We start from the raw sequence: 282,446 nt of genomic DNA, 5'->3' as shown, positions 1-282,446 counted from the left end.
CGCGATGTCGATCTGTCGTGCTCTCTCCTGCTGCATCAAGCCCAACCTGTGTATCAAGCCCCCCAGGACTGCACGTGGCACCATACGCCCTGTGGCAACAGCTGCCAGAAGTAAAGAGCCAAAACCTGCTGCACACACTTACAGCCAGAGACATTCGCCATCAGGAGGTAGTGTTTTTTTTTTTAATTATTATTCCAGTCATCTATCTGCAGTTCTCACCAAATGTATAAAAGGTGCTTCTTTCTTGCATAGGCCATGTTTGAACTGATTGTATCTGAGGCTTCATATCAGAAGAGTTTGCGTGTGGCAGTTGGACTCTTTCAGTCCTCTGCTCAGCTGAAGCAAACTTTAACTCCTGTGCAGAACCATGTTTTATTTTCCAACTTGAAGGAAGTCTGCAAGGCTAGTGAGGGGTAAGCTCCAAGCGTACATTAAACGATTTACCATAGCTGTGTTTTTCATAATGTCAGGTGTGCCTCACGCTAATGTGTATCTCTATTGTACCGTTAGATTTCTTCAGGATCTGGAGACTCGACTGGAGGAGAATGTGGTGATGTCTAAGGTTGGAGACGTCGTACTGAATCACAAATCAACATTTCGCCGAGTCTACGTGCCCTACGTCACCAACATGATGTATCAGGAGACCCTTATTGCGAAACTTTTGTTAGTCCTACTCTTTCTGTATTCACCGAATCCCTTTTCATATAAACCATTGTCAGTACCTGCACTACTACGTGTTTGATGATTGCTGTCTGTTTTCAGACAAGAAAACAGGAAATTTGTGCTGGCCTTGAAGAAGCTTGAGAAGGACCCACTTTGCCAGAGACAGACACTCAAGTCCTTCCTGATCCTTCCTTTCCAAAGGATAACAAGATTAAGGCTTATTTTAGAGGTGGGCTTTTCCTAACACAGGAACGTAAGGAAGTTTAACACCTTTTTGAAAATCTCATAAACCCTTGTGTGCTATATCAGCTTGTTAGAAGAGCATGGTTTTGTTTTTGTTGATGTACCCATCAACACAACTTGCTAGAAGTAATGTTCTTTGTCACTGGTTCAGAATATTCTTAAAAGGACAGACGAACACTCCACTGATGTTCCCAACTTAAAGGATGCAATTGAAGCAGTGCGCGAGGTATGCTTTCAATTTTCTATTAATGTCATTTATTATATGTTTACATCTATAATACCAAAAGCACAATACTTGATCAGAATTTGAGTCTGAATAATTCAATTCCTGGACCAATCATTTAATTCAGTAACTGTTCTCATGGTGAGAGTTGCAGTGGTCCCAGAGCCTATCCTGGGATCACTGAGTGTAAGGCAGGAACACACCCAGTCCATCACAGCTAATGAATTATATTCTGTGTCCTGTAGATAGTAGTGGCGTGTGACGACAATGTCCAGCAAATGAAACGCACAGAGGAACTGGTTAGCTTGGAAAAGCTTGTGGATTTTGCCAATGTCAAGGTCTGAATCTTGATTCAATGCATTTTTTTCCCTCCCAGAATATTTGTTCCACTTGTTTATATTTTTCTGTATACCATCAGTCAGTACCGTTAATCGTAAGTGGACGTTATCTGATTCGAGCGGGACCCTTGAAAAAGTTGACGGTCAAGAGTAATCAGACCTGCGGCTCCCTGGTCTCACGCACAGACATCTACCTGCATCTCTTCAATGACCTCTTGCTCCTCTCAGTCAAGAAGTACGACCTCTTTGTATTCTGCCCTAAGTATGGAATGAAACACAAGACGTGGTTATTAGAAAATAATCTATGTGGGGTGGTGTGATGCTGAAGGCTATCTCCACCCTGAAGTTGATTTGTTTTCCTATGACGGCATGTGTTGTGGTGTTATACAATATAAAATACACACACACTTGTCGAGCACTTTATTAGGAACACTGTACAATTCTTCGTGAAATGGCCTCCACAAGATGTTGGAAACATTCCTTTGAGATTCTGGTTCATGTTGACATGATTGCATCACACAATTCATGCTGTGAATCTCCCGTTCTACGACATCCCAGAGCGGTTCTACTGGATTCAGATCCAGTGAATTGGAAGGCCACAGAGGAATATTGAATTTCGTCTTGTTCATGAAACCAGTTTGAGACGACTTTTACTTTGACACGGTGCATGATCATCCTGGAAGTAGCCATTAGGAGATGAGTAATTTGTGGCCATGAAGTGATGCACATGGTCATCAACAATACTCAAATAGATTGTGGCATTCAAGCAATGATTGATTGATCGATTGATGTTACCTGGCCCAAAGTGTGCCAAGAAAACCTTCCCCACAACACCTCCACCAGCCTGGACTGCTAACACAAGGCAGGTTGGGTCCATGGATTCATGCTGTTGGTGCCAAATTCTGACCTTACCTTCTGTGTACCTCAGCAGACCAGGCTACATTTTTCAAGTCTTCAGCTGTGCAGTTTTGGTGAGCCTGTGCCCACTGCAGCCTCACCTTTCCGTTCTTAGCTGACAGGAGTGGAACCTGACATGGTCTTTTGCTGTTGTATCTCATCCACCTCAAGTTTCAGTATGTTGTGCATTCTGAGATGCTTTTTTGCTCACCACAATTCTGGCACCAATAGTCATACCATGGTCAAAATCATCGAGATTGCATTTTTCCCCCCAATCTGATGGTTGATGTGAAAATTACCCGAAGCTGCTGGCCCGTATCTGCATGAATTTATGCACTGCTGCCACACAATTGACTGCATTGAATGACTAGGTGTACAGGTGTTCCTAATAACGTGCTAGTGAGTATGGTGTGTGTATATAGAATAACATTACAATGAGTCGATTACTATAAACCTGTGATTTGAATTGTAGCTGGGCACAAATGTCAGTGCTACTTTTTTCTTTTTTTTCTTTTTAAGAATAGCATCAACACCTTTCAACTAGATTTGAGAATGAAACAGCACTGCAGTATAAAGTATTTAAATGCATGTTGGTGGGATGTTTATTACACTTTGTTTCTTGTTTTCCATTTTAAAACGACCTATTCTCAGCTGAAATGTTGCTCTGTCTTGACTGTTTGATATGGATGCCATACCATCACATCAGTGGAAACCGATTCAGTGTGCAAGATCATGCAGTGTTTCCTGCCCATGTTCGTGTAGAGGAATTAAAGACCAAGATGCTGGGTCTTCCACCTGATGCCTTTCTGCTCCGTCTCACCCAAAACCACTTACGAACTGCTACTGCTGTTATACTCACTGCACAGACACGGTAAATAATTTCTAGTACTGATCTCAGCTTAAACCATATGATCCAATAGCTTAGCCACGCTGTTGGTTGCTTGACCATGATAGTACGTTACAGATGAAATTTGATTAAACTCAAGCTCAGTATTTGTCTGCAGGATGGAAAAAGAGACCTGGCTCCAACTTTTATCTTCAGAGAATGGCACCATGGGTAATATAGAGATCAAGAATGTTTAAACATTTTTATTAAGTATTATGTAACTTTTTTTTTTTTTTCTCACCACTTGTACGATTAAACCTGCTGGAATGGCAGATCATATCGCTTGTGAACTTTTAACTTAAACAAGAAACATTATTTTTTATACGAAATAAAGTTTGGCATTTGTGATAGTCATCTGTTCACTGTTTTTCTTTCTTTTCTTTTTTTTTTCAAATCTGTGTGTACTGGAGCTTTAACAATGCTTCATTGACTGTTTTCTTTTCACTGTCCAGTGGTCTTGTCCCATCATTTGGGTCTGATAGAAAGCTCCATTCTTGTTCAGAAGAAATTGGTCCTCTCCTCCTGGGAACAGAAATAAACCGTGATCAGTTGTAGCCTTTTGAGCCATAATCTGGTGCAACAAAACTGTGCTCTCAGAGCAAGAACACTTTCTAGTGCACTGTCTCGTGTATTTATATAGTGTTTTGAAACATCATGTTAATGGTAGTGTTCAACATGGTTCAGGCTATGACTGCATGCACACTTATCAACAAATAGCTATATATATTTAAAGATTTTGGAATTTCACCAGGGTAGGAAAAAAAACTCTTGCCAGCTACACGCAAAAGAATTTTGTAATGTGGGTGGTGCATGGATTAATCCAACAGCTGCGAGTGCACACCTTTCGAAGAGACCCAAATTGCACAGTGCACACCAACACCAAGTAGACTGGCAGTACCCCATTAGTGTCGTCAATATTTAGGCACACTTTTTTTATAGTAGTAGAAGTTTTGGGACATGGCCCAAATGTTCACAACCCTGACAGTATAATTAAATGCTGTTTTACTACAGAAGCATTATGTACAGGTGTGTCTCAAAAAATTTGAATAGTGTGGAAAAGTTAACTTTTTTCCCCATAATTTAATTAAAAAAGTGGAACTTTCATATTTTAGATTCATTTTTTAATCTTGATGATTACGACTCACAGCTCATGGAAATCAAAAATCCAGCATCTCAAAATATTAGAATAAAGAATTTATAATACAGAAATGTCGACCTGAGGAGAGATCTAATCAGATAATTAACTCAAAACAGCTGCAAGTTTTCCTGAACTTTTAATCTCTCAGTCTGGTTCAGTACATACAACCACAATCATGGGGAAGATGAAAGTAAATTTTGCATTTCATTTGGAAATCAAGGTCCCAGAGTCTGGAGGAAGAGTGAATAGGCACAGAATCCAAGTTGCTTGAAGTCCAGTGTGAAGTTTCCACAGTCAGTGATGATTTGGGTTGCCATGTCATCTGCTGGTGTTGGTCCACTGTGTTTTCTCAAGTCGAGAGTCGATGCAGCGTCTACCAGGAGATTTTAGAGCACTTCATGCTTCCATCTGCTGACGAGCTTTATGGAGATGCTGATTTCCTTTTCCAGCAGGACTTGACACCTGCCCACAGTGCCACAACTACTAGTAACTGGTTTGCTGATCATGGTATTACTGTGCTTGATTGGCCAGCCAGCTCACCTGACCTGAACCCCATAGAGAATCTGAGAGACACCAGACCCAACAATACAGACTGAAGGCCGCTATTAAAGCAACCTGGGCTTCCAAACACCTCAGCAGGGTCACAGGCTGATTGCATCCATGCCACGCTGCACTAATGTAGTAATTCGTGCAAAAGGAGCTCTGACCAAGTACTGAGTGCATAAATTAACATACTTTTCAGAAGGTCGACATTTCTGTATTATAAATTCTTTATTGTAATATTTTGAGATACTGGATTTTTGATTTCCATGAGCTGTAAGCCATAATCAAGATTAAAACAAAAAAAAGCTTGAAATATTTAACTTTGTGTGTAATGAATCTAGAATACATGACAGTTCCACTTTTTGAAATAAATTACAGATTTTTTTTTTACTTTTCCACGATATTCAATTTTTTTTTTTAGATGTACCTGAACACATCTTATTGTGCACATAAACATGGTCATAGTAAGTGAGCATCAGGTGAAAAAGCAATATCTCTCGGTTCACCGTAATGTCACAGCACATTAGTGTGTAATTTCACGCATAGCCGAGGGGTATTATCTGGTTGTTTCCTACGTGTGTATTTTATCTAATCTGTTGTATTTTGTTCTCCCACCCAACATAACAAAAGGCTGAAAGTTATTGTGAGTTCTCTAACTGAACAACTTCACAACTGGGTAATGATACAAATTCCACAAGGATAAACTGTCCATTGTTCACTAGCTTCCAACATCAGACAACAAATAAACCTGTTTAGCAAGAAAAAGCAAAAAAAAAAAAAAACAACAAAAAAACCCTTTCCTGAATTCTTTTTCGCTACCAGTGCTTGTATATTATGACTTCTTTTATGTCTGAACATGGGGAGGGATAATAGGTGATGTATCTAAGTTAGTAATATTTCCTGAGCTGTGACATCTCTGGCACAACGCTGACTGGGAATTACTCTCACAGGATCATCAGATTATAGGATATTCTTTATTCTCTGAATCAGTACTATTGTTTCTCTGTTTGGGGAAAAAATCAAACCTACCTGCTCTAGATTTAAACTATGTACACCTTTAAATCTTTCACCAGACGGTGAAAGCTATTAGGGATGCACCGAAATGAAAATTCTTGGCCGAAGCCGAATATAATGAAAAACTTGGCCGAAGGCCGGAACCGAACACGTTTTTTTTGTTCGCGTTTTTTCCATTTATTTTGCCATTTTTTCACCATTGCATAAATTAAATAGTCAAAATGTGCTTTTTTTTTTTACTATTTTGTCTATTACTATTTACTATTTTATTTTACTATTAAGAGCATGCCCTCGCTGAGCACACATGCATGCGCGCGCCCGCTCATCTCTCCGAGCACGCTGCCGGAAGTGGAGGTCGTGACATTCGCGCGTCGCACTCTGGTTGCTAGGCTATTTGGTCACGTCACCAAACACGTCATTGTTCGGTCAAATTTATTCGACATTTTCACTTATTTCGGTTGCCGAACATTCGGTGCATCCCTAAAAGCTATTCCTAAACCTGCTTGTACGATAGTACAGTCTCTTGAGAAGGCTCTAAGTGGTGAAAACTGCTCAACGTATCAATGGTGTCCAGCTCCCAACAATTACAGAAATCTACAATAAACGCTGCCTGCAGAGGGTGAGAGGAATCATCAAGGACCCTTGTCATCGCGATTATGGACTGTTTACCCTCTTCCCATCAGGGAGGCACTACAACAGCCTGTACTGTTGCACCAGCAGGCTTAGGAACAGCCTCCATACTTCAGAGTTACACTACTGGAACCCCAAAAACCTTGCAGTATTTGCATGAGGATTATTTATTTCTATTCCACCTTCTGCATGACTGTTATAGTTTGCAACTGCTACTGCTGTCCATAATCTTACTTCTACTGTAAATACTTTATTTATATGGTCATTTATTGCTATTTGCATTTCTGGTCAGAGGTTAACTGCATTTCATTGTCTCTGTACTGCACACTGACTACATTTACATGGACAGCAGTAATCTGATTATTGACCTTATTGTGAGTAAGACAATATTGTGATTAAGGTGTCTACATGAGTCGCTTTTAGAATACTCCTTTCATGTTCCCGTTTTACATGTTATGGAACATAGATCGATTAACGGCACACGTCATTACGTCCCCGCGCCATGCCGTACGACGTTCCCTCCAGAATTTCACGTATCAACATACAATTCATCTTCGTTATGGTTCTGTATACAGTGTCATTTTTAATTTTACAAAAGCTTCAAGTGCAGTTAATTATTTGTCATGCTATACGTGCAAATAGACGACTGCTTGAAGCGACGGACTGCATCTGAAACCGCGTACTTACAGACTATATAGTATATAGAAACACATGTATTTCTCCTACTACATAGTAGGTAAGTACGCAGTTTCGGACGCAGCCGTGCTCTCCTGCTTGCCGTCAAACGGTTGAGCACTGCCGTGTGTGTACGTGTCTTGTCGCCAAATGCGGTGAAAACTCCCACACAACGTTAATAGCGCGATTAAGATGTGTACATGTCTGCGATGCACTTCCATAATGCGTCTAAAATAAGAATACTCCACATGTCTTAATTCCATTTGTGTTTACTTCGAGTATGACTTTAATCGGATTAAGATAATCAATAATTGCTGTTTACATGGTAGTTTCTTATTCAGTATCGTCTTAATCGGGTTAATATCGGACTATTGTCCACGTAAATGTACTGCGTGACAAAGTTTCATCTCACTGTGCCATTTTATAAGCAGAATACGTTTGACTCAAACTTACCTGCAAAACCACATGATTTGATTGGGACTATGTGACTGGTTGAGGCGACATCAGGTCAAAGTCTGACAAATTCCTCGCTACCCAAACCCCTGCTGCAAACAAACCTAGATTCACAAGAAGATTCCTAAAGAAAAAGGAAAGGGGTATGGTGTTTATTATTATTATTATTATTATTATTATTATTATTACTACTACTACTACAACACTTTCACTCTCACTTGGTTTGGGTTGTTTTGACAATTGTAATACTGTAACTAATATAGACTTCACTTAGGTTTACTAACCTTTTCACATCTGTTTCTCAGATAGTGTTATGGTTGTTATGGCTTAGTGTTATGTGTTATGGCTTTGATATGATGAACCTCTGCTGTCAGGTAATACATATTTCCATGTATTATACAGTGGACAATAAAACATGGGCTTATAATCGGCGTCGTGGGGTCATCGGCCATTCTCATTTGGCTCCCAGTTAATGAATGATGTAATCAATCAATGATTTAATTAATTAATTTTAAAAAAATGTTAATAAGCAAGCTATATGACATTTGACCAGACTGAATGGTTTTTGGTAACATGCAGGATATACACAGCTAGCAACGAGCACTTCACCACTGAACACTCAACTAACACTGACAAGGTCATTCTCATACAGTGATCCAAACTGCTAGCTAGATCACTAAATGAACGAGGGGACGATGGTGGAATATCTCATACCTGCACACAAGGCCACAGATTTGTAATTAGGCCAGTTAGGTAGATAATTAACGTTAACCTGGAGTTACCTTCTGAAATCATTTCTGTCGGTCGCAAATCGATATGCGGAGCTAATCCATCCCGCAACCCCAGGAGATCCTGCTTCGCTTTTCCTTCCAGCACCCGCCATTTTCCCTGAGGATTTCTTTTAAAATAAGACAGAAATGAAGTCAAGCAATTTCAAAAAGGAAAGCATTCAGAAACATTACATCCAGACTAAACCTGTGATAATTTCTACACACCATGAGGCGAGCTGAGAGCTGACGGAAACACGTCTGGGACAAAAACGTGCACCCGCTTCAGCGTTTCTGATAAACGCAAAAACGCGATTTGGTTTGTCCCAGCGCGGCACCCTGACTTTAAATATGGGTCCTCCTGTTCCCCTAGTCTGAAAATGGCCGCCACCAGGTACCGTCGCTTTCTCAAGTTATGTGAGGAATGGCCGAGAGACGAATCGAAAAAAGGTCGAGATTTGGGGACGTTTTTACGGCAGAAAGTGGCTAGTGCGTTCAGAGAGGGCGAGAACACTCAGGTAATGTAATGTAAACGGATAGCTAGCATTTCTAAACTAAAGGGAATTAACTGTTATTAATGTTGTATTCAAATCTGTCGATATCTGTTTGGTGCAGGGAAAACTCAATTGTTAATAAAAACGCACCTCTAAAATCAAGCTCTTTTTTCCCCATCTCCAACTAAAGCGGAATGTGTTATGAGTTTACTTTTGTTGTGAATTTAGCGCTAATGACGCTGTTATGCAACACCGTGGCTGACACCCGAGTGGTTGCAGTCCTTGTCCTTGAGTGTTTATGAGGAGTAATAAGTTTCACTTATTGACATTTTTGTGCAGTTGTGGATGCTACCTGGAGTGTTTGACCAAGAAGTTGGGTGGTATTGGATGGAAGATTATTTTCAGATGTTTAATCTGATTCAGCCTCTGGATGTGCCACTTAAGTCAGTACTGTATTGTCTTGGTGGTGAACCTTCACCTTGATCTAAGGTCCTTAAGCTGGTTTTCCTCAAGAATGTCCTTTCAGTTGATTCTGACAGACCTCCCATGCCATGCTGCTTCAGGCATTATACTTTACTGTAATGATTAAATTGGCCAGGTTATGAGAAGTGCCTGGTTTCCTTCTGATGCGATGCTTGGCATTCAAGTGAAAGAGTTAAATCTTGGCTTCATCAGACGATGGAATATAGTTTCTCATGGGCTGAGAGTCCTTTAGGTGCGTTTGGGCAAACTCCAAGTGAGCTGTCATGTACCTTTTTACTCTGGGAACTCTACCCTAAAAGTCTGATTGGTGGAGTGCTGCAGAGATGGTTGTTTCTCTGCAGGTTCTCCCATCTTGATGATCTTGTTTTGCTTTTATGACCAGAACTAGAAAGAGTCGTGGTGGGTCTGAGCTTCATGACAGTGTCTCAGTGCACAAAGTGAGGTCCATGAAGACATAGTTTGCCAAGTTTGGAGTAACTCAAGTGACCTGAGCACTGACCTGAACCCCACTGAACACCTTTAGGATGGACTGGAACACTGAGTGAACCCCAGGCCTTTTCACTTGACATCAGTGCCTGACATCACAAGTGCTCTTGTGGTTGAATGAGCACAAATCCCCACAGCCACACTCCAAAATCCAGTGGAACACCTTCCCAGAGGAGTGGAGGTTATTATAAAAGCAAAGAGGGCAACAGCCCATGTTAATGCCCATGGTTTTGGAAAGGGCATTTATGGGTGTGATGGTTAAGTGTCCACATATTTTTGACCATATAGTGTACGTCTGTTTAATCTTTTTGGAGACCTCAGTACTTATTAGTACCTTTCCCCAAATCAGAACCTCAATACAGTCCTCCTTCAGCAGTGTTTTCTCTTTTGACTCGTAACTTGTTTGTTATATAAACAGATGCATACCTTTCCAAATCATGTCCCGTCAGCTAAATTTGTACTACAGATTAACCTTCATTTAAGTTGTAAAATAATTTAAAGGATGGTGAGTGGAAGTGGGATACACCTGAGCTCAACTTTGTCATAGCAGAATGTACTTGTGAATACGTTTGTGAATGTAATATTTTAGCTTTTTTTTATTTTTCATTACAAAGCTTAGTGAAAACTATGTTAATGGTTATTATCATCATTGTAGCAACATAAAATGAACAGGGCTGAATACTCTGTATATTAATATACACTGTATATTAAATATGCTGTGTAAACAATACGATTTACACAACCAAGTGATGTGTTAATAAATTTATGCAGCCATTCAGGAAAAAGTCATCAAACCACAGTTAACACACAAAGACGAACCAGCATGCCTATGGCAAGAAAGCTTCTAAACTGAAGTGATCTGAAACATTTTTGATGGAGGATGTACTGTAATGTACTGTATATTCTTCTTCTAGATCTCTGATCCAGAAAAATGTGATAAAATGTATGAAAGTCTGGTGCACATCAACAGTAACGTTTCCAAAGAAAAGGTGAGTCTGCAGTAGGAAAATGCAGCATTCAGTGAACTTTTTTAAAAGCAGTGGCTTGCTTAATCAAGAGAGTCCAGAAGAACCTGCTGTGAAATCTGATTACACTGTTTAAGAGTTTGGCTGTTCTTTTTCCGAATGCTAACTTATCATGAATTATTCTGTATGCTTCAGCAACTGGAATATTACTGTAGTTCTCCAAAAGACACATCATCTCCCCTGTTAAACAACAGGGATATGAAGTTTTACTGTTTTAAGCGCTGACCCAGTAAAAGAGCATTGACCGTGTATCTTCCTGAGAGATTTTTATTTGACCTTTTAACCCATTGTTTATTATTGATTATAGTTAACTATACAGACTGTATGATAACATATATTTTCATTGCTGAATTTCAGTAATCATTTGATTTAAATGTGTGTCGATGAATGAATAATTTTTCTTTTCAGTTTCCACGAGCAAAAGACACAAGTTTCACTGGCGTGACCGTGGAAGAGTGTCGGATGTTATTAGAAACGGGTGAGATTTGTAAGAAATGACTAACGAGAGAAAATTTGAATGTTATTTTAACGTTACAGTTAATGTTTGAAGTGAAATCAATAGGGGGGGGATAATGAGTTCTTTTACAATGCCATTGTAATGAAACATTCGACCGTGTAAATAATGGGGTGGTGCTTCAATGGGAAAAGCTTGTTAAGTTTCAAGGAAAATGTTAAGACTGTAATATTGATATGACTCGTATCTGGATACTTATATTACTGAGTAAAATAAAGGATTTGAGTATCATCGTTCTGCTTCTGATGAATATCAGTCTAATAGTTCACCTTGTTTTTTGTGCTACATTTTTACCAACTGAATGGCTAAAGTCACTAATCTTCACCATGGAGCTTAGGTATTGATTTTGAAATTGACATATGATCAATCACAAACAATTCAGTGCTTAGTTCTATCTCACTGTTTTCTTCTTTTCTGACTTCCTGACATTACTGTTTTTCTTGTATTGATTATTATATTCCCCTAATATTAAACGATACAAATTTCACTATATCTAATATATATATATATATATTTTAAATGCAGTGTTTAAAGTGGCCCTAAAATAGCATTTAAAACGGCACTTGTGCAGCATAAATATGAGTGCTTAATGTAAATTTAATGATTTATTTACTGTGCACTTTAATAGGAACACCTGCTTGTTCATACAATTATCAACCTATCATGCGGCAGCAGTACAATGCATAAAATCATGCAGGTACAGGTAAAGAGCTTCAGTTATGTTCACATCAAACTTCAAAATGACTCTGATCATGGCATGGTGGTTGGTGCCAGACAACTGGTTTGAAATGGTTAAAAACATCCTGAGAGCAGCAGTTCTGCAGTTATAAACACCTTGTCGATGAGTGTGGTTAGAGGAGAAAGACCAAGCTGGCAGGAAGGTTATGGTAACTCAAATAACCACTCTTTACAACCGTGGTAAGCAGAAAGCATGATTTTTGTGTTTTGCACTTTTCGGTGTAAACAGACTGTTGTGCAGCAGATTCTGAAATACTTAAACCAGCCCATCTGGCATCAGTGCCAGGCTCTTGTTTTCTCTAGCTGAAAACTAATTAGTTGTTTCAAAGTTGTTGTTTTTTTTTTTTTTAAACGTGGCAGTTTTTATGAATCGGTTGCATATGGGTCTAAAAAAACAAAAACAAAACCTGACGAACAGCGAACAACACATTTTGAAAACCTGTTGTAATGGAGCATTTAATATAACTGACTCTTATTATTTGATTTTATTATTAATCGCTTTTAGGGAATATGCAGCAGATGGATGAGGAAAAGAAGGGATTGTGGAAAACTCTAATGCAGAGATTCTCCTCTAAGCCAGAAGATGCATCTGTGGAAAAGCCGGAAAAGTAGACATTTTGCAAGCCGAGCTGCACCCTAACACACTTTCAGTTATGAAACTTATTACTGTCATTGTATTAATATATTTGTATTTTACATTTTCATTCTTATCTGCTGTATGTGCATATGAATAACAATTCATTCATATTATTTAACAACTTATGTCCATAACTTGTAAACAATTAAAGATGCATTGTATTCAATAATGTTTGTGCCAGAATAACCTCCTGTAGCTACACTCAATATGCATAGTACAAAAATAAATTAGGAACATATGTAAGATTATTCTTAAACTGAGGCTAAATTGTTCTAAATTTGAAGAATTGCTTTCAGGCTTGAATTTAATGCAGCACAAGCAAACCCACTGACAGTTTGGCACATACCAGAAAACACAGTATGTTAATATGAGATAGCGGTCATTTCACCCTGTTTTGACACACACCCTTTCATAATGTGATATGACTCTAGTAAAGCTTAAGCGTTTGGTGGGTGGAAAGAGACAGACTCTATCAGCCAACATTATTTTATTTTTTGGAACAAATACAAACAAAAGCTGATTCAGCGATACAAAATCACTCATGTATACATAATTGTAGTGGAAATTTAGTCATTTTTACAGACAAGAAATCAAATGTTATTAAAAGACAAGTGATATTGATAAGATCATAATCGTAATTGAAATATTTTATTTTACAAAGCCAGCAGAGATGTATGCTAAATGTTAGTATATATTAATCCTCATACTTGAGAAATTCATTAGTCAAGCAACTGCCATGACTTAATTCATATAGTCACTTGAATATGGTTACAGGCATATTTGTGGTAGTGGCCATGAAGAGTCATAATGTGCCTACTAGTGCATGTTAATTACATATATGTCCACTCTAGTCTTTTTTGGTCTCAGGGTTGTCCCTCCAGATGCAGTAATTGAGGGAGGTAGCCAAGCAGAGCCAGGCCAGGTATGGAGTCAGGAGGAGCGTGGCAGTGCGGTTCACCGGGTACCAGGACACCATGGTGGCGGCCACTGTGCCTGTCAGCAAGACAAGCTCAATGAATGCCTGCAGGGGCGAGAGTTTAGGAACATCAAACAGTTACAGAGGGCATGTTTTACAATGTGCAATTAATATCAGACAATTTCACTTCTTAAGAATCATGGTGTAGTTTTTGCAAATGGTTTCTGTTACAAGTTCCTAAATCACAAGGTACAGTAAAATGTGCATTGAATAGTATTGTGATATTGTAATGAAATAGCGGTTATATGAAAGCTTGTCTCGAGCTAAGAAAAGCAATGATCTCTTACCAGTTTGATCTTGTGTGCTCCAAAAAAGATAGGGGTCCAGGCCCAGTTCAGTGCCAGCTGCAGACCATAGAGTCCCAGTGGGACCACAGCATCTTCTGTGAAGCCTCCGAGCTCTTTATATACCAGGTATGAACCATACCTGAACCAGTATTAATATAGGCATTAGTTAACAAGTAGATAAAAAAAAAACACAAAGTACAATTTCTCCACTGAGACAACCATTACCTGAACCAGTACTGGTCCAATAAACAGCATTCTACAGAACCTACTACATTATTATATATTAAAAGCCATATTTACAAATTTTAAAGGTAAGTTAACAGAATTGACTCAGGTGTACTAACCCCATGCCGGTGTATAAAGCGGTCCATACCACTCCAAAAGCCGAATTGGGTGGCCTCCATGATGGTTTGTTAAGTGAGGCGTACCACGTCTTCACCTCTTTTCTTGTGATTAAGCCTCCATAGATCCCACCAACATGTGGTAAGGCAGTCAGACCCAGCATGGCTGTCCACATGGCTCCAACAAACACATACAGAAAATTTTTATGACTTTGTTTTAAAGAAGCAAGAATAAAGTGCAAAGTTCTGTCAAAGACACCTGTTCCTGCTTCAGGAGATGTACCACCCCTTAAAACACTTCTCTAATTAAACACAAGACAAAGCCGGGTTTTACAGGATACGCAGTGTGGCAGTATGTACACCAGTGACATCAGGTGACCAAGGTTAAAATGTAACTACAGTTTAATAAGACAGCCACATAATTTCAGTTTCCACTTGTCCCTGTGGATTCCAGCCATAGGACTGCACATTTTGTTCACATTTTTGTGTTTTCTTGCAAACGACTCGACTCTTTGAACCGGTTCTTTTAGGTGAATCGTTGGGAGTCGACTAGCATTTATATGAAGAGCTGTTGAAAAAACAGTGCAACCATGAATGAAAAGCATCTAATGAATCAACATCTGAGCTGTTTGAAACAGCATAGCGACATAGAGCCAGTTCTAAAGAGAAGAGGCAGTGAGTCGGTTCTAGTTTGTGAGCTGAGCCGAGTGCTCACTAAAAAGCACCACCGGAATAAAGTTGGTTTGACGTTGGACGTCCGATATTCGCGGAAGGGACCGTCTCTAAAGTTACATACGACATTGTTTCTACACTTCATACACATACGCGTTTCTAACTTCAATAGCATTTGAAGGGAATGACCATCTAGGTGTCAGGTATGAGAAACACCTTTTAGATTTTTTGATATTTATTAAAATAAGCTATTAAATCATATATATAAATATTGTCTTGTATTGTATTACTGCATGGGTCCATACACAAAATATACAATTTTTTAAGAGACGGTCCCTTCATTTCCGCGAATATCGAACGTCCAACGTCAAACCAACTTTATTCCAGTAGAAGCACCACTACCAAATCTTACTCATCTTAAAAAGGGGAGGTAATTCTCTGACGCATCGATGAGCAAGAAAAGAAGTATCTCAGTGATCTCAGCACTGAAATCAACGACCCTTGGTTTTTCAAACTGAATCGTTTCAGCTGAATCAACTGAATCGTTGAATATTCATCATGGGTTCAGGTATGATTTGCTTTAGTACAGTTTGACTTGCAACCATTTATTTTAGACTGTAATGCCATAATACAGCAGAACTTCTGACTTCATGTCTTTGCAACACATCCTGGAAAATAACAGATGTGTTGCAAAGACATGAAGTCAGAAGTTCTGCTGTATTATGGCATTACAGTCTAAAATAAATGGTTGCAAGTCAAACTGTACTAAAGCAAATCATACCTGAAACCATGACAAATATTCAAAGTCCTAATATGCTCGATCTGTTTGTGCTGGATATGACTTATGTGCAGAGTCTAACGTTATAAACCCTCATCGAGCCACATTTGTCTAAGTTACACAATGTTTACATGCACACTACAGCATGGGCTTGGTTACGAAGCAAGCACGCTGTCCGAAGAAAGAAACTGCACTTACATATCAGTTTAAACACGACTCTTACAATATTATTACTCGTCTTACCTTCGAATAGCAGAAGTGACTTTGTTCAACGCGCGGTGAGAGGTTTGCGTAAGGTTAAATAAAAATGCAGTGGGCGTGTTCACTTATGAAACGTGTAGCCACGCCCCTTCGGTTTCATAACCATGTTACTGAAAGCGGAAGTTTCAAATGTAGCGTTGTGTAAGTAAGGGATGTAACACAATGTTATAGGACAATAATCCACCGTCAAGCTTAGAGAGTAATATTTAATATCACTGACTCTTTTGACACAAATTCGTCCTCTTTTTATTTAGCGGTCGAGTTTATGTTAATGTTTTACTCACCCCCCCCCCCCCCCCCCCAGTTTAATAAGCCTATAACAATGGTAATATCAAAACAATAATAATAAAAAAATCTTTCTCCAATAACATGTTTAAATACTGTAGTGTGTTAGTTTAATTTGGTTTTCTTTATCATTTTGGTGACGGTGTAAGACTTGATCATTTTTAGCCACATTTCACTGGAAGAGGATGTTAAATCACTGGGCTCAGTTGAGTAAGTCCTGTGACTTTTACAACAGTTACACACATTTATTTATTTATTTATTTATTTTAACTCTAGAGATTATATCTGTAGATCAGACTGAAATACACACCTTGCAGTAATGTTGACTTTTGAGATAAGTTGGTCTGTACAAAGTTCACATTACTTAAAAGATTAATCACTGAGGAATCCAAGTGTCAAGAAAAGAGAAGAGTTGTGGCACTACTGTATTTGTGTGAGAGCTGATGTTTTTTCTTTGGGTTAAGTAAAACAGATTCACAGCCAGAGGACTATAGGCCTACTCTTTGGTGCTTGAAGGATAGTGTTTCCTAATAAACACTTAAGGCCCACATTTTTTGTCTTTCAGCCCCTAGCACACCTGAATCTGCTGTATCGTGTTTGTAATTGCTTGGTGTGTGGGGAGCTACAAAAAGACAAAAAGAACTGGGCCGGATGGCACCTTTACCTTTTTTGGCACATCACTTGGGTTGGAGGTGCTGGGCGTCGTCTGTTTCAGCAGGTCTGGTGCTCAGCTGCTACAGTTTGTATGAATACATAACCATAGATACATACATAGTATGTCACTGCCTTGGGCATTTAAGTAACAATTTATGTAGCACTATCCAGGATCTACCTCTAACACACGTTAAAGCCATTAATGCATCTGTCTTTATTTGCTTAAATTTGGAAATATTGCTCAAACTACATCAGGGTTACTTGCATATTGCTAAAGGGCAACATTTTTGGATCTATGATTTATGGTGGTAGTTCCATATACTGTATTTGTCTTTAAAATGGGTTGCATTGAATTGATTTCCTATAAGTAAATCTTTTTTCAACATACAGTGAGTGATTTATTGAGGCAATCAATAAAAATTCATGAAATCAGATTAATGAAAGTCTAATAAATCATCCAGATTACATCAGGTAATGTAATATTAAGTAACGATTACAGAAAAATAACACTTTTAAATACCAGTTAAATAAATAACAGTAGAAAAATATCAGGCAAAGGTACTGTGACATTGTAATTCATTAAGTATTTGTTGCCGTTCTTTAATATTTTCACTTAAAATTGCTTATTTGTTTGTTTTAATGTGCATGTTGAAACTATTCTCCTTTTTTTTTTTTTTTTTTTTTTGCTATTTCACCATCATATTGTTCAGCATAATGTTCCACCCAAAAAGAAAGAAAAATGGCCACCTGGATGTTCCCAAGCATTGTGATTGTTATAATGTTATAATTGTACGCAGTCAAGACACTGTTCAAAGGCCTAACAATTATAGTCACTTAAACTGTAATAGTGAAATAAGTTATCATACATATTTTCAAATGTATTCCACTCTGATTACAAGCACTTGGTTTTTGTGATCAAATTGCATAATCCAGATATCATATAGAGCATAACAATAGACTCTGTCACAAAGCAGGTTTACAGAATTTCAGATTTGGATCCCTAATGAGCAAACCAGAGATGAGTGTAGTAAGGAAAAACCCCCTGAGATGACACAATGAAAAAACCTTGAAAGAAACCAGACCCATTACTAATTACACACTGTATTGCATACATGTGCACACCCTTTTATAATTGGAAATGGGGCAGTGTTCAGAAACAACCAATCACGTTCAAAGTCATGTCAATACTAATTAGTATACACCTGACATCAATTAAAGTGACGGATTAACCCCAAATAAAGTACATCTTCAAGGTAACATCCAACTGTAAAAGCCATGAGCTACAAAGAGCTTACATATCAGGTACTGGCTCTCATTGGTGAAAAATATCAATCAGGGGAGGTTTACTAAAACTTCCAAGGCATCGGATATACCATTTTTTAACAAGGGCATGTAGACTTTTCTTATCCACTGTACATTATTGTGGCACTAATTTAAAAAAGGCTAGATTATGCCATGTATTTTGGAAATGCCCTTCTATAAATACATTCTGGAAGGGTATCTTAGAAACTTTTGGCCAGTGGGCAGAGTGTGACATTCCGCCATCACTTAGTCTGCCAGGTGACAGAACTAAGCTACCATAGGTCTCATATAATGCATTTTCTCTTATTATGGTAGGCATTACTACAGCTGTTAGAGTACCTTTCTCCTACTGGAAGAGTTCATATGCTCCATAACCAAAGGACTCGATGACATTAATGACTGAAACAGCAGCAAATGAATGTATGTTAGAAAGATACATTGGTAGTAGGGAGACAATGTCTACTGCAACCCCTGGCGAAAAATTATGGAATCACCACACTTAGAGGATGCTCACCTGGCTTTTTATTTATTTATTTATTTTTTAAAATTACCTTTTTTTTTTTCTTTTTTTTTACTTTTGTAGCAAATAAACAAATCACAGATATAATACACAAAAAAATTTTTGTTTAATAGCTGAACATTCGGGCTTCGTGAAACATGCCTCAAACAAATTAAATTAAATTGTTTTAATTAATGACATTTTTTTTCCAGATCAAATGGAGGACAAAAATTATGGAATCACTCAATGTTAAGGAAAAAAAAATAGAATAATCAACATTATAAAAATCACAATTAGTACTTTGTTGGTCCTCCTCGGGCTTTTATGACAGTCTAAATTCTCTGAGGCCTGGACTTTAATAAAAAAACAATGTTCTCCATCAAGCTGGTTCCAACTTTCTCGAATAGCGGTTGACATCAGTTGTGCAGGATGGAGCCTTGTCATGGACCAATTTTTTAAAATTTCCACCATAAGTTTTCAATGGGATTGAGATCCGGACTGTTTGCTGGCCATGTCATTGAGCGGATCTGCCTTTCCTGAAGAAAAGCTTTAACACTCTTTGCTCTGTGGCAAGATGCATTATCATCCTGAAAAACGACTTCATTACCATCAAACCTATTTTCTATCGATGGAATGAGAAAAGTGTCCCAAATTTCAGTGTACACCTGTGCATTGACTGTTGAGGTTTCCCCTGGTCCTTTACCTGACATGCAACCCCATATCATTAAGAGTGGGGAAATTTGATTGTTTTCTTCTGGCAGTCATCTTTATATATTTCATTAGAATGGCACCAGACAAAAGTTCCAGCATCATCTCCTTGGCCAGTGCAGATTCGTGAGTCATCACTGAATATCACTTTCATCCAATCATCCACACTCCATGATTGCTTCTCTTTAGCCCACTGTAACCTTGTTTTCTTCTGTTTAGGTGTTAGTGCTGGTTTTCGTTTGGCTTTGAAATTCCTATTTCTTTCAGCCGATTTCTTACAGGCATACTGCTTTGAGTTTTCTATCCTAATGTTTGCCATTTTCCTTATTCTACCCGTATGTTTCCATTAATAACCTACCTATTTTGTTTATACTTGCACCAAATTTTAGGCGCAGCTGACTTGGAACAACCAACATCTTTTGTAACACTCCATGTTGGATTTCCTTCTTGAAGGAGTTGTATAATCCTTTCCATTGTTTCAATTGACAATTCTCGTGTTGGGACCATGTTTCCTTTCAAAAAGTGCAAGGTTAAATTCTGTAAGCATTCTCTTTTAACTGCAGACTAATTTGCATTTTTAGACTTGTGCTGGTATTTGTTTTAGAAATTTGTTTTACAAATTACAAGGTGATTCCATAATTTTTTCCTCAACATTGAGTGATTCCATAATTTTTTCCTCTACTTGATCTGGGACAAATTCCATTAATTAAAACAATTTAATTGAACTTGTTTGAGGTATATTTCATGAATGTTCAGCTATTTGAAAAATTGTTTTGAGTCATAGCTGTAATTTATTTATTTGCTATAAGTAGAAAAGTCAGGTGAGCATCCTCCAAGTGTGGTGATTCCATAATTGTTGCCAGGGGTTGTAGCAGAAATCGCTTCATTAACCCTTGTGTTCTGCCCAACCAAGTCAATATTACCTATTTAAATTTAAAGGAGAAAAATACTTTTTTTTTTTTTTAAATCATGAAACTTGAAAAACTTGACAAACTTACTATTTGGGGCGTCTGCTATATCCCTCTCCATATTGAACCTATATTGCACATGTTCAGATCATTTTGACTGGAGAATATAATTTACTGCAAAAAGTGGTGAAATATCAATTGATATTTTTCAGAAAAACACAACCAAATAGGTGAACTCACATGACCACCATGTCTTACTTATACTCATACCTGACTCATAACTCATACATCTGCTGGAAGAGTATCTATGTATGAGTAGTGGTTTCATGTATTTTTACTGATCCCCAAAAGCATAGATCTATTTAAGATTGGCGGTGAAGTTGAAAGTTTGCTTATAGTTTATTCTCTCTCTTATTATATTTGATTTCAGTCTGTTACTTGAATTGCCCTTGTGTCAGATTCTTTGGGAACATAGGCCTATTTGTCATTGTTTCTTAGGCATACTAAGCACCTTTTTGGATTAAGCTTCTAGACTCAGTCTGATTCTCTCTGCTCTTCTTCAGGGGAGTTTTATCCCACCAGTTTATGGAATCAATTGCCGTTGGACATCCGCCTTGCACGTTCAATTCCCAATTTTAAAAAGAGGCTGAAAACATATCTCTTCTCCAGGCGTTTTAATCTCATTTTTAAAAATATGGTCTATTGTCTGTCTTTATTTGGTTTTATTCTGTGTTCTATTTTACTTTTCTTTACTCTGTTCAGCACTTTGGCCAGCTTCTCTGTGTTAAATGTGCTTAATAAATAAAAATTTACTTACTTACTTACTTAGTTATTTCAAATAATCTAGTCAGTTTGAGCAGTGAGCATTGATATGCGAAACAATGGGAATACGGTGTGTATAGGCCACAGTAACTGATAAAACAATGATGTACACTTAATAAGAGATGTTTCATTCTCATTAGTAACTGTCTGCGAAATAGCTAAATGGCACTAATTGTATGCTCTGTATTCTAGCCAGCTTGATATGTGCGTAAACTACTGGTGGGCAATGGCACCCTTTTTGCCCCTTTACACCTATGTGAAATTGAAAAAGAAATCAAACACTTGATTAATATGAACATAATAAAAAATCTAGATGTTTGCGAGCCTGCGGCGTGAGGGAGAAGTGGGATGTTTTGTGTTCAGAGTGTAGTTAGTGGAGAAGTAGGCTATAGGTGGCGGCGCGGATGGTGAGCGGTTGGCAGCGCGTCATCATGTGCCGGTGAGCGCGCGCTCCGCCTCAGCTGGTCCTCCAGCGTCTCTACCTTCTTGCCGCTCCATCAGCCCTCGTTGGCTGGCTGAACTCTCACCCCGGCGCTCGGCAAATGTCAAAGAGAGGCCCGTGCCGCAGCAAGGGGGCGTTGAAGGGGGGGAAACAACTGGCTTTCTAATCTTTTATATCAACCCAGGGTTTTTTTCTTCTTCAATAAAACCTCCCTGAAAGCATTACTGTAAGTGACGGAAGCGAAGGACAGCCAGCAGCCCGCCTCCTGTGTGCAGCACCGCGGACTCCGCACCGCAGCTCCATCGCTCAGGTTCCGCGCTCCAACATGTGAGTAGCGCCTGAGCGCAGTTCCACCGTTTCTACAGCAGCAGCGTCCAGCTTCACCGCGGACTGGTGCTGATGCTGATGCTGACGCTCGCGGGACTCTGTTTATCATAGCTTGTGTGTGTGTGTGTGTGTGTGTGTGTGTGTAGCCCGCAGTATTTCCGCCGCGGCTGTCACTAGCATCCAGCTGTAGTAGGCTTACGGTAGGACTGTGTTACTATACAGCGTTTTCCAGCGATCCAGGTCTCTCTATCTCTGGACGACTCGAGTTCATACATGGCTGCTGCCTGAATCGCGTTTCTGTATTTATCTCCTATATTATTGACGCAGGTTTTTTAAACAATAGAATGCCATTTTGAAGACGGATTTCTTCTGCATCCTAATCCCCCCCTAATCCCCCCCCCCCTTATCCCTCCCCCCCCCCTTAACCCCCCTCCCCGAACACCTACTGATGGTGCATGTTTGGCTTTTCTCATTTAGCCTTTCTCTGGCCACGGCACCAGCACCACGGCGCTGATTATTAATCGCTCGTTCAGCGCGTAACCTTGAGCTGTGATTTTTCCTTCGTTTGCTCTTCTTCCAGCGCGGGATGAACCCGCTGCAGGTGTCAGTCAGAGACTCCACATCTACAGGAGCAGGAGCAGCATGCATGTCGCATGCATAACATTTTAGCTGTTCAAAGATGTGAATATCTCAGCCCGTGGTTTGTGCAGTCTGATGTTAATATTGACAAATGTAGGCTGTGCATGCATTGCCACGAGATCATCGGGACTGGACTATTTAACTGAGGATGCAGTAGGATGCAGTTTCATCCCAAACAACTGTGCACTGTGACTCAGTGCCACATGAATGAAACTGGAAGGCGTGATTGCAGTCGCAGATTTGGCGCACATGTAAAGAAACGGCCACCTGCTACTACAGTACGAACCGTATTGTTTGCATGATCAGGCACAGGGACTGTGTCAGTCTGTAGTTAGTAGTAGGCCTGCTTTGTGATTGTACTTCCTGACTGGGGCCATGTTTATTGGTTTAGAGTAGTAGGGTAGAGGCTGCTGGGATCAGGAAGTAGATAAGTTAGACCAAACTGGGCTCAGCTTGTTCGCTTATAGTTGTATATTATAATAACAGGGATATTGTGAAAGAGGTGGCTTTTTATTCATGCGGTGTCTCGTGATTGGTCTAATCTGCTCCTTGATTCCGTGTTAACATCCAGTCCTACTCCTGACACTTAGGTTAGAAGGTTCAAAGAAAGTTACACTGCTATACTAGAACTTTTTTTTTACTCCTCTCATGTTATACCTTGGGCGTACAGTGGCTTAGTTGTTAGCACGTACGCCTCACACCTCCAGGGTTGGGGATTTGATTCCCGCCGCTGCCCTGTGTGTGCGGAGTTTGCATGTTCTCCCCGTGCTGCAGTGGTTTCCTCCGGGTGCTCCGGTTTCCTCCCCCAGTCCAAAGACACGCATGGTAGGCTGATTGGCGTGTCCAAAGTGTCCGTAGCGTAAGAATGTGTGTGTGAATGTGTATGTGATTGCACCCTGCGATGGACTGGCACCCTGTCCAGCGTGTACCCTGCCTCGTGCCCGATGCTCCCTGGGATAGGCTCCAAGATCCCCGTGACCCTGTATGATAAGCGGTATAGAAAATGGATGGATGGATGGATGGATGGATGGATGGATATTATACCATCATTTGGTAACTATAGGCCTACACTCTCAGAAAAAGGGTACTAGACTGCACCTTTCCTCGTCAGTTGGGAAGTACCATCAAGGGTACACACTTTGAACCTGTAGTATGTATCTTTTACCCTAGAAAGCTGTATCTGTAAATCTTAACGCTATAAAAAACTAATTACAGTCCATGTGTGTACCTTAAATCATTTTAAAGGTGCTCTTTATCCACGTTTCCAACATATTAAAGTTACAAAAGATGTACCCTTGAGGATCCCCACCCCAGCAACGAGGAAAGGAAAGGTTCCTGTCATCTCCATATCAAATCCTACTCTTGCTTTAAAAAAAAAAAAAAAAAGCTGGAGATATTAAAGCTTCATTCTCCATATGTTCATTTTCTTATTATACCAATTTTAACACCTTTCAGACTCATTTGTCAGAATGATTTCCATTACTCGTTTTTTTTTAGTATGATTCCAGATTGTGGCATTAGAACTTGTCAGTATGTTTGTCATTTTTGTTCTTGTAAAGTAAGCCGAAGGTGCTGTTTTTCTCTGTTTTGAATATCATTCAATGACATATTAAATGTGTTTTTTTCCCCCACCAAACCAAAACTTTTTGTATGTAAAAGGCTACAACTATACCAAAACCTTGGTATTATAAGTTGGGTTTTTTTTTTTTTTTTAAAGTTAGTTAATTAGTTAATTTTGGTAACATATAACTTTCATAAATGTAAGGAGTTTTGCACTAAAAGTATAAAAGTATTCGATTTACAGTCCTGATTAGTCCTTATGAGGTGTCAGAAGTTTATGGCTCAATATCTTTAAATCACAGAATTGTCAGAAGAAACCATATCGTTTTTGGCCCTCAAACTTATTTAATTATCTATCTATCTATCTATCTATCTATCTATATTTCTCTGTCTGTCTGTCTGTCTGTCTTTCTTTCTTTCTTTCTTTGCATTGTTATACTTAGTGTTTGAAACCCTTGACCTAAATTGTTCAAGTAACCTTAGCTTGCAGCTAGACGTCAGTACCCAGTTTCATTCAGACATTCTTGTAACTGGAAATAGAACCCAGAAATCTATGAATGGATCTTAAATGTGTGTGTCTGTGTGTGTGTGTGTGTGTGTGTGTGTGTGTGTGGACAATAGAGACTTGTTTTGATGTCCTTTTCTATTTATGCTGCATTAGAAATGGTGCCTGTTGTGCTGTTTAAAGCACCACATTTTTATATATAAAAAGATTTTGCCACTATTTTGAGATCCAGACATCTTGATACAGAACTAACCAACCATGTGTTAGAATGTGTGTATATGTTCAGTATATGTATACGTATAGTATATATGCAGTTCTAAGTGCAACTCCCCGTATAAAGGCCTCTAATTTACAATTAGTGCAACATTTGATAAATGATTATGCATTAAGTGTCTTTACTGTAACGTGTTAATTCAGTTTTTAGTGAAATAAGGAAAAAAAGAAAGTTTTTGAACATGTTTTACATTTGTAAAACAAAATGAGTATAATAGCGTCAGGTACAGAAACCTTTGAGGAACTAGCAGTCTTCCGTAGATGGTGGCCTAGAGGTCCTGACAGGTGATATTTGAACTGTTAGAGTTAAGCAATAGAATATATTTATTCTCCACTATCAAGAGGCAGAGCCTGTGCACATTTGTGAGACAGAAATGTCATGTAAAGTAATTATACCTCACATCCTGTGGGAGCCTGGAAATGCAGCGCAGATTGACTTCCATTTTTGTATCTTAATCACAGCACACTTTCTGGAAAAAAAAAAAAGGACAAAATTCTCAGCAGAATCTCTTTTCTTGGTTTGTCAGGAGATATGAAAACTTTGCGCGCTGGGACCTGCTGCTCGTACCAGCACACCCCTGTTCCACCATGACCCCCAGCAGAGAATTCTGGGATTGACGTTAGCATCACTCCCACTGATGGCCTGCACCAGGTACAGTTTCTTTTTCGCTATACACTTTGGTAAGCTGTTCTAACTGAAGTGCAAAAAAAAAGTATTGGTTTTATGCTTGTACTGAAAACTGATGAGTATTTAACTCTAACCTCACCACGTAAAAGGTTTCAGCTAACCTGCTGAAGCTATGGGGAGCTGTTGGAGCTGTCTATACAGAGACGCCATTCAAGACAACCACCCCACCAAATTCAAGGTACATACAGTACTTACTAGCACACGATGTTTCATTGCACGTCCAAATAAAAAGATTAGTGTCAAAAGGCCCTGGAGAAATCTTTCAGCGTGGAGTCCTGGGCTTTTACTGGCAAGAGCAGACAATTCTCAGGTGTTCCCTTTCGTCGACTTTCAGTTTCCCACACTTTTGGGGGACGCGTTGGCTCAGTGGTGAAGAACACCGATCAGAATGTCGTGGGGTAAAATAACAGCACCTCCAAGCTCTTAACCCAGCTGTTCAACTTTATCCGGTCTCAGTTGTAAGTTGTTTTGGATAAATGTGTCAAATGAGCCAAGAATATAAAAATGTCAGATTTAGCACTTTTCTAACATTGCCATTAACTGCCAAATGCCAGTAATCAAAAAGAGTTAGGACTGGACTATAACACGGGTGTCAGAACTGTCCATGCCCACAGGCCCACACATACTACTGCATTTCCTGTAGCCCACCCATAATACTCTCCTTGTCAGTATTTTCTTAGCAGTATTTGTGTAATATATCGATTGACTCTGAATCCTGAAATGCAGCACCAGCTCTGTAGTCAGCACTACGACTTCTACAAAAATGTTCGAAAGGAGGACAGTTGATGGACACCGAGGGCAGGTTCAAGAGAGCTGAGTGAGAGCGTACACGGGCTTTGTTTGTTTTTTTACTGGCGGGGATAAGCGGCTGTGATTTCTACTCTGCTATGGTAAAGAAACTGTAAAAAGCTATGGTAGGTAGAATAAAATTTCTACATCACCAGAAATCACCAATATCACATAAAAATAAGTATGTTACCCACACTAACAACCAGAAACAGCTGAAAGTTAAAGAATTGAATGATGGCCTTCACACAGTAGGATGTTTGCAGCAGCACAGAAAGATGCAAGTTTTATTTTTTCCAGAGGTGGGTAGTAAAGCGCTAGATTTACTTCGTTACCTTTACTTTTTGCAAAAAAATGCGCTTTTCAGAGTAGGATTAATTGGCCATGCTTATACGCTTACTCGGGTTCATTTTTAATCACAGAAATGTACTTTTACTTCGCTACATTTGGTGGCATTTCTCTGTTACTGTTAAATGTTAATGAATAAATGGAGTTTTAATAACTGGTTTATATAACGTATAATGAGGTCTCAAGTCTTGTGATACGCTGCAGTGGTCTGAATGCGGACGCAACATCCGCTCACTTTTTTAGCCGCTCAGTCCTGGAGAGGGGGAAGAAGCGAGCATGTCGAGGGAGGCAGGACACACACGCACACACACACACACACACAATCACACTCACACTCACACTCACTCTCTCTCTGTCTACACACTTTCTGTTCCATAGTCTGTTCCTTTGTTCTCTGTTGTCGTGTTTAAATGCAGATGCTGACAAGTTTGTGTTGTTAACATGTTAAGACAGTCAACCATTTGGGAAACTGATTTTGTGTTGAAAATGACAGGTTGTGTGTTATTGTACCCATCACAGGACTGGAATATACTGCTTCTTCTCGAACCCAGCTTTTATTTAATAGAAACAGAACAGACAGACTTTCAAGGAGATATGTGACTTACAGTTCACCATGTAGTCTGAGATTCAGGATTTTCCCTTCATTTTAATCACATCCGAAGTGACTAGTAACTTGCTAATCGTGTAGTCTTCTCATTGGATACTTTATCGCTCTTACTCAGGTAATTAGGATTCCTCCGTCAGGAGGGAACCTATTGTTATTGTTAGTTTCTTCTTCTTATTATTCTCCTTATCTCCCTAAAGTGCCCAATAACTCAAGATCGGAATGGTAAAAAGTTGTGAAATTTGGCACCTTAATACTACAGGCCACAAGTAACTCCCACACCACAAATGGCCCACATGAGCTAATAGGTGGCACTACAGGGCATGTCCAAATTCTACGTGATTTTCCCTCCACCCCATAAGTCCAAAATATCCGGACTTGGTAGACATGCCTTATTTCTCCTGGGGAACAAAAAACCATCGGGACCCGTAAAGTCTATGATAGATTTTCCAGTACATTGAAAATTTGTCCAAAACTACAAAAAATCTTCTCTTCATGAACCGTAGGTCCGATTGACTTGAACTGTGGTAGATATGTGTGGGATACATGTCTTTCTAAAGGGTGATAATCAATAAGGAATCAAATAAAAATTGGCCGAACTATTTACATATTGGTGAATTGATAGCTGTTGCACGCATTTCTTAGGTTCGTAAATCAATAGAATCTGAACCTATGGACTTATTTGTGCCACACACAAAGAGGACACTACAGTATGTTACTATGTGCCATGGCAACCTCATATCTCCAACAACAATGACATTAATAGGAATAATACTATCTTTTATATTATGTTTAACAATATCTTTATCGTCCACTAGATGGAGCTGTTCGTCTTCGAGGCAAAGTACACTTTAGTGCATATAGTTTAAAAGATAGCCTTGTGAACTGAATTGCATTCACTAACTAATGTATGTTAAATAAGTCAATTAAATTAATTATTTAAATAAATGTTCCTATATCTCTTTTCAGTTTCGTAGAGTGGTCTTTCAAGCCTCTCTACACGCTGAAATGTGCTTAGTTCTGTGTATATGCTCACTCAGAAACACGTGAGCAGAGGACAGAAAACTACAAAAATGAACTTCAAATCTGCCAGATGCGTTGAAATGTTGCATCTGTGGGATACATTTCTCTCCCATGTCAATTTTGAAATGGTCCGCAATCTCGAGGAGGAATCCGCCATTGCTGCTCCGAGAATCTCAGATTATTCATGTTAACATTCAGCCCATATTATTCCATAGAACAGACGCACTGACCATACAAAAGACAACAGGTAGCCTTAGTTTATTGTCTGCTGAAGGCAACATCGAGCTCTACACTGCTGGACAGTTTAGTGATTGTGTTTTTGATCTGTGCATAACCCGCAGGTGACAAATGTGGATGATGAAGGGAACGAGCTGGGATCGGGGACTATGGAGCTCACCCAAACCGAGCTCATTCTGCACACCCGAAAGCGTGACGCCATCCGGTGGCCGTACCTCTGCCTGCGCCGTTACGGATACGATTCCAACTTGTTCTCCTTCGAGAGCGGGAGACGCTGTCAGACAGGACAGGGTGAGTTCGCTGATCCACAGAGGACTGAGCGCTTGCTTTCTCTCATTTACAGTCGAATAGATATTGAGCTGATGGATAAGTAACTTGAGTAACACATAAAAATCAGAACAGCAGCCAGAGAATCAGCTTTGTGTATGACTGTTCATTGTGTAGGACTGATCCATTTCATATTCTCAGGTGTAGACTACTTCTAACGCTTCTTATATTAACATGATATCACGTTAATTCTCTTGTAGATGTTTGTTTAAAATACATAGACCTGCATTTACTTATACATCTCAGCATTCCCTACTCATCCTCTGTGAGATTGTGAGTGTGCAATGAAAGATGAACGTGCCTTCCTCCGTTATCCTGCAGGGATCTTTGCATTTAAGTGCTCTAGGGCAGAAGAGATCTTTAACCTGCTGCAGGAGCTGATGCAGTGCAACAGTATTAACGTGGTGGAGGAGCCCATGATCATGACCCGGCCTGGCCACACGCCTGAGATGGAGATGCCCCGAACCCCTCAAACACCCAACAGTGAGACACACAGCCATACAAACACACACAAACAGCAATCAGCATTAGAGTTTCTTATTTAAATAAGATCATGAAATATTTAGGATTATGCAAGACAGATGTAGTTTTATCACGAACATATTAAGGCATGTGAAACATCAAACGCATCTAATGTGAATATTTGTGGATCTGTTCAACTTCATTTTGGTCGCTACTGTTCACACATTCTGTTGACATTTACTCCAAATCTATAGCTAATGTTTAGGCATTCCATGGCAATACCACCGTGCACTGTTTATTATAACCTCACTGAACATCTGTGTGTAGCTCCCGGGTTCCCAGTGCAGACGTTTCCTAACGGATACCCTGGATACCCTATAAGTGCAGAATCGTCACAGCCCTCCCTTACCGATGACCACAGACACAGCCTCATGGGGATGGATGACCAGGTGAGGCCAACACACACTCTACACAGAACGGACACACGTACACACACACAGCCTCAACGCCGTATGGGGAATGAATACCGCATCACTTATATTAAAGTAAGCTCATAATCAGTCCGTACAGGATTTTGCTGAGCTGTTTTGTGATTTTTGTGGCCAAAAATGCTTGATTTTGCAGTGGATTTTTGCTAAATTTATCATGCGATTTGCGGAGTTTTTTGTGTTGTTTTTTTTTTGCGGAAAAAAACTTGAATATGCGGAATCGCAATTGCAAAAGATTGCGTTGCACGGTCTTTTGTAGTGATGTTTGTTGGTAAATGAGACCTTTTAGCTGTACTCATGTTCAATGCATGAGAATCAAACAGGGATTTGGCTGAATGCACGTTGTGGTGACGTCACATGACGTGTCTTGGCCCAAATCTGCGGAAAATCTGTCGTAATTTTGAGAAATTGCAAGCTCCTCTGAATAATGCGAAGTTTACTGGATTTTGCGTTCATTTCTGCAATCTGAAATCATGAAATCCTGGCGGGACTGACTAATATATAATCACATTTTAGAATTTTCTGTTTTCCCCTAGCTTCATTTGAACAAAGCAGTAGGGTGCCTCTGTCCTCTGTGATAAATGAGGCAAATGTACCTCATTATAACACAGAATATTCAGATTTGATGCTGAAAATGATTTGCGAATGACGAAGGAGACAGGTTTAGTGAAGTAGGAGCAGGAGCCCATTGGCCACAGGATGGCAAGAGGAGGAGCTAGTAGAAGCAGGATGAGTTGCTCACTCAGTAAACTGTATCTTGCGCAGCCTAAGACTGAATGGGAAATGTTTTATTGTAGCGTCAAGACTGTATTTTAAAGACAATTACGTCAAATGATATTTTGCAGCAGTGCAAGTAACAATCTGTGGCATCGTGCACCTAACAAATTGTGATGTCATCAATTGCAGAACATGGTAAACGCTCATACTGTTAATAAACATGCCTGGACGTGCTTGTTCTAAGCTCCTTTTTCTCCACAGACACACACGTATGTGAATACGGTTAGTATGGAGAGTGAGCTTTCGAGCCGCCACTGTGTCCGATCCCTTCCCGAGGTTCGGCCCCCCGCCTTCACCGAGGCGTCCACTAAACCTGGCCAACCCGGCATGCACTGCTGTGGCATGGACGACTCTCACAAGGACCCTCAGCTCTTCCTCCAGCCAGGGACTCAGGAGGTGAAGTTCATGCTGGGGCCAACGCCTGCACAGCGACACCTGATGGAGCGAGAGCGGGAGCGAGAGCGAGACCGAGACCGGCACTCCTCTCACCCTCTCCGAGCGCCTGACGGCAGCTCCGAAACCGAGGGAGAAGAGGCTCCTCCCCTTCACATGTGCAACACACATGCCTACCACCATTACCACCATCATCTGCACCGGCACTCCAGCATGGAGCCTTGTCCGGGAAGCCAGCTAACATATGAGAACATTAACGGTCTTAGAGGGCCACGCAGGCAGAGGCTAAGCCCCAGCAGTGCCTCCCAGTCGCAGTCTGTGGGCTCAAGCAGCAGCAGCAGCACAGCTGGAGAAACACACCCACATACACACCCACACTCCCTGGCACTCTCGCACACACATGCGTCCCCATTGCCTCCGCAGGGCTACAGCGGGGGTCATCGCCGCTCTGCGCTGCTCAACTACGAGAACCTTCCGTCACTGCCACCGGTGTGGGAGTACCGTGCTCTTCAGCATGATGAAGAAGAGGAGCAGGATGAAGATGAGGAAGATGATGAGTACGAGGAGGAAGAAGAGGAGGACTTTGATGAGTATGAATATTCAGAGGGGCCAGGAACACCGAATGGATATCATCAGGAAAGTGGTGGCAGCGGTGGGATTCATCGCGATGCTCTGCAGAACTACGTCAACACAGAACAGGTACGGGAACGCTTACAAAGGACCTGCAACATCTAGTGATAAATTTACTACTACTGTGTTACTTTGCTGTAAAGATCAGAAACATGGAATATAGGGTTTATTTGTAATACTACACCAGTTGATGGAGTGAGAGAAATCATAGACAGCCTCACCATCTCTGCTGACTGATCCAACGGCAAGGGGTTATACTGGGTACAGTACAAAACATTTTGGTGAGAAGCAGACACGGCTGTGAGATTCACTGTTAGACACTGATTTGTCTCAGACAGTGGGGAAATGCCGTCACTAATAGCTATGAACAGCTGTGAGGTTACACTAGTCAGACAATATCCTGGCTATTAATCATCCTGCTTCAGAACAACTGTAGGATAATATAATAACATAATCTAACAGCCATCATTCAGCTGTTCTGTTCAGTACTTAGCAATGGAAGTCCTTTTGATCCAGCTAATCTCTATTGAATATAGCAATACAACTGTAGTATTTATTGTAAAATAGCCAAAACGTACCGCCTCCATTGCAGTTATAGCAATATAACCAACATGCATCAAAGACAGGAAGTGTATTTTGTTATACAAAGGGATGTTTATTTTAAAGGATGTGATTAATATGCCGAAATATCATTATAATATTGTACTATAATAACATTATTATAAAAACAGCATCCCACATTTAAATTTAAACACCAAATGTTCCAAAGCATTTTTAAAAAAATCGTAGTAAAATAAAAAATCGATCTCAGTGACACGGTATAAGTCTATTACATTTTTAATTTCTTCCGAGGTTTTGAAACCCCTTTTTGTGTTTGGCCCCTTGTGGAAATAGACACACAAAATTTCTCAGCGTGTTGTTAAAAGATGTGTTTCTTATTGCCTGTAGCAATTGAGGCACAGGTAAATTTTGTGTTTTATTCCACCTTGTATGTATGGATAACACACACACACACACACACACACACACACACACACACAAAGTCCTGAAGTCCATAACCATGTCTTGTTTTCCCCAACAGATTCCGCCTCCCACCCATCTGCATCATGCGTGCCCTCCTCATCCTCAGCCCTCCGAGAGGGGTGGCCGAGTTTTCAGTTTTGATTTCCGCCGGCATCGGGCGGGGCGCGGCACGGTTGGCAGTGCAGCCTGCGAGCAGCATGGCCGCCACCTGCCCCCTCCGCCCTCTCGCCAGCTCAACTACATCCAGGTGGACTTGGAGGCTGGAGCCTCGAGTTGCCCAGGACACGGCGGGGGTGGAGCTCAAGTGCCACAGAGACCGCCTCCAATGAAGCGCGGCATGGCTGCTGCCCCGGTAATGCCTCCCTCCCGCCGTGGTGAGTGTTATGCTGTGATCGACCTGCAGAAAACCGCAGCCATGTCCAATCTGCAGAAAGCCCTGCCTCGTGATGATGGCACGTCCCGAAAGACCCGCCACAACAGCACCGACCTGCCTCTGTGAGACAAAATGAGCGATAAAGAGTGAGGGAAAAAAAAAGAATGTTATGGGTAAGAGTAGAAAACAAAGGAGCTCTGTGGAGTTACTGTCCTCTCACCGTTTGGTTGGAGTTTTCATCCTCACACTCATATTTTCAACACATTTGCACTTATGCCAGCTACATCTTGTGGATACAATAAGGTGAAACTGAATATACCAGCTATATGTTATATAAATCCATGCAGTTTTTAAAGGCGGTACATAACTGATTTTGGTGCCCATTGACCCTCAAATTGTAATCAAGCCCCTTCTTCTAAACTGAGCCACAGAGTTGTACCTTTATAGAAAAGGTGTTAAAAATAATCTACAAGGAAATATCGCATTCCAGATCATATCTGAAGCTGCTTTATAAACAGCTGTCTTTTCAGCTTACGTAAAACAAAGTACTACATGTTTAAAAGCATGTTTATTCACAGCAGTTCTTACTCCTCCATCTGGTCTGCCATTAACTTTTAACAACTTTTCAACAATACGTTACATCCTAAAGCATCATATTTTTTTTCAATTTAAAAAAAACAACAACATTTAATTGAACACAAAAATACAGTTGAGAAAGTTCGTTGTGTGTGAAAGTACCGATTAGGAAAGAGTAAAAGACATTACAGTCTAAGAGATTACAGTCTGACTGCTGTTCCCACATCCCCAACATAATCACTTAATCTGTGATTCACATTCAAGTGTTAATGAAGTGCAAATCCAAGAGTATGTATTTATGTAAATCTATGTTTTGGAAAAACTGTGCAAAGCATCATAGCCATGCATATGCAGAAGGAAGGACTTTCATTATTTTTTTATTAAAAAAAAAAAAAAGTCATTCCATGAGCCTTGATTAGGCAAACCTTATTTATATTAATTTATTTAATTTTATTATGCATATTTATGCATTTATGGATTTGTTTAATTTTGTTATTTGACTCTTATAAATAAGAGTAGATAACATATACGTCAAGGAGATGAATTGTCTTCTGAAGATAGCATAGGCGATGAGGAAGACGATAGAATCCAGCTTTGTTACGTGTCATGTCATTGTTACGTTGTTTTGATACCTGCAGTTTCATGTGGAATATTTCTATTTTAGTGACATATCGTGCCAAACACAGGAATATAATACTGAATCATGTGCCAATGGTGTATATGGAGTTTGAGGGCTAACTATCAGCAACAGCTGAAAATAAACTACAGCTGTACTCACTACACAAAGATTATAAGCTATCCAGGGCTAAAATGTTGACGATTTAGACATTGCCTCCCATTTATACATGCCAGTTTTTACTGCATATGAAGTTATTGAATCTGGATGTTTTGTTGTTAGTGGCAGAATTCCAGTCAGGGTTCATGTTTGTCTGTTCCACCTATAGTAACAGGTAGCCTACTGTACACGTTGCCTTGCAGTTACACTATACTGTGAAAAAGACTAATATGAATGAAGGCTCAAATTCTGCGATTACCAGATGTTCATATATATGAGGATTACAGCGCCAAGAATTTTGTTAGGAAGGTTTTCTGCACAAAGAATAAGACTAATCCAAAAGTAAAAAGGCTTTTTAATTGAGATTCTGACTTTAGTATAAGATTTAATATAAGATCTGTGTTGGGAGGGGGGGGGGGGGATAGAGGGCCATGAAATATTTGCTTTGGTCTTTACTTCCTGATAAAGTTTTTCCACCAATTTTTCAGAATTTCATTTTGTTACAATAATTTTGTATAACTGTAGTATATTTACACATTTCATAAATGTGCAAATGTACCACAGTTATACATAATTATCACTACTTTAAAAAAAAAAACAACAACAACAACAAAAAAAAACAACTAACCAGTGAGTAAGTGTTCTTTCATATAACTGAACCATAACCTTTATTTATCCCATTTAAATGTTATGATTACAGACATAGCCCAAAAATACACTTACCACTCAGCTATGAAAGTGCTATGTATGTATATATGAAACTTTGTAAAATGGGTGGAAACTGTAATATAGTTTCTTCTTGTTTAGCTGGGTGGGGATGTAGACTCAGCGCTTCAAACTGGAATTGGCAGCCATGCCGAACTGAAAGCAAAGCCACATGGAGCTTCATTACCAAATTCTTCACAACTTTAATCTACTTATTAGCCTCTTTTGTTATAAGCTTGTCCTAAAATAAATTTAAAACAAAGTATTCTGATTTCTAATTCAGAATTCTTTTTTTTGGATCAACATTCCCACAACTCAGTTATTCGAGCTAAAAGCGATTGTTCTTCATAGAGCCTTGCATTTCACTCCAGTATGGCTGTTAGTGGGGTCAAGCCAAACTAAATCAACATGTAATATACACTCACACAGGTACATTGCGGTGGTTGTGATGTACTCTAAGAATGCGATGATAAACTATTTGGACACTTTTGAACACTTTTAAGAGAGTCAATCTAGTTTTAACATCTATATTTTTGGTATTGTGTGGAAAAAAAAAAAAAACATTTTGCAATAACAGCTATTGGGGTCATATCAGTGTTTGTCCAAGTTGTGAAAAATGATGATCTGTGTGTATGTGTGTGTGTGGTACGAAGGTGGTATTTCATCACCTTTCAAAGAGGTCTTAATCAGGACTGGCTTTGCTGTCTTTCTCAGGCCTTGATGCACATGTGCTTTTTGGCCTAATCTTGGCATTGTGAGGAAGGGGGGATTGGATTTGTATTAAATATGACACATGTGGGATAATAGATAACGTAATTGTGCTATAAAAAAAAATATGAATAGTTATTAAATTGTGGGGACAATTAAGGTACACTAGGAAACCTTAGAATCTTATGTTTACGTTGGTTGCGTGAGACCTCTTTGGATTGTGAATGTTTTAATTTTCAGGATTTTCCATTTTTAACATAATTTTTTTATTCCATCAGGGTCAATGAAGTAGCTCTTCGCTGTGAATTTCATATATCATGGGTTACACTTTAGACCCAGGCTAGTTGCACTGAAAATAGAAATAGGACAACAATAATCCTGAATTATTGAATATTGAATCCCACTGTAAAAAAAAAAAAAAAAAAAAAAAAAAAAAAAAAAAAAAATTAAAAAGATATGTTTTGAAATTTTACAAAGAAAGGTTGAACGGTCATTTAGCATTTACAGGTGTCTTAATTGCAATCTTTGTTTAGACTTTCCTTGTTGACTTGTTTTCGTCAAAACAACTATGTACCTCTCCGTTAATGCAATGTCATGAATGGGATTCGTATATATTTCTATTTTCATCCAAGCCTGAGATAAATTTTCAGCTGAAGGTCATTTTGAAGGAAACCTAACTGAAATCTGAATGACTTACTGGCAGTCTGGCTTCATATTTTGTCTTAATAAGGCTTAGGCAGAGCTCACTGACTGTGATGTCCTGCACATTAATGTGAATGAGTGCCAATTGTGTCTGAGTAAGAGCGATTGAGAGCGGCTCATGCATGGACTCTTTAGTGGAGCTTGCTGGGCTCAAAGCTCTGTGAACAGTCTTACTCTCTGTATGAATGTAATACACAGAGACGGACTCGTAAAACGCCCAGATCAGGCGATTTACACTTGATGTTTCTATCCTCACTGATTTAAAAAACAAAAACAAAAAAAGTGTTACTGTTTTGTCTTGAAGATTCAATTTTTTCCAGTTGGTTTCTTTGTATACAGTATTTACATTTTCTTGTAAGTATGTATTTCTGTGTGCGTACATAACATATATATGGGTATGCCGTGGCAGTCAGCTTCTCCTGTGTTTGTTTACACAACACACTACTTTTTTGCCACAGCTGTTGAACTGTAGGAAGAACCGTCCGTGCACCGGAATTCATTCCGTTAGATGGACAATGCGTCTCGTCTCTGTCCACAGAGACGAGATCTTCAGTAGTCTGACGTAGTCGCAGTCCTAACCCTTCCCTCCTCCTTACGATGCAGAGCAGGCATGCCCCATATTGAATGTTATTTTCAGTCGTATAAACCTTTTGAAGAGAAAGGCTTGTACAATAAAATGAATGTGATTCAATGTAATGTCAATATTAAAACTGGAACTGTAATGAAATGCTTGTGCTGATGAGTCATTTTAAGAGTCCTATCAGGAAACAGTGTAGTGAACGAGATCTCGTGTCCTGTTTAATTCAAACAAGCGTATTCGGTCGTTATCGTCAAACGCTGTCGTGTGTCATTAATAGAACAGCCATAACCGTTTGAAACTTAACTCTTGTTAACTATAATTGTGCAGAAAACTTGACAGAAAGATTAGAAGGTCCATTTATTGGGTTTATTTATTTAATGTTCAACATTTTTAGCTCTCACTTCCTCAGCCTGTGCTGTTGTCCGAGTCGATGCCTTTCTACACTTTTCCACCGCATGAGAGCCACTTGATTTTTAGCACTGAAATGCATCACACCTTTGAAGTTTTCAGAGAGTTGTTGTTATTAAGATGTCACTACAGGATTAGTATCAGGTATCAGACGATGCTCTGATTGGAGGTATCATACCAGTATCAGTATCATACCAAAAACCAGTGCAATGCCTGAAAAAATAAGGCATCTTCAGGCAGATCAATTTACAGTCATAAGTTATTACTTTGTTGTAAAAAAAAAAATTAAAAAAATTAAAACACACACAATTTGATAGAATTATAAATTGCTCCATGGCAAGGTTGCAGTGCAACATCATATACAATTTTCATAGAGTTAATAATTGCCTATATTGTTGCTTTAAGGTCCACCTTTTCATAATACGTAGCATTCTCGTGAGAAATAAGCACAGTGTGATATCTGTCCTCTTTAATAATAATTATCTGCCGAGCCTCCGCGGGCTCCAACCTTGAGATCTACCTTCCTGCAGGTTTCATCGCTAACCAAATTCTAACACACCTGTTTTATTTGATCAGGAACTTCTTAAGGACATGATTAGATGGTCAGGTTGGCATGATTATGGTTAGTCCTAAAATAGATCTCCAAGAATAGGCCTGGTGACCACTGCTGTATGTAAACTGAGGCACTGATCTGAAGTGAGTATCTCACGGAGTTGTCGGATCACTGCTGGAAGTGCGGTGTTAATTTAATGCAGAACTGTTATGTTCCATTGAGATAATCTAACCAGACGGCACAGTAAGTCATAGCATACATATGCAACCGTGCTTTAATTCTTCTAGCCTTTTTTTGAAATGTTTTTAAACTCGGCTAGAGAAGACTTGAATTTAGCATTTAATTCTCCGAAAGAGTCGTCGAAAATTGTGATCTTAACAATTCAACACACGTATATGTTACACTTGAAAGTTTATACATTTAAAGTTCTGGCTCCTGACACTAAGAGAGATTAAAAACCACCTCATGAATATATGGAATTTACTGCAATTTTTTAAAAACACTGTTTCAAGTTCAATCCTGTGCTTGGGTTACATTTCACATGTTCTACCTGTGTCTGAATGAGTTTCTCCAGATTCCTCTCACTCCCTGAAAACATGCCAGCAGGTAAATTGGAAAGGGGTTTGGCAAATTGCTCCTAGGTATGAGTGAGTGTGTGAATTTGTGGACTGGTGTCTCATTCAGGGTGTAATCCCGCCTCACGCCCAGTGTTCCTGGGATAGCTCCGTATACACCACAATTCACCATGACCCTGACATGACCCAGGATAAAGAGGCTTGAAAAGATTCATGAATGATCATTATTTTACTATTCACAGTGCCTAGTTATCACTAGTCAGCACATGATTATGTGTTTTTTTTTTTTTTAAATAAGTGATCTACACACTAATGATTAATATATGTAGAGTTTGTATTTTTAGAGAAATATCCAGATGTAGCCATAAAGAAAGAACTGCTTTTCCACTTACAGGTGTTAGACTGGTAAATGCAATATTAGTTCATCCAGTGTCTGTTTGTTATTTAAGCTTTGTACACAACCGTTTAATAGTAAAAGCATCCCTCGGTCTGTGGATCTATATACAACACACACACACAAAAAAAGAGACACTGCATAATTTCACTTATGTACAAGGATTAGTCTTGCTCGTAATGAATAAAACATACATAGAAGAGCGTACATAAGAATTTTACCCCCAAAAAACCGAATGCAAATCACACATTGCAAACGTTATAAAATATTTTTTTATTGTTAAAAAAAAAAAACACAATACTGTACAAAATTATGTGTGAACTTCGACACGTGTCAGTTAGGTAGAGTCACCCGGAGTATTTTGATCTCCTCCACAGGACGATCTTGACTGTTAGTCTCCACCATGCCGATTCGATTAAGAACGCTGATGCCTTGGCAAACTCTCCCAAATATACTGTGCTTGCCATCAAGCCACTGTGTGGGGGCCAGAGTCAAAAAGAACTGACTCCCGTTTGTGTCTGGGCCTGCGTTAGCCATAGCAAGGATTCCAGCACCTATAAGAAAATAAAAAATAAAACAAATACACACCACAAATATCAGACAGTGATCAATACTGCAGTCAAGTCAGTAGGACATGGAACGGGATTCATACGAGTGAGACTGTAACTAAAACTACACATACTAATTCCTTCTGAAGTGCTATATGCAAAAAGAATTTCGTTTCTACTGTAACATGCATTCTTAGACCATGTCTTCTAATATGACAAATACTTTTAGCATAAGTGAGTTTCCTAAGCTATGGTTTTACCCACCTGTGAATTTCAGCTCTGGGTGAAGTTCATCCTCAAACTGTTTGCCATATATACATGCACCACCACGGCCTGAGAGGACAATAAAAGATTTTTTCAATCTAATTTACCGTCCAGTATTATCCGCTACAGTCTTAAACTCGGAATTTTAAGTTACACTGACAGCACAGAAACAAGCATGACTGTCAGAGCTGTAATGCAATGTGTTGAGCTATGGATGTCGTGCTTGTTAGCTCACAGTGTAGTGCTCACTTGAAGAATTCAGATCTGTAGGAAGATTATGTTTGTATACACAGTGTAATTGGTGCTTGTAGGAATTTCCTAAATTCAAATTGTAGCAAGATAATAGCTGAATTAATAAAAATTACCTCATTCAAAAGTTTACCAACCCTTGATTCTTAATACTGTGTGTTGTTACCTGGATAATCCATGACTGTTTTGTGATAGTTGTTCATGAGTCCCTTGTTTGTCCTGAGCAGTTAAACTGCCCACTGTTCTTCAGAAAACATCTCAATCTCTCATATTCTCTCTCTCTCTTTTTCATGCAATGACGACAACAACAGATGTTTGTACACTTAGTCAGGACTCACCAGTTCCTGTCGGGTCGCCTCCTTGCACCATGAAGTCTTTAATGATGCGATGAAACTTGGTGTTGTTGTAATATCCTCGTCTGCCCAGCTCGGCGAAGTTCTTGCAGGTTTTAGGTGCGTGTTTCCAGTACAACTCCAACACGATGGTTCCCATACTGAAGACCACAGCAGCACAATGACGTTTCAGATGAGTTTCTAGCTTTTCCCCCTTTTACATCGTACACAATGTCATCCTTTAACGCCATGGAAACCTTCACCATCTCTCTCCCAGCCCATAACCAGCTAACACACGTACAGTAAGCAGGACATTAGCGCTACAGAGACTGAAACAGGACCAATATATAGGAGAAAAAGGGTATCCTGTATGCAGGCTAGCGTGAAGTTAATATGGTGGCCATTATCTCATTCATTCGGAAATATAAACTGCTTCTACTTACGAGGTCTCGAGTGACACCGTAGCGGGCTGCCATGAGTCTGGTGGGATTCCTGACATTTCCTGGTGTTAACAGTTGAATATACGACAACGCGTTCTGAAAAATACACCGAATTAACCGCTAAATAATGCAACAAAACGTGCTACGGAAGTGATTTGGAGTACCGCTTTTTCTTTGCATATAAAGTTATGAAGAGAAGACTAATGTCTGTGTGCTGCCATCTAGTGGACCGGAAGAGAGACTGAAAGAACCACGCCCACGGCGGAAGTTAGCCTGAGGCAAAACGAGAAACAAACAGAATGCTTTATCATGGGGGAAAAAATACCCAGGCATATTATTACACTCATCAGGGGTGGGGTTTTTTAAGGCAGTAAAAACACAATAACAATATCACCAAGTTCGGAGAACAGAGGGAAAGAAAAAATAAATAAAAAGTATTTAAAATATATAAAGTCATTCTATTAGTTCACAGCAAAAGTTCGTATTGCATTTAAGTTTTTCTGATTGTGCAATGGACTCCAAACTTTTAAGCTCACATTTGAAGACAAAAAAGAAAGGTTTGCAGTCGAATATGGTACTTTGCTAATAAAAATATAATATTTATAAAGAAAAAGGTACCATTTCTTCTTTCATATTCCAGAAAACCATCCATCCATTTTCTATGCCACTTATCCTACAGGGTCACAGGGAACCTGGAGCCTATCCCAGGGAGCATCGGGCACAAGGCGGGGTACACGCTGAACGGGGTGCCAATCCATTGCAGGGCACAATCACATACACATTCACACACCCATTCATACACTACGGACACTTTAGACATGCCAATCAGCCTACCATGCGTGTCTTTGGTCTGGGGGAGGAAACCAGAGTACCCAGAGGAAACACCCGCAGCACAGGGAGAACATGCAAACTCCACACAGACAGGGCTGCGGCAGGAATCGAGCCCTCAATCCTGGAGGTGTGAGCCGTACACGCTAACCACTAAGATACCATGCGCCCAACTATTCCAGAAAACCAAAATTTCAATTTCCAAAAGTAAAACAAAATTGGGGTTCACGTAACACTGATTGAATTCAAGAATGTCAGACCAGAATTTAACAGTGTGGGTACAGCACCAAAGTCTTTTAAGAATACAATTATCAGGGTAAAATCTATGAGTTAACTTAAATGTTACTTCTTTCACTTTATTACTTTATTAGGAATTTTGTGCGGTACAGACCATACCTTCTTCCAAGGAATATCGTCTACAATTCCTTTACTTACTCACACAAGGAATGGAGACAAGTTCTACCTGAAACAAAACTGATTTTCTTGTTATTTTTGTATATAAAAGAAAGATGCTCTTGACCTATAAATGATCCACAGATGTTAACAAACGGAAAAGAAAGAGTCACAGGGCAAAACCCATTGAAAAGCATAAATCACTGTGGTACTGCATCAACCACAAGGGGAAACTCTTTTGGAGTAACAGGAATTCCATGTTTTAATTTAAAAAAAAATCTGAATTGTTACAAATTGATTAATTTTGATTAAAAAGTTGCGCTACAAAACGAATACAATTTCTAGACCAACTGTCAAAGAAAAGAGATGGCCCTGTATGTGTGGAGTTTGCATGTTCTCCCCGTGCTGTGGGGGTTTCCTCCGGGTACTCCGGTTTCCTCCCCCCTTTGGACGTGCATCGTAGGCTGATTGGCATGTCCAAAGTGTCCGTAGTGTATGAATGGGTGTGTGAATGTGTATGTGATTGTGCCCTGTGATTGATTGGCACCCTGTCCAAGGTGTACCCCGCCTTGTGCCTGATGCTCCCTGGGATAGGCTCCAGGGTGACCCTGAAAAGGATAAAGTGGAAGACATACATATAACATTTGATCAATTACTTTACAAATGTCAAGTGCTAGAAAATGGAGAGTTTTTGTCAGTTTACTTAGTGATAGCTAGAGTAGTTAGCTACAGTGTGTTTGCATAAGACATACATTTTAGCTTTATCATTAAGTAATCCTTTCTTTAAGGGAGAAATTAAAGAATGTGTAGGTTTGTAAAAATGTCCACAAAAAACATATAATCTTCAATCATCTAAATTGAAATTAAATCATCTCAAACTGAGGGCCACAATAAAAGGTTGTATCTCTAGCCTACTTTGTAGAATGTAATTTTGTTAATGTATTAAATCTGCCTTTCATTCATTCATTCATGCACACTGTGGACAGTGTAAAGTGCACTTTCTCTACTTTTAAATAAGTTTATAGCAGTATTGGCTTTAGATCACTTCATATACAGACCCAGTACTTGGTTCAATCTATAACACTGACCATACAAATTGTTGAAAAGGTAGTCATCAACATTAAAGTTACCACTAGTGCTAGCCATTTCAGTCCAAAATGCTGCATGAATGTTTGAAGTTCACCATAGTAGAACAGTAACAATAGCCAGTCATTCCAGAAACTGCTGTAAAAGTGTGGTCAAAGTAGCTTTACACAGCAGCCCTCTACGTAGAAGATTGAGGACCAGATCGGATTTATTCAATTCAATTTTATTTGTATAGCGCTTTTAACAACGGTCATTGTCTCAATTTATGACTTCCCCATAATCATTGGAGCAGCAGATTTCACTATTAGCCAGTGAAACTCATTTTTGTGCTAGGCAGTGTATTATAATAACTACACGAATTAGTTGGTTTAAGTTTTACTGTGTTATATTTAGCAATAAACTAGTTTATTTTACATCTTGTTGCCATTAATCACACTGGACTCACTAATGGGTTAGATTGTTCCACTTACTTGGGTTACTAGTGAACTAAAAGGAGCCAAATTCATATGGTGTGGCTGAAAAGGGAGGGAAGGTGACTTACTGAGTTTTGCATTTTCTGTGAAAATGCAAAAACAACTTGTCTACTATGCAACTGCAACTGAATTGTCAAACACAAATTGACCCAGAATGATCGCTGAATGGATATTAGACCCCTGCATATGGCCATGTTGATTTATCTAAAGGTTTATTTGAGGTTGTACTTTTCCATCAGCCATAACAACAACAAAACTAACGGGTAACGGCTATAGCATGTTTTCCTGCCAAGCAGGAACAGAATATGCTGATAGACACAGTATGACAGCCAAGTGACGGTTTCTCTTATAAACCAGTCTTACTTTGTCATGGGAAAAATGACCTTGTTTTGGGACCTCGGAAGATTTGCTTAATCAGGGAATGGCTTTATTAGGGTCTTTTCATTGGTAAGACTAAGTAGACATCTACTTGCTCTGCATTTGCAGTTTAGACTTATTTACTTGGTAGATGCTTTAATCCAAATTTACAACTAGGACACCATTTAGCATAGAGCTGAGCATTCAAGGGTTAATGGTCCTACTGAATGAAGGGAATGACAGCTCAATGCCACTTAATTCCTTAATTTTTCAGCTTAATTTTTATACCACCCTTTGATCAATGGTCCATTAAGCTCTCTGGCGGCAGTGCTGGGATGTGAACTGTGATTTCTCTATTACACTATTTAGAAACGATACATACAGGGCAGGTAATAGAAAATGAAACGGCACACACATTTATTCCATTTAAATGAAATAACATTTATTGCATATACTAACGACACAGGATTTGCATGAATTCAAATCATTTGTTAATGACACTAAACATAAAAATATCAGATCAGCAGATGAACGGGAGCTATAATGTTAACAGGCATATATAAAAAGGTTTCCTGTACTGACTGAGAAGGAAGGTTATGATGATCAACTTCCTTGTGATTGGCAGCATTACCAGGCAGTATTAGAGATAGTACAAGCGTCTAAACATGCCTGGTAAGACGCAAATCAGAGGATTTTATAGAGGCACACAGGAGGAGTGAAGATCCAGGAGAAGAATCAGGTTTTGTGGTGAAACTGCGCAGGGAGACAGAGACAGAATTAGATGTGGCAGATAAAGCATATAAAGGCAGCATTATTACAATGAGGGATAGAAAAGATTCATGGGAGCTTTATAAACATGAATAGAACAGTAGAAGTGCTGCTGCTGGTGGGGGGTTGGGATAAAGTAACGAAAGGTTCGGTTACAGTACACTTTAAGAGCAGGCCCTTGGCAAACATTACCTTGAACATGACATGGTTGTTAAATGCTTTTATGTGGCACCTGTCCGTTGTAAATTTGAATTGCATGTGCAGAATTATTTAGACCTACTGTTTTCCCTGTTTGAGAGTGTGCAGTGGGAAAGAACATATGTTGTGAATGCCTTACATGTACACTACTTAATTAAACCTAACTAAACGTGTTATCAGATAATGCAGAAGTTAATGCTGAGCATATATAACACTGTGCTATAAACTGGGTTATACATCTTTTCAGTGACAGTAATAACTTCCTTTTCCTTTATGACAGAGAATAAAAAAAGGAACCCTTTTTCTCACACACATCTCATGTGTCACCAACATAATAAGCCATAGAGGTGGGGTTTAAAGAACCAATCACAGGTTGACAGAGCACACTAGTAGGTGTGTGTTTGGGGTGGGGGTCCTTCCAACTGAACCTCTGAAACAATCATTCAATATATCAGTGCAACAGGGCTGAAAAACTAGTGGTGAATTTTAAAATCTCATCACAATAGTCGGATGAAAGTAAAATGAAAACACCCAGTCTCATCTTTAACGGGACATTTTTATTTTCTAATATTCATACGGTCAAGGAATTTGCTTTATATTTGGCTATTTTAGGAGGTGTTGTGTATATATTGTGCAACAGTGACTCAACTCATTAACTGCCTTTTGCAAAAATGATATATTTATAACTGATTACATATGGCACATATTGCTTTTAGCTGCTGAGTCAGTTTTCAGTCACAGAATGTCTATCCTGAAATGTTTATATAATAAATGATAAAATTCTTCACAATGGATGATACTCATGTTTCTTGCTCTCAGTGTGCATCATTACCAGACAGTGTTAGAACACCAATGATTAGCCCAGCACTCTCAGGTAAGATGTGCCCTAAGAGCAGAGTTAAAATAATAATAATAATAATAATAATAATAATAATAATAATAATAATAATAATAGACATCATCTTACCATGGGTATATAACATCACGCATTTCCATAGAGTTTTTCGAGTAGAGGGCCATCTGCATCATTACCAGGCAGTATTAGAGAATTCTATGACATCCAAAACTGCCTCGTAAGATGGAGATGACCATCCTTGTTATCATCTTGCTGTTCTCTGATAAATCACTGGGCTTAGGGAGTGTATAAAAATTGCCAATCCTAAATCCATCACTATGCACATAGAATGTGTAAATAAAAGGAGTATCCCACGGTCACTATAATCAATATACCACAGTGCAATGCATTTATGTGCTTGTCAAATATCCATCCAGGCTCGGATTGCTCACTCATTTTTATTTCAAATTGCTCAATATTTTTATCATAATATATGATAAAATATTTTATACAGTTTCTGTTTTCAGTTTAATTTTGAAGCTGTTGAAAATCAGTGATTAAGGCAAAAATGCTTTACCATTACCAAAAAAAAAAAACCCAAACAAACAAAAAATTAAAATCATAAACTTCCACTTAAATTTCAGATTTCTAGTTTTGCATTTTTCATCCTTTCCTGCCTGTAGTATTAATGACTTCCCATTATTTGCACTTGTGTAAAATACCATGTAGTGGTGTTTATAAGATCACGCCAGCTCATTTCCCAAAGTTACCCCTGACTAATTAACGCTCTGAAGTATCCCAAAGGTATTGTCACCTCAGACTAATCACCAGGGAGAGTCTAAGCTCGGGAGAGCCTCGCTGGTTGCACCTTCATCAAAACAAACCCGTGTCTGTGGCATGCAACACAGCGTTTACAGCAGGCCACTGAAGTGGCAATGGAGGTGCTTAGTCATGCTTATTAAAATGGCACCTTGGTCATCTGCACCCGAGACTGCACCTGATTGACTTCTCATCTGAATGACACATGAAACCAAACTTAACCTGCACCAAACACAGTTAAACTAAGAAATACTAATCCAAATGAAAGACTACATATTTGGCATGCATTCATTTGAATTGTATGCACATATACACACACATATATATATATAAAAATTTAAGAATATACATCATGAATCTCTCTAATTTTGTGTCTCGTTTACTTAAAAGTGCTTACTATATGACAGTCATTTACTGAGTGACTTAACTAATTCTAATACTAAAACATGACAGAATAAGCAAGCGTTTGTAATGCTTTTTAAAGAGCGAAGACACCAAAATACATCAGGACATTAGGGACACGGTATGTCCAGAACAAAAAAGTAATATAAACTGAACACACTACCACATGTTTTAGAGCTGTTTTAGAGCTTTGTATGTCTATCCTAATAAAATGTACAGGCATTATAACATTACATTATGATATACATGCCACCTATTTCCCGTTTAGTATCTAAACAAATAAGTTCTCATGATCTTTGTTTGTTTTGAACTGACCCAACAGGTTTGTCAGGTCACGGGGGTTATAGTTAAACTGTTAAGCATCTATATTTCTGTCTACTTTGCATCTATTAAGCGAGATCATTTATTTTCTAAATACATTTTTAAACAATAGTAGAAATGAATTGTATGTAAGTTACCACTTTGATTCTTGAGGTGGTCAGTCAAGATGCCGCCGTGAACAAGAAATGCCATTGTGTCGCCTTGCTGTGCCCATTTAACCAAAGGAGTTTACTTCCTGCTCTTTCTATTTGCCGAAGGGCCAACTGCTCGTTCCATGTTAACTGAAAGTTCACCAGCCTGTTTGAGGAGAGCTGCTGGTGCAACAAATCAGCAGAACAATAGAAGTGGAATCTCAAGCACTACAAGAAACACTATCTCCTTAAACTCCTGAAGCGAAGAAACTGCGTCTACAAAAAGATCTGGGTCTTCAGGTACACCTTGGAGCCCTGCCCAGGTGTCGTTTTCAGACTCTGGCCAATGGCTAAGCTCCATGCATACACAGGTGTGTTTTGTGCCCTGTGATTCGTCAGGTTACCAGAGAAGTCCACTGGGGTGGATGAGGTAAGCTTTAAGAAACCACACCCCTTAATCACTCTCTCAAGCTCAAGCAACAACATATCCGAATGCAAAAGTCTGGGATTTGACTTCCAAATCCTGTGTATGTGCTCTTTAAATGCTCTGGACGAAGTGCATTTGAATAAAAAAAAAAAAACAAAAAAAAATCAACTTCCAACAGACTGTAGAAATGTAAACGACTGCAATGAAAGAACAATAAAAGAAAAGACATGAATGCTAAACCCCAGCTCATAAAATTGTGACTTTGTCTTTGTTCCCAGTTTATTATGCAACATAATGAATTTATTCTAAAGAAGAATATCTCCCTTGTTTTAAAATAGCTGCAGTATGTTTGACCTGAATTGCATTTGACCTGAAATGCATTTTATTTTACAGTGAAGTTCAGATTTAAGCCCATAATATAAAAATACATGGTCAACCCCCACCCTCCCAAAAATATTTATGAATATATTGCTTGAAATCTAATGGAGTGAAGCACAGTATGCAGACATTTGCTGTGATTGTTCATGCATTTAGATATATTTTGTATTTAGTGAAGTTATGAATTTAGATACTACATTTCTAGGTTTCTTTTATTATAGGACATGTGTTAGTACATTCATGAGGCTTGAGGCAACGTTATATTATGTCTGTCAGAATTCACTAAGCCCATATCATTTCTGTCGATCTATTCACACAACCAAGTAAGTTGCTTTGCAGAAATGAACAATTGTTCCATTTGTATGTTGAAGTGAGATGTATTTTCCAGAATCATATGTTTTGTTAACTGGATGGACAATCTGAGTTTCCACTAGTAGGGACTTTACCTAGAGACACACTTCAGGTCTGTAACTCAGGAGACAGCTCACTGCCTCTCCTTTTTCCTCTAATGAGCTCCCAGATGTCAGTTTCAGTGGCAGGAGGGAGGTGGAACACTGGGATCAGCTGGCTATCGAAAGTGGCCTCCTGAGGGCTCATGCAAAGGAGGAACAACAAAACAAGCTCCAGCACCATTTAATCCACACGCGCGCACACACATACACTGAGTGTGTGTGTGTGTGTGTGTGTGTGTGAGTGAGAGAGAGAGAGAGAGAGGGAGAGAGAATAAATTTATGGGGAGACTTGACCTGGGGGATTCTTGATCTAAGAGAGTTGTCCGGATTCTCTTTCTCACAAACACACCACTGTCCCTCAGTTTGTTTCATCATTTTCTCCTCTGGGTAGCCATATGGAAAAATGTGTGGTGTGATCTGTGATGAAAAATAAACACATCCAGCTATCAGGGAAAAAGAAATGTTTGCTGACCCTGGATACTGTAACATTTACTAAGTGACAAATCAGTATCTTATTGTTTTTACTACTTTTATACTTTTCTATGTGACGGAGAGAGAATCCCCTCCCCACCCCCCCTCATTTCTAACCTCTTTTGTGGTTAAATAACAGTAAAAGAAACTGTTTGTCTTTAAACAAAGCAACCCCTATCCTTTTATTCACTTGGCCTTACATGCCCTTGGCATGTTTTTCCAATTCAGACAGGGCTTCGTGATCTCGTGTCTCTCCGTTTGTCTATCTAGGTAATTAGTTATGCCAGTAAGGCATCATAATAATCAGTGACATAATCAGTGAACACTGATGACAAACACTACATTATATAGCAGCTGCTAGTGATATGTAGTTTCTCATGATACGTTTGTGTTTGATGTGCACTCACAATGAAAACACGAGTCAGTGTTTAACTGCAGTGATATTACTAGGGTGATATTGTGATAATTCCACTGCACACACTGAATCCAGCAGATCTGTCCACTGAACTCGTATTTTGATGTAGTGGGGCATGTTGTGTTAAATTCTACTCAGCTAACATTCACCCCTGTGTGTGTGTGTGTGTGTGTGTGTGTGTGTGTGTGTGTGTGTGAAGAAACCAAGAAGTAATTGCAGAGTACTTCAGTAATAATTGTAGATTTCCAGAGAAACAGAATGTTTCATTCATCAACTGTGCCAGAAAAGCACTTCTAAGGCTGTAGGAGGTGAAACCTCCTCTTTGATATCTATTACTATTATTTTTTTTAATGTAATAGATGTTGCCAAAACACAACACTCATTCCACTGGTTTCCAAATTTCTGAGAGTGTAGATGAGTTCTTCTGTGTGTCCACCCACTCAACGTTTTGTCCACTCCCCACCAAACACACACATTCAAAGTCAGCTAGAGGTCAGACACCATAGTTCTTCTCTTGCGAGCAGTACAAGATTGTCCCACAATCAACTCCCTGACCACATCACTACATTTACACATTCTCAACCAATGTTTAGGCTTTCAGAAATATGGAAAAACTACTGGAAGACAGGTAACTCCAAGCATGTTATCAGGATAGCTGCTTCAGAGAGTGAAGCCAATAATATAGATGGTAAAACATCCTTGGGCTAAGGGGTGTGTGTGCACTGCCCACTTCATCAAACACACACCTACATTGTTAGTTTACCGTGCAGGTGTACAATTAGAGACCAGACTTTTTGTCCCCTTCATTAGTGACATAGTTTTTGACCACAGAAAACTATTGAACCCAATTACTTTTGAGGTGTTTCTCAATAATGCTACTAGGCCTAATACACTCATACCAGCACCATACCCACTATCATGTCTGTGTTACTGATGGGTGAGACTGGAACATGGGAACATGGGAATAGCTGAGGGGTGTCCAGAAGTTTCCTGTCGCACCCTACCATGAAGAATGGCCACCCCTCTGGCCACCCCAGTAAGATATTATTATCCATCCCTTTTCTTTACCGCTTATCCTACACAGGGTCGCAGAGAACCTGGAGCCTATACCAGGGAACTCAGGGCACTAGGTGGGGGACACCCTGGATGGGGTGCCAACCCATCGCAGGGCACAATCGCACACACACCCATTCACACACTATAGACAATTAGAAAATGCTAATCAGCCTTCAATGCATGTCTTTGGATTGGGGAGGAAACTGGAGTACGCGGAGGAAGCACGGGGAGCCCCCGAAGAACGGGGAGAACATGCAAACTCTACGCATGCAGGCCAGAGGTGGGATTCAAACCCCCAACCCTGAAGTTGTGAGGCAAACATGCTAACCACTAAGCCACCATGCCCCCCAGAATATTATTATTATTATTATTATCATCATCATCATCATCATCATCATCAGCAGCAGCAGCAGCAGCAGCAGCAGCAGCAGCAGCAGCAGCAGCATCATTATTATTATTATTAGTCAGTGCGGTAAACAATGTCACATGAAGCAAAACTGTGTGACTTGGTAAATTTTGCTGTGATAAGCTAGTTCAAATAATAACAGAATGCCCACTACAACATCTCTGGGAAATTTGAAAACCATTTAGCCAGTATCTGACTAACTAGCTAACACAGACATGAACTATTCTTTGGCCTCGCTAACCAGAACAAACAAACAAACAGGTGAGAAAACACTGGTCAAACTATTTTATATTAATGATATAAATTTTGTGGAGGCCTAGGATTGTATTTCTTTATATCCTTATTAGTATACATCATAAACGTGCATCATAAGATTTTGATATTATTTTGTAACTTGCTAGACGACAAACAAATATTGCTTAGGTGTGTGCTATGCAGATCTGACTCAGACTGAACACAGATAGGAGTAGCCACATTGGCATTTTTTATTGGATAAATATTTTGTCCCCCACCAGCTTGTGACCCCAGTAAAGTCATCTGGTCTACCCTGGCCAACCAAATGTAAAAGGTGTGGCAATGCTCCTGGACTACAATATTCCACCACTCAAAATATCTGCTCAGTCAGTGGTTGTACTAAATGTTTGTCTCTTTCCACTAATGCACAGGTTCCCAACCCTGGTCATCGAGTACCCCCTGTCCTGCAGGTTGTAGTTCTTTCCTGTGCTCTATCACACCCACTTCGATTCAGGAGGAGCTGTTGATTAGCTGGGAACAGGAAAAACAATAAAATATACAGGGCAGGGGGTTCTCCAGGAGCAGGGTTGGGAAGCAGATGGGCTACGGTATTTTTGTACTTAAAAAGTGCAGGTATGGTAGGTGTAAGCGAAAAAAGTGGTCACTGCGTGCTGATACATATATACACTGCTCTCACTGTACACTGAAGACACACCAGAAGAGCAGTGAATTTAATCAGAAGACGGCGACGTGCTCTGTGTCTATACTGTATATTGTAATGTCGAAGACACTAGACGAATCCCTCAACCCTTATTGTCCTCCACGCGTATTTCGGTAAAATCCCACCTCCTGCACGAGGATTGGCTAATTCTTTTATACACTCATCTCGCTGATTGGACATTTTCAGTGTGACTGCGCGTAAATATCAACTAGTAGCCAATCCTGTGCGGAGGGATAACGCGTGACGGTGGTAATAAGGCACTCAGGCTCATTCAGCCAGATAACTCCTTGTCTTTCAGCTCTTCTTCACTGCGTGTCTATCCTCAAGGTAAACAGCATTTTATGAAGCATTTCATTGTTTTTCTCCACAATAAAGTGCATATTCAGCTGCGTCCGTTATCCTTGTTAAAATTCAATGTGGTAGTGTTTTCTCTAAACGGTAGCTGTGAGTCAGAGAGTTAATTGGATGTCAAATGATGTTTTTTTTTTAACGTGGTGATGTTAGTAATGTTATAATGATTAGCAGCACGTAAGGTCGGCGTTGTGGCTCAGTGTGACACAGCAGATCATGGAGTCTGAAACAGACTGCACTGACGGTTTTTTTTTTGTTTGTTTGTTTTAAATCGTTCTTTTGGTCGTTTATATCACACAGTACCTAGCAGAGAAAGAGTTGCTTTAGTGGTTGATGAGCAAGGCATGTTTTGGACGATTAAAGTGGAGTACTCATCAGCAGGACAGAAATGATGCGCAGAAATTCCGGCTCTTTTCAGTGATTCGGATCATTTGGCTCAGCTCACCAACCGACTCCGAACCGACTCTTCCAGCTCATTGCCATTTTCTTTCTTAATCTGACTAGTGGTTGCTCTTCCTTGCCTTATTATAGCTGAAATTGTTTGAATGAAATGAAATATGCTCTCTATTTGACTTAACAGTTCTTTGCATTGTATTTATTTTAAAATATATAACTTAAATTTTTTTTTATCATTGTTTAACTAGCAAAACGCTACAAATGTGCTTTGACAAATACAGTGAACATCCCTGCATGGTGACTGTGCCTGCTGTGTCTTTCTTTAAGAAGATTTATTTCCATTTATCCTGCTAATGGATCCTGATACACTTGACTACATCTTCAGCAAGCTGCAGCGCAGCAGATCCTCACTGTTCTGCTGCGTCATGCACACAGACTTAAACAGATGCTGACATGAGGATTCAGTGGCTGTATTTTTATTAAATTACTGCAAGACTAATGACTCGTATATGTGAGTCAGTGCTCCACGTTCACCTAAAATAGCTGACTTGTTCGCCATGTCATTGCTAAATCTAATTAGGGCCCTTAATCCTGTGCCTTGGATTCAGTGAGGAAAATGTTAGCTCCATGTTTGAAATCAGTCACTGGTTAAAACATTTGCAAGTTCATCCACATTTAGTTTTAAAGTTGTATATTTAAAATTAATTTGTCATCGATTAAAATGGTAATACTTGTTTTCAATATTGGTATCACCAAAGTTATGTTTTCAGTGTTTTGTTATTTGATGCCAAGACAGAAACGATGTTCGAAATCACTTCGATTCTCTTCTGATACGTGAAAAATAAACCCAACTGGAAACGAAATCCATTTTGCTTTATTGATAAGAAACTGCTGTGAATGAAGGAAACCATTGTCTGTTTTATTTAAAAGGAACTGTATTACATTGTCACTTTTATTACTAACACTGGTATGTGTGTTTACATTTCCATCCATTATAGTACAATAAACTATAGGTTATGTAGTGTTTAATATAAACCAGTGGTGGGGGATCACTGCTCTTGCCCAGTTTAACCCCTGTGTATGTGTTGCGTTTGAGGAGATAATCTAGCTAAGCTAAAATCCTGCTAAAGCGATGAGTCTTATAAAGCACACGCACAAGTTCTGCACATTGTTACCTTCTACTTTAATGAAGTGGTTGTTCTCACAAACATTACACATGTTCAAGCTTTAAGTCATTTGTATTTTCACTTGGCTAACACTTTACATATACTTTATGAACACTGTATATAAACCATTTAAGAAATGTTAGTGTGTATAAATTTCCTTTTTACTATCTTGTTGCTCTTCAGCAACATGTCCATCGTGAAGATTCATGCTCGGGAGATTTTTGATTCCAGAGGGAACCCGACTGTAGAAGTGGACCTTTACACAGACAAAGGCGAGTCTTTGTTATTCTCAAGAGAGTATGACAGTTCATAGCTAAGATGAACTTTGTTCACAGATTTGTATTAATGTTCTCAAGCAAACCTCAGATAGTTTCAGGTTTCTGAATACAGGAATATATTGTTTGATTATCTTTTATTCATATTGTTGTCTCTTAGCTCATATTGATACCTTTCATTGACTTTTGATTATCTCTGCAGGTCTGTTTCGAGCTGCTGTTCCTAGTGGAGCGTCCACTGGCATCTATGAAGCGCTGGAGTTAAGGGACAATGATAAATCATGCTATATGGGGAAAGGTGTGTGTGTGTGTGTGTGTGTGTGTGTGTGTGTGTGTGTGTGTGTGTGTGAGCACAGACATGTTAATTAATAAATAAGATTCTTTACTAAATTGTGGTATAATGGGGCCACATCTCCTATATTTCCATAAAATAAAAGCTGAAATCTATCAGCATTCTCCACTGAAGCTGTATATTAGCCTCTACAGTAGGTGATTTCCTCTAGGTATTTAGCATCTAAAGAAGCTAGGGAAAAAGTTAATTGATTAGCAAGATTAAATTGTATTGTATAGGATTTCACCTCTAATAAAAAGTCTCATATGTCAAGTTACTAAAGAAGGCTATTATTTATTTATTTATTTATTTATTTATTTATTTATTTATAAATCTGTGTTCTCAAAGTATATATAAAAAATAATATATATATATATATATATATATATATATATTTTTTCCCCCAGAAGTCATATTTTTAAAAAGGGTGATGCAGTGTGTAGCATTGTTGCCTCATTGCTCTCAGGTCCTCGGTTTGATCTCGAGTTTGTCATTGATCCTATTGAGACTATATGGTTTTCCTTACATCTCTCAAAACGTGGTGTGAATGTGCGTGTAAATGTGTGTTTGCATGTTACCCAGTGATGGACTGGTGTCCCATCATGGACGAATTCCCATCGCTCACCCAGTGTTCCTGGTCTAGACACAACAGTTACTGAAGATGAATGCATGAATTAATATTTCTGAAAAATATCATTTACACCCTTATAAATCACAAGTGTGCAACTTTGTGTACATAGAACATCTACATGTGGAGTACATTTCTGCTGTTTTTGTTCTGTTCCCTTATGCAGCCTTTATATCTAATAAATTGTAAATGAGGGCCCATTAGTAGTACTTATTTGGTATTATCAGGTAACTTTTATTTATTTTTTATTTTATTTTTTTTTTTAATAAGAGTTGATTGGATGATGAATGATCTGATAATAGCATGCTGAATTAAAAACAACGGGGCTGATCAATTTGAGTTTATGTTCAGAAAACTGAACAGAATTCCTGCTTGCTGAGCAGTCCTTGGTTAAGCATGATCATTCATGTGTGAATTTGAATGACTTTAATGATACTGGTATTTGGCTGAAATTTTTACTTGCATCACCAGGAATAGCTGGAATGAAGGTGACTGGAATGGGGCTATTTGAGAATTTGATCACTGCTTTGTGTTCACTAATTGAGCCCAATGCATGCAAGATCAATGGGTTTGTACTGGAATGTGTATTTATTGGGCTATCTTGTTTAATGCTGCTTTTAATGTACTGCAGGTGTCTCAAAGGCTGTTCAGCATGTCAATCAAATAATTGCACCTGCACTGATCGAACAGGTTTGAAGCATTTTCAAATAGTTTTACCAAATGAAATCGAAAACTTTTCATTATTGCGCATAAAATGAACTGGGTTTAATTTTCTAGGGAATCTCTGTAGTTGAGCAAGAGAAGCTTGACCGGTTCATGCTGGAGTTGGATGGCACTGATAACAAATGTAAGTTGTTATAATAATACACCCACTGTTCACTCATTTATGGGATGGAATTTTTTATTTTTTTTTTTCCATACTTGGCTTATTTGCATGAACAACACTTTAAGAACGTAGGGGGAAAAGAGGAATTGCAATCGCATTGATCTTGCGGAACGGATGAGTTCTACAAAAATTTGTTTGGACACTGAAATGAACCGTTTTTTTTTTTTTTTTGGATGAGCTACTATTCATTTATTTAAAATAATTCATTTATCTAATAATTTGTGTGTCCTATCCATTCACGTTTTAGCTCAGTTTGGTGCTAATGCCATCCTGGGTGTATCCCTGGCTGTGTGCAAGGCAGGAGCTGGAGAGAAAGGTGTCCCTTTGTATCAACATATTGCTGATCTTGCAGGCAACCCAGAGGTCATCCTGCCAGTGCCGGTGAGTAGCAGAGAAAGTAAAATTGAACAGAAACTACAGTGAATTAAAGGAATACTTCAGCCTTTTTTTTGAGGAGGGTGGTGACAGTGAGTACTGACAAATTTCACTGTGTTTCTTTGCATGAATAAAGCATACAAATAACCAATAAAACATGCTTATAATGGAAGTATAAGGGCGGTTGATTAAAATAAGCAATTATATAATATTAACTTAAAACTACAAAAATGTAAATTTTAGTCACTTGTGCTTTCTGGTATCCATGCACAATCAAGCAGGAGCTGAAATCCTTCCATACTTGCATTGATACAGATTACACCTGGAACACCTAACCAGAAATTCTTCTAGTAGTAGTCCCATGTCCAAGATTTATAGCTTAATTTGCAAATACTTTTGACTGAAGAATTTACAGTATGTGCAGCTTAGTGGTGCAGTAGGTAATATGATTCCACAGATCCAGGGTCCTCAGTTTCTCATGTTGCCCTAGTGGCCATGTGGGATTTCTCCAGGTTCACCAGTTTCCTCCCATCTCCCAAAAACATTCCGGTAGCTAGGTTGGCTATGCAAATTTTCCCCTTGGTGTGTTTCTTCCTCATGCCCAGTGCTGCTAGGATAGTTCCCAGATCCACTGCAACCTTGACCAGTAACCGTAAAGTGGTTACTGACGATGGATGGGTGATCAAATAATAAATTCTTCATTTAAAGTGTCTGTGTTTTTTGCATTTATTAACTTTCCAAACAAATATCCTTAAACATCCATTATAAAAGTATATTTAGGGTGTTTTCCCACCTAGTACGTTTGAGCCCTCCAAATGCTCTCGGAGCGGTTCAGCCTGTATATGTGAACAAACAAATTGATCTCAGACCCCCTCTAAAAGGACCCAAAAGCGAACCGTACTCGGACCACCTGCGGAGGTCCATTTGTGGCTCGATTTCTTCATGATATGTGAAGGCAATGAGGTCCTGGTTCACTTTGCCTTTTGTTTCGACAAGTGTACCTGGAGGCTTGCCGTACCTGCAGCCATGTTCAGTCACTGCTGAAAACAACACAACTTTTCACCATGTCAGGTTGTGGGGTTATGTGTGCCTCAGGAGGAGAGCTGTGCATTTCTTGAAATTTGGTAAGAGGATTGCGTTAAATGGCAACCATCATCAACACAAAAGAGCATAAGTGTTTCTTTTGTTTTCTTAAAAAATTAAGGAAAGAGGCTATAACAGAACAGCACTACAATGCCAGGTAATAAAAAAAACAAACAAACAAAAAAACAAGTCGGAAGTCCATAAGCACCTGTGACAAAATGCGTCGAAGTGGTGAGTCCACTGAAATTAAGGATCCCTGTCCCTTCTGTGATGACTTGGATGAAATTTTCTGTGCAAGCTGGGGTCTGAATTCTTATGAAATTGTGTTTTGTGGACAAGAACGGGTCTGAGATCACTTCGTTGCCGAAGAGGACCACTATATTGTGAACGCCAAAAGAACTGTGGTCACTTCCGGCTGGTTCCCTTTCTGATTCACTTTAAGTGAACTGGGTTTGGTTCTTTTAAAATAAATGTGAAAACACCCTTAGATTAAACAGATTTAATATAAAATATATCTAATTTTTTTTTTTTTTTCCCCTCAGTACAGAGAAATGTCTCGATTCTTGTCCACTCTGTTACTTATTTCCTTATAAAGTTGCAAATTTGATGTTAGTTGATTTGGTGAGCACTATTGAATGCAGACATTTGAGAAACATTTACATGTATTGCCTGTTTTTGTTCAAGGCTTTTAACGTGATAAATGGTGGCTCCCATGCGGGCAATAAGCTGGCAATGCAGGAGTTCATGATCCTGCCAGTGGGAGCAAATAGCTTTAAGGAGGCCATGCGCATCGGGGCTGAGGTCTACCACAACCTGAAAAACGTCATTAAGGAGAAGTATGGCAAGGATGCCACCAATGTAGGCGATGAGGGTGGATTTGCTCCAAATATCCTGGAGAATAAGGAAGGTAGTAAAGTGATGAAGTAGTTGTAGTCACCCTGTGAATGATGTACATATAAAGCTGCTGAATGTTAACTGTACTATTTGTGTCTGCCAAAGCTCTGGAGCTGCTAAAGCTTGCTATCAGCAAAGCAGGTTACTCGGATGAAGTTGTTATTGGCATGGATGTGGCAGCATCAGAATTTTACCGGGATGGAAAATATGATCTGGATTTCAAGTCACCTGATGACCCCAGTCGTTATATTACCTCTGATGAACTTGCTGAACTGTACAAGAGCTTTGTGCAGGATTACCCTGGTACCACCTGTTTTTAGTCTGTAGAACTCTGAGCCCTGATTTGTTCTGATTTGCTCGTTAAAATATAAGCGTTACATTTTATTCATTTCACGTTAACTATATGACAACAATGTAGTAATGTTAGTGTTTTTACCCTTTGCTCACTAGTTCAGTTATTTCTAATTTTTTGTCCCTTTATTGAAGTGGTGTCCATCGAGGACCCATTTGACCAGGACGACTGGCAGGCCTGGGCCAGCTTTACAGGCACTACAGACATTCAGGTAGTTGGGGACGACCTGACCGTGACTAACCCCAAACGCATTTCCAAAGCAGTGGAGGAGAAGGCCTGCAACTGTCTGCTTCTCAAAGTGAACCAGATTGGCTCTGTAACAGAGTCCCTGCAGGCGTGAGTTCACAACTCACTCGTTGCATTCATTGGGTTGCAAGAAAATGGCACTGGCATCCTACTTTTTTCTGTATAGGTTACAAAAGACACGTTGATTCTTTTTACATAGTATACTGTGACTCATGACCATTAAAATAAGCATGCATATGGAGACTGTGAGAAGAAGCTGGAAGTGGTAGATGTTAAAAATGATAAATCTTGCAATGCTGTACAGGTGAACATTTCTGTGATCCAACTATCCTGTTAGTATTAAAATGGCCATGGAATACCAATAATTAGTTTTGCATTTTTGAAAGTTGTGATTTACTTAAATTACTATTATTTATCTGTAATCAGTTGATTTTAAATCATTATATAGATTAGGCATGTGCAATTATGAGTGACTGAGTCATTTTGCTGACCCTTTGACCTATTGTTTCTTTGCAGATGTAAGATGGCTCAGTCCAATGGCTGGGGTGTGATGGTGAGCCACCGCTCAGGAGAGACTGAGGACACTTTCATCGCTGACCTGGTGGTTGGCCTGTGCACTGGACAGGTACATAGTGTTTTAACCTTTTATTTAGGTGCAATTAGAGAGGAAATGTGGGTGCAACAGCCATTTTACAAGATTTGTGTGGGATTTACGAAGACCACTCAAACTACTGACTTGGTGATAAAACTGCAGCTGTTTGTATGTTGTTCAACTTTCTGCACTTCTTTTAGATATGTTCTTCAGTTGATTTAAAAGCGGTGTATAATTTACCGTATTTATATTCTCTGTTTATAGATCAAAACAGGAGCACCCTGTCGTTCTGAACGCCTGGCCAAATACAACCAGATCCTCAGGTGTCTGTCTTTGTCATATTACTACAGTTACCTGCACAAAGTCCTGCTTGTTATCATGACAGAAACGGCTGTCTGTAGCATAGTCATTTGAATATAAAATAAAGCCCCCGGAGTGAAGACTTTTCTTCTTTCTATGAGCACCATTAAAATATTCAGTTGTTTGCATTTGCAAATCCAAAGCGACTGACAGTTGGGATGGGATACAACTGAGCAGTTGAAGGTTAACAGTTTTGCTCATGGTCCCAACAGTGCTGTTTTGAACTCTCAATAATCCAATCGGTAGCCCAAAGCCTTAACTGCTCAGCTACCACTTCCCCAGTATGTCAGTTGTTGTTGTCTGATACTGTAGTCAGCTGTCCATTTTGTAATTGTTTCATTTTTTTTCTCTCCACAGAATTGAAGAGGAACTGGGTGATAAGGCTCATTTTGCAGGGAGGAAGTTCAGGAACCCACTGAACTGAGCCAGAACTACTGATTACATCAGAAAATCTAGAAATATAGAAATCTAGAAAATTAAAGTGTATCTATAGAAATCTGTACTGTATCACTGGCAAGGGTGGATATATGAAGTATTTCAGAATGGATAAACAAATCTACAGTATTTGTTTGTTGGTAAAATACTAATGCTGTGAAATTAATTACTAACTTACCAAGAATTGTATTCATAAAGAGCCAATTATGTCTGTGGTTTTAGAGCATCTTGTGGTTCCAGCAGATTAAAAATAAACATGACCTCAAAAACCTTTTTTTTCCCCAACGTGATTTTTTTTATTAAGTAAAATTAATTTATTACAAATTATTCATAGTGCATTCATTTATTCTTTTATAATGACGAGGAATTCCTGTCACCGAATCATCCTTTTCACATGTCCTTGCAATCTTAAGATGTAAGATAAGACAGACTTTTATTAATCGTGCATGGGGGGTAATAAAAGTAGGGCAGAAGCAGGAGAGACAAGATTAGTAGGGCAGAAAAAGGAAATCTAACCATGACAGTATAAATTTGCATCTACTCGAGTGTGTTAATACCGTGTGTTGTAGCCTACATAATTTCTATGTATTTCTACACAGTGATGATCTTATTAGATCCCAACATGCAGATGTAAACTTTTAAATGGTCTTGTGAGTGAGTAGGAATTAAGTGGAAGATTTAGTGAGCGAAAATCTGTGGAACAGATGTAAAGATGGAGTAAATGATTACACCCATTACATAATGGGAGTTACACGGGTGTGAATCTGATCCTTTAGGGGAGGGAGAAGAAGAAGAAGAAGTGGAACTGAGCAGACATCCATTTTGAAGTGTTGATTGAAGTGATTTAGTGTTAGCGATACATCTAGTTATTAATTTCACCGCGCGGATTGAGTGATTCGACGCTTTCGTTTCGGTTTCCATTTTACCCCTCCGTCAGCAGCAGCAGCAGCAGTAGTAGTAGTAGTAGTATGGGATTGTGTGCGGTATTGGGGTTCGGTTTGTGGCTGCTGTCTCGGCGGACACGGAGCTGATTGCATTAGAGACGGCACATGCTCAGTTAGCGCTGCTGAGCGGCAGCTCGGTAGGCTGGCGCGTGAACGCTGAGGTCATCGCCTGAGCTCGGGGAGAAAATCCTCAACGTAGCCTCCATTTTGAGGAGCGAGTATGAAATAGGCGCATAGCATAGTTTTGGGCCGCCGCAGAACGAAAACAAACTGTAAACACAACAGAAAGAGCTTCCGCCATGGACGACCTGTTCAGTCCGCGAAGGTTTGTAGGCTTTCTCTGGTTTACAGACGCCTCTTTTTCCATTTCTGCTCGTGTTTGTCACGATGCCGCTAGTTACTTTTGCATTCTGCTGCAAATATAGATGGTTGTGAACTTGACAGCTTGCCTCGCTCGGCTACACACAGACGCTAAGGGAAGGCCGTCTAACACTCTGGCACAAGGAAAAGCACAACGAGATGCAAACCAGCCACCGGTTATGGTTGTATCATGTTTATGATCAGAGTTATGGTGAATATTGCGGTTATAAGTTAAGTTTCATTCGCCTAATTAGTAGTCAAATTATTCTCGGCGGTGGCGGGGGGGGGGGAAAGGGGGGAGGGCATGTATTAGCTGTTTTGGTGCCGTTAGTAAAAACAGATCAAATTAGCACAACATATTCGTGCTTTAATTGTAAATACTGTGCTTTCTGTACCACTATTAACCCGTTTTGTGAAATTAGTGATTTGCAGAGACGATACGTGTTTTAAGCCCCTGTTTATATAACCTTTGGAGGGAACGACGCCGCCGGACACTGATTGGCTGCGACAGATTAATGGGCGGGACTTGGACTGAGCGTCCAGACTGCTGATAGGCGAATGACTCGCTGTGATTAACACTGAACACGAGCTGATTTAAAGGGTGGAAACGCTGAGGAGGCGCCTGTCATGGCGCACCTCGAACTTTTACAGTGTCTTGTGTGTGTGTGCGTGTGTGCGTGTCTGTCTGTCTGTCTGTGTGTCTGTAAAATAACTTACTATAGATCACGCCGAGTATGATTTAAAAAGGGAGAAAGAGAAAAGAAACAGTTGTTGCATTTTGCAGGTTTAGCAGATATTACATCCTGGAGTACAGTGTGTGTGTGTATATATATATATATATATATATATATACACACACACAGCTGACAGGGCTGCCAATAACCTATGTACAATAATTACTGTAAAAACATACTGTAAACATGCTTTACAGTAAAGAACTTATCTTACATAGTATAAAATAATATAAACAAGTACATTTGCTCATAAGTTTGATGCATTAAAAAACAAAACAAAACACCAACTTACAGTTGAGACCAGGGGTGGCACCACTACTCCAATAGTGGTGGGGCAAAGTTTTTGTCTGAGAGAAGAGGTACATCTGTCATTTGTCAATAAAAACGTATAGACTAACTGTGTATTTTGCTCTTGGCGCTATATGGAGCCAGGGTCTGATTATAATACAATAACAGCGCACAACACACCTCTTAATGAACCTCAGAGTAGTTTCTTTCAACCTCACGTGCTTCATTTTGCATTTTACTCCATACGCAGTAAGTAACAGTAAAAACATGGTTCATAAAGTTAGATAGCACTAATTCTAAAAGATGCTTTAAAACTTGAAGACATGTTCACGTTCCATTATAGGCGGTTTGTTACTGTAGTCTGTTTCGCTAAACATTTTTACTTACTTTATTTGAACAATGGCATTGAGGAATGTACATATAATCGATATGTGCATATTTGTCACTGAAAATATTGAAACATTAGCGATACTGATTCAATACACGATTATTAAGCGCCAGTGAGCACCAAAGCACGGTTAACCCTTTATCGCCCATAGGTGATTTCCTTTAAGAGGAATGTCCCCCCCAGCTGAACTTTTTTGGTTGGTTTTTCAACCGAGTCAGGCCTGTCTGTTATTGTCCGAAGTGCTGTGTCACTGCTCCGTTATTTTGAAAAGTGCCAGGTTTAAACAACGCCAGCTCACCCCTGTTGCTCAGGCGGCCCTGAATGAGGCAGGATACAGCTGAACTGAAAGTTAAGGGTTTTGCACAAGGATACAACCAGGGCACTTTGGTGGTGCTGGGATTTGAACACACAACCTTCTGATTTGTAACACAAAGCCTTAACCACTGAGCCACCACACGTAGCTTGATTAGCTTGCATTGATTGAGAGTAAGTTAATTCAGTGTGGAAGTGGTTGAAACAATGTAAGCTAGTTGAGCTAGTTGTGATGGCTCAGTGAGAAAGGCTTTGATTTAATGATGAGAAGGTCCAGGTTCAAATCCCAGCACCACCAAATTGCCATGGTTGGGTCCTTGAGCAGGATCCTTAAGCTTCTGTTCAGTTGTATCTTGCCTACATATCTATTTTACAGACTTTAAATGACTGATTTTCCAGCGTCAACCCTCACACCTAAATATCTCGTGTTTTTAAATCTTTTATTATAATTTACAATTCAGGTGATTTTTAAAAATTGTGTGTATGTGTTTTTTTTTCTGTTTGTTTTTATATGCAGGAGTTTTTCAAATGTTCATGTTACAATATCAGTGTCATTTGCATTGCTTTAAAATGGGATTATTGGGATTAGATGGCATTTGGAATAACAGGATTTTTGCATTTTAGGCAGCTGAACAGCACGCAAGGGGAGATTAGAGTGGGTCCAAGTCATCAGGTGTGTAGAAAGGCTTATTATTCCACCCAGAATATCTTATTGGATTAGTGATTAAAATTCATGAAGACTAATTATTGGTCCCTAATCATTTTAACTGTGCATTGTTCTTAATTAATATCATACACACATACTTTTGTATCTGTAATATTCGTATTTCTTATGTGTTTGTATGAGTACATAAATGTGGATGTGCTTGCTTGCACGTGTGTAGGCCAAACTCCCTGAGCTGCAGCCGCTTCCTACGCCTAGCATAGACTCAGTGACAGAGAAAGAGGAGCTAGTCTGGACACCAGGGGTCAACGACTGTGACCTTCTCATGTACTTGCGTGCTGCCAGGTGAGTGGGCGCTAGCTCCATGCTATACCTACTTAATTAAATCCAAATGACTATAGGTGTGAGTGTTGTTGAATTGTGGCCTTCGTTTTTGTAATGTATATGTCTTATCCCTGGGCATTTTGTTTATTTATAATCAGGAGCATGGCAGCGTTTGCCGGGATGTGCGATGGGGGGTCAACAGAGGATGGCTGTCTTGCAGCCTCCCGCGATGATACCACGTTGAATGCATTAAACACGGTCAGTTGATTGATTTTTTTTCTCCTTTTTTTTACTTTTGCAAATATACTGTGTGTTACTCTTCATGTAGTTTAAAGTAGTTATTATGTTATAATCTGAGCGCACATGTTTTCCAGTTCTGATAGGAGAATCACCACTACTATACTGAGAACTGACAGTTGGATTTTAGTTTTCACTTATTATTTAATACAAAACCTGAAATGCATGTTTGATTTATATTGTTATACTATGTATATGTGTTCTACCGTTGAAACAGAATCCAGCCCATTTCAGTTTTAAATGTCCACTGAAATGCAGCTGGTTAATTTTTTAAGTAATACTGTACTGCACACCAAGGAAATAGATCACATGAGCAATACTGAAATGTCAGAGACTTTCTCCTGGTGAAGTATAATATGTTCAGCCCCACTGCCAAAAAACATACATCTCTATTAGAATTCAGGTGTATTAAAGCTTTGTTGGCTGTCAGTATGTCTTTTCATGCCATTAGAGAAGAGGTTGGGTACCTTTTCAGCTGGCAGAGCCATAAAAGCTAAAAAAAAAAAAAAAGTTACGATTTTTTCTTTAAAGATCCAGAAAAAAAGTGAAATTTTTAAAAATGTTTTTTATATATGTCTTCTTGTTACTATAGTTACTATCTTTACTATTATTGCATAATTATAAAAAAGTGGAAATGTAATAAAGGCCATGTCACGTTTTGCTTGTTCTTGACCTAACAGCCTGCACTTCACCTAATACGCCTGTAGGTGGCACTTGGACGTCATTTAATTTAACCAATTATGATAGTTTCATCAAATGGTAAATCAGTACAAGATGCAGTACGTAATTAAGAATAAACCGAGCACTACTTGCCATTAATGTGACTTCCAAATATGCAAATCCGTCTGTCTGTTCGGACTGGAAAGAACGATACTCGTCTTCTTTTTTTCTTTTAGCCATTTCACCCTTGTTAAAAAAATTAAAACAGACCGTTTTCAACTGATTTATGAATTAGAGCGGGAAAGTAATGCTCTGCTTCACATTGTCCAGTGAAATTTGAGCTTGTTGTGCCACATGTTGGTGTATACATGACAAACAGGCATCGATTATGAATTATGTAATATTTAAAAATATGTAGCATTTTAATTGAATTGACAGACTAGCTTTCGTCATTCCTATTTTTGTTCCTGTCGTTGAGCCATAGACAATCACTGAAAGAGCCATAGGTTCCCAACCCCTGTATTAGAGCATCGATTTTAATTAACCCTTCAAACTCCATCTGTAGACACAGACGCACATTACTTACTCTCATAACTGCATACTTTTGGCATTTAATTTTATTGTAGTTACTGAATAATATGCTTAAATTAGTAATAAGTTTGGAGTATAAGCATGTAGTATATAATGTAAACATTTAGTTTATGAAATAAGAAGTTAGTTATGTTATTATACAGAACTGTTAACCTTTTACTGGCTTAGCCTGTATACCCTATTTAGCTCACCTATAACTGATATTATTATAGGCTGATGTATTATACTACATTACATTACATTGGAGTTTAAACAATCGAGTACAAATTATGTTTATGCAGTGGATACAACGATACAAAATTTTATCAACATTTCCAAGTCTTTTTCTGTTTGGGAATGAATGGTTGTATAAAAAGGTTGTTTGTCTTCTTCACCTCCTTCAGCTCCATGAAAGCCAGTATGATGCAGCCAAAGCTCTTCAGTGCCTGGTGAAGAAACCTGTCCCTAAACTCATAGAGAAATGCTGGTCAGAGGATGAAGTGGTGAGAAATGATGATTTAACAGTATGATTCTTCCTGTTTGTTCATAATACTCTAGAGGAAACGCATATATTTTAAAGAACGGGATATTTCAGATGCATATTGTCATTTTGAAGTGGCATTGAAGCTAATATGAAGTGATTTACACAAGAATACATTTTTATAGTATGGTAGAATCAGGGGCGTTGTTAGGGCTAATCATTCAGAGCTAGAGCCTATATGTGTGTGTGTGTGTGTGTGTGTGTGTGTGTGTGTAAATGTATGTATGTATGTACAGTGTCCTCCACTAATATAATGTCGTCATGATGTTATTCTTACATAAAATATCTAAAAAAAAATATTTGTATGATTTGATTTTTTTGTTGTTGTTTGTTTTGTTGAGAGGAGTTCCTAGCTTCAAATTATTAAAAAAGAGAACGGAATAGTAGATTTATACCACACACCTGTTAATAGTTTCCTTCTACTCTGTTATTAATTACAGAAGAGATTCATCAAAGGTCTCAGGCAGTACGGCAAAAATTTCTTCCGGATCCGCAAAGAGCTGCTCCCCAGTAAGAAAACGGTAGGAAGAATTCTGCTGTGTACCTTTTACCAAGTAAACCATGAATGGCTAAAGTTCCTTTTAAAATATCCAACGCACTTTTGCCTTCAGGGTGAGTTAATTACCTTCTACTACTACTGGAAGAAAACTCCTGAAGCTGTGGGGTCACGACCACAGCGTCAGCACCGCAGGCAGCCTGCATCTCGCAAGGTCAAAACTCGAAACACCGTAGCAAACGCCAACACCAACTCCCGCACCTCATCTAGTGAGTTCGGCACTACACATAAGTGGCATTTTGGTGTGTAATGTCTGGTGAGTACTGTAAGTGTAAGCTTAGTTAATGCCTGCCGTCTTTCTTATACACTCTGCAGTGGAGCTGAGTTCAGCCAGTGAGGATGATATAGACAGTGAGGACAGTGAGCAGGGGGAAAAAGGACAAGTTTGCAGCCACTGTCTAACCACCAGTAAGTACATCACATCTATCAGCACTACAGCTGGTGCTGGATTCTCCTATACTCCTGTGTAGTCTCCACATGTTACGTTCTTATTCTTAGTTTTGGAAGGTATTGGTGTCTGTAATGGCATGTTCATTCTTCACCAGAAGAGTGGAGCTATTTTTCTTTTTGTTAAAGCTGCAGTACTGAACTTTTGCTTCTCTATCGCCATCTCTGTTTGGAATATAAAATTGCAAGTTGCTTTTTTAAAAAAAAGATTATTTATTTATTTATTTATTTATTTATTAAACAACATGGGTTGTGCCTCAGCACTGCTCCTCTGTACGGATGAATCTGATGGTTTGAGGTATACATATGGATTATATATTAGCTTCAATACTTGACAACGGAGGTGGCGACGGATACGGTTTTCTTGAAGCAGAGGTGAGTTGCTCTCTCTCATAGCTAGCAGAAAACAAGTGCAATTTGAAAAGCTGACCATAGCAAAACAAACAAAAAAACAACAACACAGGAAACCCGATACCTCGCTGAAACAAGAGAACAAGTGTGCTAATTTTAGCTAGCTAAAATGACTAAACCACTTATTGAACCACTGAAAAGTTTTACCCATTCAGCAGAAAAGAAGTCATCTCTGCGTCAGTCTTTAATCCCTTCAGATCTCTGAGTCGTCATCACCTTTCAAAAGCTATGCCGATATTTATTCTCGATTTTAGCACGGGCTCTGTCGCTTTCCCTTTTTAACTGGAGGCTCTACGCAGTTTGAGGTTTCTTGGTTTTTGACAACAGCTGATTCCCCAGATGTAAACAATGATTGCGTTCAGAACTATCCAGATTAAAGCAGCCATCTAGATCACAAGTTTCAGTTCTAAGCAACTGTTGTAAGAACAGGCTACAAACACTCCACCATCCTCAGCACCCACACATATGATATAGGAGCCAGCTCTTCTTCTTTCTGTTTACGGATATGATGTAAGCATGCAAAGACGAATGACGTCAAGCTTACCGTTGTGAATCGGAGTAAGGTAACGAGACAGTTTTGAACACTGATTTTTGATGTACTTGCTCAATAATTGATTTTTGTTCATTTTTAACCCCAAAAAAGTTTGATACCGCAGCTTTAAACAAATACATAGATAGGTTAAAACCGTGATGCTAGGATTTTTGTTGTAAATTTTTTTCTCTGTCCGCTAGAATTAACAGTTAGCATCTCTGCTTTGTATACTGTATACCAGCAAATTTAGCACCTGTTAATTTCAGCATGTATTGTCACTTTATGTTCATTCCTACCTACATAAATATGATTCTGTTCACATATAAAATAGTTCTTTGCCACATAAAAGGAAAAAACATCCTGGTACACATTGATGGTTACATCTGTCACTCAACTCAATTGCATCACAGTTTTCATGACTGCTCCAAATAGTATATTGTACTACAAAGTTAAAGGTCACCCTTACAAATAAAAGCCAATAAAATGGTTCTAGACAGAAACGTTACACACCGGGGCTTTAGCTACTTCTACTGCCTGAATACTTCTTAAAAAGACAGCAAGCAAATGAAAGTCTAGGTTTTATGGGCTTGACAAGTATTTGTTCTTTATGTATCTTTAAACATTTGTTTTGATAACAATTTTTGAATAAATATGACACATAATTTATGAGCATTCATCACACTGTGTTTATGTACTTTTGGGAGAGTTTTGTGCTTATTGTGCGTAATAACACTATTCCCAGGCTCTAAAGACTGGCATCATGGAGGTCGTGACAATGTCCTGTTATGCACGACTTGCCATGCCCACTTTAGCAAACATAGACGGCTGCCACCTGTGCCCAAGCCAGCCGATCCACCCTACCTGTTCAAACCTGTACGAGACGAAGATGAAGGGCTTGGTGCACGTCAGGGAATGAAGACACGGCGCAGCAGAGCATCAGTAAGCTCAACAATGGTCTTCAGTTCAAGTTTAACACCAAATACTATCCATAAATTAACATTAAGTTAATATGGTTTGGTGTCTTCTTTTATGTCTGAGTTCTAAAATTAAAAGTAGTTAAAATAAAGCCTACTATAGCAGGTTTAAATAATTACACCTTCCACCTTTTAGATGTCTTCCCTGAGAAGTGGGCGGAACCGGCTGACAGGAAGCCCTGACACAAGTCTGTCTCCTTTCAATGACGAAGTCCGAGCTAGCGGCCACACCTCCAGAACTGGCTCCTCTGCTATGGCAACAAGGGCATCCAGTGCTGATGCGAAAGCTATGGCTGGGAAGGCTGGGAAGGTAGTAATGTTTATTTTCATGTTCTAGGCCACTAGTAATTTACATGCATGTGAATATTCGGTTTTGATTTTTTTAATGATCCAAGAATTGGTCTGCAGGCAAGTAACCTTTTCATTTTTTTAACGGATTTCAGAAGATAAAAGTGGAAGCATCCTTAGTAAAAGGAATTAAGAGACAGAGAGACACCACTGCACCAGATACAGATGAACCAGAAAGAAAAACCATGAAAAGGCCAAAGAATCAAGTAAGATGGCATTGGGTGTCACTGTGTGAAAAATAAGTACACCTAAATACAATTAGTACACCTGACGTACAAAATGGACATTTTGTAGTAATTTTCACAATTTAAATTAATTACATGTAATTAATTTAAATTACTTAAAATAAGTAATAATAATAAAAACAGATCAGTCACATGGAAAAATTAAGTACATCCCTACATTTATCATGCCTTCAAATCCATAAATTTAGAGTCAGGTGTTCAATATTGGGTGCCAGTGATTAGAACCTGCTTAGGGAGTGCAGGTGGAGTCTGTTTTATTTATACCCCTCTCATATCTAGTGTCTGGTGTTCCCTTTGCTGTTGAGGTGTGTGGTGTCATCATGCCAAGATCTAAAGAGTTATGTAAGGCCTTCAGAAAAAAGGTTGTGGATGCCTATAAGTCTGGCAAGGGATTTAAAACGATCTCCAAATCATTTGAAATACATCATTACACTGTAAAGAAAATCATCTACAAATGGCGCAGAATTCAAAAGACTGCCAGTTTGTCACACCGTCCCAGCAAATTAAGCCCAAGATGCAAAAAGAGGTCTGATGCAAAAATAAGTCTCCAGGAACCCCAGAATTCCATCACAGGATCTGCTAGTAAGTCTTGCAGCTGTTGGGGTCAAAGTGCATGCTTCTACAATCAGAAAGAGATTGCCAGGAAAAAGCCTTTGCAAGACTACAGTTTGCCAATGAGCATATAGATAAAGACCAGGCCTGCATTTTCTCTGGACAGGATAATCAAAGATGGAGTTGTTTGGCCACAGTAACAGCAAACATGTTTGCTGCAGACCAAAGACAGCTCTTCAGGAGAAGCACCTCATACCATCTGTGAGGCATGGTGGTGGAAATGTTATGGCTTGGGGTTGCTTCGCTGCCTCAGGGACTTGCATTGCATTCATTGATTCATCTATGAGAGTCATCATATCAAAGAGTGTTTGAAGATAATGTGAGGCCATCTGTCCAAAAGTTCAAGTTGAACCGAAAGTTGACCTTTCAACAGGATAATGATATTAAGCCCACTAGCAAATCTACCAAGGAATGACTCAGAAAGAAGAAATGAAGGGTTATGGAATGGCCTAGTCAAAGCCCGGATTTGAATCGCATTGAAATGATGTGGGGGGGGATGTGAAACAGGCAGTACATGCAACAAAAACCTCAAACATCTTGCAGTTGAAAGAATATTGCATGGAAGAGTGGTCAAAAATTCCAGCAAGCCCGGTGGACAATTATGCAAAACACCTACAAGAAGGAGGCAATAATAGCTTCTGAGGCCAAGGGTGTACTTACTTTTTCCACAGAACAATGTCATATCTATTGATATTTCTATTGTATAAATGATCAAAAAGCTCATTTTCCTTGTGTATTTGTTCAAGTATATCAACGTTATTAATAGGCACTGTTTCAAAGATGATCAAATATTTGCTTGCCCAAATATGTAAAAAGAAAAAAAAAGCCAGCAATTTCCATGGGGTGTACTTATTTTTTCACATGACTGTATATATATTGTGGACAGCTTTAGTCCTGATGCTCTGGCTTATATTTTTCTGAATAATGCTCCATATTAAAATTTCATAGCTAAATCATTTGGATGGTCTGTCTTATTTACTCAGGAGGTTCCAGACTCCCAGTCAGAAGGAGAGGGTGAAGGTGAAAGCTCAGACAGCCGCAGTGCTAATGAGGACGGCAGCAGTGATGCTAAAGATATAGACCAGGACAACCGCAGTTCCTCCCCAAGCCTCGCCAGCCCCTTGCCAGCCAATGAGAGTGATTTAGACTCACCTGTCCCTCCACCTCAACCTCCTGCTGGACCACAGAGCCAATCACAGCAACCTGTTACCACTATAGCAGCTGCTACTCCGGCTCCCTCTCAGACTCCACCTGCTCTGCCACCTCAGCCCTTACAATCAAGCGTATCTTCACCTGGAGTTTCTACCATCACTACCACCGGCAGCACCACCACCACTTCACGGGTCGTTGTCCCTGTGGATGTTCCCAAGGATGATCCATCTGTCATCGCTCATAGGAGGAGTCAAAGGTGTTCGGAGGCTCCTCCCACATCCCAGCCTCCCACTGGGCTCACTTCTTTCCAGGGACCAGGTCCAGGGCAGGGCCAGTCTTTCCCTCCGTCTGCCCCTCATTATCACCACCATCACAGTCAGGTTCAGAATCATCCATCCAGTGCCCATCATCCTCATGGATTTGGTCCTAAGCACCTTCAACTTCAGCGGGATAGCCTCCATTCTCCTATGCCACCGACATCTGCATCTCAAATCAAGCCCCCACCAACTACCCCTATCCCCTCATCTCACAAGCCAATTCCTCCAATTTCTGCTCCTCCACCATTCCTGCAGATCCACCCCAATCTGCCTCCACCTCCAGCATTAAAGCCTCTGGCCTCTTTACCTGCTCAGCATCCTCCCTGCTCTCAACCTCCTCCCTTGCACATTATGCCCCAGCCTCATCCTCATCCTCAGCCTCAACTGCCTGTGTTGACTCAGTCCCAGGGCCATCAAAGCAAAAGTCTTATTACCAGCCTCCCTCCAACCCCAGCCTCACCCTGTCCTCACCCTTTGCTCTCTCAGAACCGTCCTATGCCTGAATCCACTGCTCCATTCACTCTATCCTCATCTTCTGCTGCAGTCCCGGGCCCACAGCCATCCACTTCCTCTGGACCAAGTGTGCCTGCTGGGCCAGCGCTTGTGACCATCAAACAAGAGCCTGTAGATGAAGACGAGAACTGTGAAAGCCCGCCTCCTCCACATAGGACTCCCTCACCTGAACCCACTGTGGTTAACATCCCCAGCCATGCAAGCCAGTCTGCCAGGTATTATTCTAATTAGTGGTGTCTCGTTATATATAACCTTGATGATGTTTCGCTGCTTGCCGAAGGTTGTCGGAATTGATAAAACCCTTTGGGTGAGTTCTGAAGACTTAAGCAGCAACAATAATTAGTAATATTATGTGTTTGAGTGACTTGAATAGTGATGATTGGAGCCATTTGTGAATTCTTTAAAGTGACTATGAATTTTTTTTATAGAGATTTTAAATGGACAAATCGATGTTTTATATTATTAACAGGTTCATCAAACGTCTGAACAGAGGCTACAATTCCTGTGCTCGCACAGACTTCTACTTTACCCCTCTTGCAAACTCTAAACTAGCCAAGAAAAGGGAGGAAGCTGCTGAAAGACTCAGAAGAGAGGCAGAGCAGAGCGCTCGTCAGAGTAGAGAAAGAGAGAGGGAGCGTGAGAGGGAGAGAGAAAGGGAGCGGGAGAGAGAAAGAGATTCAGACAAAGCTTCTGTAAGTGCTTGTGATTATTTTATTACCTTAGTGTATCCATATTTTCCAGTTTTTTTTAAATAGGCTACTCTGAAATCTATTTTCTCCTTTTAAACCGCAGCGAGCCTCCAGCTCTTCCCATGAAGGGCGCATGGGGGATTTGCCATTGGCTGGACCCATGCCACCAGGACGCCCATCATTTGAGGCCCCAGCCGCTGCAGCAGTGGCCGCCGTCCCTCCGTACCTCGGGCCTGATACACCTGCTCTGCGTACACTCAGCGAGTATGCACGGCCTCATGTCCTGTCGCCTGGCACCCATCGTGGTGGCCACGCCTTCTTCACACCCTTGGGGCCTGCTGACCACTTGCTGGCCTATCACATGCAGGGCCTATACGCAGCTGATCCCGCACTACGGGAGCTGCGAGAGCGTGAAATCCGTGAGAGAATGAAACCGGGCTTTGAGGTGAAAGCACCTGAGCTGGAGACACCTCTGCATCCATCTCACAATCCCATGGATCATTTGGGCCGCCATGGAGCTCTGGCTCTACCACACCCATTTGGGCCATACCACCCAGCCATGGAGCGCAACATGGTGCGGCCTGAGTTAACGTATGCTGAACGACTGACTGCAGAGCGACTCCATGCTGAGAGGATGGCAGCATCTGCTGTAGACCCAGTGACCAGACTTCAGATGCTCAATGTAACACCACATCACCACCAGCATTCACACATCCACTCCCACCTCCATCTGCACCAGCAGGACCCACTCAACCAGGGTGAGAATCTTGGCTCTGATTAGAGTGCCGCATTATAATGACAAACCTCTGACATTATGTTGAATAATCATAAACCTCTGATGTTGAATAGACATTAGGTGGGGGTATATCTTTACAGGAGCCTCTGCTGGTGAATTACAGTAGCCTTTCCTTTCCTAGTAGCTGACACACCCACACTGTAATATTGCGAACCAATTCAAACAAATGAAAATCATTTTAGAAATATATAAGTTCAATAGCAAAATCTCTGACTCAGATGCCAATGATCTCGTCCTTTCGCAGGTTCTGGGCCCCACCCACTGGTGGAGCCGTTGGGAGGAGGTCCCCCTCTGGCCCGGTTCCCCTACCCGCCAGGTGCACTTCCCAACCCATTGCTCAGTGAGTTGCCACACGAACACGACATGCTGCGGCACCCTCTCTTTGGTGAGTGTCCTGGATTACAGAATATCGCAGTATCATCTCTATAATATGGAATATCACATTGCTTGTATGACTTATTATTTTGTTTCTATTTTTATCTATCTATATTTTAGGAGCAGCATTCCCAAGAGAATTACCAGGACCACTGGGTCCCATGTCAGCTGCACATCAGCTGCAGGCCATGCAGGCTCAGTCAGCAGAGTTACAGAGACTGGCACTGGAGCAGCAGTGGCTACATGGGCACGCACACCTGCACGGTGCTCCTCACCCTAGCCAAGAAGACTACTACAGGTGAGCGAGGACTTTAGGTTGGCATTTAAACATGTAAGCTTTATGTGGTTGCCGGCAAAAGAAGCACTTTTTCAGCTGAAAAAGTTGAATTATTTTAAAGGTGATGATTTACATTTACATGTACGGCATTTGGCAGACATCCTTATCCAGAGCGACTTACATTTATCTCATTTATACATCTGAGCAGTTGAGGGTTAAGGGCCTTGCCCAACAGTGTCAGCTCGGTAGTATTCATAACCTTCCGATCAGTAGCCCAGCGTCTTAACCACTGAGCTATCGCTGCACATGTGATGATAATTAGTTTAGTTCAGCGCTGGTTAGTGCAGACATATGCAAACAGCAGGTTCATCCTGTCATGTATATAGTTTTATAGTAACCACCAGACGCTGCTCGTCTGTTTTAGTTAATGTACTTCTGGAAAGGTTTACATGCACACTTTCTTATTCATATTGATAGAACAGCAAGAAAATACTTTCTACTTTCCTGTATGTGAACTTTTTTTTTAAATTAAAACAGATGAACTGCAACTATAAAGTAAACATTAGGGCTTTTCACACATAAAGTAGTTAACCCTGGGTCATTCTAACCCACGGGTAAACAGAATCCTGGGTTAACTTGTTTCACGTTTCACACTGCTCATACTTTACCAGGGGTTAACAGTTAATCCTGGGTATTCATAATCTGACGTTTCACACTGTACATTCCTAAACCCTGGGTTAACGTTCTTATTTGCATATTTGCTGTGTCAACAACCATGATTGGATAAATGACTGTGGCGGCGGGGCTTGGTCGATCATCAGCTGTGGACGGAGAGGAGGCAGGTAGAACCGGCAGCAGGTAACGCGTGATGATTCTAAACTAGCCCGAGATTACTTATGTACCGTGTGTGTGCGTGTGTGTATATTAAAAATATTCTAAAGGCGAAATTAAAAAATGGTCCCCTTTCGAGTTGTCATGGCTGCGTCACTTTTCCTCATTTCCCTCCAAAGCAAAAAGGGAATTGTTACAATGACTTTTCTAACCATAACTGTAAAAATAAAACTGTCTCCTCTACGTGTAAATTGACACGTTTTCCATCACCATTTGACATTATTATTATTTTCCCCCTCAAACGCTACAGCTACTGTTTACACAACACGCAGGGTTTCTGTGACTGTATGAAGCACGTGATATGAGGAATACGCTGTTAAATTTCTGATTGGGTGTCTGTTGCTAAGCTTCTAGCTCCTGCGTTCTAACATCGCATCGTTTCACACTGTACACGTTTGGCACCACAATGTGGGATTAACACCACAAAAGCGGTACTAACCCTGCTCCAGAGCAGGGTTTCATAACCCGGGTAAAAAGCGGTGCTAACCACGCTTCTAAATTACAAGTGTGAAACGTTCCTCTACCCGGGGTTAAAAGCGGGGTTTAGAACGACGTTAATCCGGGGTTAAGCGCAGTGTGAAAAGCCCTATTATTACTCTTTGGGGTAACTTGCAGATGTCATGGATGTCACTCCCAAATGCAGTTTGCTCTTCAATACGTCTTATCGTTTGATTTCCTCATTTCCTCATTTGATCATTTGCCTTCACTCTTTATGTTCTAAATGATTTATTATTATTATTATTATTTGTAGAATTATTTATAGGTTATAATGCATGAAAGAGAGCACGAGAAAACCTTCCAACACACAACCATTATAAAAATCGTGTAACTGGAGCCTCTGAGTGTAGCGGACTGAAAAGTTAGCTGAATAAAATGTCAGCGCATTTCCTTGTTTGGAATGAAATACGACAGGGCATACTGTTATAGGAAAACGATGAACACCAAGGTGGTGTAATGCAGCCCAAAGCGAAGCGATGTTACTGTATCCGCACCGGAGCTCATGACACGTTTTACTTTTTAATTCATTTATAGCTTGTTTAAAGTTGGGAGCCGTCCATGAAACAATTTAGATCCAATTTGTAACGTACATCATAACAGTTAATCAGTAATTTCCTTACCAGCCTCTCTTTTTTTTTTTTTCTCTTGAAGTTAATAAGACAAAAAAACAGCTTGTCATGTTACCAAGAAAAAGCAAAGCACAAAGCCCTCTGCCTTCAAAACTTTTCTGTGTCAAACTTCAAGTTACAGCTTTATCTGACTGTTACAAAGACCTGACACTGGTGACTCCCCATCCAAAAATGATAAATAAATGTCCCCTCAAAGAAAATCTCACCATACGTACAATTACACACGTTTCAATCCATTTACATGGATTCTCCGCCATACAAGTCTCATAAACCTGTGATATGCCAGAACTACAGTCAGCGTTGGTGTTTTAGAAAATCAATACCTTCTGACCAATCAAATTTGAGAATTTAAGTTGTATAATTTCATATTCAGTTCTAAGCAAGTAAAACAAATACAAATATCCCCTTTTTATTTTTATTTTTTATTTTTTAAAAATGTTTTGCATATTGGTTGCATTCGTTTAGTTATATTCCACTGCGTATTTTAACACTACAGGACAAAAATATGGAAACAATTAGTGATTTAAAAAAAAAAAATAAAAATTTTCTTACATTTTTTAAAAAAGAAAAATGTGCTCTTATCTGCTCAACAGCCGTCTGAAGAAAGAGGGAGACAAGCAGCCTTGAAATGGTTGCCATACACTGTGGACTATGGGGTGATTTCTGTATTCAGGGTGGTAGCTGTTCTTCTCTGCAGGAACCCTGTACAGAATCAGTTTACTTTCTTTCAGCACTTATGACTCTGCCCTACTTTGTGGTATTGTATGAAAGAACTTTTTTTTCTTTTTCTTTTCCTCCAAGCACATTCAACTTGTTTTTGTTGCATGACTATTACTTATCAGTTTTTACTGTTAAAAATGAAATCTATTGTAATATTGTTGCTGTGCTAAAGCACTAGATGTATTTAGTATTTGCAAGGTGCTGTCCAGTATCGCGAATATCCACAATACAGCTTAAAGTTGAAACTTTATTGAAACCTACTCTATAATACTGTACATATTATATGTATCAAATAATATATTACATGTGTAAATGAGTGTTTTAATGTTAGATTTGGACTCAAAAAGACGATTGAACCTGTGTGCAGTAAGTGCATGCTTTAAATACTGTATCATAGCTTTTCTTTAACCTCCTCTTTTTAAGGTATATCTTAGAGGGAATACTCTTATCAGTATATAACAGTAGAGAGAGAATAGTTTTTGGACTGTTTATTGCAATACATATGAAACTGTATTAATAACAAATAAGTAATTAATTGACACCATGTCATATATCTCTGGATAAAGTATTATGTCTGAGTAACAATATAAAGCTAGCTGTGACCACTAGTGGAGTGTCATTATTTGTGCTCAAATGGACATCAGTTAGAACTATTAACCACATTACTCGAAATTACTACTGATGTCAAAATGTTTTCTTTACACCACAGCCAAAAAGACAGTATTTTCTACAATAAACCAGTAAATACTGAAAGTATCCTTTTATGAAGTGTGTATTGAATGTATGAATGGTTCGATTCAAAATATAACCTTGTGTGATAGTACACAATCTTACATGTACACTCCCCTTTTAAAGAAAAGAAAAAAAAATCCACCCTGAACAACTTGCATATTAATATTAGAATTAAAATTAGTATATTAATCTGTATCATTCATATCTTCTGTGGCATCCAAGATTTATTTTCTAACAAAATTCTTTTAAGCTAAACAAATTTCACTATTTTAGTTTAAACATTTCATCTACATGTCCGTCTATGTTCACTTCGGTGAACATTACTCCTACATTACTCACAACGCAGTTTGACTACCTGCTGATAGTGCGCCTCACTTCACCTATTATCTAAAGAGAGCGATGCGGCAGCACTTTAGTCCTACAGTCTGTCCAGCTTTCTCACCTCCTCATCTGTACACTCTGCTCAAACAGGACAGGTTTCAAAGCTTCTGCTATCGGTTTAATACTGCTGTCAACACCATTGTGTTGGATTTCTCATTAATATGACGGTGAAAGTCACTGCTGAGTGAAAATAAGTTTTTTTTTTTAGATTTTGTTTGAGATTGTTGATCATTTTTCTCCTATTAAGCACCATTATAACAGCGTCATCAATGTCCCCCTGCCGTCAGAGCGCAGAGAACTAATGGGAATAACAATACAAAAATACATCACCAACCAACAAATTAGCACCATAATCATTAAGCACATCACAAATATTTGAATATAAACATATTTGTGTTTCAAGGTGGAGTTTTCCTTTAACATTCAGTAACAAATTGTTCCTGGTGATTAAAAAGACAAATTTACTCTTCTTTTGCATGATTTTGCACTACTAATGCTGTATCCAGTTGAATATAATGTAATTGGGCTACATTGGTGTTGAAACTTGTGGTTTCAGCATCAAATGTTATTTTAAAAGTTCATAATTTACAAGACAGAAATTTGTCAGAATAATTAAAAAAAAAAAATGCCTGAAATAATTCTGACAGAGAATTGTTTATTAAAAAAAAAAAAAAAAAATCACCACCCAGTTACTCCCCATGACTGCAACAATAGTCACCATCTTTTAGAAATTCAAAAATAAAAACTCAGATGTGCAGTCTCTCTAAAAGTTGGAAATATATGTGGAGAAAAGCACTAGGAGAAGGACATTTTCAAATGTATCCTGGCCAAGCAGGAAGAACAGAAGATCAACTGACAGGAAAACTATTTCAGCCTGCAATAATAAAAAGTCTTTGATTCTTTGATTATATAGTCTGGACTTTTTACTATTGCAGGGGAAATTCAATTCAATTCAACAAAAATCTGTTAATCACAAGTATATACCCAGTGTACTTATGCTCAGCATACTGTATATTGAAAATATTTCTGACATAAACTTGCTAGTGCTCTTCTGGTCCACATCAATCTAATATCTCTCTGAATAAATGATACTTTAACAATATGGTGAATGTTAGAAAACAATGGATTTGCTCTATCTTCTTTGCTATCATTTTAAAAATGGCAAACTTCTGATAAACTAAAGTACAATATATGACATGCAACCCAATGGCTGACATATGCAGTGTGTATTTTATATTGTACTTGGTATAAATTTGTGCAAAATGAACCCTTTGTTGTTGTTTTTTTTACTGGTCCCTTCTGAGAACTTTTTGGAAAAGACATCATGGATCATCCCAGATCTGTCCTCTTCTATATTTCCGCAAGTACTGGATGGCCGAGACTGCACTTACATTTGCCAGGAGAGCTGGAAATTGAGAAGGAAGTGATAATAACAGAAAAAGGTTTTAAACATATTATAATGCACTGAAATACCTTCTTGTATTGATGTATTAACATACGGTATCAGTATTGTCATATAGTATTGTTTATGATGTTTTAACACACCTGTTTTCCACATGTCTGTAGACTGTGAATTAGAGGATTTCAATACCCAGGAAGCAAACGCAATACAAACCAGGCACATGTCTGCCTGCTTTATAGAAAAGAGAACGTCTTCTGAAAGACAATTATTAGAATATTATATTTAACACGAGTTGCATGAATTCATTCTGTACTATTTGTCTGTCTTTCATTTCGTCTCCCTTTTCTTAGTTAATTATTTGAGACAGAGCACAGGCCTTCGGTTGCTACGCTCTGTTGGACTAGCTTCCTACGGCTTTTCCTTTTACATCCCTTATTTGGCCAGACTTTACTCTTAGCATTACATGGCTGTGATTTAATGTTACAAACTACCATTTGTTCTCTCTTTTATAGACTTTCTGAACTCTCCATAACCTTCAAACTGTTTCTCCTTCTGAGCTGCCAACATGCCTGGTATCCTGAATACACGGGAAAGATGTGATTAGTTCTCCAATGGCTTAACGTGATTTATCCTCACTGCAAGCTTTCATTATGCTCTTTGAAATATTTTATTTCCGAGGCATTATGTTGCTGATCAGTGAAACTGACTTCATTACTGTTTGCACCGATATTTGTGGTCATGGCCTGAGGCATGTAACCTTCTCATAATAATAATAAATGCCTTAAAATATATATCTCGATGTCGGAAAATCCTAAACAGAATTTTAGATGTGAAAACTGCAAATAGATGACGGTTTATTTGTTACTTACTTGAAATAAGTACAGCATGCTTCTGTGGCTCTGCCAGTTGTAGGAGGGATTTGTTCTCCACTTGCATGGGTGGTGCTATTTGTTGGGCTCTTGAGACATATGATGTTGCCTTTTTTGCTTCTTTTGGGAAAATCCAAGAGCTGACTTTGTGGTGCCAGGTGCTCCCCTTTCCTGTAAATCTGATTCTTCTCAGAGAGAAAAGACTACTCCAGTTTCCTCTTTGGCTCATGGAAAAGCACAGGTTTGGCATTCCCGGGGGACTAGTAGACATTTCCGGTTGGCTGTCGAAGCAAGTCGTGTCCCTTATTGGCATATTATCTTCTTCAAAATCTGGGTCAAATTCGAGGTCCTCCACCACAGGGAACACCAGATCTCTCACCACTGAGCGTGAGACAGAGAAGATGGGAACAGTCTTATCTTGGGTTGAAGGAAAGAGAAAATTCCCAACCTCAAAGTTTGAGAAAAAATCATCATACATCTCACCTACAGACAAGTTCTCTGCGAATGGAAATGAGACAGCAGTGCTGCTGAGTCTGTCCGAGGAACCAGCTCCATTAATGTCCTTAGTCGAAATCTCTGAACAACTTAAAATGGATTGATTATCTGCTGTATTGTCAAATGATAAAACAGGTGTTTTCCTGATGACTTCCATTTTAAAAGGATTCCCATTACTGTCCTGAGTAGATGTAAAAAATAAGCTCTGTACCTCTATAGCTGAATACAAATAATGTGGGATTCCATCCTGATGACTTTTTTTTAGAATGTCTAGAGATTCACTCGCATTATTTGGATCAAATTCATGGCCTGGCATGTATGTAGACTTAACTTTTTTAGTCTGTTCTTTGACATGTTGAGGCTCAGGACTAGGACTTCTGTTAAGTATTTGTAGAAACTCCTCATCAAAATCAGAGAGATTAGAGAGTTCACAACTTGAACGGTCTGGTTTAGATTCATCTACATGCGTGAAATAGTCAGAGTCTGCCGAGTCATCCATCAAGCTACTTTCTTGCACGCTATCCTGTTTAGAAGTCAGCAGACCTTTCTCTTCAAGATGGACATCGCTGTCCTCAGTAATTACACTTCCGCTCATAGGAGACCTGTTATGAGCTGATCTAAGATGTAAAATGTCATTTATTGTCAACTTCTCCACTTCATCCCAAAAAGATGAAAGTGCATATATTGGGCAATTTGGATCTACAGCTGCTTCAAGACTTTCCTTCTGTGATTCCTTCCGATTCTGTGCCTCCTGCGAGGGCAGTTTCAATTCTTCCTGCATTTCTGTTGGATACTCTTGCTCTTGTATCTTTTCTAAAGGAGTAGTTGTTGAACACACCTCCAGAATTAATGTAGAACCATTGTCTCGAGTATCTTCAGGATCTTTATGGCTTAAATTGTTGGTCATTGGGTGATCTGGAGTGGTGACTTGTGTGTTACTTTTGGGTTTGTTGGCTATGCTTTGTTCGTTTACTAGAGATTCACTTTGTAATCGTGTACTATCTGTGAGAATTAATGGGGAAGGAGAATTCAGGGAAGCAATGGGGTTGTTTTCTAAGGTTTCTGTAGGAACATCTGAATTGTCTTTGCATTTAAAATTAAACGCACAAATTATGTTTTCCTCTTCCGCAATAAATGATGATGCTTCTGAAGTGCAGTTAATTTGTGGAATAGAGGATTTTTCAAATGCTTCCTTTTCAGGTTCTTTCATGGGAGATGAAACTACTTCTTGATTATTGCATGAGCCTAAAAAAACCTCTTCACTAAAATGACTAGGACATGGATTAAAGTAAATACTTTCCGAATATGTCTGGAGAGGTTGCATGAATTCATTCTGTAATATTTGTTCATCTTTCATTGCTTCTCCTTCGTCATCTTTCTTATTATTTGAGATGGAGCACTGTTTTTCTGTTACTATGCTCTCTTGGAGTAGCTTTCTAGAAGTTTTTTTTTTGCTTGCTTTTTTTTGGCCAGACTTTACTCTTAGCATTCCCGGACTGTCATTTACTGTGACAAACCAACGTTCTTTCTCTTTTTTTGGAGTTGTTAAACTTTCCGAAACCTTCAGAGTTGTTTCTCCTGAGCTGCCGACATGCTCGGCATCCTGAATACATGGGAAGGATGTGATTGGCTCTCCAATTGCTTGACATGACTTATCCTGACTGCGCCTTTCATTATGCTTTCTGAAATCTTTTATATATGAGGCAGTATGTCGCGGATGGGTGAAAATGCCGTCGTTAACACCTACACTGCTATCTGTGGTCAAGCATGCACATGCGGTTGAAACATCATTCAGATTGACCTCTGCGGTTTGCTCAGCAGATCTCTCTTTGTCCGTCTCATAACTTAAGAATCTAGGTTCGTCTGAGGGGTTTTCAGCTTTACAGTCATCATCTTCACTCTGGGTCAATGCTGTAGCATCAGGCTCCTTATTTGGTTTGTCAGGCTTGATCTGGAGATCGAAAACAGGCTCTTGAGTGGAATTTTTCTCATCATCTGTGTCACTGAAGCCTGAATCATCCAGGCTTGCAAGCCGTGCCTGTTGAATAGAGCATTCCTCACTCTCTTCATAAAAACTCTCCCAGTCTCGCTCTGCTATTACAACACTGTGCTCTAAGTCATCCATGACAAGGGAGTTTACACAGCATGATTCAGCATCTGCAAACAGGGTAATGTATATTTTTTTTCAGTTTCTAGTAAGCGTATGAATTATCAGTGAAATGCAGTCCAAAGTATTCATTGTACAACGAACAGTAAAATTTAGTCAAAAGGTTAGTTTTTTTATATCGTATACGTTCTGTAAACACAATATCAAATCTGTCCTAAAACCACCTGATGGAATTGTTTTAAAATGGATATTTTTAAAGGGCAGTTTGAGTTTTTATGTTTAGTAAAATATAATACACATTTGTCTACTATTTGACAGCTACGCAGAAATGGAGATGGAGCCCTGATCAAAATCTAGTATTTCAGATTTACAACAGTGATACAGTGAGTGTTTCTTTCGTATCTGGAACCGAGTCTCCTGGGACTGTAAGGTGACTCGAGAGCAAGCTGCATTCATGGAAAATGTCCCAACAGCTTGGCAGATGTTCAGCATGGTTCAGCAGCTATCAGGCGAGAAAAACAAGCCTGACCAAAGGCAAACCAGTAACAAATCCTCATATTACATTTTTGGTAAAGGCATATAAGATAATTGGGATTTTTTTTTTTTATGTTTCTCTTGCTGTACCAGTGAAAGTCCTTTTTTTTTTTTAAGCAAGCATCATGCTTCTGATGTAGGAGCAAGTGAAAGCAGTCGCTATTCAAATTGAGTAGATGTTTAAAGCAAAACATTCATCCCTAGGTTTCTGAGTTCAGAGAGAATAGTTGAGAAATTAATTCTGATGGTATGAAGATTCTCAAGAAAAGGGTAGTTTTTGTTGCCTTTTATTGCTTCAGTGTACATCAGATTGGAGCTCTTGCATGCGATATAATGTAATAAAAAAACTACTGTGGTTATACATGTGTAACAATGGGTGACATTGTATTTTTAGTTCCTGTAAAATGAGTGCATTTTTTTTTTTTCCTCTAAAAAGTTTCTTTTTTATGCGTGTAGTACAGTATGCTCGAGTAACAACATACAGTATGTTCAAACCATTTAACCACATACTGTAAATGGGTGCAGTGTTTACATTGTGAATCAGTGCAACCTTAACACAGCTGCCTTCAGCAGGCTTTTTGGTCTGTGTGAAACATTCAGTTATGCTGATAACAATGCTTTCATCTTTCTCAACCTGGGCGTAGATGCGTATGAGTTCACACTTAATTAAATGTTAGTTATCCCCTTTGATTTGCGTCATTTGATATGGCTCTTTGTCAGTAAAATGCATTAGTTCCTAATAAATCCGATGTCTGTCAGCTCTCTGTACAGACGTGAAAAAATAAGTACACCCCATGAAAAGTGTTGGCTTTTTTTGACATTTGGACACGCAGACATTTGACTGGCGTGTACTTATTTCATTCACATGGCTATGTATTTTAATATGTATTTTAAGTTAAGCTTTTTATGCACTTACAATGCTAATACAGCAAGATCACACTGCACGGGTCAAGTCAGCCACAAGCACTTAAAACCACTAAAATAAAAATCACCTAATCGTCAAAAGAAAATAAAATGTATACAGTACTCGGCTATCTTTTTCTTTAGTGACATTATGGTTGTTGAGCATTATGTTTGTTTGGATTGTTTGCCTTACCTTTAGGTGTAAGTAATATTTCCCAAATACTTGAACATTGCCCAAGGTTGGCATGGCGCTGTCAACGGCGTTCGCACTGCCCTTGTATAATGGAACACGGGGCCTCTGTCTCGCTCTGTTATAAATAGAGCCGTGTCTCTGGTCACATGAAGGTTTGCATGTGTGCTGCCATATCCAGTGTTACGCTATGAACGCTTGAATAGTGCTTGTCAGGAAAAACAAAATTGATCCTTTATTGATCTATTATTATTAAACAGAATGGCTCAGTCATTGAGTTCCTACCGTCCACCAATATTTAATGGGGGAACTTGTATTTCTAAACATTTGTTTCATTTATTCTTTAGTAGCCTTTCACTTCAGTGCAGTTACAACTAGATACTTAGTGATTTGAACTAAACTGTACAACTGATATAAAGGGAGACATTTCTCTGAGCCTGATGCAAATGCATTTTTATGCATTTTTATCTCCAAATCCAAATTACCCTACATCAACTAACATAAAAAGAGGAGGAGAGTGTAAGTGTCATGACTTTCACAGGAACTGTATTTTTATGGTTTTATTTCCTTGGTGATACAAGTCCAAATAAAACGGAATTGTTATTGAGGTCAATAATAAAAAGTTATGAGAGTAATGTTATTATAAATAGCAAGGTATTTCTGTGTAGCATAGGGCCTCTACGACACAGTCAGCAGTTTAGTACATACATAACACAACCTGGAGCATTTCCATTTCTACACACTGACCATTCAGAAATATTTTTAAAGCAGTGACATGACCTGATAGATAATACTACCTAACGTATCATTTTGTAAGTATGTAATTGGGCAGGTACTGTTTGTTTATATAGTTTCTTTTAGAAAATGGGAAAAAAAACATGGATTGAAGGAGGAGCACATTGGAGGCAAAATATTGTGATTTAATAAAATAGCATGACTTATCAGTCATGTACCCTTGGGTTTGCTTACAGTAGTGTTTGTTCTTGAATCTGGAACATACTTCTTAGTAACATATCATTCAAACCTACGGCTTGAGTCATGACTCAACTTGGCTCCGTCATCATTCGAGACACAAGGAAGACACAAAAATCAAGACTCTTTTTTTTTTTTTTTGTATTGGCACCAAGGTGATGAAATAAATTTCACTGACTAAAAGCATTAAACTGCAACTTGAACAATAAAATGATTACTATGAAGTAAACTAAACGACTAACTGTAAAAATACTAGATCCTATACTATACACTCTACTTTCTCATTTACATGGTCTTAGATTAATATTCTTACACAGGGTGCTATTTGTGCTAGTGTGAGGGAGTTTTCCACGGAGACTACACAACACTGCTGTAAGTCATTCTGGATAAATGCTGTAATTATAAATATTAATGTAGAGTGTATAATACAGACGTTCTTAGGATTGCTCTGATCAATTCAAAATAGTGAATATATCCTGTCCTTATGTACACCTGTCCATGGGGGTAGCTATTTAATTAATTTTTTTTTTTTTATTAAAAATGTTTTTTATTCATAGTTCAAATACAGTGAAATGGAAAGTGCATACAACCTGTGGTACAGTCCCAAGCAGAATAACATTTTCTGTATATTTACTGTATAATACATAGAGCAACTCTTGCTGTACCTGTATTATTATTTTCCATATTTGTTCAAAATCTGAATTATAATATTGATTTCCATCAGCAAAGTTAGCAACTTCAAATGACTGAGGTTTTGTCATAACAGTTAGTTACACCAGACAATCCAATTTAAGGTTTCAACCAAAGCATCCCTCATCTGTCGATAATAGTTTGTTAGATTTTTGGGCCAGTTGATTTTAGCAGCAATATTAATCTTCTATTTTTTTCAGACTGCTATGAAAAATATAGATGAATCTCCCAAAAATTTCAGCTTAAGCTGTATGGCAGAGTACACAATGTCCAGGATGTAGCAATCCATTATTGGGGAATTGCAATCTTTACATGTCTATGGCACAGTCTTTGAGTTTGCATTTAAATCCAAAACTCAACCTCGCTGCAGGTTCACCAGAAGAATTAAATCCTGGAAATATTCATCAATTTTTGCTGGTTGAAGCTGTAGGGAAGATAGTCACATGCTCATTCTGCCTCTCAAAGCAGCCTGCTGTCGAACCCCGGCTGAAGATGCACTGGATGGGCCAGATGACTATGATGAGCAGTATGGCCAACACCAGTAGGAAGATCAGTAGTCGCTGCCACCTTCTGAACAGACCTGTGCACCTCCCCAGTATGCTCCTATTAGTCTCTGTTTCCTCCTGTCTGTTCTCGTTCTGTTGCTTGCTACCCCCAATGTCGATGCAAACATCACTGGGTGTCTGTGGATTTGTGTAGCAGAGCCTCTTTCCATCTAGCCATACATGTTCCTCCTGCTGCTGGTGGATGGGTAGTTGCCCCAGAACCTCCAGGCTGGTAGCCAGAGCTGGTGGACCATTTTCAGGCACAGAAGTTGGTTGTCTGCAAAGGGGGCAGGTAATCTGGGTGCCTTTCTGTTCTGGTAAAACAGCGACAAAGCGAGACAGGCACTCCAAACAGAACGTGTGATTGCACAGCAGAACTTTAGGTGTCTTAAAGGTGTTATCATATGCGGTGAAGCAAATGGAACATTCTGGAGCTGTATCCCAGACTTGGTCCGCATCTTTAGGGAGAGCTGTCTCTGGTGTGTCTGATGTTGCATCGGACGTTGTTGTTGGTAATACTTCAGGTTCCTGCATCTTGTTGTCTTCTATACAAATAGGCATGGAACCTAAAATTGATCAGTGAATTGATCAGTTGTTTCAGTGTAACATAAATGCATTTTCCCCTCATATATTAAATGACATTGGACTCATTTGAACACTACCTATTTATTTAGCACTCAAGTCAGTAGAATAAAGTTCTCAGATTAATGATCGTTTTTTTTTCTCTCTTTTACCTTTTCTTTACTTTCCTTATGATATTAAGCAAGCATAACTGCGAGTTCATACAATCACAGCGATATAGGTGAAAATGTCATTTACCGACCAAATGTATATTATATTTACCTTAAATTTACATATAATCCTACTTGTGTGATTAATTGTTGAATCACTTTGTTTAGAAAATCGAGTCGTAAAATAGATTAGTTACAGAATGTAGTTACATGTAGAACAAACCTTATTTTAAAGTTGATATTTTGTTAACATTTTTATTTTATAACAAATGTCATAGAAGATGAGTCCCATATTGGTAAAGGTCTCGATGCTAAAAGGAACATTTTGTTAAACAGCTGTTCTTTGTTCTGTTCTCTCAGGAAATAGAATATTTGCTGGCAGGTATAAAACAAAGTACATGATAGCTTTAAAATAAATAAATAAATAAATAAATAAATTCCAAAAATCTAACTAGTTCTTGCTGCATTGCTGGCCAACAACACCATTTACAATATGATTATTTTGTGTTATATATTATCAAAACATCATTCAACCATTATTGATATTTAATTTATTTAAATGTAATTACATTCAACTAGTTTTTGCAGAACATTGTATCATTAGAGCATACTACATTATTATTTAGTGCATACTGTCAGAACATGATCTTACCATTAGAGATTAGAAAACGCTGCGTAAGTCCCTTGGAACAAATTCCGTGGAATTGTTTTGTTTCGAAATTTGCCAAACAGGTCTGTCTCACTGCATAAGATCATCTAACAAGCTTGCTCCTTCTGTCCACTATTTTGTTCCTACACTTTATCTACTGTGTGCGTATGTGATATGAACAGGACTGTGACGCTATAATTGTGACGCCTCTCCACTAAGAAACTTTGCCTTACCTGTCTCGTTACCTTCCTATGATTCAGTAACCTCAATCCTATTGCAGACTTGAGAACAAACATGTTTGAAGCAAGAAAGAAGGAAGGACTTTCAGGAACTGATAAGGCAGACAATACAAACAGCGGGGCGTTCACACACACACACACACACACACACACACACTGGTACTAATATACTGCACAATAAGGGTGACAAAGCACTTCTGTATCATTTTTTTTATGACTAAGCTGAATTAAATGACATTCCCTCAGGTAATATTTTCCAACCTATTAGATTGTACCATTTTAAGATTATAATTAAGAATATCACTGTCGAATTACTTCAGATTCTCCTCTTATTGGATATCGCTGACTATTAGGGGATACAGTTTGTTGGAATTTCATGCTGTTCAGTGTATTTTGATACACAAAGTCTAAAAATTGTGTGACAAATATTGGTTGCATATCACAGCCCACTGGTAAATGATTATTCTGTTTACAGTGATAGCATTCTACTTAATTTCCCACTAGACTACAGTACTGATAACTCACCACAATAAAATCTATCAGTTGAGGAAATGAGGGCATTATTCAAACCCTATCCAGGCATTTACAAGAATAAAAACACCCTTTCCCTGAATCATCTTTCCCAAGATACTATACATCAAGTATCTGGAAATAATAAATGGTGTTGTAATGGCTTGAGACCAGATAAAAGACAAAATAAGCACTTATTTTGAAGACATACATTCTTACGCACTTTATCAGGAATGCCTTTACACATGCATATTCATGAAATCAGCCAATCATGTGGCAGCAGCACAATGCATAAAATCATACAGATACAGGTCAAGAGCTTCAGTTAATATCCACATCAACATCAGAGCAGGGAAAAATGTGATCTCAGTGACTGTAGCATGGGTGTTGGTGCCAGATGGGCTGGTTTGACTATTTCAGAAACTGCTCCTGGGAAAACAACAGTTTGTGATGAGAGCATTCAGAGGAGGATGGCCAGACTGTTTTGAGCTGTTTTATAACCGTGGTCAACAGAAAGGCATCTCAGGACACAAAACCTTGAAGTGGATGGGCTACAACAGCAGAAGACTACATCAGGTTCCACTCCGGTCAGCCAAGAACAGGAATCTACAGTAGGTCTAGGCACAGACTTGGTGAAACTGGACAGTTGAAAATTGGAAAAACATCGTCATTTTCCAATTTTCAACTGCATTACACTACTGCCAAATGATTGGCTGATTGGATAATTGCTTGAATGTTCAGGTGTACAGGTGGTCCTAACAAAGTGGTCGTTGAGATATATATTACATACAATCCTAGCAAGATTATATTTTTCCCCATATGCTTAATGTAGTCTTTTTGTTTTTTTCTGAAAGCCTTATAGATCTCTTTAGATCTTGGCATGATGACACACCACATCTCAAAACCAAAGGAAACACCAGATACTAGGTATGAGAGGGGTATAAATAAAGACAGGTTCCACTTGCACTCCCTAAGCAGGTTCTAATCACTGGCACCCAATCTTGAACATCTGATTGTAATTGTATGGATTTCAAATTGTGATAAATGTAGGGGTATACTTACCTTTTCAATGTGACTAATCTGTTTTTTTTTTATTACTTTAAATTTTGGAAATTACTTCAAAATGTCAAATGTATGTGTCATTTGATAGAGTGTATTAGCTTTATTAATACCCACCGTTTCAAAGATGATCAAATGTTTGCTGGTCCAACAATTTCCGTGGGGTGTACTTATTTTTTCACACAACTGTATATGTGGGCATAGGAATATCTGACTTTTAAAAATATTTCTATCAATGATATTATACTTACTAATTAATACAAAGTAAACCTTTTAGTCTCAATAGTCAGGACTATGCATTTTATTATTTAAAACGTTTATGAACACATGGCATATGTTAATTAATTTAAATTGTGTTATTTGACATGTTTTATACCACAGTTCTGTTGAATTATCAATTCAATTCAATCTGATTGGCCAGAAAGTGTTCATTTTCTACAACAGCAGAGCTCTGACAGTAGTGCCGGCTGCAATGTTTATCTCACTGTGCTGGTTCCAATACATAACCGTTTCTATAGTAACGGCTAATTCTCAAAACTCACATGGTAGACACTCCCCATAATCTAAGCATGACAATAAAAACAATAATAAATGTGTCATCATTTATGTGGCCAAGCCTCTTGTGAGGATGCGTTTATTAAATATTTATTGAAAGGACTCTCGGGTGTCTCGTGCTTTGCAACCGACAGCAGCCTTTCCGGTTTCTCTGTAACATAAGCAGTGGGGTGTTTTTTAGGCTGGTGAGGGGACGACGGTTTATACAGTAGCTGCTATGATGTAATTCATAACAGGCACTAAACTTGTCTCAGACATTCCACAACATTAAATGCAAGTAAAAACACATGAAGTGTGACATGTTCTTTAATTAATTCAAATAAAACCTGTTGGAAATTGCTGTGGTATGAGAGGAATAAGCCACTTCTGCTCATGCTGTTATAGGAACCCATGTATTTATTAAGAAGATGCTCTATGTTTGCCATTCTGCCATGATATGAGAGGTTTATTCAGGTTTGGAACTACTCCACAAAATTCTCTTATTTTACATACAACATAGCTGTTTGGTCTATTCAGTTTAGTCTGCATCTCATGGCAGAAAACAAAAAGCACTGATTAAAAGCTTTATTTCTGGACACGCTGACTTTATGGTGCATTTTACGGAAGTGTTTTTGTTTTGAGCTGAATATGAGATCAAAGTTCACCAAACGGCTTTCCCGCTCGGTCTTAAAATCCAGATATTCCTGTAATACATAAATGAAAAGTGTATAAAAACACATCCTTGACCAGAGACAGAACTGTCTTTGAATTCCCTGATTTGGAGTTTACATTAGTGAACATTAAAAATAGTGTTCAAAAAGTCCTTTAAAATGTCTGTCCTAAAACATTTTCCAGCTTATATTCATGAGGGGAATTCAAATGGCAGCACTTTTCCTCTGTAACCTCATGAAGTAAATTCAGCGTAAGACAAGACTGAAGTAACTGAGGAAATATTTTCGATTTTAACATTTCTCTCAGTACCATGTTTTAATGTTTACCATTCTATGCTAAACATCTGAAACAACAACGTTAGCTAGATAAATAATGCATAAATAATAGCCTAGATCAAACCTTTAATTCAATACTAACTGGCAACATATTTCTAATAAATAGTTTGTTCCTGAACAACTCTTTTTTTTTTTCCCCCTAACCCACTTTTATTCCACACAAAATCCATTTTTCATTCCTCAAACTTTCTTGGAGGAGGAAATGAATAGGAATCCAATGCGCAGCACCAGAATAGCACAGCAGGTCATCACGATGTGCTAGACAACAGTGACTTAATGACGTTAGGCACTGAATCTGTAACCTGTTGATTAAACAAAATAAATGAAGGTCTTATTTCTTTAAACATTACTTAACATTTATTACAAGTAGAGCACCAACATATAAAGAATACAGCATCATAGATCTATACACCTCCAATACATAAACAACCTGTATATGGTTTCCAGTCGCTGCACAACAGCTAATAAAACAGTATTAGAAACTTTAAGGTTCTTTACAATCAGCTACTATGCTTCCCACAAAATTTCATTCAGTTTTGCTACTATTCAACCAGCAAACTGAGAACTCAATCATTCCAATGACTACAGAAGGTTAGGTAGTAGACATCAAAACCGACTGCTATCAAATCGTAAAGAAAACCACAACTAGAAGATATAAAACTTAAATTAGAAAAAGGGATAAAAGCAAATACAGACAAGACTGCTTGGATGCTGTGATCTACTGTATAAATATTCATAATACTACCAATAGATATCTCCAAAATTCAACAGTTCACATTTTAAGGCCTTACCCATGACAACACAGTGTATACTGCCTCTTTTTGGCACTTCATTGGTACAATCAATAAACAGCACCACAAACATTCAAAATCTTTCACTGTGTTTCTGTGGCAAATTAACATGACGAATACAAGCATTAGTGATTCGCTATTCTTTTTTTGATCCAACAGAGAAGGTAAATGTTCTTTTATATAATAGTGCAATGAAAATTTGTTTTGTTTTTTGACCCTAAGCTCGTTATTTGGCTAAAATCTAGTGCTTTAACAGAGGGGATCATAAGTAAACTATGAGTGCCCTTATGTTATTAGTTGGTGCTTTAAAGAACCCCAAAACAGCCCATGGCAATTATATGGAAAGGTGTGCATACAATCCTTCATACAAGGGTATAAAATTTACACAATTTGGCAAGTTTTCTGAATACTTTAGGCATCATCCTCAGGCTGACATTGAACTGCAAAACTTAAGCCCCTAAATGACTCAACTTATTTTTTCCCCCCCAACAATACATCTAATCTGTTTATTCTAAAAGAAGGTGGTCAAACACTCTAAAAAAGATGATGGCTGCTATTTGGCCCAGAAATAGGGAAAACAGCTAATGTGCAAATATTATGTCTTTTTAAGGAACTCTTTCAGACTCAAGGCCAAAAGGTATGACACATACATACTGATAATAAATATTTAACTTACAAATTTTAAGAAAATAACTAGAAGTAGGATCTTAAAAATAAAATATTCTCCACAATGCATTCTAGTCTTTTAAGAAAAGAAATAGGAATTGGAAGGGAAAAAAGTGTTTTTCTGTGCAAACAAGGAAACATGAGAATCTGTGTACAAAGAGGCTACATAAAAAAGACCACTTTAGCCCACTAAAGTTTAAAAAAAAAAGAAAAAAAAAAGGAGAATAGATGACGTAAACATTACTACTCATAAATGGTGTTGCCTCTTCCTCTCTGTAGCTTATCTCTACTGGATGGTTACATTATACACCTTTGTTATGTGTCCCACTGGCATGGTGGCACTGCTGCCAACTGCTGCGGCTGATGAAGGCCGTTCTCTCCTGACGTATCTCGGTTTGCGCACTGCAAATTTCAACAAATTAACAAAATAACTCTTTCCATCCACCCAATTCAAAACACTTCTTGCCTATTGACATTTATTTTCAAGTGACAACTAGGGCCGAGAATTACCATACAACATCCTAGTTTTCATCATTTTCTGGTATTAAAAACTCTTGTCTCCTAACTGACATAGGCTCATTTTCTCTCACTGAATAGCAGCTAAACGGCTACTTTTACGGCCAAAAATCACACTCAAGCATTGTCAGAGGCATAACTACAGGACAGGCAAAGCAGGCGATTGTTGGGGCCCTGAGTTTTGAGAGGGGCCTCCGAAAGCCTTCATGAACTCAATGAACACGTATAATCTCAAAACTAAGAAAATGAAAATAATTACATTCTAAAATGCTTTTCTTTGTGGATTTCTAATGCTCTATAAAGGAAGCTGGGTAACATAATGGCAATAAATGGGAATAAAATTCTTGAAGATCCTTTGCATTTTACTGCCTGGGGCCCCCACCGTCCCTAGAACTGCATCTGAGCACGGTGGTTTTATTCTGACATTAGTTAGCTAGCCGTGTTTACACAATTAATCTTTGCCAGTTGATTGCTGATATTCTTACAAATATCATGCATTTGATGCTTTTCAAAAATGCACATTCATGCAAATCTAATCTGGCTTCGTATACATGTATAATCATTAAAACAAACAAACAAAAAATCCTGTCTTTAGATAAATAGAATTTGAGAGTTTATTTCACCATGCAGACATTGACTACGTTTACATGGACAGCAGTAATCTAATTATTGACCTTAATCTGAGTAAGACAACAATGTGATTAAGGTGTTTACATGAGTCGCTTTTAGAATACTCCTCATGTACCCGTTTTACATTTTATCGAACACAGTTCGATTAACAGCACACGTCATTACGTCACCGTGCCCTGACGTCCCTCCAGAATTTCACGTATCAACATACAGTTGGTCTTCGTTATGGTACCGTATACAGTTTTGGGTGTTTTTATAAAAAAATTTTTTACGAACGTTTCAAGTGCGGTTAATTATTTGTCATGCTATACGTGCAAATAGACAACTGCTTGAAGCCATGGAATGCGTCCCAAACCGCGTACTTGCCGTCTATATAGTAGCCAAGATACATGTATTTCTCCTACTACAGTCCTATAGTAGGCAAGTATGCGGTTTGGGATGCAGCCGTGCTCTCTTTTTTGCCGTAAAACGGTTGAGCACTGCCGTGTGTGATCGTGTCCTGTCGCAACATGCGGTGAAAACTCTCACACGACATAAATAGTGTGATTAAGGTGTTTACATGTCTGTTATACACGTCGATAATGCGACTAAAATAAGAATACTAAACATGTTCGAATTCGATTTGTGTTTACTACGAGTATGACCTTTATCGGATTACGGTAATTAAAAATAGCTGTTTACATGGTAGTTTCATCAGAGTATTGTCTTAATCGGGTTAATAGTGGATTATTGTTGTCCATGTAATCGCAAAAGGGGGCTTTTACAGTTTGTTGGAATATATATATTTTTTTTATTGAAACAAGAAAAGACTATACATGTTATCTAAAAAAAAAAAATTACCCCAATTTTTCCCTACTATAAACAAGTTCAACACTTGTCAAAGTTTTGAAGAATCAATGTAGTATTTTCAGATGTAGCTCATCCAGAAACTGTCGTTTTTTCGATTGTGAATAATATGGCAGTACGCAAAGCTCTGTCCAGTTATGCCTTTTTTGGGAACCATTTTCAATGCAAAATTTCGAGCAAGAATAAACACAATATTTACCCATATTGTGTCTGACATACCAGAAACTCAATATTAGCTTCTTGTTTATAGAACTGTTGTATAAAATCTGTTGTATTAAAATATCACACTCACAGTCATGCTGTTGTACTGAATATCGGCACAGCTGTAATTACCTGCAGCAAATCAGAGCCGTGCTGATATTCAGTACAACAGCACTTGCTCATGTGATATTAATTAAGCTATATAGTCTAAGAGATGTTATTGGTCCTATTCTCTTAAATTTTTTAACACTGTCATTTCTACCTGTAGTGTCTTGTCTTAAGATTGCTTCTAGCTTTCAGTAATATATATCTCATTTGTCAACATGGTTAAAATGTGTGTGATATCATCCTTACTAGTCTAAGAAAGTAACAATACAGTATTATTTCCTATTTCCTTATTAGGTCACACATTCTTACTGGTACACAGTCACAGCCCTTATGATAACACAACACTTAGATTTCACAATCAAAAGATAATAAGAAATGAGATATTTACTCACCTGAGGATGACACAGCAGGCATCATTACAGCCTGTTTTTTTTTTTTTTAAAAAAAAGACATTAATATATAACCATTTTTATATAAACTGAAGAATTAAATCATAGCATGCTCAAAAAGTGAGCTCCAAGTGATTTATTTAAGATTAAGAAAAGCTCACCGTTTCAGTTGGTTGAAATATGAAAGCTAGTGGAGAGTAAAAACATACTTTAAATCATCTTAGACCAAACATTAACCAAAAGGTTTAAGGCTTAATAAATAATGTCCAGACAACAAATCAAGATTTACAATCAGTGTCTATTTCTGTCTTATTATATACCAGCCTCTGGTGTTTGTCTAATCCTATCACTTGGCTTTATTTGTATTTCATTACCTTTGCGTCTGTAGAAGACACCGGGGAGATGGTTAGAACGTTTGAGGTAGAAGAACGAGGCGACAGAGAGAATGAGGAAGAGACTGATCAGCAAAGTGCCCAAAAGGACAGAGGCTGCTACACCCGGACCACCTGTCAATACAAAGAAAACAAGTAAAAGTACTTTGTGTACAGCATTGATAAAAGTTGTATTTCTGAATGATTCAACAATATCGGACAAAATAACATACTCCAGTATTATGGCCAGAGTGCCAACAACCCAATTTATTAGAATTGTGTGTAAAATGATATCAGAGGCATCACATCCACATCTGCTCTTCCCATCCAGAGAAACAATCCACAAAGCTACAGAATCTGGGTTGTTGGAGAGTCGTAATTGATCTAACAGCTAAAATGCTTTTGAAAGCTCCAGGTCAAGCAAACCGTAGAGAATATGATTAACTGACCAGATGGTCTCAAAATATTGCTATATACACAAGCCTTTATTTTTTATTTATTTATATATTTTTTTTATACTTGCATGAAATAAATAGTATGCTATTTTTGCCAAAACTTACTAAAAGTGTAAATGCTGTGAGCTTACCTATCTTGACTATTGTGGATATTGAGGTGCGGTCGACAGCTAGCATAAAGTAAAAAGGGAGACAGAAAAAAATTAATAAAAACCTAATAGAGAAAAAAAACCCTAAACAACAATAATTATAAATAAATAAATAAATAAATAAATAAAAATAACCACCCAACAGGTGGTCATACTATGCTTTGCAAAACAACAAAGCCTATGACAGTACTCTCTCTAGATTTATCTATATCCATCCAGCTTATATTATCTTGTTTTTTACATATACTCACACACACACACACACACACATACAGTATCTCACAAAAGTGAGTACACAGCTCACATTTTTGTAAATATTTGATTATATCTTTTCATGTGACAACACTGAAGAAATGACACTTTGCTACAATGTAAAGTAGTGAGTGTACAGCTTGTATAACAGTGTAGATTTGCTGTCCCCTCAAAATAACTCAACACACAGCCATTAATGTCTAAACCGCTGGCAACAAATGTGAGTACACCCCTAAGTGAAAATGTCCAAATTGGGCCCAAAGTGTCAATATTTTGTGTGGCCACCATTATTTTCCAGCACTACCTTAACCCTCTTGGGCATGGAGTTCACCAGAGCTTCACAGGTTGCCACTGGAGTCCTCTTCCACTCCTCCATGACGATATCACAGAGCTGGTGGATGTTAGAGACCTTGTGCTCCTCCAGCTTCCGTTTGAGGATGCCCTACAGATGCTCAATAGGGTTTAGGTCTGGAGACATGCTTGGTCAGTCCATCACCTTCACCCTCAGCTTCTTTAGCAAGACAGTGGTCGTCTTAGAGGTGTGTTTTGGGTCGTTATCATGCTGGAATACTGCCCTGCGGCCCAGTCTCCGAAGGGAGGGGATCATGCTCTGCTTCAGTACGTCACAGTACATGTTGGCATTCATGGTTCCCTCAATGAACTGTAGCTCCCCAGTGCCGGCAGCACTCATGCAGCCCCAGACCATGACACTCCCACCACCATGCTTGACTGTAGGCAAGACACACTTGTCTTTGTACTCCTCACCTGGTTTCCACCACACACGCTTGACACCATCTGAACCAAATAAGTTTATCTTGGTCTCATCAGACCACAGGACATGGTTCCAGTAATCCATGTGCTTAGTCTGCTTGTCTTCAGCAAACTGTTTGCGGGCTTTCTTGTGCATCATCTTTAGAAGAGGCTTCCTTCTGGGACGACAGCCGTGCAGACCAATTTGATGCAGTGTGTGGCGTATGGTCTGAGCACTGACAGGCTGACCCCCCACCCCTTCAACCTCTGCAGCAATGCTGGCAGCACTCATACGTCTATTTCCCAAAGACAACCTCTGGATATGACGCTGAGCACGTGCACTCAGCTTCTTTGGTCGACCATGGCGAGGGCTGTTCTGAGTGGAACCTGTCCTGTTAAACCGCTGTATGGTCTTGGCCACCGTGCTGCAGCTCAGTGTCAGGGTCTTGGCAATCTTCTTATAGCCTAGGCCATCTTTACGTAGAGCAACAATTCTTCTTTTCAGATCCTCAGAGAGTTCTTTGCCATGAGGTGCCATGTTGACCTTCCACTGACCAGTATGACGGAGTGTGAGAGTGATGACACCAAATTTAACACACCTGAGACCTTGTAACACTAACAAGTCACATGACACCGGGGAGGGAAAATGGCTAATTGGGACCAATTTGGACATTTTCACTTAGGGGTGTACTCACTTTTGTTGCCAGCGGTTTAGACATTAATGGCTGTGTGTTGAGTTATTTTGAGGGGACAGCAAATTTACACTGTTACACAAGCTGTACACTCACTACTTTACATTGTAGCAAAGTGTCATTTCTTCAGTGTTGTCACATGAAAAGATATAATCAAATATTTACAAAAATGTGAGGGGTGTACTCACTTTTGTGAGATACTGTATATACACACACATACATACATACATACATACATACATACATACATATATATATATATATATATATATATATATATATATATATATACACACACATATACACATACACACACACACACACACATACATACACACTATTCTCAGGTACAGTGCAAACTGCATAAAGTATACTTAAGTATAATAAGAAATGAATAAATATAATTATTGAAAAAAAAAAAACTATATATCACCTTCATCTCACCCAACACTTACTGGTGTTGCACAGTGTCAAGTTCTCCAGATCTGAAGTTAAAGAGTCACACTGCACACACTGAACAGTGCTGTTCTCCAGAACGTGGAGACACCCTAGTGGACAACAAACGTCATCATTAGATGACCTGAATGACCTGTACATTCATATACATCAAACTTAAAAGTTATAATCATCAAATATCAAACACCAGAGAGGTGATCCATGAGCTAGTGAAAGAAAAAAAATTAATACGTAAAAATCTAAGGTATACGTAAAAATCAAATGAAGAATGAAAAGTTTACATTTAAAGCACATATAGTACATGAAATATTACAGTACTGTGGAATTCTCAATTCTGATTGCTCAGAAGTCTTATACAACACTGGCTTGGACAGTAGTGCCAGCCACAAGACAAATCACAGGTTTGTATCAATGCGCTCATTCTAACATGTGGTTTCAGGAACACTTCCACAGCAACTTGTATCTCAGATATGCCACATAAATAGATTAAAAATGGTTTGTAATCGTCGATATGGTGACGTGAGGAGACGTTTCTTTAACCATTTTTGGAAGGAGTCTCCAGTGTCAGAGCTTTGTAACAGTCAGAGATAAAGCTTTAACATTAAGATTTCTGACATGGGAAAGCTTTCAGTACTGAAAGTGGTTTCTCAGTAACGAATCAACAAATGTGTTTTTGCATCATTAATTTAAAGAGAGAGAGAGAGAGAGAGAGAGGCGCTAGTGAAGGAATTACTGTTTAAAGATGTTATAATAAAAGTAATAACACGAACTAAGTATTACAGGAAAACAAACAACAGGATCTTTTGATCTGGCCTGACACATTATGTTTCGTTCCATACTTAAATCCTTGTGTGCAAGTGTGTTTTAATGAAGAGGCATTTAATCCTAAGTGCTATTTTAAATACAGTGCACTTCTCAAATTTCAGCACTGAACACCTCTATATCCCTCCTTAACGGCATTCACACCGTGTGCGTCTATTGTAAACAAAACGCATTCTGAATGTGAATCCCAACTGAACGTGTGTAAAAAAAGGCAGATAAACGAGTACCACAATGTGTGCTGTTTATGCAGGTTTCATTCATTTTCTGTGTTCTTTTACAGCAATCATCTAGGTTTCCTAGTAAAGCCTAGAACAAACACAAACACAAACACACACACACACACACAATTTAATATGTTAAATCACTTGCCATATTATTTAGTGATAGGTCATACACCTTTAATATTTAACTCAATACAAAGATGTATTTGAAAACTTTGACTCTTAATTGTAAAACCAGTATTGGGGGATAATGTACTGAATAAATGTACTTTCGCATGTGCTAAAAGGAAAAACAAAAAACAAAACAAGACACATACCTGGATTCGTGGAATTTCTAACGCAAAAAGTGCAACCCAGATGATGTAGCAGACTCTAATCATTATGAAACTAGTCCTGTGGGTTAGATTAATATTGGTTCGAATCAGTGCTGATTTAAGATCATATGTACAGTATATCGCTCCCCATGACGTCTAGTACATTAGATGAGCTTTAAGTCCAATGAACAAGTCACATTCAGCATCACACCTGTCTGAATGATTAACATGATGAATTACGCTTATTTCCACAGTAAATCCTTTCACCCACTAAACCACCAAGACATACATAGTGAAGGATAACTTTAGCATTTAGCTAGTACATACTCTACCATCTCATATCAGTATGGCTAGGTGGCTAATATTACTTTGCCGAGTGTTTTGAATCTCGAAGACCGTATAATTTCCTGTCAAAAAATACATAAAACAGAGACAGACATTTATCATTTTATAACAGTGGATAAAAACAAACCTGAACTTACCTACTCAAGCATCACAGCTTGTACAACGCGTTTCTACACCAGCGCACTTCCTGTTTATCAGGTCATTTGCCAAAATAAAAGTTGATTGTTATCTACGTGTAGAGTACTTCAGTTTTTTGTTGTTGTTGTTGTTGTTTGGTTATATTTCGTTTTATATATGAATAGCTATAGTAGAACATCAAACATGACAAATATCAGAAATGTGCACTGCAGTTCCAATCATAAAACACATCTTAAAGCAAGTCATTTGCTCTTATTTAAGGCGATTCAACACCTAAAAGAGCTTGATAATGATCCTAGCTGATGAATGAACTCATGTCAATGCATACAGGTGAGGAGATGATGGATGTGACTTGTTGGTGTGATTTGTTGAAGTTTCTCACGCATTATAAATCGTGATTTAAGACACAATCTTAAATAAGAACCGATCCAGACCCACAGGACTAGTTTGATACTGGACATATTTGAAATGATTATTGCATTTTTTCATTTATAGTTATATATTAACGTTGTGGAACGTCAATGAAAAGTTAGTTCCTGTTATCATTTTATGATTTACAGCAGCTATAAACTCACTTTACTTCACTTTCTCTTGAAGATAAGCCTTGTGTGTCCTTATGGACATTTTTCTTTTTGTTGTTGTTGTAGAAAATCATTTTGTCTGTGTTAATGCAAACAGCATAAATTTCGCAAAAGGTGTGTATTTTTATTGGAATTTTACTATTTCACCCTCATTTGCTTTTATCTGGGCCGGATTATCCGGTGGACATTATGGGCATGGGCCCGTGTGCACTTGGGGTCCAAGCGAGGGTAAGAAAATATTTTTTTTCCTTTCCTTTTTTTGGAGGACAGTGTCTGGTTTGGCCACACAAGATTACAAAAAGACACTCTCCAATTCACATCAAAGCCTGAGTTGACAGAGTATGTTGATAACCAGCGTCATTGTACCAATATAGCCTGATGGGATTGGTTTGGTTTTGTCAACTCGAAACTAATCCCGTAACCTTGAGTTTCTTCAACTAGCTTCATGATACAGGCTCCTTTTACGGTATTTACATAACTGTGTATGTGTGTGTGTGTGTGTTATCCGTAATCCAATCCACAACAGGCGGCTCTGGATGCAGGTTTTAATTCTAGCTGAGCAGGAGCTGCACCTGAATCCACCTGTGTAATCAACTGTTCTTTGGATCTTGAACCTTTACTGGTGGAAACAAATGCTGTATTTTTTTTTCATACCAAAAATATTTGCTTGATATTAAAGAGGTTGATTTATTGGAGTTATAAGTAATAAACTTTGTATTTTTACCAACACAAATTGATTCTAATGAGGAAGATGTCATTTTTTTAACCAAGCAAACAGTAGGTTATTACGGAGCCCCCCTAGTGTCAGGTAAGAAAAAAAATACAGCCATGTGTAATCCATACCCTCAGTTTTGCAAACCGTACCCTCAGTTTTGTAATCCGTACCCTCAGTTTTGCAATCCGTACCCTCAGTTTTGTATTTTTAGTTTTGTATTTGAATCAGTGCTTGCTTTCCATCAGGTTTGATTCTGAAGAGAATGTTTAAAAAAAACCCTAACCTTGTTTCAACACTGAAATCAGATGTGGTTGAAACATAATGCTTGATCAATATTTGATTAATGCTTTTAACCAGCTAATGAGAGCCTGCTTTACTGTGAGTTACTCAGACCTATAGGAGCACAAATAAATATTTTGTTATCTTTGTCTTTGTTTCACTGTTTCTTAAAAAAAAAAAAAAAAATTGTGGATGTTTTGAGAATATTACAAAAAGCTACGTATAAACCTATAGATCCTGTCTTGTCTTTTGCCCCAGCAGTGGTGTAATATTGAGCTTTCAAAATTGTTTGTTTTAAATACCTGCCAAATGGTTTCATTTATTTGATGTTTTAAAAAACATATACAGTACCAGTAATATTTCTAAAGATTTAGAAATTTACATTACATTCTGTTCAGAATTGAGTTATGTGCTTAATACAGACATTTATATTGTGCATATATTGACTTTAGACATAACTACAGACTTAAGGTCTATTAAGACTGTTACAGTTTGGTCTGTTTGGATGTAAGTACATTATTCTTGTGTGATATTGACTTAAGAAAGGAGCAGTATTAAGTCAAGTGCAGCTAATAGTTTGATTTAACCACAAAGCTGTATGTCTCTGTAATTTAATGCTGTAAATACACTAGGAAAAAAACTAGGAAATGCAATTCAAGGCCAATATTAAATACATAAATTATGAGATTTTTTTTTGTCCGCTATGGTGCCTTTGTGTTCTGGAGACTATTATTAATGAATAGTATTTAAATGTTTTCCCCCCTCCATCCTCCACCAGCAAAGACATCATTTTAATCTGAGACATTGCTTATGTAGAGAGTTTTTATGGATAAAATGACGAACAACAGTTACCTTAAGTAAGCAGTAGCACACATGAGTGCTTAGTCAGCTTATCATTTAAATTGCTCCCATATTTTCTTTATAGGAGAACATATTGAAGTAACAAAAACATTGGCATTGTTTTATTACTTTGACATCTCAAAATAGTGAATTTAAAATGTGATTTAAAAAACGGCTATATCCCACATACACATTAAAATTTCATGACCTTCATTAAGCATAAAAAAAAACCAACACCACACAAAATAAAAGGATGTGCTGGATCGAGTGCTATTTTATTTGCTTGTGTGACCTCAGAGGTGTGAGCTACAAGCAAATAATTTGCATAATGTGAATGTTGCAACCAGAAATTCATTATTATAACTTCAATTTTACACCTACACCCTATACAGCGTTTACTGTAAACAAAACTACTTGGTGATTCTGTTCAAAGTGAACAATGCTACCACGCACAGAGTTACAAAAAGAGCATTTATCCCTATAAACCCATTTTGTTTTCTTTATATTTTGATAGGAGAATTTCTTCACGTGGAAAATTATAGGGGCGCACGCAGGGTAGCACGTTCGCCTCACACCTCCAGGGTCCGGGGATCGAGTCCCGCCGTGGCCCTGTGTGTGCGGAGTTTGCATGTTCTCCCCGTGCTGCGGGGGTTTCCTCCGGGTACTCCGGTTTCCTCCCCCAGTCCAAAGACACGCATGGTAGGCTGATTGGCGTGTCTAAAGTGTCCGTAGTGTATGATTGGGTGTGTGAATGTGTATGTGATTGTGCCCTGCGATGGACTTGCACCCTGTCCAGGGTGTACCCTGCCTTGGGTTTTAATGATATGGCTGATCAGTGTATGTATTTATATTTATTTAAATAGATTTTTATAACAGGCACAATGCAGAGTTTAATGTTACATTAAATGTTATAATTAATGAAAAATACAATTAATGCAATCTAATAAAATCAAAATGTTGGTTTTGTATCAGTTTAAATCACAGGCTTGGCTTTAATTCTTTAAACCACGTTGACACTTCAGTTTTAAAAAGTGATGGTATCCATAAGCAGTGCCTTGCTTTCAATAACGTCCTTCAGCCATTTTTCTCGGAATCTGGTTTTTCCTGGAGTATGCACCGTCTCGCTGGATTCTACCTGAAACCTGACTCGCACAGGCATCGTGCTTGGTTTGGTAGAGGAGGTGCTGCAGGTGAAGTAGACCGACGCTGTGCTGTGAGGTACAGGGCGGCGGCGGCTCGGCATGCTCCACAGCGCCCTGTAGTGGAACTGTTTCTCAAACTCCAGTTCATTCTCCTGCAGGAACTGGACGCTGAACAACCACCTCGGCTCCACCTCCCAGGTGCACATATACTCCTCGATTTGGGTTTTTCCTACACTGATTGTAAAGTCTTTGCAAGCGACCCAGTCGATGTTCCTGATCTTGAAATCCAGCTGTTTGTTGTCCGGTATTGGCGAGCGAGTCAGCGTGCACTGAGCGCCGTCTAACACACTCTTAACGAGCTCAGAGGCTCTGAGATCCAGCAGATCATCTCCTGGTTTAGTATCCATTGAGTTATGTCATTAATTTGAAAGGATCCTCAATTATACTTTAAATGTCCTTAGAGAAAAATCAGCATGCGGTCTATGGGCGTCGCTAGGCATTAATAACATCCGGGACCGCTCTCGGCATAAACAGACATTGCCATGGCAACGCCCAACAAGTACTTGAATATATTGTTGTTTTTTCCCCCCTTTACATATAACTGCACATTCATACAGTTATCTAATGTAACTGCACATTCATAAGTAATCTATTGTAATCTAATACAATTATCTTAATCCAATCATGTAGCAGCAGCAAAATGCATTTTATATATCATTTATATATACTTAGCGAAAAAAGAAAGGTCCCTTGTTCAGGAGACTGTATTTTAAAGATAATTCTGTAAAATCCAGATAAGCTTTACAGATCTTTATTGAAAAGGGTTTAAAGAACGTTTTCCATGCTGGTTCAATGAACCATAAACAATTATTGCACATGCACCTGTGGAGCAGTCCTTAAGATCCAAACAGTTTACAGGTGATAGGTAAGTAAGATCACAGTTACAATAACTTAGGACACTAAAGAGACCTTTCTACTGACTGTGAAAAACACCAGAAGAAAGATGCCTAAGGTTCCTGTTTACCTGCGTGAACATGCCATAGGCCTGCTGCAATGAGGCATGAGGACTGCAGATGTGACCAGAGCAATAAACTGCAATGTCTGTAATGTAAGACGCCTAAGTCTACAGGGAGACAGGAAGGACAGCTGATCGTCCTTGCAGTGGAAAATTACATGTAACCGTGTGTCCCCCCCAGACGTGATCAAGAACTTGCAAATGCCTTGGTGGAAGAGTGGAGTAACATCTCACGGCAAGGACTGACAAATCTGGTGCAGTCCATGAGGATGAGATGCTCTGTAGTACTTAAAGCAGCTGGTGGCCAGCAGATACTGACTGTTACTTTTAATATTGACCCCCTCCTTTGTTCAGGGACTCATTATTCCATTTATGTTCGTCAAATGTCTGTGAAACTTGTTCAGTTTATGTCTCAGATGTTGAATGTTTTTATGTTAATACAAATATTTACACATGTTAAGAAATTTGCTGAAAAAAAAAGCAACTGCATGTGAGAGGACGTTTCTTATTCGATGCATTTTATATATATAGTTACTATACTAAATTAGTGGATTATCACACAGCATCAAAACAGTGTAAAACTTTTTACTTCAAATGCATTTCACTTGGTAAATACACTCACTTTATTGTCCACTTTATTAGGAACACCTGTACACCTGCCAATAATGTGGCTGCAGTGCAGTGCACTAAATCATGCTGCAGATGCGGGCCAGCAGCTCCGGGTAATGTCCAACCATCAGAATGGAGGGGGAAAAAAATGTGATTTCAGTGATTTTGATTTTGGCAAGATTGTTATTGCCAGATGGGCTGGTGGGAGTATTTCTATAGCTGCTGATTTCCTGGGATTTTCACGCAGAACAGTTTCTAGAGTTTACTCAGAATGGTGCAATAAAGAAAAAGCATCCAGTGAGCCGCAGTTCTGCATACAGAAACACTCTGTTGATGGGAGAGGTCAATAGAGAATGGCCAGACTGGGTCAAGCTGACAGAAAGGCTACAGTCACTCAGATAACAACTCTAAAGTTGGGGTGAATAGAAAAGCTCACCAAAACTGCACAGCTGAAGATTAGAAAAATGTAGCCTGGTTTGATGAATCCCGATTTCTGCTGAGGTACACAGAGGGTAAGGTCAGAATTTGGTACCAACAGCATGAATCCATGGACCCAACCTGCCTTGTGTTAGCAGACCAGGCTGGTGTAGGTGGTGTAATGGTGGCTCCTTATGGCTACTTCCAGCATGATAATGCTCCGTGTCACAAAGTAAAAGTCGTCTCAAACTGGTTTCATGAACATGACAAAGAGTTCAGTGTTCTTCAGTGGCTTTCCTAATCACCGGATCAGAATCCAGTAGAACCACTTTGGGATGTGGTAGAATGGGAGATTCACAGTATGAATTGTGTGATGCAATCATGTCAACACAAACCAGAATCTCAAAGGAATGTTTCCAACATCTTGGGGAAGCCATTTCACGAAGAACTGAGGCTGTTTTGTGGGAAAAGGGAGGCCCTACCCAGTACTAGCACAGGGTTCCTAATAAAGTGCTCGGTGGTTGTAAGCTGTATGTACATAAACTGTCTCACTCACTTTGTGAATTATTAAATATACAGTGTTTTAAATGTTGCATTTGAGGTATGGAAAGAGCAAAGTCAGGATGCACAGTGTTACATGGACCAAACATTCTCAGCATGCTGTGACCTTTAATCAGCTGGATTGAGTCGCGCGCGCACGTAGCGCTGATTTGAAGCTACTTCAGGCGTCGCAGACTTTCAATAAGCTGCTGTCATTAAACAGCGGTTATTTTAAACATACCTTGAGTGAGTTTTTCAGAACAGTCTAATGGTATTGTGGGGCAAAAATACCGAATTAGCAAGCATGGGCGGACTAAACAGCAAACTAACTAGGTTATATAAACGAGACAAATAGCGAGAAAACCGAACTGTAGCTAACGCTAGACTGCTAATACTAGTATCGCATTGCTAGCTAACTAGTTTAGCCGACTTATAACGAGAATTATCGCATAGCTATTCATTCGATATTTTCTTTGTAGTAATTGTACAGCAACACGGAAGCATGAAGCCGAACATTTGGAATGTAAAGGATATTTTGAACGTCCCAATGAACTCTGTGTAAGTCTGAGTTTTACAGATTGTGTATTTATGGGTAGTAACGCAGACTATTAATCAGGGGTCTTATTTCATAGGGGTGCAAGACCAGGTAAGGGAGGTGCCACCAGTGACTACTCGAGTCTGCCTGACTCTCAGTTTCTGTTTGGATCTCAAACCTGGCCTGAAAATTCTCAAAGCTTTTCCCAGGAGATAAGTGGACAGTCCAGAGGCTCTCATCAGGCCTCACAGGAGGTACAATTAAATATCTATGATCTCTTTCTCTGTAGAAGTTACTTGAAAGCAGGTGCGCTTGGTGTTTTCATTATGCACCAATTATAACTGCATGGGATGTACTATGAAGTCTTCTCTTCATGTGGTGCAAACATTCTGCTCATCTTTTCATAAAGTGAATCAATTTATTTGTTAATCTATTTCCCTTTATGTGTAATAAATCTAGAATATTTGAAAGTTCCACTTTTTGAATTAAATTACGGGGAAAAAATGAACTTTTTCCTCGATATTCAAATTTTTTGAGATGCACCTGTACACTATGCACTCATACACTATGTAGTTGTGCACTATGTACTCAACCATGTAGTATATGAATTCTATAAGTGTGACAGAGGGCTCGGTCACGAGCACTGCATTTACACACACACATATCCACTCCATTACAGCACCTAGTATTCCCATTCAGTCTCCCAACAAAGTACTAACCAGGCCCAACTTTGCTTTGCTTCCGGCCATACCACTCTAACACTCTAAAGCAAAGCTGGGCCTGGTTAGTACTTGGTTGGGAGACGGAATGGGAATACTAGGTGCTGTAATGGAGTGGATGTGTGTGCGTGTTATGTATGCAACTGGTGTGTTAACCTGCCCTAGTGTGCACCCAAGGGTAGGGAAAACTGGAAAACGGGTGGATAGTGGATTATGCGTGTAAATGTAGTGCTGCCGCAATCGTGACGGAGCCCTCTGTCACATTAAGGTTATTTTTTCATTCAACATTGGAGTCTGATAGTCCCTCCCCCTCTGCTACGTAATTTAAAGCTGCGACAGTTGATTGCATGAAGTGTCCAACGTCCCACACTTTGTTTTTTCGGTTTATTAAGTGCATCATCCGGGTATTTAAAGTGTACTTTTTCTATTTGCGATTTTCAGTGTGAACACAATACTCACACTATACTAAAAAATGGCATAGAATAGTGCATAAGTACATGAATTGGGATGCACCTTGGGTGATTAGAAAAAAACAACTGTCCACTTTGGGTGAGCCTATGCCAAAGACAGCCTCAGATTCCTGTTCTTGGCTGACAGGAGTGGACTGGTCTTCTGCTGTTATAGCCCATCCATTTCAAGGTTCGATGTTTTGTGAATGCCGAGATGCATTTTGTGCTTGTAAAGAATGATTATTTGTGTTACCGTTTCATTCCTGGCAACTCGAACCGATCTGGCCGTTTTCCCGGGACCTCTCTTACCAACAAGGCGTTTCCACCCACAGAACTACCACTCACTCCATGTTTTTTGTTTTCCACATCATTCTGTGTAAACTCTAGAGACTGTTGCGTGTGAAATTCAGGAGATCAGCAGTTTCTGAACTACTCAAACCAGCCCTTCTGGTAACAACATCCATGCCACGATCAAAGTCATATCGATCACGCTTTTTTTTCTTCATTCTGATGTTTGTGAAGCTCTTGACCTGTATCTGCATGATTTTTTGCATTGTGCTGCTGCCACATTATTGGCTGATTTAGATAACTGCATTGAGGTACAGGAGTTCCTAATAAAATGGACAGTGAGTGTACACTTGCACTTGGTCAAGTTATGATAAGGCATATCTTTCAGATTATAAATTCTTTCAGATTCTAACTTTATCACTTTGTCTATGCAGTTTGCTTTTTGTAGTTTTTTTTTTTTTTCCTGCAAAAAATTAAATTTGTGGATAAAAGTGAAAGCCACATTAGCAAAAAGCTACAATGTAAATCTAAAACCTTTTGAAGAACTGTTCAAATTAAAAATCTGCGCAGTGTTTTGAGTTTATGTTACCTCATTTTTGACAGATATATGAAACGAAGGTGTCAACCAACTATCACTCCAAGCCTGTACTGTTTTGTGATAGCAAAGTAACCAACATTTCGGGTGGTAGAGCCATGGGTATTTTAGAGAGATTTGAAGAGGAGAAGAGAAAAGCTAAAGAGATGTAAGTACACCTATTCATATCTGTTCCTTATGCTCCTTGAAAAAAAATAAAAATAAAAAATAAATAAATAAATTTGGTATGTCTAAGGACGCAGGTGATTTGTTGTGAAAACATAGTGTGAAAATGTCACATGGTATAAAAGATTTAAAATGTCTTTCACTTTTAAGTCTGTAGTTTTTGTAATGTAAACATTTAAAGCATGTGCTGTAAATTATGCTGATTTATACAGTGAAATTCTCGTTGGAGTCCGGCAGTTGCATGAAAGCCTGGAAAATGTAAGTGATAAAGGCAGAATTACAGCCTATGTAGGTCTTTAATTTGGATTATATTAGTTTATGTATAGTTTTATTTATCTATGTATGTCTGTTTCAGATCAAAAAGACTTTTCTGAACTGTATTGATGGAAGTTGTCACATAACCAGAGCAGCAGTGGCTGAAGGAATGGATCATTTCAGAAAAACAAGTAAATATTATTGTCAATTAATATTTCCTGTGTTTTGTATGTCTCTATCTTAATACCGTGGATTACAGTTTACTCTTTTGCTAATGCAACACATTGAGACCTTGGAAGTCTTTTGTCCAGCAGAGGGCAAAAATGTAGAAAATCACTGAACAGTTTTTATTATTGTTTGTTTTCGAGTTGTCCATCCATTCATGATCCTTGTTAGCGTGATATCTCAGGAATGAGCAGTTGAAAGTTTGTAGATTTTATATGGAATTATCATTGAAACCTGCAGATGTGTTGAATAGATTTTTCAATAGATCCAAACAGTGTCAAGGTCACAGCAAGGTGAAATGTCTGAAATAGTTTTTCTTCAATAGCTTCCTTCCCTGTTTGTCATACAGAATTACTTACACCTTCATGTTGAGGAAGTCGATGCCCATTTTCTGGCTAAATAAGAAGAACTAGGTGGAGGCATCCCCATCAATGCCATTTTTGTCACGTTCTAATTTTATTTATTTATTTGTTTGTTTGTTTATTTATTTTAATTGTTCCTTCTTCATGTTCAGTGTTTTTTTGTGTGTTTTTTTTTTTTTCCTGTCAATATCATTTGCATTACAGTTCAGGATCATTTTGCCACCATAAAGGAAAACATAGCAAGTCAGACTGAACTGCTGATGAGCCAAACGCGTAAAGAGATGGACAATGAGACTAAGGTAAACAAAATCTGAAACGGAAGCTAAGTTATACTTATGATTTATTTAGAATGATAATTAAAGGATCCTGTGTTTCTTACATTTAAAGGGCTCATTCCAGTCAAATATGTTTTGCTCTGCAAAAAAAAAAAAATGAAATTCCTGCTATTCTCCAGTGCTAGTTTTGCCATTATTGTAGAACTACTGAACCAGGCAGCTTCTTCAAAGAGCTCAGCACTTTCATCAGCAAGTGTTACTCCATCCATTTTAGTTGAATTGTAAACAATCTTCGGTGACGGCACAACTAGCTTTACTTGAGATCACTTAGTAAGCACTGTTTCCAGTAGTTGGCATTTGTGTATATATATATATATATATATATATATATATATATATATATATATATATATATATATATATATATATATATATATATAAAAGTTGTTCAAAGTCCTTAGCTGTTCAAGTGATATACAGTTATTTATTATTGCTAATTCGCTGCAGTTGATCTTAAAGATCAGAAAGGATTTGGGATTAAGGCTTGGTCTTATATTAAAGGCAATTTCTACTGTGTTTTTAAAATGTTAAAAGAATCGTTTTATCTATGACATAAAAGCAAACCACAAAGCATTAGATTGCTTGCCAGTATGTTGATTTGTCTTTTATTACAAATAATAATTTTTGCAAAATTCATTGCCACAAATGTGTACCTCTACATCAAACCTAAATTTAAACAAGTAAGGAATGCATGTTGTTATAAAAAAAAAAAAAAAAAAAAAAAAATTCCTTGCAGGGTGTGCGGCACAAAGTGGAGGGATTTTACCACCGGAAGGGAATTATTTTCTTCTTATTAAGTGTTTTATTCTTGTTATACCCACAATTGCAGTTTTTAACTTGTTAAGGAATTAATGATTTGTATATGTTTATGGTTGCATTTAATGTTGTACAATGTCCCCAAGACAAGTTAATCCCTGTTATCATTTATATTACAACAGCTGGAAACAGTTGTGCCTTCACCACCCTCTCTGTTTTCTCTCTATTGAAATTTAATAAGACAAAAAAGTTTCCTGGAATCCAGAAAGCGCAAAGGCTTCTGTCCTGAAGATAGAAGACTTAATGACCGCAAAGTGCTTACATCCAAGCCTCCCTCCATAAATGTGAAATAAACTTCACCCTAACAACAATTAGGCCTTTTTATTTGTTAAATAACACTGATTTTTTCCCCTCAATTATTATAAGATTTGTAGTGCATCTGCCCTACAAGTCCTTGTGAATGAGCTGTTAAAATAGTATAACATCACACATTTGAATGAGTGCATTAATATATATGTGTGTGTGTGTGTGTGTGTGTTATAGAAAATTAACACTTTCAGAATTCAACAGCACAGTGGTATAAATGGAATATAAAGCACACATGAATTACCAATCAGACTAGTTTGTTTTTATATCAGTATAGTTTGACTGAGGCTTGTTTATTTTCTCATGGCCCAGACATCATTAGCTCTGAAAGACTTGAGCTCACTTGTGCTCAGCCTCCAGCGGGACTTGGAATTACTGAAAGTGGAACAAAGCAAGGCGCAGCGTCTGCTTGGAGAGATTTTGTCTCTGTTTGGCACAATAACGACTGCTCGCTCCACTGGAGCTCATCACGGCGCTGTCCGAATGATTGACAACACTGTTCAGACATCACCTGGTTTGGTAGCGCAGTTCTGTGTTGTTTCAGAAGAAAAGAGTTATTATGAAGGTCTGAAGCTGTGCACTGAAGCATTTAATTACTCAGAGGGAAGAGTAGACCAGAGTATTTGTCCTGTTAAAAAAACATCTCCAGAGAAACCTAACAGAGGAGCATCTTTCCGGGCCATAGGCACTCGGCATTTTGAGAAGCAACGGCACATAGGAACGGAGAGGACTGACCCTAATGGCTGGCAAAAGTCTTACCATCTGCACTCAGTTACAACCAATTCTCCAAGCCCAGTGGCTTCCAGCACTGTCACTGCTCTTGTACAGGATCCTAAGAAGAATTACATGGTTGGAAGCCCTGTACATGTAGAACCAGTAAAGTCTTTGAACGATACGAATAAGAGCAAATCAGCAACCTGGATTGAGGTGCCCAGAGAGAAAAAAGTGCCTAAGCGAGCACAGAGATATCAGACCTTCAAGAAAAAGAAGAGAGCTTTGATTCTGCCACAGAGACGCCCTAATCAAGGGATGGCTTTGAATAATACGTTTGAGGATAGTCCACATGATGAAGACCAAGAAAACAGGGGGTCTCAGTCAGCGGTCAGTGCCTATCAGAAAACCAGCAAAGCTGTTTCAGGGAACCGTTTACCACTACAGCAGCAAAGCACAACTGGACTGATGAATATGAGTGAATGTGGACAGCACCTGAATCCTTGGTCCTGGTCCCAGAGCAGCAACAGTTCGCAGGTGACTGTGGAATACCAGCGAGCTGAATGGGAGACAGTGAAGCCTGAGCAAAAAGCCAATACTATACAGAGACCGAGAGTTACTTGGCAGCTCTTTGACTTCATCAGTGACTCTGATTAATTTGATGCGAGTTACACGAGAGATCGTTTTAAGACACAAAGCAAATTTTTTTTGGACTAGGACTTGGATCAGAATGTTTTTGTTGTTTCTCTGTAAAACACTGGCAAAGTTTGAGTTCTTTGTAGTTCTCCAGTGCATTTCTTCTGCTTCCCATGCACACGCAGGCATGTTTACTGTTGCCTTACATAACAGCAAAAATGATTTCTTACTAATTAGAACTTATTTCCTACATGATTTTCGAAATATTTTGGTTTCTGACCTTTTTTGTTTTGTATTGCTATGGATGTACAAACATGGCTACAGTAATATTTAGACAACTAAGTCACAGTGTCGGATGTGCAACAGAACATACGGTGCATAAAATATTGTTACAAAGAAAGCATCTCTGTAATACAGCTGAAGAATTAATTCATAGCGCATGCTTATATTTAATGCAAGTGAAGAAATCATTAATAGAGCATGTGAATATTTCAAAAGTACACCTTAGTGTTCGCTTCTTCAAACAGGAGTAAATGTTGAGCTTCTCTGTAATCTGTTACATTCACATGTCATAAGAGTTGTATACCTAAAAAAAAAAAAAAAATCTCTGAACGATTATTATTTTTTGAAAGTGCAGTTCAAAATAGACCATCAGTCTACAATCAGTCTACGAAGAATAAATCAACATGTATATTGTATCAACATATTTCACATGTTCAGTTCAGCCTTAAGTGAATAAAACACAACGTCCTTGTACAGCTGTGGAGATCTCAATTTTGTGAAATGCTTATATGTGCAAATTGTCAAATTTTGTGATTGCGTTTGCTTTTGTCATACATGGATAGTTTGTGTTATTCATCCACCAAGTCAGCTGGAGGGGGTATGAGTCTTCGCGGGTTAAGGTTCGCCACCAGACACACGTCATAACTGTCGTGCATCACAGCCTGTTTAACCACCACAGTCCACACATTCTCCCATGGATCCAACTGCAGGATATCCTTGGTGATGATGTCATGGCGGTCTAAGAAGAATTTTATCATTATAGTTGTGTGTGTGTGTGTGTGTGTGTGTGTGTATGTGTGTGTATATATATATATATATATATGTGTGTGTGTATATAAATATATATATAAATAAAAATGATTACAGTGATTTTTAAAAATATATCTAAGTTAAATTGTTGTTGCGTGTTGTTTATAGGGACATAAAATGAGAGGTTACAGCTAGATGAATGTTGCGTGGTGTGGTATATCTACCTGCTCCTTTATAGTATCCACAAGCGTATAGTTTTCCATCCACCACCCCAGCATTTGGTGCATTGCTTCGCAGTGACAAAAGTGGCCAGGGTAAGGGAGGACCATCCCTCCAGAAATCGCCATCAGGGTTGTAGATTTCTACTGCATCAAGACAGCGGCGTGACTGTCCACGATCTACACCCTCACATCCAATACCACCTGCAGGGCAGATGCAGAACTTGACATAGGAACAGAAATTTGAGATATGTTTAATTTAGTGTGTAAGATGTAATATGGCATACTTTCAGTTTAACTTGACCCTTTCTCTTACTAAAATTGTGTTAATCCTACAAGAACCAAGGAGTAAACAAATTAACTGCAAAACAAGTATTATGTAAAAGGTGGATATTTTTCCATCACAAACAATATTGACACCGCTTATAAATTGAATTCTAAAAATGCAATATTTATCATTGGCATTTGCTGGCACTTAGCATAACAAACATAGCAAGACAACAGCCCAAACAATATTAAGTTACTGCACTGTTGTGCTGTGCTTTTAAACCATTCCTAATTACTTCGGGCGGGGAAGTGTGTTTTTTTTTTTTTTCCCCACATATGTGGTATTTATTTTCAAATAAGTGGCATTTGAATTGAATATGTTGCTTTTATGTTTGTTGCCAAGTTTTACACTGGCTTCCCAGTAGATTGCTAAAAATAAATGCACTTAATATTCAAAGGCTTTTTGCTTCTCACCTATAACATAAATCTCCCCATTGAGGGCCACTGCACTGCAGCGATATTTGGAATATTTCATAGGACAGAGCTCATTCCACTTGTTGTTCTCTGGGTCATACACAAGCAGGCGGTTACTCATACGGTCAGGCTCCTCATCCGCATGATATGTCTGTCGTTCACAAGACGAGTCACAACAGGTGCAGTTAAACAAAGCAAGAAAAAGAGAGAGACAGAAACTGAGTAGGGTTACAAGCAAATACAATTACTGTTCTCGCTCAGTGTAATTTGATGTCATGTTGAGGTTATACAATCCTAGTTGTGCTCCTAGAAAAGCCAAGCAATGCACATTTTAGTGCTGCCTTTACTCTAACATTCACTTATTAATGGCTAATACAAGGACTCTTCAGGACCAGCTATACAATGCCAGATTGGAAACCTTAAAACAATGGGAATTACTCTAACCTGTGGTGTCCTTCCTCCAAGCACATAAAGGCAGTTTTTCATCCGGACAACACTGTGATGCGCCAAGGGCATTGGTAAAGGGGCGGCACTGCGCCAAGGGCCGCCCTGTAAAGACCAGCGTGCAACACTGTTGGTGATGAGGTACTGATTCTTCAGCATCATCTGACCCCCTATTAGGTACAGGTTATCACCCAGGGAACTCAGGGCATATGAGTCACGGTATTCTGCTGAGCTCAGGTGCTTCCAGCTACCCTGAGCTTCCTCATTATATCTAAAAAAAAAAAGAATAAATACAAAAATTAAAGTTAAATGGAAAATATTTAAGTACAATTAAACAATTATTTCTGCAATATACTCTCAAAAGACGTGTAATGATATGGAGATTGAGATAATATAATGCTATATATTTTTTTTTTACTGATTTAAAAAAAAAAGATTTTATTTTGCCTTTGGCTGCGTAAAAGTCATTTTTAATACTCTGTCCCACCAGATTAATCCCCTAAATACTTTGTAAATAATTGAAAAATGAGCAGTTACAACAGGAGAAATGAATTGTGCAACGCAGAGCCTAATTCAGATATGGTCAGATCATCCTTAATAGGCTTTGCTAGTAGTAGGCCAGTTACTCAATTATTACTATGTTCCAATGAACTATCCATACCTACACTTTACGATTATACTAATTTTGGACCTGTTTACCTAATATTTGCTGTACAATGTTAGTTTAAACAAAGATCGAGGTAGATTACTAAAGATGCAGTTTTGTTTCGGGAAAAAAAAAAAACCCAGACATTTTGTTTCACATACACTCCCTGACCACTTTATTAGTAACAACTGTACCTCTGTTCGTTCATGCAATTATCCATTCATGTGGCAGCAGCACACTGCATAAAGTCACACAGATATAGGTCAAGAGCTTCAGTTAATGTTCACATCAAAACATCAGGACATAACAGGCTACGTTTTCCCAATCTACAGCTGTCCACTTCCAGTGAGCCTGTTCTTGGCTGACCGGAGTGGAACCTGATTTGGTCTTCTGTTGTTGTAGGTCATATACCTCAATTTTTGGCATGCTGTACATTCTGAGATGCTCTTCTTTTCACCACGGTTGTAAAGAGTTACCGTAGCCTTCCTGACAGCTCAAATTAGTCTAGCCATTCTTGTCTGACCTCTCTCTTTAACAAAGCATTTTTGCCCACAGGACTACTGCTGATTGGACTTTTTTTTTAAACTCTAGAGACTGTTGTGTGTGGAAATCCCAGGAGATTAGCAATTTCTGAAATACTGAAACCACCCCAACTTGACCTGCATCTGTATGAATTTATTCATGGAACTGCTCACACATGATTGGCTGATTGGATAATTGCATGAATAAGCAGAGGTACCAGTGTTCCTAATAAAGTGGACGTGTGGAGTGTGTATGGACGTTAAATTATTGTAGCACTTGAGCCTTACTTGAAAATCTCCACATTCTTCTCCTTTTGTCTTGCCAACCTTCGTGGCCCTAACTCTCCAGCAACAACAATGTCATTGCGTTCCGTGACAACCCCAGCGCATACATATCCAAGGGCATCACCGTATCGAGGGGAAGTGATGAAAAATGTGCGCCCAGTTGTGGGAGCGTAACAGAAGCTGCGGTCTGAATAGCTTCCATAGCGTGAGCGTATTCCTCCGTTATCATTGCCAATGCATAGCAGTAGATCGGTCGTTTCCATGCCATAACGTAGCTTCAGCCGTCGGGCTGGAGCCTCTGGATGCAGACCTGCCGCTTCAATTGCATCCTCCATCATCTGTAGACATTCTGCATCAGCCAGCAGTGCTGTGTTGCGGCGCAGTGTCTCCTTCAGGTAGCTGACACTCACCAGTGGAAGGCGTACCTTCTGTAAGAGTTCTGGCAGCTGACTGGCACGATTTCCCTCCCCCAGACTCACTCCAACTGAGCAATGTTTCACCCATCGCAGCACTACGTCAAGAATGGTTTCCTCTCGGGTGACATTAAGGTCATCTGAAGCTAGCAACGCCCCAAGTTGATAGGCTTCCAGCTCCAGCACCTCCTCGCTCATACACACCTCTGTGAAGTGCTGCCGGAGGTAACGCTGAGCCTGGTCTACTAATTCTTCAGCTCCCAAATCGCGTGCATAGTAATAGATCCCCAGGCAGTTGGAGGCGTCCATGTTGTCCGTCATATAGATTTGGCAGCGCTTAAAGACATCATCCATCTGCAAGAGGAATGCGGCGACTGAGATACCCTGTACGTTGTCAGGGGAAAGTGGAAGCTTGGAGCTGTACATGTATTCCAGTAAGAGGGCTAAGCTTTGAGCTGGCATGTCTCTCAGTACCACCTGGCGGTTTACACTCTCACGCAGGCCACAGGTAAACATGACCCGGAAATATGGGCTGAACGCAGCAAGAACTGACCGGTGACATGGGAAGCTGAGGCCTTCCGCAATAAGTACCACATCTGTTAACTGCTCCGCTTCACGCATGTGATTCAGCTGTTCCAACAGCATCAGACCATGCTTAGCTCTCAGGTCCATTCTGCTTCTTGATGAGGATTTGTTTTTCTTCTTTAAAAAAAAAAAAATGTTTCACCTTAATCAAGGGTTTCCTTTAAGCTACAGACAGTCTGGAAGCCATCTTTTAAAAAAGGCAGGGACAGGTTATCTGGCAAAGTACAGAGCAAGACACAAGCTCAGCTGGTGCAGTTATTTGAGAGGGCACATCTGTGACAGTCTATTAGTGCATGTTGTTTAAATGTCAAAGCACAGAGACTGAACTATTCACAACACGTTTCTAACTTCTTTTCATGCATGATCATGTGCTGTATTTTTAATGCACATTAAAAAAAAAAGATATCTAATTATAAGTAAAACCCTGTCAAATACCACCAATGTTTAGTCAATACGTAACAAGCCTTCCGGTTAAATACAGATCACCTTCACTGCAGTTTCAAGTTCAGTATTACTACGAGGTGAGAGAAATATTAATTAAACCGATAAGATTAGGACATGCACTGATGAGTCGTACCAGAGATCTTGCTTGCAGTGTTCTTTGCCTTCAACAGGCAAGTCGTCCATTACATACACTTCATACACACACAGACACTGTGTCTGTGATAGTGCAAGGAGAAGGAGGGAGAGTGAGAGAAATCTGTTTACTGAACCCTCTGTGCCCCATGCTAAGCAACATGGCTAATAATAGACCATGGTGTTTCAAATAACCAATGGGGGGGAATCAGAAGAAACAAGATATTTTCTGAGGAAAAATGGATGAAAGCTGCAGTCTGTTCAGGAAGCTTTGTGTTAATATTTAGTGAAAAGTTAAACAAAAGGACAGTGTTTCTGTTCTTGTTGTTTTTCCTCACGTCTCAATGTGTGGAATGGCCCTTCAGGCTGCTGGGTATGTGGGGATTAGATTTCACCCCATCATGCTGTTAAAGTGATGTCAGGCCCTGCACTTGTGCATTCAGTTCTTAAAGGAGCATCTCATGCGAAATCAGTAGTTGGTTCACTAACTGTGAAACGAATTGGAAATATGACCTAAGGGCTTTGGAATATGGATGTAAATAGGGGTGTCTCCCTTAAATAAAGGATAAAGAGAAAGACAAGCTAATACACGCATACTCTACATGGCCAGTATGTGGACACCCGACCATCACACCCATATGTGCCCATTCCAAAACCATTGGCATTACCACAGATTTAGTCCTCCCTTTAACGCTATAACAGCCTCTGTTCTTCTGGGAAGGCTTTCCACTATATTTTGGAATGTGACTTTGGGAATTTGTGCTCATTGAGCCAGAAGAGCCTTAGCAAGGACAGGTGCTGATCTCAAGGAGGAGACCTGGTGCGCAGTCAGCAATCCAGTTCATCCCAAAGGTGTTCAGTGGGATTAATGTCAGGGCTCTGTCAGGCCACTTGACTGCTTCCATACCAACCTTGGCAAAACAATTCTTTATGGGCTTCGTTTTGGACCTAGTTTCTTAAAAGGGGTATTGTCATGATGAAATATGGGCTGCTTTAGTTCCACTGAATGGAAATAATGCGACAGCATACAATGACATTCTAGACAATTGTGTGCTTCAAACTTTGGGGCAACAGTTTTGGGAAAGCCCATATATGGGTGTGATGGTCAGGTGTCCACTTACTGTCGGATATATAGTGCATCATGACCACTCATTTAGTTGTGTTGTGTCATTGTCAAATCAAGATTTAGGCTTTAATATTTTACAGCTCCATCTCCTCACATGTTCACTAAGGGTTTACATTTATTTATTGTCCAGCTGAAAAAATGACTATATATATTATGGACTTAGTGGAATGTGCAGTACAGCATAATAATAGCTATAGTAAGTGATAAAGTTGTCATTTCAGTTATATTGTATTTCCAGTAGTGTATTAAGCATAAATTACTAAATCCTTATAATGTTCTATGCATAAACAGGTGAATAATAAGTGAAACACAGGTTTGCAGTTCATGGTCCTTTTTGCTATAGAGGCTAATCTTTAAACAGTGATAGAAATATTAACCCTAGTAAGGGTTTGATTCCCGCCGCTGCCCTGTCTGTGCGGAGTTTGCATGTTCTCCCCGTGCTGCGGGGGTTTCCTCCGGGTACTCCGGTTTCCTCTCCCAGTCCAAAGACATGCATGGTAGGCTGATTGGCATGTCCAAAAAAGTGTCCATAGTGTGTGAATGTGTATGGGATTGTGCCCTGCGATGGATTAGCACCGTGTCCGGGGTGTACCCCGCCTTGTGTGCCATGCGTCCTGGGATTTGCTCCAGGTTCCTTGTGACCTTGCAAGGATAAGCGGAACAGAAAATGGATGAATGGATGGATGGATTAACCCTAGCTTTCATTTTACAAGTGCAAAAACCTGGCACTGAAACAGACTGTCCTTATTATTCAATTCACAAGAGTTTTAATCTTTAAAATCTTTTGCTAAAGTGATCTGAACTTGATCTGAAGTTGATCTGAAGAGCACATGGTAGAATTTGAAGGTAGTTTTGTTGAGCGTGGTAATATTAATAATGTAGCAGTTTTGTATCAAGTATCCCATTATTATAACTGGGCAGGTGCTTAAAAGGTATAAGAAGAATGCATTTCAAGCTTCATTTTGTTTTAGAGTGAAATTGCTGCAGTGAACACTTGGATCCTATTGTGCTGATTGTGTGTTGTAGAAAATGATGAATCAAAGACTGATTGCTAAATGTCTCTTCCTGTTTCCAGTGATGAGATTATTAATTCATTCATGTCTTACCCAACATCCGGGTGGGATCCGTCACTAGAGCAGAAAATATTCACTAGAGCACACCAGTGGAAACTTGAGAAAAAGCTGAATCAGCATAAGCACAGGATTAACAATATAGTGTGATTTTATTTATTTATTTATTTATTTTTTTAAATACAACATTATTTTATATCCACACTTGTGGAGTTTTGAATCATGGACTCATACATACAATCTCATTTTGTGTATTAATTGTTATTTATAGTTTATAAATGAGTATTTTAGATTTCTCCTTAAGTAATCATTAACAAAAAAGACAGCCCTTTTTACTACGTCTTCCTCATCCTATTTAAGTGTCTGTGAGTGTAAATCGCAAACTAGAAACCCTAGGAATCAAAAGGGCGAAGTCAAAGTATAGGGTAAAGTAGAATTTTTAAGTTCGATCTGAACTAGGTTTGTGCTGTAAGTATGGTCAGTGGGAAGAATAGCTCAGGGTACTGTGTGGAGAGGGAGATTCTGGATGAAGAGAGGCTGGAGGAGATGGCTAGGAGACTGGACCCCTCACACACCCACATTCCTTTCTCTCATCGCCTGAAAAACTCACTCAGGTGAGACACTTAAATAAAAGAAACAAATTTTTTTTGTGTGTGTGAATAGTGGTGGTATTCTTTATTCCTATGAGTTCCTATTAAAGTGAAGATTATTTCTTTCTTGTCTTTTTTTCCCTAATCCTCTTCCCTCTTTATTCCTCTCACAGGTGTTCTATCCCCAGACTGAAGCGTAGAGTGGCAGGCTGTTTACCCGTGCTTTACTGGTTACCGCGTTATTCCATCTGGGACTATGGCATGCCAGACCTCATCTCTGGCATCAGTGTGGGCATCATGCACTTGCCACAAGGTGAGAGCTTCTGTAGCTTAAGATTATTCCCTCTCAATTAATTAGTATCTTTGTGCAGAATAGGAGAAAGGTCAAACTGTTAAGAACAATAAACCCTTCGGTAGAGTCTGATATAATAACTGTTTTTATTTTATGAATGAGGAAAAACTAATACAGTTTTGTTAAGTAATTCTCAAATGTTCTGCTACTATTTACTAATATATTTTTGAAAGCTTTATAATTTACAGAAAATATTTATATATCACATCACATAACACATTGGGCCATGCTAATAATCAGTAGGAGATGTCAGCCATTAAAAGAGATAAAATCAACATTTTAGGAGCATGTCTGTTACCGTTTGAATTTTATCCATAGCATTACACCTATTTTAAATATGTGGCACACACGCATGAGAATTTTACATAAAGGATAACATTTCTCCTATGCAGTTTTCTGAACCAGAAAGGTTCTGCAGTTCTGACAAGTTCTGGAGTTTTGCTTTGTGCTGGCACGTCTAAATTGCGCTGTTACCGGTGTTTCGATACAACATTTGAGACAACAAAACTTTATTTATAAAAATAAATAAATAAATAAATAAAAACTAAGAGGGATACTGTGTGTGTGTGTGTGTGTGTGTGTGTGTGTGTTTTGTAGGAATGGCCTACGCATTGCTGGCGTCACTGCCACCCGTGTTTGGACTGTACAGCTCTTTTTATCCTGCACTCGTTTATTTCTTCTTTGGGTCCTCCAGACACATTTCTATAGGTGAGGGGTGTGTTCATACATTATTACCATGACAATTATTTTGTTTAACTAAATCCATTTTTGCTACATTTGCCATAAATATAAAAACAATTTACAATGATAAAGTGGAAATATTTTACATTTATTCACTTAGCAGACGCTTTTATCCAAAGCGATTAACAAATGAGAAAAGTACAAGCACATTATTTAACACACTACTGAAATATTTAACACACTACTGAAAAAATAAAAAGCATTAAAATGGCATTATGGGTAAAATATTTGTTGGCTACCACACTATGGGCTTTAAATTCTCTAAATGGCTGTTCGTCATGCATTGTCTAACAAAACGTCCCTCTGTATGTGTGTGTTTGCAGGCACGTTTACGATTCTCAGTGTCATGGTGGGCAGTGTTACGGAGCGATTGGCCCCTGATGCCAATTTTCTCATCCTCAATGGCACTAATGTGACGGAGGAGGTGAACGTCACTGCTAGAGATCTTTATAGAGTACAAGTTGCTGCAGCCACTACGCTATTAGGAGGACTAATTCAGGTTCGCACACATTTATGACAATGGAGATGTGATATGTGCAAACATGCATATTCACTCTCATCATGTGATGCTGAATTGTTTCTGAATTGCAATGGAAATACATTTTCTTAATCTTTCAGGTGATTCTGGGTTTGGCGCAGTTTGGGTTTGTGGGTACGTATCTCTCGGAGCCATTAGTGAGAGCGTACACCACAGCGGCTGCCGCTCACGCAGTAGTGGCTCAGTTGAAGTACATATTGGGAGTGTCTCCAACACGATTCAGTGGGCCGTTCTCACTGGTGTATGTAAGTACTTTTGTCCCCTTTGTGGCCATGTACAACAAACCTCATCCCTTTTTTTTTTTGAGAATCCACCAGACCCTGTGTTCTGTGTGTATGCAGACACTAGTAGACGTGTGTGTGCAGCTGCCCAATACTCATCTGCCCACTCTGCTGGTCAGCGTTGTGTCCATCATAGTCCTCTTCATTGCCAAGGAGCTGAACAATAGATACCGAGAGAAACTGCCAGTGCCAATACCAGTGGAACTCATTATTGTATGCTTCTTCTTTTTCATTTGACATTTTCTCATTCTTAAAGCATTATTTATCATATCCATTGTCTTTCATGGTTATTAACTGGATGGTCAGCATTTTTGTCTCTTTTGTTAACATATTTGTATTGGGTCTGTTTTTCAAGACTCACTTAGAGACAATTAATTGTGATTTTGTGTGTGTGTGTGTGTGTGTGTGTGTGTGTGTACAATAGATTGTTGCAGGTACACTGACATCATTCCACACTCATCTAAATGAGACATATGAAATTTCAGTAGTTGGAGATATCCCAAGTGGGTGAGTTATTATTTATTATTATTAGACTAATATCGTACATAAATACAGACAATTCTATTAAGCACATTTAAGTTTGCTAATAATTTCTTGGATGATTCAGGCTTCAGCCTCCCACGATGCCAAACCCCAGTATCTTTTCTGAAGTGATAGTGGATGCCATTGCCCTGGCTATTGTGGGATATGCCATTTCCATCTCTTTAGGCAAAACGTTTGCTCTTAAGCATGGCTACAAAGTGTGCAGCAATCAGGTGAGATGGCAAGCCATCACTGCAGATGGGAATTTTAATCAGACATATGCGTAATCACATAGTAACCATTTTTCTGTGTTTTTAATTTTTTTTTTTTTTAATAGGAGTTGGTGGCTTTAGGTCTCAGTAATACAGTTGGAGGTTTTTTCCAGTGTTTCTCTGTCTGTGCTTCTATGTCTCGGAGTCTAATACAGGAGACCACTGGTGGCAGAACACAGGCAAGACACACACACACACTTGGCACAGTGTTACATATACCTATCTTCTATGTACAAACTTATAACCATTGTGTTCTGTTGCACTGCTGTAGATGGCAGGTGTAGCTGCAGCTGTGATAGTGCTGGTGACAACGTTGAAGTTAGGAACTCTGTTTCAGCAGTTGCCCAAGGTACATCCCTCACAAGTCTGTGGCCCAGAATACACATCTGTCTGTTTATATATATATATATAATTTGTATATATATATATATATGTGTGTGTGTGTGTGTGTGTGCATCCATACAGGCAGTGCTGGCTGCCATTGTGTTTGTGAATCTGAAAGGCATGTTCCAGCAGTATGCCGACATTGTGACACTGTGGCAGAGAAGTAAGATTGATCTGGTAGGACGCCATAATAAACCTCCAACATTGTTACACATTCCATTAGTACAGTGTTTAAGCATGTTTTTATATCTGAATGATTAATGATCCACTCTTATCCAGTATCTGTGATGATGGAAGCATTATTTATTGTAATCAAAAATGTTTTTCATGCTGCATTATTTAAATGTATTATTTACAATTATTTGTTGTACTGTATATAGTTGGTGTGGTTGGTGACATGGGTGTCCACTGTTCTCTTTAATATGGATATGGGTTTGGCAGCCTCTATTGGTTTTGCCCTGCTTACTGTTATCTTCAGAACACAAAGGTGAGACATTTTCCTACTCTGCACCCAGACAATGTTTTGTCTTTCTGGTTTAAATAGTCTTAAATGAGTGCTTCCTTGATCTCACAGGCCCCGGTACTCTGTTTTGGGCCACCTTCCTGGTACTGAGCTTTATTTGGACATGGAGACACACCAAAAGGTGAGGCACATGGACATTATGCATGTTCACATTACCTTGTTAAACCCCGATTTCTGGATATGATGTTTGAATCTTGAATGAATGGCAGTTATAAACTCCTGAGTAGTGTGTATTTATTAGTGTACCATATATACTTAATGGGTATTTTTATGTATTGGGATTCAGTGCTTTGGTAAACTGCAAAGACGAACTGATCAAACTGACTCTCAAGCCTTCTTGATTTAACCCCATCAGATCCATTGAGGGGAAAAAATATTTTTTCCCCTCAGTAAATCGAGATAATTTTAAAAACCTGTATTTTATGTTTACTTACTTTCTTAGTATTCTATTACATTTTATTTGAAGATCTGAAATATTTATGCAAAAATATAAGAAATCATGAAGGATGCAAATACTTTTTCTTTTTTTAAAGGCAAATTATGTTTTACTATTATAATAACAAACATATGGATAAATTTGTGTGTGTGAAAGGTAAGGGAGGTACCAGGCATCACCATATTCCGCTCTTCAGCCACCATATACTTTGCTAATGCTGAACTCTATCTGGAAGCCCTCAAACAAAAGGTGCACATTTGTTTTTGTTTTTTTCTCATCCAGTTCTCTCAACGTACCTCTTACACACATTGTTTTCCATCTTTATGCTTTACCTTATCTGGCATGTTTTTCTCTCTTGTTTTTGTGGCTGATGACTGTGATTACAGAGTGGCTTGGACATTACTAAGATGATCACGTATAAGCGCAGACAGGAGGAGAAGCAGAGACGAAGAGAGAGGAGGGCAGAAAGAAGGGCAAAGAGAGCAGCCAAAAGACAGGTAGAGCAACATATCAAATCTTCTGATAAAGACCACGAAGCGTTAGTTAGTCTTTCTATCTCAAATGTATGATCCCATACTTCCAAGATTTAATTACTTAAAAATAAAATTCTGCACGTTTATGGTTCAAGTATGCACTTCACTCACACTTTATTTATGTATCAGGTCTGACTATTATTAAAACAATTTTTGAAATAATCCTGACTGTTTGCAACCAAACTATTGCCTTTCGTTATTTCACTTGTTGTACTATATTAACATTACTGATCCGAATATTAATTAGTTACTTAATGAGTATTTTTTCTTTGCACTGCTGTTCTCACTCACTGTTTAAAAATTTTTTTATTACTTTTTTTCTTTTTCTTTTTAGAAACAAGTTCTCAGAGCAGCCTCTCAGCGTGCCAAAGGGTGCGTCTTCTCGATTGAAGAAGAGGCAGGACATTATAAAGAAATATGTGGCGATATACCAGAAGAGGAGTGGAGGGACCGAGAAAATGGCACAGTGTTTGTCATGCCTGAGACCCCACATAACAGTTGGGTGTACCTGAAGGGTACTGATCCTGACACCACCACGCTAGGGTCCATGTCAGATCTGCAGGATGGGGACATCACAACACTGGAGTCCAGCAGTGAGGACACACTCAGCAGGGATCTGGAAAGAGTTTCCCTAGGCTCACTGGGAAAATGGACCTGGGATATCCATTCCATCATCCTAGACCTTTCACCAGCCAACTTCATTGACACTGTGGCCATCAAGACTCTGAGAAACGTAAGTGTCAAGAACAGTGTTAGGAATTGTGATCTTCGGGTTAAAATTTTTAAGAAAAGAGAAAGCAAAAGTACACAAAAAGAAGGTGCGCTCGCCCCGCCACACATTTCCCGCACCAAGCGCTTGGGAGAGTTGCCAAATGACACACACAGACCCACACAATTCAAATGGCAAGATCTGGCTTTATTTAAAGGAAAACAGAGTATATATATCGTGCTTGGCACACAACAGAGACGATGGGTTAACTATTGATTGGCTTGGTGGAAGGGCATATTTGCATAAAACAGGAAGCATATCAGTGTAAGAGAGGAACAACTCCATATATGGTATTCAGGAAGTCATAGGAATGCAAGCAAATGTTATTTGGGATGGTATGTACATGTGTGCAAATGGTATTCGGGGAGACAAAGGAATGCGCGCAAATGGTGAGAGGTTTTATCAGTCTGTACCTGGTTGAAACTGGTTTTGTGCAGTGGTGGAACAGTCAACAAAGGAACAAAGAGGAAAAAGTGTTCACAGTAAGCTTATCAAACTGTCTGAATGATACTCTTTATACAAATATTTAGTATTAAAAATGACAGCAATACAGAACATTTTGTCCTCTGTTGATAACAGATATTCCATGACTTTGGAGAAATTGATGTCTATATCTGCATTGCAGGCTGTCAAGGTAAGCACGACCAAATCTGAATATAAATATATTCAAACAATGATCCAAGATTTCAACCACCAAGAATTTCTGGTCAAGAATCTCCAAAAGTAACATCCTTTGTTTTTTTTTTGGCCAAAACATAATTTTTTTTTAGCCTAGTGGTATGATTGACTACCTGACATGTCATTCCAGACAATATGCAGACCACATATAATTGTTTTTATGTTCATTAATGTATGCTCGTTTTTGTGGAGTAATGTCTTATTGAAAAGACAGAGGTTTCGATATTAAAGTTTTTTTAAATTACTGTACCTTGTCATTTCTCAATAAAGCATTAACTAATTAATATTGCTTTTCAATTTACAAAAGCATCAAAATCTGAACAAGTATTATTGTTCAGCTGAACAAGCCACAGTACAAAGAGCTAACTACTTTTTTTTTTTTTTTTTTTTGTAATCCAGCACTTGATTTTTAGTCCAGAGAGTCTTAAAATTTGGTTTTAGTTTTGGCCACAGATTTTCATTTCGGTGTATCAATAATATATTTTTAATCTAATATCCTCAGTCTAATTTCCTGTTTGACTGCTTTATAAAACTGCACACTGACACTTTCATATCCACTGTAGTGTATTTGTTGATTGTGTGACTCTAGTTCTAGTGGTGGAGCAGCTGGAGCAAGGTGGCTTTTTTAGTGACATTTCCAAAGAGCATCTCTTTACTACAGTGCATGATGCAGTACTGTACTGCCTCAAGCACCATAGTGCAGCAACTCTGCCGAGCTACGAAACACCAGTGGTGAGCTTTCCATGCATACACACACGTATTTACAGAGCGAGACCTAGACCGACCGAGACAGACAGGGAGAGAGACAGAAACCGAGACAGACAGGGAGAGAGACAGAGAGGGAGAGAGACAGGGAGAGAGACAGGGAGAGAGACAGACAGGGAGAGAGACAGACAGGGAGAGAGACAGAAACCGAGACAGACAGGGAGAGAGACAGAAACCGAGACAGACAGGGAGAGAGACAGAGAGGGAGAGAGACAGAGAGGGAGAGAGACAGGGAGAGAGACAGACAGGGAGAGAGACAGACAGGGAGAGAGACAGAAACCGAGACAGACAGGGAGAGAGACAGAAACCGAGACAGACAGGGAGAGAGACAGAGAGGGAGAGAGACAGGGAGAGAGACAGGGAGAGAGACAGGGAGAGAGACAGACAGGGAGAGAGACAGAGACCGAGACAGACAGGGAGAGAGACAGAAACCGAGACAGACAGGGAGAGAGACAGAAACCGAGACAGACAGGGAGAGAGACAGAGAGGGAGAGAGACAGGGAGAGAGACAGGGAGAGAGACAGACAGGGAGAGAGACAGAGACCGAGACAGACAGGGAGAGAGACAGAGACCAAGACAGACCGAGAGAGACCGAGACTGATCGAGAGAGACAGAGACCGAGACAGACGGAGAGAGAGAGACCGACATAGAAAGTGATAGCACTGCATTACTGAATAATGCCCTAGCGTTCAATGAAGAGATTATGTACAGGATCAAAATTATATACCAAATGCTTTGAGTGTCCTGTAGTGCTTTTTAAAGGTTGTGTAGATATTGTATTAAAGTTAGTACAACACTAAAGAAGGGTTACAGTAGAGATTCCTAACTTGTTTATTGAAGACCCAAAGCCATTCCTAATTCAGTGGTTATTTCTGTTCCTAACACCTGAGGCATGTAAAGGCTTGTGTGCACGAATAAAGGGAATAGCATGTTACACACCCGTGTTTAACTACAGTATCATAGTGTAAAGGTGAGATGGCAGACTATAGATCTCTTTGAACATTCACATTGAGAAATCAGGATTGTATTTTTTTTTTTCAATAAATATTTTATTCCATAATTCATGTACGTATCCTGTGGCTGTATCGTGTAACAAAACAACAATCTGAAACAAAGCAAAATCCAGATTTATAGTTCAGAATCAAGAAGTCACAGTTTTGCTATGACCCTGATGGTCTTCAGACCCAATCTGAGGAAGGCAATAAATGAAACGGAAATGCAAACTTTTGAACAAATAGCATTTGTTTTATTTGCCTACTGTTAATAATGTAGCAGACTATTTGACATTGTTGCTTTTACATTTATTTATATTATTCTTTTATAAACTTTTGCACTTGACTTTCTATGTGCAAATACACTGTAAATAACACAATTTATAATCAAATGCAACTCTAATGCATAATTCAAATATGTCATTACAGTGTATGAGCAACACCAGACTCTGAGACGTTAACTACAGTGAAGTACATCTGCAGCAGTCTGTTTCTCTCGCTCTCTCTCTCTCACACACACACACACACACACACACACACACACACAATGATGTGGTGCTACCACTGTGAACTGTATAAATGTGAGTTTCTCTGCCTAGTATAAAATGACATACTTCCTTTAGTGAAGTACAGACACCATAAACAGGGCCGGTCCCTGTGTTTTGAGAATGATACATTCTGTTTATTATGAATTATCTGTTCATAGGAAATTTTATGGCATGTTCGTCAAAATAATGCATAATATTGACTTAAATTATTAAAAAAGGCACATACATTTGTTTTTAAAATCTGTACTTAACTTTATTATTTTAAAAATGAACATTTAATATCTTTAAAGAAAATGACAGACTGCTAACATTTTTGTGACTTCTGAAAACATTGCAACAATGTTACAGTTACAATAAATAGCATCATAAATGAATAAAGCTGGTCTTCTTATGGATGCAGGTGAAATAAAATAGAATATTGATTAAATAAATAGTAAGAAATAATCACAACCCCTGTACAGAGTATGAGTTTGTTCAATCATCAGTTTAGACATGCTTTGATGGAACAGATGTAAGAGACAGATCATGTCAGTTGAGATGTGGTGTTTCTGGTAACAAGTTTAAACTGATTGATTGACTCATGAGCACAACATAAAACTATAGCCAACTGAGGCTATTGACATCTGGTTTCTCCATAAATGTAATAGCATATATTTACTGAATCTCTTTTATTCAATGAAAACTCAAGTGAACATTCTTTCACACTCCTTAGGAGGTATTGTAGTGCATAAATATGTAAACAAAGATTATAAAATATGGCTGCATTCCCATAAATAAATAAATAAATAAGTCAAATCAATAAATAATGTTGCCTTCAGTGTTCTACAGCAATGGTTCTCAAGGTTTTTGTAGCCAGCGATCCATATGCTCACTAAATTTCACGGAAATGCACCCAGTTGATTTGTGTTGTGTTGAAGGAGAGGACGGATGGATTGACATTAAATCTAATCCCCACCAGTGGGGGAAGTGAAGCTGACCAAAAATCAACATTGATTCATTGTTTGTCTTTTCAACACTGAAAAGCAACGAATTATCAACATTGCTTCAATCTAATTTAGCACTGAATACTTACCCTCAACCAAAATGATGATTCTGATGGAAGTTCAACATCGAATCAGTGTCACCTTGCTATCAGGGAAGATTGACTCAGGATGTGAAATCAACATCATGCAAGTACATTATTAGTTATGTACTAATATAGCACTTAAGGACTTGTGTGTCTCTAGATGTATGCATACAAGATGTGTGTGTGGTTGTGAGTGTGTACATGTTCTGTATTTGCCGTGTGCTGCTATAAGTTAGATTTGTTTGGAAATCATTTATGTAAGGGTACTACACTAGAACTATATTTGTTTGGTTCAGCTTTGTGGACCTTTTCCGTGCAGAAAGGGGAACTGATGGCAGGCTGTGCATTTCATACAGGCTATTGCCTGTAAGAAATGATCAAAAGATTGTAAAACCTGCCTAGGGTTAAAATTTCTTAGTAAATATAAGAAAAATAACACAAAGTAACTTGGAAAATCAGCTATAAAAATATGCTGTTCTGATTAGTGAAGTATAGTGTAGGAGCGGCTCGTGACCATAGACTTTGGTGGGGAAGGACGACGTTAATAATAACACGGCCTCAAACAATTTTTAGGTAGAAAGGCTATGAGTAACCCCATAATAGGCAGTTGAGAGCTGACAAAACTGATGCCACCTCATTGCCTCATTTGTAAACAAACAAACAAAAAAAAGTTTGTAAGTAGCTTGTCGACCTTTCAGATGCCCAAGTTTCTCGATCACAGCTTTATTGAGACCAGACATTGTAATTTTAAAACAATTGGTGCAATTATGATGGCTTCTGGTTGCAGATAATTGCAATCCAAAGACACATTCACAACCTAGCTAGTTATAATAGTTAGCTAGATAAAAGTGTAGACTAAACTTGCTAATCATGTCCTTTCTAATCAGGGAAAGGACTGAAAACCATGGATAAAAAAGATGGCTGTGTTCATTGTGATGACTTGTGTTCAAATGGATTTTTTTTTAAAAAAGAAAATCAACTGTGTTTGAAGTGTGGTTCCCATAGCCACTGTCACAGTGTGTGAAATGAACACAGAAGATGTAACACTGTCCCGTCTGCTGCCCCTCCCCCATGTATAAACAAAACATTTATAGAACAAGCAGGTGGAAGAGTAATTCCTGCCCCAATGAGCCTATTTTAGCGCTTCTTTTAGTTCCCAACTTTGAGCATTCCATGCAATAATAACTCCACCAAGCTAAATGAGGAACTGCGCATGCTGCCCCACGATTGTGCAACATTTAGGAAGGTGAACAAATCAACGGAACGTAGACGTACAGTCCCCTCTGAAAGTATTATAATGGCAAGGCCATACACTAAAGACATTTGGGTTTGAGATCAAAAGAAGAATGAGACAATAGATCAGAATTTCTGCTTTCATTTTCTGATATTTACATCTAGATGTGTTTAGCAACTTAGAACATGGCACCTTTGATGGTAGACCACGGAATTTTTTAGGTGAGCAAAAGAAACAGATTAATTAAAGTTAAATTAAAGTAATTAAAGTAAATAATATTTCATATTTGGTTGCATATCCCTTGCTTGCAATAACTGCATCAAGCCAGCGGTCCACTCGCCACAAAACTGTTGCATTCTTCTTATGTGTTGCTTTGTAGAGGCCTGTACTGCAGCCTCTTGCAGCTATTTGTTTTGGGGGGTTTCTCCCTTCAGTCTCCTCTTCAGGAGGTGAGATGCATGCTCGTCTGGGTTAAGGTCTGGTGATCGACTTGGCCAGTCTAAAACCTTCCAGTTTTTCCCCGATGAAGTCCTTTGTTGTGTTCGCAGTGCTTTTTGGGTCGTTGTCTTGCAGCAGGAAGTTACCGAAGTTATTGGATGCATTTCTCCATAAACTGTCAAATTCTGAATTCATTCTGCTACTGAGTTGCATCATCAATAAAAATTAGTGAACCTGTTCCAGAACCAGCCATGCATGCCCAAGCCATGACACTCCCTCCACTGTGCATAACCGATGAGCTTGTATGTTTTGGATTATGAGCAGATCTTTTCTTCTCCACACTTTGGCCTTTCCATCACTTTGGTAGAGGTTAATCTTGGTTCCAGAACTTTTCTGGCTCTGTATTTCTTCGTGAATTCCAATCTGGCTTTCTGATCCTTACTACTCATGAGTGGTTTGCATCTTGTTGTATGGCCTCTATATTTCTGCACTTTGACTCTTCCTCAAATAGTGGATTGTGATACATTCACCCCTACCCTTTGGAGGTTGTTGTTGATGTCACAGTCTGTTGTTTTTGGGTTTTTCTTCACAGGGCTCACAATGTTTGTCATTAACTGCTGCTGTTTTCCTTGGCCGACCTTTTCGATATCTGGTTATTAGTACACCGGTGGTTTCTGTCTTTTTCAGGACATTCCAAAGTGTTGTACTGGCTATGCCCAATGCTTGTGCAATGGGTCTGATCGATTTCCCCTCTTTTCTCAGCTTTAAAATAGCTTGCTTTTCTCTCATATACAGCTCTTTGGTCTTCATGTTGGTTTATCCTTTTTTAACAACAAAAATGCAGTCTTAAGAGGAGAAACCCCAGGGCTCAAACCAAGAATATACATTCAGAGTTTAAACAATCAATCTAACAGGACACACCTGGGCAATAAGAAACACCCGTCAGTCACATGTTCCAGTATTTTTGATCACTTGAAAAATGGATGGGTTCAAACAAAAGGTACCATGTTCTAAACTGTAACACGTCTAGATAAATATCAGAAAATAAACGCTGAAATTCTCATATTCATCTTTTGATCTCAAACCCAAATGTCTCCAATGTATAGCAAAAAAAATAATAAAAATGACTGGCCTTGCTGTTCGAATACAGAGGGTATCTATCAAACAGCTACATTTAAAAAATTTTTTTTTTAAATATCGTCGGTCACACATTAGTATTTCAACTGAATTTAAAATGTATGGCATCGTGCATCAGGACTATGAAGTTTGTTGAACGGTTTATATATATGGTTGGGCTCTGTCCCACCTGCCGCTATGGACGAGCCGCCACTGGTTTAGTGAATGCTGGTGATTACTTGTTCTGAAGAAATTAATTTCAGAACAAACAAATAGTAGTTGACAGCCTGTTATTTTCCAGCATATAAAGCTCAGCTCGGCTCATATGATTCATTTGTACTACTACTTCGATGCAGCACAGAGCTATACAGGTAATTTAGCTTTAAACAATGAAGCTCAAATGTCTAATAGGTGAAGTTATGCTACAGATCAGTTCAGTGTTTATAGTGTGTCTGAATGTATTTTTGTCAGCAAGTGTATTTCTATGTACATATAAGCATTAGGGGTGTAACAATACACAAAATTCAAATTCAATATAATACATTTTCAATACAGCAATAATAAGCATTGTCTGTATATGTATCTTAGGTTTCCATTTTCCGTTGACTAAAATGTGATATTATAAAAGTACAATAATGCAACTTAATAGTGACAGTTACTGTGTGACCATTCGGAATCTTAGCAGCATATAATAACAAAACAAAAGCTGTGCATTAGGATGTAATGTATCGTTAACATATCGTTACACCCCTAATAAGCATGCATGTACCTGTATGCCTGCATGAATATGCACAGTGTATGTCTATACAGGTTTGTGCATCTACATCAAGATGGGGATTATGAAAAAAATAAAAAGCAATATAGATTTTGGCAGTGTAATGATTAGGTGAAATTGGGGGGAAAAATAAATTAGGTGAACACTGACACAGGAATTGAAAAAGAAAAATGTGTCAGGTAAAAAAAATGTCAGAAGTGAACCAGTTTTAGTTCATTTCTATGACCAGACAGTAAGCCCTGTCTCTCTATTTTCAGTGGTCGCTGTGCCCAACCCATCTCTCTAGTCTCTCTCTCTCTCTGTGCTCATACAAAGCAGCTGCAATGAAATCACCAATAACAATTTTAGAAGTGTTCATAAATAAATATTGGTAAAATACCACATGGTACGCTGTACCACATGTGCAAGTATTAAAGTTGTATCCCTGTGTCCCAATAAGCCTTTCTAATGTATAGATGTTTGTTCGTCCATACATATAATTGTTTGTGTATCTGCATGTGCATGTTCCAGCACAGTGTTTGTGTGCTTGTGCATGCCTTGGTGTGTGCGTGCTACGCATGTTCACGTATATGTGTTTGCAGATCTTCTTGTGTCTACAGTATGTTTGTGGACTTACAAATGCATGTGTACTGCAAGTCTTGTGAAATGCATGCATGTAGTTACAGGTCCTGGTGTGTGTCTGTGTGATGCAGCTGCTCCTGAGATTCCGGCTGCTGCGACATGAGCTGCTCGTACTGGGATTGCCGTTGGTAGTCTGGGTCAACATTGATCCAGTTGTTGGCGATCCATTTTACCCCTCGAGTGACAACACAGCCCCCATGTAGTGCGTACTCATCCTGTTCACCCACCCAGCCTAAAGGGGGTGACACAGCATAGCGTTATACTTTCCTGGTGCAAATCCTCAGTACAGAGGCTAGTGGGGAACATACTATACATACTAATTAATTAGGACATATTTCAGAACAATATATAGATCAACTACAAATGTTTTATGTACCAGTATAAGACATAGCTCTTATGATACTGATATGACAACAAAATCCTGTGTCGTGTTAAAAAGAAAATGGAATGCACTCAATGAAACAAACGGATTAGGAAACATTGATATTATAAGGAAAAGAAAAAATGATGATCTTACTCTGCTAACCAGGGTGTTTAAAAGAATTTTAAATTAACGGGCATTGCTTGATGAGAATTTGGGACGTGACTAAAGATCATTAGTAAGTCACATGACCACAAATGCGTGGAGGCTTTACTGTGCTATGAACTCACTAACTTGCCTAAAACCCCTGGAAGTCTATATTTTATTACTCTGTTTTTTAAATTTGGCCTATACTTTGATTCCTTTTGGTTTCTGCTGGAGATGAGAAAACAATGAGCGCTTCCTGCAATGACATGTCAATTCGGATTGGAAATATACACAGTATATGACCTGGGGTTATTTCTACTGGTCATTTAAATATGGTGTATTCGTTCCAGACTCATGCACTCACAGTCTATTAACAATTACTGACAGGATGGATGTGGACGGGAGTAAATTATAATAATTACAATACCCCACATTACCCTTCCATATAAAACTAGTCCAATCCGAACAGGGCTTTAGGCAGACATCGTTATACTAGTGTGTAATGCAGCAGACTACAAACAGTACAAAAACGCCATTCTTCTTCCTTACCATTTCCATCAGACAGATAGTTGTACCAAAACACTGCTTTGCCCATTGTGGGCTTCACTCTCAAGTTCCCTTTATCACAGTGCTTTCTCGTGTCCAACAAATCAACGTCGTCTTGTATAAGAGACTGAAAAACACAAACATACAGTTACTGCTTAAACTTCAGATAAGTGCACTTTTCCAACATTCAACATACAGTGCATCCGGAAAGTATTCACAGCGCTTCACATTTTCCACATTTTGTTATGTTATGCCTTATTCCAAAATGGATTAAATTCATTATTTTCCTCAAAATTCTACAAACAATACCCCATAATGACAACATGAAAGAAGTTTGTTTGAAATCTTTGCAAATTTGCACCAATTACAGCCTCAAGTCTTTTTGAGTATGATGCTACAAGCTTGGCACACCTATTTTTGGGCAGTTTCTCCCATTCTTCTTTGCAGGACCTCTCAAGCTCCATCAGGTTGGATGGGGAGCGTCGGTGCACAGCCATTTTCAGATCTCTCCAGAGATGTTCAATCGGGTTCAAGTCTGGGCTCTGGCTGGGCCACTCAAGGACATTCACAGAGTTGTCCTGTAGCCACTCCTTTGTTATCTTGGCTGTGTGCTTAGGGTCGTTGTCCTGTTGGAAGATGAACCTTCTCCCCAGTCTGAGGTCCAGAGCGCTCTGGAGCAGGTTTTCATCAAGGAGGTCTCTGTACATTGCTGCATTCATCTTTCCCTCGATCCTGACTAGTCTCCCAGTTCCTGCCGCTGAAAAACATCCCCACAGCATGATGCTGCCTCCACCATGCTTCACTGTAGGGATGGTATTGGCCAGGTGATGACTGGTGCCTGGTTTCCTTCAGACATGACGCTTGCCATTCAGGCAAAAGAGTTCAATCTTTGTCTTGGTCTTGGTCTGAGAGTCCTTCAGGTGCCTTTTGGCATACTCCAGGTGGGCTGTCATGTGCCATTCACTGAGGAGTGGCTTCCGTCTGGCCACTCTACCATACAGGCCTGATTGGTGGAGTGCAGCAGAGATGGTTGTTCTTCTGGAAGGTTCTCCTCTGTCCACAGAGACACGCTGGAGCTCTGTCAGAGTGACCATCGGGTTTTTGGTCACCTCCCCGACTAAGGCCCTTCTCTCCCGGTCGCTCAGTTTGGCCGGGTGGCCAGCTCTAGGAAGAGTCCTGGTGGTTCCAAACTTCTTCCATTTACGGATGATGGAGGCCACTGTGCTCATTGGGACCTTCAATGCTGCAGAAATGTTTCTGTACCCTTCCCCAGATCTGTGCCTCGATACAATCCTGTCTCGGAAGTCTCCAGACAATTCCTTGGACTTCTTTGCTTGGTTTGTTCTCTGACATGCATTGTTAACTGTGGGACCTTATATAGAAAGGTGTGTGCCTTTCCAAATCATGTCCAATCAATTGAATTTACCACAGGTGGACTCCAATCAAGTTGTAGAAACATCTCAAGGATGATCAGTGGAAACAGGATGCACCTGAGTTCAATTTTGAGTGTCATGGCAAAGGCTGTGAATACTTATGTACGTGAGCTTTTTTTGTTTTTTTATTTTTAATAAATTTGCAAAGATTTCAAACAAACTTCTTTCATGTTGTCATTATGGGGTATTGTTTGTAGAATTTTGAGGAAAATAATGAATTTAAACCATTTTGGAATAAGGCTGTAACATAACAAAATATGAGAAAAGTGAAGCGCTGTGAATACTTTCCGGATGCACTGTATACTCAAAAATTTTAATCAGTAAGACCTACCACTTCATCATAGGTTCTGTTGTCTGCTACAGGAAAGGTGGTTTCCCCGCCTTCCTCTACTGTGTTCAGGTAAAACAATACAGTAATATACCTGAAAATATAAAACATATAAAGCTCTATCTTCACAAAGCATAGGTGTACACACACACACACACACACACACACACAGATATATCACATTATAAGGTCAATATATGGTACGTACATACACTCACCGTCCACTATAATAGGAACCTGCTCATTTATGCAGTGGCAGGTTGCCAGTGCTGGGATTTGAACTCATGACCTTCCGAGTCCAATGTCTTAACCGCTGAATTACCACTGCATGGTTGTTGGTGCCAGAAGGGCTGGGTCAGTATTTCAGAAACTGCTGATCTCCTGGGAATTTCACACACACAACAGTCTCTAGAGTTTACAGGGAATGGTGCGAAAAACAAAAAACACTGAGTGACCAACAGTTCTGTGGGTGGAAAAGCCTTGTTGATAAGAGAGGTTAGAGGAAATTTGACCAGGTTGGTTGGCCAAATTGGTTTGAGCTGCCAGGAAGGATATAGTATGTCATATAATCACTCTTTACAACTGCGGTGAGCAGAAAAGCATCTCAGCATGCACAAAACATCGAATCTTGAAGTGGATGGCCTACAACAGCAGAAGAAAACATTTGGTTCCAATCCTGTCAGCCAAGAACAGTAATCTAAGGCTGTTCACCCAAACTGGAGAGATGAAGATTAGGAGGGAAAAAAAAAAAAATTACCTGGTCTTTTTCCAATCTTCAACTGTCAAGTTTGGGTGAGTCTATGCCCATGATAGCCTCAGATTCTTGTTTTCTGCTCACCATGGTTGCAAAGAGTGCTTATTTAAGTTACTATAGACTTCCTGTCAGCTCAGACTAGTCTGCCAATTCTTCTCTGAGCTCTCATTAACAAGGTGTTTCAGCCTGCAGACCCTCCACACACAGAATGTTTTTCGAACCATTCTGTGTAAACTCTAGACACTGTTGTGTGTGAAAACCCCAGGAGATCTGCAGTTTCTGAACTACTCAAACAAGCCCATCAACAGCCATGCCGCGGTTAAGTCACAGAGATCACACTTTTCCCCTATTCTGATGTAAACCTTAACTGAAGCTCATGACCTGTATCTGCATGATTTTACGCATCATGCTGCTGCCCCATGATTGGCTGATTGAATAACTGCAAAAATGAGCAGGTGTTCCTGTCCAAGTTGATGGTGAGTGTATATACTTCATGTATTATAGTGGGTAACATGAGACGTTGCATTTATTTTGTCTCATTAATTTAGAGAGAGAGAAAACAAAGACTGTAGCTGTTGAATTAATAAATAATTGTTATTGGAAAATAACCAACGATAGGGTAAAGTAAAGTGGTTCAACACAAAGCATTGTTCATTCTTTTTCTAAAATGTTCATTATTTTCTTATAACAGCACCTCCTCTTGTGTTTTATTCCTTACAGATTTATTTTACATAAGCATAGTATGTGAAAGACCTCATATTTCATATTTACTACATAGTCAGTAAATCAGCATATGTACTCGTTTTAACACAGAAACTGCAAATTTCATTGGCTCACCTGCAGGAAGTCTGGAATGGTGAGGAGGAGTTGACAGCGAGGTGTGTGTGTGTGCAGGTTGTCTCAGGGTAAACTGGCCCGCTGTCATGATGAGCATGGTAATGACCACCTTGCTCATAACGCACCACCTGAAGAGGTTCACTCAACTCCACCAATGCAGATGGAAGCCTTGTTAAACGCGTGACCCTGAATAAACAAATAAAACGGGCATTATCTTAAAGGAAAGGAGAGAGTTGGTAAAAGATTACACAAACTCGTGGATGGATACCTATTGCGGAGATCTCTGAGGACCTGGTGTGCTCCCTGACCCTGGTAGAGCCACGTGTGTCTGCTGTTCCTCACTAACTGGTTCCTGTTCACCCCCCGCTGGTGTAGGAAGCGCTGGAATGCGTCACTGCTCAGCTGCCCAAACTCCTCTACACTCAAGAGGCCTGAACACACACAAAACATAGCACAGTCTTCTTTAACCCACTCTTCCAGACAAACAATAAACTACTCACTTTATTTTTCTTGTAAAATCGCTACAGTACTAAAAATGACTTTTCTAACATGACACTTTAGTTCTCAGTTGATCTTTTTCTATGCCCTGTCCACTTACATTACAATATGCATGTGAAGGTTACATCACAATCTATTGGTAGTGTAAACAAAAATATGAGTAGCCTCATCAAGTATTAATAAAAGAGCTGCAGTGCAACATTGCTCTTACACTGTGTGGCAGGTAAACACATGACTGTATGTACTTAGTTCTTTTTCAATATTTCTATTATTAGTTGGCTAATGGTGAATACAGTTATCATTCTAAAACTTCACATTTACTGCTAATTTCATTGTTTGTAGCAACACATGGTTCTGTATATTGTGTTAGCAATAACAAAGAAAGACACTGTTAGCCCAATTTCCTAGGTAATGAGTAAAACTTCAGTAGCCCCCACCCGAAACTTCTATAATATCAGCAATTCGATTACAAGTTCTCTTCCATAGTCCTGGTGAGGTTTTTCAAAGACTCACTGTTTAAGCGGTTATGACACATGTTGTGTTATGGATACATATTTCATAACACAATCCCAATGGCTATATAAAAGGTTTTCTCTGTGTCATATTTAGTCGAGTGTAAGGTTATACTACAAGTATCCTTGGTCTTTACCGTTACCATCCTGGTCCACCTTGAGGCCAGCGTAAATCTCTCTGAGGTTCTCAGGAGTCAGCCAGATACCATCTCTCACTCTGGAATGTGTTAAAATCTGCAACAAGGACATTATGCAGATAGCATTTCTTTTCAGAGATAAACATTGCATCTGTTATGTCTATTGTATCAGAAACAAGTACAAACTGATATACACTCGTAGACACTCACTCACACAGAAACACGCACACACCTCATGTGGCTGCAGCTGGCCGTCCTGATTGAGATCAAGCAAATGGAAGATCTCTTCAGCACTGAGGTTGAGCTGCTGGCTGAGCTCTTCCTGTCCCTCAGGCACCATGACTTGACTTTCCACCAGGCCCTTCAGCTGAGCCAGACGCATCACTACTGCGCACTCTCTCTCAGAGAGGAAACCAGGAATTTCTGCACACACACACACACACACACACACACACACAAACACACATACAACATCATCATAACATTCGTATCACGCGCAAGATCGTGTTAACCAGATAGCTGGAACACCAGAACTCAACCACAAACAGGGACAAATAATTACCAAAGAGAAGAGGCTTCAGACTGAGGGTCTTCATCTCATGCACTTTTCCTGGCACCAGAGACACTTTTTGCACATGACCGACCTGAAAAAGGACAACTGCTTCATGAGTGATGTTTAGAAGTACTCTAATGAATTTTTATTGTCAACCTGTACAGGCCTACAGTATACGTTCACAAATAGTGTGCTATAAATGAAAATACAAGATCACACAGCACTGTTACAGGACTATATAACATGTAAAGAGTGTGGAAAAAATGTAAGTGAAAAACAGTACGGAAATTTTTCATCTAGCAAATTGCAGTAAATAACAGATAAATAGTATAATAATGCTGCTAGAGAAAAGAAATATTTATTCACTTCAATATTGGAACTGCACTTCACATCAAACATTTTCCCATTAGTATCTAAAGATTTCAATCATGCATGGATTCAGTATATACACCAATCAGCCATAACATTAAAACCACTTATTATGGACAGGTGAATTGAATAACGTTGATTATCTCGTTACAATGGCACCTGTCAAGGGGTAAGATATATTAGGCAGCAAGTGGTCAGTCAGTTCTTAAAGTTGATGTGTTTGAAGCAGGAAAAATGGGCAAGTGTAAAGATCTGAGTGACTTTGACAAAGGCGAAATTGTGATGGCTAGATGACCGGGTCAGAGCATCTCCAAAACTGCAGGTCTTGTTGGGTGTTCCCGGTATGCAGTGGTTAGTACCTACCAAAAGTGGTGTAACAGGGTGACAGGGTCATGGGCTCCCAAAGCTAATGTGCATGGGGAGTGAAGGCAGCAGCCGTAGCAGTAACACAGTAGCACTACTGTAACACAAATTGCTGAAAAAGTTCATCACAGCTTGCTGCATATGGGGCTGTGTAGCTACAGACCGGTCAGAGTACCCATGCTGACCCCCTGTCCACCACCAAAAGCGCCTACAATGGGCAAGTGAGCATCAGAACTAGACCATGGAGCAATGGAAGAAGGTGGCCTGGTCTGATGAATCATGTTTTCTTTTACATCATGTGGATGGCCGGGTGTGTGTGTGTGTGTGTGTGTGTGTGTGTGTGTCGCTTACGTGGGGAAGAGATGGCACCAGGTACACTATGGGAAGAAGACAAGCTGGCTGAGGCAATGCTCTGATGCTCTGGGCAATGTTCTGCTGGGAAACTTTGGGTCCTGGCATTCATGTGGATGTTACTTTGACACGTATCACCGACCTAAACATTATTACAGACCAAGTACACCCCTTCATGGCAACAATGTTCCTTAATGACAGTGGTCTAGTTCAGCGGGATAACGTGTCCTGCTACACTGCAAAAAATGTTCAGGAACGGTTTGAGGAACATGACAAAGAGTTCAAGGTGTTGACTCGGCCTCCAAATTCCTCCGATCTCAATCCGATCGAGCATCTGTGGGATGTACCTGCCAATTCTGTCTGAATACACATCATTACTGCATTATTATCCATGCAGGATCATTTCTTATGTTGAACAGGTAGGCTATACTGAGTCAGAAACCACCAGATTCATGTAGTGTACAGGTTCCCAGCTCTGGTCCTGAAGTAGAAGTACCACCTGTCCTGCACATTTGAACATTTTCCCTGCTCTAACACACCCAACTTAAGAAGGGCTGGTATTTTTCTGATTAGTTCAATAAGGCGTGTTAAGGCATGAAAATAGAATACATCGATAAAGTGTAATCAATATGTATAACCAACATTTAGAATTATTACTTAGAAGCATAATCTAATAAACCGATATTAGTTAACAAGCATGATCTGTATGTATAATCAATATTTAGAAGCATAGTCTAAAACCATACAACACTTTTTGATCGAGTTATATTCTAAGTATGTATTGAGTTAGATGAATTCTGTGTCTTAATGCACATTAATCGTTTTTCTGTATCAGCCTGCACCTTTCTGCACAGCGATAAATTGGCATTAGACATGCGCTGAAGCTGCTTTTAAGTAAACAACCTTGAGGCCTGATACCAATTAACGAGTTAGGATAGGGCCTCAGGAAGGGAGGCAGAGAGAAACAGACAGAAGCTCAGTGAGACATAAGAAGGGAGTTTTGGTTAGAGAAAAGCAAAAAACAAAAACAAAACAAGGACTCTGTCTGAGTGAAACCTTTAAAAAAAAAAAAAGAAAAAGAAAAGAAACCTTGTCCTCATAAAACCTTTTTAAGAACAACAACAAACTGCGCATTCTCCACGAATCTAAAATATCATACAGACATGAATAATTAATTGTGGCGAAGGAGGCTGGTTTGTTTTTAATGAGAAAAGGTAAAAACCCTGTCTAAGATGAGCTCCCAGTCTCAGAAAAGTATAAAAGCCCATGTATTTTTGCATGAAGTGAGACTTTCTACAGACTGTCTCACTTTACTGTTTCAATAAAGTGTGCTTTCTTTCTGGCATCTACAAACCCTCTGTCTCTGAAGTTTTTTTTGACTTCAGCTGGAAGGATTTTTTCCACTACACCTCCAGGATCAGTTTTGTATAGGAGGGCATCTGCACACGTGAATCCTATTTGAAGCCATCAATCACAAATCACATCACAGTGTTGATATCACCCCACACACACAATACAGTAAGTAGCATTAGAATTATTTAGTTTTTATCAGAATTATCAGAAACCAGTGTGAACCTGCTGATATTCCCCAGCATGGACTGCATGCAGTATTATTAGTGTTGAGAGATGAATTAAAGCAGATCCTGACCCGTATCCCCTCGATGCGCGGGAGGTGAGTGTGAACTTCCGGCTGCTCTGCCGCTTCAGGAGCGCTGCTCCGGCTGCTCAGCTCTCTGCTGGAGGAGACGCCCGCTTCAGAGCCGGTGTTGTAATGCACGTACAGTAACAGTGCAATGACGTTAAGGATGTAGACGTGGAAGAAAACCATGACCACTACAAAGTATGATCGTGAACACACGTTGTTCTTCTGCACCGGGAAGCGCTCTCGGTGTGACAGCGGCGGAGGAATCGATGACCGCGCGGTGCCGTCCTCCTCTACATGTCCCTCAGCGCCCGTCATTCTGCCTGATTACCCCGGACGTGTTCGGTTAAAACTCCGTAAACCGGACTCTCAAAAGAGCAGGTTGTGTTTTGTGGGACGCTGCAGTGACAGCCAAATGTTATATTTCACGCATGAAAACATCACATACGTCACGGTCAACGTAGCCGTCTAACTAACCTTCTAACTAACTAACTAACTAACTAACCAGCTAGTCAGTGACATGTAAACATACAGAGGTGATACATGCTCAAGCAGCTAATCTCTGACTAGCCACCCGGCTAACCCGAGCTGAAAGCTTACTCAGTACCAGCGTCAGTGTTTATCATCGCGGCGTCGTTATAGTAACATCGGCACTGCGCAGCTCCGTGTAATGGTATTTCTATCTAACAGACCGCCCGCCATGAGGGTATTACTGAAGTTAGTCCTTTAACACCTTCCATTGTGTAATTTAGGACATCTGTTTACACGTTTCGCTCCTCTTACTGCCTCGTAACGACCTTTACAGCTGACCCCGGCGCAGACGAGCCCTGTCTGAAGATGAGCCGCCATTGCTCTGGGTTCTGACAGCTGCCGCATCGCGACTGCGCACAGAAAAGGGGAAATGGCGACGCCTGCTGGTGGCGATACACAACTCCAACCGACTGTAAACAATATTTAATCACAAATGCCAGTTGTTAAAGGAGTATCTCAAAGGTTTCTGTCTACTATTCGACGTGTGACATTACTTTGAACATTAATTTTAACACGTTTGCCTGTGCTGAAAAAAACAACAACAGAGAAGACTTGATATAAAACACGTCTATAATAGAATGGTAAATGGTCTGCACTTACATAGCGCTTTTTTAACCCTTAGCAGTTCTACAAAGCGCTTTACACTGGTTCTCATTCACACATACACGCACACACACACGCACTTACAGTCACACAGTGGTAGCAGAAGTGCCATGCAAGGCACTAGCTTTCCATTGGGAGAAACTTAGGGTTCAATGTCTTGCCCAAGGACACTTTGGCATGTGGAGTCATGTGGGCCTACAACCCTACGATTAGTGGACAACCCGCTCTACCACCTGAGCCACAGCCGCCCACAAAAAAAGCCTTAAGCCCAATTGTTGGGGTAGTTTCCATCCATCAATCCATTTTCTGTACCGCTTATCCTACACAGGGTAGGGATGACAGGGATCTCGGGGCTTGAGGTAGAGGACACCCTGGATGGGGTGCCACCCATCGCAGAGCACAATCGCACACATTTTCACACTATGGACAATTTGGAAATCAGCCTACAACGCATATCTTTGGACTAGGGGAGGAAACCGGAGTACGTCAAGCATGTTTGCATGGTGAGAACATGCAAACTCCACACACACAGGGTGGAGGTGGGATTCAAACATGTTGGGGTGGTTTGTATTTGGGATTTAGCTTTTGAGGTTAAGTGTGAGAAGAGGGAATCTACCTAGCCTTGTCAGTAACATTAGTGCCACACTAACTAGTTTTCAGTGGTTACCAGCTTTGTGGTTGTAGGATGTGACTATGTAAAGGCATGATCAGAGGTTCAAAATGTTATTAGTTTAAAAAAAAAAAAAAATAGTTTCCCCTAGGTCTTAAAAAACTTTAAATTATTATTTACTTAAATAATTATTCAAAAGGATTTAAATAATTAAAGACGTTTGTCATATATTCATGTCATGGCTAGATTTTATGTGTTTTATAAGGATGTGGAAAAGAAGATTAGACCAGATTAGACAAAAAAGAGAAAAGATTCAGAACAGTTACAAAATGGATGAATAATATTGTCTTATTATGGGTGAATTTAATCAGGCAGTTAATGGAAACCTATGATGTCTTGTTCAATCAACGCTCATAAGTATTGGTCCCACCTTCACACTACAACAAAATCACACAACAGTGAATGAATTCCTAGTTTTGAATTTGTCGTCTAGGCCGATTAGTGAGCCTGTGTTAAGAACATAGATGGACTCTTGATATAGTTATTAAGGATCTAAATATTTGACTTTGTGTAAGCCAGTGGCACTGAAGCATTAACCATGTTTCTAGCAAGATACAAATGGACAAAACAAACAGAGACAGCAGATCATAAGGCATAATTTTTTATTGGTGTAGGGCTATTCTACTTAATAATTCTAATAAGAATTTTGAGGGTAGCTCATATTATGAGTTCTAGCTCCTCTATCATGTTCATTCTTCAGCTTCTTTACCCTGAAAAACAAACAAACACAAATCATTTATTTATTTATTTATTTATGTATTCATTCATTCATTCATTCATTCATTCAAGCACAAAAAGTACTTACCTTTCCTAATTCACGGCTCTTGACTCGGAGTTTGTTGACCTGCGACTCAGCAATGTCAGCTCTCTCCTGAGCCTCCTCCAGTTCATGCTGCACCTTCCTAAATCTGGACAGGTGAGTGTTGGCCTGCTCCTCCTGTAAACAGATTTAGTGGTTTTATTCATTCTTAGCTGCAGACTGATTTGCTTTGAATAAATCCGAATAAAAGCGAATTACTTTCATATTTCTGCATAGTGGTTCCATTTTTGTCATATGCTGAAAGTATGTTGTGAATCATAAACCTGGCATTCACATATAGAGTCGAATTTTCACTTACAAATAAATATAAAATATATTACAACATAATATATCTTGCAACTCAACCATTCCCTGAACTGGTCCTATCCCCCTGCTTGGGCGGGTGCAATTGAAATCGGATTAAACTGCCATATGTGGATAGTCTAAATATTACTCACAGATTCCTCAGACTGTCTCTTGTAGGACTTCACTTTCAGCTGCAGTTTGTCCACCAGATCCTGCAGTCTGGTCACGTTCTTCTTATCCTCCTCAGTCTGTGGGGAACAATTAAATATTTGAAGTAAATATCTGGGTTGAACGGGTTATTTTCTGACCAAATAAGAAAAAAATATTGGACAACAGATTCTCAAGAATGTGAGAAATGAGAAGTTTTATTGTTCTGTTTCAAGATGACACCAGCATGCAACCAGCCAACCGTGCTGGAAATAAAACCACACTTTCTAATGGGAACTGGCTTAATGGTTTCCATTAACCATTAAAATGAATAAACAATGACAGGGAAATTGTTAACGAACCCATCGCATCAATTCCAGGTAGGAATGTATTTTTTTTCAGCAGGGAATATCACATTAAGTGTAATTCTCTCTTCATGAGAGTTGCTGCTTCAAAATGATTAGGTGGAAAACCAGCAAAAAGTTTTTTCTTAATAATTTGTAGTTGTAAAGTTTGTGGTAAGAACAAAGGGTACAGACTGACATAGTACCTGGTAAGTAAGTTCTTTCACTCTCCTCTCATATTTGCGAACACCTTTAATAGCCTCAGCTGCACGCCTCTGCTCAGCTTCAACTTCATTTTCCAGCTCACGGACCTGAAGAATATCCAACATTTTAAATGAAAATAAAACTTGATTCAGAAATCAATTTAGACATGGGTAATACCTATTTACTATTACTATTACTATTTGTCTTTTAAAAAATGAACCCAACCTTATCAAAATGTCTTTTAGACAATGAAAATATATATTCTGTCTAGTGTGACCACTAGAGATTGAACGGTGGTGTGAACTGAATTTTTCAATGTGTGCATGTGCAGAACAACAATGCGTTATTATACATACTCTAGCCTCCAGTTTCTGGAGTTGTTTCTTGCCACCCTTCATGGCCAGACTCTCAGCCTCATCCAGGCGGTGCTGCAGATCCTTTACTGTGGTCTCCAGGTTCTTCTTCATCCTCTCCAGGTGAGCACTGGTGTCCTGCTCCTTCTTCAGCTCCTCTGCCATCATGGCAGCCTGCAATTCATTTTTTTTTTTCAAATTAGATGGTCAACCTTTAAATGCAAGCAACCTATGACTTTTTTGTTTCGACTTCCATCTCTGTGACAAAAATGAACAAAAATGTACGAATAACAATGTGTAAATATTCATTAACAGTATTCTGTAATGTGTAGCTCAACAACTATAAACCATCTTCTGTTATTTGTAAGTAAGAAGTAAAAAAAAAAAAAAAGACATTTACTTTATTTTATTATTTTATTATTGTTAATATGAAGTTTTGATAAGTTAGATATACAGTAAATGCTGCTGTGAATAGTGCTAGTGACTACCATAGAGTTATGAATGTACAGGCATGCATTAACTGTATATGTACAACCATGCTGGTAAAGAGCGTCAGTGTATTGTTTGCTGAAATATTACAAGTGGAATCCATTTCACTGCAAAGTGCACAATTTCTCTCACATCAGTGATAGCTTTCTTGGCCTTTTCCTCAGCATTGCGTGCTTCCTGAAGAGTGTCTTCCATTTCACCCTGAATCTGTACAAGATCAGCCTCCAGCTTCTTTTTGGTGTTGATAAGACTGGTATTCTAAACAGACAGAAATTTTTAGGTTAAATTAAGGTTTAAATAAAAGAACAAATTATTAGGGTTTAATGCACTACGGGACCTCAAAATTTACAACGAATAATTTTTCTTACCTGAGAATGAAGCAGAGTCACACGCTCACTGGCATCCACCAGCTCCTGTTCAGCCACTTTGCGGCTTCTGTCGGTTTGCTCCAGGGCAACTCTAAGCTCCTCGATCTCTGCCAGCATCAGACTGTTTCTGCGCTCCACTATGGCCACCTGCTCCTTCATGTCTTCTTGTACTCGAATAGCCTCATCAAGATGCAGCTGAGCATCCTGGAAAAAAACAACAGTGAATTAGTTTTCATTTTTAAGTTTTTTTTTTCTTTACATTTAGACTGCTTTAAGGTTTAGTATTTCAGTTTGTAAACCAACCTTAAGTTGGCCTTGGACATTCCTGAGCTGTTTCTGGGCTTCAGAAGCCTGGCGATTGGCATGACTCAGCTGGATCTCCATCTCGTTGAGATCACCCTCCATCTTCTTCTTGACTCTGAGAGCATCGTTTCTGCTTCGGATTTCAGCATCCAGCGTGCTCTGCATGGATTCAATCACCCTCTGGCTGTTTCGCTTGATCTGCTCAATCTCCTCATCTTTCTCAGCCAACCTCCGGTCAATCTCACTCTTCACTTGGGTGAGTTCAAGCTGGATACGAATGATCTTGGATTCCTCATGCTCTAGTGTGGCCTGAAACATTGAGTGAAAAGAATTTGAAGAATTGTATTCACAAAATAAATATTGCATTATATTTATTATTACATGGTAATATTATTACCATAATATGCCAATAATATACCATGGTATGGTATATTATTCAAGTCTTCTAGACTTGAAGCTTGTTTATATGTAACAAACCTCAGCTTCCTCAAGAGCTGTCTGTACTTCTGATTTCTCACACTCCAATGTCTTCTTTCCCTTTTCCAGCTCATGAATAGTTTTTCCAGTCTCTCCGAGTTGCTCAGTTAAATCTGAGATCTCCTCTGTACAGACAGGAATACACACGATCTAACATTCTGAAAAACAGTCTTCAGCAGGACACCAGCTTACATGTCATGGCATTATACAGGGAGGTATGCATGAAGACTTACGCTGAAGGTTTTTGTTCTCCCGCTTCAGAGTCTCCAGGTGGTCTAGTGCTTCTTCATAGGAGTTCTTCATCTTGAAAAGCTCTGTGCTAAGAGAGCGAGCCTCTTTCTGTGCTCCCTCCAACTCTGCTTGGCTTTCTTCAAATTTCTGTTTCCATTCAGCCAAGATCTTCAAATAAAAAATAAGAAAAATCAACAGTTATATTTCAGCATTTGTGTTAATTGTGGTGGTATTTTAACTTTAAACAAATACAAGCTTGCTAATTAGATATGCTATGTACTCGCTACATACATTAGTTCCATTTTAGATTCAACAGTGTTTTAAGCGTATTGATTAATTGAGAAAGTGGAATATTGGCTGCAATATAGGTACAATATTACCTTGTCGAAGTTTCTTTGCTTCTTGTCTAGATTGGCAGCGAGTGCATTAGCTCTCTCTACATCAATCATGAGGTCCTCTACTTCATTATGTAATCTCTGCTTTGTCTTTTCCAGTGATGCACACTTGGCGTTCACAGCTTCAATGGATTCTTCAGCATCCTGCAAGCGCTGGGCAAGCTTTTTCCTTACAAAGGTAATGGAGTGTCACTATACTATTACATAATTTTCTGTTATTTAAAAAAAAATATGATAAGAAACATATTTACTTTGCCTCCTCAAGTTCCTCAGTACGCTGGATGGCATCAGTCTCATATTTGGTTCTCCACTGAGCTACCTCACTGTTGGCCTTAGACATTGCACGTTGCAACTCAGATTTGGCTTCCTGCTCTTCTTCAAACTGCTCTCTGAGAAGGTCACAGTCATGGCGAGCTGACTGCAAACCATGGGCCAGGGCATTCTTTGCCTTGAAGTTCACAAAAAAATGCAAAATTAATGCTTTGATAAACATTTAAATAGATTCTTTTCTAAAAGTTATTTAAAATATATAACAACTAACCTTGACTTCTTCTTCAATATGCCTTTTCAGCTCTTCAATCTGCTGAGTATAAGCTTGTTTGGTGCGAGTCAGCTGAGATACAAGTGCTTCTTTCTCTTCCAGATTACGCCCAATTTCACCTATTTCAGAAATAACAACATAATTTAGGATGCCAATCTTATAGATATGCTTTATACTTTAATAAAGTGCACTGCTGTCCCGATTTACTCAGATTATTTACCATTTTCTGTCTGAAGACGTGCTTTTTGGGTTCCCAGGTCATTCAGCTGACGAAGTTGCTCCTCATTCTTGCTCTTGAACTCACTCACTTGATCTTCCAGTGTACGGCACATCTTTTCAAGGTTAGCCTGTCAATAGCCACAAGTGCCATGTTTTAAAGTTTTCTTACTCATGCAGCATGTTGCTTTGGCTTGATAATCATGCAGCACACTGCATTGGATTGATAATTTGCTTACCTTTGCTTTGGCAACAGCCTCCATATTGCTAGACAGATCATCAACCTCCATTTTGAATTCACTCTTCTCTTTTTCCAGCTTCTGCTTGACCCTCTGCAGGTTGTCAATCTGCTCCCCAAGCTCTGCCACGCTGTCAGCCTGCTTCTTACGAAGAGCTGCAGCAGTGGCTTCATGCTGCAGGGTGGATTCTTCAAGATCACGGCGTAACTTTTGGAACTCAGCCTCACGTTTCTTGTTCATCTCAATCTGGGCAGAAGTGGCACCTCCAGCTTCCTCAAGTCTCTCACTGATCTCTTCCAGATCTCTGGAGACATCAGCTCTCTGCTTTTCAACCTTAGCACGGGCAGTCCGCTCTGCTTCAATCTCCTCTTCAAGCTCCTCAATACGTGCCTATGATGAATATATTCTGATGAATATATATGATGACTACAAACCATATTAAAAAGCATGAAATAATAATGGTAAGTGACAAAGTAGTTTATAATGACCTGAAGTTCTTTAATCTTTTTCTGAAGCTGTGCTCCAAGAGTCTGCTCGTCCTCAATCCTGCTAAGAAGTTGGCTTGTCTCAAAGTCCTTCCTGTTGGTCGTAATAATAAAGAACTCAGAGATGTCAATTTTGAATAAGAGCCGCACTTATTATTTTTAGTGAACAATGGCATGGTCTTTGAGCTCTTACTTTTTAAGCCTTTCATCTGACTGTTGCTTGTCATTTTCCAGATCCATTATGGTTTCCTGGGCCAATTTGAGGTCTCCCTCGAGCTTTCTCTTAGCTCGTTCAAGATCCATACGCAGCTTCTTCTCTTGTTCAAGAGAGCCTTCAAGCTATTGTAGACAGAATAACAAATTGGGATATAGATCAGGCACTTAGACAATAATATATGATTGTAAATATAAAATAGAACTTTTTTTTCTGAAAAACTTACATCATCTACTTGTTGTTCCAGCTTAACCTTGGCTTTAGTCAGAGTATTGACTTTGTCTTCCTCTGCTTGGAGATCATCAAGAGTTTGCTGGTGTGCCTCTTGAAGAGCCTTCTTTTCCTTTGTCAACTTCACAATGGTCTCATCTAAAGATGCCATTTCTTCAGTAAGGTTTTTGACCTGAAAATACACTTACATAAGCATTGGTGGCAGTCATGTTATCTAATGATAAATGCCTTATCCATAAAATAGAGACCTTGTTCTCAGTAGCATGCTTCTCCTTCTCCACTTTAGCTAGGGTTAGCTCCAAATCATCAATGTCTTTCTTCAGCTCAGAACACTCATCCTCCAGTTTTCTTTTCTTGCCAGTCAGTTCAGCATTGACTTCCTCCTCGTCCTCCAGTCTCTCAGTTACCTCTTTGAGTTTGGCTTCGAGCTGGATCTTGCTTTTGATGAGACCCTCACATCTCTCCTCAGCATCTGAGAGATTTTCAACTTCCTAGAATTGGAAATGATGAAATGCTCTTCATAAATCCTGCTTTTCAGGAAAAATTCATTCTAATCTGAAAAATTTAAGGAACTTGGTTTAAAGGTGTGATCAAAACTTACTGCAGCTACTTGTAACTGCAGGTCATTTTTCTCCTGCAGTAGTGTAACCATTTTTTGCTCTAACTCTTTCTTCTTTGCGAGAGCCTTTGCCAGATCCTCTTTCATTTTCTCAAAATTCTCCTTCATGGCAGCCATTTCCTTCTCAGTCTCGGCACTCTTCAGAAGTGGCTTGATCTTGAAATACAGCTTCATCCATGGCCAGTGTTTCACATTCATGAATGAGCGGATGTTGTATTGGATGGTGAAGATAGATTCTCTGTTACAAAGTTAGAGTCCTTTTGTCAGTATTTCGGGGTAATAACAATACATTTATCCTGAAACAAACATACATTTAAAAACTCTAACAGACAATACCTTCTCTCCATCATCTTGACAAACTCTCTCCTCATAAGGAAACCTCGGCACAGTGCCTGAGTCATGGTTACGAGAATAACAAGCTTTTCGTCTCGCATCTCCTCAAGAAGACCCAACAGTCCAGCTTTGAAGAACACCTGTAAATAAGTTTTTTTAATTATTAAGACACAATTCTCTAGTGAATGCTAGCGAAAGTTACCTTTGCTACCATTTCTTACTTTGGTATGTCCGAACTTGTACTGGGTATGATCCACATCAATGGAACTGAGAAGCTTTTCAGAAGCTTTCTTGTTGTCAATGAACTGACCCTCTGGGATGACACTGGCATTCAATACTTTGTATCTAAAAGACAGAAAATCTCCTTAACTTCGACACTAGGTTAATGTACACCTGCGGGCATAAATATATATATATATATATATAGTATGTGTGATTATAATTTTCTGTGATATACTTGATCAGATATAGAAATTAAATCTATAATACAAATGTGTATGATGTGCAGAAAATACCTCTGCTTAAAGTCACCGTAGAGGATTCTGCTGGGGAAACCCTTTCTGCAGATTCTTATACCCTCCAGTACACCATTACAGCGCAACTGGTGGATTACCAGAGCATTTTCCATCAGGCCTAAAGGTGCAAAGAATGTGTGAAACAGTATTAAAAATCAAGACATGATTTTACATGGATTGCCTAATGTCCCTGAGGCTTTTGGTTGTTTCAGCCTAATTTCCATTGAACTACAGGACAATGCTCTGTGCACAGAGAAGAACAGGTGATTTAAACTTACCTGGTGTCTTGGACTCATTTGGAATAATGCAGCGCACAAAGTGTGGATGAGTGCTTCTTAAGTTGGTCATAAGCTTGCCCAGGTTTTCCTGTTGGATTAGAAAACAACCATGTAAACAACCATCCATCCTCTTTCAAATACTTATTGAGGGATTAATGTCTCATGGCTTTAGACACATTAGAAGAAATGCATATATAAAATCTTACCCGAAACAAAGCTGACACTGTCTGGAAGGAGCCACCTTTCTTCTTCCCACCTTTTTTGGGACCTTCAGCTGTTGATTCAACACACCAGTAAAGTTGCTTTGATTCAGCAATGTTATCAAATTGAACAAGTTTGGAGACACATCACATTTCATTCAGCCCACTTATCCCCAAGACATAAATATCAAATTCTTTCGTACAATAGTCTCTACAAAATAAACTGCAACACACCTTCAGTAGAGGCATGAGAAGCAAACAGAATAGGCAACAGTTTAAGTGATGCCTTCTGGTACAGCTGAACAACAGAGTCATTCAGAGGGTCCTTATTTTTATCCAGCCAGCCTATGATGTTGTAGTCCACTGTACCAGCATAGTGCACCAGGGAGAAATGAGCCTCTGCCTTGCCTTTAGTAGGCTTTGGCTTCTGGAAGGATGCACTTTTACCGAGGTGTTGGTCATACAACTTGTTCTTGAATGTCATGTCTGTGGCCTTGGGGAACATACACTCTTCTTCAAGGATGGAGAAAATTCCCATTGGCTGTAGGTAAGAATACAATTAGCTTATTCTTCCAGGAGAACAGCAAAATAATAACTTTGTTTACCCACCAAAAACTGTTAATTAGGTAATTATTTCTCACCTTCTCAATAAGCTCTATACAGGCTGCCAAGTCCATACCAAAGTCTATAAACTCCCACTCAATTCCTTCTTTCTTGTATTCCTCTTGTTCCAGCACAAACATGTGGTGGTTGAAAAACTGTTGCAGTTTCTCATTAGTGAAGTTGATGCACAGCTGTTCCAAGCTGTTGAACTGTTAAACAGAAACAGACAAGCTACTTTCCACTCTTTTCTCAGGCTGGAATGATATGCATCTTAGCACCTAATTTACTTACATCGAAAATTTCAAACCCAGCAATATCCAGCACCCCAATGAAGAACTGTCTTGACTGTTTGGTATCCAACATCTCATTGATACGGAAAACCATCCACACGAACATCTTCTCATAGACTGCCTTACTCAGAGCCATGGTTGAATTGTTGACCTGTTTGAAAGAGAAAATAATAATAATAATAATAATAATAAAACATTTTTCAAGTAAATAATTGCAATTGTAAATATTCTCTGTTTATGTGGATTCTCATTACCTGTGGCACAGTCTGCCCTTTGGTCACAAACTCATTCCCGACCTTGACTCTGGGAAAGCACAAAGCTTTCAGCATGTCAGCTGAATTCAGGCCCATGAGGTAAGCGATTTTATCAGCCACTGAAGGAATAAGGTTTATATAAATTTACAAGCTCCAAAAACACTTTTCAATTTAAGTAAACTATATTTTGATTTGCAGGTCATTCCAAAAGCTGGTCTATGAGCAAACTGAGTTATTGTAACCTAAAAAATAAATAAATAATCAATCATACAATACACCTGATGCGACATTAGTGTAATACAACCTTGAAAAGCGCTAAAGGTCTTGTCTCTCTGAATGATCAGAACCTGAATTGAAGTCTCACTTACCCTCAGTACCATCAGGCTCGGCCTGCTCCTCTCTCTGTTTCTGCTTAAATTTCATGTTCCCGTGATGCATCACAGCTCCTGTCAGCTTGTAAATGCTCATCTTCTCCTCTGTAGTGAAGCCCAAGATGTCAATGGCAGTCTGAAAAACAAGAAGCACTCATTTACACATCATGTAATATCAGTGGTCAGACGCAAAAGGCAGCCTTGAGCAGAGAGAACAATTGTGTCTAATCTCATAAATTACATTAAACATCAGAGATTACACCTGTATAAAAATGTTCTTACATCTGTGGCAATAAACTCTTCCACGTCATTGATGCTTTTGACCGTGATCTCCCCATGACTGATCATTGGATAGTCATATGGGTTAGTGGTGATGAGGAGAGCCTCTGCAAAAACCGAAAACATTGTGCCTCTTGAAATATTATATATAGCATAGTACACTTTTGCATTGCTTGTGTACACAAAGTGCTAACAGTTTAAGACTCCTCATGTATGCATGCATTACCCAGCAGTTCAGGCTTGTGCCCAGTTGTGAGCTGGTAGAAAATGTGGTAGCTCCTCTCAGCTGACAGCTGGAAGGTTACTCTTGACTTTTCCAGCAGATCTGTACAGATAATCATATGGGATAAATGCTTTTTAAGAGGGGATGAGGGGATACATATATATTCTTAATGTAATATTTTGAAACTACTCACAAGTTTCAATATCAGCTGAAGCCAACTTTCCGGTCGAGCCAAAATGGATTCTGATGAATTTACCCTATGACATTGGAGAATATGTTTAATACATGCTATAAATGTTATTGTTATTATTATTATTATTATTATTATTATTATTATTATTATTATTATTATTATTATTAAAAGAGTTACTTACAAAACGAGATGAGTTGTCATTCCTCACAGTCTTTGCATTACCATAAGCTTCCAGCAGAGGGTTGGCTGCAATGATTTGATCTTCCAGCGACCCCTGAAGATGAAAAAATTATTATGAAAAATACAACTAACAAGCATTTCACCATTTAGTATTCTGCTTACGCTACAAACAGCAGTGCACTATTTCACCAACCTGCATTTTTCCAGGAACATGTTCTACCTTCTTCTGTCCAGACACTGCGATTGTCGCAAAGTATTGGATGACCCTTTTGGTGTTCACAGTCTTTCCTGCACCAGATTCTCCACTGAAATGAAAACCAGTTCAGAACGTATGCTATAACAGTGCTTCTTGCAGTCCCTAAAGCATAACTCTATTATATAACTCTTCAGTATCTGAAACCTGCAAATCGTCTGCCATTTTTCTTATTTGCTTCCACTGATTTTCCATAATGTTCAAAACATTATTGTATTATTCTTAGTTCATGAGACATGAACAAAGCAAACTAAACCACCAATATGTTCATATTTATTGCAGTTATGGTGGTTATATAACCTACCACTTACATGATTTAACACAGTCTACTCATTCAAGTTATTGTATAGGCATGAACTTTGTGTAATATTATTTTTAAATGATGTTCCCAGGTAGCCTTTGAATCATCTAGTTCATTATTGGCTACCACAGTTTACCAAGCTCAATGACTCATTTTTACATAGACACAGCATTTCAGGACTTACGTGATCAGGATTGACTGGTTCTCACGGTCTGGGGGGGGGAAAAAACAATTCTACATGTAGACATATTTACTAAGTGCATAACTGATTAATCATATTTGGTAGAATTTTGAAAATTTCATACCAGTGAGCATGAACTGATAGGCGTTATCAGAGATGGAGAAGATGTGAGGAGGGGCCTCGACTCTCTTTTTGCCCCTGTAGGCCGTCACGACTTTACTATCATACACTGGGAGCCACTTGTAGGGGTTCACAGTGACACAGAACAACCCAGAGTAGGTCTATACAAAGGGAAGCGATTAAATGCTAAATGTAAACTATGTATGGAAACCAGTTACTATGCCAGAAAACTATGTTAAATATGCCAGTGAGTACACATAGTTACGCTTCTGTACTCTATTATTATAAAGTACTTAATATTGCTCTTGGAGAAAAGTAATGGAGTCAAATGTATCCGTGTACTCACATAAATCATCCATGCTGCATAACGCTCTTTGAGGTTGTACAGCACAGCAGGCTCATTGAGGTGAGTCATCATAGCCATGTCCTCAATCTTATCAAACTTTGGAGGATTCATGGGGAAGATGTCATCTTCCTTCACTGTCAAGACCTGCAGTGAAATAAGAATAGTTAAATTTCAATAACATCAACATCAGACATTAAACCACTTCTTTGGGATAATTTTTCACTACTCACTTTGCCACACAGAGTTTTGACGGTGACTTTGCCTCCCTCTTTACTCTGGAGGACCCCTTTGAGGTACATCTCAGTCGGCTCAGACACAAAGTAGGCTGTTTTGGCATCAAATGGTAAGTTCTGTGCCTCAATCCTTTCTCGCTCTGGCTTCCGGAGGTATACGGCCGCCGAGCCAAAGCACTCCATTTCCGGATCCACACTCATGATGACAGCTTACTGGAGAGTACAATAGCATTTTATTGCTTTTGTAGATATTTTTGTCTAATTGTGCAACAAATCGTGTCTAATTGTGTGACACTGAGAATAAATTAATACAGTCATCTAATGAATTTCATATTGGAAATGACAAATGTCATTAATGTAGTATACTCCTTCCATGCGCTGTGTACATGTGATATGAAATAGATTCAGCAATATGCATTGCTGAGGTGAGGTTGCATAATTACAGTGATGTAATTTTTTTTTTTTTTTTTTTTTTTAAATATTCAAGTACAAACATAATGGCAGTTGTATTCACCCTGTCTGGTGCCTCTCAGATATTTCAGAGATGATCGTTTCAGGGCTGCTGTGTAATTCTGTTAAATACAATAAAGGTTACGCATTACAATATATCTTCAATCATAATTTTAGGACTTTTTAAGTTTTTATTTTATTTAGTTTTTTTATTGTTTTATTTTGCATTTTTATTTTGTTTTGGTCTTGTACAGAAGGAACAGCTGTAAGTCACTCACCGTAGTTGGGTGCCTGTGTGTGTGATGAGGATTCCCCAGCTGACTCTTTTATATAGACCTTTAAATGTACTGTGACCATAACGGAGCTGCTCAATTTGGTCATGAATTTTTACTTTGTTTGCCCATTAATGTTTGCCTTCCTTAAGCAGCATCTTACGACCACACCAGTATTATTTTTATCCTGTGACAAACTGATACCATCTTATGGGCACAGAGGTGTTGTATTAGCACATAATAGATGTGTAATAATAAATACAAAATCAAAAGGTCTGTATTGTTTGACTCAATAGCAAAAATGCAAGATTATTGTTGTTGTTGCTATTATTATCATTGTTATTATTATTATTATTATTATTATTATTATTATTATTATTCATTGCATTGAATAATCACTACTGATTTACTACAACTGCATCAATCAAAAATTATACTTTTCCAATTTTTACGAGGCTAAAACTTCATTGTCTTGTGGCTTTCACAGAAGGATCATCATTAAAAACTAAGGTCAGATAGCTGAGTAAGTCCAGGTAATCCTTCTTTTGAATGTCCTCTAGCATTATAAAGATCGTTGCTATAAGTGTGGTTAAGACACCAAATGTCACTTGTATAAAGTTGCAAGGATCATGGAGGCCCAACGCGTTATGAAGAAATAAAATTGGTATATTGTCATACCAAAAGTTCTAGAAAATGACAGGAGCTGCCAAAGAGATTACAGTATGCCGCTTTAAAGACAGCTGGAGTTCCTCAAGTCTCTCCAAGGGGGACTAAGATTTTGGCAGCCCCACTTCAGTCATTCTGAACATGTAGCATCACATTTCTTCCCTCCTTACTAACATATGAAGGTTTACTTTCTGTTCCTTCCTTTATTTAAAATATAAATGTGAAATAATAGAGCATTATTAGGCTAGGATAGGGTGTAGGATATTCAAATAAGCCCCAAATATGACATGTAAAACCCCAATTCCAAAAAAGTTGGGATGTTTGTAAAATGTAAATAAATGTAAATAAAAACAGAGCGCAATGATTTGCAAATCTCATAAACCCATATGTTATTCACAGTAGAACACAGAAAACATATCAAATGTTTAAACAGAGGAAATTGTACCATTTTAAGGAAAAAATAAGGTAATTTTGAATTTGATGGCCGCAACACGTCTCAAAAATCTGGGACGGGGCAACAAAAGGCTGGAAAAGTAAGTGTTACTAAAAAGAAACAGCTGGATGTCATGTCATGGCAAACTAGTGACTCTATTTCCCAGAATGTACTACGAGCTACAAACATGGCAGAAGACTACAACTCCCAATGGAACACACAGACACATCACCTTCTCCTGAGGACTAATCACACACACCTGTTCCCAATCACACTGACAATCACTACTTAAGAGACTGCTCATGCACAAGGTCTTTGTGAAGTATTATGCTCAGTTGATCTTATCTCTGTCGGTTACCAAGCCGTGATCTCATGTTGCTATTCTGGTTTTGACTTTGTTTCTAGTTTCTCATTTCATGATTTGCCTTGCCTACTTTATGCCTGTTTGCCGTGCCCCTGACCCTTTGCCTCTTCTGACCACGCCTTTGTTTCACGATTTGGATTTATCTGCCTATCTCTCCTATAATAAAAGCTCTTAACTGCAATTGCATCCATCCTAACCCTCATCACATGACACTGGAGGAACATTTTGCAACTAATTAGGTTAACTGGCAACAGGTCAGTAACATGATTGGGTATAAAAAGAGTATCTTAGAGAGGCAGAGTCTCTCAGGAGCAAAGATGGGATGGAATCTGGATGGAAGTATATGTTGCTCTAAAACCTGTATATACCTTTCAGCATTGTTGGTGCCTTTCCAGATGTGCAAGCTGCCCATTCCATAGGCATTAATGCACCCCATACCATCAGAGATGAAGGCTTTTGAACTGAGCACTGATTATAAGACAGATGGTCCCTCTCCTCTTTAGTCCCCTCTTTAGTTTAGAGGATGTGGCGTCCATGGTTTCCAAAAGAATTTCAAATTTTGAATCATCTGACACACAGAACAGTTTTCCACTTTGCCTCAGTCCATTTTAAATGAGCTTTGGCCCAGAGAAGACAGCAGCGTTTCTGGATCATGCTCACATATGGCTTCTTCTTTGCATAATAGAGCTTTAACCAGCATTTGTGGATATCAAGGACAAACTATGCTCACAGACAATGAGTTCTGGAGGTGTTTCTGAGCCCATGCAGTGATTTCCATTACAGAATCATACCTGTTTTTAAGGTTACGCCTGAGGGCCCGAAGATCATGGGCATGCAATATTGATTTTCACCCTTGTCCCTATTGGCGCCCTGTCCAGGGTGTACCCCGCCTTGTGCCCGATGCTCCCTGGGATAGGCTCCAGGTTCCCCGAGACCCTGAAAAGGATTAAGCGGTATAGAAGATGGATGGATGGATGGACCCTCGTCCCTAACGCACAGAGATTTCTCCAGATTCTCGCAATCTCTTGCTCATATTATGTACCGTATCTTTACTTCTGTAAAGATACGGTACATCTTTACTTCTGAAAGACTCTGCCTCTCTAAGATACTCTTTTTATACCCAATCATGTTACTCACTTTTTGCCAATTATCCTCCAGCCGTTTCTTTTTAGTAACACTTACTTTTCCAGCCTTTTGTTGCCTCGTCCCAACTTTTTTGAGACATCGAATTCAAAATTACCTTATTTTTTTTCTCAAAATGGTACATTTACGCAGTTGAAACATTTGATATGCTTTGTATGTTCTATTGTGAGTAACATATGGGTTTATGAGGATTTAAATAATTGCATTTTGTTTTTATTTACATTTATTTACATTTTACACAGTGTCCCAACATTTTTGAAATTGGGGTTGGGGATTAATCAGGAAACCAAGAGAGATAGTTTTATCAAGATATTCTCTACACTTCATAGGGGATGAGTAACAAAGAAAGATGTCAGTTAGGTAAAATAGAAAGATTCCCTTTATAAACAAGAAGGATACATCTATAGATAGCAATTCAGTAGTATGTTTACTTGTGGTATTGTGGCATGTCCTGTGGCATGTATGATTTATAAGGAAGCTTTTGTCAGCCAGTAGCTCAGTCTTTCCACAAGGAAATGTGATCCCATGCTGGCAATGAAGGGAAAGCACTAGAAATTCTAAAGCAGTTACTCTTGAGATATAATGAGCTTGTGGATAGAATAAAAATGTGATATTCGATAGCTCACTCATAACATATTCTTATTTGGACAAAATACAAATATAGCCCTCTGTGCAGCTCAATGAACTAAATGTCAGCATGCTTGGGAAGCTTATTGTGTTAATACACCTTTGAACACTGCATGCACTGCATTTCACCAACGAACCCAGTATCACTCAAGTGCCTGTCATTTTCACATCGCTCAGTACTTCAGAAAGATGCTGCAAACTGAAGAGTGAGATCAAGATTTAGAGCATACCACTCAAAAAATAGGCTGTTTTGACATCAGAAGGTAAGTTTTGTGACTCGAGCCTTTGTGGTACGCTCTGGCTTCTGGAGGTATATAGTCGCTCAGCCAAAGCACTCCATATCCGGATCGACACTTGTGGTGACACCTTACTAGAGAGTACAATACCATTTTATTGCATTTGTAGATCTTTTGTCTAATTGTGCAGCAACACTGAGAATAGATTAATATGGTCATATAATGAATCTGATATTGGAAATGAAAAATGTCATTAATGTAGTATAGTTCTTCCGTGTTGTATGATGTTGCATACTGAACATTTGTAATCTGATAATCCTTGTGATCTTGGCACAGTAAATGTCAACAATTAGGCATTACACAATTCTACAGTGATGTCATTTAAAAAAAACTGCCAGAAGATGTCATCATCAAAGTAAAAACTGAATCGCAAGTCCTCTGATAACCATCACATTTAGTAGGCAACATCAGGGGAGACCCAGAATCATTAACTTTGCTTTGAATTTGGATATTGTAGGACCCAGATGTCTTACCTCACTGATCTAATTTTGTGGCTATGACCTTATGGGTATAAAGAAATCAGTCTTCTCCTCAAGACACGCTGAGAACACTAGAACGTTATTTGATGGTTCTCTTCATAAAGACTTCATAACATGTATAAGCATTTAGTAGGAGATTTATAGAACAACCCATTAGTATATTTGACAATCTTGTCAGTATTTACTAGATGACATGGAGGGTTTATTAATATTATTGGTGCATACCTAAGCCTGTGGTAATTTGTGTATACTAGACACTATCGTCCCAACAGTTTAGCCACTGCAATCCTTTGTCCTGTATTTGTAACCTCTTTCTAAGGAAAGTCATACTAAATTATAACAGGGTTTTGATACAGTGTAGTAAAATCTGAACTTAATACATTACACAGTCCCACTTAAAATGTGTAAATGTTTGAAAGCCCCGTTTGAAAAGCTGAATGGGGTGATTTGGGGAATATGGTATAATTTCTGAAGAATATTTAAAAGCTCTAGATTTTCCTCTAATTACAGAGCAGGGTGTGTGAACTGTGAGTAATTTTTAAATGTGTTAAATGAATTTCTAATATGGCAATCAAGATCTTTCAGTGTCTCCAAGGATGTTCATCCAGTAAGCATACAACTAATAAAATCTATGAATCACACAACAGTTCAATAGTTATGTAACCATGTAACCCTAACCATTTCCTCTCCCATAATTTATATATATACATATATATATATATATACATATACATATATATATATATACGTATATATATATATATATATATATATATATACATATATATATATATACATATATATATATATATACATACATATATATATATATATACATATATATATATATATACATATATATATATATATACATATATATATATACAGATATATATATATATATATATATATATATATATATACACATATATATATATATATATATACACATATATATATATATACACATACACATATATATATATATATACACATATATATATATATATATATATATACACATTATATATATATATATATATATATATATATATATATGCATGCTTATTATTTATTCAAATTATGACAAATATGTACTGTATGTCCACACTATTGCTGTGAACTCTGTTCCTTCCTTAAGTCTTTTTGAGGAAGTGACATCATTTCCTTCACTGTAGAGAGCAAGTAAATGTTCCATTGGGTCTTATTTAGAATCTTTTATTGTGTGTAACCATGTTACCTATATTTAGTAAGATGTAGAAAGATTTCAAAGATTTTGCAAATTTTCCAGTTTAAACAATGCAAAAAACAAACAAACATTGCTCTGAATGAGAATAATTGCCAGTGAAAAGATGCCAAATCTTCTGAATGTACTACCAGTAAATAGAAAGAAAATACTTATCTCGCATGTGAAATGACAGTAATTTATCTCTTCTATACCAGTGCAAAAGCAAGAAGTATATACATATCACTTTTGAGACATAAAAATAGAAAAACTGATATACAGTATTTGCAGCGTGGATGGATTACATTAATGGAAATGTAATAAACATCGTTGCTGTCATCATACCTGTAGGTCAACTCTGTTACTGAGGCATACTTTACTTTTTTTTTTTTTTTTTTAGAATGTTACAAAAACACAAAAGAGAATTCATTTCATAGATTGTGTAGTTAAAGGAATGTATATCACTGAGGAAAAACAATTAAATTAAAGCAACTGCCATAAAAGCAACGCAACATTTTAAGGCATATTATAATCAGTGGCACTCAATTTACAACTGATTCAATATCAAATGGGTCCATGGCTTATGTACCAAAAAACTTAATATAAGGCTATGAGCCTGTAATGGGCCAGTATGTCCAATTTTTAATCTTGTTTGAATAAAAAGCAAAAAAAAAAAAAAAGCTATTAGGACAAATGGGCATCAATTTCATTATAATGATTAAATGTGTCTTCAGTTAAGTTACAACAGTGATCTACAACAGTCCAGTTATTTACTTTAAAGGGGACCTATTATACAAAATTCACATTTACATGGTGTTTGAACCACCCTATAATGGTAAAAATCCATCCACTCCTTTTTTTTTTTTTTAATATTCCCCATAACTCATAAACAGTGTCTCAAAATGAGTCGTTCGCATGCTGGAGCAGCTACAATGATAAGAAGACTGTCTCGTCTTTGTAAGCTTTGTAAGTGTTTTGTTGTTGGCTGTAAGAATAAACATAAGCGTCTTCATGCACTCCCGGCCTCAGAGCCACTGAAGGCACAGCAGAGTAATTTTATTTTTGAAGGAAATGTTCCCCCAAAAATTGCTAAATTTGTATACGTTTGTCCGAATCATTTTACATCAGACTGCTTTGTGAACGAGGGTCAATACAAAGAAGGATTTGTTGAAAAGTTTATGCTCAAGCGTGGATCAATACCAACTGTTCGTGATCCAGATTCATATCCAGAAGACGTAAGTATTGCACTTTATATTTTGTGAATGTTTGCAAATCGCCTTTCCGAATGTGCTTGTTGGCACATTCTACGTAAGGCGGTATTATTGAATTACTGAAAACAAACTGGTGAAAAAGCACCACCATGAACACAAACAATTACAAGCAATAAAGGGATGTTTATTTATCATAATTGTTTTAACAAGGTCCTGTGAAATCCATGTGCAACAGCATGAAGGTCGATATATCAAAATCAGACATGAAAATGTCACTATGCACACAATATACATATATTTTACAAATAATTCAAGAGCATTAACACAGTTTACATTATTGGAACATTATTGGCTCATTTTTTTCCACCCTTTCATGCTCAAGAACATTGAAAGACTTCTCTAAGAATGTCCACCCTGATTTTAAAAGGTTTGTTCGGCATCTATGCATATCATGATTCAACAGCATGGAGGAAGATGAGGTGAATCCACACTGCAGCATTGTGAGCACTTAACTATAACGAAGTTATAAGGGTTTGAAGGTAAAAAGATGAGTAGAAATTACTAACAGAAGATTGTGAAGTAGTATAGAAAGTTTTTGGAGCAAGTTAGCAAGCAAGCAAATTAAGTTGGCACAAAAGGATTAATAATGCAATTTTAACAACTACTGAAAAGTACAGCTGAACAGTACAGAGACTCTGAATTCCATGAGTGCTTTTGGTTGAGATCACTGCGATACTAGAATTCAGTCCTGTGGTGAGGACACGTTCCCTGAATTCACTTAATGTTGTTCCATGTTGATGTACAAACTTTGTGTCCTCTCGCTCACTCTCTGTTGCTTGTTTGACTTTCAAGGCCCCAAACCTCCACAGGGCTTATGTTGACCATGGTGACGTACTGCAGTGTGCAGAGGGTGAGGTGAGCAGGTACTTCCTTAAAACTACATTTATTAAAAAAAAAAAAAAAAGAAAAAAAAAAAAAAGAGGAAGAAAAAAAAAAGGGGGGGGGAGAAAGAGGAAATTCAAGTGACTGTTACTCATCTCAGGATATTCAGTTACAAGAGAGCCAACCACATACAAAAGCAATTGAAATAGTTCAACACAACGAATGCTTCAAGTGGTTTCCCCAAACTCAACTTAAAATGCAACTTATAATGACTTCTCCAGTTTCAAAGTTATTCAACCCCTTCATGGCAAGCATCTTTAGTACTTAGTAGAGCGTCCTTTTGCTGTTATGACCTGCTGCAAACGAGATGCACAGCTTTTGGCTGCGTTCCTGAGGAATCTTAGCCTATTCCTCATGTGCAATGGCTTGCAGAAGAAATAGCCTCAATTCTTCGTAGTATGGGTTCCATAACATGTTGGACACATTCCTTTGAGATTCTGGTCCATGTTGACTTGATTGCATCAGGCAGTTCCTGCAGATTTTTTAGGTAATCTTACATGCTGTGAATCTCCCGTTCTAACACATTCCAAAGGTGTGTGGTAGAGAGAGAGAAAAAATATCTGCACTTACACTGGCTCTTACACCTTTACTCTGCGCGCTTTGCTTCTCTAGAACTCAATTAAAAATCTTGTATGCTAGCACTATTTGTGTTGTTCTCCACTTGATATATCACTTTGCTTGTATTTCCTCCTTTGTAAGTTGCTTTGGATAAAAGCGTCTGCTAAATGAATCAAATTTAAAATGTTCTGTTGGATTGAGATCCAGTGACTGGGAAGGCCACTGATGAACACTGAACTCATCGTCATGTTCGTGAAAGCAGTTTGAGACGACTTTTACTTTGTGACACGGAGCATTATCATGCTGGAAGTAGCCATTAGGAGAAGGGTAAATTGTAGCCATGAAGGGATACACATGGACAGCAACAATACTCAAATAAGCTGTGGCATTCAAGCAATAATTGATTGATATTAACAGGCCCAAAGTATTCTAAGAAAACATTCCCCACATCATTACACCACCTCCACCAGCCTGGACTGCTAACACAAGGAAGGTTGGGTCCATGGATTCATGCTGCTGGTGCCAAATTCTGACCTTACCTTCTGTGTGCCTCAGCAGAAATCGAGATTCATAAGACCAGGTTATGTTTTTCAAGTCTTCAGCTGTGTAGTTTTGGTGAGCCTGTGCCCCCTGCAGCCTCAGCTTTTGTTCTTGGCTGACAGAAATGGAACCTGAAGTGGTCTTCTGCTGTTGTAGCTCATCCACCTCCAGTTTCAACATGTTGTGCATTCTGAGATGCTTTTCTGTTCACCACAGTTGCAAATAGTGCAAGTTATCTGAGTGACTGTAGCCTTTCTGTTAGCTTGAACCAGTCTGGCCGTTCTCCGTTGAACTCTCTCAACAACGAAGTGTTACTGTCCGCAAAACTGCTGCTCACTGGATGCTTTTTTATTGCAGCGTTCTGAGTAAACTCTAGAAACTATTGTCTGTGACAATCCACAGGAGATCGGCAGATACAGAAATACTCAAACCAGCCAGTCTGGCACCAACGATCATATCATTTTTTTTTCCTCATTCTGATGGTTTATGTGAACGTTACCCAAAGTTGCTGGTCCGTATCTGCATGCTTTTATGCATTGCACTGCTGCCACATTATTGTTTGATTAGATCATAGAAAGAATGAGTAGGTGTACCGATGTTCCTAATAAAGTGCTCAGTGAGTGTAAAGTTGCATCTATTTAATACATTTTTAAAGGATAAAAATTTATTAAAAGCTCCACATGGTCAAAACGCATAAGGCCAAACACTAATTATGGTAAATGGGTATGAGTATGATTATGTGTGTGTTTGTGTGTGTGTGTGTGTGTTTGTTAGGGAATCATACGTCACACTTACGTTCTTGAGGAATTCTTCAGCAACTATTCGTGCCCTTGCATTGACTGACAGCTTCATCTCGCTGATTTCCTTATCAATTTCCTCCATAAAATGGATGACAAAATCCACCAACTTGTGCTTATACATCTGCTCTGTGTGAAAGTTAGTGATGAGGAAACTGATATCGTAGCCCTGGAATGAGAAACAACAGAAGGGGTTATAGTGCAAGTGATGATCAATTCTCCAATTTTTCTAATGTTCTAATAATTTTCTCCTATAAATTTAGTATAGCCTCCATTATACATATAAGCATAGAACATATAACCAACTTTTATTACCCAACAGCCATAACCCATGTTCACTGAACAGCACACAAAAACCAAACAACCCGTCTCTGTTGAGCATAAACGGAGTTGCCAGTTTATTAGGTACACCTACCTTGTAGTTATGCTCACTTGTGCCTGCAAAGTGAACTAAAATGGTTGGTGAACTAGAGAAAATTACCATAAATAAACTGGCAAGTCAGTGTATCCTAAAACTCAGAGTTTAAGTAAAAAAGGCACAGTAGATCAGTTCAGATATACATTTACATTTATTCATTTAGCAGACGCTTTTATCCAAAGCGACTAATAAATGAGGAAATACAAGCAAAGCGATACATCAAGCGGAGAACAATACAAGCAGTGCTACCATGCAAGATTTAAAAAGATTTAATTTATATATAAAAAGATATATGATCTGAGATTACTTCCAACAGTATGTTATTCTCCTCTCCTTATAATCTCTCACCTCCACTGCTTTTCTCCGCAGAATGAAGAAGTTCTCAGCTCTCATCATCATAAAGCGCATGAACTTGTGGCACAGAATCTTCTCAATCTCATCAGCCTAGAAATGACCAATCAGAGCACAGTCAACATTCACAATGTTTCAGCCTAAGAAACTCATGGGACATGGAACTGACATCTTTTGTACACTTTTCTGGCCACAAGCTTCAGAATCAGGTGGCAATCTCCATACTTCCGTGCATATGCCCTTCCATACACTGGTTTCCAGCAGGAAAATAAACTTTTGAGTACCTCATCACAATGAGCTTTCTGGACCAAGATATAAATACAGTCACTTGAGTTTAAAAAAAAATAATAAAAATCATGCAAAGTTTTTGTTTGAAGCAGTAATTGACGAGTAAATAAGAGAATTGTGCGTATTTGCAAATTGCTACTTAATCATTTCTAGCATGCACATCATTGAGGCCGTGTTTGAAGTGGTGATTGTTTTAGAGACTTCATTATTGTGGTATAAAATCTGCCATAAAATCATAGCCTTCTACAGATTAATGCTACTACTCCAAAATCAACTACAAACATAAGTCTCTGGGAATGTAAAACCGATGTACGATAGTTTAGTACCTGCTTTATTGCAATGCTGACGCGAACGGAGTTGATTGAACCTTCTATAAGGACCTTCTCTTTATCATTTCTGCTAATCACAACCGGCTGAAGCAACAATTCCTTACTGCTCCTGTTACATCACACACAATCACAAACACACAGCCAGTCAGTGGGGGTCAACAAAATACTACTGCTAGACACTGGGCAGATATAGCGCTATAAATATATGGTTCTAAAATAAAATTATGGAAAAAAAACAGAAAACTGTGCTATTTATGTTGAATAAAGAAAAGAAATACAGATGTGTATTACACATTAAGTTATTAATATACAAAATGCATAAAAGAAAAGCACTGAAGTACTCAAGCAGGCTTTGACAAAAAACACTAGGTTGAAAGCATACTTACCGGACTTCCACCTCAGGTTTGTTGTGGCGCTCGACCACCTGCGAGGAGAAGTTTTCCAGGCAGAGAGCTGCCTGCAGTGTTGCTCGTACTGCATTCAGGTATGGACGCAGAGTCGCTGTCTGCAGTGAAACACACAAACATGACAAGGGTGGAGGTAGCCGGCTATTACAACAGCGTTCAACCAGACTACATTCATTCCTAGCAAATATACAGCTCACTTATGGTGAGCCCACCAATTACACACCCAGAGAAGTCTGCTTACTATCACTTGTGCTCTTTTTTAAATCAGACACATTACACAGACCTGTACACAATTCCTGAAACACTGTACTCTTCCACAACCCTGCTAAATCCACACACATTTCACAACTTTAGCTCCAAGTTACATCCATATCCTTCAGTCATGTACACCAGAATGGTAACAAAACCTCAATCTGAAACATTCGATGCATAAAAGTCAAACCTGAAAGTACAACTTTGATTTAATTGCATGAAATAAGCTAACGCATGTAATGTGCAGCTGGATATTAGTCTTCAAAGAATGGCGTCAGTGCACAGATGTGGCACTGAAGCAAAGAATCACTTTGGAGACATTTTGCACACAGGGCACCACCTTGTGGGGAATCTCCATCTTTCTAAACAAGAGGCAGGTCAATACGGTCACTGAAAGTGTGTACCCTGGCACAGTGATGTAGTGGGTAACAGTCATCTCACTGCTCCTGGGTCCCAGTTCGAACCTGAGCTTGGCTTACTGTCTGTGTGGAGTTTGACATATTCTCCCAGTGTCCGCATCGGTTTCTTCCGGGTTCTCCGGTTTCTTCCCGCCTTCCAGAAACATGCCAGTAGATTGATTGGCTGCACTAAATTGCCCCTAGGTGTGAATGAGTGTGTGTGTGTGTGTGTGTGTGTGTGTGTGTGTGTGTGTGTGTGTAGGGGGTGCTCTGTGAGGGACTGGAAACACATCACAGGGTATTCCCACCTCATACCCAGTGTTCCTGATACAGTCACCGGCTTCACCATAAACCTGACCAGGATAAAGACTCTGAAGATGAATGAATGAAAATTGAGCACTTTAAGTGTATGTACCTAATACTTCACGGACAATTACTTTCAAATTCAACAAGAAAGAGGAAGCCCAACCTTCTCTCAAGGAACTACAGACATGCGTGTGACCAAATTTGGTCCTCGTATGATCCGGCACTGTGCAGGCTGGATCAACTACTTCAACACTCACGCGTAAAATCAAATAAGTCTATCCAAATGTCCCAGATATTACAATATAAATATCAATATCATAATACACTTTTCTAAGTATAATAAGGAATCAGGACTTTTATTGGAACTCACTTGAAAATCGTTTTGTACCGTTACGTGTTGATTAATTGTAAACGTTTGTTCTTTTCCTTTTTCACTTTTTTTAGCCAAAGAGCAACACTAAATATCATAAATAATTTACTGTGAAGTGAAAATGTCTTAAATAAACACGCCGATATATATATATATTTTGCCATATGACCCCTAACCCCTAGCAATACTCCAATGAACAACTAGTTTAGCAGAATACTGGACCTACTGCAGTTCACTATCTCACACCATGAAGCATCAGCTAATAACACATTAACACTAATGGTGTAACCTGCTATATGCAAGTTACTTATAACGGGTTTGTGATGCAGCATGTACGCTAACGCAGAAAAATATAGCTGATGACGTCAGCAGACAGTCTTACACATCTGCTAGTCATCTCCTGAATGTTCTTGCTGGGGTAATCTCCATAGAAAAGCTGACACTGGGTGGGGATGGTTTTGCTAGGCAGCTAACCGCTAATGTTATGACCACATGAATGTAAAAAATATATATATGCACACTGACAAAAGCAATTAATGTTGTTTTTTGTTAAAAGTAAATAATTTGTTGCAATGTGGTTTTCTTACCATTTCTCTTTATGCGGCTCTTGTCTGAAAGCGGAAATGCTACAAACAGCGAACCACTTCCGTGTTCCTTGTCGTTCCCTGGGCGATACCACTAACAGAGTTTAGCACGGGGGTGTCCAGGAAGACGACAGAAGTAATATGAAACAAGGTCAAGTCAAACTATTTATAAATACCTCACTTATTTTAAATATAAAATAATTATTAAAAAATAGATTAAATGGATAACAATATGTGCGTACAAAATAATGTATAAAATAAATATGCAATATGTGTTAATTCAGCATTCAGTTCTTCAACTGATCTAATCACCGATCTAATCTGATCTAGATCTAATCAGCTAATCAGCTGATCTAATCAGCTACAACTTTAAAACCACTAACAGGTGACGTGAATAACATTGATGAGCTCATTACAGTGGCACTTGGCAAGGGGTGGGATATATTAGGCAGCAAGTGAACAGTCAGTTCTCGAAGTTGATGTGTTGGAAGCAGGAAAAATGGGCAAGGGTATGGATCTGAGACAAATCGTGATGGCTAGATGACTGGGTCAGAGCATCTCCAAAAAGGCAGGTCTTGTGGAGTGTTCCCAGTATGCAGTGGTTAATAGCTATCAAAAGTGTTCCAATGAAGGACGACTGGTGACCGATTGAATGGCGCCCACGGTTCATTGATGCATGTGGGGAGTGAAGGCTATCTGTCTGGTCTGATCCCACAAAAGAGTTACTGCAGCTCTTTTCAGCACAAATTGCTGAAAAAGTTAATGATGACTATGACAGAAAGGTGTCAGAACACATAGTGCGTCGTAGGTTGCTGCTTATGGGGCTGTGTAGCTGCAGACAGGTCAGAGTACCCATGCTGACCCCTGTGCACCACCAAAAGCACCTACAATGGGCAAGTGAGCATCAGAACTGGACCATGGAGCAATGGTAGAAGGTGGCCTGGTCTGATGAATCATGTTTTCTTTTACATCATATGGACACCCGGGTGCGTGTGCATCACTTACCTGAGGAAAAAATGGCACCAGGATGCATTATGGGAAGAAGGCATGCCAGCAGATGCAGTGTGATTCTCTGGGCAATATTCTGCTGGGAAACTTTGGCTCCTGGCATTCATGTGGATGTTACTTTGACACGTACGACCTACCAAAACATTATTACAGACCAAGTACACCCCTTCATGGCAACGGTATTCCCTAATGGCAGTGGCCTCTTTCAGCAGGGTAGTGCGCCCTGCCACACTGCAAAAATTGTTCAGGAATGGTTTGAGGAACATCACAAAGGGTTTAAAGTGTTGACTCGGCCTCCATATTCCCCAGATCTTAATTCGGTTGAGCATCTGTGGGATGTGCTGAACAAACAAGTCCAATCCATGGAGGCCCCACCTCGCAACTTACAGGACTTAAAGTCCTATGTGTTTTGGTAGGACAAGGGGACATACACAATACTAGGCAGGTGGTTTTAATGTTATGGGTGGTTTTAATGTTATGGTTGGTCTCATGCTTAGGCTCATATTTTACATTTTTTCAGTTTTTTTGTTTATTATTTTTTCTTTCTCCATTGCTCTGCACAACCCAGTACCATTCTGCACAGAATGTACCATTTGCATCATAATGCAATAATGCAATTCTTACTTATCAATGATTGTATCAGTATACAAATACCCATATCACATTTTACCACATCATACTTTTAATACCATACACATTTTACCACATCATACTATTAATGTAAATGTTTCTGCATCTCTGTTCCCCCATGTTTATTATACCTTTTAAGTATTAGTTTTGTTTTTTACTCCCTTGCCTATTTCGGGTACATCATTGTATACATGTAAAAAGTGCAGGCAAAATAAAACCAGTTCTGGTGTAAAGGTTAAACATATGAAAATGTATATAACATGTATATTAAATTTGGATTTTTTTTTTTTTTTGCATCCATATGAATGACAAGGACATAAAGACATCATCATTCTATAGTTTTTGTAGTTCTCAGCAGAAATACATATGCTTATCTACAAAATGTGAATCATCACGGCCTTAAAATGACACCAAACAAACGCAATTTTTTTCTTTTATCATTTTATTTTAAAAGAAGCCATAAGTAGTTATTTTAGCTAACCAGTAGAAAAGAAATAATAACAAAGAGCAGACGTTACAAAAGTGATTGTTTCCTTCTTTGTACAGTTATTTACATGTTAAACACTGTGCATATCCTTCTTAATGAACTGCGATCAGAAAGCGTGCCGTTTACCCGCAGTGCAATGCTTAATGCACAAAGGCATGCAGAATACAAACGTTTTAAGCCTTCTTAACAGTCTTTTTGGTCTGTTTAGCTTTCTTGGGCTTGCTCGCCTTCTTGGCAGAGACGGCTGGACTTTTATCCGCTTTCTTGGGTTTGGAGGTTTTCTCTGCGGGTGGAGTCTCCTTCTTCCCGCCGCTGACCCTTTTCTTCTTCTTGGCTGCTTTTTTGGCTGGCTTTTTGGTCGGTTTCGCAGTCTTTCTCGGCTTTACAGAGCTCTTCTTGGTGCTGGGGATGAACTTCTTTTTGTTGAGCTTGAAGGAGCCGTTGGCGCCCAGACCCTTCACCTGCACGAGCGTGTCGTTCTGCAGCAGCGCGCGGATGGAGTAGCGGAGGTACACGCGCCCGTGCTGCTGGTCAAACCAGTTCACTTTCTTCGCCTCGTTATAGATCTTAAAAAGAGACGAGCCGTTTCTCTCTCCCAGCGTTTGGATGGCATTGATCACCAGCTGGCTGTACTTTCCGGGCCCTTTCCCTTTCTTCTTTTTGTTCTTTTTTTCTGCAGAGGCAGGCTTTGCTTTACTGGCGGGTCCCTTCTTTTTGGCCGCTGGTTGTGCTGGTTGTGCTGGTGCTGCTGCTGCTGCTTCTGGTGCAGTTTCCTCAGCCTGAGCAGACATGGTTCAACTTTAAGTTCCGAAGCGCCTTGAGATGCTACTGAACCCCGCTCCGAGACTTTGGTGTCAATGAGGCTGATCTGTATTTATCAACGACGCGCGGACGTGATTGAGAACAACAACACTTCCAGCAGGTGCATGGCTCGAGTTGTGTTTTTTGCTGTTAGTTTGAGATCCATTATCTCGCACCCTCTCGCTCGATCCGCATCCGAGTCGTTCAGCACTGGAAGTGCAAACAACGGCGTGTTCAGTACTATGCGGAAAACCCAAATGAGCTGCGACACTCGGACAAATGCGGGTAAACACAAGCTATCACCCCGCACGTAGCACGCTACAGCGGGTAGGGGAGGCGAGTTAGAGCACGAGTTATGATGAAACTGTACACAGACGCGCAGTGTTGTGGACATGTGACCAACGTTAAATGTCTAAAGTACCGGAAAAGAGGTTAGTTTGAACTAGTTCGCTAAAGATGTCCAAAATATAGTTGGTTTAATTTCTCTAAACAAGCACATAAAACGCCGTCACGTGGTTGAGCTTTGGCAACCTTTCTGTTTTTAGCTTCCTGTGGGGTTTCAAAATCGTGGGCGGATCTACAAGAGGCCTAGAGCGGGGTGTCTCGATGTTCCTTACGCACCCAGGCGCCCAGCAGCTGCTAAATACCTCGTAATATGCTGCACATTTGCACACACCGTTATGCTGTTTATTCAGTTTTGTTAGCCAGATGAAATCTTGGAAGTCGCACGTTAGGTCCGAGTGCTTGGGCGCTTCATAATAGGAAAGGTTCCTGAGATAGACTCTCAATCTACTGCCACTGTGACTAGGATAAAGAGGTTACTGAAGATGAAGGAATGAATAATGTTACAAATAATATAAACATACTATTAAGCACAAAACAAAGTTTGATATGTCTGAAACAGCTGGTCCTGGTGGCCAGGACTCATGAACACATTCCTCAGCACATACATTAAGGTGATTGGTGATGGTAGGAAAAATAAATAATGGAATAATAAAGAATAAATTCAAACAATTTAGCTGGGGCAGTGTAGCGTTTTTGGGAGGTGAGGACACTGGAGAACCCAGTGGACATGGGGAGAACAAGTGCAGGTCCAAAGCAGCAAACATCAAGTATCCCACATGCCCCAAAAACAGACTGTGGAAAGTACCTCTGAAACCACATAGCCAGGACTGAGAGGCTAAGAAGAAATCCCCCCCCCCCCCCCCATCAGAACCTTGAACTCCTGATCACTACTCTAGCTCCAAACACTGATGCATGCACATACATCACCTGTAGATAGCATATTTGTACATGCACTGGACACTGAAATAATTACATTAAAAAGGTATATCCATACATACCTTTTCAGATGTGTATTAGTTGTTTGCGTGTCATCCTCCCCTACCCCATAACCGTATACCTTACGTATACTAATAGTATATTGTCTGTATAATCTATTTATCATTTTGTAACTTCAGAGTTGTCACTTTTCATTTCACTGCACCTTTGTACAAGCTACTGTACAAATGCAAGTGTGACAAATAAAGCTTTGAATCTTGAATGGAGAACATGCAAAACTGCACAAAGTAAGCCAAGATCAGGATTGAACTTGGGACTGTGGTTGGAGAAACACTGTGCCACCATGCACGCCACCCCCGACCCCTACTTTTTAATATAAATTACTTGAATTGTACTAGAACCACCTGTCTCTCATGTTGAATGTTCATTGGTTTTTCCCATGGTAATGGATGACAAAGGAATTTTACGTGTGTGCAACCCTGATATCTCTGATATATTGTGTTCCAACACAAACAGGACATGATCAAAGTTAACATCAGAGTTCCTGGGGACTGAGAACAAAGGAAAATTTTCTCAAGAATGACAATTTGTTTGCATTTATTTAAAAATGAAATCATTTTGGCATATACTGTATATACATACATACTGTGTGTGTGTGTGTGTGTGTGTGTGTGTGTGTTGAAGTAAAAGTTTAAAAGAGAAAAAAGTGTGCAAATCTGTTTTCATTTAACAGAGCTTGTTAGTGTCTGTGTACACAAGTGTTAGCAGGTGCAGCTTTGTGCCGATGAGTTGGAGCTGTCATTTCTGTCCAACTTAATCTGATCTGGAAATTCATTATAAAGCTCAACTTCTGTTTCCTAGAGGGAGAGAGAGAGAAATCGTGACATGCATAGTTAAATGTACCTGGACAAATGAGTCAGTGAGCACCAGAATATAATAAAATGGCATCCTACTAACCTGTTTTAGAGCATTTCGTGCAATGGTTTGAAATGCCTGTTCAACACTGATGGCCTCTTTTGCACTGGTCTCAAAGTATGGCATGTTGTTTTTACTCTGACACCATGCCTGTGCTCGCTTTGTTGCCACCTGAAAGGCATGCATGGAACAGGCATATTAGAATAACAGTTACTCAATCAACTAAGTATTCCTGATAACAAGAATATTGCCACCAGGCCCAGCTACACTAAACATTCTCTTACAAATTTTAAAATTTGTTTACATTTAAACCAATTATTTCATAATGAGATGGTATTATCCAGTGTTGTGTGGTGTTTGGTAAAGAGGACTTTTTTCCTTTTGACTTGGATACACATTAGGGCAAATTATGCTAGGTGTACAGTGAATTATTTTGAAAACGTTTGTCTTTGGACCCTGTTTAGACAAGTGAGCCCTTTGTGGTTTTCACAAAGACCTTTTTAATATCACAAACACTTCCTATTGGGCCTATGTGTTACTTGCCTGCCTGTTTTCCAAGTCGATCTTGTTGCCTAGGACCAGGAAAGGGAAGTTGTCTGGGTCACGAGGACTGGCCTGAATCAAAAACTCATCTCTCCAGGAGTCCAGGGTCTTAAAAGTGGTTGGAGCAGTAACATCGAACACCAGCACACAGCAGTCAGCACCCCGATAAAATGCCACCCCCAGTGACTGAAACCTTTCCTGTCCAGCTGTGTCCCAAATCTGACCGAGACAAAAACTGTATTGGGTCGAGCAGAATTTATGATACATATTTACACACAGTCTGACAGAGGAAACATGAGCAGATTCCATTTTGTGCTTTGAAGGAGTAATGCAGCAATTCATTTTTATATGACATGGTATGGCCAAAAGTATGTGTACACCTGACCATCATTCCCATTTGTGCTTGTTGAACATCCCATTCCAGATTTAGTGCCCCATTATGTTATAATAACCCCCAATCTTCTTGGAAGGCTTTCCACTAGATTTTGGAGCATATCTGTGGGGATTTGCCCATTCAGTCACAAGAGCATTAGTGAGGTCAGGCACTCAGCAGACATCAATCGGCATTGCAGTTCATCCCAAAGGGGTTGAGGTCAGGCCACTTGATTTCTTCCACACCAACCTTGGAAAACCATGTGTTTATTGATCTTGTTTTGTGCACAGAGACAGGGTCATGCTGGAACAGGTTTGGGTTCAGCATCTTAGTTCTAGTGAAGAGAAATCTTAAAGACATTCTATAAAATTGTGTGCTTCCAAAATTGTGGCAACAGATTGGGGAAGGCTCACATATGGGTGTGATGGTCAGGCGTTCACATACGTTTGACCACATTCTGGTCACATGGCCATGTGGAACGAGTTCACATGTCTAGTAGTTTTAGCTACAGAATCATCAGAATATTGCAATCTGGTTAGGTATGTCTGGAAGCAAAATAATGTCTTATACTGGATTTAAAATACGTCACAGCATTGTGTCTTTAAAATGTATTAAATTTTGTTTGAATTAGTTCAAAGTCAGTGATTTATGGACTACAGTATCAGTCAAATGGCTTCTTCCTCTTAAAGTTGGCATTTCTTGGCCACATTTAGTGACAAAAGGTACCAGATCTCTAGCTTGCAACATTACATGTCTAGTATGCAAGGCAGTGGCAGTTGTTATAATCATGTTATAATCACGAAACTGATTTTGCCACTTATCCAAGATTATAATCAAAATTCTAATAGTTACAAGCCCATTATCTAACTCTGATACTACCACACAATGAAAGTGATTATGGATGACTGAAATGAGATGAGAAAATCATATGCCATATGGGTACGTCCTATCTATATCTACTGATATTAGGCAGTGATATTAATTGTCATGGAAATGTTTTACTTATAAATGTAGTGTTAGTCGAATGAGAGTGTATTTCTAACAGAATACCTGCAAAGTAACAAGTCTGTCTTCAACCATCACCTCCTTTGTAAGAAAGTCAGCTCCTATTGTAGCTTTGTACTGATTACTGAATTTCTTGTTAACATACTGGTTCATTAAAGATGTCTTTCCAACACTGCAGTGAAAGAGAGAGAGAAAAAAAGAGAACTGAAAGAGGAAACTGGAATTTCCAGCATTTTCAGTGCAATACATGAGCCTCTTATCTTGCACCAGACCTGAAGTTATGAAAATTTAATTTTATATAGTTTTCTCGATAATAGCATATCAGAAAAATGACAAATATCTTTGTGACAAGAATATCTCTCTTTATGTCTCACTCACTCACTCTCTCTCTCTCTCTCACACACACACACACTTACCCAGAATCCCCAAGTATGATGACTTTTAGAAGAACTTTCTTCCTGGATGCCATACTACCTGGAGGACAGATCAAAAACAAGGCTGATTTAATGCTACACCAACACCTTATTTTAAGAGGACCTTAGAGATGAATGTTCTGAAGCTTATTGCAGAATAAGCAACCCGTATGTGTTAACATACAGAGGGTGAGATCCACTTGTTTCTCACATTGTAACACCAGCACACAGCCTGGAGTACGTTTACAAAACAAACACATACACGTTTCTGTATCCAGAGATATCTACTGGGTCCAAACCTGATACGTCTGGTCTTGTCTCCTCTTCAAGAGCAGCCTACTTTCCCTAAAGTGGCTCTAAAGTGACTATTAAACTACTGGGATGATGTCCAGCTGCAAAACACTGTGCACTTGTCTCGCTCGTGTCAAATACAAAGCTGCAAAATGAGTCTGTCTTATTTGTATTCGTTATTTGTATTCGTTATTTGTATTCGTATCGTAATTCTTGTACGCTCTCCTTTCTTCTCTCACTTCCTCCTGGAGTCCCCGTGACAACACCGGTGACGTGCACGCGCATACTTTTGGGGCGGGTACCAAAAACTATTAAATCCAGCCAATCGAGGAGCTCAACCACTACTGGACCAGAAGTCTAGGGGGTGGAGCTGGATCTGACGTGATTTCTCCAAACCCCAATCAAAAAGACTCTCTACGTGTTGGTTCTGCAGCGAAATGTACGTGATATATCCTGGCCTTACCTATCGCGCATGCGCACTTCACTTTTGCGCGCCTATAAATTCAAGGATTTTTAATATTTTAACGGTGATAATAAGATGCCTATATTACCTTATATTATACACCTATACTTGTATACCTATACTTACATGATGGAATCCTTTCACACTTGGACAGTTCACACTGTCAAAGTATCCTATGTGTAGTTTTATACTGGAAGCGGAAGTCACAGTAGTATAGGAAATAGAAGAATACCTGTAGTATTGTTAGACTTTTAAGTGCGGTTGATAAAGTAGGACAAGTGGTAGAAACCGTGTTAACGCGTCATTGTAAACTCGTTTGACTTATAGTCTTGATATACGGTATAAGTTTATGGTATACCTCACTGCTAAGCAATTCAAACAACAGGCGAAACTGGTGATAATATAGCCATATTCCTTCTTAAGTGAAAGCTCGTAGTTTCAGAAATACAGACCTCTCTCTTTATAGTTTCTTATCAACAAGCTTAAGCATATGAAGTTACAGTGTTGACAAAGCATCACAGGAAAGAAAAGAGCTGTTGTTAATCCTGCTGGGGGGAAAAAATGAAACCATCACAACTTCTAATGGTTTCCACTACAAATACCATTACAAACCATCAGCTAACCATTAAAATCATTACCATTACTAGTCTTTAATGGTATCCACTAGACATAACATGCCACCAGTAGAAGGCAACAAATTACCAGTAGAGACTCACAGGGACCATTACAGTTTCCATTAAAACCAATACAATTCCCATTAAAGTCATTACAAATTCTATTAAGGTTTCTACTTTTTTCCACATGGTAGTTATGCCAGGGAAATTATATGGTAGTTATACCAGGGAGTGTCCATATTGTTAGTGTCCATTACATTAACAATAATGACCACTGATACAACGATCACAAGATGGCGCCAGTTACTGAGCTGAGCAACACAGAATCATACGCCTACAGTGTCCTACCTCAAGCAGGATGTCAACGTGCATCTATGGGTGTTTAGTAGTTCTTATGTTTTATGATTTAGTTTTTTGTTTAGAGACTTCCACTCTAATATTTTGGAGCCTTATAGACTTTTACAACAGTGTGGAGTGAACAACACACTTACAGCCAATCATTCCTTCTTGTCTGTCTGCCCATCAACCCCCCAACTCATCCCACCTACACACATATCCACAGACAAGAGTAAACACACCTCTCTAAACCAGTCAAGGACAGGTTTAGCACCTTTTTCTTATACAGAAAGGTCAGAGATCAGAGTGTAACAGAGGTCACACTATTGAGAAAGTGTGCATGTGTGCGTTTGTTAATATAAGCATAAAAGAGTACCAAGAGGAATTCCACAAGTCTTTCAGCTTTTATGGCCTTTAACAAGTTCAACAAACAGTACACAAATCACAAAAAGAACAAAAGCCTAATGGTGAAGTATGGATATATTCATTTGGAAGTATGTGGGGTATTCAGGTTTTGCATAAGACAGTATATGAAACTTAATTAATTTCTGTGATCAGTCAGTGTGTGTGTGTGTGTGTGTGTGTGTGTGTGTGTGTGCGCGTGCGTGTGTAGGTGGGTGGGTGGGTGGTTGGATGTTGGGGGGTAGGGAGCATCGGTGCATGTCAGAGAGCAAAGAAACTGTGTTATCTAGGAATCTAAGCCAAGAACCTTATAAACATAGAGAGAGAGAGAGAGAGAGAGAGAGAGAGAGAGAGAGAGAGAGGAAGGAAAGCAACAGAGGGAGGGATAGAGGGTTGGAAGAGGAGATCAAATAAGAAGAGAAAGACAGCAGAAGTTTCAGAAAGATGAGAGAGTGGAAGTGAGTGTGTTGGCATGGTAAAGACTTACACATGTAAAGAGGCATAGAAAAGACACAATATAATCTGATGCAGACCTAATTGGCACAGATTTGAAGGGAAAAAACCCAAACAATATTTATTCGAAACACTGAGGTGCTAAGAAGGTCCTAGGTGGAGGAATAAAGGAGACAACAGTTTGTCCTGAAGATTGGTGAGAGAAAACAGGGGTCATCGGACAGTTGCGTGCAGTCACTTGTTGTTACACCTCTCGCTTTCCCATGAGTGTCCTTAGCAGTGTGTGCGTTGTGCACTGGCTTTTGCTGGGTGTGTGTGTGATGTGTCTGTGTGTACTGTGTCAGATGGACAGTTTGGTGGCTGGGCCACCCAACAGAAGGTGTGACGGGGGCTGCAGTGCAACAGCATCTCCCCCAAAAACACACCTCACACACAGGAAGGACACGCTGCCCAGAAAAACACAGGAGCCTCTCCAAAGAAACACACAGGTGAGTTTTCCTGAGTATTTTTAAGTGTGTGTTTAGGTGCGTTGTACTTCTGTGCTTTCAGTGTGAAAAGCTGTATTCATTTTTCTGTTTATCTGTTTAAATGAAGGAAAGAGCAAAGAGCAGCACTTGCGTTTTGTTTATATATGAAAGTTCTGTATCATCAATTTGTTTGAGTGTTTTCAGTTTTTATAGTACTGCAAAACTAGCCAACTGTAATTATATCTCAGAGAAATTGCATTAAATTACTAATCAGCATGAAATGAATGAATATTCATTATCATTATGTATTATAATGTGACTGTTTTTTATTATTATGTGTATTATATTAGTTTGTGGCTTTTATATTGATTTTTTAAGACATATACCTGGAGGAATTAGAAAACTCTCAAGTGCTTGCTGCCAACTGTATTTTTTGTGTGTGTCATCCATCCATCCATCCATGCATCAATTAATTAATTAATTCATTCATTCATTCATTCATTCATTCAGTAACCAGTTTATCCTGGACAGGTTAGAGAGAGGTTAGAGACCGGTCAGGTCAGTCCAGAGCCAGTCCATGGCACACAAAACTGGAAAAAAAGAAAAAAAAACATAATATAATTTGTGTGTGTGTGTGTTGTTTAGTCATCTTCCATGTCGGAACATCTGATGCAGCTACAGCGGTGTATGAAACAGCATGAACCAGCCTCAGGCAATCGAAGAGATGGATCCAATTCCATGACAGCCATTTTGGCTCTAATGACAGCGGTGCTTACCGAGTGTGACCTGCACTGCCACAGTCAGAGACTGAGAGACATGGCTGGCAGGCTAGGTATGTGGCTCATAGTCTCATAAAGCTTACATTTACTGCTTTGAGAACCTCTTACGTGAATGCGTTTCTCTCAGCAGTCTCAAGTAATTCCACTCTACCCCACTAACGCGCGCACACATACACACACACACACACACACAGTAAACAGAAGCTGATAGTTGTTGTACTCTTAGGAATGTGACTCTTCTGCAAGAACTAACACTTAAACAACCTCTATTCAACCACTGAGCAACCTTTAGGCAATCTTTATATAACCTTGGCACAACCTCATAAATAGTGTGGGCTGTAAATCAAATAGCTTTAGACCAACCTGTCTGACTGTGTGTCTGTCAGAGAGGGCAGCAGTGGGGAAAAATGGAGAAAAAGACTTGCTGCTGTTGATGAAGAGCATCACGCAATCTGGCCCACCACCAACACAAAGTGCTTTAACTGGTACACACACATGCACACGCACACACACACACACACACACACACACACATCAATATTAAATTACAGTGCCCTCTGAAAGTATTGGAACAGCAAGGCCAATTCTATTGTTTTTGCCCAGGGCACACCTGTTCCAATATTTTTGATCATTTGAAAAAACGGGTGTGTTCAAACAAAAGGTGCCATGTTCTAAGTTGTTTAAGTAAATATGAGGAAATGAAAGCTGAAATTCTGATCTATTGTCTCATATTCATCTTTTGATCTCAAACCTAAATGTCTTAAAACAACAGAATTGGCCTTGCTGTTCCGATAATTTTGGCAGTGGCTGTAGCTGTTATTGTCCTTTAAGTGTATGTTTTATGCGTCTCTGTGTCTGGTAGTGTCTCCATCTGCAGGACTTTATCCGCAGAATTGCTACGAAATCTTTCAGTTTGGGATAAAAGAGAATGGAATTTACACCATCCAGCCAGACCCTCAAAAACCAGCCCTGGAGGTGCTTCAGCACACCACTGCAATGCACACAGCCCAGCCCTGCAACTGACACATTAGGCTATAAAAATAGGATGAGATGCATGCACATATACTGTATATACACACACTTATTGGTAACTGAAGTCTTTTCCTTCATTTCAGGCTGTGTGTGATATGGAGTCTGCAGGAGGTGGATGGACAGTGTTTCAGCGCCGATTTGATGGGCAAGTGGACTTTAATCGGACTTGGCGGGAGTACCGAGATGGCTTTGGTTCTTCACAAAAGGAGCACTGGTTAGGGAATGCAGTTCTACATGCTCTTACAGCCAGTGGGCAACACACACTCCGTATCACTCTCCAAGACTGGCATCAGCAAACCCGACATGCCATCTACAACAGCTTTAAAGTGGCATCAGAGAACCAGAGGTGCAGAGTTTCTCACACACACAAACACACATACAGAGGGTGAGAAATAGACAATGATGTAACTCAATACTGTACACGCTATACAGGAACATTATACACACATATGCACTCTATATAAAACCAATCACAAACACTAAAATTGTCTATGAATTTTTTTTATGATTTCATTATCTTCTAGTCTGTCTAATTCTAATTTTCTTTATATACAGTGGTGCATAAATATGACCTAAAACATCATCAGATTTTCCTAAAAGTAGATAAAGTACTTTTTAGATAAAGTCCTAAAAGTAGATAAAGAGAACCCAATTAAACAGATGAGACAAAAATATTATACTCGGTCATTTATATATTGCAGAAACTGATCGAATATTACATATCTTTGAGTGGCAAAAGTATGTGAACCTTTACTGTCAGTATCTGGTGTGACTCCCTTGTGTAGCAATAACTGCAACTAAATGTTTCTGGTAACTGTTGATCAGTCCTGCACATCGACTTGGAGGAATTTTTGCCCGTTCCTCAGTACAGAACAGCTTCGACTCTGGGATGTTGGTGGGTTTCCTCAATGAACTGCTTGCTTCAGGTCCTTCCACAACATTACTATTGAATTTGACTTGGCCATTCCAAAATATTAACTTTATTTTTCTTTAACCGTTTTTGGTCTTGCTGCATGGCCCCCTTTCTCTTAAGATTCAGATGTCCCGACATTTTCCTTTAGAATTTGCTGGTATAATTCAGAACTCATTGTTCTATCAATGATGGCAAGTCGTCCTGGCCCAGATGCGGCAAAACAGGTCCAAACCACAATAATCCTACCACCATGTTTCACAGACTGGATAAGGTTCTTATGCTGAAATGCAATGTTTTATTTTCTCCAAACATAATGCTTCTCATTTAAACCAAAAGTTTTATTTTGGTCTCATCCGTCCACAAAACATTTTTCCAATAGCCTTCTGGCTTGTTCACAAGATCTTTAGCAAACTGCAGATGGTCAGCAATGTTCTTTTTGGGGAGCAATGGCTTTCTCTTTACAATCCTGCCATGCACTGAACATCATTGTTGTACAGTGTTCTCAATGTGAGAGAGGCCTTTAGTTGCTTAGAAGTTACCCATGGTTCCTTTGTGACCTTGTGTACTATTACACATCTTGCTCTTGGAGTTATGTACACAACCTCATTACACACAATCTGTCTGACTGGAGTGGTGGAGTCCAAATTATTTAGAGATGGTTTTGTAACTGTTTTTTTTTTTTTTTTAATCTCAGGTATATATACATATATATATATATATATATATATATATATATATATATATATATATATATATATATTTCCTCAACCCCGATTCCAATAAAGAGTCATTTGAAAATTCAATTCACCCTGTACCATATTGAAAACACATTATTAACACATTATTTAATGTTTTACGTTGTGAGTTTAATTTATTTTTAAAAATATACACTCATTTTAAATCTAATGACTGCAACACACTCCAAAAAGTTGGGACAGTCGACTGTTTACCACTGTGTAACATCACATTTTCTTTTAATAACGCATATTAAGCATTTGGGCTCTGAACACACCAGTTGGTTAAGTTTAACAAGTGGAATTTTCCCCCATTTATCCATTATGCATTTCTTCAGCTGTGCAACTGTATGGGGCCTTTGTTGCCTTATTTTGGCTGCAAGACTGCAGCACCCATACTCTCTGCTTACACAACCATGCGCTTGTAATCTGGGCAGAATGTGGTTTGGTGTTGTCCTCCTGGAAAATACAGGGACGTCCCTGGAAAAAGACGACATCTGGATGGCAGCATATGTTACTCCAAAATGTGAACATATCTTTCTGCATTAATGGTGCCCTCGCAGATGTGCAAGTTACACATGCCATGGGCATTGACACACACCCATAGCATGACAGAGGCTGGCTTTTGGATCTTACGCTGAGAACACGATGGCTGTTTTGTCCAAAAACTATTTGAAGTGTTGACTCACAGGACCACAAAACATGATTCCACTGTTCTGCTGTCCATCTCAGATGAGACCGAGCCCAGAGAACTTGGCAGCGCTTCTGGACAGTGTTGATGTATGGCTTCTGCTTTGCATAGTAAAGCCTTAACCTGCATCTGTGGATGCAGCGGCGAATGGTGTAGACTGACAAAGGTTTACCAAAATATTCCCGAGCCCAGGTCAGGATATCCATTACAGACTCATGACGGTTTTTAAGGCAGTGATCTCTGAGGGATCGGAGATCACGTCCATTCAGAAGTGGTTTTCGGCCTCGCCCTTTACTCCCCGAGATTTGATCGTATTCCTTGAATCTTTTAATTATATTGTGCACTGTAGAAGGTGAAATGCCCAAAATCCTACCGATTTGTCTTTGGGGAATGTTGTTCTCAAAGTGTTGGATTATTCGCCGACACATCTGTTGTGCGAATGATTGGCGAGCCTCGACCCATCCTTGTTCTTGAAGGACTAGGCCTTTTTTTTAGGCTCCTTATATACTATGATTAGATAATTGCCTCAACTGTTTCACATCACCTTCTTTTTTCAACTTGTGACATCGCTATAAGTCCTAAATTGCCCCTGTCCCAACTTTTTTGGAATGTGTTGCATGCATAAATTTCAAAATAAATGTTTCCCTTCCAAAAACTATGCAGCTGATTAGGTAAAACATCAAATACCTTCTCTTTATACGTTTTTTTGTTTAAGTCAAGGTACATTTACAAATCACTCCTCTTTATTTGTATTAGCATTTTCCATACTGTCCCAACTTTTTCGGAATTGGAGTTGTATGTTAAATGATAAAAGAGAATGAGTTGAAAAATGGTAGAGTATTTTTATTTTTTTTTTGCATTACAAGAAACACACATATTAAACATATGTTAATGGATCCAGCGCACTCAGGACCACAAATGCAATTTTCATATAAGAAATTAAGTTCGTGTAAACCTACAAAATATCTCACTCTTCCTGCTCTTTTTATCTGTTAGGTTTCGTCTGACTGCGCAAAATTACCAAGGAAATGCTGGTAATGCCCTCAGCTATAGTAAGCACTACAACCATGATGGCAGAGCTTTCAGCACATATGATCATGATCATGATCGCTATGCAGCTGGCAACTGTGCTCAGTACTACGGTGCAGGCTGGTGGTTCGACTCCTGTTTCGCTGCCAATTTGAATGGACGTTACTATAGCGGCCGCTACACTGGCATCACAGATGGCATTTACTGGGGCACCTGGTTCATCCTCACTGACTCTCGAACTGGGGAGAGGTACTCATTTAAAAGTGTGGAGATGAAAACACGACCCAGACAGCCCTGAAATAATCATCCTCTTTACACACTCATACAACATACACAAATTATGCAATGTTACTTTCAGTATTTATACAAAAGAAATATTTATACATTAAAACAAAAGTGTATGGTACCAATGCTACTTTCAGTATTTATACAAAAAAATATTTATACATTAAAACAATAGTGTATGGTACCAGTTACAATATCATATTTAACAGTAGGGTCAGTGTTTTTTATGTCAGTACACTTTATGTAATATTTAGCTAAAAGTTAGCCCCATGTTCTGGCAGCCCAGATCTCTGTGGCATCCCAGGGTCTGTAAATGGGAGAATGGATGTGGATAACCAACATCCAACCAATCAGGTCAAAGAGATATTTCTATATTTGTCTGTAAATTATGATACTTGTTAATTCAGCAAACTTAAGTCGTTCTAGCCGAAGTAGCACGTGTGTGTTTTGGGAATGCAGCTTTGGAGAGAACACTGAAGGGAGAGACTATTCATGGTTGTATTTTGAGTTTCAAAACACCTATCTTAAGGTATCTTCTTCTAAAAATCACTGACTGTATATGGCAAGACCTTTTTTTTTATAGCCAAATGTATGCAAATATCTTTGTGAAAATAAAATTCTGTAAAGTACTTGTAAGTGAAATATCACTTTTGTATCTATTGCATCTCTTTCTCATATTTATACCGTATAGTATTTGGTTTAAGATATGCATTTGTCGCAGGTACTGTATCAAACAGAAAAGTATAGCTGTATAATACTAAATAAAACACACCTCCAATAATCACTTAGATTAGTTGCTTAATATGTAATACAGAAGGAATGGTTCATAAGCTCATGAAAAAAAGAATTAACATATGCAATGAACGTTTGCAACTCCCTCTCATTAGGAATATATATAATACATAAAGCCATGTAGATACAGGTCAAGAGCTTCAATTAATGTTCACATCATACATCATAATGGGGAAAATCTAATGGGGAAAATTTCACCATGGCATGGTTGCTGGTGTCAGTAGGGCTAGTTTGAGTATTTCAGAAACTGCTGTTCTCCTTGAATTATCACACACAAGAGTCTCTAGAGTTTACACAGAATGTTGCAAAAACAATAATAATAATAATAATAATAATAATACAACATCCAGTGAATAGTGGTTCTGCAGGTAGAAACAAATTGCTGATGAGTTCAAGCTGCTAAGAATGCTACAGTAACTCAGCAGAAAAGCATCTCAGCAAATGCACATCACAAGAACCTTGAGGCGAATGGGCTACAACAGCAGACAATCACATAAGGTTCCACTTCTCTCAGCCAAGAACAGCTATCTGAGGCTACAGTGGGCACAGACTCAATGAAACTGGACAGTTGAAGATGGGAAAAACATCACTTTGTCCCTATTTTTAGCTGTTAATTGTTTCGGTGAGCCTGTGCCCATTGTAACTTCAGATTCCTGTTCGAGGCTGACAGGAGTTACCATTAATATTAATATTAATAACTGAAGTTAATTAACTAAGCAAACACCATCAGCTGAAGCTCTTGGACTGTATCTGCATGATTTTATGCAGTGCACTGCTGGCACATTGGCTAATTGAATCACTGCATGAATGAGCAGGTGTTCTTAATAGTGGTCAGTCAGTGTAACTTACAACACTGATGCACACAACTGGGCAGGAGGTTCAGTGGTTAAGGCTTTGAGCTGGAGAAAATTATATGCCAAATGAATAAATGTAAATGCAATTCAAACACAACTATGTTTCTTTGTGTTCCCAAACCAACAGTCATCCATACACAGTTCAGATTTTTTGTTCCCTACCATAAGCCGTGAATACGGTTGCAGATATAGTAAATAAATAAAAAATGACAGAAATCATGCCTCCAAAACAAAATAGTTTCTATCCACATTCCTCCTCTGATTTGTGTCCAGCTGACTGGCTGCCATGCCAAAACTATGCTGGGAGACTTTCAGTATAGCTGATGTATCATAACTCTGCAATGCTATAACTATTTATCTTCCCTTTGAAGGAAAGGGTGACAGTAAACTGTGGAAAAGTGTGGTGGTTTGTAGAGTAAGAGAAGAACACTACTATCAGCTGCAGTGGCCAGAGTGCTAACGTTTTTCTGTACTTACATCAGAAGATAAGATTATAGCTTTGAGATGAGCTCATAATCAAAGTGACATCAATTTAGACATGGAATCGTTAGATTTAAATATGAAAGTGCATATATTTGTATGTAACATTGAGTGAATGGGATTGTATATATGCGTGGTCATGTGTGTGACAGGGAGAAAGAGAGAGAAAGAAGTGTGTACCTGTAGGATGCACCCATTTTAGCTTTATTCACGATGAGACGTGAGTCTATTCAACAACCTCTGAGCTTCTATAAATACCAAAGGATTTTGATCTGCTGACTACCAACCAGATATGATATTTCACAAACACTTACTAACATACACATGCACACAAACTTACACAGAAGGCGCACATGCACAGGTATGCAGACAGGCACACACACTTCATTTCAAAGATCGTTTTATTAAAGCTATGACATGAATTCCAGTTCTGTCTGGCGGAGGATATCAAATATACTGTATGTGAACATAACAAAACGAACTTGTTCATATTTATGTTGCTATGAGGACGGGAAGGGTTTACCGTATGATGTCATAGACTATTTTTAATTTTCACAAATTCAGCAAAGAAGGATGAGATACTTAGTCAAACTGAATTGCCTTTGATGCTAGATTTGCACTTTTGGGGGGTTTTTTGTGGCCATGTCATAAAATGACTGAAGTGACAGTCATAACAAGAATGCAAGCTGCAGGTAGGTGTCACATTAATGGAAAATGTGTTTCAATGCACTAACTTTGAGAGTTTGTGATTGAAAGTTTTTCTCTCTTTCTCCACATCTGTCAATTGGATGTCCAGTGTGCATGAACATGTTAACATGAAATGTCAACAGTTTAGCCAATTTTATTATATTGAGCTTTCTGTCAAGTTTCTCTCAACTTCAATCAGGAACTTAGAGATATGAAAGTATTTAAAAGCCTAACATTAATAAGCGGGCTGAGGGTGACAGTGGCAGGGGGAAAAAACTCCCAAAAAATATACGGAACAGTAGAACTTTATCTTTAGAAGATTAACCAGAAATCTTCCAGTCTTCTGATGCTGCTATTCTACTCAGATAAAGAGATCTACTTCTATAGCTTTTGCTTGTATTCTAATTACTAAAACCAGCTTGATTATCAAAGTGTTATGTAACCCGTGCAAATTTCTGTCTTGTTATGTGGTTTTGTCATGTCATCTATCCATATTCTTCTCTTGCTGCAGATCATGTAATTACATACTTTGATCTTACATTTATATTTATTCATTTAAGGGCTACTTTTATCCAAAGTGAATTATGATTGAGAGTACACTATCCAGCAATGGAGAGCCCAACAGTGACTTACAACTTTTGGATCACTAGTTCACTGAGTCATCGCCACATCATTTAGTCAACATCCTGTCATTACAACTCCACAAGATACACACATCGTAAAACCAATCTCAATGTCATGCGGGACTGCATCTCCCAGCATTGTCTGACAACGGCAAAAGAAAAATTCTTAGACGTGAACTACTTGAAGCTTTAATCAATTATTTAACTCACACTTGCTTTCTAGGGGCACAGTGGCGTAGTGGTTAGCACATTTGACTCGCACCTCTAAGGTTGTGGGTTTAATTCCCATCTCTGCCCTGTGTACGCAGAGCTTGCATGTTCTCCTTATGCTTTGGGGGTACTCAGATTTCCTCCCACAGCCCAAAGACATGTTGTAGGCTGATTGGCATCTCTAAATTGTGAGTGTATGTGCAATTGATACCCCATCCAGGGTGTCCCCCGCCTTGTGCCCCAAGTCCCCTGGGATAGGCTTCATACTCCCCCTGAGCCTTTGTATGATAAGCAGTACAGAAAATGGATCAATGTTTGTTTTCTTACAAACTTAAAACAAAATTTCTCTCAGTTCATTATGCAGTCATGGCTCTTTAATAGTTGTGAATGTTTGCGATGTTGTGTGTCCTTCATTGCTATGAGTTATGGTAAGCCAGCTATGTACTTGCATTGTTGTGCCATTTGGTGACTGCATATCTAGTAAGGGTAAGAGGGTCTGAAAGGATGCAAGAATAAATTGCAATATTGACTAAAGGTCAAGTACCAGATCCTGAGGCACCTATAAACCGGTTGAATTTTGAAGGTATCATTAATATATAGGATTTAAAAAACTTTTTTTTTTTTTAAATAAAATCTCAAATGTGTTTGTACTTTACACAAGATACATTTTATATAAAAACAACATTTCGGTCAATAAAATTATACTATAATTTGATATCTATCATTAATATGTAAGAATCTGTAATCTGTTTATTTGATGCTGTGATAGTCATCCTGTAATTTCAATGAACCATGTAACTATGTAACTATGCAATTGACATTTTCAGTACAATATTGCTACAGTCCAGTTTAATGTACCCCAAATACCAATAGTTATAAACGAATATCATGGCCTAATCAGCAATGAGTTTTGAGTCAATGGGTTTTTCCAGTGTCTCATGTCTCATTACAGGGAAATATGTTGAAATTTACACCTACAGATGTGCTGCTTGAAAACACTGCAACACTTCCGTTCTTCACAACGTAGAAAAATAAAATTGCTCAAGGATTTCAAACTAGGAATGTGCACTGAGTTCATTATTCATGTTATTCTTATCCTCTTTTGTCCTGTGTAACTGAACAAAGTTGACTGACAACAAAAAGGTCATCACTCCTCTGTCCTCTTTACTGTATAGCTGTGCATTGAGAGCGGAAACCTGCTCTACTGTCACCACAGTATCCTGGCTGGGTGCCTGGTTCCTGGCTGGTGTGATAGAGAGATAGAAGGAGTGATGGAGTGAGAGATAGAAGGAGAGATGGAGGGAAACCGGCAGTCTGCAGGCACCCAGTCCGGAAACCCTGAGCGGGCGACAGTTACCAGCACATCCCTTTCAAGCTGATAGCACACACATTCACATAAGCGATGCTATAAAAGGACATGCATAAAGACACATGAACACATTAGGCAAGTGATAAGATAATATTTAAACTCTCTGAACAAGTTTATATGTTTACAAAGACAATGTATAGAAATCGTGGCACTAACTTATTAGTCATACAACTGCTTTCAGTGAGTCCCTTTTCCGAGTTATGGGCTGAAACATGATGGAGAGGTTAAGGTTTAAAGAATCTTTCTTTGTCTCATCATGGCCAGGAGATGGCAGTTTGGGATTAGAAATAATAGTGGAGGAACATTTGATTCAGGTCCAGCTCAATCATATGATTCTAACTCTATTTCATTGTCAAATATTCCTACCATCACATCCCCTCCCTACTCCATTTGTCATATCACAAAAGAGCCAGGATTGTGTGTGTTTGAGTGTGAATCAGTGTGTTGTATGACATTATGAAGCAAGGCAAATGTGTTCATACGTACGTAACTGACTCGAAGAATGTTTTAATATTTTGATATCTTGGAAATGTCCCCACAAGGACAGGATTATCTGACAGTTATCAGTTTTTGGGGATATTTGTCCAGTCCTGACAAGGAAAACTGTTTTAATGTTTGTTTGTTTATTTGTTCCACAAAGCCCACAACACTTAATTTAAAAAATCTAAAAGAGCCAAAACGTTTCCTTTTGGTTACTGAGGTTAAGGTTAGGGTTGGGTTTAGGTGTAGCCATAGCATTCATCATTAATAAACAAACAGTAATGCACAAATACACCGTCTTTAATACTAATGATGAGAACGCCATGCTGAGTGTGTGTGTGTTTGTGTGTGTGTGTGTGTGTGTGTGTGTGTGTGTTTGCATGTGTGCGCATATGTGTGAGTGAATGTCCGTTAAGGGCACCTGAACCTCAGTGTGGAGAGGGATGTGTGTCTATAAAACACACATTGCGGTGCACCAGCGCTCCGTTTCACACCGGAATTCATCAAGCAACTGTGTATCCTGATGTGGTGAAAACCAGGCCTTGCAAGGCACCCTGGGTAAAGGGGGGAGGGTTGTACATCATACTGCTACAGTACATCTAAAAAGAAAAACTCACAGCCAAAACACATACGAACCCTCGTCCAGGTCGATGCACATGTGTAATCACACACACACACACACACACACACACACACACACGCATACACATATGTGCACTGATTTTTGCAAGCACACACAGTTACAATCAACACAGTCATCCCTTTAACACTGATGGCCTACATTAAGACATTAAGATGGTTGAGTTTCTTTGTGTTGTGTTGAGCTATAATTATAACTGAACTATACCTGGTTTTTGTGATTAATCAAACCTGCATGTTTTGTATAATTGTGTAGTAAGGTTGAAAATATATTTGGTTCTGAGGGACCTCATCTTTCTGGGATGAGCACAGGAAGGCCTTTATGATTACAAGAGAAGTTCTTAAAAGGTTCAAGTCTACAATATCCAGGTGAGATTATCCACTGGCAAAAGGGTGAGTCTTGTTTTTCACACTGAGAAGTGAAAAGCTTCAGGATATCCATGTGGGAGCGTCCGCAGCAGAGTCAAACTTGTAGAAAGATCCGAGCAGAAGTAGCGCATCAGGATGAATCAATCAGATCCAGAAGGCGAGATGAGGCACAGCAGTAGATGTGTTTCAGGATCTGGCACTGCCATCACATCAGGCAGCAGGATTGCACATATAGCTAGACAGAGAGAGAGAGAGAGAGAGAGAGAGAGAGAGAGAGAGGGAGGGAGCGAGAGAGAGCAGATTAAAAGGTATGCTTTTAAAGGGTGTACACTGTGATCAGAGTACAAGCAGGGATTTAGCTTGTCCAATCTAAGGTTTGCAAAGGCAAAATTGATGTCATCAGTAATCACAAGCAATGCTGCTAGAGGACTCTTAAAGGGTTTGTCCCTCTTAAATGTTCTATGTGGACCTGAGAACGTTTCCCTTTTAGAATGGTTAGTTACAAACGTCCATATCTAAGACCTCATGAAGCCTTTAGTACACATCATGTATGGTATAATTCAAATCCAGGGCCTGGAAGTGGATCTCACTACTGCAGAGTAGACAGAATCTATAAGATGAGACACTTATTTGCCTAAAATCTTAATCTTAAGTAAAAGTTGTGTGAACCTGTCTGATAGCATTTGACATTCACCTAGGCTATGCGTATAACTGAAGAATTGGTTATTACACATCTCGCACTGTGCATCTCAGTATAACATGCATAAAGACTAAGTATTATCCAGCTATTAATAAGGATTAGAGGTGTGACAATGTCAACTAAATTCCTTGATTCATTTGTATAAACACGCATTACTGCCTTGTGATAGTACTATTATTTAAACAAAGAAAAGCCTTTTTGGACATGTGTAAGGGTTTCTCCGATTATTTGCAATTAGAAAAACCACTCTAATAATAAATGAAAAAGTTGTTTATGATCGTTCTTGTTATTTTTCCTAGAACAAGGACAGCATGAATGGTAGGTTGTTGATACAATATGCCATAATAGCACCTTCCTGTTGCCCTCTGAGCAGCAAATGAACTACAAGGCAATGAGGTAAGCAGGAGTTATACTGTTCAGCTGTACAGGGAACAGATTAAATAACGTATTCTAAACATATGTACAATCTTAGGATTTAATCAATATAATAAACTCAGCTAGAAGCATCAATTGTTTTGAAGTTCTTTAGCCAAGTAACCCAAGGACCAAGTAACCCTTTTATAGATACACTGTATATATGCACCTTTATGCTATTTACACCAATCAGCCATAACATTAAAACCACAGACAGATGACGTGAATAACATTGATTATCTCATTACAATGGCACCTGTTATGGGGTGGGGTATATTAGTCAGCAAGTGAACAGTCAGTTCTCGAGGTTGATGTGTTGGAAGCAGGAAAAATGGGCAAGTGTGATTGTGATGGCTAGATGACTGGGTCAGAGCATCTTTAAAACAGCAGGTCTTGTGTGGTGTTCCCTGTTTGCAGTGGTTAATACCTACCAAAAGTGGTCCAAGGAAGGACAACCGGTGAACCAGCAACAGGGTCATTGGCACCCAAGGCTCACTGATGCGCGTAAGGAGTGAAGGATAACCTGTCTGGTCCAATCCCATAGAAGAGCTACTGTAGCACAAATTGCTGAAAAAGTTACTGCTGGCTATGATACAAAGGATACAGAACACACAGTGCAATCGCAGCTTGCGTATGGGGCATATAGTTTAACAGTTCTATAGTTTCCCTTTTCTCATATCCTCGATTTCTGTACCTCCTCTTTGATTTACCCTTTGGTGCCTCTGTGTTCTGCAATATACTGCCAGTCAACATTTCCAAACATGAGGAGGGTTTTCACATAAGTCACATAAGGAAAAAATAAGCATGTGTTACAGCAAATAACTGAACTTTCATATTTAAAGTCTTATTTTGTCCACTGACAGATTCTGTGACTTTTCATTAGTGGTACTCATCCATCCCACTCTAAAGGCAAGTGCACTTCTTCAGTGAACCAGTTACTGTAAGTGTTGGTATCAGCTATAAGACCAAGTGAAGAAAACTGTTTGCCACAAAGCTGTGGAGCCTGCAAGTCTCCTCATATCCTGTGGGCTGAAACTGAAGGTGAACCTGAATTATAAATACTCACCATGTTCTCTGTGCCTGACCGGTGGTGATGAGTTCACTCTAAACAGGAAACAGATCTTTCACCATGTGAGACCACAGAATAAACTATCAAGCTGCTATGCCATGGTTAATAGGCGACATAAATATTAACCATAATATATAAAGGTTTTGTAATTGTCTTTTGGAGAAAAATCCCTTATTTATCAGAAAGGTAAATTGTCAAATATGTAATATATGATTTTTAGATTTTAAAAACTTTTTAGTCTTTATTATCAATATTATTACTCTCCATCCATCCATTTCCCGCTTATCCTGCGAGCCCAACCATTATTATTATTGTTATTATTATTATTATTACATCATCATCATCATCATCAACAACAACAACAACAACAACAACAACAACAACAACAACAACAACAATAATACATTTTTCCTATTTATTTAATATTTGGCGAATTCCTTCACTTATTAAATGCCACTTGTTACTCTCTTGGACTTTTTGCGCTTTACGGTACAGGCAATGTGCTCGTCCCTTTACGCACAGACTTCCCCACAGTTAATAAACTCAGATCCTGGGCCGTGACCTCCTCATAAGCGCGCGCTGTAACGCAGGAAAAGAGTCACCTGCGGTGAAAAGCGGGATCGCGTGTCAAGCGCAAGAAAAGTCGAAGTCTAATTGGTCAGAAGACCCAGTGTCGGAGAAAAGGATCCGCCTCTGTCTTCATAAACTGGAATTCCATCGCATGCACTCTGACAATTCATCTGACAAGCGTCCATATGACAGACTTGACATCAAAACAAAGCGGACTACAACGCAAACTAGGGCAGACGGGTGGGTGCAGCCCCACACGCAGGTGGGATATCAGGTGGGGTACTCCTGCTGGACCAGTGCAGGCAAGTTTCATTTTTGCATTTTTAACAATACATTTTCCATCGTATAAGCACAAAAACACATCACATTTCGAGCCGTAGACTGTGTCTCTGTGGCGCGCATCATCATCTCAACCAATCAAACCTGCAGCCTGCCAGCGAGGCAGGACAGCCCATGCAACACACACTGCGCGATAAACGTCCCCACTCGCCTGTTATTCTTACCTACAGGTGTTATGGTTGTCTACATGAGCGGTTGAGAGGCTTGTAAAGACAGGCGGAGACGGTGATCGATCCTGGAGTGACTAAAGAAGGGTTTTCTGTCAAGTATCTGTTTCAGTGTTTCACTCGGGGGCACAGCTTCAGAGCTGCGTTCATCTGCACAGGGCTGAGGCTGTACATGGAGCTCTCCGCGGACTCCGGATGGATGATGTTACCTACGCCGGACTCGGACGTTTCTCACGCTGGCTTGGGGCAGGGCACTGGGTACATGGAGCCATCATTACTGTCGCTGGAGGACGTGGATGGATTCCTCAGTCATATCGATTATCCAGGGCATCCCTATTTCCACACACATTCACCTCATCCTCAAGCACGAACATCTTACAGCCAAGTTCCAGGTAAGAAAACCGCGTAGCTCACCAAACTTTGTCGTCGCAAATTAGAGATCATCATGGATGTAAGTGGATATAGCCTACATTTTCCATCGTAATCACTCTTTCAGTTACTTTGTTACAAATATATGTTTTGCCTTTTGTTGTCCGATTAGCCAAGTTTAAGAATTAGGCTGGTGGAGCATGAAAATAAAAATTAAGTACGAAACATGAAAGCTGTATATTGTCTAGCTGTTTCTTTAACAAAGCATAGCATGCCATCTAATTGTGGGTGTACTGGTTTCTAAATAAGACTAAGCTAACTAATTAAACATTTCAGACTAATATAATAATTCAACCCCATGTTTAACGAGAATTAGCCGTAGAATATACATTGGAAAACTCCATTTGAATAGTTTATTTCAATTAACATTATTATTGTTAATTGTGTATTTCTTAATAAGACGGTATTGAAAACAATATATTCCTACTACACAAACACATCCATCGTTGCGTTTATATAGCCTATGTATAAGATTTTTAAAAGTTTCTGAAAACTTACAACATTGCCAGTACAGAACTTTCCTCCACGCCTAATGATAATCCACTTTTTTTTACTTTATAGCTCGTTTGCACGGTGGTTCTATGTGCCACCCTCACTTCCTGCACACGCAAGCTTACCCTTGGCTGGAGAGCAGTAAATCGAGTTCTTCCGTGGTCCAGCAACCCATCACCTGGTCACAGAGTGCTTTGGGAAAGCCTGCTGGAGGAACCTCGGTCGGGATCTCGTCGGTATATCCAGGCTCGTGCGCTCAGGGCTCGGCCCCGTTGGCCACGCGCTGCAGCACTCAGTTCTACTACCTGTCCCCTACACCGCCAAGTTCCGCGGCTCCGGAGCCGGACGCCACCATGTACTCGGCAGTTCTTCTCGATGGGACGAAAATGCAGACCACAGGTCCTCTCCGGAACTGTACGGCGCATGAGGCGGCTCCTGTGTGTGCGTTTCCAGCGTTTGCGTTAGCAGGAGCGCGCGAGCACGCCGCCGGTATGTTCTGCAGGAGCGGGGGAGACTTAACGGACAAATCAAAGAGCAAAGGGCGCACTGGTTCGGGTGCGTACAATAAAAATCTGGTTGTAAGAACAGAACTGACAGCTTCAATACAGGCTGATCACTAACTGAAAAGTCAGACATAAGACCTGCACTTTCTATGTAAAAAAAAATGGGAAAATTCTGAACGCTTGTTTTTGTTTCTGAATTTTGTATTTCTTGTGTCTACAAGTCAATAATGACTTAACAGCTGATTATACACTGTCTTTTGACTTGTCACTGAAAACCACCATATTATTCTCTATAAATTTCAAAAGAAGCTAGCTTATCACAACAAAAATAAATGATTAGTTAAGTAAGTAGTTGGAGGAAAATCATAATGATAAGAAATGAATAAACCATTTTCACATTCGCTTTTTGTCTTTTCCTTGTTTCTGGGGTGGTACCATCAAGGGTAGCCTACATCACCTGCAAAGGTGCATAATTAACTTGTAGAGTAAAGCATTAATGGTACATCAGTGGTCCTTAAGCTTCAGTGACAGACCTTCAATAAAGTAAACTATATTCACATTTGCAGAAGAGATACATACCAAAGGTACAAACATGCACCCTTGAGGGTACCACCCCAGTGACAAGGAAAAGTAGAGTTTGGTACTTTTATTTCTCAGACTATACAGTGTGTTCATATTCAAAGTGCTTCATATCCTCTGTGTGTATCAGAAGGACGTGAGTGTGTGAACTGTGGGGCTACCTCCACTCCCTTGTGGCGGCGAGATGGCACAGGCCATTATTTGTGTAACGCATGTGGACTTTACCACAAGATGAATGGCCAGAACCGACCACTCATCAGACCCAAACGTCGACTGGTAAGTGACATATAATGAACATACTGAAACGTTCCCACATCAAAATATTGTAGCTAATCCCACCTTTAGAGTTTGTACATCATCTGTCTCAACATTTCACATCAGGACCAATCGTACAAATCAGATTTAATATGCAAAGTGCAGAAACCATTTCTCAAAGGTTTAAGAAGGAGGGAGTAAGGACAGAAACTAAAGGACTTTTGTTTGGAGTGGTGATTTACACTGCCATTGTGGTTGTTGAATGGAGGTTTACTTGAGTTACACACACGGACAGAAAGCAGGTTAAACAGACTGAGGTTAATAAAGTTGGATAGAGAAAGAGGGAGATACACAAAGAGAGAGAGAGAGAGAGAGTAAGTGAATAAAAGCGTGGTCATGTCAGCAGGCATAAATAGCACCAAAGAAGTTAGATTTAATTAGAAGTATTAGGCCAATAAGTGTAATTTGATCAGATATCAGATACGTCAACATTTCATCAACTTGCTTTCCTCTAACCTCTGGTATGAGTTAGAAGATAGTTTGAAAGTTGTTGTTAATAAATTATCAACGGAGTAGCTATGTAGACAATTTTTTTTTTGGTCTTTGAGCTTTTAAAGCATTTCTAATACAGTCCTTTCATCAAAAAAAATAATTTATAGACATTAGGATAACATCTATGTATTAGTGCTGTATCTTTGGGCCTACTTTTTAGCTAGCTAGCTGTAAAGCCTATTGCACCCTACACATTTTAGTCACTGACTAATTTTGGGGCTCGGCAACTACACCCCCATGTCAGGGACTACTGCTCATGCAAACAGTTCAGCGATGTGCTTTTTCTGGCCGCAAGTGATTGCTGAGGTGCCAATATTTTCTTTTTTTCTCTGAGATAAATCACATAGTCTGAACCCCCTCTGTGATTAGTTGTAAGAATAGGACAACAGAATAGGACAACACAGTATAAAAAAAGCTATATTTTTCACACTTTACCTCTAATTCTCTTTGCCGAACAAACAGTCCTTGCTACCTGTCTCCCCAGCCACTAATTCCTCCACGTTTCTCTCTTTTTTCTTGTTTCCGTACAAAATAGTGACAAAGCCACAAAGTCACATGATAGATAGAACAGCTGTTGTGTTCATTTTTGAAAGAAAGCAGGATGTTGGGATACGACATGCTTTGGTGGGGATCTCTCCAGGTGAAATTCTGTGTAGTGCGTGCGGGTGATCGTGTCCCTATGTCCGCCAAAGAACGATCGGAAACAATTAAAGTCTTGTAGTGTGACTGTGTCACCAATTCTGCGATTTTGAAAATCCATGTAGTGTGCACTTGGCTTAACCCTAGGTAGATGTAAACTGACACCTGTAGGCAAACATGTCCTTTGCTGTCATAATGAGATTTACTACCTATTGTAGCTTCTATTTAAGAATGGTTAACTCCCTTAAGCCATAAATCAGTTCTCTGTATATTTAATATATGATGTTAATGTTGTAAAGTGACTTGAAAAATGTGGCTTGGATTAAGTTCAAATAAAGTATCTATGGGATCTGGCTGACATTAGCGAATTAGTTACCATTATTATAGCTATCTAACATAGCGAGCTGCCTAGCTTCCTCATTAACCTGTTTTACTGAGCAAATAGGAAAAAGTAGTATCTGTAAAAATTCAGTAGTGTAGTAGGGAGACAGGGTAATCTCCATTTCATATATCCCTACCAACTTTCAAGACAAATCTATTCTCATGGGTAATGTTATTAGTTATCTATGCAATTTAAATATTATCATTACAACAGCAGAGCTTGCAAACATAAATGCCAATCATAAAACAATTAGACTGTTCATTCATTCAACTTCAGTAACCTGGTCAGGGCCACCTATCCCTGAAGTACTGATCATGAAGCAAGAATGCACCTTGAATGGGCCACAGACCATTGCAGGACACACACACACACACACACACACACACACACACATCTTGGGGCAATTTAGAGTAGCCAGTTCACCTATTATGTTTTTTTGTGGTGAGCCTGCAGAAAAACCCATGTCAAAATTGTTTGGATTGACTCGATTTAATGGAAATGGGACTGTGTGTGTGTGTGTGTGTGTGTGTGTGTGTGTGTGTGTGTGTGTGTGTGCAGACCGTGTGTTCATTACTGTGTTATATCCAGTTATCTGTATAAATCTTCTGCGTGGCTTTAATCGTGGCCTCGTTTCCATACACGAAGAACTAGCTATCTTATTAAAGATGACAGTACTATGGGAACTATCTGTGATTCGGCACACTGAATGAAAACGGTTCAAATTAGTTAATTGGAGTAGGCATACTAGAATTAAGGACAATGAGAAGACACAAAATGCTCCGCTTAATTTTCACTTCTCAGGTGTTTACTGTAAATTGAACACTGTGCATACAGACCGCCCGTCCCCTGCTAACAGGTGAATATTGGAACAGACCATCAGAGCTACAAACCGGGGGGGGGGGGGCGTCCCACAAAAAAATATGTAATGTTTGATTTGGTGTCTCCCATTTTAGGTTTACTAGACTTTAAATCAAAAGAAACAGGTTGTTATACTGAGTTTTCAATCCCAAACATTATTGAACACCCTTTGCGTGACCACATTTGTTTCAAGGTACAAATGGTTCAGTCTGGTCAGCAGGTTGAACTCTGGAACGTGGTAATCGCAGTTGTTATGGAAACCCGAGTGATTCTTGCGTGCCTTGAGAAAATACATTTCGAGAACCAAAACAGCCGAGAAAGATATCAAAGTGAAAAGGGAGCGACAATTTAGTGCTAGGTGCTGGTCGTATATTTGGGCCTGTCCGGCAGAGGCGGGCCGCTCCGGTGGTTTCCGGGGCCGGATGTCTGCTCGGTCCCGATAGAGGAGTTATGCGCCTGCGGATAGCCTACTGATGTGTCTAACTCATAATTTTGTACTACAGGGCAGGAATAAGAAAAAAAGAAAGAAAGAAATATCTTGCTTTTTTAAAACATAAAAGGGGAAACGAAAGAAGCTGGAAGGAAAAACAGAGATGGAGGTAGACATGTAGGTTTACACAGGTTTATATGTGGGAAGATTTAAGAGCAGGACTGCAGTTTGGCTGCGCCTGAAACCGCACACTACAATAGATTACTATTATTATTATTATTATTATTATTATTATTATTATTATTATTATTATCATTATTTAATCATTCATAGGATATCGTGGATTGTACAGTACTGGGCAAAAGTTTTAGGCACACTATTTCTTTTTAGTACAATCTTTGTTATAGATTTTTATTTTTGATTTCTACATTATGGAGTCAGTGCAAAACATTTTAGATTCCCAAACATTAGTTTTTCTGCACAAAATTAAATGTTACAGAAAAATGTGTGTATATAAGGAAAGAAAGTAGCTTATTACATAAGAGACACTTTTCAGACAAAAAAAAAAAAAAACCACAATGAAGGCTGCTGGGTTTTGCTGCAAAAATAAGAAGCAAGTGCGACGGTCAAAGTCTCCAGAAGAACCGTATCTGGTTCTGCAAGATGCTCAGTAAAACTTACAGCTCAGTTCCTTATAAATCTGCAGAAAGTGTACCTGATACTACTCTTTTTTATTGTTACAGCAAAGGGTTGTCAAACCAAGTGACTTTGTTTCATTTATTACTGTTTATTACTGCACTTTATAGTATTGTGTTTTATGTAGAAACATTTCATTTCTTTACTTTTCATATTTACAAAAACGCTTTAATCAAAAATGGGTTAATTTTATTTCATAAATGGGTTAATATTTTCAGGGTTATTTTTACCCTTTAAAATTTCAAATATACTGCATTATAAACAAATATGTCAACATGGTATCCCCTTTATTAATACACAAGAAGGTGTTCAGAAATGTATTGTTAGAGCTGCTAAAGTGCTGTTTAGATATAGACCTTGAAGTAAATGTCTCAAATAAGTCAAATATTTAAAATGAAAATGTCAGATTTTGATCAAAGGAAACCTCCAAAAAATTGAGTAACCAACTTACGATCCAGTGGGCATAACAAACAAGTAAGCTAATGAAGATAGAGGTGCATTTAATGTCGTGTAAACTGGACTGTTATCGTACATTTTTTATTTTTCTAGCGTACAGTAATGGTTTTATGGATAAATATATTGATACGAACCTTGTTTCTCCAAATAAATCTAACGGTCTGTCAGTGTGAAAACCTCTATCTCCACCTGAGGGGAATTCAAACAGCTTACGCTGAGTTGATTTGACCCAAGGAGCTGGGCTGAGGCGTCAGGGTGGGGGAGGGTGTGCATTGATTCAACTGTCAGTGAAAATGACCCAGCCACTAAACCAGTGGTTGGGTTACACGAAACTACCCAAGACTGACAAAATAACCCAATTAAATGACTCAAAAGGCTCAACCGTTTGGTAGAAAAAATAACCAGCATTATTTAGAGTGTGAGTTACTGTCTGTGTGGACTTCCAATGTTCTCCCCATGTCCGCATGGGTTTCCTCTTAAAAAACATGCCGGTATGTGGATTGGTTACACTAAATTGCTCCAAGGTGTGAACATGTGTGCATGATGCACTTTACTGGACTGGTGTTTCATCCAGGGTGCATTCCCACCTCATGCTCAGTGTTCCTGGGGAAGGCAGTCCATACAGGATTTCACAGAGATTTTTGTGATTGTTGTGGCCAAGTGTGTTTGATTTTGCTGCGGCTTTTGAAGAATACTGCTGTTTTTTGCAGAATACTACTTGAATTGGCAAATTGTTTTGCACGGTTTTTCGCAGTGATGTTTGTTGGTAAATGAGACCTTTTAGCTGTTCTCATGTTCGAAGCACATGAATCGAAGAGGGCTTTAGCTGGTGATGACGTCACATGGCAAGCCCTTTGGGCGTCTTGGCCTAAATCTATGGAAAATCTGCGATAATTTTGAAAAGTTGCTTGAAATTGTGATCGCAAAATCGCAAAATCCTGGAGGGACAGGAACGGCTCCAGATAAACAAGGATAAAATGGTTACTGAAGTTGAATAAATTAATGTAGACAGATACAATTTTTTACAAAATATCAATAATGGCAACTCCACACCACTAATTAGTCATTAAAACACAAAAACATAACATCAGTTCATATTTTACAGTACATTAGATTTTCATGAACCATGTGCATTTACCTTAATTGATCATTGTTCCTCTTTGTGTATGTGTGTGTATGTGCAGTCAGCAGCCAGGAGAGCAGGTACTTGCTGTGCAAACTGCCACACGAGCACCACCACACTGTGGAGACGTAATGCCAATGGAGAGCCTGTTTGCAATGCTTGTGGGCTCTACTACAAACTGCATAATGTATGTATCACTAAATTCATTATATACATAGCTCCAGAGCTGAAAAACCCTTGCTGTTTCCTTGCTATACAAAGAACCAATAAAGAACACCAGGGCCTGTGATTCTATGACAGGTTAAATACAGACCATGGCATTTCATTTTTAGTACAATACAGTACAGTCAGTTGTCACTCTACCATTGGTAATCACTATATATATGTTTATTTGTTCTTATTTTATTAGATGAATCGCCCGCTCACTATGAAGAAGGAAGGCATTCAGACTCGCAACAGAAAAATGTCCACCAAATCTAAACGAAGGAGAGGCGAGAGCTCTCATCATTTTCACTTTAGTAGATTCATGCAGGACAAACCACATGCCTTTAACCACATCGCCAATATTTCTCACCACGTTAACACGACTCCGCCAGTCGAGTTACATCCAGCCTTCAGCCACACGCACCATGCTAACTTGGTGACTGCCATGAGCTGAGCACCATGTGGAGGTCTTTTTGTGCACTAGTGAAATCACAGAGACATTTATTTAAGTGTTTAATGAATATACAGTTTTAGAGGGATATGTTTTTGTACATTCACACATTGAAGCTAGCTAACTAAATGAGGTTGTTGATTTAAAAAAAAAAAAAAAAATTATCATTAGCTGACTGTGTAATAAAGTGCACTTTATACCAAAACCCAGTGATATATTATAGGGAGGTTTGTAAGATCCAAGGGATTTTCTATGCAAACACTGCATTTTGTGGAGGATTCTTTTAGAAATCTTTTGAATTACCCAGTCACAACATCTGAGTGTTGTAAAAGAGGTACAGAGGAAAACCTGGGGTTTCCAAAGCATGTAAGTGGTGAATACTGAAACAGTGGGATTTTACAATCCACTAAAACTTTATGAATGGACTTTGTGTGTGTGTGTCTGATAAAACTGTGAATGTTGAACACTGCAAAAAAATAAATAAATAAATAAATAAATAAAAAATAAAAGAAAAAAAGAAAAAGAAGAAGAAGAAGAAAAAAGTGTTGGGTTATTTGGTTCCTAATTCTGCCCAGTTCCACTTCCACCCTTTTTCCTTTAATGAATTCCATTCACAAAAAGGGGCAGCAAAACCCTTTACTAAATTTTCTAGAAACAACATATTTAGCAGCGTCCCAGGAACTGGATCTCTCTGTTCCTCTCCCAATACCTTTAGTGAAGTTGAAGTGTTTGTATATTGTATGCATTTCAGTAAATAAAGTGCTATTTATCTGAATAGAGAAATGTCAATTACAGTGATTTTGATTTAGAATTTTGGTGATATACAGTAGTGTTAATTTCATTCACGAAAACTATGAAAACTATATAAGTGTTCGCCAACGACCTTTTTTCCATGACTAAGATGAGACGATGACGAGACAAGACCGACGTCAGTAAACACTAACTGTGACTATATCAACATGCAATATTGTCGACGAAAAAAGAAAAGAAAAGAAATATTAAAAACTTTACCAAAATCTCTCCAAAATACTATAGACTGTTTTTTTTTTTCTTAATTACAATCCAAATATGCAGTTCATTCATGGCATATCAGCACTAAGCAAGCACAGTGGTACCTGTAAAAGTACCTTTCAAGCTAATGTTCATTTTGGCTAGACTGGATTGAATGAAATGTTAACTATAACTAAAATAAGACTAAAGTAGCTATACTCTTATGGCTAAACATGTCTATAGTTTTCATTTGACAGTCTTATTTGACTAAAATACTTGTGGTTTTCTTCGACTAAAATAAGACTGAAATGCCCTTGACTAAAAAAACAACAACAGGAGTAATATGATTTAAAAAAACAAAAAAAACTATCAAGGACATTTGACACAGGACTAAAACTAAGACTAAATAAAAAAAAAATAGCTGACAAAATTAACACTAATTTACAGGCCTTGTGATAATAGCCATTTGGTCTAATTAAAATGATGTTAACTATCTGTTGAGCCCAATCAGCTGTGTTGGAGCTGAATATTGGCTCCAGGAAAACATCTTGTCCAATATGTACTGTACTCCACTCTTAAATGTCTAAGACAATGTTGAACACAGACATCCAAACTGACACCTGTGGCTGTGGGCTGCACACACGCGAGACACAGATGTTATCAGTGTGATGAGCAGATTAGAAGAATGAATGGAGCACTGGACTCCAGAGGGATTGAGACATGAGATAACATTGAAAGATAGGGTGTATTCTTTACAGGAGGAGAGTTGATACAGAGCATTTAGACTTGATAGAAAGGGCAGCCTGATTCCTCTTCGTGTCTCTCAAATTGTCCTAGAGCAACAATACAATATCTGGTACATTCATCAATTCTTAGTAAGATTTACTGTTACAAGAAGATAGTATGTAAGATCTTGAGACCAGGCACTTCCAGCATAACTACTCTTGACAAAGCAACACACATAGATGCTTAATAATTCTTATCATTATTATTTTTGCAATAATACTAGTAACTGTCAAACCATTATTACTAGCTAATAGCTTAATAAAAGGTGTTAAATTGATCAGCATCACTCTGTAATGTTAAGGTGATTGCTAAAACAACACAATCTACTCCTTAGCAAAATACTACAAGCCAACAAGCAGTAATATGGTAGAGTATTTGTCCGCTGCTTTACAGAACAGTCACACTGTCAAACTGCATGCTCTGGTACATTTGTAGGATATCGTAAGTGTAAACAGTAACAGCTGAAAAGCTAGTAAGCAAAAATCATAGCTTAAAAAAAAATCTTAGGTTTGACCACAAAAGAGCTTCCCAAAATTAGGGATGAGTTTACCGTATTTGTAATGATAACTGATATATGAATGTATTCCCATATTATGTCACTCAATCTGTTACCATCTGATGGTGTGTGGCTGTGTATATAAGACTATGGGACAAAAAAGTACTTAATCAAGTAAACAAAAAACTGAATTGTAAACTTAAAATTTTCTTTAGTGTAACTGGTTTTTTTATTGCTATATAAATTGCTATATATATTGTATATAAATTATAAATAAATAACTAACATATTGGTATATAAACTGTCAAATAAACTCAATCTATTATCTGAAAGATCTAAAATATAGAAGGAAAAGGACAAGTGCACTGAATTGTAATTTACTGAAGATTAGCATGAAGCATTTCCAAGGTCTGGCCCAACAGGTGTGTGTTTACATTTGTTCTGAATGAAACTGGGGCATCCGAACCCTCCCTCCCTAGAACACATTCATCTTCTTTCTTTCCCCCTTCTTTCACTTTCCCCCTTCATTTACGTATCATCCTGTTTAGTGAGTAAATTAATTCATCCCTCTGTGTGAAAACAATCCCTCCTTTCAAATGGCGAACGGCAACTGTAAATGCTCAGTTGCCCTCTCCTGGGACATTGTTGTGTAGCGAACATTTGTGGGGGTATGAGTGAAAGAGAAAAGTGTGTTTATGTGTGTATTCTGTTGCGGGTCTCTCCGGACATGGTGACAGATCACCTATCTGCTGTCTTGCTCTACCTCTCTCCTTCTCCATTCTTTTCTTTCCGTTATCCTAGTGGTTTTGTGCTGAGAGAACTTTTTGAAACAATCATGCTTGCAATATCTCTCTCTCTCTCTCTCTCTCTCTCTCTCTCTCTCATATATATATATATATATATATATATATATATATATATATATATATATATATATATATATATATATATATACACACACACATAGATGTTTCTCCATGTTTAAATAGTAACCTGGGTTGTGAATAGGAAGATGGTGTAGGATGACAAATTGTCAGGATGACTTAATTGTTTATTAAAGCCTAATAATGTTCATCACTGCATAATCAGCACAATTTAGAATAAATGCACAACTGATACACATGGATTTTGTGTTATGTTTAAGGTGTCTAATGCACTCTCCATTGCCATTGACCAACACTACATTATAATTTTAATGTTTTTTGTTTGAGCTATTTAACCATGTTTCCTCTTATAAAGTGTAGAGCAAAGAAAAATCGGATAAAAAAAAAAAGTATAAGAGCACAGAGCTGTGGAAGAGAAAAGGAAGAGATCAAGAAAGATAGAAAGGAAGAAAGTCACTAAAGAGGCTGGAGAGGGGGTCAGCCACAGATTTAAGATAAGCAGGCTGACAGACAAATATTTGCAAAATGTGCAAGGGGGAGCAAAAGATGCACATGCACACAGAGACATAAAGACACAGAGAAAAAAAAATTCACTCATATAATACAATATTTGCACTAATATGTTAAGATAAAACGTCTAACCTACACCAAATAAAAAGCTGAGTTTAATCAGTTTTTACAGTTGGGTTTTGTTTTTTAATAATTGTAAAATTTCATGGATACAGTAACCTGATTAGAGCTGTAAAATAAAAATAAAATAAATAATATAATTACATTCTCTATACACAGTGCATATTCATTATGCTTCACTGTCTGTGTGCTCCACTGTCTGTATGTACAAGTCTTTGTGGTTGCTTTATAAGCTTTTAAGCGTGGCATTCTATAAATGAGCACACTGGGAGTGTGTGTGTAGATGTACTATACTCCCACTGAGGCTGAACCCGGCTTAACAGAGAGAGAAAGAAAGAAGGGCATGCCTCTGGGTGTATCTGGTTTCTCAGCTTCAACAATAAAGTGTTGACAGTTTCAGATTTGGCTTCAGATCATTGTGCACATGCACACGTACGGATTAGGGGCAAGGAGAACATGTGCTCCCATACAGCATAACAACAGTATTTAATATTTAAAAAAGCATTACAATTTATTTGGCTCAAATTCAAACTTGAAAAACAGAAACGAAAACTTGTATATGCTTGTTTTTAAAAACCACATTACAGTAAAATCTTACAGTTAAGCAAGATTTAATAGGAATAATAAATATAACAGAAAAAAATACAGCCATATTAGTTTTTGTATTGTGGTGTAGAATTTTTACAGAACAAGTACAATCTATCTATCTATCTATCTATCTATCTATCTATCTATCTATCTATCTATCTATATATATATATATATATATATATATATATATATATATATATATATATATATATATATATATATATATATACATATATATATATATATATATACAGTGCATCCGGAAAGTATTCCCAGTGCTTCACTTTTTCCACATTTTGTTATGTTACAGCCTTATTCCAAAATTCCAAAGGTGCGTCAACAAAGTATTGAGCAAAAGCTGTGAATACTTATGTACATGTGATTTTTTTTTTTTTTTTTTTTTTAATAAATCTGCAAAGATTTCAAACAAACTTCTTTCACGTTGTCATTATGGGGTATTGTTTGTAGAATTTTGAGGACAATAATGAATTGAATCCATTTTGGAATAAGGCTGTAACATAACAAAATGTGGGAAAAGTGAAGCGCTGTGAATACTTTCCGGATGCACTGTATAGCTATTTGAAATGCCCTTTAAGAAATACATTGAAGGTCCCACTCTTAGGACTCTTCCACTCTTTTTCTCAGACATATACAAAAATAAACTGATGTACATCACACAGTTATGTATGCTGAATACTGCTTTATCTTTAATAAAACACGTGCGAATGTTAGGGTTAGGGTTAGGATAACTATCTTTCCGGATAAACATGTCACTCTGACACTCTGCTAATTGTTTGTTTAGAGAGAGGCTATAATTGAATAGCTGTAATTGAATAGATCACTTGGTTTATCGTTTAGAGATAAGAGAGAAAGCCCACTAATGCAGTTAGTCATATTACTAACGGATACACAAAGCTTTTAGGTCACTAGCTTATGTGATTGATGGGTTTGAAAAGGTATTTGTGTGTCCAACTGTGTGACCCCGCACCAAAAGAGCTTTTTGTTAAATCTTTTTTAGCTGAACTACCAGGAAGTAAGAACTGCTACATAAAGACATGTCTTTGTTTTATATCTTATGGGCAGAATTTAAAAAACAGGAAAACAAAACATAAGGCTATTTGGGTGAATAAAGGAGTGCTTCATTACCCTTAAAAATTGACTGAGACTAAAAATGCCATGTGTTGAATTCAGAAAGTTTTCAGAACCTTTCACTTCTTCTTCTTCTATTTTTTTTTTTTTACCTTACATCCTTGAATTAAATTATTTTTTTCCCCATCATCTGCAAAAAACTACTCCATAATGAAAAAGTATGTGTATGCCTTTAAGTGTCACAACCAGAGCCTGTACTAGAACATAATCAAACATCTCTGTGGAAACCTGAAAATGGAGATAGTGATGCTTCCCATCTAACCTGATGGAGTTTCAGAGGTTCTGCAGCAAGAACTTGGAGAAGAGCCCCGAATCCTGATGTGCCAAGCATGTAGCATCATACCCTGAAGCACTGAGTAAAAGGTCTGAAAACTCGTTATTTTATATTTAATCAATTTACAAAACGTTATGCAAAACATTTTAGGGTAAGGGTATATGTAAATGTAACAACAGAAGAAAAATGACAAGGAGAAGGACAAAAGAATGAATACTCTGCTTCCAAAGTCACTGAGCAATATTCAATGATCCCTACAGAGATGTCCAGAATTGACAAACTGATGATCCATAGATTGATCCATTGACTTGGTTGTGTAATTCAGCATCTGACTGATAAAAAGTGACAAGTCATTTTAAAACACACACACACACACACACACACACAGTACATAACCATATATGAGAATGTATTACTTATAGCCTAGAATTTTTGTGTTAGATTGAATTCTGTTAAAATTATTTTTATACGTTCAATTTCCTTTTTCCATTTTTATTTTGAATTACAACACAAAATGTCTGAAACAACAGACTGCAAAAGGCACAAAAGAGACAAAATTATCAAAAGATACACAAACACAAAATCAAGACAGAAGATAAGCAGATACTGCAAACCTTAACAGAGGACTCTGCAATATTTGATCCTTATAATATATATTAGGCTAATCTCCTCAGATGCTTCCCTTTGAAGTCAGATTATATCTTCCCTTGAAAACCCTTGTGTATGAGGTGTGTGCATGAGGTGTGTGTGTGTGTGTGTGTGACAAAAGGGAGCTGCCTTCCCAATAATCTGACAGTACTCTCCTACCTACATACAGTTCTTGAAACTTAAATCTTTGAATTTAACCTTCCTGTGTTCGGAGGGGGATTTGACTGAAAACAATGAACACGTTCAGTTTCTGAAGGTTCTGACTCTTCTCTTACAGGATTAGAGCCCATTCTCCTCATCAGATAGATATTAAGTACTTTATATACACAAAGTTTATGCCTACCGCCTGTAAACTGTTAGTGTCTACAGGACTGTTCCACAGGTGCATGTGCAATAATTGTTTATGGTTCATTGAACAAGCATGAAAAACATCATTTAAACCCTTTTCAATAAAGATCTGTAAAGCTTATTTGGATTTTACAAAATTATCTTTAACATACAGTCTCCTGAAAAAGGGACGTATATAGATCAGAGAAGAGTGTTGTGCTCTTAACCTGAATATATCTGTGTGTGGGTTCGAACGTTTATTTCAGTGTTCAAATCAGCTACAGTCAGGTCCATAAATATTTGGTTATTTTTATTTTAGCTATCCACCACAATATATTGGAGTTGAAATTAAATAATGAATGTGAACCCAAAGTACAGACTTCAGCTCTAAGTTGAGGATATTTACATCCAAATAAGGGTGAACAGTGTCGGAATTACAGAACTTTTTAAATGTACTCCACCCCAACCCCCCCAACACCCCACCCCCCCCCCCCCCCATACCAAAAAGGCCTGAAATACCACAGAAAACAACTGTTGTGGATGACAGAAGAATTCTTCCTCTGCTGAAGAAAAACCCCTTAAAAAAAAAGAAAAAGAAAAAACCCAATTAAACCCATCTGCGTCAAAGTAAACAATCAAGAGAAGTTTTCGGCAGCGTAAATGCAGAGGGTTTACCACAAGATGTAAACCATCAGTAAACCTCAAAAGCAGAAAGACCAGATTAGAGTTTGCCAAAAAAGTCTTCCGTTCTGGAACAACATGCTATGGACAGATGAGACAAAGATCAATTTGTACCAGAATGATGGGAAGAGAAGAGTATGGAGAAAGGAAGGAAATGCTCATGATCCGAAGTATACTAAGAAATCTTATGGCATGGGCATGTATGGCTGCCAATAGGACTGGTTCCCTTGTATTTACTGATGATGTGACTGCTGACAAAAGCAGCAGGATGAATTCTGAAGGGTATAGGGCTATATTATCTGTACAGATTCAGCCAAATGCTTCCAAACTCATTGGATGTTGCTTCCCAGTGCAGAGGAACAAGGACACGAAGCATACTTCAAAAGTAATCCAAGACTTTTTTTAAAGCAGAGAAATTGAATACTCTGCAATGGCCAAGTCAGTCATCTGAACTGAATCCAACTGAGCATGCATTTCACTCGCTGAAAGCAAAACACCCCAAGAACAAGTAGGAACTGAAGCTGCAGTAGCGGCCCGGCAGAAAATCACCAGGGAAGAAACTCAGCATCTGGTGATGTCCATGGGTTCCAGACTTCAGGCAGTCATTGACTGCAAAGGATTTGCAAACAAATATTAAAGCTTTAATTTATGATTATATTAGTTTTTCCAATTACTTTTGGGCCATTAAAAAGGGGAGACCACATATATAGTGTATAGCCAAAAGTATGTGGACACCATAATATTGGAGCTGCCGCAAACTGTTGCCACAAAGTTGGAAACACACTGAAAAATTTTGTTTAGGGCATTTTAATTGAGCCTGTCACTTGGGTAAAGAAGGAGTGAGGGAATCCAATCCAATAAGACCTGGTCTCAGATCAAGCAGGAAGGAAGCAGCCAACCTGCTGTTTTAATCTCATGAGACATTTTCTGTTTTCATTTCCTCACTGCCCACTTTCCTTCTTTTCCTCCACTTTCCTTTCTTCCACTTGTTTAAGAGTATTAAACAGGCCCTGTGTAGGACTTTTCTGATGAAGGACCTCGATTAGAAAGGTTAACAGACTCGACTCAAGCTGTCGTATCTCACAGGTTCTCTCACGCAACTCAGAGTTCTGATGATCTGCAGTGTTTAGCAGCGTATTCCCGCTCTCTTCCAGTTGTAATTAATCAAAGTAATTATTTCACTTCATTAATGTTAGTACAGCGCACAGGACAGGCCTGAGACACAAATACACAACTGCACATGTGTTATAACCACAGCATTTCTGAAAGTAGGTTTTTAGATTTTAAGGAGAAACATATGCGCAAAAATAAGGCTGCTGTTTTTTTGTGTTTACTAAAATGCCACCTGAGCAAGTATAACCAAACCCTTAATTATATTCATCAGGCAATATACAGTATTTGATGATAAATAGATGGATAATGGATTTGACAACTAGAATTAAAAATATTCCAAAGCATGTGAATAAGAGAAAAATAATGCCTTATATAATTTAGTATTTTCACCAGTGTTTGGTATTTTATTGCAGGGAAACCACAGCAAGATTCCAAAGTAACAGAAAGCCAACCAGACGGTTACATACACACACTTCCTGCCACAATCATATGCACAGCACCTCATGTGCCTGCTCAGATAATTACCCTGAGCTTGAGTCTCTACCATAACAATTAGTGCTGTAAAAATCACGACTGCACCATCTTTTTATGGGGGTCATAAACATATCTTTTAAAATTCAGATGAATGGTTATGGGCTGTGAGTCCACTTTGGTGTCCTCCTCTTTAGGCGGTTCATTTTTAGCCCCGCCCTTTCCCTTTTTCTTGGAGGAGGAAGAGAAGTGTTGCTTTGTTTCTTCTTTCAGTCCCTCTGTTGGAATCAAGAGAAAAAGAAAGTGCCTTAGCACACTGAAAACAGAGAACGTGAATCCTCACATATGGCCTAAAATACACTTTGTGTGAAAAAATTGTATCACTATAACATAATTGTTATTAACTTTGTATTATAGTTTTAACTACCATTGTTAACAGCCCAGCACATACATAGTGCGTTCAGACAGTACTGAGACCCCTTCACATTATTCTAACATGAATTCATAGGTTTCTCTCATCAATCTGTGTAAAATGCTACATTACATGGAGTGCTATATAACATGGAGTGCTATATAACGTCCTGTTCAAAGATATTTTTCAGGGACTGCACTATAGTAACCAATATTAGTAAATATCAGTAAATTAGTACAACTTTGAGCTTCACATTTAAGAATCTTGTTTGCTAATAACTAACTAATTGCACTTTGTGATCACTTTGCTAACACAAAAACACAACTGATTCTATAGTTCGGTGTTATGGTATCTATACGCTGTTGATAACAAATTGAATTCACTGCAGTTTTAACTGTATAGTGTTTTTAATAACAAACTTTGTCACAAAGCAGCTTTATAGAACTCTGGGTTAGAATGTAGCTCATCAGTGAGCAAACTGGGAAACAGCCGGACAAGAATTGTAAGGAAAGAACCCTGACGGAACAAATTGGGCATGGAAGAGAGGAGGAATGAGGTCAAAAGTCAGAAGTGACCCGGGGTGGCATTTAAGAATTAAAATTGAGCTGCTTCACTGCAAACTTACTGACAGATGAGACAAACTGAAAGTTTATTACAGATTATCAACCAAAGTATCAGGTCCTTTATATTATTCTACCACATTCTATAGAGCTTTAATATTATCTAACCACAGGTTAGGTGGTATAAACGGATTGTGTTATTCATGATTCATTATAGTGCTGTTCAGCACTATAGCATTGTAAGTGTTTGTTACAGTCACAACTGTTATTGTAAGTGTTCACGCTATTATCTCTCATTTTGTATCGTTATTATTGGTATTTCTGTTATTGAACTGAATTGAACTGAATTAAATCGGATAATTGTGTAGCTCAAAGTTACTTATCTTTACCAACTCCACAATCCAAAACAGCATCAGTCTGAACCACAGGTGAAACTTTTCAAACGAAAGGCATCGATAGATTATAATCCTGCAATTAATATAACAGTTCAAACACTACTGCCAAAAGGAAGAATATTCCTGTTCATCTTATTACATCTGCTCTAAAAAAACCAAAGAAGTGTGTGATAAAATACAAGTGTCCATTTACATGTGTCTAAGGCCTACCTGAAGATTTGTGCACCCATGTGTAGTGTATCTACATGTATTAGGGGTGTGTGTGTTTTGTATTTTTTCCATACCTGGAATTCTAATTTTGATTTTGCCACTCTGTCCAAAGCTGCCTTCAATGACCCCTGTCTCTCCTGAAGAAAGTGTGACCTTTAACCCCACAAACAGCTGAAGGTTGGTCTCTTTCTTGAACAGGTTTTTACCAATCACAGTGTAGTCGTCTGTCACCTGGTCACAGATAGACGCAGTTAATATACCATGAATCTTTTCTGTAAGAAGGTCACATCTTACTTAACTATCAGAAGCATGATGAGACATTCAACTAGATATATGTGACTTATAATCTAAACATGGACATTAGGAATACAGCAATCCTGATAACGATCTGATGCTGACCGAGCCGTCTCTCTCACCCTTCAGTTCCTACATTATGAATATGTTCTTACATCTTACGTTTTTGTCTTATGCAATGATTTACACACAGTTGACCACAACAATGGTAAGCGTTTCTAAAGTTAACAGGCTAACATTACGTATCTGTTATCAATGATTCTGCTACATTAATCAGGAGCTCGGTGTTCGAAAAGTTTTCACTCCCTAAACCTGTTGACGAGTCCAGATTTACAATTCTCAACTCTTATTATTTTTTTTTCCTGTCAGTTTCACTGAATGATTTAAAGTCGATACCGAATATTATGCTTTAGGATGAAGAACGGAATAATACGCCTGGACTTGAAAGGTTTACCTGTCTGACCAATCACAGTGCACTCAGACAAATTTCCTGTTTCTACCTCCCAAACATGCTGACTGAAGACACGGGCAAAACAAAAGTTTGCTACAGAAGCAGGTTAGAGCTACGATAGGTGTATGTATGTATGTATGTGTGCATGTTAATGTTAACATGTATGTGTGCAAATCTTAATATGGTTATATTTAGTATTTAGAATTATTAACACTAAATTAATGTGGCTTATATTTATTCACTCATTATATGTTATATGTTATATATATATATATATATATATATATATATGTGTGTGTATGTATGTATATATGAATATATACACACACACACACACACACACACACACACATATATATATATATATATATATGAATGAATGTAGATTGTGCTGGCAAAGTGCAATTAACTGAATAATTATGATAAATAATACTGAACAAATTAATTATGATTACCATTTAAGCCACTATCATGTCGCCCTGTTACACTAAACAGTGACAGTAACTACAGCATAACTGCATATAATAACCACAGGACTCTCGTGTCACCTTAATGTGGCCCAGTTTTACATTATCATTTTTTTTTTTAAATGGAGGGGAGTGATTATATAACTTGAAAGTTGTGTATTTATTGGGTAGGAGGTTGTTACCCGTTCCACTGCTCCTTCTTTGTGCTTGTCTTTACTGATTTTGAGCCTGGGCAACGTGCTGTCCACATAGTTTTTGTCCTCGAAGCCGTCCAACAGCTTTCCGTGGAAAGCAAGTCTGCATGTGTTGCTGTGGATATCAGAGTCCAACCGTGAGCCAATCACCAAACAGAGTGGTGGACATGTGACAGGCCGTTCAAACTCTAATAATGCCCACTGCGTGGGATGCCTCCCTTCGGCTTCTCCCTGGCCAGTCAAATACTCCTCCTGGTGGCAAAACTCCCAGTCAAATGAGAAAGCCTCTGCGCTCTGCTCTGTAGGAGACGCTGCTCCTGAGTCAGCACTTAGAGAAGCCCGGCTGAAGAATAACACGCGTGCCATGACCGTTTCATGTCCAACGGTGATGTGGAATTTTGCACGGCTGCTAAGTGCACCACGGTAGTACTCGATCTTCCGTACAGAAATAATGGCGGCATGAATGGTATGCAGTGAACCAGGTGTACACACCACCCCTCTCTCCAACATCTTTGGGTCAAACTGTGTGACACACACGCCGACCCGATCTCCTTGTATCGCACTAGGAACTGGCTTACGGAACATCTGGATCGACTTCACCTTACGAGTCACCTAAGGATCACATCAAGCCCACAATGATAAGGAATGTTTCTAATTACCCTTAAAAACACATATTCTGATATTTAAGAGGAGTTTATTTAGTGTTTGAGTCATCCTCAGTTATCTTAAGGTATTCAAAAGTGGTGTGCTGGAATGTTTTTGCAGATCTGTCTCTTAGTTTATAGACACATGTATGCTGGAATATTCTGAAAAACAGGAAACACTGAATACTCATCTTGCACTCATTGGAAAGTACTAAATTTTAGAACCCGTTTTTCTAAGAGTGTGGAAACTCTGGGACCCACAATCCAGATGTGCGCTGTATGAATGTGTGTACCTTGAGTGCAGGTATCTCTAGAGTGTCATTGACACGCAGTGCCCCCTGCAGGATGGTGCCTGTAATGACTGTTCCCTGGCCACGGATGGAGAAACAATGATCCACTGCCAGTAGCAGAGAACCAGATGGGTCTCTCTGAGGTAGGAACGCCTGGGATTTTAGCAGCTACACAAACAACAAACACAAAATACTTTATATGCTGTTAGTCAAATGCTGAGTCCAGATCCTAACACACCAAACTCAGGTAGTCAAGAAGATAAATAGTTAAACTGTGTTAAAGCAATAGTGCACCCAAATATGAACATTCTGTCAGCAATTACTCACCCTCATGTCGTTCCAAACCCATAAGACTTTCGTTCATCTTCGGAAGACAAACGAAGACATTTTAATGAAACCCGGGAGATCTCTGTCCTTCCATTTACAGTCCATGTAAACAAAACTTTCATGCGCCGAACGTCCGCTCTTGTGTTCTCATGATACAACGGGACATGGCAGAGGAAGAGGAACTCAAATTGAGTCACATAGAACAATCTTTGTAACAAAGATGTCTGCAGATTTCGACACAGAGGAGGACTTGCATTTTTCAGTCCGCCCTCACGTCAAGACAACACGCATGTGCTGTGGTTCTCTCGTCAACGCGTGATATTTTGTGAATAGAGACTTATTTTTAGTTTTTTTGTGCACACAAACCATTTGTATCTATTTATAAAATTGGGATTAAACCACTGGAGTCACATGAATTACGTTTACAATGCCTTTAGGAACTTTTTGAGCTTGAAAGTTTTGGTTACTTGGACTGTAAATAGAGGGACAGAAATCTCCCAGGTTTCATTAAAAATGTCTTCATTTGTGTCCCGAAGACGAACAAAAGTCTTATGGGTTTGGAACGACATGAGGGTGAGTAATTGATGACAGAATTTTCATTTTTTGGTGAGCTATCCCTTTAAGGACAAATTTACCAAATGCTCTCACCTCTATGAGCTCAGTGATTCCCTGTGCTTCCGCTGTGTCTGGAGCCTCAGGTCCCCCTGGCTTTGCTGCCACGGCAATGACCGGGCAACCTTTAAATCTACTCAACCATCAAATCAAAACAGCAATGATGACAACTGATTTATAATGATTCTGATTTATAATAGTATTGTCAGCAATTTCAGAAATTGTTGTGAAAAATCTCCATTTAATACACTGCCATATTGAAACAATTATATGTATATATACACATGACATGCTAACGCTTAACTAGATACATGATTGCACGTCTGTTAGTGTGCACCTAGTGTTTTCCAAGGTTTTGTGCATCCTCTTGGTCATCTTCTCAATGGCACTCTGTCTCTTGTCACTGGGCAACAGGTCCGTTTTATTGAGGATGACGATCATGTGTGAACAGGTGAGCTGACCAATCAGGAGGCACTCTGCTGTTTGCGTCTGCATACCTTTCACAACGTCGACCACTAACAACATCAGGTCAATGATCTGAGCCCCTAAAAATACACAATAATTGTTGTTCAAATGTGAAACTATGAACACGCACACCTTTGAGATAAAAGAATACGAGAAAGAGACAGAAAGCGCTTAGGTAAACAAACCCATCACTCTGGAGAGAGGAAACGTTTGTCTGAAAAGTTACAGCTTTATTCGATCTCATATGCTCACCGAACACACAGTCAAACTTTGTTAGTGCTATTGACTTTCTCCTCTCTCAGGGCTGGGAACCTGGGGCCTGATGAATTCAACTGCAACGTCTATGCACCTTTTTTCTTGTTATGCATCTTTTGTGCCACCTTCTGGTCATAACTGAAAGTGCATGGGATTGGAATAGTTGCTTTATCCTAAAATTCAACCAGGTCCGTTTTGTGCGTAGAACCAGCATACGTTTTAAGCACAAAACATAAATTGTTCACACTTTAATCCATGTCACACTTCCGATAATAGTTTGGAGCAGAAGTATTGTAAAGGCCAATCAATCTCGATCATGAGCAGCAGACGATATATCCTCTTTCTAAAGAAAACTGTCAGCTTCAACTGACAGTTAAAGATTTAACACTTGACAACAATAATTCACTGTTCCAAGCTAATCAGTCAGGAATACACCCAGTATTTGGTTATCGTTGAAAAGTTCTGCATGTGAAGTTTGGTTGGATTTGCGTGCTGGAACTTACTCACCGCCAATGATGGTGCGAATGAGGGAGGCATGTCCTGGACAGTCCACCAGCGTGAACTGCAGACTGTCGTATTCCCCACAGCTCTGCCTCATGTGCTCAGGCAGGGGAACAGTGAAGGCGCTGAATCCCAGGTCCAATGTAATGCCACGCTCTTTGGACTGCGGGTTCTTGTCGAAGGCCGCCGTGGACGCGGTGCTGCTCAGAGCTCGAGCCAGAGACGTCTTTCCGCTGTCCACATGTCCCAGCACGCCCAGGTTAAAGTTCAGAATTCTGGGGAGACTGTCCCCAGGTGTCGGCTCGGGATCTGCCATATTCCAAGAGATCTGCGACTGTGACAGCGAAGTGATCTCGTTCAGTCAGTCAGCGAACAGACTTTGATCTGACACCAACTAATATTGTCCTGTTGCAGATTTATTTTTATATAAACGGAAAACAAAATGATGTTAACAATATAGTCTTCCTGGTTTGTTATCTGATTAAATGTTTCGTTTTAATTTCACGCCAACAAAAAAATACGTTAGTTCACAACACGGGCCAAGCTTGCGCTAAAAGTTTTGTAATTTGACAGATTCACTTCCTGAGTCACCATAAAATGTTTCCGGCTGCAACTATGCTTCAGAGTATTCAGGTTCTAAATAGATTTAGATCGATATGTTAGATCTTTCCGTGCAACAAGTCTATTAAAATGAGTTAATAAATATCAAATGTGATATAGAGTATTAACACGTTTGCGCGGTCATCGTTAAAAACAGATTATAAGTTAAGAAACAATAGTTGTTTTTATATTTATAGATCTATATTTGAAATAAGAGAGATGTGTCGTGTGCATAGAGTTTATTCAAAAAACTTGCATGGAAGATATTTTGGTCATTCTTGTGCGTAATTTAACACAAATTGAAATAAAAAAAAATAACAACGCTGTTTTCAACTGGAATAAAGTTGGTTGGACGTTCGATATTTGCGGGTATGCGGAAATCAAGGGACCGTCTCTAAAATCACATACGACATTGTTAAACACGATTCTAACTTCAATAGCATTTGACGGGAATGACTTACAGTCGTATAACCAGCTGTAAAGTGTTCATCTAGGTGTCAGCTATAATGCACACCTCTTAGATTTTTGACATTTAACCAAATAAACTATTAAATCATATATAAATTTTGTCATGTGTTTTATTACTGCATGGGCTCATACATGAAATATACCATTATTTAAAGCTCAATAGCATTTGAAGAGAATGATGTACCGTCACACAACCAGCTATAAAGTGTTCATCTAGGTGTCAGATATGATGCACACCTTTTAGATTTTTCATATTTATTAAAATGAGCTATTAAATCACATTTAAATTTGACATGTATTTCACTGCAGAATGGGCCCATACACAAAATTTACCATTATTTAAAGCTCAATAGCATTTGAAGGGAATGATGTACAGTCAAACAAACAACTGTAAAGTGTTCATCTAGGTGTCAGGTATGACACACACCTTTTAGATTTTTGATATTTATCAAAATAAGCCATTAAATCATATGTTCATTAGACATGTATGAATATATATGCATATATTAACATATATATATATATATGTTAAACCGTTGTATGGTCTTGGCCACCGTGCTGCAGCTCAGCGTCAGGGTCAGGGACTTGGCAATCTTCTTATAGCCTAGGCCATCTTTGTGTAGAGCAACAATTCTTTGCTTCAGATCCTCAGAGAGTTCTTTGCCATGAGATGCCATGTTGAACTTCCAGTGACCAGTACACTAACAAGTCACATGACACCGGGGAGGGAAAATGGCTAATTGGGCCCAATTTGGACATTTTCACTTAGGGGTGTACTCACTTTTGTTGCCAGCGGTTTAGACATTAATGGCTGTGTCTTGAGTTATTTTGAGAGGACAGCAAATTTACACTGTTACACAAGCTGTACACTCACTACTTTACATTGTAGCAAAGTGTCATTTCTTCAGTGTTGTCACATGAAAAGATATAATCAAATATTTCAAATATTTCAAATCAAATATTAAGAAAAAACGTGTATATTATATATAAATTAAATTTACATATATATGTGTTTGTGTGTGTGTGTGTGTGTGTGTGTGTGTATATATATATATATATATATATATATATATATATATATATATATATATATAATTTAATTAATAGGACATCTATTTTTTGAAGAAAACCATTCAAGCCAGTACGGGTCATTTTGACCCCCTTTATGCATTCTTGAAGGTTTTTTTGGTTCATGCATTGTAGGGTTAAATATCAAAAATCTAAAAGGTGTTTCTCATACCTGACACCTAGTCGAACACTTTCCAGTTGGTTGTGTGACTGTACATCATTCCCTTCAAATGCTATTGAAGTTAGAAACGTGTATAACAATGTCGTATGTAACTTTAGAGACGGTCCCTTAATTTCCGCATATCCGCGAATATCGAACGTCAAACCAATTTTACTCCAGTGCTGTTTCAGTACGACTCTTCAACCCCGCACACAAAGGAGCGAATCGATTGAGCTTCCTTCCAGATAGACACTGAAATCATCCAATCGGCACAGACTTAAGAGGACTCTTGGCCAATGACCACACGGCGCACTGTAAAAGAGGCTTACCTCCAGAAATTTCCTTGGTAACCCGCTTGGAAACGAGTTTCCTCGTGTGTTTGTAATCGCGCCGATTTCAACGGCAAACGCAGGTGGCTGGGGTTCAGAGCAGGTTTACTTGCTACCGTGAAGCGTTTGGATTCGAGATAAAGTCATGAAGATTGAGGAGGTGAAAAGCACAACGAAGACCCAGCGCATTGCGTCTCACAGCCATGTGAAAGGTCTCGGGCTAGACGACGCCGGCAATGCTAAGCAGACTGCGTCCGGCCTTGTGGGCCAGGAGACCGCTAGAGAGGTAGCTAGCTCTGCTAACTAGCTAATGTTAGCTAACGCGGCTCAGCCAGTCTGATGAATGAATAAACTGAAAACATCTACAACAAATACTTTTTGACATTTGTCTCAGTTTGCTTACCAAGTGTTGTTTTGTCTTAACTTTTTATTTTAACTTTAACGTAATATTGACTTTGTTGAATAGTTCTAACTTTAATAAGCAGGACACGTTAAACAGGCAGGAAAGAAGAAACCTACAGAACAGACAAATCTTCTGTTTCTTCTCTGAACCCTGCTGCTTCTCTTAACAGGTTAATGAGGAGTTGAATATTAAACTTGAGAACATGGAGAATAAAACTGCACTGTACTGTGATATGAAACAGAAGCAGAACACACTTAGGGAATGACCTGTGTTCCTCAGTTTAGAGATAGTTAATGTGTGTAGGCAAACTTTCTCTCTAATAACCGGTACAAATTGTTTTTCCAGGCCTGTGGCATCATTGTGGAGCTGATTCGTTTGAAAAAGATGGCTGGCCGAGCTGTCCTACTGGCAGGGCCACCTGGAACCGGAAAGGTAACACTTTTCTCCTTCTTCATGTGATGCATTAAACTGAAATCTTCTCATATTCAAATCGGTAGAACGATTTTTCGAGAGAATATGTTGTGGGGTTGGTTGTAGAAATGATACGTGTGTTTAAACAACTATTTGTGCCAAACAGACTGCTTTAGCGTTGGCCATGGCGCAGGAGCTGGGGAATAAGGTACCGTTCTGTCCCATGGTGGGCAGTGAAGTGTATTCTTCAGAGATCAAGAAGACAGAGGTGCTGATGGAGAACTTCAGGAGAGCTATTGGTGAGGCTACACATCCATACACTAGCATAAGAGTCGGGGTTTCACTATAGATAGGTCTACACACAACTGACCACATATTAGACCAGGGGTACTCAAATCTACATCTTTGTGATCCACTTACCAAGTTTCCACTGACCTGAAGGTCCACACATTAGGACGATTGAGCAAGTGTATGCTCTGTTCTTTTTTTTCTTTTTTTAAATTTTATTTAATTAAAAAAACAAAACTATAATACGACCTGTTACTCGAAATGATTCTCTCATCTCGTTAAGTTTTTTTTGCTTCTCACCTCCGTGCTCTGTGGATAATGTTGCTCAAAATACATGTGCTTTATTTCATAGTGGCGCTTCATGTTACCACTCTTAACAATCGCCACTGTCTTGTTGCAAATTAAGCACGTAGGTTTGGTGTTTCCGTTAGAGAGTAGAAATGCATACTGATCTGTTCAGTCATCTTTAACCATGTCAAGCGTTGTTACGTTCGAACAAGATAGTGTGGAAATATACAGCATTGTCATAGTGATGTTGTTACACTGCTCTGATTGGACGATGTTGTCACATGCCAACAGTGAAGAACAGAATGGGAGTGAAAGTACTAAAGTACTGGCTATCTTTTCGCTTGTTCATAAGATTCTGTTTCAGACATTTAACAAGCTAGTTTAAAGGGCCATTCACACTAAGTTATACATGCATGCTTAAACAATCGAGTAGCCAGGTGTCAGGTGACTAGCGCTGAGATTTAGGTATCGGTCCAGAATGGACTGTCCTTCGGCCCGAATCCGGACATTGCTAATAGTTAAATAATATATTACAGCTAACTCCTGTAATAAAACTATACTGTGAGGATTGTTCTTGTGCACATATATACATTTGCACTTTTTGTTACCCACCTGAATACTCGCATGCGCACACAGTTACCTGATACTAACAACTAACAATGGCTAGCATGTGATAATATCTGCAAACCTACGGGGCTAAACAGTCTACTGCTGCAACAAACTGCGATTATTGACATCACAGGATTTTACCCAGTTTTTTAATTCTTTTTTTTTTTTTTTGAATCAGAATGTAGGAAATTCCACCCAGTACTAAATTCTGCTGTTTGCAAAAAAGTCTCTGTGACTTTCTTCAAAACTGAAAATCTGTTTCAAATTCATATAATCTGCATTCTTTTCCCACATCCCAAAAACAATCATAATAAAACTTACTTAGAAGCCCATTTGTTGGTATAAAAAGACCAAAAAAATGCTCTTTTTGACATTTTTCTTTAGTTTTTTTTTTTCTAGCATGAAATTATATAAAATTACTGCACGTCTTGTTATTGTCTGTTATAATTTTTATTTCGGAGAGAGAATTTTTTATTTTTAATAGTAGCGTATTCTATTACCAAATGTTTCTTTATACCAGCTAAAGGATGAGTTTTATATTAATGCGTAATGTAGGACTGCGAATTAAGGAGACTAAGGAAGTGTATGAAGGCGAGGTGACAGAGCTGACCCCATGTGAGACGGAGAATCCAATGGGTGGCTACGGCAAAACCATCAGTCACGTCATCATCGGCCTAAAGACGGCGAAGGGCACCAAACAGCTGAAGGTATGCATAAAAATAAATAAATAAATAAGTCCTGTGGGAATGGCAGTTAACGATGCGAGATGCGTCTGATGTCTAGACATGTGTTTCGTTTCTGTGTGACGCAGCTCGATCCCAGTATCTATGAGAGCCTACAGAAGGAGAGAGTGGAGGTTGGTGATGTCATCTACATTGAAGCTAACAGTGGAGCAGTAAAGGTAAGGACAACACACAACCTGTTGCTGTCTCTCCTGAACACTCACTGGTTTAGGGTGTTGAGGCAGTGCATGTGTATTAGACAACTAGCACAAGAGACTTTTGTACGTCATACTGTTGACATACACACCAGTAGACATTGTAGCACGGACCCACAGATTTCCAGCGCAGCCTTATACACTTCAGCACTGCAGAGATTGTAACGATTCCTTCTTAAAACGCCTGAGAACTTTGCAAAGAAGTACTTGAAGCAAAACAAACAGAGGGCATACGCTTGTTCATGTATCTACTCATTATATTGCAGGGTGTCTCACCATTTCCCCAACTGCGTTATTAACATATGTTCCCCGCGTCATGTTCGGAGCTGTAATCGGTCACTCTGTAATCACCCTGTGCTGTGATTGGTCCACAGAGACAAGGGCGCTGCGACACCTTTGCAACAGAGTTTGACTTGGAGGCTGAAGAATACGTTCCCTTGCCCAAAGGAGATGTACACAAGAAGAAAGAGATTATACAAGATGTTACGCTACACGACCTGGATATAGCTAATGCACGCCCTCAGGTACACACACACAATAATCTAAACATGTGGTAAATGTAAATGACTTTTCTTTTTTCTATATAAATAATGAGGCGTTATTAATAACAAATTATAATGAATTTTTTAAACTTAGGCACATTGACTACTGTATTTTTGAAACCGTCTAAGACTGCTGTATACGATTAAGATGTAGTGTCACATTCTGACTGTGCTTTAGGGAGGTCAGGACATCCTTTCTATGATGGGGCAGCTAATGAAAGCCAAAAAGACCGAGATCACAGGTAAGACACACGCGCACACGCACGTTTTGATGACTGATTTGAATCCAGATGCATTCCAACGTTCAGGTTTATTGAGCGGGTTTCATATTCGAGCACATGCATGTTAATATGGTATGTGCTTTTATAGATAAGCTACGAGGGGAGATCAACAAGGTAGTGAACAGGTACATAGATCAAGGTGTAGCAGAACTCGTGCCTGGTGTTCTGTTCATCGATGAGGTTCATATGCTGGATGTTGAGTGTTTCACTTACCTGCACCGAGCTCTGGAGAGCTCCATCTCCCCAATAGTAGTGTTCGCATCCAACCGAGGAAACTGTCTCATCAGGTAGGATTCCTTTTAATTGAAGTATTGTAAAGCCACTCACTAGCACGCAGTATTTTTGTGATTGCAAAATAATTTTTTTTTTTTTTTTTTTTTTTTTTTTTTTTAGAGGGACGGAGGACATTAACTCTCCTCATGGAATACCTCTTGATCTGTTGGATCGAATTATGATCATCAAAACCGTTCTGTATACTCCTCAAGAAATGAAACAGGTGAATGTGTGGAAAAAACAAAGAGACAAGAACAAAGACTCTCAACTGTGCTTGTGCTAATTTCAGTCTGTTTGTCTGTAGATTATTAAGATCCGATCTCAGACAGAAGGCATAAACATCAGCGAGGAGGCTTTAAGTCACCTGGGAGAGATTGGCACTAAGACCACCCTCAGGTATCATTCCGTATCATTCGTATTAGCCAGTTGACTGATCATTAGTTAGGGGAAACTGGTGGAATATTTATAATCGTTAACAGGATTTCTTTTAGAATTTAGTAGGTTTGTGTTATCTGTACTGGAACAGTATACTATTTATTCACACCTTTTATCATGCAATATCACCACCCGTATTCCTACTTCTTTAATAGGTCATAGTTTTATGTCATCATAACACTCAAAACAGTTTATAATGTACTTAAAGCACTGAATTATTTTTGCGAACAATTGTGTGTGTGTGTGTGTGTGTGTGTGTGTGTAGGTATGCTGCACAGCTTTTAACTCCTGCCAGTTTGCTGGCGCGAGTTCAGGGGAAAGAAGTTGTAGAAAGAGAACAAGTGGAAGAAATTAATGAGCTCTTTTATGACGCCAAGTCTTCTGCAAAGATCCTTCAGGACCAGCACACCAAGTTCATGAAGTAACTCCCTCTCACTCAGCACTCGCTTGTTTTCTGTTTCACTGGCCCCACAGTTCTTAAACCAGTTCAGGTAAAATGCCGTGCAGGACAGCAAAGCCACAACAACCACAGTACATCTTATAAAAGATTACTACAAATGGGAATAAGAATTGTTAAATAAGAATAATATTGTCCTTCCAGAGAGTTTTTCTTTACCTTACTTGTATGTCCATAGTTTTTGCCTGATCGTTTTTGTTTTTATTTTTTTGTCTTTTTTTTCATGTTTTTGTTTTCCAGAAAAATAAATTTTAAGAATTTAAATGAATAATGTATGTCCTCCTTTTTTCATATTTTGTTTCACATCTGGTGCTGCACCTCACCTTCTGGTTCAGTATTCAACCGCAGTGTAGGAAATTCTTGCAAAACTGAATACGTTATGCTGTAGTTGTGTAAAGAGACACACAAATATATATTTTTTAAAAAGCATTGGTCCTACAAAAGTTGCCTGAAATCACATCATGTATAACTTTCAGAAAAGTTGTTTCAACCATTTTTATTCAACCTTCTATTTCAGTACTTACAATACAGATTGTGAAAGTAAGTAAATCTGAATGATTTTCCATGTTACTTTTTCCTGGGTTTGTTGAAGACGGTCTCTCCTCCTGATCGAACGGTACTGAACACGGATGGAGCGGCTTTCCCCTCACGTTCTGCGTGGCAGGAGATAAACACAAGTTAATAGCTGCTGAAGGCAGGATGACTTTATTAACAACATTCTACAGAAGTCTAAATTACAAATGGGCTGAATGTTCACGATCACATATGTAACATATGAGTTAATTTACATTTCTGTAACGTTTAGCTTTCACTAGTCCTGTAAACGCAAGATTCTGTGATGATGAGAACGAGTGCTCCTTCACTGAGGTGGAGGAGTCGCTAGAGACTAATTCGTAAACACATTTGTCTCTCCACAGGGAGTATTTGTGTGTCTGTGTGCCCTGGTTTTGAGACCCTCTGTTACTTTATATGGAGTGGAAACACCAGCAAACCCAAGGCATGCACACAGAGACATATTTTGCATCCTACCAAGCAAGCACTTCTGTTCTTATTCTTCTCTTTGGTCCAACACACACACACAGAGCTTGTGTTACTGTACTGACAGGGTCATCGCTCCACTCACCACATTCCTCCATCACTTCAAAGGTCTTACTCTTCACCGTAGTCCCAGACGCCAGCTTATCTTTTGCCTGAATCAGGTCCTCATTCCTCACCTCCGGCCTCTTTATCTTACCCTCCTCTCCCTCCTGCTGTAGCTGTAGGTGAAAAAAACAGAAATGCTACAGATCAGCAGCTGTTGATGATCAATCCATATCTCTAATAAGATCCTTTACACATACCTCAGACATGTTCAGGATCTTTCAACTGGTGCTCAAATCTAAACTTGTACTGCAGCCTCCCAGCTTCGGTTGGAGTCCTCCCTTGAACTTGATGTTTCCTTCCTTCCTTTAAACACACAAACCCCAGTGGACTATAATTGTGCTGGCCAAAGTATGAGTCAGACTGTTACTCCTCCCTTCTATCCCAGTTCACACGGTGATGTATATGATGGCTTTTCATTCCAACAGGTTTATATGGCTGTGAAAAGTATGTTGATGTGCCTTCAGGTGTATTTTGATTAGTGCTCCTGGATCTCTTTATAACGGTGTGTGTGCACACTTCAGTTCATCACATGTTTTTCATTTGTGCGATCTTGTTAGGTCATCAAGTGCACTCCCTTCCTCATTCCACTGAGATGACATACTGTATGTTTACACAAAACAAACTGTTTTTTTTTTTTAAAAGACTGAAGATCTAACAGATGTGAGATATTCTCTCATCCTCATCTGCTTCTCATCACTGTCATTAATCTGTGAGCTCAAGACATTACATCAGAGAAGTCTGAATGTGCAAATGTGCTATTAAGTATGGTTAAAACAGATAACAACTCATTGATGTGAACAATTTTATTATTTTAACAAAATGTTCTAACAAAATGTCACAATTTGCTCCCAGTAATACATTGTATGGTGTAGCCCATATCTTTGATAAAGGTGCAGTTTGTAATTTGTAAGTGTTTATAAACCTGTAATAATAATTTAATGCTCAAGATACTTTAGAAAGATGACATTTGCAATATGTTGTCACTTTTCTGGCTCAAGTCCCTCAAGTCTCAAATCCCACCATCAGCAGCTTCTAAACTTCTCAGCTCGGTCCCTTTTTCTTTTAAGGTGACTTACAAGGCATATCTCATTTCACCAAACTGCATGCAGGTGATTGGGAGTAAGGCAATGTCAATGTTTCCAATGGAGCTGGCAACACAGGCAGCAGCAGGCTCTAAAAATTACAAACTGCTCCTTCAATTTAGGTAATTATTATCTGAATTATGGTTTATTATAAATATCAGGGACTTAGTGGAATATAATATCATTATAATTATAATAAACTGTTATCAGGTAAGAACAAAAGATGTATTATTAAAAAAAATATCAACTACATTGTCATAAACCATTTATATTATTCGTTGTAATACCCACAACAGTGTCCATCTATTAAACATTTCTCAAGCTAGAATGTTGTTTTTTTTTATTTCCATAATCCTGCCTTTGTAACAGATGGGATATCTTAATGTCTAAAAAGGAAAAAGTGATCTGTTTGTGCATTCGTATTGACTGTAAACACAAAACTGACTGTAAACACAAACTTGTTGTAAAATAGTACATTCTGTAGCATCAGATTTTAAAATAGAAACTGATTTGTTTTTTAATATTCCCATAATAAAGCAACGTACAAGTTTCTAAACACAGCAACCGCCCTGAAGCAAAGAATTATAATGTGGATATTTGTGGATTATCTGCCTAGTTCTGACAGATGCCTAAATTCATCAAGGCAACACATGGTCCAACACCAAACTGACAGGTCCCGTTGATTGTTTGATGAGGTAAGCTCATGTGTGTTTTTTGCTGTATTTGGGTAGTAGCTGAGTTCTGATGAACTGAACAAGTCTCGTTTCTGTAAGAAACACCACTGTGACTACAACCAGTAAACAAACTGCTCCGATGGAGATGTGCACCAGCCTCAGCAGCCAGCCACTGTCACAACACAGTGTACGCTGAAATACAGAGAAGAAAAAATTAAATGTAATGATCTTGTATAACAGCTCTGCCCAGAATATTATTTATTTTTTGTTAGCTTTACCTCTGAGATGGCTGTCAGGATGGAACTTATTGTGAGGACAATTAAGAGTGCAGGATGTGGGCGGAGACCTGACAGAGGGGTGTGGTCACTGTGCTTGAAGTAGCGGTGTATGTAAATAAGGCTATGGATAATTCGCAAAGCCATGTTGCAACAGTTTGCTAGGATGAAGCCGACGCCCCCAAACAGCCAAGTCAGCCAATAGGAAAGCAGCAGGAAGGAGGCGGATAGTCCCAGCATAACCAGGTTATACCTACGAAACAAAGAGGCCTTTAATTCAAGACATAATCCCACAAATAAATCTTTAAATATAAGAAAACGGCTATAAGCAATTTGTATTTTGACTGCAGTACAGGACAGATACATCAAAAAATTTAAATGGATGCTTACATGCAAGCAATATATTAAAATGACACACTAACCTGTCTACCTCCTCCTTACTCATGGCAGCAAAAACAAAACACTCTGTTACACCATTAACAGCTAAAAGCATTACGTAAAAACTGTAACAGCGTAAAAGAGAGGGACCTGAAGAAAACAAACACACACACACACACACACATATATATAATAACATTAGATAGTAAAATGCATATGCATATCAATGGCTTTCAAAATAGTATGACTGAATCAATTAATGTTCAAATATGCCTCAGAAATGAATTTATCAGCATTCACATATATTAATAATTTTCTGCAGAATTATGGAATGGTTTATTTCATGTAAGTTTTACCTGTTCCACTGCTCAGAAGTTCCCCTCCATACATATCAAGGGCCAGGTGGGAGTAGGAGTAACCAAACGCAGTGATAATCAGACCGATCAGAAAAACCAGCTTCAGCAGGCATTCCAGTACATCAGCTGCGATAGAGACCTCCTCCTGCAGACCAGACAACATTCATCAGTCACCCAAGATCTTATATGAGTGATTAATGGACTGAAGGGCAGGTGTGTGATCAGAGGTACGAACTTGTTTCTGATGCTGTATGTCACGTCCGCGCTCTAACACATTGGCGAAGAATACATAGAAGCTCTCTTCAATAGGGAGGAAGAGAAATCGAGCCACCATTGAGCCAAGATTATTCACTATATCATACACCCCTAAATAAGAAAACAGGGATAAAGGAAATGAGTCTAACACAGAATATAAAAGGTGTTCATTTTCATTTAAGTCCTGAATAACGTACTCACCCTGGTCTCCAAAATTTAGCACATTCAGAAAGGTCATCACGTAACGCTCGCCTGCGAAATGAATGTGAGCAGAACATGTTCAGAATGACACAAAGCACACAAGTAGAATAGGAAATGTTCGTGTATAATACCTTCTGTGAGAATCTGTTTGAGGAAAGATTGTTTGAAGAAACTCCAAGTCAGTGTGGCGAGCTTCCAGTTAATCAGTGGCTACACACACATACACAAACACAGATTTTTGCAGAAAACCTGCCAACCATTGGCATGTTTGCATTTTTAAAATATCGCATTAAATATCCAAACCCTAAATTACTGAATTTACTGAATTGTCTTCTTCTATTCAGGAAAAGGGTTCTAGCATGTCATCTCTGACGCGTCCAGTGCATAGAAATAATTCTTAATTGGAAAAACAATATAGATTTTAAATGATGTCAATTTAGGCTTATTTCAGAGGTCAGAAAATAACTGGCACCTGTCCGTTCATTCTGGTGGGCAGCAGCTCTGAGATGTGGCGCAGCGGAAAGCGCTTCTTCTCTGCTTCCTCTGAACCCAGGAAATGCATGAAGTAGGCAATGTAGCAAAGACACAAGAACCCTGCATATACACACTAAAACACAAACATTCATACAGGAGATATACAGGTGTAAAAATTAATTTATATTGTAGAATAAAATTAGGATATTGTGGGAAAAGTAATTTTTTCCCGGTAATTTAATTCAAAAAGTGGAACTTTCATATTTTCTAGATTCATTACACATAAAGTGAAACATTTCAAGGCTTTTTTTTTTTTTTTTTTAAATCTTGTTGATTACGGCTTACAGTTCATGGAAATAAAAAATCCGCTATCTCAAAAATATTAGAATAAATAATTTATAACATAGAAATGTCGGACTCATGAACAATAACATTAGCCAATGTGAGAAAGTCCTTCGTGACCTCACAGACTATTACACGTCTTGATGTTGGAGTGATCTTTGTTAGTCAACCACTCCTGGGAAGGGTAACAATGGTTCTTAAAATTCCTCCATTTGTACACAATCTGTTTAAACACACACACACACTTACCTGGGCAGCAGAGAATATATAGAGACCCCACTGGGGAGCAGAAACCACCATCATCATGGTGACAAGACACTTAGCAATTATTGCTAGACTTTCTGCAATCACCTATTCAGAACACAAGCATGTACACAATTTACTTTGATTAGACATATGCTAATTTATTTGTAGGTTAACTTTACCGACACAATAAACTATTTAGATACTTTTTTTTTTTTAACCTTTAAGCGAACAAGCATATGAGCATGAGCAAGAACCCAGAGAGGCTCAGCGAGCAACTCGGTTAGAGCAGCCATGCAGAAGAGTCCCACAGCAGGTCCATAATGTGGGACAGTGTGAGGGTCTGGAGCCTGCAGTAGCCACAGCCACACGCACACCAGTAACACACCCCAGAGACAGCCAAGTGGCAACCTGAGGAGCAAGAAGAGTGGGAGGGTCTTCTTGTATTATTTATGTATTAATTAGTGCTGTTACCTCACAGTTCTATGATCTGCACTTTCCTATGTGTTTTCTGGTTTCCTCCCACCTCCCAAAAACATGTCAGCAGGTGGTGTGTTTGCCCTAGGTGTCTAAGAGTGTGTCCATTGTGCCTCACACACAGCACTCACTATTGTTGCTGTTATAGTTCCTGTTATATGTTTTATTTAATAGGACAAGGGAGTCTGCTTACGTAAGCCATAACAGGTTAATAACCTGTCTCCAATTACGCCCCGCCCCTTCTCCGCTTAGACACGCCCTCCTGAACGCCTCTCTGGACAGGAAAACCAGTGTGGAGTACAGCAGCGTCAACCTGCACCATAAACAGTGCTATGAGTTTCACAACAAATGTAACACCACAAAGAAACCAAGAACACGCCATAGCATAATATCGACATACCTTACGTTTACCACGCCTATTAACTCCTTGGACACGAAGCGCAGTGTGAACGCGTTCAGGAAGAAAGTAAGCACCCGGAACATAACCTAAATAAAATATCAACCCAAAGCCACGAGTCACATTAACTCAGGTCTACCGACATGCAGTGGTGTATCCAGATATGTGTACATACCTGAAGCAGGACGTTGTACGATGCAAGAGTTGATGCACTCCTGAGTGCGTCTTCGGAGCCCATGATCCAGTTTACAACTCTCAGGTAAAGAGCCAAGAAACTTCAATTACATAAACAGCTCGTGAAAAACACGAATCATAGCAATCTTTGGTCACCAATATTTTCCCACACATTAGGACATACACTGTTAGTCCAGTAACCACTGTCTGAATGCATAGAGAACACTTATAATACAGTAGACATGCAGGCAAATCAATGACTGTAGTTATTTGGCAAGATACGCTTTAGTTCCTGGTTACGGACAACCATTTCATAATAAAAGTCACGAGACGCCTTAAACGGAACTGAAACATTACACAATGTAGAATTTGTCAATATAATTTGTCAGATGTGAAATGCAGCCTGCGGTATAGGATTGGCTGTGTTTCTCCGAACGGTATATGATACTTTTATTTTGACGTTTCGTGTGAGCAAACTTAAACAGGAAACGTGCGGTGTGCAGTTGAAAAACATGACTGAATCACAAACGACGTACAACTAAATATGTAATGCAAAAAAATATTGCTTGTAGAAAAGTTGTAGTAGTGCTGCTATACAGAGTAGGGAGTCATGAGGGGTGAAATGAAACAGAAGTCACCTCCACACCATTAAATGTCCGGGTAAGTTACATAAAAACACTACAACATGCAGTGTCAGTGGGGTTTTTTAAAAATCTATTATTATTCTGTATGTAATTGTCATTCGTTTGTTTATTCTTCTCTTCAGTAAGTGCTTTATTCTGGTCGAGGTGGTGGTGGATCCAGAGCTTGTCCCGAGAACACTGGGCTAGAGGCAGGAATACACCCTGGATCCATTGCAGGGCAACATGAACAAACATTCCAGATGTTTCCATGACATTTCCCGAATCGATATCGTTTCCTTTTATTGAAGATCGATTAAATCGGAGAATCGATATTTGTCCCCCCCATCCCTAATATTTACCAAGTGTGCCAATAGTGGAGGGCACTGTATATTACAGAGAAACTGAAAAGCACAAATATGTACATGGTTTTAAATTGCTACTATACAAATGATAAGGTATTAAAACAAGCACATTAATATAAACTTGAGTTGTCTTGCAGCTGGTATTGCTGTCAGTAATTAATCAACACCTTTTGACTAATCAGATTCGAGTATTCAACACTGCCGTGGTATGATTTTTTTTAACACAGGGTATTTTACTTTATAAAATAAAACAGACCACATGACAAGCAAAAAATAAACAGTGCTAACACAAAGTATATTATCCACATGAATATTATCACTGTATTTTTGTTTGTACCATACAAGCTATGCTGTTGGTTTATGACTATGAAACAGTGATTTTTTTTTCTCCACTCCTAACTCAGATGTTGCCTTTTCTTTCAGCTTATTTGTGTCTGTAGCCTTGCTATAGGGAGACAAAGGGAAAATGGTGGTCTCCGCAGACATTTTCATCTCAACAGCTCAGAGGTTTCTCTGTTGTGGGAAGAAGAGACAAATTCCTCATTCATCATGTCTTGATATAGCTGTGCAAATCATTGCTGTTGATCTGGGCCTTAAACCGGCTGTTCTGTACGACCTTAACGGCGCATGTGCAGAACAGATCCAGCGATATGTCATCTCACTGCAGGAGGCTGGAGCACTGACCACAACACTCCAGATATTCTCCATCAATGGAAATTGTCTTGTTATGAACTCTAATCTGATGAAGGAACATTTGAGTGAAGTGCTTATGAAAAAGAGCCTCCTCGCTGTTGATGTGTCTCCAAGGATGGAGCAACCATCTCTGATTGTCATGGATAGCGGCACCAAACAAATGGTCAAAGACATGTTGGACTTTATTACGGACAAAGAGGACCAGCATCTGTCAGTCAGTGTGGTGGGAGAGGAGCTGTATGACCGGTGGAACTTGTGCACACTTTTTGGGATTCTCCTGGGCTATCCTGCTTCATATTGGTTTAATCAAGTGCAGAGCTTTGAGAACTGCCTGAGTATGACCCCGCTGGTGGTAAATAAGGTTTGGGTTTGCTGGCCAGTATGTGATACAAAGCACAGCAGTTGTCTTTACTCATTCAGTGTCCCTGAAGTGTTGTGGGCAGAAGTCGATACCTATATAAAAAACTGGGTGGAGCGCTTGAGAAGCCGATTTTGCAAACAGACCATTTTGACCGAACTCAGTATTTCAAAGGAAACAGTCATTTTGCCCACTGTAGCCCTGTGAGTGCTTGTGCTTTTATATGCCTGTAGTGCTCCAGAGCCTTCTTTATGTTCACAACAGCCCTGATGCCCTATTATACACACACACACACACACACACGCACACATTAAAGCAGACTGGCAGCTGCATTCATGATTTAGATTTTTTTTTTTGTTAAAAAAAAACAAAATCTTGGCCCAAATCTTTTCCGAAGATTTGGGCCAAGACGTGTCATGTGATGTCTTAACAACGCGTATTCAGCCAAAGCCCCCTTTTCGGAATATTTTGCTCCAAGTCATCCATTTAAAAAAATATTTTCTTGTAAATAAAATGTTAGTTTTCTAATGAAAGAAATGAATATGTTGGCACAGTTATATTTTTGTCTACAACACCGATTTCAAACATTTAATCACACATCTTCAGATCAAAAGGTTTTTAAGATCATGAGAAACATTTCAGTCACGCGTCTCCAAACTTTTGACTGGTAGTGTATGTATGTATTTATCAAAACATACCAAACCAACCACAATATTAACTACTTTAGCTAGGTTAGCTAGCCAGTTAGCATTAGGTCTAGGTTCTGTGACTAAACTATTCCAGATAACACATTGTTCTTTTGGCATATACCACAGGTTCAAGTTTATCCGAGCCTATTTAGTGAAATCTAACTCTCCCCAAATCCTTTTATTTATTTGATTATTTCCATTATATTTCTTTATATTTATTAAATCTTTCTTTTCTTTCATTGTAAATATGTTTTTTCCATTGTGTTGACAAATTTGACCTAAACCAGAAATAGCCATTGAACAGCAGTTTACAAGTCACATTTTAAAGTTCAGAGGTACAAGCCAAAATGCATACACGTATCTTAAATATTGAGTATTACTCAACAATGAGATAATGAGCTGTATGTCAGATGTGAGACTATTCAACCACGAATGTTTACCTCTGTATTATCATATGAATCCACCACAAAGGTTATTTTATATTTAAAACAGTACTTTAACATGTATTAAGGCTAATGTCAAGTGACCCATCAGTTAGTCCTATTTAGTAGGCCAATAACCTAATGAAAAACATTCCATTACTTCAGTTATAATAATAACAATACACATTTCTGACTTTCACTTGAGTTACCCTGAGTTAATAGAACAGTTTAAAAAAGGGAGTGACAGTTATCAAGTCTTATGGGGGGTCTCTCTGCATTGCCACCTAAAAACCCTCCACCCTCTTCATTTTCCTTTCATTCTTTTCAATCATGTGGGTTACACTAAATGAAACCAGCTAGATCATTTAAAACATGGCTATTGCACCCAATAATAGATAATGAAGTCAGTTTTGTATTGTCTTCATCATTGCAGTGAGGTAGAGTCCAGCAGTTTTCTAGAAGTCGTCATGTAAAGCTAACGGACAAGGTTTCTGAGTACCACTGAAAGTGCGGAAAATGTTGCATGCATTGGCTGTTCTTGGTCTCAGCTGGCACTGAGGATTGGGAGCACTTCTCCACATCGAGCACTCACTTTAAGCTCAGCAAGGTGGTCAGCTCTTGTAGGACCAATGTTCAGGATGGCCACTGGGAGTTGTCTGTCACTGGCTGCTAACAGGAAGCGGTACCCAGAATACACCTGGACATAACAGTAGAGCCGCATTTGATTAAGTACCAACCATGAAGTAATGGTTATACATATATGTATATGTATGTATATGTGTATATACACACACACGCACATAAAAACAGAATAAATGATCAACCAAATATAACGTGCAGATATATACATGATGCACTTAAAGAAATAACATCGTAACATGCTCTGTGATGTATAAAAATGCTGAGCATTTATGTTTGCCTTGAGACATTTAAATACTCTTATCTCTTACACTGACCATCATACTTCATTTTTTTTCCCTGTGGCATGTTTTTCAAAGACTGCTCTTAATGAATACCTTGGGAGAAAGGTCTTGGTGATTTTTTTTTCCACAGAAATGACCATATGAAACTTCTAGCATTTTTATTACACGTCAAAGAAGTGCAGCGTTTCAGTTGCAGTGTCACAGAGGGCAAACAGAGTCCATGAGTGCAAACTGAAGGCCTGAAGGTTTTCACTGTCAACCAAGGTGCAATCAATCAACAGTCTTTCTGCACTGCTTACAGAAGAACTTGTGAAATCTGCTTCAGGCCAATATCAGCTCTGATGATAATACCTAGTACTGAATCAATATTTCGCTTTCTGTTAATAAAAAGGGACAAAAACAGCATTAATGTTTCATGGTATCTCCGTGTACCTGTATAATGATAAAGCACTCTTAGTGCTCACCTGCAGTGAGGATCCAGCCACAAGCACAGCATCAGCCTCAGCCAGCTTGTCACGTATAAACTGCACAGTTGCATGGTCCACCATGTCACCAAAAAATGTCACAGCAGGCTTAAGGATGCCACCGCAGGACTGGCAAGAGGGAACCCTGAATTGCAGCACCTGTTCATCTTCCAACAACACATCTCCATCCGGTGCCACCTCGCCTGGGCTTGCCTCCCAGCCAGGGTTCAATTCAGCGAAATGCTTCTGCATCTCCTCCCGTACAGTCAGCTGCCCACAGCCCATGCACACCACCCTGACACACACACAGATACAAACACACACCAATGAACACTCTGCATCAAAACAGAATAAAGCCAAATAATAAAGTAGAATAAATGCGAGTTTCGAACCTTAAGCTTGGTTGGGTCAAACATATTTAATTCTAGTTACTGTTTATCCTGGAAATTTAGCAACTTTTTCAACTCAAAATAACCTAATAATATTAAACATTATGTTTACGAAATGAAACCTTATGTGCTCAGTTCAGTCACCTGCTATCATTATGATTTGCAAGCATGTTATAAGATTTTATGTGTAGTTCTGTAAAAACTGTCTATGTTGTTAATAATACAGGACTTTTACCATTTTTACAATTCCACTGTAATAATATAAAAATAAAAGCCTGGTCAACAGTCCATTCACTGCTAAGCAGTGAACTTTCCACCTAGACTACCTGTGTGAACAGCCATGAAGCTCAGTCAGTCTCTGGTGTCCTGCCTTTGAATGTAAAGCATCCACGTTTTGAGTGACAAGCCAGTGAACTTTGCCTTTCTCTGCCCAGTCCCTCAGGGCATAGTGAGCTGAATTTGGCAGGTGGGAAGAGAAAAGCGGCCAGCCCACATAATTGCGGGCCCAGTAGCGCTGCCGAGCCTTGGAACTGTACATGAACTCAGTGTGTTGAATTGGCCGGTGATTTGTGCGTGCGAAGAGCCCCACACGTTCTGAACGATAGTCAGGGATTCCTGACTCAGTCGATATTCCTGCTCCAGTTAACACAAAGAGACGTGAGGCTTGTGATACAAACGCCTGTAGCTGCTCCAAGGAGCGCCTGTCCACTGAGCTGCTGGGTGGAACGAACTTCCGCACGCTATCAGGACCTGAAGAAGCAGCACGTCTTCCCACTGCCACACACTGAGGCAGGGATCGCCATGGCAGCAGCATCTGTCAAGAACACAGTTAGGGCAAACGTTAATAAAATATCTATGGAAATCAGTGAGAGTAGCCAACGTTAACTGACATTGATTTGTACAACTTGATTATCAAATTTTGGCTTGTTGTAGGTCTGCAGGTCCTTCATTTGTAAACTGTACACGGATTTAGAGTGGCCAGAAATGTTCAAATTGTTCAAAATAATAGCCACAATCCACACATCAGATAGGAAAAGATTTCTAGAGGTAGTATATCCACCTTTCTATAGACCACACCATCAGTAAGACTAATTTTATCCTTATGCTATCGGTAAAACAGCGATCTCTCACAGCAAGTGTGAATGTGTTTGTAGTATGCAAACAAACAACTAACACCACCAAAATTGCAGAACAATCCCATAATGGAGAATGATGACGATTTCTAAGGCTTACAGGAGTAAACATGGACTAATTTAATCATACTATATAGTGGTAATGGATATCTATAATAATCTGACAGATATACACAGACATGTGGTTATTCATGGTAACAAAGCACAGAAATAAAGCACCTTGCTTTTCATATAAAACATTTGTGAGTGTAAATGGGAAAGCATGGAATAGCAGTTCTGGTGTCTTGATGTCCATGCAGTCACCTGGTGTAAAGTAGACTTAAATGGACCAAAAAAAGCTTCTAATAGGTGTGTAGGAATTGTCAAGTTTGGCTAGGGGCAGTGGTGGCTCAGTGGTGGCTCAGTGGTTAAGGCTTGAGCTACAGCTCAGAAGGTTGTGAGTTCAAATTCCAGCATGTCATGCTGTTGAGTCCTTGAGCAAGACCCTTAACTCTCATCTGCGTAGTTGTATCTTCTCAACAGATGTGGAGAAAAACATCAGCCAAATGAGCAAATGTACTTTTGAGGAACACACAGAGGTTTCCTCTCAGCAAGCCTGATTACTGCAGTCTCAAAAGGGCTTCATGTGAGAAAAAGACTTTGTTTTTTGGCAGTGTGCCACATGTATGTCTCCAGAACTGGTTTGGGCACATACTACAACAATTTAGAAACCATTATAAACAATATGTTCCTATTCCAGCTATAATATGAACTATTTTTATTTAAAAAAAATTAAATAAATAATTTTTTAAAAAAAATGACTACAAAGGCATCTGTGATCACAACATTTTCAATCAAAAAAGAAAGAATTTTTTGTTTATCGTTCATTTTGACAATAAATAAATAAACAAACAAATGAATAAATAAAAGAGAGGCATACATTAGTTTACAACATTGTTGTTGTGTGTTTTATTAACTTAAATAAACAGAAAGCACATAACCAGTAGGTTTTTTTAATGAAAATTTGTTTCATTGTAAAAAAAAAAAAAAGTTGTAAAAGTCCTTAACAGCAGTATTGTTTCTTTATTCTTTATTATTAAAGTCCAGACTCACACACAACCCAAATGTACAACCAGAACATTGTCATTTCCATTACTCCTAATGCACATTTCTGAATCGTCGTCTTATAAAGACAGGATAAGCTCACGATCAAACCCTGTGACAGCAGAGATCTTACGTGACTTACCAGCTTTGAGTAAATTTTCCACAAACCCATGAAGCTACAGAGCTCAGACCGCTGTGTTCATTACACAACACTGTACAGTGCTTATGTACTACTCGTGTGAGTCGAGTCAGTAGAATCACTTCCGTCTTGCAAATTATTACTGGTGTGAAAAAGAAACATCCCACAGTGAAGCACTGTACCGGAGCTTGATTCGGTATCCAGTAACCACGTGATCTGTGACGTGTGACGTTTTGCCGCACGCAGCCACGTGACTGCTTCATGTTCCTATTCAAAAATAGAAAGAATTCTTTGGGCAGGTCTCTCGGTCATTCACTTCTCTAGTGATTTGACGGTAGTGAAACAGAGCTCTGGCTGCATTTTCAGGTAGTGTCAATAAATAAAGTAAGTTGAATTGGCACCCTGTCCAGGGTGGACCCCGCCTCGTGCCCGATGCTCCCTGGGATAGGCTCCAGGATTCCCTGTGACCCTGAAAAGGATTAAGCGGTAGAAGATGGATGGAGTTTATATATATATTTATAAACATATATATATAAACATATATTTATGGACTTTAATGTTGTGAATTCTTTATATTTCTGAGTTTCTTGAGTTAATACTGATGTCTGGCGAAAACTTCATGTGAATAACCTCATTGGAAATACATTTACTGAAACAAATATTGACGCGTCCAATACTTCTTTCCCCCCACTGTATAGTATATATTATTTGTAAAAAATAATAAAAGTCACCCAGAATATGATCTTTTATTTTACAAGTATCCTTTTTCTTTAGGGTACATTTGTGTTCTCTCTGGTCAAATTCACTCCTCTGAAGTTTAACAATATAACGGAATACCCCTGGTGGGGCTATGCTATTGGCTGGTACTTCACACTCTCTTCAACTCTATTGGTTCCTCTTTGGATGATCTATGCTCTCCTCACTTCCACTGGCTCACTGAGACAGGTATGTTCCATTGCAGGCTAAATGTGAGAACACTGACAGATTATTGCTCTTCCTTATTTACCGTATGTGCTCAACACAGGAAACTTACTCAATGAAATTGATTTCTTATTGTTATTACTTCCAGTTACTTATTGTAACTTCTAACCTTTGACCATCCTTAGAGATTACATGCTCTCTGCACCCCAGAAATAAACCTTCCTCATAACTCAAGCAGAAGAAAAAACGGTTCAACTTTTATTAGCTTTACAGCTGTACCACGAGGGCAAGAACATCCTTGAAGTAATAGCATGGTGTTTGATTTGGGGTACTTGTCTACTATAGGGGTACTTGTTTATTTGTCTCATTGTACATCAGCTCCTGAACATAACTTTTACACACTGTCATTTGTTAAACAGTTTCATGCAACAGTTCTATTCTACAATATTAGAGTATTTCAGGTTACTCTGTGTACATCAAGAACAGATAACCTATCGCACCGAATTAATTATGTTTTTGCTAAATGAATATATATTACTTTGATATGGCAACAGATTGATGTATGCAATGAAGACCAGTACTAGATCAAATCATCACTATGTATATTTGATAGAATTACAGTAGATTTTAGTTTATTTCGTTACAGTTGCTTCTTTCATAATAGTGCAATAGCCAGTGCTTGTTTAAATAAATGACTCTGTGTTCTGACAACACAGACTCTTTAAAGGGCCCTCCAGAATCATCCGCACCCTTGATAACGATAAGTACAAAGAAAAATCTTATGTGTCATCTTACACTTAAAGTATAAAATACATTTAACCTTTCAGTGAGGTAATATTATTTGAAAAAATCCCAAGCATTAAAACAAACCTGTCACAATTATTGCCATTCCTACAATTTCTTTAACAAAATCTATATGACATGTAGTTTACTTTTGACAGCAATGCTACGGCCCTGATAAGACTGAGCTCTGACCTAGAGGGCTGAATATAGGTGATGCAGAGTTGTGTAGGTGGAGAAGGAAGTGTCTCTAAAACTTAGAGAGTTCATAGAATTACAGTTGATAGAATTAAAACCCAATACAGGCCATTTTAAAACAATCAATTATAAACAGATTTTGGCTTCAATTTACAAGCAATTTCCAACCAACCGTAGTACCATGGACATCTGTACAGACAATTGCAAACATATACATTTTGGGACCACACAGACACTGCACGATTCACGAAAGTATCATAAATTAACTTCAATGGATGAACAAACTTTGGACTGAAAGGTTCAACTGAACTACAAAACAACAACAAAAGAACTGGAGGAATTATAATTAGGGCTAGGTGGGGCTGAAGCCTTAAGGCATGAGCTCGGAGGGGGCCCCTGGTTGGTTGTCATTCACGTCAGTTGCATGATTGACAAGTAAGAAGTAGCCTAATGATAGCACAAGAAAGTGGGAATAAAGATAAAGAACCATGGCATGTCTACATGCTGACATAGATCTGCTTTCTGCACAAAACAGGATTTTAAAATCATTTTTCCAGATGTTGATATATAGCCCTGTTATCAACTGCCTGTTACCAATGCATAAGGAGAGCACCCCTTTTCTAAACTGCCTTTAAATAAAAAAAAAATGCTGTTATTGGACAGGAGAGACTGAGCCACCTGACTCGCATATCCCTGGAATGTGCCATGGTTAGATATATGTATTATCAAATATTTCACCTCTCACAAGGCCAGGAAGAAGAGCATCAAATGGTTAGATGCTCTAAAGCTCATGTCAAACTCAAGGCCTGCTGCTAAACATGGCCTGCTACCTTCTTTTTTTCTAACTATTAAAAAAATATATAATGAAATGTATGTTAGTACAAGACTACTGAACTAAACTATTACTGACCACACTATCTAGCATTCACAGCAGATTCATACCTGCAACAACCACCTGCATTCTGCACAGGCCACTGTACCACCCTGTTTCATCTCATAGCACTGAAACACTGGTTAAAATCCACACCTATCTGCTGCACCGGATGCAAGCAGGTCCCTGTCTAAGCACAATTTAGAAACGCATGGCCAGGAATTGATTTCAAGAAGGATTAGGAAATATGCTACATAAAATCACTGTGTGATATTCATCTGAGAAGTGTGAACACCAGCCAATCATGTGGCAGCGGCACAATGCAAAAAATCATGTAGATACAAATTTTTTCTTCTGGGAAACATGTCAATATTTTATATATCTTCTGAATGGCAGTACTAAATGAAAAAAATCTTTAAACAGAATAACAATTTTTCACTGATCTTGTTCAAAAGTTTACAATCTAGTGTGTTGCCTTCTTGAGCATAAGGGAATGTTTGAACCTTTTTGTAATAGTTCTGCATGAGTTCCTTAATTGGATCTTGACATCATGTAGCGGCTGTGGCTCAGGTGGTAGAGCGGGTTGTCCACTAATTGTAGGGTTGGCGGTTCGATTCCCGGCCCACGTGACTGCACAAACCGAAGTGTTCTTGGGCCGTGAACCCCAACTTGCTCGCCATGGCAAATGAGACACAGTGTAAAGCCCTTTGGCTAAAAGCATGATATAAGTGCAGGCCATTTATGTAGCCACCCCTTGGAAAGGGGTGAAATATGCAGAAGATGCTGCAAAGAATGTGCAGGACCTGGAGGATATTCCCAAAGAACAGTGGGCAGTTTAACTGCTCAGCACAAACAAGGGACTTACAACTATCACAAGACATAAAAACAGTTATTATTATACATAAAAATTCAGTTATTTTTATTGTTAAACAGTATAACATATTCAGGGCAATACTAAATCAAACAAAATGCAATTTCTATCATCCCTCGTATTATGTTGGCTTGAGAAAGCCAACATATTGCTTTGCTTTACAAGATTATTATTATTATTATTATTATTATTATTATTATTATTAATAATAATAATAATAATATTATTATGAGGCCCAAACAATTAAATTGTTTTTACTCCTCCCAGAGCTTTTAAGCTACATGCACCAAACTCGGCAAAGACCGTCAGCCTGTTCTAACTCGAGTTGCTGTGACTTTTCAAAATGATCGGAATTCCCCGGTACAGAACCTCAAAGTGGCCAAAATTTCCATTGAATTCCATTAAAAATTCACATTGGTCAGGGCTCTATTTTTCAAACTGATTGTATGCCCAGTATACCCATTGTGGGCGATGAAAATACCCAAAACCTCTCATTCACTGACATTGAGGGACATGTTCAGAGCCTGACTCCAACTGTCAAAACTCACACACAGCTCAGTACACATGGCCTGAGCACAAAAAGTATTGGAACACGGTCTATCTCCAGAAGTACTGGGATGCCACCTAGCTCCAAAAGTACCGAGATGCCGCCTAGCTCCAAAAGTATTGGAACACTGTCTAGCTGATGGCTGGCTTTCTCAAGCCAACATCAAAGTTTGTCGTGACGAACATTACATATCTAGTACTATTATTGCGTTTAAAAATTAGTAACATTTTACCGATTCTGCAAGGTGTACATAAACTTATGACCTCAACTGTACATACACATTTGAACAGCAAGGCCAGTTCATTTGGTTTTGCTGTTGACTGAACACATTTGGGTTTGATTTCAAAAGATGAAAATAAGAAGCGAGTTTAAAATTTCAGCATTTATTTCCTAGTATTTATATGTAGATAGCACATTTTGTATCAGGCCACCCACTTTTTAGGTGAGCAAAAATATTGGAACATGTAACAGATGTTTCTTGTTACCCAGGTGTGTCCTGTTAGAATGATTGTTTAAACCAGGGGTGTCCAATCTTATCTGGAAAGGGCCGGTGTAGGTGCAGGTTTTCATTCCAACTAAGCAGAAAAGCTGTCTATTGAAAGCCAAGACCAACTGATTAAACAGGTGGAATCAGGTGTGGCTCCTGCTTGATTGGAATGAAAACCTGCAATTACCTTGGCCAATCACATTGTCTAAGATTAGACACCCGTGTACTATAGCATAACTGATAACAGGAACTAACTTCCATATTGAAAAAAAAAATAGAAACCCTCATAGAATTTGTAATGGTTTTAATGGTTATAATTGGAATTGTATTGATTTTAATGGAAAATGGTCCCCGTGGACCTCTGGTAATTTGTTGGCTTCTATTGGTGGCATGTTATGTCTAGTGGAAGACCTACATCCTTAATACGCCCTACTACATAACGACAACCATTTGGTAATAATTGAATGGTTAACAGCTGATGGTTTGTAATGGTATTTGTAATGAAAACCATTAGAATTTCTGTGATAGTTTCTATTGGGTTTTTTTTTCAAGAGGTTTGTCTTATTGTTCCACATTATTAACTATAAATGGTTAAAAAGACCATCGTTTTGTTAATTAATAAATAAAATTTTGCAATAGTTGAAAATTTGCTGCAGTTACGATAAATAAAACAGTGCAAAGATTAAAAAAATGTGAGGAATGAAACACTTCAGGATGTGCAGTTACTGGAACATAGTTCAAATTGGGGTGATAACAGCCCTCTGCTTTGTGTCTGGCTGCATCACACCACCCCAGAGCTGACTTGTTTCCTATAACAGCATGCCTTGAAGTGTTTTATTGCTTACATAATATGCACCAGCAGTAAAGAGAAGATTTTATTGAGTAATATTTTGAGTTGTAGAGATTATAAAAAGAAACACCCCCGATGCCATATGATGTCGTCAGGTTGTTCAGAATATGCTGCACACATCGTGGTTGCAAAACTGCAGAATGTCTGTCAAAAACAAGGTGTTAATTGACAACAATTGCATTATCACAAAGTTCACTAAAGCTCACGTTTTTACACTTATCTTTATGTGTAATGTATTACACTAGTTTAAGTTTTATGATACTACTAAAGGAGATGTCAACTATTAAAATTTCAAACACCATCATAAGAGGATTGTCAAAAAAAAGATTTGTGTGTGTGTGTGTGTGTGTGCGCGTGCGTGCATGAATGCATTCTGTCTCACCTGAATGTGTGCAGTTAAAGATGCTTTCCACTTGTGAAAAGAAATCCTCTCCTAGTATGGTGCGATAGTCCATGTGGCTAGTGTGGACCAGACACTGTGTGGCATCTTTAAACAGCAGATCACTTTCACCATACTGCTGAGACTCAAACAGACGGAACTCAGAATCTGGACGTGTCTCCTGAGGACATACAACAGTGCAGAAATAAACATGATTACAGAGCATTCTTTCTATCTGGTGTGTGTAGTTTGCTTAAGATGTACTGTAATGTATGCAAAATGTCCCAAGTTGTAAGTAAATGAATCTTGGCATAAAAACAGCAAATATGGCAAAGTTGTAGACAAATCTGAAAAACACAAAATACTCTTACATTAACTACATTATAATTCTACTGTAACTGTGTACAAATTGTTTCGTTTTTTTTTAAATCAATGTGTATGAGCAATTTTATCAACATATTATCAATAGAAACCAGTATAACGTTTAATTAGAATGGCAAAATCCCTAGAATTATATGACTTGTAATGAAATAAATGATTTGATGAGACCTGTGACTTCATGAGGAAGTCGTAGATACGAGCAGCCAGTACAGGTCGTGTCATAACAATGTTGGGCGGGATGGCTCCCAGATTACAGTTCTTCCATTCTGTCAGTGAAGCCCGCTGTCCATCCGCACACAACAACTCAAAATCCCTGGAAACCCAGCCCTTGGCCCAGCCACTACTGTTTAGATCTGCTCATAAAATGAAGATAAGGTAATTACGTAGGTGATAATAGTCACAAGATCTTCCACATCTACAGCAAAGGTGCCAGAGAAAACAAATCTATTAATTTGACCACAAACAGGAACTATGTATTGTTGTAAGTCTGTAAATATGTTTGGCAATTATTACAGTACACAGGTAAATATGTTATGGGGGGTAGCTTAACCTCCCCATTGAGAAAAAATATATAGCGTGCATTTATATGTCTATATCTCCAAATAGGCAACCATCTCACATTCAATGTTGCTTTCTAGGTTGTGATGCTCCATAAATGCCACATCTCCGTAGCTTTTCCCACTGGGATCTCCAACCAGACACCTAAAACAGAGAATCACCAGTACTTAATTATGTATAAGACGAAGATTTGTTCCTCAGTTCAAAAATAAATGGCTGCATTCTGTCCTCGTTTTTTTTTTGTGGCTCCACAATTCCTAATAGTCCGCATAGATTTTGGTCAAATACCTGCAGTCCTTCAAAAATTTAATGACTAAAGTGATTCATTTAAATCAACATGAGCTGGCCATGATTTGCAAGAAATTGTAAGGAAGTAAGACTAGACGATTTAGAAATGTGTTTTGATTGTGCGACCAGATTAGATGTCAAAGCTTATTTCAAGAGTAGCAACTACCACCCTGTGCCCACCCAGGTGGCCACACCTCTGCTCAGTGGTGAGGTGGAATACAGTCTGAGCACATGACTGATCTATTGAGGATGAAAGGCTTCACTCAAGGACCCAACAGCGGCTCTCCATCTGTCCTAACAACTACAGAATCTTAATTATGTAGGCCACTACTCCAGCACTGAGGATATTTAGGTTGCAGTTCAGATCTTCGTAATCATAGTATGCTTTCTAGTAGAAGTCAACCGATTGATTGGTTTTTCCCATTAATCGGCAGCGATAACGGATTGCTGGAAGTATCGGCTATTTGGGCCAAAATCCACACCGATAGTTTTTCCTGGTTGCATCCGTTGTGGGAGCGGCTGAGAACGGTCTGCTGTTGTTATACAGTAGGAGAGCGACGTCTAGAGGCTAAATAAAAACTTTCACTGACCAATTTTGTTATTTGAAGTGTTTTTTGATTTATTTTGGATGTCCCATTTTTTATTTGTTATTTGGAGTGTTACTTTTTGGTTCAGTTTGGATGTATACCTTTTATTTACTTTAATATATATTAGTAGTTATTATAGATTATTATTTATATATTTATTTTTAAAAAATTATTTACATTTAAAGCTTTACATTTAAAAAAGTACATTTTAGTACATTTTCATGGTACAGTCAGTACTGTTTATTTTTGTAATAAAGTTACAGCAATATTTTACTTTGAGTGTTATATTTTCATTCAGTATCAATTTAAAAAAAAACTAATCGGGTGATTAATGCCCAACTTAGTTATCAGTATTGGTAAAATCCACTATGGGTTGACCTCTAGTGCTCTAGTCCAACAAACCATGCATATATGCTATGGTGTTCTCTCACCTCAGAGCTCCCATATTTCCATAGTAGCGCTCATTGTGGTTGTTGGAGCATCGTTTGGTGGCAGCCTCTTCTGTCCCACCTACACACACCTTACACAGACTGCCTTCAGCACCTGGCATACAGCCCTTCCAAAACACCTTAGAGTATGCTGCCATCACAGGTCCATCAGGTAACCAGACCAGTAAAATAAAACAGTCAGTATTAGTTTCTCTAAAGTACACCAGTACATTTACAACAATACATTTACACCAGTATGTAAATTATATACATAGTATGTAGTGAGTAACAGTAATCAATCCTCTTTTAAGTATGTCAAAGTGATTGTCAAAATGAAGTAATATTTCTTTGTTGATTTGCACTTGAGTGAAAATAGTGTTGGCCACAGTACAGGTGTTTGCACCAAAAATACACAAACCACAAATTTGAGCAAACTTGATTATATAATACCACCACTAGCTGTTATTTTCACTTCTTGGGCTCATCATACTGCTTTGCATAAGCTACTAGTTTTATTTACACAATACAATACAATGCAATACAATACAATACAATACAGGTGCATCTCAAAAAATTTGAATATCATGGAAAAGTTCATTTTTCCCCCCATAATTTAATTAAACTTTCATATATTCTAGATTCATTACACATAAAGTGAAATATTTCAAGCCTTTTTAAAAAAATCTTAATAAGCTTAATATTAGAATAAAGAATTTACAACACAGAAATGTCGACCTGAGGAGAGCTCTAATCAGCAAATTAACTCAAAACACCTGTTTTACTAAAAACACTGTTGCTCAGTGGTCCAAAGTCCTCTTTTCAGATGGAAGTAAATTTTGCATTTCATTTGGAAATCAAGGTCCCAGAGTCTGGAGGAAGAGTGGAGAGACACAGAATCCAAGTTGCTTGAAGTCCAGTGTGAAGTTTCCACAGTCAGTGATGATTTGGGGTGCCATGTCATCTGCTGGTGTTGGTCCACTGTGTTTTCTCAAGTCGAGAGTCGATGCAGCGTCTACCAGGAGATTTTAGAGAACTTCATGCTTCCATCTGCTGATGAGCTTTATGGAGATGCTGATTTCCTTTTCCAGCAGGACTTGGCACCTGCCCATAGCACCAAAACTACTAGTAACTGGTTTGCTGAGCATGGTATTACTGTGCTTGATTGGCCAGCCAACTCACCTGACCTGAACCCCATAGAGAATCTGAGAGACATCAGACCCTACAATACAGACGAGCTGAAGGCCGCCATCAAAGCAACCTGGGCTTCCAAACACCTCAGCAGTGTCACAGGCTGATTGCATCCATGCCACGCCGCATTGATGCAGTAATTCGTGCAAAAGGATTAAAGCCCTGACCGAGTATTGAGTGCAGAAATGAACATACTTTTCAGAAGGTCGAGATATTTGTATTATAAAATTATTTATTCTAATTTTTTGAGATACTGGATTATTGATTTCCATGAGCTGTAAGCCGTAATCATCGAGATTAAAACAAAAAAGGCTTGAAATATTTCACTTCATGTGTAATGAATCTAGAAGACATGAAAGTTCCACTTTTTAAATTAAATTATTGGAAAAAATTAACTTTTCCACGATGTAAAATTTTTTTGAGATGCACCTTTAGTTTAGCAAAATTTGCTAACTGTCTAATTACCCAAAGATACTGTATCCCTTCACGTTAGCCAGCGAACTAGTTCTCACTCACTGATTCATTTTCATCGACCGCTTATCCTGTTCAGGGTCGAGGTGGATCCCAGGAACCCTAGACATGAGGCCAGAATACACCCTGAATAGGACGCCAGTCCTTCACAGGGCATCATACACACATACTCATCCCCAGACTCATTCACACTTTAAGGGCAATTTATCCAAGCCAAATACACCTACTGGCATGTTTTTGGGAGCACAAAAATCAACGTGGTCATGGCAAGAACATGCACACAAACACCACAGACAGTGACCCGAGCTCAGGATCAAACCAGGAGCAGTGACGCAGCGATACTACCCACTGTGCCACCACACCACCCCTGCTATCTAGTAAACTTAGCTAAAGTGCCCTCTTCAGTGGGCTAACACAGGCACATCAATGACACGCTTTTGGGGCAACTTTCCAGATTGTAACCATGAAACTGATTCACATTCAGTTCAAAAAATTCAAAACAAGAGGAAAAGGAATTACTTTTAACAGTAGAAAACATACAGCAGGATTGGATTTATGGTTATATTTGTGTTTCAGTACTCAATCACAAATCCTGCTAGACTATGTTTATCATGATGTTAGGCATTAGTAGCTAGACAAGTTTGCTAACAATCTAGCTAATGTTAGGCTGGCTACTATATTGTGTAACTTGACTAACAATGGATTAACTATTATATTGTGCAATTAAAACCAATATTATATTGGTAAGGATTAAACTGGTTACAAGTAGTACTTCTATTTACCCAGGTGCAAACATCATCTTTTTATTTTCAGAAGATCTGCAGTACCTTTGTTTGGCTCACAGGGGACGCTGCTGTTAAGTGCTGAACTCAGAGAGTATTGGACAGGCAGAACCCAGCCAGCGGGACTGTACATGAGACCATGGCAGGAACGTCGTCCACCGAGATTCCCAACATACACACTTTTACTGGAGCGCCGTGTCACTGCCACACCATACACTGATGATAAGTCTGCTGGGTTTAAAAAGTTTTTCTTTAAACAAAGGCAGAACAGCAGCTCACACACATTAACACCACGTTAACAGCTTGGAAATTATATGGCTGAGTATATACTGCTTTACTATAGATAAATAAGGTTCCACAGTTTACCTTTAGCCTCTAAAGGTTCTCCTCCGGTGAATTCACACTTTGTCCCTTATGGACAGAGACATTTTCAGGAATAGATATACACCCAGAGGCACATAAACACACATTCCATCCTGTGTATTTGATATTATTTACCATAATACTCAGTCACTACAGGTACAAGGCCACATTTCCCTGCTATAAAAGCATGTGTAGCATCCAAGGACACAGCATCCACTTTATCCCTCTGTAGGAAGACAGAAAAAAACATCGATTGACTGTCTGCTTGATCTCATTCATACAGTGTAGAATGTTCTAGGCATTGCTGAGGAAAACACAATAGAATATAGGGCAGCTCATTTCTGTTATTCACAAGGTTGAATTGTTGTATCGACTTCAGAAGTGTCCAAACAATTGGGCAAATCACATATATTTACTTATTCAACAGTTATGTTCATCTTACTGGACCTTGATCTTCTCAATGCAGTCACTCATCGACGAAGCGCTCACACATACAAGAGGATCCGACTTTATGCTAAGAGCCCACTGCTCGCATTTCTCCTGTTCAGCATGACTTATACAGCACCATCTCACCACACTGTCCTCCAGAGAGCTGCCTAAACACACACACACACACACACACACACACACACACACACACACACACACACAGCTTGACTGTTATTTGCAGCAGAGATAAAGGGGGTGATGGCTAAGATGGCTGAGACACAGAACGTGTCAGAGTTCATTATTGTATTAAGGGCTGTATAATGTGTTCAACTAATCTTTACATCAGTTGAGGTCATAAGTTTACATACACCTTGCAGAATCTGCTAAATGTCATTTAAAATGATCATAAAAATGTGCATTTTGTTTTTTATTTAGTACTGCCCTGAAATAGGCAATTTCACATAACAGATGTTTTCACATAAAAAAAATTAACTTGTAAATGAGGATAGTCAACAGGTTTGATTATTAGCCTACAGTAAATGGTGTGTAGTGGGCTGTCTTGGGCTATTAGTCTGAATGAATATTCGCTAAATTAAAAAAAAAAAAAACCTCATGTCATTCACAGAAGTTTGGGATAGAATTTACATACCTTCATGTCTTAACCCCTTGAGCAAAGCAACGTAGTCCAGTCCCAGAACCTGACTGATATCTATGCCTTGTTGCAGTATGGACAGTTTATCAGTGACGTCTCTGAACAGCAAATCCCCCACACCGTAAACTGATGAATCAAAAAGCTGGAAACGATGAGTCTCTCTTCTCTTCCGGCCAAACGCTGTCTAATAAACAGAATGGTAAATTATCATCAAATTAACGTTATCAGAACCGATATATAACACACGTACGGTTCAGACATTACCTGAATCGCTGACAGGAACTTGCGCGCAAGGTTTTGGTTGTTTATACGTGTAACCACAGCTCCACCAGGGCCACGGCCGAAATTGCACTTTCTGAAACTGCTCAGTGGAACTCGAGTGCCATCTGTGCACAGTAACCTGTATTCATCCTTCACACTGTCTGTAGAGGTTAGGTTTAAGACAGAGCGCGGCAAAGAGTGTGACAGGGAAGTAGGAAAAATGAGTAGTGAAGCTTTAAAAACACTACAATATCAATTTATTTGGTGAAGTCTCTGTCAGAAGAGACAAAAAAAATCTATGCATTAACCATCTATGCTGTCCAGGGCTGTATGATCCACAAAGGCCACATCTCCTGCTCCAGACTTCAGGCATCTGAAAGAAAGCAAGTGGTTCACAATTTGTATGTGTGCGTCCAAGTAAAAAAAAAAAAATTATAGCATGTAGCGTGTGTGTTTTTAAACCTGAGCGCCCCTTGGTTATGGTAGAATGGTTCATTATGAGATGTCTCGCAGTAAAAGTTCCTCTGTGGAACATATGACCTCTGACCCTGGCACCTGGAACACAGGCTGCTGAATGTCATGGTACCAGCTCCAGGCACACAGCTGGCATTGAAGAAGTCACTGACAGCTGAGAGAGCACAGAAAGAGAGATTTTCTATACAGCATATTATACACACTGTGGTACACTACTAACGTTGTTACAGATTTGAATTGAAATCTATAAACAACTCATTTAAAAAGTTCGCGAAATAAATCACGCCTCCCGATCATGAATTAATTCAGTTGGTTAACAGAATACTCCGGTTACACCATTTTTCAGGATCTATCTACCACGTCATGTGTTGGCAGTTAGCACAGACAAGAATTTTGTCACATTTCCCTCTTCTAAAAAAAGAGACCAGGTTGAAATATGCAGAGATAGTCCTTCAAATGTATATCATTATTTCTTGAAATCACCTAATCTCATTATGACATAATACTAGTTCAGAATGTATAGAATGAATCACCCTGACTGAGGGGCTGTCCTTCAGCCCAGGGCAGGAGGTTGTGGGAAAGCAGCTGCCCTAAAGGCAAATTCCAGCCTGAAGTCCAGCGAGCTCCACTGTGACAGCTCGTAGTTCCCTTAAGAGAACGGATGTCTATCGAGCTTGTGTTTCTCACTACTGCCACTGCCAGGATACAGGTGCCTGCAGAATGACACACAGATATTACAGCATTTAAGCAGTGCTTAGGAGTATTTTTACAAAAATTAAATAAATAAATAAAAAGAAAGAAAGAACAAAAGATTAACCAAGATTGTTTAATCCCAGCTTATTCCATTATATATTTCTACCATCACTGTAGATCTCTTTGGCGACTGCTGCAAGACCAAACTGCTTCACTGCAGAGTAGACCTCTCCAGCATCCAGAGTCACAAGGTCAGCTTTATTGTCCTGAAAGGACAGCAACAAACTGCATCAAAGAAATACCTTAGCATTTTAAACCTAATCTTTCTTTAACTCATCTCTAGCATAAGTGTGATGATGACAATCAATCATTTCAACACACATTTTATTGTACTGAGAAAAGAACAGAAAATCTGTTTACTGGAAATTTATTTTATAATAAAAGTCTAAGGGCAGTTGTCGAGGCCAATTGACATCATCATTACATTAATATCTCACAGAAGTAGCAGTAACCCACCCGTATCTTACTGAGGCAGTCAGCAGTGCTGAAGGCTCTGACACATGACAGTTGGCTGTACAATGTGGCTGCAGGAGGAAAAGCGGCTCCTAGTGCTTTAGCCAGGTCTGCACATTTCCTTCGCTCTGGCTCTGACACTATACACCAGCGCATCTTTTTTGCTGTACGACACATTCATTTTCACATTCAATTGAACATTTTGTTATTTTGGATACAAGTGCCAACAGTACACCCACCACCTATAGAATAATTCAAACCCTCTGAGGCAGACTCTGCTGTCTGCAGGATAGAAGTAACCTCCAGAAAAACAAATGCATTTTATCAAGAATCTTGAGAAATAAAGCAGGGAAGTATCAGGTTGAACAGAGTATGATTGTAATGATCTGAAAGCTTATTAACAGAAAAGATTTATCATTTACAATTCAATTTTATTTGTATAGAGCTTCTTTTTTTTTTTTTTTTTTTTTTTTTTACAACGGTCATTGTCTCAAAGCAGCTTTACAGAAATATATAAACACAGGATACAGATTTTAAGTGTGTGGATTAATCCCAATTGAGCAAGGAAAAACTCCCTAAGATGTTATGAGGAAGAAACCAGGAGAGGAACCGGACTCAGAAGGAAACCCGTCCTCATCTGGGGAACAACAGATAGTGTAAAAGCATAAGATCTATCTGCAAGTACTGTTTTGACATGACCCCAGTGATAACAATGATAATCAATCCCATTTACATCCCAATTTTCATGATGGCAAAACAGCATCTTTTCCTTTGCTTTTACATTTAGTTACATTTGAACTGCCCTGACGATGTGTATGCTTTTTCTGTACTGTTCCATCATTGCCAAATATTGTGCATGTTCTATATTTATAGTCTCTTTTAAGTATGTAGGTTGTGCTCATATTCTATGCTGTACAAAACAATTCCACTGACAAATTCATTTTACACTGACATGAAACAATTTAAAAACAAAAACAAAAACATCCAAGTGCAGTCGGTTTCATTTTAGTGAGCAATACACACTTACCCCACACAGCAGTGGAGAAAAGGAGGATGACGATTATTCCACACACACCCTTCATCATGCTGCCTAATTCACTGCACTGAGACTCACACACAGAAGTTCAGCTCCTCAGTGTATAGCCGGTCAGTGTTGCCAGATTGGGCGCTTTACCTCCTAACCCATATGTTTTTATTAATTTGTTTGTTAATAGTAGTAGTAGCATTTATAAGTGCTTCACAATAAAACTGAACCAACAGTTCAACCAACTAATTTACACGAAAACATTAATACGTACATCAAGAAAATTTAAATGATCATTTAAAAAGTTAAAAACTTTACAGTCCACGGTGGTCGATAAAAAGAAATATTATACCAAAGCGCTGCTGAATCCTCGAATCTGATTGGCCAGAAGGTGTTTAGTGATGATTTTCTATAACTGCTGCTCCAACAACAACTCTGGCTCCAAGGCAAATCACCGGTTTATATTAATGCGCTCATTCAAATATGTCAGCGTTTCTATAGTAACAATTCACACAAGGCCTTGTATGGTGGATGCTCCACTTCACCTAAGCCTAATAATAAACTGTTAAAAAAAAATAAATTGTTGCAATTTTCAAAAAATGCAAAATGGTGATGATTATTTAATGTTTATGGAAGGAGTCCTGGGTGTCAGTGTTTTGTAGCTGTCAGTAAGTTTCCTGACATGGAAGACTATTCAGGACAGAGGACTTTGTGCTCTCAGGTTTTTCAGTAACATGAGAAGATGCAGGGTTGTTTTTTTTGGTTTGTTTGTTTGGTATTATCATCTTCAGCAGAAAACAAGGAGCCGGTTGAGGGAAAGACTGTTTATAGATGCTAGAACATAAAGCATAACAGGAACTAACTTGCCAAGTGGACATTCTGCAACATTAAATTGTAATTACAAATGGTTAAAAGTATGACATAATCGTTGGTAAAAGAAGAATAAAACACTTTTGAACGTGCTGTTACTGGAACATAATAACACCACCACATTATTAGTTATTTTCCTACAGCAGTATGCCCAGTTGTTTTTTTTTATTCCTTACTTATCTAACAATTTCATAACATACAGTATAAAGCATAATTTTTGTAGCCTGAGTTCTTTGCCAAAACATTATTCATTTATACATATATACAGGAAATGGAACTAAAGATGAGAGTGTTACACAATAACATTTAGCCTCTGTGTCACTCAAGCGCATACCCTCAAACAGTGTCGTTACTGAACTGGAAGTTGGACAACTCTACATATTCTTAACACTGACACACAGAGCAGATCTTATTTGTCATTCTTTCTTTTTTTTTCTCCCCATCTGCAGTTCCAACCTGTCTGGGACTATAAGAGCCAGAGAGAAACAAGGTCCAACTATCCACTACTGAACTATTATAAGGACAAGCGATGCGTGTTTTCAGAGGGAATGGTACTCTGGGCTCTGAGCGCATGTGGAAGGAATCATAGTGTCACCGACATCTTGCTTCCAGCTTTTCCAAAACATGTTCTGCCTACTAGCCAAGGTTTCTTTCTTTCTTTTTTTTTTTAAATGGGAAGAACTGCAAAAACAGTGGAAGCCAGACCTACGGTACCTGCATGTGTTGGTCAGACACATAGAAAAGTAAGAACATGTACATAAATATGAAAAGAACTATTTATTTACATAAAACTACATTCAAAGATCTACAAATATTTTTTAAATGTCTTTGTTACAAATAAATAAATAAATGTTAAACATGAAAAATGTACAATACTTGCTTACTTACAATAGGTTGCTCCTATTTCTACGCTTGGCCTACATTTTTTGCAAAATACATCATTGCGTTTCCTGACAGTTTAAATTTTTCAGATAACAAGAACGTAATTTGACATGACATATCTACAGGCTTCAAGAAATTCCTAATTCCTCACCTTTACCTGACCCATGTAGTCGTAAGCTAGACGGGGTGAAGAACACAGATAGCAGAATGCATGATATCTATATTTTAATGTTGGCTCTCAGCAGCTGGCTTTCTACACTGCTGATTCTTGCAGCATGGCAGATCACGATGGGCTTCCTTTCAGTCATTTTCTTAGACAGAGCAGAAATACGGATCTCTAGCTGTAAAAAAAAAAAAAAGAAAGAAAGAAAGAAAAGAAAAAAAAAAGGCAAAAACAATTTAATTATTCAAATCAGTTAGGACTTGTACCGTAGACACAAAGCACATGTAAACACAATGTGAAATACTGGTTGACTGGAGAACCTGCCATCTGCAACAATAATACACCTGACAGCTGTTATTCTCACAGGCAGATTTATGCTTAAACTGATCTCGCAAGAGAATGTGTGTTAAATGTAACCCAGAAGGATCTTACTTATGGTCATGCTGCATGTGCACCTAAAAGTTTTTACCTTTTAAAGTGTTCACCTGTATTACAACTTGTACAATTTAAATGCATCAAATAACTGGCTTTTCTATCGTTCTGACACAAAGTCTTCAAGGACAAACATTTGAGTTAAAATGCAAAAACAAGTATTGGAAGAGAATTGGTTGAGACGTGCAAAATAAATAAATAATCAACGAGTAAAAAACGAATGCAAACTGGTTGTATACTTGATACATTTGTAGGACAAAGATTCTAAACATAGTGAGACTTTATTAATCACATAGACATTTTACAGCACAGTGAAATTCTTTTCTTCGCATACCCCAGCATGTCAGGAAGCTGGGGTCAGAGCACAGGGTGATACAGCATGATACGGCACCCCTGGAGCAGAGAGGGTTAAGGGCCTTGCTCAAGGGCCCAACAGTGGCAGCTTGGCAGTGCTGGGGCTTGAACCCCCTTGAACCTTCCGATCAGTAACCGACAAGCCACCGCTACTCTGTGGAAACCTGTACCTCAAGTCCAAAAAACGTCTTCCTGATTGAAGTTGTTGTTTGCATGTTTTCAAAATTCATGTGTTAAAAACTGATGGACCAATAATAAACAGGCCATAATCATGATATTCAGTTGAACATGTTCACTTACAGACTATATGTGTTTGTAACAGAGCATTAAGATCTTTATAAAGTTCAAGCTCTTGAATAATCTCATGCATTTCACTATTTTACTTTTGGGTAGGGTCAATAATGGTGTTTTATTTATGAATCAGAATGACTGCAAACTTGTCTGAATCACTGTAAGGTTTGATGTATAGTTATTGTCATTTTGCAAACAAAATAAGTGACTTTTTTTATTTTATTTTTTTTTAATAACATACAATACCTCATTTAATTCTTGTATAATGCTCTCTCTTTCTTCAGTATCTGCATCACTGCCTGTTGTCTGGAGCCAATTTCTCATCACTCTTTGTAGTTTGCGCCATGTCCTGTTTGTAAATAGAGACAGATCTTTCACCAGGACAATCTTGACAGCAGCCAGAAGAGTCACAGCACATTCAGGATATTAGTACATACTGCAGCTGAGTTTTGTCTTGCTGATATCTCTGCAGGTCGAGTCTGATATCAAGTAGTTCCCTGTTCAGAGCTTCAGTAGGATCACTGCTTGTCTGCAGGAGCATGGCCTCTTCATTGTCATCATCTCCCACATCCACAAAAACACTTCCACACACCGCTGCTGGTTAAAAACCCAGATGACTCAAAAGGATTCAGAACAATCTTTTTATATATATATATATTTTTTTAAACAGTCCTATAAACCAGGGATGTTGTTGAGGGAAAAAACACCTAAGGAACATTCATACAGCACTCTAAATATGACGTTTACTCACATTTTAAAGTGTTAAAAAGCTTATTCTCTCAGAAGTAGAAGCAGTCTCCACATTACTTTGCTTCTTATTTGTATTTGTAACTTAAACTCTACTTTATTGCATCACTAGGACATGCCTGCTCTGCATGAAATTGAATGACCTGCAGTTTGCATACACCACGTCACTCCCACACTTATGTAGTAATGCAGCACTATTATGAAATAGAAATGTATTAAAAGGTATAGACAAGACATTTTTAGATTATGCATCTTTTTGCAGTCAGACACAAATTGATGTTACTGAAAATGTAGGTTTATCTATCTTTTTACCACTACTACAAATTCTATTGACTGGAACTATGTTATTCATAGGTGAAGTGTGTCTGGGTGTGCATTGTTTACTTTGACCACGCAGGTTAGGGTGGATGAAATCTTGAGGGGAGAGGAGTGAGGGATCCTTGTGTCTGGAATTTGTCTATTAAAGAAGCAATAAAGTGAAAAAGTAGAAGAAGTAGAGAGCTTTGATGCTTTGAAATATGATTTTCAAGGCATGTTCAATCCATGCAAATGTACAACTATGCTTGCAATATTCACCTTGCACAGTGATTTAGCTGCAGTAAATGAAGAAGGAGGCAGCAGCACCTCCTGGCTCTCAGCACTAATCTGTATGGTGGAGTTTCCTGTAGAACCAGACCTGAAGATTGGGATTGGAGGCTTTATGTTCAGAACAGGAGGCTGCAGTGAAGAGGAGAGAGACAATCCAGGGGGCTGAGGCTGCGTGAATGGAAGTGAAACAAAGTGGGGTGGACAAGCCACTGGAACGGATGCTAAAGGTGATGTGGATCCAGTATCAGTTGGACCTGCATGCTGCGGCTGAGCACTGCAAACAAGAAAACACAGCGATAAAGAGGTTACATAAAGGAATGTAAGGGTTTTTGTTACATCACAATCTGCCAGTGTTTCAAATATTCATGATTTGTACTTGGAAACGTTTTAACATAACTGTTTTATATGCATTACACAATGATATGGTGGACAACATGGAGCCACTGATTCACATTATAAAGATATCATTTTTGCCATACTGAAAATCATGATCTTTATTTATTTATTTATTTTTACAATTGATACATTAAATCTGTAAAATGGGGGAGGTACCTGCCCAGATATCCCTCAATATGTTCTTTATACCAGGAACATGGATGGTGATGAAATCATTTATATAAAACAGCATTTATAGTCTTGACTGAAGAAACAATTCTAAGCCAAAAGTTACACCAACATTAAGTCACCATGTCACATACTTTAGATTTGTTTAACCCTTTTTTTGGACTCTGCATAATTCCAAGTTATTTCATGGTGTTCATTTCTTCATTACAAGTAGCTGTGTCCAAGCTTGTGACTTGCAGTGTGTACAGTCATACAGTCCTGCTAATCTGTGCTGGTTTTTGATTATCGTGTGGGCAGCTGTACCTTCTAGGGTGTGTTGCTTTGTGATTCTTGTCTGTGTGACTGTGTCTGCTAGGCTTTGGGTGCTGCAGCAGTTCTTTCACTGGGGAGTGTAATAAGTCATCAGGCCTTCGTGGTTGCAGCCTAGATGCTCGAACCAGCAGCCTGCAGTTTTAACAAAAGGACCATCATAAGGTTTTATCATCATAATATTATGTAGCCGCCACAATGCTTTTTTGCCTCATTATACTCCTTAGTGTTGGTTGCTAAAAAAAAAACTAGCAAGATAACGAATCGTTCACTGATATCACAGCACATCCACAGTTATCCACCCTGGCAAGTAAATCAAGCATTACATATCAACCACTGTCCACTGATGACCTGAGATGCAATCAAAACCCTCATCTACATTCTTATTAGTTCTGCATAATAGTAATTCAGTTACATGTTCTTCAGGTTTTTACTTACAGTTTGTTTACAGTGGAATCTCCTGCCCTCTGCTCTGTGGCTGGGCTCCTGATTGGTTGGTAGGTGTGTCTGTGGGTGTGGCCTTCCGGCAGGGAGAAGGTTACACTCTTTTTTGTTTTAGAGGGCCTGTCATTTTTATTTGTCTCTCCGACTCTGGAAGGCTTGCACAATGCCCGCTGCTTCCATCGCAAGGCGCATCGCCTTACTACTGCCTGCAGCTGCCGTGAACTCTGTGATAAAACATTTTCCAAATAAACACATCCCGTTCTTTTTTCTTTTCAAAATGTATAACTCACACTTCAAGGGTGTGCATTGGTGTTTGAATACCCGATTAAGCAGCTCGTCACAACCTGGACGATACAATATTACAATTATGGAGAAAGCATGTCCCTATTCAAAACGCATGCATACACACCTGTTCATGGCTGTGGAGAGCCATGTTCGTAGAGAACGCACTCATGTGTGTCGTGTATGTAAGGATGTGGGTGACGCCTTCTCGTAGAAGGTCATCTCTGTAGAATTGAGCTGCCGCTGCAAGACGCTTCTGTTTTCTTTGACACTCAGCAACCCAGTGTCTCCACACAAAGAGCACCTGAAGTCATAAATACACACACAAGCGCACGCACACACACACACACACACAAAACACTGAATTGTATAATTGTTACGACTTTAAATATTCATTCAAAGTTGTTGCTGTTCAGGTGTAACCTTGGCCTGCAGGTTCAGGGACCAGTGCCAAAGGGCCATCTCTGTTAGTTCTGCCTCTCTTCTTCTGCTCTGTAGCTGTGCCATTTAAATGATTAAAAGACAAAAGGGGACACTGTAAGAATCATACACCATAAAAAATTCAAGTACTTTATTTTGAAATCTTTACCTTTTGCTGCTATAGTTACAACACATACTTTGTTGTCTGTCTATAATGTATGTATAAATTCCTTTAAAGATATCTGCATTGTAATTGCAACTAAGTTTTAAAATCTCAGGAAAAAAAAGAATATAAGAATATTAAGAATATTCTATGTTTTTTGCTTATTTTTTTCTTTTTGACACTAATACACAATAACATTCTATATAATGCATTCAACTCAAAGCTGGAGGCGTCTATAGTACAAACGATGAATGTGTAGTACTCACCTGTGCTTTCCAAAGGATAAAAAAACGCTGACACACTCTTAATCTGTGTAGATCATTGCTTCTGTTTTTCATGACCTAATACATGCACATACATTCAACATAAATACATCAGGAAAATACGGATGAGTATTACAGTCTAATACAGGGTGGTAAAGATGGGCACCTGATAGTGTTTGTGCTGGTGATTATTTAAGATCCAGGCTCTGAGACTTTTTTTGAGCAAGATATGGCGGTGATATCTGCAGGCTTTCTCCACAGACAGCCTCTCTTCTCTCACCTCACTCAGTTTCTCTCGCCACCTCCTAAGAACTTCCTGCATCCGAACTGCCAGAAAAAACACACACGAGCACGGTTCAGACACCGGCATGGACAGAATCTCTTATACACAACTAATACTACCAAAAATGCATTGTTGAAAAATAATTTTGTGCTTTAAAAAAAAAGTTGTGTTATTGTTATCTAAAGGGATTAAGAATAATACATTTAATATCAATAAATAATATAACTAAACCCCTTTTTTTAACAGAAAGTCACTATACGGGTGCATCTCAGAAAATCAGAATATCGTGGAAAAGTACATTTTTTCCATAATTCAATTTAAAAAGTGGAACTTTCATATATTCTAGATTCATTACACATGAAGTGAAATATTGCAAGCTTTTTATTGGTTTTAATCTTGAGTACGGCTTACAGCTCATGGAAATCAAAAATTTGGTATCTCAAAATATTACAATAAAAAATTAATAATACAGAAATGTCGACCTTCTGAAAAGTATGTTCATTTATGCACTCAATGCTTGGTCGGGGCTTTAATCCTTTTGCACGAATTACTGCATCAATGCGGCGTGGCATGGATGCAATCAGCCTGTGACACTGCTGAGGTGTTTGGAAGCCCAGGTTGCTTTGATAGCAGCCTTCAGCTCGTCTGTATTGTTGGGTCTGGTGTCTCTCAGATTCTCTATGGGGTTCAGGTCAGGTGAGTTGGCTGGCCAATCAAGCACAGTAATACCATGCTCAGCAAACCAGTTACTAGTAGTTTTGGTGCTATGGGCAGGTGCCAAGTCCTGCTGGAAAAGGAAATCAGCATCTCCATAAAGCTCGTCAGCAGATGGAAGCATGAAGTTCTCTAAAATCTCCTGGTAGACGCTGCATCGACTCTCGACTTGAGAAAACACAGTGGACCAACACCAGCAGATGACATGGCACCCCAAATCATCACTGACTGTGGAAACTTCACATTGGACTTCAAGCAAATTGGATTCTGTGTCTCTCCACTCTTCCTCCAGACTCTGGGACCTTGATTTCCAAATTAAATGCAAAATTTACTTCCATCTTCCCCATGATTGTGGTTGTGTGTACCGAACCAGACTGAGAGATTAAAGGCTCAGGAAAACTTTGCAGCTGTTTTAAATTCACTGATAAGAGAATATTGATTGAGATATTTTGATTCCAAATGTCATATCTTTCAATAAATAATGAAAAAACCTGAAATATCTATATAGTACTGAATATAAAAACTGAACTGTATGGTTAAATGGATGGATGGATAGATAGATAGACAATATATAGATATACTTTCCTGATCCCCAAGGGGAAATCTGGGAAATGTATAGTACTGAATATTAAAACGAGCAAAAACTGTGATGCAAATAGTACCTCTGTCCAGGTGAAGTTGAGCTTCGCTCAGTGCTTCCTCCTGCTGGTGATGATGAACAGCTTTGAATGCTGATCTCTGATGCCATGCTAGCAACACCTGTGCATAAAAATAGCAACAATATCACGTAATATTTCACTTTTTTCAGTAAGGTTTACCAACAAGGAGATGGACACTAGGTAAACAAATCATGAACAGAGTGGCATCATTTTCCGTATCAGCATCTGTGTCGAAGAGGGGACAGTGAAGAACACAATCTTTGCTTGGTTTATAATGCTAGTCTTTAGCAATAGCGTTCAAGATAACTTCACGCATATAGAAACCCCATTCATTTATTTAGTCGTCTTCAGTAACCCCTTTATCCTAGTCAGAGTATGATAAAGTGGATCTGGAACCTATCCTGGGAACATAAGGAGGAAGGCAATAATACAACCTGGATGGGACCCGAGGGAAGAATACTAACCTGTTTTCAGTACCATTACTTTCAAAACTCAAAACTTGAGACACACAATATTGTCCCACACCACAGTCATATACATGCAGTCAAGAGCACCTTTGACAGTAAGCTGTGTTGATAATGACACTTTGCCTGTGTCTCTTTCTCTCTTTCCTCCACTGACAGACATACATTCCTTCTCCACAAACACAGCATCCTCCTGTAGTGAATGTAAACAGACACAAAAAAACTGGAGGAGATGTTCATAAGAACAACTAAATATTCAGAACAGCAATGCAGTGTAAGTGTAATACCTGAGCAGATGTTTCTGATGTTGTTGGTAATGTTTTTCTACACTTAGGTTGATCTGCTGGGTCTGTGCATGGTGTTTCTATACATGTGTACACACACACACACACACACACACACACACAAACACAAAATGATGAGGTTACTAATCTTGATTTATACCAAGGTATACAAAAAACATAATACCTTTTGATATAATTTTGATCTAAGGTTTTATCATTTTTAATCGTAACATTTGATGCATTTCTATTAATCGTGTTTCTACTGACATTCCAGAATGTTCCAAAACTTTTAAACTTAGTTTGTGGTTTGTGTTATCGACCCCATTTCAGAAACATTTGATTATTTAATTATTTCTTTAAAGTAGGACCAAAAATTTTCCTTGAAACTACAACCCAGGAACTTAAACTGGCCCTAGTCCATGAGGTTCCTGAGTTCCTGAGTTCCTGAAAAGGTTCCTGTGGTGGAATTGCATGTATGTTCTGTTAGAACCAACGCATAATATTGACTTTTGTCTAAATATTCTCTCTCTTTATGGATACTCTACCTTCCATGCATCGAACATGTGCTTGAGTAGTCTTCCTTCATAGTACTCATCGATTTGCACCAATCGCCTGTTCTTCTCTCTTCTGCACTCTACATACTGGAAAAAAAAAAAACACACACAGACAATCACACTCATATCCATAATCATACATACTGCGACTTAAAAACATCTGCAGTAGTTCACAGTAACTGTCAATACCTCATGCCAGCCAATCAGAGCTCGCCTCATGCACTGATGACTGTCATGGACCACTGCCTGCTCAAAACGCCTCTGACTGATGGAGAACACACACGACTATTTCAAACACAATTTAAACACCCACCCTCAAGGAGTTACAACAGTAAACTTACTGACAGTTCCACAAGTGTGACTTCAGTGTGTGTGTCGCACCTCCACTGGATGTCGCTGACATTGTGTCTCCACTGCTTCAGAGTTTTGTGCAGAAGAGTGTGACGGTAAAGCGTCGCAGCTTTTGTTTGTTTGAGCCTGTCCTCTCTCTGCTGAAACATCCTGCATAGCCACGTAGACCAGGCATGGGACACACACACTCGCTCTGAATGCAACACAGCCTGAGGAAATTAACAAGAGCGTGATGGGAAAGAAGTGTGAGTTTGTGTAGAATCAGGTAAGATTTTTATAAGAAATGACTGATTTCTACTGATGTAATATAAAACAATAACACATTATGAATAGGGGTATTTTCCTTTGCAAGGTCAAAAACGAGATTCGTTTCACACATGGCCACTAAAGAAATTGTAAGTAAACTTTGACGAGCATTACGAACTATTGATGCCAATCTTCTGTTTGTAGCAAAACCATTCACCTGGAATTTTTGTTGCTTTACAAAAAGCTAATGAAAAAAGCACAGTTCCAGTCCTCTGCTATCATAGGTACCACTACTTTGGACAGTGGTAAAAGGTCTTAAAGGTTACTTTCTTAGTGTTAAACTTGCCTCAAATTTACCAATTCAAACACTACATGTGCATTCCAATATAAAGACACTTCTGACTTTAAAAGTAAAATTAAATAAAAATAAATAAATAAATAAATAAATAAATAAATAAATAACACAACATAAAAAACCTCCATTCTTTCAACCCTTTTCAAGAGAATTTTGGATGTCCATTTATACAGTTAATGATGCGTGTGTGTCTGTTTACCATTCTCTCCGCTAGCCTCTGGTCTCGCTGACGAACGCGACGTTCCCACCAGGTATAAAAACCCCAGCTGTACATCTGCTGTCTATGCAATCAACAAAAAATGTTTTTTTACCAAATACACAAACAAACACAGAAACAGACCTCATTATGTTCCAACATGCACATTTATACAGTTCACTTCCAGGAAAAGACATGTTCAAGAACAAAAGCTCACTTAAGTGACAAAAGCTGATTTATGAAGTGACTTCTTAACGTCATGTGAAGCAGATATTTATAGTTAAAGCTAAAAATCTTTGGAAGATCTGTCACTTCATAAGTATGTATCAATTTCAAATTCAATAAATAGATATACTCGTCACATTTCTTAAGTATACCGCTTTTAAAAAAATTCCAACGGGTCAAAACTTTGTGGACATGTCAGCTCATACAAGCTACAAAGCAGAGTGAGCATGAAACATGCACGTAAGTCTTTGGGGGTACTAAAGATGGGAGCGGACGGCTGCAAATTCCTCATTTTGATTCATACATGAATACCTGACATCACAAGTCTCGTCCTTCCTGTTACTAATTGTTACGCATGACATATCTTTAAAAGGTACTTAGAACAGGAAGGAAGCTACTGAAGAGAAACTATTTCAGACATTTGACCTTGCTGTGACCTTAACCCTGTTTAGATAAATTCCCACATCTAATCAGTTCATCTGCCAGTTACAGTGATAATGCCATATAAATCCTACAAACATTCAACCACTCCTTCCTGAGATACCGCTCTATAAAATAACAACAATCTCAGACGAATGCACGAGCAACCAGGCGGGAGAGGCATTATATCTTTCAACTTTTAGAGTTTAGTGGGATCATGATGGGATTTAGTGACATCAGGTATTCATATACTGTACAAACTATCAACTGACATTGTTGAGACTTAGTCTTTGATATCAATAGTCCAAGCTGTAGTCAAAGATGTATATAAAACAAATGAATCATAAAAGTATGTACATTGGACGGGGCTTTAAATCACAATGTATTAAAAAAGAAACAACATGATAAATACATTAGTAGTCACACACACAAAGTCAGGTCCAAATTAAATCTCATGTTTACTATTTCATAGACTCACTGATGATACTGTTCAGCTATTTCTCTCCTTTCCCTGTGCTCTGTTCTTCGTATTGTAAACTCTGTCCAGGATTTCACATATTTTGGAAGGATCCGGTTTGCAAACCAAGAGTCAGCTCGCAACTCTAAATCCTACACACACACACACACACACACACACACACACACACAAGAAAATTAAGGTTCATATTATGTGACGAGTCTTTCATTATGCTGAGGTTAACTGCACTACTGAATAGACACAGTGGTTTATGATGGAGCAGGTGAACATAGGATCACTCGATCTAACTGTGGAGGAAAAGTGTGTGATAAAACGTGAATCCGATTCGGGCTGGTACCTGCGTGCGTCTGTGCTCTTTGCAGCGCTCCCTCCATCTCTGAAGATAGACTCTCAGCACGGCAATTCTGAAGGTAAATACAAAGTTCTTAACATTTCCATAAGTCTGTTTCGGATGTAGTGACTCCAGTGCTGGTAGTCTGCATGGAGTTCCTGGCTCTAGCACACTTACTAAAACTGGGAATTAACTGTTGATTTAAATATGATGTCTTTGAACAGGAAAATGCTGGTTAAAAAAAAAAATACTCTGCTGGAATCCTGATATCTTTGGAATCCCTGCTATGCTATAGCATGTGACTTTATGCTTTTCATCCACTGTATTTTCTTAAAATGCTACATTTTAAAGCGATTTACAAATTATTAACTCGTTCATTTAATTTAAGAACATCAAACTTATCTAATACCCTCTCTGAAAAACATTAGCTGGTTAACAATGGACTTGCCTTAAACTGCTGTTTATTAAATTGGTCATTGGAGCCCCATAGGTGTAAACTTTTTCACCCTTTCACAAATGTCAGCTATTCAGCGGTACTGATTTCTTGGTTTATGTGGTTTGGATGCTGGGAGAAGGCAAAAACCCTATGGAGATCCCTGAGGACTGGTTTAAAAGTATTGCCTTAAACTAAACCCAAGGTGTTAAAAAAATAGTAGGTTTTTACATTTGTGGTCGTTAGATGACAAATTATGAACCTGTGATAGTTCACTGCTACAGTGATTTGGGGCTGAATACTCCTTTCCTCAATCTGCACCAAGCGCAGCTGCCAACGTTTCCAATATTTCACCACCGTCTGCAAAAAACAACAAGTTATCTAAGGAATAGGACACAAAAGCTAACTTAATAAATGCAACAGTAAATCTACAATGATATTAAGTCAAGTGTTTCAAGTACCACCCCAATTCCGAAAAAGATGGGACCGTATGGAAAATGGGGGGGGGGGGGGGGGAGTCATTTGAAAATTCCATTCACCCTGTACTATAATAAAAAAACATTATTTGAGGTTTTACTTTATGAATTTATTTCTGAAAATATACACTCATTTTAAATCTGATGACTGCAACGCACTTCAAAAAAGTTGGGACAGTCGACGGTTTACCGTTGTGTAACATCATCGTTTCTTTTAATAACGCTTAAGTGTTTGGGCGCTGAAGATACCAGTTGGTTAAGTTAAGCAAGCGGAATTTTCCCCATTCATCCATTATACATTTCTTCGTTGCCTTATTTTGCGCTTCATAATGCTCAATCAGAGACAGGTGAGGACTGCAGGGAGGCCATGCTAGCACCCACACTCTCTGCTTACGCAACCATGTGCTTGTAATTCGGGCAAAATGTGGCTTGGCGTTGTCCTGCAGTATAGGTTGCTCCAAAATGTGTACATATCTTTCCGCATTAATGCTGCCCTCACAGATGTGCAAGTTACCCATGCCATGGACACTGACACACACCCATACCATGACAGACGCTGGCTTTTGGACTTGATACTGATAACAGCTTCGATGGAGGGTCCTTTCCCTCTTTGGAATGGAGAACACAAAGGCTGTTTTGTCCAAAAACTGTTTGAAATGTTAACTGGTCAGACCACAAAACATGATTGCTACTGTCCATCTCAGATGAGACCGAGCCCAGAGAACTTGGCAGCGTTTCTGGACAGTGTTGATGTATGGCTTCTGCTTTGCATAGTAAAGCCTTAAGTTGCATCTGTGGATGCAGCGGCGAATGGTGTTGACGGCCAAGGTTTACCAAAGTATTCCTGAGCCCATGTCAGGATATCTATTACAGACTCATGACGGTTTTGAAGACAGTGACGTCTGAGGGATCGGAGATCACGCCTATTCAGAAGTGGTTTTCGGCATTGCCCTTTACGCACCGAGATTTGATCGTATTAATGGAATCTTTTAATTATATTGTGCACTGTAGAAGGTGAAATACCCAAAACCCTACCGATTTGTCTTTGGGGAATGTTGTTCTCAAAGTGTTGGATTATTCGCTGACGCATCTGTTGGCAGATTGGCGAGCCTCGACTCGTCCTTGCTCTTGAAGGACTAGGCCTTTTTTGGAGGCTCCTTATATACTGTGATTTGTCTCACCTGTTTCACGACCTTTTTATTTCAACTCGTCACATCGCTATTAGTCCTAAATTGTCCCTGTGCCAACTTTTTTTTTAACGTGTTGCATTCATCAATTTTTTAAACGTTTACTTTCCAAAAACCATGCAGGTGATTAGGTAAAACATCAAATACCTTGTCTTTATGTTTTTTGCTTAAATACAAGTCAAAGTACATTGACAAATCACTCCTCTTTGTTTTTATTAGGATTTTCCATACTGTCCCAACTTTTTCGGGTTTGGGGTTGTAATATCTGCAAGGTACTAGAGATAATACATACTAAAGATGCTAGAGAAATACTGCATAAATTCCATACATAGCAACAACTAGTTTCTCTTACTGTGTGCCGAAGATGCTTTGCACTAATGTTCTTGTTCAACTGACGAGTTTTACAGCGAGTGGCATTTAGGGCCAAGCCTTTAAACCCTATACGCTGAAAAAGGAGAGAGAGCAAAGTGAGAACTAGAGAATGTTTCACTATGTATGTAAAAACATCCTGTATTAGTATTTCCAAGACTGCACAGCTCATATGTTTCTGACCAGCAGCTGAAGGTGTCGATGTTGAATGGCAGTCTGTTCATTCTTGGCCTTTACAGAGCACATGTGCACATCTACAAAGCAGATCAGGAAAGTTTGGTGTACAAGGAAAAGTTTTCATTAAAACAACCACATGGAAAACTTCTTGAGCATCTTTATTATTCTCCCCCTAAAAGGTGAGATTTATTGGGGTCATCGCAATTTGGTCTTGGATTTTTCCCAGATTTCCTCCCTAATTTAGTCATGGTCAATTCCCACCAATCAAGCAGCTCTCCCCCTCTCTATCACACAACAGCTACTAACCAGAGAGGGTGAAGGCCATCACGTGCTTCTTCCAAGACAGCTCATGCATTGTCAGGGAGCAATGCAACACACTCAGAGTAAAGCGCCATCAACACACTTCTGCATGCATGCTGTGATTAATAGGAAAGAACAGCCAATTTTGTCCCTCTTAAGCTCCTGGCCACGGATGGCTGTGGCATATAATGATTTGAATTCACAATCTCCGGATGATAAGGCGAACGCTTTTCTGTCGCATCCCTTGGGAGTCCATCATCACAATTTTTAACATAAAAAAAATGTATCTGAGCTCTACAGTGGTACAACGGTCAACCCATCCTAAGAAACAACGCAAATTTGAACCCTGATGATACCATAGCTGTCTGAAGCCAGGAATCAGAGAGTGCATAACTGGCCCTGGATGGGAAGGATGATGTTATAAATTGTGCATATAAAATAAAGCACATAGACAGCAGTCTCCTTCAAGAGCATCCAGCTTTCTTTCATTTAATATTATGTGAGCAGTATTTCAAGTGGCAGTGTCTGCCTTCATGTCTCAGCAGAAGAACGTTAGAAGAAAGTAGCATGCTTTCAGGGAGAAATAGCTGGTGGAAACCGATCAATTTGGAGATAACAAGTAGATAAAAATCTATTAGAAAAGCATATTTAAAAATAATGACTGAATGCATAAGGATACAGTCTCTCCAATGTGAAAATGCCCGTCGTTGAGTGGCATGCAGTGCTAGATTGTCTGCAATCTGTCTGTTCTTCAAAGCTCTGTGCCACGCACACCAGTACCTCCTCAACACAGAGCAGCACCATACACTGCTAGCCACAGCTGCAACACATGAGCAAATTATGGTTTTATACAGGAGGAATTTCCTGGCAACTTTATCATTTAGATCAAGAAATACAAACCATGGGCTGTGAGCTATCCAATGAGCTTACAATGACATACTCTACTGTAATTACAGAAAGACTCAATATGAAGGAAAGACTTCACACATGCTGTAGGGTAGATCTGGTACCTTTTGCCTCATTTTGAACTTTCTTGTGTTGAGTGTGTGTAATCCAGCATCGTAGTACACGTTTCTGAATTTTCTGGCAGTAATGAAGATGTCCTCTGGCTTCTTTCTCTCTCAAGATACAGGTCTGCGCATATTTCTTTTCCCATTGCAGCCATGCCTGCAATCGACACACATAACTTGGTCAAAAGTGAAATATGAATTTACATTATACATTGCAAATTCAGAAAAAGAGGATGGTCAGTATCAGGAATTAGGATTTCTCACATGCATATAGTAGAGCTTTTTAAGACCTCCTGATGATGAGAACTCATCAGAAGCAAAGAACATCATCAGCTCCAGAAAAAAAAAAAATACAGATGATGACTCACCCATAGCTCCAGCAAGTCACACATATCTGACTAATCTGACTAATAAGTTTTAATAAGAAATAAAATAAACTGAAGTCTGTTTAGCATAAGCTGTATTGGGGTTGCTCAGCAACCAATACTTATTTACTCCTTAATGATCCACTTGCCTTTCACTACACCTCTCTATATTATGTCATACAATGGGCATAACTTTGTTTGGAGACAGGGAACAGGGCAAGAAACAGGTTCACAGTGACATCTCTGTTGTAAATGAATAATAATTATAATAGCATTCAAACAATTTCTAAACACAGAGATGCCTGAACCCACATCCAAGAAATTATACATTGATTTTTTTAAATACATTAATCCACAAGAAATAGAAATCTCTAGCTAAATATAAATGACAAGACAGCATGAGACATGGGTACATATATAAAAACAGATCTGAAACAATAACGTTTACAAATATTGTGACGTTGCCTCCTAGTTTGTCACAGAAAGCAACACAATTTGTGTCTTTTGCGTTTTTTCTTCCAGATCAAACCATGTTCACTCTGTGGCATTGCATAGTTACCAAATGTTTTTAATGAAAATCCAAATTCAGTTCAGTGGGCCCCTGCGAGCTCAAATCCGGATGATGCCACAGGCAGAAGCGGCTGGGAGTACAAGAGAGCACGATTGGCTGTGTTTTCTGGGCAGAAGGCATTACTACATCTCCCCTGTCAATCAGAGTGACGCAAAACCAATTGTAGGCAGCTGTGAGTTATTGTATGCATAAGAGGGCAGCTTCCTCCAAATGTGTTCACGTGTTCTGTAACGTAACATGAGCAGCCATTTGAAAAGATCCTTGGTATTATCCTTGGTTTGTAGCTGTTCTTTCATAGGGGACAACTAGTTAGTGGATGGGAATTGCCAGATGAGCAAATTGAGTGAAAAATGGAGTAAAAAATCCCAAATAAAATCCAGTTCAAGTTTTGCAATAAACTTAACACTCCTAATTATAGACACACACACTTACTCTGCTCTGTACAGACATAGTCCACTGCTGTACAGCCATTTCTGCATGAAGATGCTCTGTTCTGCGTCGTTGTAGTGCAGTTTGCCACACAGTCCACACCCACCTATCACAAGACACACAAATAAAAGGTCTATAAGTTTTCCTCAGACTAACCTATATCTGACTGAGAGCAGATACAGTATAAAGCTCACCCAATAGCAGTATGTCTGTGGTGTTTTAGGGCTGTGTCATACATCCTATGCTTTAAGCGTCTCATTTCCACATACAGCTCCCAGCCATCCCACACGACACGCATCCGATGCTGCTTCGCTGCAACACAGCACACAATGACACACATCTAGAGCTGATAGACCAGCAAACATAGTGTATACATTTAGTAATGTGTACAGAAATTTACATGCGTCCTATACCAAAGATGAATGCGATGTGCAGCTTTTTTTTCTCTTCTCTCTGAATAGACAAATACTCATGCCAGGCTTGGTAGACTTTACTGTACAGGACATACCTGCAGTAACCGGACAAAAGACGTGAGAAACTGTTCAATTAGTATTTTAAGATTTGATGTGGCTCTCTATCTTCTGGGTAGAGGCTTGTAATACAAAAGTCAGAAATGCATTCTAAAACATTTGGCTCGCTTTACATATAGACACCAGGATGTTTGAACATTTCTGAACAGTGTCAGTTGAGACAAAAATGTGGACAATTAACAAAGCTAATAAAGCTAATAGGAACCAGTGAGCAAGATTTTACCTGTACAATGATAAACTAGTTTTTATTTATTTATTAACAAATTCCTTCTCTATTAAATACTCACTTATAGTGACAATCTGCTCTAATGGTCAGCGTCCACTCTCTTCTGGCATGCCACCACTCGTCTTTCCAGGCCCTCAGAACCTTCCTCAGGACCACCTTATTGTGGTGAGACCTGGGAAATGAAAGTTACTTTAAAACCATTCACACAACTATCTACTGGAGATATTAATTTTTAGTAGTAGTACTACTACGAATACTAGTAGTTGCTGTAATTATTTTATTATTATTGTTGTTGTTGTTATTTTAATACAGATCCAAATAGTTCAAAAGTGGCAGTGTGGCAAAGAACTGAACCTGGCATGTGATGGAATGATTCGTCCAAAAGTTTTCTGAATCCAGAGGTGAAGGAACTTCCGCGCAAGATGCCTACACACACAGCCCAAAGCAGCGTTGGTTTTGGCACAATCACAAAATCAGCTTCTTAAAGAACATCCTGTTGCATTAATGATTACTAACCGTATCCTGAGCTCTTTGAGTCGTCCACCTCTGTTCCACGTGTATCCCACTCTGTAGGTGACCTTACGGACTGGTGTATTCCTCATCAAGCCCTTTGCAGACACGCCCTGTTTTCCACATTGTCTTTTTGTTTTGTGCATAGTCTTTGACTGGAAAAAAACAGCAGGTATATAACGGCGAATATTAGCACTGGTCTAATATTTTTTTTTTAGAAAATATTTTATGTAGCTAAATTACTTTGGGGTTGATATTCAGGTTTATCACTGGTTAAAGCTATAAGCAGAGATTTAGAAATGTTTGCTTCACATTTGTGCTCCAGGAAGCGCCTTCTACAGCAACAATATGGAGTTAATTCCCAGCCTAAAAATATTATATAAAAGCAATGAGGTCCAATGAGTTACTATTTGACCATGTAATACACAGTTAAAGAAGGGATTTATTTATAATCGTACTATCTGTTGTCACCCAGATGAGGATGGGTTCCCTTGTGAGTCTGGTTCCTCTCAAGGTTTCTTCCTCATATCGTCTCACGGAGTTTTTCCCTTGCCTCTGGCTTGCTCATTAGGGATTCATTCATACACTTAAAATCTATATCCTGAATTTATATATTTCTGCAAAGCTTCTTTGGGACAATGTCCATTGTTAAAAGTGCTATACAAATACAACTGAACTGAATTAAGTCCTGTTTTTACTTAATTTCTCCTTGGGGATCATTAAAGTACTCTCTCTCTATCTATCTATCTATCTATCTATCTAAGAACTAGGGATGGGCACTATCTTATCGTTTGTGATATACCGGTAAAAATCCTCCCTACAATAAGAATTAGTCTTCCCGCGATAATAACGATAAAGCCTAGTTGATGATGTATTTCTTGCGACGGTCTGCGACCCATTCGCAGTTCACGTGTAGAGCGAAAACAAGTACGGCGGAAGGCGGACGTGAAGCTGAGGAGGAGTTCATCGCTAAACAAGGAGCTACTGCACCTCTACAATCTGGAACTGGTTTGGTTACAGAAAATCAGTTTTACTTTTAGATCAATGTTTGTGTTTCTGAGGCTCTCAGGACCCCAGCTATCACTTGTAGCCAAAAACAGTACTATATTTATATCGTCATCGCAATAAATACCAGAAAATACCATGATATAGTTTTAAGCCCATATCGCCCGTCCCTACTAAGAACGACAAAATCCATAATCAAACCTGCAAGTCTGATCATAAGCATAGGTTTTATGAGTACAAACCTCACATTACAGCTATGAATCATTACTTGTCTTTGTTCATGTTGCACCTTAACACTTTTACACCTTTCATTATACATGTTCTCACTTCTTCAAGCAGCTACAAATTTTCATGGAAAATCTCTAAGTATAGTAAGTGATTATTTGCTAAGATTGCATTAGACACATGTATATAATTTTGCACATCAGCAGGTTTACATAACTGCCTATACATAAAAATGTTAGCCATGTTGCCTTCATGTACAGTTACTCACTGGGGAACAACAAATAAATCTGTTAATAAATAAAACACAGTTTTAGATAACTTCAAGGTTATCTTTTTATTGCCCTTAACTCTCATTAATGTCCACTTGGATTATTACAGTGAGCTGTCAAAACCCTGAAAGTGTAACCATGTGCTCTGGCAGACAAACCAGCCATTTGTAAATGTAGTGTGGAACTCTAAGCAGGTAAATGGCAAAGCAGATACATCCTGATTTGCAAACATAACATGTATTAAAGACATAAACAACAATTCAGTGCTGCAATGTGAAGACCGTGCTCACAAAAGTAAAATTATGCGAGTTACAAAAGATTTAAAAGATGATGTTTAACAGAAAATAACTCCATCTTTCCAGATGAAGTTCTGGGTTCCTTGTACAAATAAAGCAAAAACAAACTGAACAAAAGTAGAGTTTTTATATGCACGGTTCAGCACTCATAGAGAAATGATAAAGAAACGATACCTTTAACCGTTTCTTCAATGTTTACCACTTTGTTCCTGACTGTTAGCCAAGTCGCTACCTAGACAACCTCTTCAGACAGGCAGCGAGAGCTAACGTGTGTTGTATTTTCTTCTTTCTCAAACTGAATTATGCAGTAAACCAAACTTGTGGTATTAGGAATAATTTAGTGACACTTAGGCGGATTTGTCTTGATATCCATCACGCAAATCCATTTCTACAACAAACCGTAACTGCCGCGTCCCTGCGTTAACATCCGCCTGCTTCATTTCACAATAAAAGTTCAGTGAAGCCTGCAGTCCACAAGGCTCACTGCTCCTTATATTAGCGGTATAATTTACTGCATGTATTTCTATACACTCTATAGGGAGTACAACACGACGGGTAGGAAAATAATCAACAACGGGGTGCTGTGATGCCGACTGAAGCAAAGCAGAAGTGATTATTTTCCAATAACAGCACATCCTGAAGTGTTCCCCTAATGCCACAGCAGTTTACCAACTATTACATCCATCCATCCATTCATTTTCTCTACCGCTTATCCCACACAGGGGTGCGGGGAGCCTAGAGCCTACCCCAGGGAACTTGGGGCACAAGACAGGGGACACCCTGGATTGGGTACCAACCCCATTGCAGGGCACAATCACACACATTCACATACTACAGACAGTTTGGAAATCAGCCTACAGCACGTCTTTGTACTGGAGGAGGAAACCAGAGTACTCGAAGGAAACCCCCAAAGCACATGGAGAAGCTGCAAATTCCATGCAAACAGGGCAGGGGCATGGTTTGAGCTCCCAACCCTGGAGGTGCAAGGCATGCATGCTAGCCACTAATCCCCCCCATTACAATGTTTTATTAATTTAAGAATGAAATTATAATTTTTATTTGTTTCTAATTATGGTTAATGTTATGGAACAGCCGCAGAACAAGTTAGTTCCTGTTATCAATTACGTTAGAACAGCTATAAACGGTCGTACCCTCATCAGCTTCTTTATTCTATCTCTCTTCAGGTTAACAATATGCAGCTTTTAATGACACAGGGAAACCGTACGGTCATACTGAACACTTCCATGTGTCGGAAAACTCAACGTTTTTGCTTTACCTCTGATTTTTTACAAATCGCTGGCACTGGAGACTCCTTCCAAAAATGCTAAATAAACATTTCCTCAAAGAATGCCTCCCCATATTAACAGTTACAGTTTTTTTTAATGGGGAAAGTCTGCCATACATTCCTTGTGTAAGTTGTTACTATAGAAAACATTATGTATTAAATAAGTGCATTAATATAAATGTTGCAACTAGTACTATAACCAGAGCCATGATGTTATAGAAAATTAAGCAACAACTTCTGAACAATTAGAATTGAGCATTTAATAGCACTGTGGTATAATAATTTATACACCTTGTATATTGCATATTGTAATCATTAGGGAGTAATGGTAATGGTTCAAGATTTGATTAGGGTCTTTTTTTTAATCAATCTATGTTATATATACATACAGGTGATAAATGAAAGGGGAAAAAAAACATAAAGTGGAGAACAACAAACCGCCAGAACAGCTTCACTGAGCAAGATCCTTTCATCTATCCATCCATTTATCCAGTCGTCCATTTTCCATATATAATTTATTCTACACAGGGTTATGGGGGACCCTGGAGCCTATCCCAGGGAACTCAGGGCACAAGGCAGGGAATACCCTAGATGGGATTATTCTAAAAGATGTTCCCCAAATTGGTGTTTTGATGATGGTGGTAGAGAGTGCTGTCTAACATGTCAGTCCAAAATGTCCAATAGGTGTTCAATTCCTGTGCAAGTGAGCAGGATCATCCTGGAAGAGATCATTTACATCAGCGTACAAATGGTCATCATAAGATAAAGGTGATCAGTCAGAATAATTTTCTATTGGCTCTGGTAACCCTTCCTTCTAAGGGGACAAGTGGATCCAAACCATGCCTGGAAAACAATATACAAAAAGTGTATTCCTGCTTTGTAGGCACAAGCAATGACACTAGATAGACACTATATCCACTATGTCCCACATCAGGACAAAGCAGTTACTGAAGTAGCGTTGGTAATTTATGGGGGAACAAAATACGACTCTGTGATTACTAACCAAATGTTTTGATATTCATATTCAAAACACTGTAAAAAGGATTCATACTTGTTATATATACAAGATACCATTTTTAAAGTATCTAGAGTCTAGCCTTCACCATGACCCTGATTGGGATAAGCAGGTATTGAGTATGATTGAGTGAGTGGAGACTAATATTCACACACACACACACAAATAAATTTAAAAAACTACTTGTTTTTGGACAAAAAAAATCTGTGGTATCACTCATCCCTATAGCAATCTGTAGTGCTGGAGTATGGGGATCCATTTGGAGACGATTCAGTGGAGAAAAACTGATTCTGCTTTGTAGATCTAATCACAAGTGTAAGTTTTATAAGATACCTTGCCTACTCTTCAACCCTAATCATCTTAGCAAATGTACTTTTTCTCCTTTAACCTTCCAAATAAGTATTCTACTCATGGGGGGATTTATACTGAAATATTTATGTTCAACCATGCATATGAGGTAACGCGTAGGCCAAATTCCCTTAGTCATTCACAACAGTGGGTAAGACCAAGGAATATAGCTGTGATGTATGGAAAACTGTTGCTTCACAAAATTGGAAGTGGCTATAAGAAAATAGCAAAAGCATTGAAAATGTCAATTTCCACCATCAGGAAAATAGTTAAGAAGTTCCAGTCAACTGGAAATGTTATGAATAAACCTGTAAGAGGACGTATCTATATTGTCTCAACATACTGTGAAGAGGATGGTTCAAGTGGCCAAACAATCTCCAAGGATCACAGCTGGAGAATTGCAGAACTTGGTTGCATCTTGGGGTCAGAAAGTCTCCAAAACTACAATCCGAAATCACCTACACCACCAGAAATTGTTTGGAAGGGTTTCAAGTAAAAAACCTGTACTCTCATCCAAAAACAAACTCAAGCGTCTTCAGTTTGCCAGACACTACTGGAATTTCAAATGGGATCGGGTTTTATGTTAAGATGAAACCAAAATAGAGGTTTTTGGCAATAAATACCAGAGGTGGTTTTGGCATACACAGAGAGGTAGCCATATGGAAAATTACCTCATGCCCACGGTTAGATATGGTGGTGGCCCTTTAAGGTTTTGGGCTGTTTTTCTGCCATAGGACCTGGACATTTTGTTAGGATACATGGCATCATGGACTCAAATATCAATAGATATTAAATGAAAACCGGACTGGCTCTGCCAGAAAGCTTAAAATGGGCCATGGTTGGATCTTCCAGCAGGACAATGATCCAATACATACATCAAAATCAACACAAAAATGGTTTACTGACCACAAAATCAATGTCCTGCCATGACCATCCCAGTCCCCTGACCTGAACCCCATAGAAAACCTGTGGGGTGAACTGAAGAGGAAAGTCCACCAGCGTGGACCTCAAAATTTGAAGTATCTGGAGAGATTCTGTAAGGAGGAATGATCTCAGATCCCTTACCATGTATTCTCCAACCTCATCAGCCATTATAGGAGAAGACTCAGAACTGTTATCTTGGCAAAGATAAACCTGTGTTGTGTTTGCAATTGTTGGATACCCATGAGAGCAGAGTATTTTTGTGAATTTTTTGAAGAAAAATAAAATGTTTAAACAATAAAGACAATTTTTCACAGCCTTCTTTTGTTCATTTTTACCACACACACACACACACACACACACATATATATATATATGACTGAAAGGAAAAGCAGTATTTGGAGTTATAATGAAGCAAAACTCATGCCAGACGTTTATTAGATACTGTGGCAATACCACAAAACTAATCATATTTAAAGTTTTAAAAAGAGTTTCTGGAAGCAGCTTTTCTTTCTTTCTTTTAAAATGTTTTATTTACAATATATAATTTCATTTAAGTGTATTCAATTAGTTAAAATTTTTTCATTGTTTAAAAAAATTTATATTCAATCAGTAAAAAATATTCAGAACCCCTGTGTAACAACATTATTTGCATATTTACGCCGTAGACATCGCTAATTTCCCCTTTATATATACAAGGAAACTTTTCAATATTTCGGTATCTTGATGCTAGTTTTGATATTACTTCTAATCTATTGCTTCTGCTTCTGCTTCTAGTTTTACTTCTACTTCTACTTCTAAAGGAAAGAAGTGACATCGTCCATCACTAGTATTCAAGCAGGGGAATCACTTCAACTGG

General features: G+C 38.8%; 30 protein-coding genes across 47 annotated transcripts; 11 read left to right on the top strand and 19 right to left on the bottom strand.

The window, feature by feature from the left end:
* Positions 1–3,427: 3,427 nt before the first annotated feature.
* On the bottom strand, positions 3,428–8,777 carry tomm6 (translocase of outer mitochondrial membrane 6 homolog (yeast)). Its single transcript, XM_053636609.1, has 4 exons — positions 8,699–8,777; positions 8,486–8,601; positions 7,704–7,827; positions 3,428–3,772 (listed from the first exon to the last, which is right to left on the bottom strand). Exons 1-3 carry the CDS (start codon positions 8,699–8,701, stop codon positions 7,731–7,733), a joined length of 216 nt encoding a protein of 71 aa, XP_053492584.1. The 5' UTR covers positions 8,702–8,777; the 3' UTR covers positions 3,428–3,772; positions 7,704–7,730.
* A 29-nt stretch (positions 8,778–8,806) lies between these two features.
* LOC128614904 (ubiquinol-cytochrome-c reductase complex assembly factor 2) lies at positions 8,807–13,242 on the top strand. Its single transcript, XM_053636608.1, has 4 exons — positions 8,807–8,988; positions 10,848–10,922; positions 11,367–11,436; positions 12,716–13,242. The coding sequence occupies exons 1-4, from the start codon at positions 8,851–8,853 to the stop codon at positions 12,820–12,822; spliced, it is 390 nt and encodes a 129-aa protein (XP_053492583.1). The 5' UTR covers positions 8,807–8,850; the 3' UTR covers positions 12,823–13,242.
* A 75-nt stretch (positions 13,243–13,317) lies between these two features.
* tspo (translocator protein) lies at positions 13,318–16,262 on the bottom strand. 2 transcript variants are annotated; one of them, XM_053636606.1, is made up of 4 exons: positions 16,145–16,262; positions 14,455–14,629; positions 14,111–14,249; positions 13,318–13,868 (listed from the first exon to the last, which is right to left on the bottom strand). In XM_053636606.1, the coding sequence occupies exons 2-4, from the start codon at positions 14,625–14,627 to the stop codon at positions 13,695–13,697; spliced, it is 486 nt and encodes a 161-aa protein (XP_053492581.1). In that variant the 5' UTR covers positions 14,628–14,629; positions 16,145–16,262; the 3' UTR covers positions 13,318–13,694. The 2 variants fall into 2 exon arrangements, with proteins under 2 accessions (XP_053492581.1, XP_053492582.1); XM_053636607.1 differs by having other exon boundaries at positions 14,455–14,633; positions 16,146–16,226.
* Positions 16,263–25,886: 9,624 nt separating this feature from the next.
* frs3 (fibroblast growth factor receptor substrate 3) lies at positions 25,887–33,392 on the top strand. The gene is made up of 6 exons (XM_053637068.1): positions 25,887–25,952; positions 28,877–29,063; positions 29,421–29,582; positions 29,889–30,010; positions 31,028–31,918; positions 32,931–33,392. The coding sequence occupies exons 1-6, from the start codon at positions 25,887–25,889 to the stop codon at positions 33,369–33,371; spliced, it is 1,869 nt and encodes a 622-aa protein (XP_053493043.1). The 3' UTR covers positions 33,372–33,392.
* Positions 33,393–36,615: 3,223 nt separating this feature from the next.
* ppil1 (peptidylprolyl isomerase (cyclophilin)-like 1) lies at positions 36,616–41,301 on the bottom strand. The gene is made up of 4 exons (XM_053637001.1): positions 41,058–41,301; positions 40,621–40,775; positions 40,034–40,102; positions 36,616–39,775 (listed from the first exon to the last, which is right to left on the bottom strand). The coding sequence occupies exons 1-4, from the start codon at positions 41,111–41,113 to the stop codon at positions 39,555–39,557; spliced, it is 501 nt and encodes a 166-aa protein (XP_053492976.1). The 5' UTR covers positions 41,114–41,301; the 3' UTR covers positions 36,616–39,554.
* A 10,838-nt stretch (positions 41,302–52,139) lies between these two features.
* Positions 52,140–60,865, top strand: eno1b (enolase 1b, (alpha)). The gene is made up of 12 exons (XM_053635841.1): positions 52,140–52,552; positions 54,322–54,410; positions 54,616–54,711; positions 56,004–56,062; positions 56,150–56,219; positions 56,506–56,639; positions 58,401–58,623; positions 58,716–58,913; positions 59,097–59,298; positions 59,725–59,833; positions 60,065–60,123; positions 60,518–60,865. The coding sequence occupies exons 2-12, from the start codon at positions 54,326–54,328 to the stop codon at positions 60,582–60,584; spliced, it is 1,302 nt and encodes a 433-aa protein (XP_053491816.1). The 5' UTR covers positions 52,140–52,552; positions 54,322–54,325; the 3' UTR covers positions 60,585–60,865.
* Positions 60,866–61,288: 423 nt separating this feature from the next.
* Positions 61,289–78,415, top strand: rereb (arginine-glutamic acid dipeptide (RE) repeats b). Of its 3 annotated transcripts, none has more exons than XM_053635840.1 (18): positions 61,289–61,864; positions 64,246–64,294; positions 64,506–64,630; positions 64,768–64,867; positions 66,541–66,639; positions 67,118–67,198; positions 67,289–67,442; positions 67,549–67,641; positions 69,366–69,562; positions 69,734–69,907; positions 70,041–70,151; positions 71,786–72,999; positions 73,254–73,476; positions 73,577–74,231; positions 74,514–74,654; positions 74,765–74,942; positions 75,743–75,779; positions 77,533–78,415. In XM_053635840.1, exons 1-17 carry the CDS (start codon positions 61,839–61,841, stop codon positions 75,765–75,767), a joined length of 3,645 nt encoding a protein of 1,214 aa, XP_053491815.1. In that variant the 5' UTR covers positions 61,289–61,838; the 3' UTR covers positions 75,768–75,779; positions 77,533–78,415. The 3 variants fall into 3 exon arrangements, with proteins under 3 accessions (XP_053491815.1, XP_053491813.1, XP_053491814.1); XM_053635839.1 differs by lacking the exon at positions 75,743–75,779 and adding an exon at positions 61,965–62,081 and having other exon boundaries at positions 61,754–61,864; XM_053635838.1 differs by lacking the exon at positions 75,743–75,779.
* Positions 78,416–80,050: 1,635 nt separating this feature from the next.
* LOC128614565 (PPARGC1 and ESRR induced regulator, muscle 1) lies at positions 80,051–83,663 on the bottom strand. Its single transcript, XM_053635969.1, has 4 exons — positions 83,423–83,663; positions 81,044–82,540; positions 80,318–80,428; positions 80,051–80,177 (listed from the first exon to the last, which is right to left on the bottom strand). Exons 1-4 carry the CDS (start codon positions 83,661–83,663, stop codon positions 80,095–80,097), a joined length of 1,932 nt encoding a protein of 643 aa, XP_053491944.1. The 3' UTR covers positions 80,051–80,094.
* LOC128614504 (RING finger protein 223) lies at positions 83,576–89,443 on the bottom strand. 2 transcript variants are annotated; one of them, XR_008387057.1, is made up of 3 exons: positions 88,863–89,443; positions 85,276–88,045; positions 83,576–83,695 (listed from the first exon to the last, which is right to left on the bottom strand). XR_008387057.1 is itself a non-coding variant. In XM_053635842.1 (2 exons), the coding sequence occupies exon 2, from the start codon at positions 88,038–88,040 to the stop codon at positions 87,339–87,341; it is 702 nt and encodes a 233-aa protein (XP_053491817.1). In that variant the 5' UTR covers positions 88,041–88,045; positions 88,863–89,443; the 3' UTR covers positions 85,087–87,338. The 2 variants fall into 2 exon arrangements, 1 of the variants encoding a protein (XP_053491817.1); XM_053635842.1 differs by lacking the exon at positions 83,576–83,695 and having other exon boundaries at positions 85,087–88,045.
* Positions 89,444–92,808: 3,365 nt separating this feature from the next.
* c11h1orf159 (chromosome 11 C1orf159 homolog) lies at positions 92,809–101,546 on the bottom strand. Of its 2 annotated transcripts, XM_053635844.1 has the most exons (9): positions 101,320–101,546; positions 100,841–100,916; positions 100,530–100,608; positions 99,480–99,572; positions 97,313–97,351; positions 96,730–96,861; positions 96,517–96,542; positions 96,359–96,389; positions 92,809–94,067 (listed from the first exon to the last, which is right to left on the bottom strand). In XM_053635844.1, the coding sequence occupies exons 2-9, from the start codon at positions 100,901–100,903 to the stop codon at positions 93,952–93,954; spliced, it is 579 nt and encodes a 192-aa protein (XP_053491819.1). In that variant the 5' UTR covers positions 100,904–100,916; positions 101,320–101,546; the 3' UTR covers positions 92,809–93,951. The 2 variants fall into 2 exon arrangements, with proteins under 2 accessions (XP_053491819.1, XP_053491820.1); XM_053635845.1 differs by having other exon boundaries at positions 100,841–101,546.
* A 2,445-nt stretch (positions 101,547–103,991) lies between these two features.
* akap14 (A-kinase anchoring protein 14) lies at positions 103,992–105,397 on the bottom strand. The gene has a single exon (XM_053636805.1). The coding sequence runs from the start codon at positions 105,282–105,284 to the stop codon at positions 104,760–104,762; it is 525 nt and encodes a 174-aa protein (XP_053492780.1). The 5' UTR covers positions 105,285–105,397; the 3' UTR covers positions 103,992–104,759.
* On the top strand, positions 105,317–114,275 carry LOC128615003 (uncharacterized). 6 transcript variants are annotated; one of them, XM_053636799.1, is made up of 9 exons: positions 105,317–105,802; positions 105,921–107,704; positions 107,938–108,016; positions 108,091–108,247; positions 110,053–110,192; positions 110,422–110,467; positions 110,565–110,655; positions 111,256–111,350; positions 112,821–114,275. In XM_053636799.1, exons 3-9 carry the CDS (start codon positions 107,961–107,963, stop codon positions 113,874–113,876), a joined length of 1,641 nt encoding a protein of 546 aa, XP_053492774.1. In that variant the 5' UTR covers positions 105,317–105,802; positions 105,921–107,704; positions 107,938–107,960; the 3' UTR covers positions 113,877–114,275. The 6 variants fall into 6 exon arrangements, with proteins under 6 accessions (XP_053492774.1, XP_053492773.1, XP_053492778.1 ...); XM_053636798.1 differs by having other exon boundaries at positions 105,317–107,704; XM_053636800.1 differs by lacking the exons at positions 105,317–105,802; positions 105,921–107,704 and having other exon boundaries at positions 107,734–108,016.
* Positions 114,276–114,706: 431 nt separating this feature from the next.
* kbtbd12 (kelch repeat and BTB (POZ) domain containing 12) lies at positions 114,707–119,995 on the bottom strand. 2 transcript variants are annotated; one of them, XM_053636796.1, is made up of 6 exons: positions 119,318–119,995; positions 117,746–118,954; positions 116,291–116,561; positions 115,847–115,997; positions 115,112–115,309; positions 114,707–114,876 (listed from the first exon to the last, which is right to left on the bottom strand). In XM_053636796.1, the coding sequence occupies exons 2-6, from the start codon at positions 118,825–118,827 to the stop codon at positions 114,707–114,709; spliced, it is 1,872 nt and encodes a 623-aa protein (XP_053492771.1). In that variant the 5' UTR covers positions 118,828–118,954; positions 119,318–119,995. The 2 variants fall into 2 exon arrangements, with proteins under 2 accessions (XP_053492771.1, XP_053492772.1); XM_053636797.1 differs by having other exon boundaries at positions 117,746–118,857.
* Positions 119,996–121,172: 1,177 nt separating this feature from the next.
* LOC128615216 (solute carrier family 26 member 6-like) lies at positions 121,173–126,829 on the top strand. Its single transcript, XM_053637106.1, is given in 16 exon segments — positions 121,173–122,126; positions 122,276–122,415; positions 123,052–123,162; positions 123,519–123,694; positions 123,814–123,978; positions 124,075–124,227; positions 124,439–124,521; positions 124,622–124,769; positions 124,874–124,987; positions 125,080–125,157; positions 125,274–125,369; positions 125,573–125,679; positions 125,767–125,836; positions 126,308–126,400; positions 126,538–126,702; positions 126,704–126,829. Coding segments are annotated over 16 exon segments (1,965 nt in total). The 5' UTR covers positions 121,173–121,986.
* Positions 126,830–127,137: 308 nt separating this feature from the next.
* Positions 127,138–131,406, top strand: LOC128614564 (testis anion transporter 1-like). Its single transcript, XM_053635968.1, has 4 exons — positions 127,138–127,417; positions 128,033–128,087; positions 128,721–129,341; positions 131,354–131,406. Exons 1-4 carry the CDS (start codon positions 127,160–127,162, stop codon positions 131,404–131,406), a joined length of 987 nt encoding a protein of 328 aa, XP_053491943.1. The 5' UTR covers positions 127,138–127,159.
* p4htmb (prolyl 4-hydroxylase, transmembrane b) lies at positions 130,620–145,551 on the bottom strand. 3 transcript variants are annotated; one of them, XM_053637103.1, is made up of 9 exons: positions 144,524–145,548; positions 141,802–141,883; positions 141,472–141,662; positions 141,240–141,336; positions 140,361–140,523; positions 140,093–140,278; positions 138,505–138,595; positions 136,744–136,867; positions 130,620–135,918 (listed from the first exon to the last, which is right to left on the bottom strand). In XM_053637103.1, the coding sequence occupies exons 1-9, from the start codon at positions 144,833–144,835 to the stop codon at positions 135,725–135,727; spliced, it is 1,440 nt and encodes a 479-aa protein (XP_053493078.1). In that variant the 5' UTR covers positions 144,836–145,548; the 3' UTR covers positions 130,620–135,724. The 3 variants fall into 3 exon arrangements, with proteins under 3 accessions (XP_053493078.1, XP_053493079.1, XP_053493080.1); XM_053637104.1 differs by having other exon boundaries at positions 142,876–144,611; XM_053637105.1 differs by lacking the exons at positions 130,620–135,918; positions 136,744–136,867 and adding an exon at positions 138,720–138,882 and having other exon boundaries at positions 138,507–138,595; positions 144,524–145,551.
* A 1,348-nt stretch (positions 145,552–146,899) lies between these two features.
* On the bottom strand, positions 146,900–159,183 carry myhb (myosin, heavy chain b). Its single transcript, XM_053637102.1, has 41 exons — positions 159,164–159,183; positions 158,950–159,007; positions 158,433–158,648; positions 158,203–158,346; positions 157,861–158,017; positions 157,740–157,767; positions 157,195–157,306; positions 157,003–157,095; positions 156,822–156,885; positions 156,632–156,730; positions 156,409–156,512; positions 156,124–156,262; positions 155,756–155,874; positions 155,503–155,652; positions 155,250–155,420; positions 154,843–155,149; positions 154,615–154,682; positions 154,409–154,496; positions 154,131–154,248; positions 153,837–153,960; positions 153,619–153,755; positions 153,265–153,520; positions 152,912–153,154; positions 152,659–152,835; positions 152,412–152,557; positions 152,222–152,312; positions 151,734–152,123; positions 151,499–151,625; positions 151,279–151,397; positions 150,989–151,185; positions 150,723–150,906; positions 150,345–150,510; positions 150,112–150,236; positions 149,635–149,943; positions 149,332–149,535; positions 149,096–149,221; positions 148,478–148,648; positions 148,124–148,228; positions 147,579–147,674; positions 147,127–147,258; positions 146,900–147,031 (listed from the first exon to the last, which is right to left on the bottom strand). The coding sequence occupies exons 3-41, from the start codon at positions 158,634–158,636 to the stop codon at positions 147,011–147,013; spliced, it is 5,811 nt and encodes a 1,936-aa protein (XP_053493077.1). The 5' UTR covers positions 158,637–158,648; positions 158,950–159,007; positions 159,164–159,183; the 3' UTR covers positions 146,900–147,010.
* Positions 159,184–165,769: 6,586 nt separating this feature from the next.
* arpc4 (actin related protein 2/3 complex, subunit 4) lies at positions 165,770–172,235 on the bottom strand. The gene is made up of 6 exons (XM_053636342.1): positions 172,145–172,235; positions 170,211–170,329; positions 169,822–169,933; positions 169,205–169,300; positions 168,437–168,607; positions 165,770–166,538 (listed from the first exon to the last, which is right to left on the bottom strand). Exons 1-6 carry the CDS (start codon positions 172,145–172,147, stop codon positions 166,533–166,535), a joined length of 507 nt encoding a protein of 168 aa, XP_053492317.1. The 5' UTR covers positions 172,148–172,235; the 3' UTR covers positions 165,770–166,532.
* Positions 172,236–173,655: 1,420 nt separating this feature from the next.
* LOC128614750 (histone H1.10) lies at positions 173,656–175,309 on the bottom strand. Its single transcript, XM_053636340.1, has one exon. It carries the CDS (start codon positions 175,055–175,057, stop codon positions 174,440–174,442), a length of 618 nt encoding a protein of 205 aa, XP_053492315.1. The 5' UTR covers positions 175,058–175,309; the 3' UTR covers positions 173,656–174,439.
* Positions 175,310–177,000: 1,691 nt separating this feature from the next.
* On the bottom strand, positions 177,001–180,156 carry LOC128614749 (ras-related protein Rab-7a). The gene is made up of 6 exons (XM_053636339.1): positions 179,897–180,156; positions 179,601–179,658; positions 179,230–179,356; positions 177,807–178,025; positions 177,306–177,434; positions 177,001–177,205 (listed from the first exon to the last, which is right to left on the bottom strand). The coding sequence occupies exons 2-6, from the start codon at positions 179,651–179,653 to the stop codon at positions 177,110–177,112; spliced, it is 624 nt and encodes a 207-aa protein (XP_053492314.1). The 5' UTR covers positions 179,654–179,658; positions 179,897–180,156; the 3' UTR covers positions 177,001–177,109.
* Positions 180,157–182,998: 2,842 nt separating this feature from the next.
* Positions 182,999–188,192, top strand: si:ch211-157b11.8 (fibroleukin). Its single transcript, XM_053636521.1, has 5 exons — positions 182,999–183,455; positions 183,789–183,887; positions 184,265–184,377; positions 184,518–184,780; positions 187,769–188,192. The coding sequence occupies exons 1-5, from the start codon at positions 183,278–183,280 to the stop codon at positions 188,097–188,099; spliced, it is 984 nt and encodes a 327-aa protein (XP_053492496.1). The 5' UTR covers positions 182,999–183,277; the 3' UTR covers positions 188,100–188,192.
* Positions 188,193–197,464: 9,272 nt separating this feature from the next.
* Positions 197,465–206,864, top strand: gata2b (GATA binding protein 2b). The gene is made up of 5 exons (XM_053637026.1): positions 197,465–198,240; positions 198,839–199,324; positions 199,982–200,127; positions 205,304–205,429; positions 205,652–206,864. Exons 1-5 carry the CDS (start codon positions 198,021–198,023, stop codon positions 205,898–205,900), a joined length of 1,227 nt encoding a protein of 408 aa, XP_053493001.1. The 5' UTR covers positions 197,465–198,020; the 3' UTR covers positions 205,901–206,864.
* Positions 206,865–214,119: 7,255 nt separating this feature from the next.
* On the bottom strand, positions 214,120–221,920 carry eefsec (eukaryotic elongation factor, selenocysteine-tRNA-specific). Of its 3 annotated transcripts, none has more exons than XM_053636950.1 (7): positions 221,021–221,915; positions 220,131–220,338; positions 219,830–219,926; positions 218,858–219,022; positions 217,909–218,532; positions 216,589–216,745; positions 214,120–215,215 (listed from the first exon to the last, which is right to left on the bottom strand). In XM_053636950.1, exons 1-7 carry the CDS (start codon positions 221,328–221,330, stop codon positions 215,034–215,036), a joined length of 1,743 nt encoding a protein of 580 aa, XP_053492925.1. In that variant the 5' UTR covers positions 221,331–221,915; the 3' UTR covers positions 214,120–215,033. The 3 variants fall into 3 exon arrangements, with proteins under 3 accessions (XP_053492925.1, XP_053492927.1, XP_053492926.1); XM_053636952.1 differs by lacking the exon at positions 221,021–221,915 and adding an exon at positions 220,511–220,783; XM_053636951.1 differs by lacking the exon at positions 214,120–215,215 and adding an exon at positions 215,226–216,377 and having other exon boundaries at positions 221,021–221,920.
* Positions 221,921–223,480: 1,560 nt separating this feature from the next.
* On the top strand, positions 223,481–228,827 carry ruvbl1 (RuvB-like AAA ATPase 1). The gene is made up of 11 exons (XM_053636696.1): positions 223,481–223,925; positions 224,388–224,474; positions 224,620–224,752; positions 226,194–226,345; positions 226,450–226,539; positions 226,950–227,099; positions 227,296–227,359; positions 227,487–227,685; positions 227,792–227,894; positions 227,976–228,067; positions 228,372–228,827. Exons 1-11 carry the CDS (start codon positions 223,785–223,787, stop codon positions 228,529–228,531), a joined length of 1,371 nt encoding a protein of 456 aa, XP_053492671.1. The 5' UTR covers positions 223,481–223,784; the 3' UTR covers positions 228,532–228,827.
* A 217-nt stretch (positions 228,828–229,044) lies between these two features.
* mustn1a (musculoskeletal, embryonic nuclear protein 1a) lies at positions 229,045–230,022 on the bottom strand. Its single transcript, XM_053636697.1, has 3 exons — positions 229,904–230,022; positions 229,687–229,819; positions 229,045–229,216 (listed from the first exon to the last, which is right to left on the bottom strand). The coding sequence occupies exons 1-3, from the start codon at positions 229,910–229,912 to the stop codon at positions 229,131–229,133; spliced, it is 228 nt and encodes a 75-aa protein (XP_053492672.1). The 5' UTR covers positions 229,913–230,022; the 3' UTR covers positions 229,045–229,130.
* A 472-nt stretch (positions 230,023–230,494) lies between these two features.
* rft1 (RFT1 homolog) lies at positions 230,495–235,441 on the bottom strand. Its single transcript, XM_053636695.1, has 13 exons — positions 235,036–235,441; positions 234,864–234,949; positions 234,657–234,776; positions 234,208–234,397; positions 233,993–234,094; positions 233,400–233,534; positions 233,059–233,137; positions 232,928–232,978; positions 232,707–232,837; positions 232,472–232,616; positions 232,160–232,265; positions 231,741–231,990; positions 230,495–231,654 (listed from the first exon to the last, which is right to left on the bottom strand). The coding sequence occupies exons 1-13, from the start codon at positions 235,096–235,098 to the stop codon at positions 231,490–231,492; spliced, it is 1,623 nt and encodes a 540-aa protein (XP_053492670.1). The 5' UTR covers positions 235,099–235,441; the 3' UTR covers positions 230,495–231,489.
* A 1,021-nt stretch (positions 235,442–236,462) lies between these two features.
* c11h1orf74 (chromosome 11 C1orf74 homolog) lies at positions 236,463–237,495 on the top strand. Its single transcript, XM_053636954.1, has one exon. It carries the CDS (start codon positions 236,486–236,488, stop codon positions 237,275–237,277), a length of 792 nt encoding a protein of 263 aa, XP_053492929.1. The 5' UTR covers positions 236,463–236,485; the 3' UTR covers positions 237,278–237,495.
* A 400-nt stretch (positions 237,496–237,895) lies between these two features.
* Positions 237,896–242,439, bottom strand: sirt4 (sirtuin 4). The gene is made up of 4 exons (XM_053636953.1): positions 242,316–242,439; positions 240,284–240,771; positions 239,569–239,863; positions 237,896–238,878 (listed from the first exon to the last, which is right to left on the bottom strand). Exons 1-4 carry the CDS (start codon positions 242,343–242,345, stop codon positions 238,726–238,728), a joined length of 966 nt encoding a protein of 321 aa, XP_053492928.1. The 5' UTR covers positions 242,346–242,439; the 3' UTR covers positions 237,896–238,725.
* A 3,889-nt stretch (positions 242,440–246,328) lies between these two features.
* On the bottom strand, positions 246,329–257,455 carry sxph (saxiphilin). Its single transcript, XM_053636527.1, has 17 exons — positions 257,312–257,455; positions 256,288–256,448; positions 255,938–256,037; positions 255,612–255,791; positions 255,067–255,232; positions 254,913–254,977; positions 254,608–254,765; positions 254,341–254,527; positions 253,710–253,858; positions 253,398–253,488; positions 253,266–253,310; positions 252,945–253,127; positions 250,462–250,609; positions 249,217–249,299; positions 248,766–248,950; positions 248,220–248,397; positions 246,329–247,981 (listed from the first exon to the last, which is right to left on the bottom strand). Exons 1-17 carry the CDS (start codon positions 257,367–257,369, stop codon positions 247,938–247,940), a joined length of 2,181 nt encoding a protein of 726 aa, XP_053492502.1. The 5' UTR covers positions 257,370–257,455; the 3' UTR covers positions 246,329–247,937.
* A 1,487-nt stretch (positions 257,456–258,942) lies between these two features.
* On the bottom strand, positions 258,943–278,451 carry sfi1 (SFI1 centrin binding protein). Of its 3 annotated transcripts, none has more exons than XM_053636523.1 (32): positions 278,193–278,451; positions 276,230–276,378; positions 276,068–276,139; positions 275,775–275,885; positions 275,371–275,465; positions 275,152–275,269; positions 274,961–275,063; positions 273,593–273,749; positions 273,262–273,402; positions 272,289–272,359; positions 272,089–272,181; positions 270,336–270,433; positions 269,647–269,713; positions 269,310–269,440; positions 268,190–268,271; positions 267,420–267,598; positions 267,228–267,303; positions 267,030–267,125; positions 266,488–266,564; positions 266,291–266,393; positions 265,740–265,836; positions 264,247–264,407; positions 264,084–264,158; positions 263,658–263,732; positions 263,362–263,538; positions 262,947–263,176; positions 262,503–262,643; positions 261,624–261,909; positions 261,432–261,504; positions 260,738–260,897; positions 260,547–260,649; positions 258,943–259,401 (listed from the first exon to the last, which is right to left on the bottom strand). In XM_053636523.1, the coding sequence occupies exons 2-32, from the start codon at positions 276,367–276,369 to the stop codon at positions 259,279–259,281; spliced, it is 3,711 nt and encodes a 1,236-aa protein (XP_053492498.1). In that variant the 5' UTR covers positions 276,370–276,378; positions 278,193–278,451; the 3' UTR covers positions 258,943–259,278. The 3 variants fall into 3 exon arrangements, with proteins under 3 accessions (XP_053492498.1, XP_053492499.1, XP_053492501.1); XM_053636524.1 differs by having other exon boundaries at positions 260,738–260,894; XM_053636526.1 differs by lacking the exons at positions 275,371–275,465; positions 276,068–276,139; positions 276,230–276,378; positions 278,193–278,451 and having other exon boundaries at positions 275,775–275,858.
* Between the last annotated feature and the right edge of the window lie 3,995 nt (positions 278,452–282,446).

This window comes from Ictalurus furcatus, chromosome 11 (assembly GCF_023375685.1).
Source record: "Ictalurus furcatus strain D&B chromosome 11, Billie_1.0, whole genome shotgun sequence".
Classification (NCBI taxonomy): Eukaryota; Metazoa; Chordata; class Actinopteri; order Siluriformes; family Ictaluridae; genus Ictalurus; species Ictalurus furcatus.
Note: the sequence above shows the minus strand (reverse complement) of the source record. Positions and strands in the feature narration are given on the sequence as shown.

Excerpts from the sequence above, each read along its gene's own strand:
- tomm6 (XM_053636609.1), bottom strand. Across the intron at positions 7,828-8,485 it reads GACAGAAATGATTTCAGAAG|GAATCTTCTTGTGAATCTAG; the intron begins GTAACTCCAGGT and ends CTTTTTCTTTAG.
- LOC128614904 (XM_053636608.1), top strand. The coding sequence starts at position 8,851 with ATGGCCGCCACCAGGTACCGTCGCTTTCTCAAGTTATGTGAGGAATGG. Across the intron at positions 10,923-11,366 it reads GTAACGTTTCCAAAGAAAAG|TTTCCACGAGCAAAAGACAC; the intron begins GTGAGTCTGCAG and ends TTTTCTTTTCAG. Across the intron at positions 11,437-12,715 it reads TCGGATGTTATTAGAAACGG|GGAATATGCAGCAGATGGAT; the intron begins GTGAGATTTGTA and ends AATCGCTTTTAG.
- tspo (XM_053636606.1), bottom strand. The coding sequence starts at position 14,627 with ATGTGGACAGCCATGCTGGGTCTGACTGCCTTACCACATGTTGGTGGG. Across the intron at positions 14,250-14,454 it reads GCTTTATACACCGGCATGGG|GTATGGTTCATACCTGGTAT; the intron begins GTTAGTACACCT and ends ATACTGGTTCAG. Across the intron at positions 13,869-14,110 it reads GAGCACACAAGATCAAACTG|GCATTCATTGAGCTTGTCTT; the intron begins GTAAGAGATCAT and ends TCGCCCCTGCAG.
- frs3 (XM_053637068.1), top strand. The coding sequence starts at position 25,887 with ATGGGGAGCTGTTGGAGCTGTCTATACAGAGACGCCATTCAAGACAAC. Across the intron at positions 29,583-29,888 it reads AACCCCTCAAACACCCAACA|CTCCCGGGTTCCCAGTGCAG; the intron begins GTGAGACACACA and ends ATCTGTGTGTAG. Across the intron at positions 31,919-32,930 it reads ACTACGTCAACACAGAACAG|ATTCCGCCTCCCACCCATCT; the intron begins GTACGGGAACGC and ends TTTCCCCAACAG.
- ppil1 (XM_053637001.1), bottom strand. The coding sequence starts at position 41,113 with ATGTCAGGAATCCCACCAGACTCATGGCAGCCCGCTACGGTGTCACTC. Across the intron at positions 40,776-41,057 it reads ACGGTGTCACTCGAGACCTC|TATGGGAACCATCGTGTTGG; the intron begins GTAAGTAGAAGC and ends TGTGGTCTTCAG. Across the intron at positions 39,776-40,033 it reads CCCAGAGCTGAAATTCACAG|GTGCTGGAATCCTTGCTATG; the intron begins GTGGGTAAAACC and ends ATTTTCTTATAG.
- eno1b (XM_053635841.1), top strand. The coding sequence starts at position 54,326 with ATGTCCATCGTGAAGATTCATGCTCGGGAGATTTTTGATTCCAGAGGG. Across the intron at positions 56,220-56,505 it reads GGATGGCACTGATAACAAAT|CTCAGTTTGGTGCTAATGCC; the intron begins GTAAGTTGTTAT and ends TTCACGTTTTAG. Across the intron at positions 58,624-58,715 it reads TATCCTGGAGAATAAGGAAG|CTCTGGAGCTGCTAAAGCTT; the intron begins GTAGTAAAGTGA and ends TGTCTGCCAAAG.
- rereb (XM_053635838.1), top strand. The coding sequence starts at position 61,839 with ATGGACGACCTGTTCAGTCCGCGAAG. Across the intron at positions 61,865-64,245 it reads GACCTGTTCAGTCCGCGAAG|GCAGCTGAACAGCACGCAAG; the intron begins GTTTGTAGGCTT and ends TTTGCATTTTAG. Across the intron at positions 69,908-70,040 it reads TGGCTGGGAAGGCTGGGAAG|AAGATAAAAGTGGAAGCATC; the intron begins GTAGTAATGTTT and ends AACGGATTTCAG.
- LOC128614565 (XM_053635969.1), bottom strand. The coding sequence starts at position 83,663 with ATGGATGACTTAGAGCACAGTGTTGTAATAGCAGAGCGAGACTGGGAG. Across the intron at positions 82,541-83,422 it reads CCAGAGTGAAGATGATGACT|ATAGTACACGATTACAAAGT; the intron begins GTAAAGCTGAAA and ends TAATTCTCACAG. Across the intron at positions 80,429-81,043 it reads GCATGCTGTACTTATTTCAA|AAGACGTTCTCTTTTCTATA; the intron begins GTAAGTAACAAA and ends ATTGTCTTTCAG.
- LOC128614504 (XM_053635842.1), bottom strand. The coding sequence starts at position 88,040 with ATGCCTATTTGTATAGAAGACAACAAGATGCAGGAACCTGAAGTATTA.
- c11h1orf159 (XM_053635845.1), bottom strand. The coding sequence starts at position 100,903 with ATGATTAGAGTCTGCTACATCATCTGGGTTGCACTTTTTGCGTTAGAA. Across the intron at positions 99,573-100,529 it reads CATAAACAGCACACATTGTG|GGTGTCTCCACGTTCTGGAG; the intron begins GTACTCGTTTAT and ends GTTGTCCACTAG. Across the intron at positions 96,543-96,729 it reads TGTCTTCTACAGACGCAAAG|CTTTCATATTTCAACCAACT; the intron begins GTAATGAAATAC and ends ACTCTCCACTAG.
- akap14 (XM_053636805.1), bottom strand. The coding sequence starts at position 105,284 with ATGGATACTAAACCAGGAGATGATCTGCTGGATCTCAGAGCCTCTGAG.
- LOC128615003 (XM_053636799.1), top strand. The coding sequence starts at position 107,961 with ATGAAGCCGAACATTTGGAATGTAAAGGATATTTTGAACGTCCCAATG. Across the intron at positions 108,017-108,090 it reads AACGTCCCAATGAACTCTGT|GGGTGCAAGACCAGGTAAGG; the intron begins GTAAGTCTGAGT and ends CTTATTTCATAG. Across the intron at positions 110,656-111,255 it reads GGATCATTTCAGAAAAACAA|TTCAGGATCATTTTGCCACC; the intron begins GTAAATATTATT and ends TTTGCATTACAG.
- kbtbd12 (XM_053636796.1), bottom strand. The coding sequence starts at position 118,827 with ATGGACCTGAGAGCTAAGCATGGTCTGATGCTGTTGGAACAGCTGAAT. Across the intron at positions 115,998-116,290 it reads TTGGAGGAAGGACACCACAG|ACATATCATGCGGATGAGGA; the intron begins GTTAGAGTAATT and ends TGTGAACGACAG. Across the intron at positions 115,310-115,846 it reads TGGGGAGATTTATGTTATAG|GTGGTATTGGATGTGAGGGT; the intron begins GTGAGAAGCAAA and ends TCTGCCCTGCAG.
- LOC128614564 (XM_053635968.1), top strand. The coding sequence starts at position 127,160 with ATGCCTGAGACCCCACATAACAGTTGGGTGTACCTGAAGGGTACTGAT. Across the intron at positions 127,418-128,032 it reads CCATCAAGACTCTGAGAAAC|ATATTCCATGACTTTGGAGA; the intron begins GTAAGTGTCAAG and ends TGTTGATAACAG. Across the intron at positions 129,342-131,353 it reads CAGAAACCGAGACAGACAGG|GAGAGGACGGATGGATTGAC; the intron begins GAGAGAGACAGA and ends GTTGTGTTGAAG.
- p4htmb (XM_053637103.1), bottom strand. The coding sequence starts at position 144,835 with ATGACGGGCGCTGAGGGACATGTAGAGGAGGACGGCACCGCGCGGTCA. Across the intron at positions 141,663-141,801 it reads TCTGAAGCCTCTTCTCTTTG|AAATTCCTGGTTTCCTCTCT; the intron begins GTAATTATTTGT and ends GTGTGTGTGCAG. Across the intron at positions 135,919-136,743 it reads CTATCTGTCTGATGGAAATG|GCTGGGTGGGTGAACAGGAT; the intron begins GTAAGGAAGAAG and ends CACCCCCTTTAG.
- myhb (XM_053637102.1), bottom strand. The coding sequence starts at position 158,636 with ATGAGTGTGGATCCGGAAATGGAGTGCTTTGGCTCGGCGGCCGTATAC. Across the intron at positions 148,649-149,095 it reads CCAAGAAAGCTATCACTGAT|GCTGCCATGATGGCAGAGGA; the intron begins GTGAGAGAAATT and ends AATGAATTGCAG. Across the intron at positions 147,032-147,126 it reads AGAGCCGTGAATTAGGAAAG|GGTAAAGAAGCTGAAGAATG; the intron begins GTAAGTACTTTT and ends TTTGTTTTTCAG.
- arpc4 (XM_053636342.1), bottom strand. Across the intron at positions 169,301-169,821 it reads TCAGCATTGCAATAAAGCAG|GCTGATGAGATTGAGAAGAT; the intron begins GTACTAAACTAT and ends GGTCATTTCTAG. Across the intron at positions 168,608-169,204 it reads TGCGGAGAAAAGCAGTGGAG|GGCTACGATATCAGTTTCCT; the intron begins GTGAGAGATTAT and ends TTCTCATTCCAG.
- LOC128614750 (XM_053636340.1), bottom strand. The coding sequence starts at position 175,057 with ATGTCTGCTCAGGCTGAGGAAACTGCACCAGAAGCAGCAGCAGCAGCA.
- LOC128614749 (XM_053636339.1), bottom strand. The coding sequence starts at position 179,653 with ATGGCATCCAGGAAGAAAGTTCTTCTAAAAGTCATCATACTTGGGGAT. Across the intron at positions 179,357-179,600 it reads ATCATACTTGGGGATTCTGG|TGTTGGAAAGACATCTTTAA; the intron begins GTAAGTGTGTGT and ends CTTTCACTGCAG. Across the intron at positions 178,026-179,229 it reads ACAGACTTGTTACTTTGCAG|ATTTGGGACACAGCTGGACA; the intron begins GTATTCTGTTAG and ends TGTCTCGGTCAG.
- si:ch211-157b11.8 (XM_053636521.1), top strand. The coding sequence starts at position 183,278 with ATGTCGGAACATCTGATGCAGCTACAGCGGTGTATGAAACAGCATGAA. Across the intron at positions 183,888-184,264 it reads AACACAAAGTGCTTTAACTG|TGTCTCCATCTGCAGGACTT; the intron begins GTACACACACAT and ends TGTGTCTGGTAG. Across the intron at positions 184,378-184,517 it reads CTCAAAAACCAGCCCTGGAG|GCTGTGTGTGATATGGAGTC; the intron begins GTGCTTCAGCAC and ends CCTTCATTTCAG.
- gata2b (XM_053637026.1), top strand. The coding sequence starts at position 198,021 with ATGGAGCTCTCCGCGGACTCCGGATGGATGATGTTACCTACGCCGGAC. Across the intron at positions 198,241-198,838 it reads ATCTTACAGCCAAGTTCCAG|CTCGTTTGCACGGTGGTTCT; the intron begins GTAAGAAAACCG and ends TTTACTTTATAG. Across the intron at positions 199,325-199,981 it reads CAAAGGGCGCACTGGTTCGG|AAGGACGTGAGTGTGTGAAC; the intron begins GTGCGTACAATA and ends TGTGTGTATCAG.
- eefsec (XM_053636950.1), bottom strand. The coding sequence starts at position 221,330 with ATGGCAGATCCCGAGCCGACACCTGGGGACAGTCTCCCCAGAATTCTG. Across the intron at positions 220,339-221,020 it reads CATTCGCACCATCATTGGCG|GGGCTCAGATCATTGACCTG; the intron begins GTGAGTAAGTTC and ends GTGTATTTTTAG. Across the intron at positions 219,023-219,829 it reads GAATCACTGAGCTCATAGAG|CTGCTAAAATCCCAGGCGTT; the intron begins GTGAGAGCATTT and ends TTGTTTGTGTAG.
- ruvbl1 (XM_053636696.1), top strand. The coding sequence starts at position 223,785 with ATGAAGATTGAGGAGGTGAAAAGCACAACGAAGACCCAGCGCATTGCG. Across the intron at positions 227,100-227,295 it reads TAGCTAATGCACGCCCTCAG|GGAGGTCAGGACATCCTTTC; the intron begins GTACACACACAC and ends ACTGTGCTTTAG. Across the intron at positions 227,895-227,975 it reads CTCCTCAAGAAATGAAACAG|ATTATTAAGATCCGATCTCA; the intron begins GTGAATGTGTGG and ends GTTTGTCTGTAG.
- mustn1a (XM_053636697.1), bottom strand. Across the intron at positions 229,217-229,686 it reads TGAAGTGATGGAGGAATGTG|AACGTGAGGGGAAAGCCGCT; the intron begins GTGAGTGGAGCG and ends CCTGCCACGCAG.
- rft1 (XM_053636695.1), bottom strand. The coding sequence starts at position 235,098 with ATGGGCTCCGAAGACGCACTCAGGAGTGCATCAACTCTTGCATCGTAC. Across the intron at positions 232,979-233,058 it reads CAAACAGATTCTCACAGAAG|GCGAGCGTTACGTGATGACC; the intron begins GTATTATACACG and ends TTCATTTCGCAG. Across the intron at positions 232,838-232,927 it reads GCTAAATTTTGGAGACCAGG|GGGTGTATGATATAGTGAAT; the intron begins GTGAGTACGTTA and ends TTTCTTATTTAG.
- c11h1orf74 (XM_053636954.1), top strand. The coding sequence starts at position 236,486 with ATGGTGGTCTCCGCAGACATTTTCATCTCAACAGCTCAGAGGTTTCTC.
- sirt4 (XM_053636953.1), bottom strand. The coding sequence starts at position 242,345 with ATGGGTTTGTGGAAAATTTACTCAAAGCTG. Across the intron at positions 239,864-240,283 it reads CTTCATGGCTGTTCACACAG|GGTGGTGTGCATGGGCTGTG; the intron begins GTAGTCTAGGTG and ends TGTGTGTGTCAG. Across the intron at positions 238,879-239,568 it reads TGGCTGGATCCTCACTGCAG|GTGTATTCTGGGTACCGCTT; the intron begins GTGAGCACTAAG and ends TGTTATGTCCAG.
- sxph (XM_053636527.1), bottom strand. The coding sequence starts at position 257,369 with ATGATGAAGGGTGTGTGTGGAATAATCGTCATCCTCCTTTTCTCCACT. Across the intron at positions 255,792-255,937 it reads CAAAGAGATCTACAGTGATG|GCACCTGTATCCTGGCAGTG; the intron begins GTAGAAATATAT and ends GTCATTCTGCAG. Across the intron at positions 249,300-250,461 it reads GGAAATATGGGAGCTCTGAG|GTGTCTGGTTGGAGATCCCA; the intron begins GTGAGAGAACAC and ends TCTCTGTTTTAG.
- sfi1 (XM_053636523.1), bottom strand. The coding sequence starts at position 276,369 with ATGCACAAAACAAAAAGACAATGTGGAAAACAGGGCGTGTCTGCAAAG. Across the intron at positions 275,270-275,370 it reads GCACATCGCATTCATCTTTG|CGAAGCAGCATCGGATGCGT; the intron begins GTATAGGACGCA and ends GCTGTGTTGCAG. Across the intron at positions 268,272-269,309 it reads ATAGCTGAACAGTATCATCA|ACAGCAGATGTACAGCTGGG; the intron begins GTGAGTCTATGA and ends TTGATTGCATAG.